Source organism: Cupressus sempervirens, chromosome 4 (assembly GCF_028749045.1).
Source record: "Cupressus sempervirens isolate cs-2001-9-10 chromosome 4, ASM2874904v1, whole genome shotgun sequence".
NCBI lineage: Eukaryota > Viridiplantae > Streptophyta > Pinopsida > Cupressales > Cupressaceae > Cupressus > Cupressus sempervirens.
Window position 1 is genome coordinate 583,179,063 of NC_143121.1, and position 288,358 is coordinate 583,467,420.

Genomic DNA, 288,358 nt, shown 5'->3' on the forward strand with positions numbered 1-288,358 from the left:
TTGCATATTAGTTCATGGCATGATAATTTCAAGAGCATTTCTAGGAGTTGTATTTCACATATAATCTTCATTTTAGTCATAGATCTTGCATGTTTTCATTGTAGATCTGTATTTTATAGCATAATCCCATTCTTGAACTATCACTAAGATGTTGGTCTAAGAGTATTTTAGCAGTTGTAGTTAGGGAAACATGAGATGCTTGTAGAGATTACATTTTGATGATGATATCTTGGGTCTAGCACAGTTCTTTGTCAGTCCATTTGCATTCTACACTAAAGTTTCATGAATACATATTCTCATCGTGTACAAAATGGCTCCCACCGTGGGGCTCGACTAAAAGCCTCTCTATTTTAAAGTTTTTTAGTCTAATCTTTCATTTCTAGTATATAGATATGTGTTTCTTGCTATTCTCTTGTGCATATTTGATCAAATGCAGGTTCTACAGCATTCGGGAGACCTCATATCAGCAAGAACAACATTCCAAAGTTCTCCCCAAACATACAAGGGCCAGACTTGAATCTTTTGATGCTTCTGTGCTCTGTTTCAATGCTTTTGAGAGATATTCTAACATTTATGAACTCTTTTTTAACACATTTAATCTATCTTTAGTGCATATACATAGTTTTGTAATGCATATACATAGTTATGTAATGCATTTACAGTCTTGTAATGCATTTACATAGTTTTGTAACGCATTTACATAGTTCTGTAATGCATTTACACAGTTCTGTAACACATCTGCATCTTCTTATAGTGGATATGAAGCATCTTACAACATTTTTTTTTTAATAGCGCATTTGCATGATAAAATAGCACATATAAGGTTTCTTGTAATGCATATGAGCATTTCTGTAGCGCATCTAGTAAAAATTGCAGTTTTCTGAATCTAACTTCTAGATCTAAATATCTTTTTCTTACAGGTCCCTTTCACATTAACAAAAAATCCTTCAAATTATAGATAGTGTGCAAGAGGAATGAAAACCCTCATAAATTCACCTAGCCTTTTGCTAGCTCTGAATCTTGTAGGCAGACCTCGACTCTCGTTGATTAAAAGTGTGGCATTTCTAAGTTTTCAAACATAGGTTAATAGAAGTGTTCAATCTTGTTGATCTGATAAAGAAGTAGGCCTATGCTCTCAAATCCTTCGAGTTGATTAGAATGCCCAACCTTATGTAAAGATTAGTCACAAATGAATGAGGAAAGAACCCACACATATCCTAATTAGGGGCCCCTCTGTCTTCAATAGTATAAGCGTTGGTAATTAAACCTTTGTGTCTATTGTGTTTGGGAAGCCAAAATAGTAGGGATATGCTCTCACTCTTCTTAAGTGATTAGATTCCCAAACTTGATGTGAATTCCATTTCTTGCTTTTCACTAGGTAGGGTTATCTAGCCATAGAAGGGTTACCTCCTGATTTGCCTTAGTAGGGCCGATGAGAGGGATTGCCCTCCAATCTTGCATTCCCAATCAAATGCAAGCCACCTATGTTTGGAACATAACCTTCCTCTAGTAGTCTCAAAAAGGATTGTGCTAAACCTCCCTAGCATTGGTGGGAAGCTCTTTGTTATAGGAGAGGTAAATTTGAACACAGTTGGAACACTAAGACCCACTAGTCACCAGCCTTTAGATAAGCTTGTCTGGAAGCCATTTCCTTCCATTTTTTAGGTGCGTGTGGTTTTTTTACATCTTGCATTGGTTCTATTTCTATTGTGCTTGGAAGTGCTTTAAAACTTAATAATAAACAGCAGTGCAGATCATAATCCTTCCAGAAAGAAGAACTTCAAACCAATATTGAGAAACCAAGTTCAAAACCAAGACATTGCTAAGCAAACCTTAAAATAACACATATACTATATAAAACAATACTTTTGAAATTCTTGTAACACTTCTGATCTCTATTATGATGCATATACTTGTAAAATAGCGCATTTGAACTTGAAATAGTGCATTTGAATCATAGAACAACGCATATAACAGTTTAAATAATACATATGAGAGTTTAAATAACGTATATGATCAGTAAAATAGTGCATTTGATCAATGAAACAATGCATCTAATTAATCCTAAGATGCATCTGAGCAAAAACACAAAACAAAGGCCATCTAGGTGCATCATAATCATGAACAAATGATAAATTTGGATACCCTTTTCCTTGCTGGTATTTTACAAAGTCTGAGAAATTCCATATTTGACTAAAAACATTTTTTCAAAACAAGCAAAGCTACATCATCATCAACCCAACAATTACCATTACCTCACTTCACACATCAAGCTAGAGACATTTGGAGACACACATCCATCCCTTTACCTAACTTCATGAAAGTGAACCTTATCCTATCAACATTGGCAAACACCTTGTCTAATCTAGCTTGTTGCTACAAACAAATCACGATCAATGAAAACCTTTGCTTTTTGAAAAATGCCTAAAAACTAAAAGAATCCAACTCACTTTTCATGCCACCATGCAAAATAGGTGTACCAAAAAAATTGAAATGGTCACCCATACGAGTGAGTACTAGGATAGCAAGTAGAACCATCAAACGCACAAAACCTCTAAACCTCCTCAAATCTACTCCAGCAACAGATTGCATGCAGAACACAATTACTCCCAAGTTACCCTTATTCAATCAAAATTTGGAATCCTTAGCCACAATGGGTTCATCTCATGCATGGGATGACAGAAGTATCGAAACTAAAATCAAAGATTTTTAGCAAAATCTCAAACTTGTCGATATCATGGACAAGATACTGGAGAAATACAAAGAACGCTACATACTCACATTAGCACAACAAGGTGCAAAATTACCATCTAACTTTGATGTGACCAATCTGAAATGAGATGAAGAAGAGTCACCTTTAGACATTGTTACACAAAAATTGCAAGACTTACAACTAGAAATGGAAAAGATGAAAAGAGGGAAAATACAACCCGCAAAGTTTAGCCTCGAAAAGGTGTGTCCCCTACCATTCGATAAAAGCATTACCTTCACACCTTTTCCTCTTAATGTGTAGATACCAAAATATGATAAATATTTTGGTACATCAAATCCACAAGATCACCTTAGGAAATTCTATACACCAAGTATGGAGTTTGTCCATGACACAACGTACCTAATGCGTTTGTTTCCTAGGAGCCTCGGGGGGCAAGCTATGGAGTGGTTCTCCAAATTACCCTCCAATATTAAAACTTTTGATTAATTGGCCTCTGTTTTTATCACCCAATATTCTTATAACATTGAAAGAGAAGTTACAATGATTGATCTATGTAACACAACACAACTCCCAGGTGAATCATTCAAGGCCTTCCTACAATGGTGGAGGCACACATACTAGATAAAGAGAAGACAAATATCTTCACCAATAGTCTCTCAAAACCAATGAATTATAGGCTCCAACTCCAAGGGCCTAAAGATTTTAAAACCACCTTAGAAAATGCCACTAAAGTGGAAGAAACCTTGGTAAACAATGACATAATTAAATTATCTAAAGATGGTAAAGGTTTCTCCAACAATTCCACACAAACACACAATTCCTCTGATCAGTCTACTGATAAACATAAATTATGGTGGAGAAGCAATAACAAAAACACCACAAATGATGGGGTAGTTAAAGCCAACCATGTCAATACTCAAACTCAACCTCATTTAAATCAGTTGAGTCCCATTGTCCCACCTCAACAAAATAATGCCTGCCCATTTTACCGATGTAACATGAAGACTCCCTCTACATCTAATTAACAAGTTGCTTACAATCAAGCTCCTCCCCCATAAAGATATTAGTCTTCTGATATACCTAAGGAATATACACCCATAGGGGTGTCTTATGAGAGTGCTTTACAAACACTCTTGGCCAATGAACTCATCATGTTACCCAAGGCAAAACCATATGAACCCCAATTCAAGAAAAAATGGTGGAATGACAAACACATTTGTGCTTATCACGAAATCAAGGGCATTTAACAAATAATTGTTTTGCCCTTAAGGGGGTCATCCAAAAATTAATAAATGATGGAACTATTGAAGTAAATAACCTCATCAATAATGAAGACCATACAGCCTTCAAGAACCCCTTCATGAGTCATGAAAAGGGGGAGTCTTCCAAGGTCAATCAAAATGCACCTCCTCAAACCAAGGTTAATTATGCACATCACTACGATAATACCATTATCATGATTTCCAAATTTGATGACATTGTAAATGTCATCATAATTAAAGATAAAAATAAAAAATAATCCTCAAATGTTGTTACCCAAGGTCAAGCCTCTAAAATTATCCTATCAGGACCTGTGACAAATCTTGACCAAGAAGCTCCAAGTTTCTCCATGCCTAAGTACAACTTGGTCAACCAATTACTCAAGACTCTGGCCCACATCTCCATTTTTAAACTATTGCAAATCTCCTCAGAGCATAAAGAAATACTCACCAAAGCCTTAGTGCCAAATGACCTAGATGTGAGTAGATTTCAAAACATGGTCAACAATCTAGTTGCCCCTCACTGCATGTCATTTTTAGCTCAAGATGACATGTCTGTCATCCAGCCACAAAATTCTCCTTTTCATATTGAAGTATTCATCCATATGAACTGAGTTATGAGAGCATCGGTTGATGGTGGGGGTGGTCTCAATATTTGCACACTCAATTTAGTAAAAGCCCTTGGGTACACAAAGGATGTTGTTGACCCAAGAAAAAAATTTACCATCAAGGCTTATGACGATGAAGAAAGATCCTCCAAAGGCATGGTTACATTACCAATTAGAGTAGGACCAGTTGTGAAAGAGACTGTCTGTTAGGTCTTAGACCTACAATTAACTTATAACATCCTATCGGGAAGACCATAGATTCATGACATGCAAGCCATTCCCTCCACCTACCACCAATGCCTTAAATTTCCTTACATGGGTCAAGAGGTGACCATACCCAAAGATCAACACTTTGCCCAGTATTGTAACTAACTTGTCGCTCATAATAGGGAAGAAACTAACACACTGACAGATGACATTAGCCAGTCCATAGCTACGAACACTTCACACTCTACTAACCAAATGAGAAACCACTCATCAACATCAATTAAGGATAAAGAGAAAGCAATTTGTACGGGTCCTCCCACTCCTTCACCACCATCATCATCAAATATCCTAAACAATCACACTACGAAGAAATGGATAAAGTAATGAAAGAATTTGGTAGAAAGTGTAAGTTGCACCACAAAGGGGTAGGTGAGTATTCAGTCTGCCTATTTGATCTCCCACTTTCTCTAAGGTCACATGGAAATCCATCATCCACCAAGCCATATCATGCATATTTTATCAAAGTGAGTGGCACACCTTCAAACTTAGTGGAAGATATCAGTCAATAGAACATTGACATCTCCTCCCACCTACATGGGAAAGGCTTTGACCTAATGAAAAAGATGGGATACATGAGAGATGGTCCCTTAGGGAAAGGGATAGGCATCATCAAACCTTTAATAGCACAGTTTAGGTCCAACAAGTCTAAAATAGGGGTAGGGTATGGTTGACGAGACAAGGCACAAACCTCTTTCGAAGCTTACTTGAAGCATAATGATCCTTCCTCTTCTACTTTGGTGTGGATACCCAAATAAAAGGACAGTTATACCCCAACAACAAGTGACATTATAAATGTGAATTTGTCCCTCTCAAGTTCACATTTTGTAGAAGAACAACCCATAAATACCTACAATAATGAAGATGATGATGATTCCACTAAATGGGAATTTGAGTCACTATCTGAGGAGTCTCTCCATGACAAAGAATGTGATGTTGTCCACATACCCACCCATGATAGTTTGGCTACACAAAGAACAACTCATAGTTCAAGATCCACTTTACCGTGAAACAAAGTACATCAAGGTGGCTTAGAAGATGATGAACATGTTGGAAGGTTTCAATTTCAAACCTTATTCCTTGACTTTTTTCTAGTAGAAGTTGAAGATGATTACTACGAGCCTCTCGTAACCTCTACTTTCCTTGACACTCTAGAAGAAGTCCATGTCATAGATCTGATGGATACAACATATGAGCCATCCAATAAAATTATGTCTTCAAACACTGTCAAACCCTTCCCATGCTATGAATCACTTTCCCTAGTCCATCACAAACTCATTAACTGGGATACAACTGAGCCTCATCACCTCCCTCATTTTGACATTGCCTATGAAGTTTTCATCTACCTTAACACAGTTGAACCATCTCATCAATGAAGAACAGAAGAAGAGCATTTAGTCGGGTCAACTATCAATCACCTCAGTCACACTAGAGCAGGGCAAGCATCCTGCAATCTTAGTGACCACCACCAAGTTGTGGCTAATCTTGACAAAAAAATAGAAACAAACAGAAGTGATGCATCCCAAGGTGAAAACCTAACTATGGCACTTATGGATGGGGTAATTGATACCTTACCTGAACATTCTGAGGAGTGATCTTCTATTTTGATTGAGCTGAGAGAACTAGTCAACATCGACACAGAACAAGATCCAAAGGTCATTTATTTGGCATAGTTCTTGAGCATAGAAGAAAGGAAGGGATTCATTGAATTCTTCAAAGAAAGACAAATAAAATTTTCATGGTCTTACTTAGATATTCCTAACTTAGACTCGACCTTAATCCTCCACCATCTTAACATTTCTTCGGAGGTCAAGCGAGTAAAATAAAAACTCAAAAAGATGCATCCCCATATAGCTCTGTTAGTCAAAGAAAAATTGGAAAATTTAATCAACATAAATTTCATTTGGCCCTAGGCATATGCATCATGGATATCAAACATTGTCCCCATATCAAAGAAGAATGGAAACATACGCATCTACATCAATTTCTGAGATCTAAACAAAGCATGTCCCAAAGATGATTTCCTCCTCCCCAACATCAGCACCATTGTCGATCTAACAGTGGGTCATTCCATGTTTTCACTCATGGATGGGTTTTTAGGGTATAATCAGATCATAATAGCACTGGAAGATCAAGAGAAAACAACTTTTACTTGTGCATGGGGCAAGTTCGGTTGGAATGTAATGCCCTTTGGGTTAAAGAAAGTTGGAGCTACCTATCAACGGGCCATGATCACTATCTTTCATGATATGATGCATATCTTCATGGAAGATTATGTGGATGACATTCTTGCCAAATCCTATAGTCGAGAAGAACATCTTCCCATATTGGTCAAAATATTCACCTGCCTAGAAGTGTTCAAGGTCAGGCTCAATCCCAAGAAATACGCTTTTGGCATCAAATCAAGCAAGCTCCTAGGATACATTGTCTTAGCCAAAGGGATAGAAGTTGATCCCGAAAAGGTACAAGCCATAATTAGTATGCAACCTCCAAAGCACCTAAGTTAGTTATGCTCACTTCAAGGTAGGCTTCAATCAGTTCATCGGTTGATTTCTCAGTTGGCAGAAAAGTGTATACCTTTCACACACTTGCTACAAAGACATAAATTTAAGTGGGATGATCAGTGTCAGAAGGCTTTTGAAACACTTAAAACCTATTTAATGAATCTTCCTATGTTGGTACCTCTGGTATCACACAAACCATTACTATTGAACATTTATCTAATGGATAAATCAATCGGAGCTCTCCTAGTGCAAGAAAATGACCAAGGAAAAGAACAAGCCATTTACTACATTAGTCATACCTTGGTCAACTATGAGCTTAATTACTCTTTTATTGAAAAGGCTTGCCTAGCCATAGTTTTTGCTTCCCAAAAACTACATCATTATATTCTAACACACAAAGTCAAGCTCATCTCCAAAATTGATTCTCTCAAATACCTTCTCAACAAGACAACATTAATGGGTAGACTGGCCAAATGGGTGATGATTCTAAGCAAATTTGACATTGAGTATGTTGATAAGAAGGCAATAAAAGGATAGGCCATTGTAGATCAATTGGTAGAGGCACCTATAGAGAGTTCCAATCCTATCTTAGTTGACTTCCCTGCTATACACATTCTTCAGACAGAGCCAGTAACATGGAAATTTTATTTTGATGGTTCCTACACACACCATTGATTAGGCACTAGTATCTTGTTCATTATGCCACTAGGTGTTACCATCCCTAAGTCTTACAAACTGCTTTTCCCCTGCACCAAAAACATGGCCAAATATGAAGCTTTGGTCTTGGGTCTCAAGCTAGCTTTGAAATGGAAAGTGATAACACTAGAGGTTTATGGAGACTCCCAGTTGATCATCAATCAAGTTATTGACACTTATCAGACCAAAGATGAAAAATTATTGCCTTATCAACATATGATAGATACACTCAAAGCATGTTTTGTTCACATTACTTTTGAACAAATTCCCAAAGAAAGGAATAGAGCAGTAGATGCTATGGCCACATTGGCCTCCTTATTTCAACTCTCGAAGCAACACGAGTGGTATGAGTTCCTAGTAGAAGAGGTAGTTCAACCCACATTTACTCAACTTGACTCCCTTATCATTTGCCACTTAGATGCTCTCGATTCCCTTTGGTACAACCCCATCATCACTTATCTCCATGATAGCACCATTCTATCTGATCTCTCGCATAACCAAAGATGAAATTTCATTTGACAAACCTCCTGTTACACCTTGGTGGCCGATACGCTATATACGAAAGGTCTTGATGATACTTTATTTAGATGCCTCAAAAAGGACGAGTCTAGAGTCACTCTATAAGAAGTCCGTGCAGGAAGTTGCGGGTCACACTCTAGTGGGTTCACACTAGCAAAGAAGATTCTTAGGATGGGCTATTTCTGGCCAACCATGGAAAAGGATTCTATCGACTATGTCAAACCTACAAAAAATGTCAAATTCATGGTAACCTTCTGCATGCACCAGCCCAAGAGCTCAACCCTTTGGCCACACCATGTCCTTTTTATCAGTGGGGCTTGATTTCATTGGAGCCATCCATCCACCCTCCTTCCGTGGGCATAAATGGATTATCACTGCCACCGAATACTTCACCAAGTGGATCGAAGCGGTGCCACTTGCCAACTCTACAAGAAAACAAATTTCCTCTTTTATTCTCAACCATATCATTTTTTGATTTGGCATACCTCATGCCATTCTCACAGATAATGCCTTGTACTTTAAAAATCAAATAATTGATGAATTATGTGAAAAATTTCACATAATACACCACTCCTCATCAATTTATTATCCCCAAGGCAATAGCCAAGCAGAGGTCACCAACAAAACCATTATCAATATCCTTAAAAGAACCATCAATGATATTGGTAGGGATTGGCATTTATGGTTGAACCCCGCCCTTTGGGCCTATAGGATGAGTGTTAAGACACCTATAGACATGACACCCTTCTCCTTGGTTTACGACTGTGAAGCTATTCTCCCTTTAGAGGTTGAGATCCCATCCTTGAGAGTTACTCTTCGAGATGTTCTATTAGATGAGGATTACAAAGTGGCCCATCTAGAACAACTAGAGTTGTTAGAAGAACATCAGCATACAACACATGAACATCTCAAAGTGTATCAAAATAGATTATCAAGACATTACAACAAAAAGGTCAAACCTTGTATTTTTTAGATTAGTGGCCTAGTGCTCAGAGAAAACCCTAAGAACCAAGTAGTGAGGGAAAAAAAGGAAAATGGGAGGCCAATTGGATTAGTCCTTACCTTATCACAAAATTCTTTAGGAGTGGTACTTACAGACTTTCAGATTGCGATGGTACAAAACTAGCATAACCCATTAAAAACATCCATCTCAAATGGTCTTATGTCTAAAAGCTTTAGAAAACACATCCAAAATCCAAAAAAAATTCAAAAAATACCAAAAACTCAAAAAATGGCACAAAAGAAGTGAGAATGCCACCTCTGGTTTGAAAAGGGGTGAGAGATAACACTTTTGGACTTCCCTAAACAACACAAGTCCTTCAATGCTGAAAAATAGTCAAGACAACCCTCAAGCAACTGTCTCTGGAAAATTTTTGCTTGTTTCAAGTGCCACCAAGTTAATTTCACACATACCCAATTGAGAAACACTTGTGGGTTATAGTTTTGAGGTCCTTTGGCAGAAAATGTGGTTCATAGTAGCAAAAATAGCCAGTATGATAGCAACAGTAAAGCAAGGGAAACATAGCCCATAATAGCAATAGCAATAACAATAACACAAGAAAATCAAAGCCCTTTTCCTCGATTGAATGTACACCCATAGCTCTTTATGTTCATGCAACAACCCCTGTCTATACCACAAAGTAAAGACTGAACTAGAACTAGAAGTGGGAGTAGTAGGAATCAAGAAACATTTGTGGGTTACAGTTTCGAGGTCTTTTGGCATCAAATGTAGTTCACAATAGCACAAACAGACAATATGACAACAACAAAGGAGAGCACAACAAATTCAGCAAAACAGAGAGTCCAATTATGTATTGAGATATCGTAGACATGAATTGTAGGAAAATCAATGCACATCTCCACTATCCCCCTTGGCCAATGATGTCCAATGTTTATTTTAGCCCTCAGTTGACCCATTTGATGACATTAACTCCCTTCATTGCCTCTTTAGGTACATCACATGGTCCTAGTTTCACCTATATTCCAAAAAATCTCACTCACATCCTCTGTTTCACCCCCACAGACCCAAAAATCATCCAAAATTATCAAAAAAATTCAAAAATTACCCAAAGTTATAATTATTTTTTCAGAAATTGACTAAAATTATCAAAAAAATTCCAAAATTTCCCAAAACTATCAAAAAAATTCAAAAATTTCCTAAAACTACCAAAACAATTCAAAAATTGTCCAAAATTATCGAAAAAAAATCAAAAGTTGTCCAAAATTACCCAAAAAAATTCAAATATTGCCTAATTTTATCAAAAAAATATATTAAAAAATTGTCTAAAATTATCAAAAAACTTTAAAAATCATCTAAAAATATCAAAATTTTTTGTAAATAGCCCAAAGCATTCAAAAGGGGGTCATAATTGCCAAACATGGCCATAAAAGCTCGGAACATTAACAACACCCAAAAATTCTTGTCAATTCCTGCCTCACTTTAGCTCAATTAGGCTATACAATAGGACATAAGATATTTGAACCCCACATGCCTCACTGATATTATGAAGCAACATAGTAATTTCTTGAAACATTTCATGGGACTTTGAAAAATCTGGGACAATGTGGATAGCACAAGAGGTGCCCCCATTTCCTTCCTCTTATCAAGAGCAACGATTCCCCATGGATCATTAGTCTTATTTAAGTTCTAGTGGCCACAATCAGTCTAACCCCCTTCAATAAATATATCAATGCTATCTCGAAAGCCTAGATATCTATCAAACTCTTTCATCCTCATACAGTTGGGGGCACATAATAAGTAAGCATAAGCATGAGAGCTTGGCTCCCCCATCTAGCACCTTTTTAGGCCCAAGCACCTCTTTCAGGTCCGCTCTAATGCCTTTTTAGGCCCAAAGCGCCTTTTTAGGCCCTTCAAGTGCCTTTTTCAAGGCCCAAGCATCCTTTTCAAACCCCTCTAGTGCCTTTTTAGGCCCTTCAAGCACCTTTTTCAGGCCCAAGCATTTTTTTTCGGACCCCTCTAGTGCCTTTTTAGGCCCAAAGCATCTTTTTAGGCCCCTCAAGCACCTTTTTAGGCCCCAAGCACCTTTTTAGGCCACTCAAGTGCTTTTTTCGAGCCCCAAGTGTCCTTTTCGAGCCCCTCTAGTGCCTTTTTAAGGCCCCTCAAATGGCCTTTTTTGGCCTCAAACACCTTTTTTGGCCCCAACGCCTTTTCTCAAGGCCTTGTTTTTCCGTTTTCAAGCCCTGATGCTTTTGGGCCCCAAACACACCCTTTTTAGGTTAAAGTGCCTTTTCAAGGCCCATATTTCACCTACTTGAGACCCAAGTGTCCTCTTTTGGGTCCCGAACTCCTTTTCATACGCCTTGAGAATGTCCATCTGATCACACACGTAGAGAAACGTCCCCACATTAGCTTTATTATTGTCTGTAATGGTTCTTAATATACACATAGACATTCTCGCCTACTAGTCACGGTCATCTTCACTCTATGGATTGTATTGTTCCCACTTTTATAAGAGTCAAATTGTTCCAATGTTTATCATAAAAACAAAAAAATATTCAAATATCTACCAAACATCCCAAAAACATTTAAATATTCGACAAAACCACAAAAGCATCCAAATATATTTTGAAAATACCAAAAATACACATGACAATGCATTAAAATCAACATCAGTTGTCCCTTTGATTGCCACATCAACAAGCAGAAACTTTTATTCTCCTACAATGGCAATGACAACATTACATTCCAACAGTGTCTAGTAGATTATTTATTCTGGCCTCCTGGGGGAGGTGGCACAACAGGGTGTCCAATCAATGGTGTCTCTTTTGGCCTAGCTCCAGACAAAGAAGCCCTTGGTGTCAATGCCCTATGTGTCCACACCGTATCCATAGGAATTGGAAACCTTCTGCTGCATAATTGCATGTTCAATAGATGTGTAAATTCCCTATCTATAAATTGTGTCCCTCACCGGTCCTCATTTGAGAATGCTAGATAATAATGTCCCATCCAATAAGCGACTTCCTGATGTACCTTTGTCATTTGATGCATTTTCATGAACACATTCTCCACCAACTTGCTTACCCCTTGTGTAGTGATCACTCATTGGGCCACATCCTGCTCCTATTACATTTGATTAGTCATCATTTGCCAATGCTCCATGTCCACTTTTACCTCACCTAAATGCTACTACAATTGCCTCACCTTCCCCTCACTTAACGCTAGCCGCTCCTGCAACTTCAACACTAAGGAGTTTGCCTTCGCAATCGCCTCCCTAAATGACTCAGACTGTGACTGCAATAACACTAGTTCATTCTAAGCGCTCTCTAAACCCACCTGCACCATTTTTAGCGATTCTTGCAACTGTTGAGCCCACGACCATTTGGCTTGCATTCCTACATCACTTCCCTCTTCTCACACATGTTGCACATGAAGCTCTATCTCTAGCGATTGCACCCATGCCTGCTCTACATCTACCATCGCCTGCAATCATCTTGCCTTTATTTGTGCCCCATCCTCTCACGCCTTCTCCATTAATCCCAACAAAAAATTGACCTCCTATTCTGCATTCTCTGCTCAAACTCTCTCTACAACTAACAGTTTCTGTAATCCTCCCACGTCTCCTGATGATTGATCTCCATCTCCCACCTCTAGCTATGGCTCCCCCAGCTTTACACCACTTGTCCCCCCTTCTATTGACCCCCGTCCTGGCATCCTGAGGTTAATCCACTGACACAAGGTCCCACTCATTACTTCACCACCACTAACACCTCCCACATTCTTCGAAGTTTCTCCCATAGACTTTTCAGGAGATTTTATTTCCCCCACCTCCTCTACTCCCAACATACTCTTCATCTTCTCAGGTAGACTCTTCTCCACCTACATCATTGGGTTGTCATCTAATACCACCTATAATGCTTGTTGTGTTGTAGTCCCCGATAACATCATTAAAGCTGACAAGGGCATTTCTTCTACTTCCATCCCCATCGCTTCAGGTTGTGTTGGCCCTTGTCTCGACTGACTTACCTCACCCAGACTTGGTATTAACACTTGGAGTTCCAGCTGATCCACTCACTCCTCGAAGGTTCACCAAACACCTTTACTCTTTGCCCTTGCCCCATCCACATTCCTTGGCTAGCATCACCCTCTTGTTGTGATTGATCTAGTGAGCCCAACATACTTTCACTTGCATGATTCCTAAAACTTCTCAATACATCTAATAATTTCATTCTACTACTCACTTCACCTTGATTCATTCCCATTTTATCTACTTACTTATAGTCGTCACTCACTCGAGACCTGTTCTGTACTAGTCTGCAATGTATCCACTCTTTGCATCTCATTGCCCTGATACCGATACACTTGACCCTTGGCTTTGACATTTAGCCACCCAAATTTTTGCCGATGCATAGCGACCATCAGATTTTGCTACATTCCCATTTTATCTTCTTACTTATAGCCGTCACTCACTCGAGACCTATTCTGTACTAGTCTGCAATTTATCCACTCTTTGCATCTCATTGCCTTGGTACCGATACACTTGACCCTTGGCTCTAACATTCATCCACCCAAATTTTTGCCGATGCATAGCGACCATCAGATTTTGCTACTAAATCATTGCTGACACATCCCATGCCTTCTCATCTACCTAGTACAACAAGTTAATCCTTGGCAGACCTGAAAAAACTTGACACTATTACACACAACTGGAAGCACACTTGATTCACAAATAATGGTTTTCTATGCTATCATGTGCTTTTAGTACATTGATGATGTGTTTGACTAGAGGTACCAGGATGAAGTCATGATATTTTTATTGGTTTTTCACTATTTAACTCCTGTGATCCTTTGGTTTCACACATTATTGGTGTCCACTTATAAGTGCCTCCTCTTGGATGGAATGCCATGTGTACCTCAACCAATTTTGTGCGCTACCTTAGGTGAGGTCTTTTATTTGACATGTGACTAGTTGGCATGCCTATTATCTTGCAGCTATAGCTTCTATTTCTTAGTGGTTGTCATGTTTTCTTGTACATTGTTCCTCTTTTCTGGTACTTCTCAGAGTGACAGAGTATTCATATCACTATAGCTGAGCTAGTGGTGGTTGTACTTGGTCACTTTTTATCACATGCTCTATGATGAAAATTAGTTCGTATCTCTTTAAAAAAGTGATAGTTAGTTGCATTCATTTAGTTTGTATTTTTCATCTTGTGTTTCTTGAAAACAAATGGTTGGCACATAAATTAGGATACGATTGATCGACATTAATCAACAAGTTCATGACTAGTTATCAAAAAAATGGACAAAAAAATCAACATCAACCTTAAGATGCACTTTTGAGCACTCAAATATCATGGACTTTGACTCTTCATCCCATCCACACCAACATTCTACTTCATGAAGTCACCTTTCCACTCCACTCATTGTGTTGTGTGGCCTTCAAATCTCTGACAATTCTAGTCACTACCAAATTTTGCCACCTCATTGGCTACCTTGCATCACTTTTGAATCTCAAACAATCTCATTTCACCACCTTCCATTTCATTTGATTCATCACATCATCTTTTCTCATATTCCCTCTCCTTCATTTCACCATTTCATCCATTCATTTCATGGCTTTTGAATCTCAGAAGTTGACACTCTACCTTAGAGCCTTTGAATCTCAAACAATTTCATTTCCTTCCATTTTTCACCTTCACTCATAGCTTATTTATCACGTCCCCTTTTATCACATTTCCATTTATCTTTTCATCTCCTTTCATCCCACTCCCACACTTAGACATTTTTTTCCACTTCATTATTTCATATCATCCTACCATCTCACACTTTGTTCATTAAATATTTCATCCTACTTCATTCCTTATTCCATTCCATTACCTATCATCCCATAATGTATCATTAAAAATTTCATTCCACTTCATCTCTTATTCCATTTCCTTATTCCATATCATCCTATCATATGTCATTTTGTTCCTTCAACATTTCATTGCTTTCGTTCATCTCATCATATATCATTTTGTTCCTTAGACATTCCATTCCCTTTCACTATCCATCTCGTTGCATTACATCACATGTCATGTCATTTTCATCCCGTTACCTGTTTCAATCCATCGCCTCTCACTTATCATTTCATTTCATTACATTTCATATCATATCATTTCACTTCGTTACATGTTCATTTCTTATCATTTCATTTTATGTCATTTTCATTTCATTTCATTTCATTGCCCATTTCATTTCATTTCGTTAACTATCACGTCATTACATATCATTTCGCTTCATTACATTTTCATTTCACTTCATTACATTACATTTCATTTCATTTCATTAACTATCATGTCCTTACTTATCATTTCATTTCATTTCATTAACTATCATGTCCTTACATATCATTTCACTTTATTACATTTCATTTCATTTCATTACTCCTTTCATTTCATTTCATCACATATCTTTTCATTTCATTCCATTGTCCATTTCATTACCTATTTCATTCCATCTTATTTCATTTCATTCCATCACACTGTATTTCATCATATATCATTCTCTTCCACATTTCATCACATTTTTATCACATTTCATTACATTACCCCACCATTCACCTCATTGCAATTCATTTTCCATTTCATTCCATTACATTACATTACAAATCATTTTCGTTACCTCATGTTATATTTCATTATATCACCTTTTATTATTTCATTTCATCCAATTTCATCACATCACATCCTATTTTACCACATCTCATTTCCTATCATTACATTCATATTACCACATCACATTTTCATCACATCATCGATGACATGCCATCTATTCTAACTCATGATCTATCTACATTCATCATTCACATATATATATACACATCCACATCCACTACTACTATAATCATCAAATTAGATCATCACATGCATACATAAGTCCATGATATATCAAGTGTGTAAGTTCGAACATCAAAAAGCTAAAATATCTCATATATCAAAAAGATTGAATCATCAACATCAAAAGGTCATCAACATCAACATCAAAAGGTCATCATTATCAACATAAAAGGGTCCTCATCATAAATGACATACATGATAAGCCAATAAATTGAACACAAAAGCTCCCCAAATCAACCCTGTGTTGCACCATCTACATCATCTATCTGTGTCTAATATGAAGATCCCTGCTCACTGGGGGCACTCATCCCATCTTGAACAATTGAACACTACACAACGACATTAGTTTTTCATCACAAGTGATCATCCTACATCAATCAAATCTCAAAATCTAGCTATTCAACTAATGGTTCTATCTTGAACCAGTTATTTGTCCTACTCTGTATCCTGAGATGGACATGTTAGTTTTCCCTGTAGACACCTAAAAATCCTTTAGAAAATAATATTTTTATTTTCTGAAAAAAATTTGTGATGACATCATCATTAATTAATTAATTAATTAATTTTTATGCCATTAAATCCCTTTATCTTAATTAAAAATATTTAATTAAGGAATCCCTCCCAAAAATGTTTAAATCTTATTTAAACATTATTTCCTTATTTATTAATTATTTAATTAATAAATTGACCAAAAATTCTAAAATAAATAAAAAATTTATTTTTTGCCCAAAACTTGGCCAATTTCCTTAAGACCACTAACCTCTTCCAAAATCTTCTAATCCTTCTTTAATTTTGATTAAAGGCTAATCCCATCATTCCCTACCCCTAATCCCAACTCAAAATATTTAATCAAGATTAAATATTAATCCTAATGTTTATTAAAAATATTTTAATAAATATCTCCTCAACCCAAACCCTTGAAATAAATAAAACTTTATTTATTTCATAAAATCTTATCCTAGGAAGTTCTAGACTCTTCTAGAAAGTCTTCATCCTCATCCAAAGCCTAGACTGTTCTAGAAGATGTCTTTAACCCTAATCCTAATCCCCTCCTAACCTTGTCACATTCCCTAAACATGGGTTAAGACTTGCTAACTCAAGCCAAAGTTAACAAATATCTCCTCCTTCACCCACCCTCATTAATTGCAATCCACTTGCCATCCACTTGCCTAGTCCTAAGCCATCTCTAACCCTTCCTCTAATCATTTTTACAACCCTAAGCAAGCTTAAAACCCCCCCTAAACCCTCAAACTCAAATTTCATGGTATCTCTCACAAATATCTTCAACCACAAAACTTTATAAAACCCACAAAGTCATAAATGTTCTTACAAAGCACTTATGAAGGGTCTTTATGAAGATTTGATCTCTTGAGCCTCCTTTGTTGACTCATCCTTGCCCTTTCCTCCATCCTCTCACCCTGTGACATGTGTCACTCCCTGATTGGTTGTAAGGAAGCACAATCCATGTGCTCTCCTCTCATGCAATCTAAGCCCTCCATGAGCTTTTTCCCATCCTTGCATCCTAGCCCTTGATCCCTCAAGCCCTTTGCCTATTTAAGGAATCCTCTCCCAAGCCATTTTAACACAATCCATGAAGTAAAGTTATAATGCCATTTTGAGAGCCAAATCCATACTAAAGCCATCTATCCACACCAAAAATCCACAATCATCTATTGAAGCCTTTGGAAGCATATTGAGCATACATCCTATCCATTTAGATAAAGCTACTCAACAAGAGAGCTTCTTATTGAGAGAGTCCATTAATGGCTCATATTCTCAATTGAGAGCTCATCTTAGTCTATCTTGAAGTTTATGAATTTTGTTTAGTTTGTAGAAGCTTTATTTAAATTTGGTTTCTATTAGCATACTAACATTGCTCATATACATTCCCTACTTTGTATCTTGAGGGGGGCACATTTTCTATCTATCAACATTACTTGATTGATTCTACATACCACTTTGTGACTACACATTCCCTATCAATTGTTCTTAGTAAATATTTTTAGAAATAAAATTGGAACATCCCTATTTCACATATTCTTCTTTCCAATTTCATTTCTAAGCAGGCAATATACTAGGGCATCAAAATTTTCTGAAATATCAAAAATGTCCTACCACAAACAACCAAATTTTAAACATCATACCACAACCAAATTTTAAACATCATACCACAACCAAATTTTAAACATCAAATCAAATTGGGGCATCAAAATTTTTAGCAAAATAAAAAAATCCTATTCTAGCCAAAAAATTTCAAACATCAAGTCTACCAAAACTGGAATATCCAAGAAAAAATATTGCAACACCAAATCAACATCACAATCAAATAATCAAATCAATGACAATCAAGACATCAAATCATCAATGAACAGACATCCAAATCATCAAAATTTGACCTAAAATCAAAAAATCAAGACAGTCTTTGAACTAATATGCTTCACATATTAGCTCAAAGAGGGGCATTTGGACACCCAAAAATTGGCAAAGACCTAAATCACACAATTCTGATCAATCAGTGCAAATTAAAGAGAAAATTAGAAGAAATACAACAAACTTTCAAATCAAAAATCACATCAGGTCATTAATCACCTATCAAATTGACAAGACCTAAATCAACTTTAAAGGAGGAGAAAAACAATTCAAATTCATAAAATGAAATTCAAAAAAGGAGGAAAAAGACAAAAGTGTTGAAAATAAATAAGACATTTATTAAATCAATAAAATCATTTATCCTCACAAGATTGAAAATGTCCCTTTTTCATTTAATTTTTTTATAGAAATATCCTCAATTATCCTCAAAATCAAGTCTGTTGGACTCTTTCTCCCGATCTCTTATGAGATATTTTCAATTTCACTTTTACCCCTAGTCAAAGGTGAAAATCTTGATTCTTACCCCAAACCCTCCCAAAATCCTATAAATAGGAGGGAAATCTAAGAGGCAAGTGACCCAAGTTTTTATGCATCTGCACTTTGGGCACATTTGAACTCATCATTTTAGTATTTTCATTGTAGCAAGTACATAACATTTTAGCATCATTTCATGTCATTAGCATCATTTATTGCATATTAGTTCATGGCATGATCATTTCAAGAGCATTTCTAAGAGTTTTATTTCACATATAATCTGCATTTTAGTCATAGATCTTGCATTTTTTCATTGTAGATCTACATTTTTAGCATAATCCCATTCTATAACTATCACTAAGATGCTGGTTTGAGAGCTATTTTAGTAGTTGTGGTTAGGGAAACATGAGATGCTTGTAGAGATTACATTCTGATGATAATATCTTGGGTCTAGTATAGTTTGTTCTCAGTCCATTTGCATTCTACACTAAAGTTTCATGAATACACGTTCTCACTATGTACAGATATAACATAGCATATTAGATAAGGAGATTAGTTTGAGATATTGAAGAGAGGAGGTCTATAAATAACTTTTTAAAGAGAACAAAAGGATCAAGTACTAAGATATTCTAACAGATAAAATTAAGGCATTTCTCTTAATAGAGTGGTTTTAACAAACCTTATTTAAATCTCCTAACAGAGTCCTTACTTTATTGTAAGTGTAAAATCCTTTAATCAAGGTAAGACCTAATAGTCTTGTAAATATTTTAATAGAGAAAATCCCTCACAGGGTAGATAATCAAAAGTGTTCAAATTGTAGCCCTAACATGTGAACTTTGTTTGTGTAGTAGTTAAGATTTGTGGGTTTCATCCCCAGCCCAGTTTTACCTTCACCTTGAAGTGTTTCTAGATTACCAAAATCTTTGTGTTATGTGTTTATGTTTTCATGGATGTTATTCTTAGATAGATTTCATTTCAACAATACAAGTTTATGATTATATAGTATGAGATTAAGATATGAGATGGATTAGGAGTGAATACAGTTAAGTTGAGATATTGTTTTAATAGTGAAAAGTTTTATAGATCCTGATTCAACCCCCTTACCCTCTCAGTATCTTGTTTCCTAATAGGAATTACAACACCAAATACTATGACTAAGGTAAAGTAAAAGTCAAAGCATACCTAGGGATTGAATATACTAAATATATTATATAATGCCCCAAAATACAATAGACCATTGATTTACTTATGCTTGTTACAATTATCCTTTATTTAATCGTATGAAATTGTGAGCCCTACTTCTTTGCAATCATTTAGTATTTATTATAATGCTTGATTTTCTAATACATGTTGCAACTGATGCAATGTATCTGATCCAATCTATAGAAAACAAGTTTAGGAATTAAACATAAATCAATATCACATTACTAGGTACCCATGTAATAGGGTAACACAAAGAATATAGAATTCTCAAGGAGATCAGGGTCACCAAAAAAGTTCACTCAAACTAGGACACCCAACACCAAAAGAAATCAAATAAATCCTAAATAGAAACATTCATCATCTAACACACGAAATCAACAAGAAAATAGCCAAACAAACTAGGAGATAATAAAGATACTATGCATGGTCACAAAAAGAAGAGTTTCAAACACGAAGTGTTGCATGTTCAAGTTTTCTTCCTAAGTTTTGTTATTTAAGTTTGAGCTTTATGTTTGGTTAAGTTCAATTGCTTGAAATATAATAAGCATACAATATCCTAGAGTTCTCAATGTAGAAACTTGGGCTTAGAATGTTTGATCAATGAGATTTTCAATTTAAAACCAGAATCACATTTCTCTAAGAGACTAGATGTGTATATTTAATGAACTTGTTTTATTAGTTTCATGTTGGACTCTTTTGTATGATATTGGGGATAGTACATTTTGACTTTTAGTTTTCTTAGTAGTAGTAGTCAGCTTTTAGGAGTAAGCCTATTTTAAGGGAAGGATGATGTAATACCCACCCCTTTTCTATCATTATATATTTCATCATTAAACCCTACTAAGACCTTTTGTGAACATGTTAGCTCTTAGTGATATTTGGAATGGAATGCTTTGATACATAGAGTAATTGATTATATTGGATAGTGATGATTACTTACTTAAAATGATGATATTCTATATGCTCTTAGTTAATGATTACAATTGTCTCTATGATAACGTCATATCATACATGTTCTATTAATGACTATAGTTGTCTTCATGATGATGAAATTCATATGTTAGGAAATGAGATTATTTTTATTCATGATTTATTACTTATATTTGTGTCATGATTTCATGTGTATGGTGTGCATTTTTTTTTTTTTTTACATTTTTGTTTGAAGTCCTTGATATGGTTGAGGGAGGGAGTCTTAGTCATTTATGATTTGAGATCTACACGATATGCCACTCCTCACTATTACTTGTTTAGTTAGATACATATCAGTACATGCTCATCTGTTATGAAGGTTTTTAGGTATTAGACATCAACTACCCTGAATTGTTTAAATGAGTGTGTAATATCACAATATCTCAATGGTAAGAGAGGGGAGATAATGTTCAAGTTTGCATCCCAGCCTAAGCCAGATTATTGTCTTAAGAAGGACACTTATATGACTGACTACCATCCAAATCCATAATTCTATCATTATGCACATTGTTTGATTTTGGATTTGGTCTACTTTTCTTATATTACAATCATGTGGGTTTTGTGGCGTACTTTATTTAATGAATGATTTAATTATGATACTTTAATAATCACATGATATTTAGATTATTATTATTTTTGATTGGTAATAGTTTTTTATTAATTAAAAACATAAGTACATGACAACATCAAAAAGGATTAAGTCTAGCTATCAACTATCTCTACTATCCTACAAACTTACATTCCTCCTCTCCCCTCTAAGCTTATTTTCATCTATAATCCTCTCCTCTATTCTAGAATATACAATCTAAATTATTACATACTTCAAATTCACCTAGAAAAACATATTAAAGAAATACAAGCTCATACATAATATCAAAGTTCAAGCTCTATCTACTCCTACGCTACATTATTGTCTGTCTACAGTTCTAACCTTGCAAAATTCAGACCTGGTATCCATCCACATTTGGCTAGATTTCTCTTTACCTTTTCTCCTTCTTGTTAGCTCCAACATACAAAATGTTTTTCCCATTTCACACCCCCGCATGTCTATCATGCCCAAAACTGTATGTTTTGCTTCCCTCGTGCCTCATCTCTCATTCTCTACTTGATCCTGACCAAGAACCTCCACTACTTCTTCTGCGATGAGGGACATTTCTCTATAGCCCAACAACTGCTACTTGCTCAGACTATTCCACATGCTTTGTTAGGCTTTCGCTGGTTTCCTATACATTAGAGATTTGTCAATTCAAGATCTCTAATGTAGAAAGGGCACATAGCCAAAGCATCGAGCATCATCCTCATCAACAAGCCATTTGTTAATATCTTGCCCAATACCTGGAATCAACCACTCCATAATTGATTCCAGGCCATCAAGCATGTCCTCTACAAATAAAGCTCATGCCATAGACTCTACTTCATATGTGCTCTTATTCAGTTCCAAACCCCATGCGATGAATACTGAAATCACGTCCAGGTTTGTGCACCTCTTTATTGCTCATTCTTGGAACTGGTTCCCAATAACCCCCAACACTACTGAGATAATCTCCTCCATTTTTATATTTAGTAATCCCTTCACTCATTCCCATCCTGTAGGTCCTTTAAAAGCCTTCATTTGTCTTTTGAATCAATTGAGAATGTGGCCTACATCTTCACCCAACTCCTCTTGCTTTAGAAAAGCCTAAATTTCTTATCAAATTTATCATAGCAGATGGTAATTATAGTCCATTTAACTTTCTCTATACTCTTCCCTTCACACGTTTTGTCTGTCACCTCACTATTTTTTTATTTGGGTGTAGCAATGCTACCAAAAACCACCATCTTTTCCTTTTAGATAGTGTCATTGATTATCTCCCATAATTACTTGCTTTCAACACATCTCCCCCAATCTTAATGATGATTTTCATTATCTTGCATTAATAACTCATGTCCAAGACATTCACTGAAGTTCTCCAATATTGGATAAAGTTGTTGCAAAGTTGGCTAATTTATCTGTTTCCAAATTTGTCTCTCTAAAGTGCAACTAATTTTAAAATTCATAAACTCATCCAAATATTTAATAATTTCATCTATTTGGATCTATAAATACTAGGTTTGTGATTGTATCCTTTTCAACATGTAAACAATGATCTCTGAATATCCTTCTGTAAGAAAATTATTAACCTTCAGTTTGGCTCCTAATTGAATAGCTAGGAGACTTGCCAATGCTTTTGCTACATTTTTAGTTCCATCTAGTAATCTTATTGCTGCTATGGCTAAGATTGCCCATTAGCCTTTCTTGCAATGGCCCCCACTCCTGAAACCCTTGGGTTCCCTTTTGAGGCTCCATCAAAATGAATTTTTATCCAACCTTCATCTGACAGTTTCTAGATCACATTTGGCTTCCATTTATTTTGTCAACTTTCCTTTTTCCATCATTATACCAATTAATTCTTACCTCTAGCCAATTTCTCTGTATCAAGAAATCCATGAAGAGAAAATCCTATTAGCTTGCCCTTGAAAAGTAATTACTTGCAATGTTTCTCCTATTGCTCTATAAATTCTATCCCAAATTCTTTCCACTCATTCTATAATATCTTGAAACATTCATTTGTTTCTCTCCTTCCAAAACTCCCATATAACTATTGAAGGATTGATGATCTTTACTTTTGAAAAGATCAAACTGTTGAAGTCTTTTGGCCAACCTTGAAACAACAACCATATCTTATTTGGTAATGGGCTAGACCAATTTAGATGATATTTTAATTTTTCCCAAAAAACCCATGTAAATTCACAATGAACTAATAAATGATCTACATCTTCCACCTTCTTTAGGTATAAAATACATCGGGTTGGTCCTACAAAACCATATTTCTTCCTTCTTTCACAAGTTAAAAATTTTCTTTGTATTTCTAGGCAGGCAAAAGCCCTTGCCTTCTGTAGATAGTCCTTATCCCAACATAGTTTTGAGGGCCAACCCTCAATTCTTTATGCTCTACCTAACAACCGGTACCCCACTTTTGCTGATTATCTACAACTTTTTGTTGCACACCATGTAACCTTATCATCTTTCTCCCTAATGGCTATACTCCTTTCATGGAATATTTCTGAATCACTCTTGTTTGATCCTCTGATAATCTCAAGGGAGTCCAATCTTTCCACCCCCATTGAGGGCCTAAAGGAGATTCCATTCTTTCCATGTAATCTTCTACTTTGTCCCCCCATTCTCTTACTAAAATTTGTTTAACTTCTTGGATCTCATCTAAATTAGCTAGTACTGGTTCTCCATTCCACGAGTCATCCTAGGAGGCTTTTTTGCCATTCCCTATTTGCCAAGAGAGGTGTTATATTATAACCTATCTACAATCAAGAATAAAATTCCAAATAAGCAAACCTTTTGGGGGATTTCTAATTGCTAGTATTCTAGAGGCCTCCCTTGAATCAAGATATTCAGGTTGAAGGATCTACACCCATAACTGAGAAGGATCAACATACATATCCCAAACCAACTAGGCTCCAAGCGCTTTGTTTGCTAAGTTCCATTTTCTCAATCCTGCCCCCCCTTGCTTCCTTGATTTATATATCATATCCTATGTAGTAAGGGGTATCTCCTCCTCCTCCCACATTCCATTCCACACAAATTTACTCATTCTTTGTTCTATATGTCTCAGAACTTTTAAAGGGATCTTAAGGTAGCTCATTACAAAGACTGGAATAGTTGAGATAACCGATTGTAACAATAAAACTTTGCTAGCATAAGTCAACCATTTCCCCTTCCAACTATCAAGCCTTTTAATATAGGCGTCTATCAGATCTTTCCACAAATTGGCTCTATTTGCCCCATTGAAGAGAGGGATCCCAAGACACTTACTAGGTAGAGTGCCCAATTCATATCCAAAATTCTACCAATGTGCTCTTGGGTGGGGCGGGGGGTACTAAGTTTTCTTTTTGATTTATTCCAGTTTATGAACTGACTTGAAGCATTGTTATGCTTCTCCAAAACTGCTTTGATGTTAGTTGCTTCAAGAATTGATGCTTCCCCCATAAGAAAGGTATCATCTACAAATTGTAAATGTGTGATTGGGTCTATTCCCCTGGCAATTGTTAAACCTTTCCAATCCTTGTTCAAATTAGCTTTTTTAATCAACCACCCAAACACCTTTGCCATGATAATAAAAATAAAAGGGGATAAAGGGTCACCTTGTCTAATACCTTTAGAATTATCAAAGAAGCCCTGAAGGCTACCATTGATTAGGATGGAGAGTCTGGGTGTTGAAATACAACTAAAAATCCAATTGCACCATCCAGGGGCAAAACCAAACCAATCTAGGACTTGAAGAAGGAAGGCTCTATTGACATTATCATACGCTTTCTTATATATCCACTTTAATCATCATTCCCATTTCTCTAGTCAATTTTAAAGAATAAATTGCTTCATGCACTATAATAATCCCTTCATAGATAGATCTACTTGGAGCAAAACTGCTTTGTTCCCCATAAATAATAGTTGGTAGAACTAGTTTCAGCCTATTTGTGATAACCTTGGCAAAAAAATTATAAGTAGTATTGCAAAGGGCTATTGGTCAAAAGTCCTCAAAAGAGTCCTTGGAACCTTTTTTTGGTATCAATGTTAGGAATGTGTTGTTGAAATATTTAAACACAAAACCCCTTTCTGAGATTCTTCCACCACTTCCCATAAGTCTTTTCTAACCACATTTCATGCCTTTTGAAAAAATAGTGTAGGGAAACCATCCAACCTTCCGGCTTTATCACTTCCCAAGTTGAATACAACATTTTAAACCTCCTACACTAAAATAGGTTTCCTAAGCATGTCATTTTTTCCTCATTGACTAGTTTGGGGATTCCCTCCAACAAATCATATGTACCATTCCTAGCCTAAATGTTTTTAGCAAAGATATCAGAGTAGAAGCTTATAGCTTCCTTGTTGATAGAGTTGGCCTCCTCTAACAACCTTCCTTCTCTATCTTTGATAGTGAAAATATTATTAATTTCTCTTCTTCCTTTGATTGAGTTGTGAAAGAACTTTGCATTTCTATCTCCTTCTCTAAGCCAAAGCTCCCATGATTTTTTTCTCAAAAAGAATTCCTCTCTATGTAAAACCTCATTATACTAATTTTTCAAATTCACTTCTTGAATTTATATGTTTTCATCCATACCACCTTTCATAAATGATTCATTTACATATGACATCTCTTTTTAAAGTTTAAAATTTTCATCAAAAATATTTTTGAAGACGACTCTGTTTCATATCTTTAGTTGACCCTTCACAAAATGTAGTTTCTTGAAGAAAATAAAAGTTAGGTTCCCTTTTCTTTTTGGTGCCAAGTTCCGCTAGTCTTGGACTAAATCTAAAAACCCCTCCTTAAGCACATTTTTTTGAACTGAAAGGGGGCTCTCTCCAGGCTTGCATCATCCCAAACCCATAAACATATATGAAAGTGATTTGATCACTTAATGGCATCACTTCTGCTTGACAAAATCATTTCATTTCATTCCATGTCCCCCCAAGTAAAAAATGATCTATCCTTTCAACAATATTTGTAAAACCTTTTCAATGGTTTGTCCATTAAATTTACCATTATTTAAATCCACATCTTGCAACCCATTAGCTATTACAAAGTCTGCAAATTCCACATGGCTTTGGTTGAGGCAACCATTTCCCCCTAACATTTTTGTTGGAGATAGTATAGCATTGAAATTCCCCCTAGAAAAAATAATTTTTCCTTAACATTATTGCATTTATCCGATAAAACTACCCAAAGCTGAGATTTTAAAGACTGCTCACATTGTCCATATACATTGAAAGAAAAAAAACTAAATCTTATTTGAAAGGAATACACTTTTATCAAGTGCTAGTTTGTATCAGAGTCCATCATCTGCACACTTAATGGTGCTTCCTTCCAAAGGATGCACAAACCTCTTGAAGCTCCATCTGATTCTACAGATAAGCTCCCCCACATCCTAAACTTTTTGGCAAAGGCTTGTAAACTATCTCCACTTAACTTTGTCTCTTGAAGAAAAATAAAATATGGTTGTGTTGGATCAAGACCTCATTTGATAAAGCGCCTTTTGTAGAGGCATTATAGCCTTTGACATTCAACAAAAAGATCTTCAAAACTATCGGGAAGGGGTGTATCCTCTTCCCAATCTTAGCAATTTAGACTAGTCTACTACATTACCAGTTATGACAAGTTTAACTTTTACAGATTTAGGACCTCTCTTCTTCTTCTCCCTACAATTTGGTTTCAGGATTTGAGAGGGTGATTGTGAGATTGTTATGTTTTTCTCTTTATATACTTGATCCTCTAATCCACATTCATCCTGTCCATTATCCTCATCATGAGAATAGTACTATGAATTGGATACTAAGCTATCTCCACCACTATCCCTAGCTCTCTGCAAAGCCATTTCCAATTCTCTAATAGGAGAGATTTGTATATCTTTGAAACCTTCATGAAACCATCCATGCTACCTTTTGGGTTGGAGACAGTGCATGTTGAGGGATTTAGGATCTGGTTTTTTTCCTCTATCCTCTATAATTCATTCTAAACTTAGTATGATTTTATTAAATTCCTCCATAGTATCAGAATAATATAGGATAAATTATTGAAATCTAGGTTTACAATTGAAGAACTTGCCTTAGAATCTTTGATCCTCATAAGAGTATATGGTGTCTCCTTTACCACTTGAGTAGAGCCTTGGGCATTAGCTATCTCCATAGACATTTTTGGTTCTGGATTCTTCTTGATTCCCATTTTGGAAATCACACCATCATCTATTCTTATTGAATGAGTTATGTTAATAAGCATTTCTCCTTCAAAGGATATTGACTAGGGGGGATAATTTCCCTTTGTTCTTCAATGATTTTTACAATATCAACATTAAAGCTCCCATCTAAACCTTTTCCTTTGCGATTAAATTTACCTTTACTGATCTTAGCTTCAACACAATCCACTTCTAATCATAGCCTCCATTCCCCTTGTGAGGTGCTCAACATAACAAAATATGGAACCATATAACAATCCTGCATTCTAATTAGGATTCTAGTATACTTATAACAATGATTCAGGTCTACTGCCTCCTCATATAAGTGGTAAGATCCAAAATACTCCCCTATCTTCCTTAGGGTATCCTCATTTTTAAAATCCCAAGCTTATTTTTTTAGGTTTATCCATTTCATCACATCCTTTACTTCTTCTAAATAAGGGTTGAAGTTGGGGTGCCAATCACAGATATACACACCTTTCCCATTAATCATATATGGACCTTCCTTCAAAATGTCTTCCTTTTATAAATTGGAGGGGCATATGATCATCAAAAACTCATTTGAGAGTAGTTTTAGAGTCATTTATGTCCCCAATTTCTATCGATCCAAGCTTGTAATTTTGTTATGGCAGGCCACAACCCCAACAATTTCATAAAGAAAGCTAAATTTTTATATATAGTGACTAAGTCCTCCCATGCATGATTAACATTTTGTCAATCACACCATCATCTATTCTTATTGAATGAGTTATGTTCATAAGCATCTCTTCTTCAAAGGATATTGACCAAGGGGATAATTTCCCTTTGTTCTTCAATGATTTTTACAATATCAACATAAAAGTTCCCATCTAAACCTTTCCCTTTGCGATTAAATTTACCTTTACTGATCTTAGCTTCAACACAATACACTTCTAATCATAGCCTCCATTCCCCTTGTGAGGTGCTCAACATAACAAAATATGGAACCATATAACAATCCTGCATTCTAATTAGGATTCTAGTAAACTTATAATAGTGATTTAGGTCTCCGCCTCCTCATATAAGTGGTAAGATCCAAAATACTCCCCTATCTTCCTTAGGGTATCCTCATTTTTAAAATCCCAAGCTATTTTTTTTAGGTTTATCCATTTCATCACATCCTTTACTTCTTCTAAATAAGGGTTGAAGTTGGGGTGCCAATCACAGATATACACACCTTTCCCATTAATCATATATGGACCTTCCTTCAAAATGTGTTCCTTTTTTGAATTGGAGGGGAATATGATCATTGAAAGCTCATTTGAGAGTGGTTTCAGAGTCATATTTGTCCCCAATTTCTATCGATCCAAGCCTATAATTTTGTTATGGCAGGCCACAGCCCCAACAATTTCATAAAGAAAGCTAAATTTTTATATATAGTGACCAAGTCCTCCCATGCATGATTAACATTTTGGAAATCACACCATCATCTATTCTTAATGAATGATTTATGTTCATAAGCATCTCCTCTTCAAAGGATATTGACCAAGGGATAATTTCCCTTTGTTTTTCAATGATTTTTACAATATCAACATAAAAATTCCCATCTAAACCTTTCCCTTTTTGATTAAATTTACCTTTACTGATCTTAGCTTTAGCACAATCCACTTCTAATCATTGCCTCCATTCGCCTTGTGAGGTGATCAACATAACAAAATATGGAACCATATAACAATCCTGCATTCTAATTAGGATTCTAGTATACTTATAACAGTGATTCAGGTCTACTGCCTCCTCATATAAGTGGTAAGATCCAAAATACTCCTCTATCTTCCTTAGGGTATCCTCATTTTTAAAATCCCAAGCTAATTTTTCAGGTTTATCCATTTCATCACATCCTTTACTTCTTCTAAATAAGGGTTGAAGTTGGGGTGCCAATCACATATATACACATCTTTCACATTAATCATATATGGACCTTCCTTCAAAATGTCTTCTTTTTTTGAATTGGAGGGGCATATGATCATCGAAAACTCATTTGAGAGCAGTTTTAGAGTCATATTTATCCCCAATTTCTATCAATCCAAGCTTGTAATTTTGTTATGGCAAGCCACGACCCCAACAATTTCATAAAGAAAGCTAAAATTTTATATATAGTGACTAAGTCCTCCCATGCATGATTAACATTTTGGAAATCACACCATCATCTATTCTTATTGAATGAGTTATGTTCATAAGCATCTCTTCTTCAAAGGATATTGGCCAGGGGGGATAATTTCCCTTTGTTCTTCAATGATTTTTACAATATCAACATAAAAGTTCCCATCTAAAATGTTCCCTTTGCGATTAAATTTACCTTTACTGATCTTAGCTTCAGCACAATCCACTTCTAATCATAGCCTCCATTCCCCTTGTGAGAACAAAATCTGGAACCATATAACAATCCTACATTCTAATTAGGATTCTAGTATACTTATAACAGTGATTCAGGTCTACTGCCTCCTCATATAAGTGGTAAGATCCAAAATACTCCCCTATCTTCCTTAGGGTATCCTCATTTTTAAAATCCCAAGCTTGTTTTTTTAGGTTTATCCATTTCATCACATGCTTTACTTCTTCTAAATAAGGGTTGAAGTTGGGGTGCCAATCACAGATATACACACCTTTCCCATTAATCATATATGTACCTTCCTTCAAAATGTCTTCCTTTTTTGAATTGGAGGGGCATATGATCATCAAAAACTCATTTGAGAGCAGTTTTAGAGTCATATTTGTCCCCAATTTCTATCAATCCAAGCCTGTAATTTTGTTATGGCAGGCCACGATCCCAAAAATTTCATAAAGAAAGCTAAATTTTTATATATAGTGACTAAGTCCTCCCATGCATGATTAACAATGAAAAGTGTTGTTCCTCTTTGAATATCTTTAGGAATCAAATCATTTCATACCTTTAATGTAGGAGTTTTAACCTCGTCTTTGAGAGTGAAACTCACTTTATCCTTCTTTGACCAAAACTTTTGTTTGATGTTCTTGGATTTGAAATTACTAGGTACTAGATATATGTAATGACTTTGATTCCCTCCATACCAACTAGTCTTCCCATCCCTACTATTCCAACTAAACCATGAGAAAATTGTGTGGCTAGCAGTTGGAACATTTTTTCTCATCCTTCTAGGTAATTTGGAACCCATATTGAAAGCCCCCAATCTATTCTTTCTAAATAAACCTGTATCTTTTGCATTAGGGTTTTTCCTAGGTTCATCTCTAGCATTTTCTATATAATGAAAGCTTCTCTATTGCTGAAAAAAAGGGTTTCCCCATGGCACTTGACATTTGCGTGACCCTTTTCTGGAATTCCCAAAGTGTTGCTAGTCTTGTCGCAAATCTCTATAACCTTTCCTGCAACCATTGCCCTGGTTGTCGGGGTCTTCATTCCCGCTCATCCTTGCTAAAATATCACCCTAATCATTAATTTTTTTTATATTATTAAATATTAGTTTAATTAGAAAGGGAATATTAAAATACAATGATATTTAATTAACTGGTAATTAATTAAATATATTTATTCAATTTGAAGACTTAAAAATTTAAGCACAAAAGTTGAAAAACTATCTAATTATTAAAGATAAAGTGATGCTTTATCCATAATTATTTAATTAATAATTATAAATTTAAAGTTTCACATAACCAATGTGCTATGATTTTTTTAATAGTTAAAAGGCCTTAGACCAATCAATGTTACATTGCTTATTGAGTAAATTTTTAGATTCCTTAGATCATTCCCTTTTTATGGTCATGGGTTAATTATTCTATTTTATAAAGATATTGTTGGTTTGTCCATCTTTGATCATACTATCCTTTTGCCCAACTTGTAAAAACCCATGCCTTGGCTAAGATCATTGTTAGTGTTAATAAATTTGATAATATTTAGTATAAATGTTCTAACCAAATTAAAAGAACCTTATTCGATGATATTTAGTATAAATATTCAAACTAAATTAAAAGAACCTTAATAACAATGCTTCATATTTTTAACACTAAAGAAAACTCTTACTTGATATATATTCCTATTTTTATCTTAACAAATGTAATATGCATATATTTATTTTAGATTTTTAGAGAAACTGATGCTCTTAAGGATATCATTTAACTAAATAAATGAAATGTCATCATTGATTAATTATTTTGAAGGAAGCAATATCACACAATGCATATCTTAAAGCTTAAGTAAAAAACAAAAATGCTTGGAAGGGTAGAATAAGAGAAATCTTGACGAGGAAACATCCCCTACATTCATTATATTTTAAAGGCCAATAGCTTTAAATCTATAATAAAAAAAGGGGAGATTTCCTTCAATAGGATGCCTTAATGTCCCAAGCTAAAACTTGACCAAAACTAAGTAAAACAAAGAAAATAAGTCTACCTAAGAAGATTGGAAAAATGCCCAAGACGATAAAGGAAAAATACCCAAGACGATAAAGGACCCATGATATCATAATGGAATAACATCAACTCTTATTCCTTAATACTATAGTGTCTTATAATTTCAATTTTTTTTTCCTAAAGAATCTTTGCTGGAATGATTTCCTTTTAAAGAAGATCTTTTGTTTAAAGAGGGAATTCTATAAATTTACTTTTATACCACCAATTCAGATCATCCTGTTTTCTGTTATTATTTCTCATATTATTAGATTATTACAAGATTTCCTTAAAAAAATCCTTATAGTTATAATGTCAAAACTTAAAACTTTGTAATTATTCAAGAGATTATGCTTAATTTGATTCTCCTTGTTTTCCTACAAAAGAGAGACAAATGATCAATAAAAAAGAAGCAACAAGGAATCAATAAACAAAAAGGCTGAAAAAATCCACCAGGAGAGACTAACTCAAATAGATAAGAACTTAGATAAGGAAATAAGTTAGAGAAAAATGAAATCACGAAAAAAATGATAATACTTCTAAAAGGAGCTAAAGAGAGAGTCTAATGAGATTGAATAAAATAATAAGGTCTAGTTTATAGCTATAAATTGGAATCAGTCTATTTATATATTGATCATTTTCCCAATTGATTAGGAGATATGCCAATGCTATATGAATTTGATGCATAGGGCCACGAGACCCTAATAAGTTACCTAAAAACCTTGAGGACTACCTACTCTAGCAATTTAGTTCTATGAATTTGTAGTAAGATTTCAATGAGCATGTAGAGACAAAAATTGGAAAATAACTCTAAGCTCGACAAAGCTCTAAAAATACCTCTCTTTTCCTTAACCTGACACCATAGTCTAAGAACTAAACTAGCTAAAAATGTGAGGGGCCAAATAACTGTTGGAAAACATCTATAATAGAAAACCTACTTTTAGATGAGCTAGCATATCTATTCAGATTATCATCAAGTTACATGCTTTGTTGATGGTCTTCGCCTTCAATTGCTATCATCTAGATATATTTTTTCCTTTATTAAAAATATAAGACTAAGTTCACGATGACTTTATGTATTTATGCTTCAATAATAAGGATTTGCTGATTTTCTATTACAATTAAGGCCGCCTTATTTAGAAATTCTAATTATATTTATAATTTAATGTATGAGTGTCAGGTATATACTTTAATAATTAGAAAAATCTCAAATGTTAAAATAAGATTAAGGACCAATATCCATCTCCTTATGATGTATTACAACCATCACGTCACTAATTCATAATGACAGTTATTAGCGGAGCTGAGAGATACTGGAGTGAATTGGTAATGACCTAATTTTTATATTACCTCTATGATATTGCCAATTCAAGAGCTAATTTAGGAAAATAGAGATAACTAGAAGATCCTAAAAAACCAAAGGGGAAAAGGGTTAATGTATTATGAAAGAGGAATTTTTTGACATAAGACTACAAATATAAATTTAGGTTTGAATATAGAATTTACCCTACTACTACTAGCATATGCTTGGAATTTCTCTACATAAACTATGGCTAGACATTGAATTATTACTAAGATTAGGATATCAACTTAGCCATTTTGGTCTTTAACATTTAAAAATGGAATTTAATGAATAATTGATTTTTTGTTTTGTTTATAGTCTTTCATAAAATGATACCTATGTTGTAATTCATTTTGAGCGGAACCAAAGGTCAAGATCATCTTACCCTATATTATATTTGGTATAATACATCTACAGTGATTAAAATAAATGAAGCCGATCTCATAAAAGTTAGAAATGGAAAATAAATAAAAGATAAAGAAAGACTAAGCTAAAAAGAAATATAGACAACCAAAGATAAGAAATGAACAAAAGGGAAACTAAAAGCATGAGAAGAGGACAAAACAAACAAGAGAGAGGAAAGCAGATAAAAAAGAAACTAACACAAGGAAGAACTTTGAGAAGAGGAGACTAAACCTCAAAAAGGGAAAGGACACCAATGCAAAACAATTGAACAAGATAAAAAAAAGGAAAGAGAATAAAAGAAAAATAATATACATTAAAACATAGAGAAGTAAAAAAACGTTGGCTGATAAAAACTAGGATCATAAATATAAAGACTAAAAGGGAAGGTCAAGAAAGCAAGCTAAAACTAAGAAAAAGAGTAGGATAAAAAGAAAAAAAGAAGCTAGGAAAATCTAGGAAGACATATACTTCCCTCCTGTTTATGTATCCATAAGTCTTGTATTACTTTGGAAACCCTAACAAAAGGGGAGAGAATCCATTTTAAGATATAATACTCGAAGCTATTAAACCAAAACTGAGAAGGGAAACAATGATAGGAAACACAGAGGATGTAAAGCTCATTAGAAAGAGATAGAAGAAAAGGGCATCAAATAGGACAAGGGAAGAAGAAAAGCTATAAGGACATATTTTTATGTTTGAAGGCATTAAAATATTTCGAACATTCAATATCTACCTTATAACAATACTTCAAAAGAGGACACATAAAGAAAAAATAACATTAGAATATATAGATGAAAGAGAGAAAGAGAAACCTAAGGTAGACAATCTAAGAGGAATCTGTCAGGGTTGAGATTTTAAAAAGCTTGAGGAAAGAATAATGAATCTTGATAAAGAAATAATGCGCTAGGAGGGAAGAAAAAGAGAATCCAAGTTCTATTATCAGATAGAATCTAATTCCTTTACTAATTGTAGCAATGTTTATAGATTTTCTATAAATACTTATTAAAACTGAATAAATCAATAATGTCTTTATGAAAAATGTATGTTGTTATTTTTTTGTGTGTATAACAAGATTTATGTTTAATAAATATTTACTTAAACCATTTTATACAAAGAAATCATCTTATTAGTTAGTCACTTGATTTTTATTCATTTGTTGTTTACCAGATAGGTTGCAAATTTAATTTTATAAAAGATAGTACATCATCTATAAGACTTTCCTATATTAGAGAGATTTCTCAAAAGTTGAACATCCTAATACCTAGGAAGGAAAAACCAAATCTTAAATAAGAACTATAAAAGAATACTATACAAGGAAGACCTAAGGGAAATAATCTTTCTCTTCAAACTCCAACAATCCCATTTATCATAAACCTTAGGAAGTTAAAAATCAATCTTGGGAAAAAACTTAAGCAAACCTTAATAATCGTTACTATCAAAATTCCTTTATATTTCTAAAAGGTGAATTATATTAAAGTACTATTCATTCTTTTGTGCCTTGTCTTATCTTCTTTATAAAGTTATGTCTCAGTCTTGGATGATGTGATTATTTTTTAAGAGAAAGTCTTCCCCATCAACTCTTTTATTGACAAGTAAGTTTGTTTCCTTGTTTCCTTCTTGATATATATGTTTGATGTTTGTTTCTTCAAATTTATCCACTTTTTGTAATGCATATTCAAGTTTGGAGTTTAATATGAAATTAGGTGTACTTATTTTCTTAAGGGCATTAAGTATGGTTTGAGAACCCCCTTCTATTACTAACTTTATAACTTATATTTCCCAACTAAGATTTAGTCCTTCTATTGAAGCTTATAACTCCACTATATTATTTGATTGAACCCCTAAGTCCTTAGATCATTTAATTATCCATGAGCCTTTATTAGAGTGTATAATACAACCTAAACCAACAGTATTGGGTTTCCTCTTGAAGCCCCATCAAAATTGAGTTTAGCCAACCCTACTAGAGGGGGTACCTATTTGCAGTTATTTCTAGCTTGTTTGTTAGCTTTTTGGTACATCATTGGACAATTGATTAGTTTAAACCAATTTTTTTGCATTTCAACATACTGTTCAAAGAAAGATCCTTTTTCTTTATAAGATGTTCATAGGTTATTGGTTTCTACTTTTGTGATACATGCTTCTACTTTACAAAGAAATGAGGTTACATCCATTCTTTCATTGGCAAATACTCTTCTATATCTTTCCTTCCATTTTTCCCAAAGCAACACGGATGAAGAAATTTTTCATAAATTATTATAGACCCTATAAGTTCCCCTTTTAGGCCAACTATTTAGATTTTTTTAGAAGTTATTGTGTAATACTAATTTCCAGTTTAGCTTCTGACATAACCATTGTTGACATTTTCTTGTAAAGTGCAATAGGAGCAAAAAATGTTTGGCAGTTTCAGAATTGTTCTCACATAATGAACATCTTAAAGGTCCCGAAAAGCCCATCTCAATCAACCTATATTTCATTAAAATTCTATCTTACATAACTGCCCATAGAAATATACCTACTTTAGGAAGACATGCAGAACCCCAACAAAGACTAAGAGGTATGTCTAATTCTTTGCATTGCCAAGCATTGATAATCATTTCATATCATATCTTGAAACTATGTTTTCTACTTTTTGAAGCACCCCAAATCAATTTATCTTTACTATCTTTATGGTTCACTTGTCTATCTTCGAGAAACTTTTTAAAGATGTGTTGATCTTGATTTGGTAGATATGTTTCTTCAATGGATTTCCATTTCCAAAAAATATATTGGCCATCATTACTTATTTGTTTATATTCATTGACATGCTGTCCCCATATATTTTTTAGTGCTATTTTAATATTGGCAGTTATGTTTAAGTTACCAGGAGGGGGAAGCTCATCCCAAGAATCTTCCCCAAAAAGGGCCTCTCATTCTTGTCTTATATCCTAGGTAAGATAATTAGAGATGAGGAGATGATAATGCATCATGAAGTTCCATGTTCTAGAACCTTTAGGTGGATATATGGTATAAAACAATGACAATGGATCTATTTTATTTAGATACTTATGGTACACAAATGTTGCCCATTTACTTTCATGTTCTTTAGACATTCTCCAAATTAGTTTGGCTCCCAAGGCTTGAATTTTCCAACTCCAATTTTCAATTCTTAATCCTCTATAAACTTGAAGTCTACATATGTTGTCCCATTTTATTAATGCTTGTTCCTTTTTTTCTTTTGTACCTTGCCAAAAGAAATTCTTTAATTTCCTATTTAGAAGTTTTTTTGACTCCTTTAGGTAATCAAAGACATGGAATTTGATATGATGGAATAGTTGATAAGACTGATTTAATCATTTTTGTTAAGCCTTCTTTAGTCAACCTTTTTCCTTTCTAGTTTCCCATTTTTTTTGTCTAACTTAATTTTCCAAGATTTACTATCTCTTTCCCCTTTTTCAATTTGTATGCCAAGATATTTACAAGGGAAGTTTCCTTTCTTATATCCCATTGTATTGCATATGTTTCTTTCAACTTCAGGAGGAGTGTTGAGGAAAACTAATTTACCATAATTTACTTTTTGACTAGATGCTTCCATATAGGTTATTATAATTTGTTTAATGTTTTAGGCCTTGTCCAATGTGCTTTCTCGGGCAAGGATAGTATCATCTGCAAATTGTTGATGCACATTATTTTTGATACTTCCTCTATTATTCTTATTCCCCTAAATTTTCCCTCTGAATGTGCCTTTTTAATTTCTTTGCCAAAGGCTTTTTCCATTATAATAAAGAGGAAAGGGGAGATTGAGTCTCCCTGTCTAATATCTCTAGAGATGTTAAAGAAGGCTTCTAGTGCATTATTAATAAGAAGGAATAATTTAGGTGTTGAGATCCAATTGTATATTAAGTTAATCCATTGATGAGAAAAACCAAAGGCTTCTAGAATTTTACATAAAAGCCCCAATCAACTTAATCACAAGCCTTATGAATGTCTAATTTCATTAGCATACAAGGTTCCTTACTAATTTGAACTGAATGTATAAGTTCTTGGATAATGATAATACAATCGAAGATTGAACTATTTGGTATAAAACCAGTTTGTTCTTTTGAGATTGGTTTGGGTAGGACATTTTTCATCCTATTGGTTAATGCTTTAGAAAGTATTTGATAGATGTTTCTACTTAATGCAATGGGCCTAGAATCTCTAGGTTCTTCATTGTCCAATTTTTTAGGGATCAGAGCTAGGAACGTAATATTGACCTCTATTAAGAGAGTTCCTAAATTTCTTGTTGCTTTAATGGCTTCCCGTAAGTTATTTTCTAAGATGTCCCAACATTTTTTAAAGAAAAATCTTGAAAACCATATGGACTTGGAGACTTGTTTGGATTGATATTAAATAAGGCTTCTTTTATTTCTTCAAGAGAGAATTTCTCATATAAAATTTTATTATCTTTAGTTGTTAATAATTTGAGAATTGTACTTTTCAACTTATTCTATGCTATTAAATTAGAAGATTCATAATTGTTTAAGATATTAGAGTACTAAAATAGTCTATACACTTGGAAAAAATGGCCTTCAGATAAAAAAAATATGCCTATGAAAACTCGACCAATGAAAATTATTCAATTTAAAACTCAGTTAATAAATCCCCTGAAGTCAAATAGTTTGCAGTCTCCTTCAAATATTTCAAAAAAAATGTAGCAAAAAAATTTCATATTTCAACAAAATAAGATTAGGAGAGGAATTGAATTTTCCTATATCAAACCAATTTGAAGCTTTATATTCCCTCAAGGACAACATTCCAAAAATCAAGGATTCAACAAAGATTACAAATGCCTCAACTTCCCAATTCAAACATAAGAAGCAAAATAACCAAAGAGAAAATAATAAACCTCAAGTATTTCAGAATAATATTTTGATAAAACTAACTATGCATTAAAAATAGACAAAAAATTTTCTCCTCCAAATAAGGATTCAGGCAAAGTCATGACAAAAACTATGTGCAATCCAAATGAGGACGATTCTTTATACCACATTATAAAGGAAAAATCAGAATGGATCCAAGTTAAAACAAAACAAAAACATAATTTTTTTGCTAAAACAAAATACAGGAAAATTGTTAAATCAAGGCTAATAATCAATCTCCCAATACAATGTCTCAATTCTTCTGAAAGCCTAAGGCAAGTGAAAGATTCACTCTTTCAAGTCCCTTTTTTTGATAGGTAGCATTTTTGATTTTTTAGCAATAATAAAAGAGGTATTACATTGGATTGCCATTTGCATAAGTTGGCCAAATGCATTCCAAGCTTCTATCTTCCCCACCCCACAGACTTATATAGACATAAAACCAAACAAGGGTATTGACACCTAATTCAAAAAACAACATCACCCCAACCCACAAAAAAAGAGACGTATTAGATGCCAAAGGCAATGACATTGTCAGTCATCACCAACCACCTACACTTAATCCTTAAACCATTGTGCCACCTCCTCCCTTGTGAATTTTGGAATGGCACGGTTTTCCTAAATTGACCTTGGCATGCCAAGAGGATTGGTTCCTTGGCAATGCTTACTGCCCATATCACTTGTTCCTTCCTCTTTATTCAATAAGATGTCCAACCACATTTCTTTCACCATGGAATCTCTAGCATCCTTCTAAACTCTCCTCTCAAGCTGGTGTTGTAGGGGAACTCTTGGAGCTGTCACACTCTTACGTAGCATCACCTTCATAAATCCCCGCCTCTCCTTGCTTGACACCCAAATCTTCTTCTGCAAGAATTCTACAATCTTCTTCCACCCTTTCTTTGCCCGTGGTATGTGCACCCCTTGTGGATTTTTTGATGACCAAACAATCAGGGGTTGAACCGAGGAATCCCCTCCCCCAATCAGCCTTAATGGCTCCTGTCCCATCTCCAAACCCACACCTAGAACAACTCTGTCCATGATATCCTCTAGCCCTTGTAGCCATTGTGGGTCAACACATGCTGCCACAACCCTACAGACTTCCTCCTCGGCCTCATCAACTAGCAACGCCAAAGCCAAAAAGAGTGAAGCCACATCCAAGTTGGAGTGTCTCCTCCAGTAGGACTCTAGATATTCCATTTGAAACATTTGTTGGATTCCATCCAAGAACTTCCGGTCATTAAACATGAATTTTTTTTTTTAAATGCCTAATTGCGATCTTCCCTTCATATGTTTGTGTCTGGTTGTCTAATTCAAGCGCAAAGTTAGCCTCCATTTTCGTCATTTTGTTGAAAACCCTGTGAAATTCCCTTCTTTCCTCCTTAAAATCACACACTTCGAACAATATGGAAACTTTCTCTATGTAGGGTGCCATTTAATAATTATAATCTATGTTACATGTGAGGGATTGATATTTCATGAATGCCACGGGGAGTATTAATTCATGATTTGAGTTGTACTCCCTTAATAACAAACTAAAACACTTTTTTGCCCCCTTCATTGTGTTTTCCCATCTTTATTTCAAGTCGAGAAGCCTAAGGTCTTCAAAAAATTTGTTCTAAATCCCCAAAGCTACATTCATGCCCATGTTTGCAAGCTTGTTTGCCACCTTATTTTCTTCTCTGTATACATGGAAAACCTCAAAGTCCTTGAACTCCATTAACAAGCATCTAATCTTCTTTATCTGCTTGTCAAGATGACATGCTTCCAACTTCCCTTTCTTAATTCCGTTAGTGATTATCTATGAATCTCCATCTAGATGCACTCTACAAATGCCAATTTAACACCTAAGACTAAAGCCTCTTTAGCCAGTTCACATTCTGCCACATTATTCGTTCCATTCCTCAATCGTTTGGCCACAAAAGCAAGGGTGTTTCCCTGATGATCTCTTGCTATACATGTTGCCAATTGGCTAATGTAGATATGTAATTTTTGTCATTCATGACAACACATAATGTATATACTTGTAGAAAACCTTAGAAATAAAGATACTTAGCTTTTGGTACCCAAAAAATTGTCTCAGTATGAAGTTGGTTTACAACAGTGTATTGTTTTGTATGTAACTTGTTACTGATGTCATATTATGATTAGCGAAGTTAGCTAGAGATAGTATACATGTTGATGATGATGTGTACAACCTCAAAAATTAGTACAAACTGTATGAAAAAAAAATTCATGTTTAACCAGTGAAACAAGACAACAAAATTAAAGGTAAAGGAATTATTTTGTTTACAAAATAATTACTTGACCAGTTAGAGACAACATCCTATATGTTTACTCTAAGTTGGAAAAGTGTATTTTGGCCTTAGCCAACCCAACAACAATTTGTGATAAGGCATGGTATTTATGCAAAGGATATCTTGCGAATTCAAAAGAGGTGTGTAAGTGTACATTGTATGCAAACTTTTGTGAAAGCGATATATGCGAAGTTTTGAGAAGCTATTTTTGTGATCCGAGATCAAGCTAAAGATTAGAGATCAATCAAAAAAGAAGTTACAACACTAGAAGACTAATTACTTATTTGGGCAATGAGCTCTTCTAGTAATTGGAAGTGCATGTTTGGGTAGTGAGCTCATCTTGCATCTACTATACTACAACTCCTAACAGGGTTGGAATCTCCTAACAAGGACTCTCTATGCTAAATTTGCTCATTGACTCCTAACAGGCTCCATCCTCTAACAAGGAACATATATTAGTATATTATCTAGTGGATATCATCCCAATTAGGGGTTTGCCTTGGCCAAGGTTTCCCTAGTTAAAAAAATATGGTGGTACAAGTTATCTTTGTGCATGGTTACCATTACTATTCTGCATTACTTGTTTGCTTTCTTGTGTGTAATTCAAAGTAATAAGTAATATTTAGTTGGCAACTAAAGTTTGTAAATTATTGATTCACTCCCCCCTCTTAGTAATTCCTATTTCCAAAAATACATGCATGACTAGAGACCCCCATATTTCCTCAAGCTACCCCATTAAAGTTGATTTTTACCCATCCTTCCTTTGGTGGTAGCCAACCCACGTTTTCCCTTTTCTGTTTAGGATTAACCCTTAAAAGCCCATTAACGGGCCAAAATTTTACATTTGGGAAACTTGCCTATATTTGGGAGTCTCGCCTTGTGAATATTCCATTCTGAGAGCTTCTTGAGGATGGTGTTAATGATATTGCTCCTACAATGGCTTGTTCTAGTCACTATCCAAAGTGTGACCATTCCTCCTCCTTGTCCTAGAAAATTATCCCGTTCCTCTCTTTCCAAAGCTCCTAAAGCATTATTGCTGGTATTATCCTCCATGCAGACGCAAAAATATGTTTATTTTTCTTAGCTGACATTTGTGAAGGGATTAAATATTTTTGAAGAAAAGCTAGATGATGCAGAGATAGGAAGATCCAAGTCAATGATTGTGTTTGATTCAATCAAGTTGAATTAAGCTTGTTCATAGCACCATATTTTGAAACTTCATTTAGAGATCGAACTAGAAGTAGAAAAGTTAGGAAAAGGTGTATCGAGATAAGTTTAGACTGTAGCTAAGCTCACTTGCAATTTGGAGCTTATCAAAACTTGTTACATAGGAATTAAGAGTTACTATTATTACAGAGAAAGTTAATTTTGTAACAGTAGATGAAAACTATGTTTTTATAGAATTTCATGGAGCAAAGATTCTTGGAGCATTTTCATGATGAAAGGAAGCTATGGTAAACTTCGAGTAGCATTTGAGGATCAAACAAAGATTTTTGAACATATATTTAATTTCAAAATGTAATTGACAGTTTTTTCATGTTTCCAAAGTATGCAATTAATGAAAGTTTGAACTAAATGAATAAAATGAATTATAGACTTGATTACCACTTCATTGCAATCACATTAGAAGCATAGAGCACTCAGAAGCAAATTGACAAGGCAATTTTAGAGTTAATTTTATTTTCAGAAAGAGGTATTTTATTGTTTCTCCACATAATTTCTTCGATAAAATTTATATTTGATAGAATCATGGATATGTCAGTAGTTCATAATGTTGAAAATGAGGAGAGATTGAAATTGAAGATTGTTTCCTTGAAACTCGTAGAAGGAAAGCCTAATTCAACATTATCCATTACTCCGAACAACGTAGTGTATTTGGAAAACGTAGGAAGTTATCTTAATAGCAAGTTTGAAACTATTGGGAGTGAGTATATGAACAAAGATATGGAAGTTTTCTTTAACCATGATATCTTAGTAAAGCCCCGATTTGAACATTTGAAAGAACTAGACCTTTTCAAATATCACTTCTACTGAGAATTGGACACCGGTGAATGGACCCAGATCATACTAAGTAGAATTCATAATGATAAATTATGGATGAAAGATAATGTAGTTGACATCTCAACCGACCTTATTCATGAGATAACTAGTCTTAACAAACAAGGTAGTGTACCTATAGGTGATAAACTAGTTAAGAAGAAGGTTGAGAGCTACATAAAAGAAATTTATAATGGAAAGGCTACGGTGATCAACACCATTAAACAAGATGATGTAAGATTTCTAAGAATAATCATTTCCTATTCTATATGTGCAAGTTCTAAGATTGATGAATTATCAACATGATTCATCCACACAACGTATAAGATTTGTGTTGAGAAAGAACAAGTCAACCTAAGTGAAATTTTGATAGTGCAACTCCTTGAAAACTTAGAGAAGATCAAGAGGACTAAGAATGGCGTGTTTAGATCTTAATCATTGATCAATTATATATTCTTTTATGTACTTAAGAGATTTCCATACTTATAAGTCACAAAGATTATGAGTAGTGAGAGATGTACCATGGAGAAGATTACAGATGTATGTAGAAGACATCCAATAGATAAAATCTTGGATAGCAAAAATTTGATCATGAAAACATTTCAGATGGGATGAGACAAAGATTCAAAATTGCACCTGCAATTGTAGAAAGATTCAAAGATGATATATGTGTTATGGTTGTTACAAATTTTACTCATATTCAAGTAGTATAAACTCATGAAACATTCCTTGATCCCTTAGGTTACGAGTTAAGTGATGATGTAGCAATTGGATATATTAATTTATTGTTGAACTTTGAGAAGGACCAAGTTGAGTATAGATTTGGGACTTATGAAGAGATTACCCAATCAGCCCATCAAGCATCTTTGGAGAAAGCATCTCAAAAGAAAATTGAGACAATAATAATAAAATCTTTAATAGATGCTAGTATGATAGAAAGTGAGTCACAAGTAGTTAGACAAACCATGAAACAAGGTATAATGTATGTGCAACCACTATCAGTTGGGCAACCATCTAGAGTGTCTATTGCAGATATATCTTCAGAACAAAGCATTCCATATGCTACAATGTTCAGATGTACAACCAAGTGAGCCAAAGAGGAAATTAGAAAGATTAGTGGAAGTTGTGACTTTAAAGACTACAAGAGTCAAGAAATAGGCTACTAGACCAGGAAAAAGACAAAAGATATTATTGACAATTGTGGAATCCAGTGGTGAAGAAGAAGAAGAAGAAGAAGCAAAATAGGTAGAGAAAGTAACCATTTCTAAACAGACAATAGGAAAAGCAAGGCAACCTTGGAAGTTGAAGATTGAGAAGATAAACTCAACCATTTCCAATGAAGGTATTTTTGTTTAGATGAAATTTTTTTATGATCTATATAATGATATTGAGAAAGATCAAATTGATATCTCTATTGTGAGATATACAATTGCTAACAATCTGAAACTTAAGGATATTGAAGGCACAGTAAATCAAAAAGTCTATGACAAACTCATAGAGAAGAAAGCACCAGCTCGAGAAGAGGACATAAAACTTTAGAAGTCTATGATAAGGACCATATGCAAGATAGACAATGAGGAAGAAGTCAAGAAATTGTTGAACAATCTGGCACCTTACTTGAGGAATAAGGTGAGACCATTTCTATTTATGGTGGGTGATAAGGATAAAATAAGCAATGAAATAGCCACAACTATCAGTTAGATGTTGACAAATTGAGGAAACACCTTCACCAACACCTATAACTTTGGAAGTGTTAGTAAGTGGTGACACAATGTAGAATGATTAGACTAATGTTACTATTAACATTAATGATACTAACCCTTTTGAGAATTCTCAATAGCTTGAATCTCAGGCCAAGGATATTCAAGATAAATTGAAACAAATTGAAGAGGAGAGGACGCTATCAGAAACATAAAAGAGAAAAATAGAAGAATCCAAGTAGAAATTGCTTGAAGATAAAATGAAAAGAAGAGTTGAGGAAGAAAAGAAAAAGAAAATAGAGGAAGAAAGGAAGAAGAGAATAGATGAGGAAGAAAAGAAAGAGAAAGAAAGAAAACGAAAGGAAGAGAAAGAGAAAGAAGAGAGAAAAGTTAAAGAGGTAGCAGAAAAGAAGAAAAGGGAAGATGAATCTAAACCATCTAGTTCATTTACTCCACTTTCATTTGCTACCCTAACAAGTGATGATGATGATCAAATTGACTTGATCTCATCTCTATCAAAACTTATTGAGAAGAATAGAATAGTGAAGAGCTTGCAAAGAACCTTAATGAAGGTAACTGGCAGATTAAACAGTACTTTGGTAGTCTAGCATATAGAGGTAGACCCTGAACAGAGGGCACAAGCAGTATTAAAATATTTTGATGAAGAATTTACAATTTTTTTGAATGTTGCAAAGTCAAAGGCCTAGATTTCACATGATGCTAATTTATTTAGCACCATTTATTGGAACATCAAGAATGATTTGCTAAATCTTGATACTTGTATCAAGGAACTTCGAAAATGTCAACAAGATGGAAAGTTATTGTACATTAAGTGTATCTTATCCCATAAGTTGACTAAGGATTTTGATAGTAAGATTGAAGGAAATCCGAGTTAGCTAGAAGCACTATCTAACCAGATACACCAACCTTCCAACAAAGTTGATAACTTTGAAGGACAAGTGGCCAATGCTCATAGTGATATCAGGAAATTGGAACTTCGAAAAGAACAAACTTTAAAAAGATTATCAAATTTTAGAGAATATATTGCTCTGAAAATATCTATTATTGAGAGACAGTTGGAGGAGTCTGCCAAAGCCAAGGACACCTACTCAAACTTCTTATACTTTGATCTTAATGCAATTGTGATTGCATCATATGCCCTATGTGCAATTCTCACTTCTGCTGAAATGGGCAAGGACACATGGATAAAAGATGCATACAACCTTAAGGCAACTTTTGATGACTGTATGAAGATATTACGAGCTTAAGGCAGATGATTACAATTTTTAACAATAGATGGACAATTTTTGACATTTCGACCTTTGCCATTGATGTCAAAGGGGAAGAAGATCCATAAGAAAACTGTAAATAAGGTAAGGGAGAAGATGCAAATAAGGTAAAGTATGAAATCATATTGAAAAGGGGAGCATATGTAAGATGAGAAATTTGTAAATGATGAGTAATGTATTGTTAGTGTAATGTTTTGGACAAGTTTTTGTTACTTAGCCAGTTTTCCCTATTTTGTTTCCATCAATGCCAAAGGGGGAGATTTTTGACAATTGGCCAATATAGATATGTAATTATTATCATTTATGACAACACATGATATACATGCTTGTAGAAAACCTTGGAAAGAAAGATACTTAGCTTTTGGTACCCAAAAAATTGTCTAAGTATGAAATTGGTTTACAACCGTGTATTGTTTTATATGTAACTTGTTATTGACGTCATACTATGATTAGCGGAATTAGATGGAGATAGTATACATGTTGATGATGATGTGTACAACCTCAAAAATCAGTAAAGACTGTACAAAAAATAGATATTTTTGTTTTGCAAGTGAAACAAGACATCAAAATTAAAGGTAAAGGAATTATTTTGTTTACAAAATAATTACTTGACCAATTAGGGCCGACATCCTAGATGTTTACTCTAAGTTGGAAAAGTGTATTTTGGTCTTAACCAACCCAACAACAATTTGTGATAAGGCATGGTATTTATGCAAAGGGTATCTTGCGAATTTAAAAGAGGTGTGTAAGTGTACATTTTGTATTGTATGTGAACTTTTGTGAAAGTGATTTATGAGAAGTTTTGAGAAGCCATTTTTGTGATCCAAGATCGAGCTAAAGATCAGAGATCAATCAAGAAAGAAGTTACAACACCAGAAGACTAATTACTTGTTTGGGCAGTAAGCTCTTCTAGTAATTGGAAGTGCATGTTTGGGCAGTGAGCTCATCTTCCATCTACAATACTACAACTCCTAACATGGTAGGAATCTCCCAACAAGGATTCAAAGTCTCCTAATAGGGATTCTCTATACTAAATTTATCATTGACTCTTAACAAGGTCCATCCTTTAACAAGGAACATATATATTAGTATATTATCTAGTGGGTATCATCCCCATTAGGGGTTTCCCTTGGCTAGGGTTTCCCTAGTTAACAAAATATAATGTTATGAGTTATCTTTGTGCATGGTTATTGTTACAGTTCTACATTACTTGTTTACTTTCTTATGTGTGATTCAAAGTAATAAATAATATTCAGTTGGCAACTAAAGTTCGTAAATTATTGATTCACCCCCCCTTCTCAGGAATTCCTATTTCTAACAATACATCCACAACTAGAGACCCCTAGGTTTTCTCAAGCTACCCCATCAAATTTGATTTTTACCCATCCTTCCTCTGGTGGTAACCAACCCACCTTTTTCCTTTTCTATTTAGGATTAACCCTTAAAAGCCCATTAACGGGCCAAAATTTTATAGTTAGGAAGCTTGACTATATTTGGGAGTCTTGCCTTGTGAATGCTGCATTCTGAGAGCTTGTTGAGGATGATGCTAATGATATTGCTCCTACAATAGCTCATTCTAGTTGTTGTCCAAAGCGCGACCATTCCTCCTTGTCCTAGAAAATTCTCCTATTCCTTTCTTTCCAAAGCTCCCAAAGCATTATTGCCAGTATTACCCTCTATGCAGATGCAAATACATGTTTGTTTTTCTTAGCTGGCCAAGCTTCCAACCAACTCTATAGTGTTTTTGTTAGTGGGCTAGCCCATCCTAGTTTTGTTCTAATCATCCCCCAAGCCCCTTGAGAAAAATTGCAGTGGATTAGCAGATGATCTATAGTTTCTTTTGCATTTTGTGCAAAGAGGGCATCTAAAGGGTCCCTAAAAGCCCATATTTTTCAACCTTTCCCTAGTCAGAATTTTACCATTGCTTGCCATCCACGTAAATGCTCTTGCCTTAGGTAAGAACACATTGTCCCAACACAAACTCTTCTCCCATGATACTTTATTATGAGTACCCTCCAAGACTTGATAGCCAACCTTGATTGTATAATTTTCACTTTTAGAAGAAACTAATATTCATTTCTTTAGTATCTAATCCATTATTGCCTTATCTTCAACATTCAAATTTAGGGTAGAGGTCTCCTTCCATTTTCTTGGAATGTCCCTTATAGAATTCACCTCTACAATATAATCTCTCACTTTGATGCCCCATTGCTGCTATGTTTCTATAATAAGATGTTCAGAGACCCTCAATTTATCCAACTGTTGACCCACATCCCATGAGTCTCTCTAGAAATTTGCCTTTGCACCATCCCCAATCTTCCAAGTCAAGTGATTTGAAATTAAGTCTTTGCAACTCATCATGTAGTTCCAAATTGCAAAGCCCCAAGGAGGGTTAGCCATATTCAATATGTGTTCATCCTCCATGCTGTCTAAATATTTGGGTCTAAGGATCTTTATCCATCTCTGATTCCCTACGTTGAATACCTACCAAACTAATTTGGCACCAAGGGCTATCCAATCCCGTATCCCAACACTACCTCTTCTTCTCGGTCTACACACTTTTGATCATGCCATAAGGGGTATCTTATCCCCCCATGCGAGTCATTCCATAGGAACTTGCACATGCTTCATTGAATTACTTGAATTTCTTTCTTTGGTGTTTTGAAGCATGCCATGGAGTAGATCGACAGAGCCAATATGACCGCACATAGCATTGTTTTCCTACCTTCCAATGTGAGTCATTGACCTTTCTAGTTGTCCATTCTTTTTCTGTAGTCCTCTAGCAAATTTTTCCAAATGGGGTCTTTCCCTGCATCACCAAATAGTGGTGTACCAAGGAATCTGCTTGGGATTTTTCTGATTCTTACCCCAAAAGAGCCTGTAATTATCATTTGTGATCCCACTTTTGTATTGAAAAAATTTCAAACTTGTCCCATTGACTAACTGCCCCAAAGCCATGTTGTAATCATCCAAGATTTGCTTCATTACTTTTGTTTCAACCATCGAAGCCTCCTCAAAGAGGCAAGTGTCATCCACAAATTGAGAGTGAATGGAAGCTCCAATCCCATTTGCAATCAAGATGCCTTTCGAAGACCCCAAGGTTCTCTTACTTGAAATTGATCTACCCAAGACCTTCAGCAGGATGATGAACATGAATGGCGATATGGGGTTGTCCTGCTTGATGTCTCTGCTTATACTAAAAAAACCTTGAGGACTACCATTCAATAGCATTGACGCAGTAAAATCAGGGATCATGCTCTTGGTCCACTTCAACCACCCTCCCCCAAAACCAAATTTCCTCATTACTTCTATCAAGAAGCCCCTATAAACCCTATGATAAGCTTTACAAATATCCAATTTGAGAATCATTTTTCTATCTTTTCTCTTACTGGCTATATGAATTGCCTCATGCGCTACAATGATACCATCTCTTGTACTTCTATTCAACATAAAACCACTTTGTTCTAGAGAGATAATTGAGTCCAATAGAACTTTCAACCTATTTGACACTATCTTTGTAATAATATTATAAATTTTATTATGGAGAGAAATAGGTCTACACTCCCCATACTTTGAGGAATGTTCTTTCTTTGGGATGAGTGCAATCAAAGTGTTGCTGAAGTCTTTTAGGATGAAGCCCTCCCTCCTTGATTCTTCCATCACTTTTAACAAGTCCTTCTTCAGGAGCTCCCAAATTTTCTGATAGAAGAAAGCATGGAATCCATCTGGTCTTGGAGCCTTGTCACCACCCAATCCAAACACAACCACCTTGAGTCCACTCATCTTAATAGTTTCCAAAAGCTTTTTGTTGTCCTATTCTGTAGTGATGTGTGGAATAACTCCCCAGATCTAATCCTAACCCTCTCTTGTGTCTACCTATTCCTCTTGCCATAGTTCAAAGAAAAAATCCACTACTTCCTTGTTTATGATGTCCATGTCCTCTACAAGAACTCCATTTTTTTTTTCTCAAAAGACAAGATACGATTAAAACTGTGCTTGACTTTCATTGAGTTGTGGAAAAGTTTTGTATTCCTATCACCAGCCTTTAGCCAATTCTCTCTTGATTTCTGTTTAAAAAAAACTCTTCCCTCTTTAAAAATTCTATGCACATCATCATCAAGTCTTGCTTAGTTTGAAAGTCTACCTCATCCATCCCATGCTCCAAAAATTTATTATTTAGCAGAGCTAGGTTCATGTTTAACCCAGCTCTCACTTGGAAGATATTCCCAAAGTGAAATTTATTCCACTCCTTGAGCTTGTGCTTGAGGTGCCTAAGTTGTGAACAACTGAAAAGCTTCATTACCATTCACAACTAGCTCACTATTCCACCAGTCCATCAACTTTTCCTGAAAACCTTCCTCCCTGAACCACATCGGTTCAAATTTAAAAGGGCATATGATTGGGATTCCATCTTACTAAACCACCAGGAAAACTAAAAAGTGGTCAGAGCCTGACATTCCCAATATTCTTCCTTCAAAGATGATAGGTAAAGATTGCCACTACCCTACCAATTTTGTTTGGTCTAATTTCTCTGCAATATGAGAGAATCCCTTCCTCCTATTCATCCATGTAAAGTGGTCCCCCTTCTTAGGCACTTCACAGAGTACGTTATTTTGTACAAAGTGTTGGAAAACCACATGAACAATGCCTAGGGAATGAACTCCCCCTTTCTTATCCTCCATACTCAAAGTGGCGTTGAAGTCTCCTATGATCAACCTTAATTTATTTCCCAATGAGGCTAAAAAGGAAGATATCTCACCCCAGACAACCTTTTTCTCATCAAATTTAGTGGGTCCATACACATTAATCAAAACCCCTAAAAAATTTACTGTCAAAGAAGAGAAACAAAGGTCTTTCCATTACCTTTTCTTCATGACAAACTCACCCTTGAGGAGCCTTGGGTTCCATAAAATACCCAAACCTCCCAAAGCCCCTATAGCCTCCACAAAAAAACCTAACCATCTCTGCTTACACCTAAAATCTTTGTTGCTTCCTCAACTTCAGTCTTGGTTTCTTGAATGCAAACTAGTTTCACTTTTGCTTGATCAAGAGCTCTCTTGACCAAGCATCTTTTGCTAGGGGCATTGCAACCCCTAACATTCCATTTAAGGAACTTCATGGCTACCTAGGCGAGACAATGTCCCTCTTGGATCTGAGACGGGTTTGACCCTGCATGTTTCTTGCATCCACTAGCATTTGTTGATTATTTTTCCTTCCTCTTTTTTTTTGTGATCCTTCCCATTTTTTCTTTTCTTTGTAACTTTTGTTTGTTTGGGAGATGTTGTGTTGGTCTGGGATTCCAATCACATCCTCTTCAACTGATGCTCTATCTCCTAGTAGTTCCTCTATCTCTGGATTCCTCCCAAGTAAGGAACCATAATTTTTAAGGGAGATGAAGGAAGGTCAACCTCCCCTTCCTTTTTCTCATGGCGCTTCTGTTGTTTAGTTATCATTGACTCCCTCATAAGGCCATTTTCCAAGTCTCCCTCTTGCAGTCCCTTTATAGATTCATTGGTATCTTCTACCCTGCCCTCCAATGCCCTTTTGATATCCTCTTCTATTGTCATAACTATAGTCTCCTTATAGTCTTGGTGGTTGAGGTTGTTTGGATCCTTGTATGGGCGTACGGTCTTTGAGGTGTCAACTCTGTTCTCGTCTTCCTTTCTCTGAGGGTGCTCCATGACAGTTGTCGGTTCAAGGTCCATACTAATCTCAATATTTCTTCCATTTTCCATGTGTACCTCTATACATACAGTTCTTGATGCTCCTAGATCCCAAAAATCTTCACAACCCCCTTCCACAACCTTTTCCTTGCCCTTGTGTTTCACCGTGCATTCCTCCAATGTGTGCCCCCAAATTTTGCAGTTTCTACAACGACTAATAGATTCCATGACCTCAATCTCCTGTCACCAATATCCCTCAGTCATTCTTATATCTATTGCATGTGGAAGCAAGGAGTGTGGCTTCCACATAATGCAGATCCTTGTACATTGACTAAAATCTTTCTATTCTATTGCTTCGTCTGCTTTGATAAACTATCCTAGTTTATCGTCTATCATCTTGAAAATGTCCTTATTCCAGTATTCATAAGGAAGATTATACATCTTGATCCATATAGGAACCTCTTCCACCTTGGTTTGTTTAGGGTTAAAGTTTGGAGCCCAATCTTCAATAAAGAATCACACTCCATCCATCAGAAAGGGTTCATTAAACATTACCCTTATTTTTTCTTGTTTTGAGTCCATTATGATCAGGAAAAACCCATTCGTCAAAGTTTTGATCATGGGTTCCGGCCCCCAGGTATCTTCAACCCACCTTCTCATTTTGATCAAGGATGGTCATCATCCTCCCCATTTCATTAAGAAATCCCTATCCCTCAACAATGAGACCATAGCCTTCCATTCTTCTGAATATACTCAGATATTAATTGCCTTATTATCCATGGTCATCAAGCAATCCTTCATGAGAGGGGCCACATTCAACTAGCGCTCCTCCTCCTCCCGCTTGATCCATTTCCAATTGTTACCTTCCACTTTTCCTTGTGGGATAGTCTATTCGTCTCTTTGAGGTGCAAAATCTTCAGCCCTATTTCATAATTCTCCTTGTCAATTCCACTCCAGAAAGCCAAATCAAGATCGTGGTTGGTTTCGTGGGGGCTTCCATGGAAGCCAAAATCCCCTGCCAGGCTGCACTCGCTATCTATTGGCATAGTCTCAAAACCCTGGTTTCCTCCACACTCTGCCATTTGACCATACTCTTTCAAGTCCTTGCACTTAAACAAAAAAAGGCCAATACAGGTATTCAGATTCCCATATTAGAAGGAATGAATAAGGGACAAGAATTATCAGTATATAAGATGCAAAAGGAATTGTTGAAGTTAGAAAGAAAGCAAAATTGTCCAATAACAAATAATAGATTGGTAGAAGAGCCAATGATTACTTTAAGAACACCATAAGAAATAATTTAACCTCCAATTAAAAATGCTCAGAAAAAGACAAACATATTAGTAGCAAAATGATTAGAAGGAAGAATTCATAAGGAGAATAAAGATGGAAATATAATTTTGAAGAGAGAAAACATGATAATAATAAAAAATTAATTGGAGAAGATGTAAAAAAGTTAATCATAAGTAATCACCACTCTAAAACTCAATGGTTCACCTATAAAAACTTTGGCATCCACATCATCTAGCATAATCATGAACTGACATAATCAACCTTAGAAAATTGGATAAAAGAAGGTAGCAAAGACCAAGTAAGTATATTTTCTCTTGCTGACTTCATTTTAATTGTTGAATGTGTTAATGAACAAATAAAAGAGGCTTTTTAACAAAATCCTCTTAATTTTTTGAATGGTTATGGTGCAACATTTCATAATTGGGTTCCTAATTTTGATAACTTGACAAAAAATAAATTTACTAAACCAACTTGGATCTTATTTGAAAATGTACTTGTAGAGTTGATCCATATTCATATCCTCAAAAAATTTGAAAATTCCTTAGGTGAATTCCTAGGCATTGATTCAAAGTTTTCTTCATCTAATAATAAAAGATTTTAGTTAATATAGGCTCTACAAACTATCAAATAAAACCAATCAAAGTTATTACTAATAGATCTATATATTTATTGGAACCATAAATTTACCCTAACCCTGTTATGAACTTTTGGTTTTTTAACCCTAATTCTAGATCTACTGACTTTAATTTGTATACAATTATAAACCAATCCTCTAGTTTAGTATTAAGTAAAATCAAGCATAATAACTTAAATAGTAATTCCCTTTTAGAAACTTCACATAGTAATTCTTTTTCACAAAATATAATTCATAATCTCCCCACATATATAGAAGAAGGAGAAATTAAAGAATTTGAATCCCACATCCCCTTATATTTATCCCTAATATTGGAGAAAAATAAGTCAAACAAGACTAATCATAGAGATTTTAACCAACAAAATAATAATCATCACTTAGACACCTTTAAAAGTAAAACCTATCTCTTTGACCCCTACTTTTGTCATCAACAAAATATATTTATTAATGATATTGGAGAAAACTTAAATGCACACAGTAAACTAATGGAAAAAATAATGTTGATTCATAACGATATATGTGACCAACTAATCATCTGGAATCAGGGATATAATACTAGCATAACCACTCCTAAGTTAGACAATAAAAACAATTGTTTATCTCCTAATTCAAATTCATTATTAAATAAACTAGAGAATGGAACAAAAAATTTCTTTAAGAAAAAATTCAATAAATACATTAAAATAAATAAATAAAATCCTAGATTACACTAATCATAATAAAACAAAAAAGAAAACCAAAAAAGGTAAGAAAAATCAAATCTTAAGAAAATAAAAGAAATTAACAAATATAATAATCTTATTAACAAAACTATCCTTAGTAATAATCCTTTGCCTTCTCCAAATACTAAATCAGTTGTTATAAACACCATTCAAAACAAAAATTTAGAAGGATTATCTGATATACCTATAGATTTGGAATAAGATAACAATGTTGATGATAGAGTACTACCGGAAAATATGTTAAAAACCCCTTGAAACTAATAAAGTACTAAATCATTTTGGCAAACTCTAATGATTAGATCCAAACCCTCAGAAGTAGAAGACAATAAAAACCAAAGCTCAATAAAAGATCAACAACCTAATTTTCATATAGAAGAATACAATAGCTCAAAAAGTGAAGATGAATCAAGTGATGAAGCCCTAAAAGAAAAACAATGGTTGATAGAGAGAATTCTGAAATTAGATAGAGAACAAAAGATAATAAAAGAATATCAAAGGAATCATAATTTATTAATCTCTTCAACTAATAATATAACTTTAAATCATAGTAATAGTCCAATAAAAACTTCAAAAAATGCCTTAGAAAAATATATTGATACCACCCCTAATTATAAGGAGTCGTGTATTTCAAATTATCTAAAGAAGTAGAAAATCCCTTAAGGGATTCAAAAATTCCATTCATTTCTCCCGATCAACTGTTAAAACTAGAAAAATAAAAATTTGATATTACTGAAAATGAAAAATAAAAACCCAAGACTATTAAGATAAAGGAATAACTAATAAAATATTAAGAGAAATTGAAGAAGAATTATCTGGCAAGGAAGAAGAGAATGTATTAAAAAATCTTATTCAAAATGTTGATAAGAACCTAGAAAATCTAAGAATTATAGCTATTATTAAAGTTTTAGAGGTTCCAAACTGTGTGAAAAACAAAAAGAAAAGAGAAAGGAAATCCTTAGTTGAACTTAGAGCAATTACAGGTCTGGCGGGTGACCAGAAAAAGATTAACATTCTTCTAAATAAAGGAAGAGATACAATACTATCCCCAGAACAATGAAAATAACAACATGGAATATTAGGGGATTAAATGCTCCTAACAAAATAAGACTACTAAAAAGAAACTTAACACATTTTGATTTAGATATTATAATTATCCAAGAAACTAAACTTAGCAATTTAAAAGACAACTAGGAATATGGAAGATGGATCTAGTAGAATCAAATGACGCTTTAGGATGTATTGGAATCCTATGGGATCCTAGACAAATTGAATATACATCACTAATATCCAACAAAACTAGGATGGGAGGAAAGATTAAATTACAAAACTAATCTTCAATTCATAATTATCAATGTTTATTGGCCAACACCAACATCAAATAAAAAAGAAACTTTGAAGCAAATAAGTAATTTTTTGGAATCTAAAACATCGGAAAATTGTTTCATTGAAGAAGACTTCAATGCTATCCTTAACTATATGGATAGATATTTTCATCCTCGCCCTTGACTCTCACTTTCTCTCTTAGTCATTTCTTGTCATGTTTTACCTTTGTTTGTGCACTCATCGTTTTTGATAAAATCATCGTTTGACCATTCTTCACTTTTATGATCTTTTTAACATACTTTCCCTCTCTTTCTATTCATTATGTCTCTTAGGGCTATCCGAAACACATCACACACTAAGGAATAATTTAAGCTTGGAAAAAATAAGTCAACTTTGACTACTTAACACTTCTAGTCAAATAATCAAGCCTTAGTATGTGATGTTTAAGCCTTTTCATCCTTATTGATTTCAAGCAACTTTTAGATCCCTTTAGAAACCTCTTGGCCTTTTATTGATATTATGGGATTTTTTAGGTCACTACTTGTTTGGTGTTGAGTATTCTCTTAGTATGTTTCTCTTGTGGAAACAAAATTTTAGGTGTCCATAGCACTAAAAATATGAATAACGTTTAGAGGTGATATCAAGCTTGAAAGATGGAACATGGTCCTCAATCACCTAGATAATATGGCAAAGAGGGTGGTTAAATTTTTCCTTAGAGAAAGGCATTTCAACTAAAATTTACTTTCCAAGACCAATAGAGAAATCATAGGGGTATTTATTTCCTTTATGTTTTGGGGTAGATTCTCCAAGTTGGACATTGTAGCATTCTGTCATGATATCTTTGTTAAAGAATTGTTAGGTGGTCTTGAAAATATTTTTTATCTAGTATCAACTATATATTTGAAATTCCGACCATCCTTAAACATCACACATTAAGAAATAAACGAAACTTCCAAAAAAAAGTCAAGTTCGACTATTTAATACTTTTAACCTAAAAATCAAACCTAAACCTTACTATGTGATGTTAAAGCTTAAGGTTTTGTCTAATGAATGGTTCATAAGGCAAAACACTTGGCGAAGGTTTTGCAAATGGGGTTGCAAGTAGAGTGGATTTAACCATGGAGGAAACTTTATAGTTAAGCACTACTCAAGCTAGAGTAGTGCTTGGATGGGTGACCTCCCGAGAAGTCCCATTGCTTCACCTTTGTGAGCATCACCTAGATCAAATGAGTGCTAAGTGTTCCATTTATTCTCATGAGATATGGATTCATGTTGAATCACTACTCATGAAACATGGGTCGATGAGTTTGACTCAAAAACGATAGTGTTAAAATCTGATAGCAATATCATAATGTTTAAGGTGTTTGAAATTCCCCTTCTTGAAGTCTATACAGAGGCTTCAATTGGTGGTTTGGAGATTGCAAGCCATGTGGTAAGGAGGCCCATTCTAGTCTTTGGAGATAAACTTGTTTTTAACATTGTATGGAGTGAGATTGAGCACAACACCCACTTCTTACTGAAGTGGCTTCACATTTTTAAGTCGGATGATACTATTTAGCTTCACAAATTCCTATGAGTTCCAGGCTATGATGTTCCCAACGTCACTTGCAAATGAAGGTTTGGATTGCCTTCAGCTCATTCTACCTATGCTTATCAAAAAAAGTTGGAAGGAATCCAATGGTAAGTCGACTTTATCTCTGATTAATGGAAAACCTTAGATGAATTTATAGAATAGACTCTGTTTATGCAACCATCTTGATTTTACTCATTGAAAAAGACATAGGTTTTAATGACTTAAAATGGACATTTTTATGTTAGAAAGGAAAAGGCATTAGTGGTCTCCAATTGATTAGGGTCTGTTTGGATCATGGATTTGAGCAGGAACTGAAATTTAAAATTCTCGAAAAGTTCTAATCCATTGTTTGGGTTTGCAAAATGAAAATTGGAATTTAGAGAAATGTGGATTTGGTATCCCCATTTGACCCCAAAACAAGAATTTGATCTCCCCTCAAAATACTTGTTATTTGGAATCCCTGTTTTAATTCCCATTTTAAGTCTCATTCTTTGAAAATGAGAATTCTAACTAAAATAAAATTTAATTGGGTTTGACATCTGGATGCTCATTTGGGCAACTATTTTTGCACATAATTTTGAAATTGAATTGAGTTGTTATCGAGAGAGTGTGGCTTTTCAAGAAATAACACCCTTTGCTTCTACCTTGGGCACCCTCTAAACATAATTTTGTAAAAATTAGCAGGTGCGGCTTGAAGAAATTAGAAAGATTAGTGCAAAAACATATATGAATACAATTTTTTAAAATTGGAGAAAAAATTTCCGCTATTGTTGCACTTGCTCATATGTTTGGATTAAATAAAATGACTAGTACCACACATATCTAATTTCTTTCGTCTTCCTTTTAACTTTTCTTTAATTTTATTTTGCAATGATCATCAACATTTTTGGCATATATGGAGTTGGAAGCACCATGAATAGGTCCTTGAACAAATTGGGGATACAAATCGCCTTTCTCATCGTAACTTTTGTATTCATCTTTTGAACCATATATTTGTATTTTGAACCAAACAGGCTTGGACTGTCAAATATTTTTGGGCTTGAACCAAATAGTCCCCAAAAAAAAATCTGAAAATAGTAATATGGATTTTAAGTTCTAGAATCCCAAATCAAAGATTTTAAAATCCAATTCCTAAATCATATTCTAGCAACCAAATAGGCCCTTCAAAATTACATGCCTTCAACCTTCGTAATCTTCTTCTATATGTGGTGTTTTATCACTACAACATTTATTTATAGTACTATAGTTAGTTTCATCTTAATACTAACATCAAGAGAAGTATAATAGCATTGAAATCCGTCAGTGACAGTCTTTTTCAAGATATACAAAAACTGGGATTTTGGCTTAGAATTGGTGTTGTGGGATATTATAGAATTTTTTAAAGGATATTAAAGTCCAAGTTGGATGTCTTTTGTGGGCACAAATTTTACATGGATAACTTTATATATGCTCATTCGGTTTGGATATCGAACCAATATATCGAATAGCATAGTTAGTATTAACTCTTTAATTTTAGAATAATTCAGTTCTCCTTAAAAAAAGTAACTCGAATAGCATAGTTAGTATTAACTCTTTAATTTTAGAATAATTTAGTTCTCCTTAAAAAAACTAACTTCAAATCCAATAGAAAGTATAGAAAACTAAGGGTCCATTTGGTTCATGGAAGATGACAAGAATTGGCTTTTTCAAAACCCGGATTTGAAAATTTGTGTGTTTGTTTCAAAATTTGCAAAATGGAATTAGCATACGCAACTTCCAATTTTGCCTCAAAACCAAGTTTTCCAACTTCCTACTAGCAAGCAGGAATTGAAAATCAAAACCTGGTTATGTTTTTTAAGGAGTGTAAAAACAATAGATTGGACTACTTTTTGAAATTTGCCTTCAACTCCAAGCTTATGCACTTGACACACATCTTCCAAGTGAAACAAATAGTTTCAATAAAATCCCAAAAATAAGAATGAAGATATGAAAAACCTTGATTTGGCTAAAGCAAGGTTTGTAGAAATCCAGATTTTTTAAATTCGACGAACCAAATGGACCCTAAAGGCATTTACAATAGTATACACCTCCAAATGATAACAAGACCAGATAAAGTGTATGTATCTTACAAGTAGTACCTTCGATGACTATCAATCAATTGAAGACATATTTATAAGCAATAACTAGGAATCCTAGATTTTAACATGGGTAAAATGGAATTAGCATACACAACTTCCAATTTTGCCTCAAAAATAGGTTTTCCAACTTCCTACTAGCAAGTAGGAATTGAAAATCAAAACCTGGTTATGTTTTTTAAGGAGTGTAAAAATAATAGATTGGACTACTTTTGAAATTTGCCTTCAACTCCAAGCTTACGCACTTGACACACATCTTCCAAGTGAAACAAATAGTTTCAATAAAATCCCAAAAATCAGAATGAAGATATGCAAAACCTTGATTTGGCTAAAGCAAGGTTTGTAGAAATCCAGATTTTTTAAATTTGACGAACCAAATGGACCCTAAAGGCATTTACAATAGTATAAACCTCCAAATGATAATAAGACCAGATAAAGTATATGTATCTTACAAGTAGTACCTTCGATGACTATCAATCAATTGAAGACATATTTATAAGCAATAACTAGGAATCCTAGATTTTAACTTATGCTCGGATCCTAGTGAGGTTGACATCTCCAAGGGTCTCCCAGCGAAGATTTGTTTGGCTTCTTTGATTGGATCTTGGGTCTAGAGTCTTGATTATGAAGGAATCCTTTTCCGTTGTAGGAAGTGCCATATGACGGGTCACCTTGCTGCTCGTTGCTCCTCTGAAAAATCTAGACCTAAAAAGTCTCCTTGGTGGAAGAATGCTTCAGATGATCACTACACTGTGCACAAAGACCCTTCCGTTGGGGATGGTGAATCTTCTCTGGTCTCTCACATGGCTGCCACGCCTGCTATCCCAGATGGTTCTCTTGTGGCATTAGTGCCCTCCTTTGTTCCACCCTTGTCTGTGGATGCCTCCTCTGTTGATGTTTCTTTGGTGGAGGCAAAATTTGTTCTTCCAACTCCCTCTCTCGCCCTGGTTCTGGATGTTCCTCCTAGTCTTGTTGGGGGCCAGGACACTGCTCCTACTCCTGCCCTTGCCCCTGTTCTGGACTTTCCTCCAGGATCAGTGGGTGGCCTGTTGGCTTCGAGCTCTTCTAGGGAGTTTGTTGTTTTATTGGTTTCCCCTGGGCGTTCTGCTTATTCAAGGGATTGGACTGCTGAGGCAGCCAAGGTGGAGGATGGTTGGACTGCGGTAAATAGAAAGAAATCTAGGCCATCTGCTCCTCCTTTAGAAATGAATCTTCGATCATGCAAGGGAGGCTCTAATTCAAAGGGAAAAACGTGATGTATCTGGCCCTGCCTCTTTGCTGGATCTTTTGTTTTGGTTGGTGATAGGATTTTTTGTCACCTTGGTTACCCTTAGTTTGGGGGGTGACTAGTACTGAGTTTGTTTGTTGTGACTTTGGTCTATGCACTCATTGAAAATCCTTAGTCTTGTACAGGGTTTCAGGCACCCTTCAAAACTTGTTTATCTTATCAAAAACATGGGTCTTGGAAATTACAAATTATTCTACATATATGTACCCTTTCATTTGGGAGAATACACTTTGGTTCTACCATATTTACATTGGTAGGCTTCTTATTTTGGCTAGCAGCCCCTGCTCAACTTTTTTAGCAACGATATGCAAAGCTAGTGGCTTATTTCTTAGTAGACAACTAAAATATAATGTTTAAATAATAAATTTAATAGTAAATTTAATAGATAAATTTCTTGAGAAAAAAATAGGAGATAATAAAATATCGGAAAAAATCTTATGCAACCATGTGTATTTTCTCTCAATAAGAAGCGGCTACTTATTCCAGCCCCTCGTTTATTTCAATGCTGATTTTTTAAATTTTAAGCAATGGTTGCCCCAAAAAAAGTAGGGATAGATTCTAAATTATCCCTTTCTTGTGATTAAAAATTGGCATTGGGTCATTGTAGTTGCTTAAATTTTAGCACAATTTGCACTCAAGTAGCCGCATTGGGACATGCATCAAGCTTTCCTTTTCAAACATTTAGTTTACTTGCCAATCTTAAATTAGAGCCCCACGCCATAGTTGTATTCTAGCTTTTTTGTCTTAATTGAAGCCTCAGTTTCAATTACATGCCACCATTTACATTGTTCATCACCACTGAGATTACACTATCTTGTCTACACCATTCTTTTCTCATGGTCTTTGAAAGCTACAATAAAGTTATATCTCTTAGTGGCATATCAAAGTGTTTTTGGCCATTGTGGGTCACATTACTATTCTATTGTTTATTCTAAGTGCAACCTTCGTTGATATAATGTACAAACCACACACACACACACACACACACATAGAGAGAGAGAGAGAGAGAGAGAGAGAGAGAGAGAGAGATCATCATGACTCTTACTTTACATGATATATATGTTTATATTCTTATCCACAAATTAAATTTACTTTCACATACAAATTTCTTTCTTCTTCAACTCTTGCATCTTATGGATTCAGTCAATTGAAGGACATATATTGTCATTAACATTCCTATGTTGAGTTTTGAAGAACTGATAGTTGCTATAAGACTAATTATCATGACCAAACAAATTGCAATACATATTTTACAACATGCACCCTATCATTCCACATCTTCCACACAAACTACAATATTACTCAAAGTTACATATTTTTGTTATAATCATTTTATCTTGTTCTTATTTCCTAAACAAATGAGATGTTTGGATTTTGTATCAAAGTCTCATTTAAGACAAAAGCTAATCATTACACATGTTTACTCTATATTGCAAGCTCCATGGACAATGCATGCCTAAGGACACAATGACATCTTTCAAGGTCCATTACATCATATGGATCACACTTCATATACTTCGATTTTTTTTTGCATGTATGTTTGTGAGAGTTATATACTTAAATTATCCATAATCATTTTAAAATTAACATACATCTGCATAATCATTTTAAGATTAACATATATCTCAAAGTGGGGGTAAAATAAATTGATGAAATTTGGAAATGCATGTCCTTGCTCATCTAATTTTGTGCTCATTTGGAAGAAAAATCTTGATACATGAGACCATCAACAAACAACACAACCCTTTTGGGTGAGCTTAGGCTTAACCCTAGTCTTCCATCCTTCAATACAAATGTGTATCTATATGCCGACCCCATACCATATCTATACACATAGTTCTATGCATTTAACTAGTTTGCATATTTATCACATTATTCTATCCAGCTACTTAAATCTCAACATTTGAAAACACTAAGATAGTTACACAATTGCAAGGGTGACCTAACAATCATAAACTCATTTAATTCCTTTCCAAAAATTTAATTCAAATTTTGGCCAATTGCCTTATCTCCATTCCCGTCTTAAATTGACTAAACAAGCGTTTTACACAATTTGATGCTATGAGCTACTATCGAAAGAAATTCAATGCATTGATTTCTAATTATCTATAATACACATTCTTTTTGTAAAGCACTACAAGAAATAGATACAAATACTACCTTTCCTGATTGCTTTGATCTTTCAAACACAACTCTGAGAACCTTGGTGACCTTTTCTCCATGCAACCTAATCGAAGTCATTCAAAGATATTTATAAATATCGCCAACCTTCAAATCACCAAAATGAGTCAGTGCTGAAAAATTATAAAGCAAGCACAAGAATGAATGATTGATTGTGATTTTAATGATGTCCACGAGACCACCACACTCTATGGGACCAACAGGAACATGCTAAACAAATTCCATATTTCTTTCCATTTCCAATATTTTGATATGGATCTTAATCAAGAAGTCAACCGTTTGCTTGACCCTGTCAACCTCAAACAAACTATGCATGTTGGCCATCATTTGTATAAAATTATAGTATATTCAAATGTTGTCGTAAGTTGTGCAAGAGAGAAAATGTCATTCTGTTTGAATAGCTCCTTTCTTACAAAACACACATATCCTCTCTTCCCAAACCTCCTTGGACCTCTTCCATCTGCCTATCTCGCATTTGAGGTGATGGGATCCAATCCTCAATTAAGCCAGTAACAACCTTGCCTTACCTTTAATAGCAACACCAAGGTATGCTTTCTCGCCATGATCCCTCGTTAGGTTGAATTCTTTAATGTAATAAGCCTTTTTTTGCCAATGTTATTATTCCACATGACACTTTGGAACCTTTCCATAACAAACTTTTTTATGCCCGCATTATCATTCAGACACTCATGCACCTTAATGTTCCATTTAGTCATCCATGTTTTCTTCCTGTTGGGTGGATATTTTGCAACCAACAATTTTGGGTAAAATCCAGTTACAAAATAGGATGACCAGCCATAATGTGTGAGACAGTCTCTCTCCTACATTAAAGGGAAGGCTCCCCCTTCTCACTGTTCCTTGGATCAACTCAAGGTAAGCAAAAAGTTAAGAGTTTTTGAAAGGGATGTTACTAATATTCTCTCCTCTTAGTTTTTAGGAAAGAATCCACTTACCCGTGGAGTGAGTAATGGGCAAGATGAAACCTCAAACTATGCTTCTATCTAAAGCTGTAAATAGTGATATCGATAAACCAACACTAACTCAAAGGCTAGTTGAAAGCATACCAGTTTGGCTCTAAGTCCTAGTTTAGCTTATTCTATAAGAATAAGCTCTACCATTGGGGCATAAAGACTTCCAGAATTAGGGAATTCTAACTATTTTTCATGAGTTTGAGATGGTAGCACAAGCTATAGTCAAAGCTCCTAATCTATGTACTGCCACAACTACTCCCAACCAAAGCTTCAACTCTGATTGCTTCTTAAATCACTATGCTCTATTATTGAACACACAATAATAACATTAATCAAAGTCAATAGACACAAATTATAGTCAAAGCTTCTAATTTGCTCTATCGCAATTGCTTCCAGTAAAAGCTTTAAATCCAATTGCTTATTTTTATTCACTTTTCTCTCAAATTCATACTGCACAATGAAAGTTCTACTTGCACAAGTTTGGCAGAGCTTTCTTGCATACAACAAAAGATGATTTTTACAATGAGGGGGCACTCATTTATATAGACAAAGGAGTTGAGAAAAAGATGAAGGAAAAAATCGGAGCAACTCAACCAACTTTGACCTAGTCTAACTAAAAGAGAAATTATTGGGTTACATGCAACTACACATGCAAATCACATTACATGTAATTACATCCTTTCATGCAATGTATCTTCTCCAACTACAAACATGAAAGAAGAAGATAGAAGACGGAAAAGACGGAAACAATCCTAGGGATTGTTTCGAAGGGCCTTGTACTTCAAGATGCAATCCCGAATGATAACAGGATCATAAGTTCCTTTATTTCGTGCCACTATATTCACTTTGATAACCATGGTGTTGTGTCTTTTGATAGCCTCTAACACTCTTTGATGAATTGTCTATTGCCATTTGAAATCTTGATGTGATTAAGTTTTTCCTTGTTCAAGTTATTCTAAATTCTCCTTTGTAGATCAACACAAGCTGGAGTCTCTAACACTTTGAATACCTTCTTGACAATGTTTAGATGTAAACTCAAAACAACTTTCCATCAACACCTTTAAATTTTTTTCTTTTTTCTTTTGAAACAAAGTGCTTGGTGCAGTCCCACACGAATTCAAGTTCTCAGACAATCATTGGAAAAATAGAGACCAAATGAATTATCGCTTCTATAATTTGAAGCACGCCTACTTTACTGGATATCTTTGTTCTTTGAAAAAGTTTTGACATATCTCGGAGAGTGTGTCACAACATTTAGATGATAACATCTTCCAATGAGATTGAATCCTTGAGAACTTTGGGATTTGAGTTACAATGACGAATCCATAAAGAGTGGGTATTCGAAGTATGGATTAGATACTTATGAAACATGTAATGGTTGTAAATGAAACGAAAAATGTATGTAGAGGATGGAAAACAATAGGTGGAGAGAGAGAAAATATGAAGTGGGTGATGAATATGCTTTGGGACATGAAAGTGAAATGCATGGGAATGCGTGTAAATAAAAACTCGACTTTAAAAAGTAACTTGGGCTTTTAAGATGTTATTGCACGGAAAGTGGATTACATGTATATGCAACATGTAATAAAGAATGGAAAGTGAGATGACATGTGAATGCAGATGAAGGATGAGATGAAATCCTTTATGACATGGAATGATGAAATTACATATATTTTGTTCATTAAGTGTAAGTGCATATGGAAGGAATGAATGCAATGTGCCTTGAGGCGAAGAGGTGAAAGGTGGAGTGAAGTGAAACATGCTCAAGTTCTTGAGAAAGAACTCGGAATTTCTTCCAAATAAAGAAAAGCAAAAAAACAAGTAATCAAACAGTGAAAACAAGCACAAAACAAACACATACCTTTGGTTTTAGACTCAAACATGCCAAGAGGCAAGTTAGTTTTGTGTGCAAATTCGAATTTGGAGTTTGGGAAAAATTCAAAAGTATAAAAATGAGAGTTTTCATCATTTTTAAAGGAAAAATGTACTATTCATGGCATATATATGAACAAATGTGCAATAATAAGCCATAATATGCCTAAAAATTTCAAGATAAGCATGAATTGATGAGCAAGTTTGAAAATGTCCACTTACTTGGAGGTTATGAGCCAAAATAACAAGATTTATAAATTTGAAAACCAATTCTCCCTCAAATTCAGATTTTCAAACAATTTTTTGACTTCTTCCATACTTGGATGTAATCGACATTCATGGTCGAATTTGACATGAGAATGCCAAAAACGTAGTCTCCAAAAACAATAGCATGCATACAAACTCAAAAAATGACCCCTCTTAATCAAAGGTATCGACTGGAAATGTCATTTTTTGAGTTTTTTGAACAAAAACGTCACTTTTTAATGCAAAATTCTGGGCTGTTTTTTTAAAAATGTGGCAAAAAAATGCATGTTTTTATGAGTCATTTTTGACTTGTGAATGCAAAAGTGACTTCCCCAAATGCAAATACATGGATCCAAATGCAAAAAAATGACTTCAAAACTCATAAAAGTGGATTTAAAACCCAAATTTCTAGGCGTTTTTAGCAAAAACGTGGTTCAAAAAAGGCATGAAATGAAGCTTTTTTGACATCTAATGTCAAAAACATGTTCTTCAATAGGATATATATGAAATGAAATGCCAAAATGACTTCTATTTGAGTCAAAATGTGATCAAAATTGCCTCGAATCTAGGAGTTTTAAACAAAAACATGGCTCGAAAATGCAAAAATAGGAGTCATTTTTGACTTGAATATGCAAAATCATGACCCCCAAATGCATATATATGCATTAAAACTCAAAAATGCCCCTCTTGTGATGGATTTCAAGCCATTATATGGGTAGATCTAAGTATTTTTGATCAAAAATTTGTTCTTGGAGGAAGAAAACATCAAGTTTTTTGCCTTTGAATCTTCAATTTCAGGTTTATCATTTGCAAATGCATAAAACATATGCAAAACACACCTTTTAGATGTCACTGCATATTTTAAAAACTCAAAAATGGCTCCCTTAGCAAAAACGCACCTTTTAAATGCATATGCATGTTTTAAAAAATGCATGGAAAGTAAAACTCTTTTTGGTGTAGCAACAAGTTTTAAAATTGACTTCCAAGGCAAAACTCACATTTTTGGTGTCATTGCATATTTTAAGTGACATGCATATGCAACTCAAAGCAAAAGCTCACCTTTTTGGTGCATATGCATATAAGACATGTAGCTCATCTTTTTGATGTCATTGCCCATTTTAAGTGAGTTTACATGCAATGACATATAAAAGGTCCACTTCTAAATGATTTTACACTTTAAGTGGAGTTTTACATGCTATGACATGAAAAATGTCCACTTTTAAGTGATTCTTACATGTAATGACATGAAAAATGTCCACTTTCAAATGATTTTACATATTTAAGTGATTTTAATAAGCACATGTCCATTTAATTTTGATAAAATATTACTTAAGTGGAACATAAATTATATTTACATTATCATATTAACAATATAATGTGTAAATATCATTTAATAGGTAATATTTACTAGAGCATTTGATTTAAATGTCAAAAATTAAATTGAACTATATAGTTAATATATTCACTTAAGTGGAAAAAAAAAAAACTCAACTTAAATATATAACATATAGTGCACTATAGTTACTATAAGTGAAAATTTAATTGATAACGTAACTTTAAAACATAACATAAAATGAATTTAAGTTATATTTTTCAAAAAGTGAATGTCAAATTAAGAATATAACATGATATTTTTAATTCGTGTTGTTGTATAAAAAAGGTCCACTTTTTGGGCACTAAAATAATTGTCTTTTGACTAACAACTCCGATAAGTTCCAGGTTAGATCAAATCAAAGGGAAAACTGAAAGCAATAATCTGAGAAAAACCAAAGAACTAAAAACCAAGGAACACATACTCAAAAGCGAAGAAAAGGACGATGAAGGCTTAAAAAATTCTAGAATAGGCTCGAAAAACATAAAAACGAAAAAATATTTGACGAAAGCGTCAGTAAAAGAGTCCATTATATCAATTGGTACTAATTGTTTGATCAATATTAACCAATTAAATAATGAACTAAACTAGGAGAAATGCGAAACTAATTTGAAAAAGTTTCGTACTGTTACCTACATTTTGTGGTGACAAAATGCGAGACAACACTTCCTACGGTCACTAGCTTCTTTCACAATTTTTGGTCACCGATGATCCTGCATGTTTTTTGTCCTTTTTGAGTAGTTGATTAATTGAATTAGCGCCAAAGCATCTAACATAAAAGTTCGCCTTTTAACAAAAAAAATTCATAATGAATGGATGATTTGACTTTGAGATTGCTTGTGATTAAGTGTTTTTGAATTCTCTCTATTTGCCTCCAACCACACTTTAATATGCTGGCCCCCACACCTCGTAGCCATAAACAACCACCGGTGTGACCAGCAAACTGAAGAGTCTTCTTAGTTTTCCAATCCCATCGTTCCGTTGACTTGCATCTATTTTGAAGCAGAAATGAAACTTTCCAACCCCCTTGAATCCTTTTCGCTCTACATGTCTCCCAACTAAGTTCATGATGAAAGTCAATCCCAAGGTTATTTTTTCATGATTTCTAATGGGTTACCTTCAAAAAGGAATGTAGTATTCTCTTCTTTGCTCTTTAAACAGAAAATAATGACTTTGGTTTTGGAGATATTCACTTGCATCCCAACTTCTTCGCAAAATTTTTCTAAGGCCCCTAAATGATCTCTTAATCCTTGAGCCATTTTTGCTATCAAAATAAGGTCATCCACATACAAAAAAAGCTTCACCACATACCCTGCCAACTGAACACCCTCCCCCTCCATGTTGTCTAACCAATTTTCTAGTTTATCGATGTATAGCCTAAACAAGGTAGGGGATAAAGGGCATCCTTGTTTAACACCACTATCGCTCCCAAAACATTTAGACATACCATCACTAGTTTTGATTTTGGCTTTGACTTTGTCATATAATCTATGCGTTGTTGCTCTATATTCATTTGCAATGCCTAATTCTTTCGTTTTGTTCCATAGCTTGTCTCTAGGTACCGTGTCAAAGGCTTTCTTGAAGTCAACAAAACAACAATAAGCTTCTTCCAATTGACTGTCCCACACTTTCTCTATTATGTGTTGAAGGGTGATGCAATGGTCAATGATGGAGTGTTTGGGTTTGAAACCTGTCTGCCCTCTTGCTCTTTTACCTTCACTTTATGCCCATTTGCTGATTCTACATTCAGTCATGCTCCCAAAAGTTTTTCGAGTAATAGTGTGGTAGTTTGATGGGTTGTTGATATCACTGCTCTTAAAAAGTGGGATAGTCACACTAGTAGTCAAATCTAATGGGAAACCTTCACAAGCAATGCAATTGAAAATATCTTTTATATGAGGCGCAATAATTTCTGCACTCCATTTTATGAATTCAACTTGCATCCCATCAATGTCACATGCTTTACCACTTGCTAATTTCTTTATCCCCATTATGATATCATCAACCGTGAAGAGTTCCTTCGCAATATTCACCTTAGGAGGATTGTTCTCCTCTTGTAGGCGCTCGTATAGAAGCTTTGCATACTCGAGCCATTGCGCATCCATAATGTTGTTATTTATTTTCTCTCTCTCGTTGTAATTCTTTCCAAAACTTCTTGGGGTCATACTTTCCCAAGGATATTAATTGCTGCCTTCTTGCAGTGACAAATTTGACTTTTTTGGTGCGAATAAGCTTGATATACCCTTTCTTGGTCTCTTTGTTAGCCTCTTTCCCTTTTATATTTATTTTTGCTACCTTACACTCCTCATCATACTAAGGATTTGTTAGAAATGTATTAGTAGACTCCTTTTTGTTGTTTGACCTTTTACATGCCTCTAAAGTCTTCTGAATAATAGCAATCAGCCGACTGCTATGAATTGGTTCCCCTACTCCATTAACCCTGTCACTATCTAAGAAATTGTTGGATTCCCAAAGTTGTTGTTCAAGCATTGCATTGAAAATGACTTTGTTTTGTTGAGTTAAAAGGATTTTGTCTCTGCTACTAGTTTCTTTTTGTGTGCGAGTATCATGTTTATTGTGTAAGTTGTTTGAGGAGAGGCCCATTTGAAAACGTTAAGGCATGTGGTCGGAGTTCATCTCTATTAGACAAACACCAATGTTAAACTCAAACATTTCATCTATAAGATTTTGTGAGCATATTACATAGTCAACCACACTTTGGCCATTGTACATCTTGTTAGAAAGGACAGGGTTGCTGTTGCACCAAAAGATCAACTTGCTAATGCTTGATACAACCAATAGTCTTATAGAACCATACGAGGTGGTTAAGCCACATCGCAAATCCTGTGAGGGACGTTGACCCATTGCTGACAATCCCCCTCCTAGAATCACTTGTCGCGGCCAGCAAGATTTAAACCTGTGACCAAGCTCTGATACCAATTGTTAGAAAGGACATGGTTGTCGTTACACCAAAAGATTGCCCTGTTAATGCCCGATACAACCAATAGTCTTATAGAACCATAGGAGACGGTTAAGCCACGTCGCGAATCCTGCGAGGGACACTAGCCCACTACCAACACATCTTGCATGTGATACCCCTTGATTTTGGCCATCTTTCCAACCCATTGCAAATAACCAGATTGAACACATTGCACAACCTCAGTATTTCAGACCCAAAGTGTGAAACATCCCCATTGTCATCCTCAGAGGCTCTCTTCCAGAGCCTATCACTACCTTCTTCCAGCCATAAAGGATTATATGTCATCTTCATTGTCAATCCGCTGTAAGGATTGATTACTCGCAGTTCTAGCATTGAAATCCTCCACTAGCATTATATCTCCCATGGTGCTAAACTATAAAGTGTCTTTTTTTAGTGAAGCATAGGGATCTTCACTATCAAGTTTTCTCTTTTTGTAAAACTTAAGAGTTTTGTGGAGCAAAGTAGCATGCAACCAATCTAAAATTAATTTCGTTCCCTCATATTTGCAGTCAAATATATTGTTTATTTGGGTCCTCTTTCTCAAATTTACAGTCACACCACCTCTCATGGATTAGCATTGTAATCCCGCCATGCTCTTTACGTGTGTTGCCTTTATTACAAACTGAAAATTTTTTGTAACCTTCAAAAACTGGTATTTTGCAACACTTGTGATCGTGTGTTTCCCACAAGAGTGATGATATCTCTTTCTTCTGCAATGAGCCCCACCCCTGGACCTCTTCTCGATGGATAAACTCTACAATTCCAACTTGCTATGCTTAGGCAGTCCTGTGGGGTCCTTAATTGTTGTTTCTCCTTCAAGAAATGTTCGCTGATTTGGGCTTTCTCGTTCTTCAAAGAAGCCCATTTCCCTTGACTTCTTGGTGTTTTCATTTTTTCCCCATTCCTTTCTTTGTTGTTCTTGTTGTGAAAAGGTTAAGTCTTCATCCATAAAAAACCTCATGCCTCTAAGCAACCCTCTATTTCTATGAATGATGTTCTTGTCTTCTATACTTTTTAAGGTAACCCGTATGTGCCTATCTCTCCCTCTATCCATCTACTTGCCAATCATGTTTGCCTATTGAATGCCACCTGTCCGCTTCTGCTGATCTCTAAAAAAATATCTCATTAGGGTGTCCGTTTTCTCACTCTCGCCAAAATCTTTCACTCGTTTGACCATGATATTAGCCACTTTGCCCTACTTGCCCTTTTCTTCTTTATTTTCATTTTAACTTGGTGTTCAATAATCTCCTTTTGTTTGATTGTTGATCCATTAACCACTTGAGACCAAGATCTCGCTGCTTCTATTTGTGCTTTCAGTTGAGATTCTATAGCTTCTATGTCCACCATGGCTGCTTATATTTCCTTGATTTGTGTTATATCTACTACATTTGCTAGAACTGACTAGAAGAGAAAAAGGCCACTGTGCATAGGTACAAATTTGGACACAAGACTAGAAGCAGCAAGATTGAGACTCTGTTGACTAAGAGGCATCACTTTCTAAGCATATCCTCATTTGATATCAGAATCTAGAATCTTCACTGAACGCATTCACTCTTCAGTCATAAGTATATTCCTTTGTTGCATTGATTTTCCTAATTGAGCTGTTGCAGATTAGATTTTTAGTCCCAAGTTTGATTAGTTTCTCTAAGTTGATTTGCATTTACAAAATTGGGTAAGGTAAACCCCAAGGGAGGTTTATTTTTCTTTATAAAATGAGAGTTATATTGTTTATTTTGCACTAGAATTCTAAAACTTAACTCACATATTTTCCAGATTTCCTTTTCTATACACTTCCCCACCTTTTTTCACAATTGCTTACCTCAATTATTTTATAGAAAAAAGACAGTTTCACCACTGCTCCAAATAAGTAGAAATTAGAAAAATTCTAAAAAAGACTCTTGAAGAAGCAGCAATGACTGCTAAATTGTAAAGTTTATGATAATTCCTTACCTTTGAATTAGACTTTTAATCCAGTCTTTAAATGTTGAGAATGGTCTTCTAAGAATTCTGAATATTGATGAAGTTAATGCTTATTTTGATGCAGATCTAATAAGGAATATTGAACCTTTAATTGTGAGGGAGTATCTTTGATATAATTCATAGGATATAAATGCTTAGAGGAGCAGACTTTGTTGTAGCTATGTGTCCTTAATCTACATCTATAACCTCCCTATATATCCTTCCTAAAGGGTATGTCCCTTTGAGGGACATAACCCTTCCTAAATTAGCACTAACAAAACTCTTCCTAAGTCGGCAATTTGGGAAGACAAATTTAATAATGCCCAACTAACTATGTGTTAGTTTAATTAAGCATCAAATTGTTGCTTCATGAGAAGTTGCCGACTCCTAGAGGAAGAGTTATATATTATATAATGCTAGTTTAGAGATATATTACCATCAGAAGAGGAAGTATGGTTTGTACTATCAGACCTATAGGTTATTTGGTTAATATTCTTAACACTCCCTCTTAATCTGATAATCCTATAGAGAGATATTATATCTATCAAGACTTAATACTCTATATCTGTTTGTCTCTTCTTAGTATGTGGTATCATAGAACACATGATACAAAATCATATTACTAAACCTGTGATATGACAAATCACTGATACTAGTGATATTATACAAGATATATATGAAGACTAATCTCTTCATTTATCCAAGTTGTGATTTCATAAAAACTGGTGTTTCTATATCACAACAAGATCTTGAGTTTTAAGATCTACTAGAATACATGATAAACCTGGAGAATACTAAGATTCTTCCTTTATCCAATTTGTGACCCATGAACATAGCAATGTCAACATCACAATATGATCTAGAACTCATCTAGATCTTATAGTAAAATCTATTGCTTAGTACATTATCTAAGAGATCGTCATCTCTCATAATGCCTTTTAAATAAGTGTTCATTATTTCAGAGGTTCAAAGATAGTCACCTCTTTAAATAATGAATACACATGGTGGAGCCCATATTAGTCAATAGCCTGACAAAATAAAATTATTTTATTAATAATCAAAAGAGTACAAATGAATTACAACTCAACCATACCAAGTCTCCTCCTGAAATGTTCTATCTTCACTCTAGATGGAGGTTTGGTGAGTATGTCTACTGTCTGATATGTAGTGCAAATGTATTCCAATTTTACAAAATTCCTATTTACCATGTCTCTTACATAATGATAAGGAATTTGAATATGCTTGGACCTGTCATGGAAAACTAGATTCATTGAGAGCTTGATGGAACTCTAATTATCACAATGAATAATCGTAGGATTCATGGCTTGCCCAAATAATCCCACAAGTAACTTCCTCAGTCAGACTGCATCTTGAAAGGCCATCGTTGCTGCAATGCATTTGGCTTTTGTGGAGCTCTGAGCTACTGAAGATTGCTTTTTGCATATCCAAGATATCATAGCTGATCCTAAACTGAAACAACATCCTAAAGTACTTTTTCTATCTTTAACACTTCCACCCCAATCTGAGTCAGTGAATCCATGTAAGTCTAAAGCAACTTTCTTATATTTGAGTCCAAAATTAAGAGTGCCTTGTAGGTATCTCACAATGTATTTAACCGCAACTAGGTGAATCTCCTTCGGTTCACACATAAACTGACTTAAGGCATTAACAACATAGCAAATATCTAGCCTTGTATTTACTAAGTACATAAGGGACCCAATCATCTGTCTATAGAGAGTAGAATCTATGGAAGGTGATTTTGCTGCTACTTCCTTAAGTTTATATAGATTAGTTTCCATTGGAGAAGACATAGGTTTGCAATTCCACATTCCAAATCTCTTCAAAATGTCTGATGTATACTTTTCTTGCTTAAGTATGATATTGTTAGAATTATGTCGTACTTCCAGTCCTAGGAAGTAATGGAGTCCCAAATCTTTCATTTTGAATTCTCTAGTTAGATCTTTCTTGCATTGATCTATGAGATGATCATCACCTGTTATTAGTAAATCATCGACATAAAGTATCAGAATTACCATATCATTTTTATCTCTTTTATAATATAAATTTGATCAACTTCATTCTTGGAGGATCCTAAGCTGGTTAGATACTTATCAATTCTTACATACTAGGCCCTAGGAGCTTGTTTAAGCCCATAGAGGGCTTTCTTGAGCCTGCAAACAAATGCGTTAGGATCACGAGTTTCAAATCCTTTCGGTTGCTCCAGATATACTTCTTTTGAAATCTTTCCATCTAGGAATGTTGTTTTTACATCTACTTGATGCACCTTCCATCCCTTTGATGCGGCAATTGCTAAGACTACTCTTACAGAGGTATATCTAGCAATAGGAGCAAAGGTTTCTTCATAATCAATCCCTCCTTTTTGAGAAAATTCTTTGGCTACAAATCTGGCTTTATACTTCTCAATACTACTATCAGTAGCATGCTTTATTTTAAATACTCATTTGGAAGAAACAACTGATTTTCTTTTAGGTGTTGGAACAATTTCCCAAACATCATTTTTCATAATAGATTGGTATTCTTCTATCATAGCTTCTTTCCAAGCTGTATGTTTAATAGCATCAAAAGGATTGGTTGGCTCTGTTTGGGATAAATCACTCATATTTGTTGTATAACCAAAGAATCTTTTAGGTCTTTTGCTTTCTCTAACTGTTCTGAAAGGTGCAACAAAGTCTTGAGCCGCTTCAACTATTTTAATGGCCCAAAGTGGTTTTTTCTTTGAATTTTCTTCAAGGTTCATTTTTGAATTTCATCTTCAATTTCTTCTAAGTTCTCCCTTTGGGACCCAGATTCACTATTTCTTTCAGAACTAGATAAAGGAGAAGGTTCATCAGAACTTATGACTTTTGAATGCAAAATCTTCAAAGATTACATCTCTACTAAGTTTAATATTTTTCTGTCCAAGTATGAAAATCTTATATGCCTTAAAATGTTTCATTATACCCTACAAAAATACCTTTCCTCCTAGAGAGTTCTAACTTGGTTCTCTTTTCTTTTGGAACATAGATACATACAAGACACCCAAAAATTCTAAGATGACTTATATTGGGTTTTACTTTAGTAAATACTTCTTTAGGGGTTTTATCTTTAAGATAGGAGTGAGGACTTCTATTTTTAATATATACAACAGTACAAGAGGCTTCTACCCAAAGATAATATTCTAGATTTTGATAAAAAATCATAGCTCTAGCAGTGTCTATAATTGTCCTATTCTTTCTTTCTGCTACCTCGTTTTGCTCTGGATTATGAGGAACAATGTACTCCCTCTTAATCCCTAATTCTTTACAAAACCTTTAAAACAAATATGAGGTATATTCTCGTCCGTTATCAATTCTGAGGGTTTTTATTTTATGCCTTGAAAATTTTTCAGTTAATGTTTTGAATTCTTTAAACCTTTGTAGGATTTCTTCTGATTCCTTGCATTTTAAAAAATAAATCCATGTTTTCCTAGAGTAGTCATCTATGAACAAGATATAATACCAAAATCCTCCAAGAGAAGGAACATACATGGGTCCACATAAATCTAAATGAATTAATTCTATTATATTATTTGTTTTCCTAGTACTATCATGAAGGGACTTCTGGTGTTCTTACCCAGAGCACACCCTTTGCAAATACTTGGGTGTTCTTTATTTAGTTTAGGTAATCTAGTAACCATCTTCTCCATAGTTGATAGAGTTTTAAAATTTAGATACCCTAATCTTTTGTGCTATATTTCATTTGTATCTGCAGCTTTGTGAACTAGTGCTTGAATAGAATGTCTAGGTTCTATATTCAACTCATACAAATATCCTTTTCTTTGACCAATTAACTTTTCTTTCTTGATAGAGGAGTTCTTAGCCCAAGTTAATACTTTGCTATCCATGAATGCAACATTGTGCCCATCATCTTCAAGTGCTGTAATTGAGATTAGATTTCTTTTAATCCCTGGTACATAGAGTACACCTTTAAGAAGAAGAGTATTTCTTGATTTTAGTTTCAAAGTACAATTTCCAATTCCTTCAACAAAGTGTGCTGAGTTATCACCAATGGTAACTTCACCGTTAACCTTCTCTGATAAATAATCTAGAGTTTCTTTGTATCTCGTTATATGTCTAGAAGATTCACTATCAATTACCCATGCTTTATTTGAAATTTCATTTGATAGAGAGGAATACAAAACACCATTCTCAGGATCATAAGTATCTTCTTCTCTAATGACATTTGTACAATTTGTTGTTTGTTTGGAATTTTCAGGACACTTAGATCGATAGTGTCCAAATTTTTCACATTTGAAACACTTCATTTTAGATAAATCTTTTTTGGGTTTTCCATTCTTTCGATTTCCCTTTTTCTTCTTGAAATGTTTTTTTTTTTGCCCTTATAAGAGTTTGTATTAAGAATGTGAAGTTCTTCATCTTCTACTTTTGGTTTCCCTCTTTTCTTTAGTTTTCTAGATTCCTCTTGAAGACAATCACTCTTGAGTCTGTTAAAGTCCGAAAGCTTATCTCTGGCACTTATTCCTTGTGCAAATATCTCTCATGAATCTGACAATCCATCTATAGCCATAAGTGTTAATTATGTGTCACTAATGATGGTTCCTATGCTTGATAGTTCACCTTTAATGCCGGCAACTCTTAAGAAGTAAGAATTTATTGATTCTCCTTTCTTTAATTGAATGTGATTCAGTTTCCTTTTTAGTGCAAGAACCCTAGTTGCATTGATTACTTCATAGGCATTTTGTAATGCATTCATTGTATCAAAGGCAATTGATGTTTTGTAAGCATAGGTACAATATCATTTTTTACTCCATCCAAAATGATTTGAATAGCGTTTCTATTTCCTTTGTTCCAGATAGATTTGTGAGGTTCAAATGGGGGTTGTTTGGATGCTCCATCAACGAAGTGTTTTACATCGTTCTCTTCAAGAATCATCATGATTTTGAATTTCTAGGCTTCAAAGTGCTCTTTCCCATCAAACCTATCCTTGGGTTTGATTGTGTATGCCATTGAAGATAGAAGATAGTTGCTAGATATATATAGAGTCTGATAATTGAATTTTGTAGAGCTTAGGTTTGACTACCAAAGCTTTGAGACCATGTAAAGTTTTTGCTAATTCCTCATTTCTAAATTGGACTTTTAATCCAGTCTTTAAATGCTGAGAATGGTCTTCTAAGAATTTTGAATATTGATGAAGCTAATGCTTATTTTGATGCAGATCCAATAATGAATATTCAACCTTTAATTGTGAGAGTATCTCTGATATAATTCACCGGATATAAATGCGTAGAGGAGCAGACTTTGGTGTAGTTGTGTGTCCTTAATCTGCATCTATAACCTCCCTATATATCCTTCCTAAAGGGTATGCCCCTCAAAGGGACATAACTCTTCCTAAATTAGCACTAACTAAACTCTTCCCAAGTCGGCGATCTAGGAAGACAAATTTTTATAATGCCTAACTAACTATGTGTTAGCTTAATTAAGCATCAAACTGTTGCTTCATGAGAAGTCGCTGGCTCCTATAGGAAGAGTTATATATTATATAATGCTAGTTTAGAGATATATTACCATCAGAAGAGGAAGTACGGTCTGTACTATCAGACCTTAGGTTATCTGGTTAATATTCTTAATATAAATAATATTAAACAAGCAACCAAATGTAACTACTCTAATTATTTTCCAAAATTACTACTGACTAGAGATTAAATTGGCCACATAGAACTTAGAAGCCTATAAATAAACTTTAGGCATGTATGAACTGTACAACTATTCGACAACAATAAGACATGTTTTTGTTAAAAGTGATGAAGAACAGGAACAACGTAGCCTTACATCATAGTACGTGATAAATGGGGCCAGACAAATGATCTAATATAGAAGATGCCTCCTTTAATCAAATTTCTGAATCCATGAAAAATGACCAACTAAATAAAATTTCACAGGCCCTTGTAAAAAAATGATCAATGAAAATACATCCGAAATAATAATAAAAATTCTGTTCCACTACACATTACTTCAAAACAAGTAATCTTTTCCACCAAGAAACACATCCAAAATATAAGGAAGCAGGACTTGTATACTCCTTACTCTAAATAACTTAAATTATTCTTCACATATAATATATACATGTGCTTGCATGACGACCTTTAAGAAGTACTAATTTATAAAGCATATTCTCAAAGAATAAACTGGAATAAGCAGTGTGCTTTGAGCTCATGCAACTCTTGACTAAATTGAATCCTATGATAACTTTGACATGGACAATATGGCTTCTCGAAAGAGTTCAAAATTGTAGAATTAAAGGCTCATACTAAAACAAATAAAAAACTCAACAATAGAAGGTCAATTACCATAGCACGGTACATCTAAATGGGAGAATGAAGTTGACACTTCGGGACTCCTACTACATTGAATTTGATTCACAGCACATACACATCCTGCAGTAGGAAAAGGATTTGTTAAAAATATCTAATCCCTCTTACTGTCATCTCCACCATATTGAGTTGAGTTGCCATTCCAAAATGCATTTTTATCACGAAATGAGTCATCTTCATCATGCTTGAGTGTATGTATGTTACTGCCCCAACCTCTTTTGTCTACCTTGCTGCTGCCGCCCACCTTTTGACCTTTCCCAGGAATATTCGATTTTGGTGTGTACATTCTATTTTGTGCAACATCTTTGGATGCATCTTGCAAAGATGGATTTGGCCCTGTAAAATATTATTATACAGTTCAATTCTTGAAGAATCTTTGTTCTAAGTGCAATATTTTGGGGCCAAAGTGGCTAAAAAACTCACCATATTGCCAAACAGAGTCTCTTGATGTGGATTCCTGATTTGAGGATCTGCCACCAAAATAGGAGAAGGGGTTGACGTAGGACAGTATTCTTGCAAAAATTCCAGGGCTAGTTTCACTGTTTTGTGAACCTGTATCTCCCATAGTGTTGGCTTGCGATGATGAATGCCAATCAGATGGACTAACAGCAGACTTATAAGGCACAAGAATAATTGCTGCTCTCGTCCCCAAGTTTAGCTCGAGAAGCATCTTCTCCATATCTACAACAACAAATGCGTTTCAGTTCTCAGAGCAAAGGTTCATAGAAACAAAACAATTAATAAAGCCAAAAGGTTTTAAAACCTAAATCCCCTCACACTTTGCTATTGGCACGGAGCCACAAGTAGAATAACTTGAATTTTGAATTTGTTAAAATAGTCTTGAAAACATCAAGAGGATGCCACCTGCTTTGTCTCCTAACTTTGGAGATCCTTGTGACAAATATGAACAGATATGAAGAATAATAGCAAAAGAAGACAATTAATCATGGTAGCTAAAAGTACTAACTTAAGGCCAAGATATCTAAGAACTGGGAAGGGAAGAGATAAACTAGAAAAGAATCAATATGCTACATCCAGTGGACATTGTCACATTACAATTAAGATGTGAGAATACCTTCTTGGTTATTAGCGGAAATTAGACTTTATTAACCTTTACCACACAATATGTGAAACCCTTCCCATATTACCAGTCTACCTGATCTCTTGTTTGATGTGTCCACAATATAGATATACAAGTATTTGTTGTATTGAGATATTATAGAGATGGCCCCAAAAAACAAAGATCCAGTTTTTGTTTTTTATTCATACCTTCAAAAACATGGCTTTCTTATTTAATAAGCATATCTATATTTTGAAGCTCCAATTATTAATAGAATAGGTAGCAGAAGATGCAAATTCAAGCATTGGTTTGGGATTCAACATGTTTCTTGTAAAAGCAGTTCAGTGCATGTTATAAAAGCTCTGAAGGAGATCCTTGCAAAAGCTTGCTAAAAGAAAGGCATTCAATGACAATCTACAGCAAAAATGACCATTTTATTGAAAATAAATCAATAACAAATATAACCACGTAATGATGTAATAAAATTGAACTGTCAGTCAAATGCTTAGAATTATTGCTCAATTTAATTACTAATATGAATTTTCACTAAAACAGCTCTGATAAATCATTTTCAGCTTGATCTAAGTAAATTTAACTAGTGTTAAGGTTGCAGTAGAGCTAGAAAATGAAATTAGAGAAGATTAGACACAGCATGTCTAGTTGAATCGAAGCAGGTGGCTGAAAGTCAACTGGAGGTTTTGAACTGTATAAAATGTGTTCTAGAAAATCCTGGAAACTTTTGTTTCTGACCAGTCACTCCTGTACCAAAAATGTGCCCGTATCTCTGAGGTATGGCGGTTTCCAATTTGGGGAGCTAGAGTCCTGTGTACAGGCATTACATATATAATCTCAGTCTGCACAGACGAGCTGTTTTCAGGATGGTTTAGGCTATGTGAAGTTCAAAAATTATCAAAATTATGTCTATATTTCTTGATTGCTACTATTGGTGTGAAAAGAGATGGAAAAGTGTGAATAATACATTTTTCATCTCTACAAACAGAAGCACTCCATTTTCATCGACGAGCATGTGATTTGACCCTTGCCTAGGCTTATTACTGCATAGTATAACAGAAAAGCTAGAAGCTATTTCAAAGACCATTATAATGTTTGTAGCAAGTGTGCTTATAAGTTAGCTCTAAAGAAATATTCTTGAAATATATTCCAAGGATAGACATTCTACTATGCCAAATAAAGGGCACAAAAGACACCAGCTCCTTCAGGACAGAACCACAATGCAACAGAGTCAGGACAAGAAAAAACTTCATAAAAGGGGGTTTAAACAAATATTCAACTATTCATTCCAAAGTTCACATTCAGCTGCCAGCCAGCCACTTCTCCCTGCACAGTACTTTTCCACTCTCCTACATACTCTTGAGATCCCTAAATTGATGAGTCTATGGATGTAAACCTTATACCATGAAACAACTCGACTTTTTATTATTTGTGGTGATTCTTCTCTCTGCAAAAATAGGATTGGTAAATCACTTTAAAACCCAAGAAATTCCTTATTTTGTGTAAAGTTTATTACCAGATTTAATTGACTGCAGAATTTTGTTGCAGGTACAAACAATAACACCAATGTACTTGAATCGCTTCCAGAATCTGCAAACGTTAGTGCAGTAATAACAGAAATAAAGTATTATTGAACTCAGAATTATCTTCGATCCTTTTGGAATGCTTGCATTAATAGATTTTGATGCCAAGATTTCATCGGGCAGATTGGATAAATATCAACGAAAGGGGTGTGGGGATGAATGGCCATGTAGACATGGACATTCATTCTCACACCCGTTCATAGTTAACTAATGCTCATGATTAGTTACTGTCATAAACACAGTGATTAAATATATAACCAATCATTACATCTACGGCCCAATATAAAGGATAGATCGATCATGATCTAAACATCAAAGGAACCAAAAATAATCTCGATCATGTCTTAATGATCTTGGAACATATATATATCTCATTAGTTTCAGACTGGAAAATACAACATCATGTACGTATGCACTTACCACAATAATGTCAGACCGAAGCTACATGCATTATGTAGTGCCTCTCATGTTTGCAGTCTGTACCTTGTTTATTTTGATTCGAGAGATACTTGATACTCTTATTATTTGTACTTTGTGATGACCTGAGGGTTGGATCTTATACTTTGATTTCAGTACCATAGATGCATTACTGCTATGTTGTTCAGTTTATCATATTTGCATGTTGATGCCATTTTGAGATGATAGTAGGTCTATGATGATATCTGATTATCTGGTATTTGGACGTATCTCTGATCTTGTTATGTGATGGATTTTATGCTATGGATATTTACTTCATTCTGTCTCATTATGCTTTATGTGAACGCGAGTGATGTAAATGGATTATTTCGGTATAATTGAATAAATGGTTAAATTAGTTATTTAATGCATTTATTGCTTCGGCTATGCTACTATATGCAATTGCACTTGATCGTGTGTTTTAGTGTGCAAAATTTATATCCCTGGCGGTGGCACATGGAGTTAGTGATTCAGCTATTCATATTTTACCAATGTCGTCCCTATATGGTCGACATATCCTTATTTAATTGTTTAATTAAACCTTTCGGTGATTATTAAATCCAAACTCATTTGCATTGTGATTAGACCAGTTAGCGTGTTTGTGCATTTAGAGGTTCACATTGTCGCGAAAGTTGTTAATTTTTGTGATTTTGGGTTTTCGGGCTTTAAATTTTATTGAATTTAATTTCTGGCAGCTTTGCCTTAGGTGAATTCCTATTACGAGGGATAACCTATTTTCATTTGGGTTGATGTGAAGTTTCGCTAGTCTAACTGGCTATTTGCCCTAATCGATTATTCACTCGAAAAGTGAATAAATATTGAAAAAGAGATTTATTTTCTCACTTCTCACTTTTGCAAAATACGAATTTGAGAGCTTTTTTGAGAATCCTATTTTGGAGGATCGCGTTTTTCTTTGTTGTGGGAGCTGTGAGCATGGGATCTTTGTGAGGTCAGTCTTGTTGGATCCGGCTTGGGTAGACCTTGCTTTACCGTGATTTTCGACAATGTCAGCAGTTGATTTATTTTACTGTGTCGTTTTCAGTTTCAGCTCCTTTTTGCTGTCAAGTAGGCTTTCCCGTTTTCTTGTCTTTGCTTTTATTTCTGGTAGCAGTTTGTTAGGAGGCTGAGAACTAGTGTTCCCCTTTGTTTCTATTTGTTGGTTTTGCCCGGTTGGTTAGATATGAACATTTTCCTTGTTTTTGGGATAGGGGTATGGGGTTTCGCGTCGTTATGCTGGCTGTTTTTGCATACGGAGTCTGAACCCAAATTTTATTGGATTTTTGGATTTTTTGTGCCCAAAGACAAAATGGGTTTTTGGGGGGTTTTTACCTCGTTTTGCGTACCGCCTTGGTTTCTCGGGTTTTCTTGGCATGAGTTTGGTCGTAGACCTGGATCATCCGTTTGGATGTCAGTCGGACCTTTGTTGCACTTTTATGTTGCATTGGGATGCATGCCACATCTGTCCTCCTGAGTCTATTTTCGATTGAGTGATTTTCTGCATTGTGTTCTCATTTGGTCCTTGTGTTATGATCTTCGTGATGGTGGTGCGCCACACACGAGTACATGCACATACATTTGTCGGAAGACTTGCGAGGCTTGATCTCCCGTGGTACTTCCGGGAGCTATGATCATTTGGGTTGGGTCGGGAATATGCATGCCTACAGGCACTCATCGTTGAATGAGCATGGGTAAGGTAGGGTAGCATATGGAGGGGGCTTCTATCTTGTAGCCTGGTGATCATTGTGCCCAGAGGGTTGGCAAAGGAAGTTTTAATTAAGCGCTAACTAAATAACACACTGGGTGGTAATAAAACTTATGATAATAATTTGTGCTAGAGCCTTTTCGTTGAGGGAGTTGAATTTGCACAATCCAAGCTTGGGCTTTTGGATGCCAAGCAACTCTCCATGATGTCAGCCCCTACTTCGTAGCCCATTGAGTGTCTGACCAGGACCTATAGATTATGCGTTGTCTATGTTCTTAGTTTCAGTCATCATATTGTCTGGCGTGAGTGTTAGCCATGGACGTTTTCTTTAAGTGTGTGTGGTTGGATCATTATCTCCATCAACACGGCAGGAGTGGACCTATGGGTTCCACGTAGTTGAGAGGCGTAGCTACCTTCACCATTGCTGGGGACCGTTGTACAGAGACAGTCTATTGTTCTAGTACGACCGTTGCTGGATGTTTTCACTTGGTACTTTGGGTTCCGAAGTATGTTATCTTGTGATTTATGCTTTCATTGGAATGTTTGTATATCATGTTTAGATGATGTTAGTGTTGACGCGTTTCCTTATTATGATGTTTAGCATATGTTAGATGATGAGTTTGATGTGTAGGATTATCTTATGCTTTACTTCTAGCATGTTAGATTTCCTTGTTCTTATGCTGTAGCATGTTTTAGTAGTGACGTCCTCATAAGATAGCATCGATGATTTGGTCGGTGGTTTGGGATGTTACGCACGAGGGATGGCTGGGGCCCACGATGGTCTTATGATGCTATTATGGTTGGAAGGAACCGCGTACTTAGTTTGGTTGTTCTGTTCATTGCGATGTTGTTTCAGTTTATTGCAATGTTGTTTTAGTAGATTGCGATGTTACCTTCTGTACTTTCCCTTCACTGTTATGTTAGATGATTAGATGTAGTTTTCATCTTGTAGCAATTATGTTCGAGTGTCTATGCCTCGACTGTGGATCCGGTACTCCCCAGTGTGGAGGTTTTAAGTTCTTTATTTTATCCCTTGATTCATCCTTAGGGTTTTTCTTCTTGTTTCGGAGCGACCATGCATCAGCACTAGGCGATATTTTAAAGTATCGCACGCCCAAAAGAGTTTTATCGTGCGACCCTTGATTGTATCGCATGCCTCTTAGAATAATGTTGTGCGATACTGGACAGTATCACACGCCCATTAAAGAAAGGTCGTATGATACTTGGAAAGTATCACACACCTTCCTAAGAAGTGTTGCCGAGACCTTAAAAGTATAGCACGCCTTCATTAGAAAGGTTGTACGATACTAGAAAGTATCGCTTGGGTTTTGGAAAAACCTGCTTGAGCAGACAGCAAGCACTTTTCGGATTGTCCGAAAGTTTTTCGGAGGTGTTCCGAATATCCTTTACGGTGTTCTTGAATAACTTGGAGTTGCATTTCAAACTCGGTATGTTTTCGAATTTGTATTTGTTTGCATCCTTCCGTGGTCTGTTGTTTTGGTTAGTAGTGGCGTTTGGAGATCTGTTGGCGTTTGGATGGTTGTTTAGTCTTCCATTGCAATCTTCGTGATCCTCGTAAGTTGTATGCCGTGTGCATCCTTGTAAATTTTTTTTAATCTTGGCTTTTACATTTATCCTTGTTTCCAAGGATCTCCGAGCGGGGCATTACACAGAACACTCCCTCGTAGCTAGGGAAGACAAAGTGCATATATATAAGTTCTTTTTTATATGAGAAAGTAGTATCCTCAAGATATATATAAGAAAATCAAGTCTCATGATATTCTTTCTAGTTATGGTGTGTATACAGATATCAAGTCGCATGATATCCACCATAAAAGATCATGGTACATCCATAGATATTAAGTCACATAATATCCACCATGAATTTGAACATATTGATCTTCAACAGATATCACGTCACACGATATTCATCATGATAGTAATCTAATAATATAAAGTCGTCGCCTTATATTATTAGAATCAATATTTCATTATAAAAGATTGTCATCTTAATAATGAACATAGGATAGGCCCATGTGTCATAGTCACACATATGACGAGAGTTTACACTTTAAACGTCTTTATTTAAATAATACAAATTTACGAAGTTGAGACTCAATCTCATAAACTTACATTTCAATCAAGCCAAGTTTCTTTCTGAAATGATCAACCTTCACTTTAGGAAGAGCCTTGGTGAGAATGTTAGCTGTTTGATCAACTGTATTGATATATTCTAATGAAATAGCTCTTCTTTCCACCATGTCTCTTACGTAGTGGTAAGGAATTTCTATATGCTTAGGTCTATCATGAAATGCCAAATTCACAGATAACTTGATGCAACTTTGGTTATCACAGAGAATAGTGGTAGGTTTCATAGGTTCACCAACCAAGTTAGAAAGCAACTTCCGAAGCCACACTGCTTCTCTAGCTCCCATAGCTATTGCAATATACTCTGCCTCAATAGAACTTTGAACAACATAAGCTTGCTTTCTACAGATCCAAGAAATTATGGTTGATCCTAAACTGAAACAACATCTTGATGTGCTTTTCTGGTCTTTTACACTTCCGACCCAATTGGAATCAATATATCCATGTAACTCCAAGTTGGTATTCTCATATTTAAGTTCATACCCAATAGTACCTTGGAGATACCTCAATATATGCTTCAAAGCAACAAGATGAATCTCACAATTTTCACACATGAACTAACTTAATGCATTCATTGCATATGGTTGAGTATTTACAAGATACATCATGGACCCAATTATTTGTCTGTATAAGGTGGGATCAACTAGTCTGGATTCAACACTTGCTTCCTTTAGCTTGTGAAGTTTGGTTTCCATAGGTGTAGACATAGGTCAATAGTCCCACATTCCAAATCTTTTCATAATATCAATAGTATACTTCTTTTGATGTACAAAGATATCACCAGACTTTTGACGTACTTCCAAACCAAGAAAGTAATGAAGAATTCCTAAATCCTTCATTTCGAATTCTGAAGCCAAATCTTTCTTACATTGATTAATGAGATATTCTTCCCCTATAATCAAAAGATCATCAACATAAAGAATTAGAATTGGCATATCACCTTTAGTTACCTTGAAGTAGAGATTTGGATCAGCCACACTCTTGGTGAATCCAAGACTTAAAAGGTATTTGTCAGTCCTTTCATACTAGGCCCGAGAACCTGTTTGAGACCATATAGAGCTCTCTTCAATTTACAAACATGAGAGGTAGCATCATGAGTTACAAACCCTTCTTGTTGTTCCAAGTATACTTCTTCCTCTATTTTCCATTAAGAAAAGCAATTTTTACATCTATTTGATAGATTTTACAACCTTTGGCTGCTGCGATGGCTATTACAGCTCTAAAAGAAGTGTACTTGGCAACTAGTGCAAAGGTTTCTTCAAAGTCAATTCCTTCCGTTTAAGAAAAACCTCTAGCCATAAAATGAGCTTTATGTTTTTCAATGCTGCCATCTATAGCATACTTAACCTTGAAGAGCCATTTTCAAGACACAACAGATTTTTCCTTAGGTCTCAGAACTATGTCCCAAACATCATTTTTTAGTATAGATTGATATACTTCCACCATGGCATCTCTCCAAGCTTGATGTTTAAGTGTTTTAGAAGTACTAGAAGGTTTAGGATTCGAACTCTCACACATGAAAGCATTATATGTCAATTTTCTAGGTCTCTTTCTTTTTCGGAAGGTTCCTGAGGCTGTTGTGAATCCATCTCCTTCCTGTATTGTTTTTCCTTGCCCAAAGTGGCCTTTTAGTGTGATCAAGACTCTCTTCTTGAGTCTTTGGAAGGATTTCAGTTTCAGTTGAAGTCTCTTCAAGGAACTCCCTTTGAATCTCAGAGGCAGGAGCCTCTTCTGGAGATACATCAAATGCATCTAGTTCATCAGAAGTTTTGGCTCTTCTGAAAGCAATGTCCTGCTCAAAGATGGCATCTCAGCTTAGTTCTATTTGTTTCTGTCCAAGTATGTAGACTTTGTATCCTTTTACTGTTTCACTAAAACCAAAGAGAATACCCTTTCTTTTAGAAGGTTCTAACTTGGTCCTCTTCTCCTTAGGTACAAGAACATACACAGGACATCCAAATATCCTTAAATGACTGATGTTAGGTTTCTTTCCATAAAATGCTTCTTCAGGAGTCTTATTGTCCAAATGTGACTGAGGATAGCTATTTCGAATACAAACTACTATGTTGGATGCTTCAGCCCAGAAGGACATACTCAAATTTTGATAAAAAATCATAGTCCAAGCAGCTTCTACAATAGTTCTGTTCTTCCTTTTAGCAACCCCATTTTGTTGAGGACTATAAGGAACTATGAACTCCCTCTTAATCCTAGTGAGTTTGCAAAACTCTTTAAATATTTCAGAAGTATATCCCATTATCTATTCTCAGAACTTTAATGTTCTTAGTAGAGTTCTCTGTGATAGTTTTGAATTCTTTAAACTTAGAGAGAATCTCTTCAGATTATTTGCATTTAAGGAAGTATATCCATGTCTTCCTTGAAAAATCATCAACAAATATCACATAGTACAAGAATCCTCCTATAGAAGGTATAGACATGGGCCCACATAGATCAGAATGTACTAGTTCCAACACTTTTTTAGTTTTGCTCAAACTATGAGGAAATGGCCTTTTTTTTAGTGTTTTTCCCTAAAGCACAAGCTTTACATGATTCATTGTGAATATGGTTTAACTTGGGCATTCCGGTTGCTAACTTCTCCATTGATGTTAGGGCACGAAAGTTGATATGACCTAGTCTTCTATGTCATATTTCATTTGAATTTGAGGTCTCATGCACAAGTGCAAGGTTTGTCTTAGAACATAGCTCATATAAAAGTCCTTGTCTTACTCCTATTGTTAAAGCACTTTTAATGGTTGAATTTTTAGGCCATGCTAGTACTTTCCCTCCCATTAATGCAATTCTAAAACCATCATCTTCAAGTGCAGATATAGATATTAAATTCCTCTTAATACCTAGTACATAAAAAACTCCAGAAAGTTGAATAGAATTTCCAGATTTCAATTTTATGGTGCAAGTCCCACTTCCTTTTACGAAGTGTGCAAAATCATCACCAATTGTACCTTCTTCATCTGTTTCTATTTGCATGCTTTCTAGGTTATCCTGATATCCAATGATGTGCCTTGAAGATCCATTGTCAACTAGCCATGTATTAGTTTTGGTTGATATCTAGCTGGATAATGCTGAATATAAGGCATATTTCTCATAGTCATTACCTTCATTTGACTTTTCAGATTTTGCAAAAGATGCTTGAGGTTTAGATCTATCAGGACAACTTATCGCATAATGTCCATATAGATCACATTTGAAGCATTGAATTTTGGACAAGTCTTTCTTTTGTTTGGATTGTCCTTTTCCATGAGAATTTCTTTTCCTTTTGTTGTTTTTCTTCTTTCCCTTCTTATGAGCATTTGTATTAAGAACTTGAACATCTTCATCTAGGGTTTTGTGTTTTCCTTGAATCATTAATCTCGATTCTTCTTGAAGACAATTTGATCTTAAATGATCTAGTTTAGGGATTTTAGACCTAGCACTTATACCTTGTACAAAGGATTCCTAGGAGTTTGGAAGTCCTCCTAATGCTAATAAGGATAATTCTTGATTTTCAATCTCATAACTAATTGCAAATAATTGATCTCTTAAATCTATGATTCTCATAAAGAAAGCATTTATAGTTTCTCCTTTATTCATGCTTACATTATTCGTCTGCCTTTTAAGAGCAAGTTTTATGCTTGTATTATTGATTATAAATGCATTTTCAAGAGCTTGAAACATACGATATGCTGTGGTATGTTTTGCCACAATAGGTACTATGTGGTCTCGAACGACATCCACAATTACCTTCATAGCCTTTTCGTTTTTCTCGATCCATTTTGATTTCTCAAGATCATCTTTAGGTTCCTCTTTGTCCTCTCTTACAAATGATTCCAATTTATTTTCTTTTAACAACATCATTAAACGAAGTTTCCAGGATTCAAAATTATCAGCACTTCCAAGGTGATGTTCGAATCTCATTGTGTTTGTCATCTTTGTAAAGAGAGGGAGGACTGTTATTTTAAAGTAAAATCTGGTCCTTATAAACTTAGTGTGATCTTTCCTTAGCCAAGCTTTTGATACCATGTAAAGTTTATTACTAGATTTAATTGATTGCAGAATTTTGTTGTAGGTACAAATAATAACACCAATGTACTTGAATCACTTCCAGAATCTGCAAACGTTAGTGTAGTAATAACACAAATAAAGTATTATCGAACTTAGAATTATCTTTGATCCTTTTGGAGTGCTTGCATTAATAGATTTCGATGCCAAGATTACATCGGGCAGATTGGTTAAATATCAACAGAAGGGGTGTGGGGATGAATGGCCATGTCTCCAATTGGAGACATGGACATTCATTCTCACACCCGTTCGTAGTTAACTAATGCTCATGATTAGTTACTGTCATAAACACAGTGATTAAATGTATAACCAATCATTACATTGGCAGCCCAATAAAAAGGAGAAATCAATCATGATCTAAACATCAAATGAACCAAAAATAATCTCGATCATGCCTTAATGATCTCGGAACATATATATATATATATATCTCATCGGTTTCAGACTGGAAGATACAACAGCATGTACGTATGTACTTACCACAGTAATGTTAGACCAAAGCTACATGCATTAACATTTTGGATCCCCATAAGGTCTTCCATCACTTTACCCACAACCCCATAGAAGGCTCTAAGTAGTATTAGCTCACATCACCACCATCTTCAAGTCCAAAGAAACACCTCCATTTGCAACTTGTAAAGCATTCCATAGAGGTACTGTTGATGCGTGTTTAATGACCCACTCTCCTACATGCTCTTGAGGCCCCTACATTGATGAGTTCATGGATTTAAACTTTATACCATGAAACAACTCCACTTTTTACTATTCATGGGGATTCTTATCTCCACAGAAAATAGGATAGCTAAATCATTTGAAACCTCAAGATGTTCCTTATTACAGATCATCATGAGGGCCTTCCATCACTTTATCCACAACCTCAAAAATAGCTCCAAGTGGTATTAGCTCACAACACCATCTTTGAGTCCGATAAAAGGAAGTGCATTTCTTTTAAAATTCTCCTTTGATTCCATATGTAGTCTTGAGAGAGAACTTGTAAAAAATATCCTGAAACAGCCCCACCCAAAACCATATCACTATCACCATATGTAGACCTAAAAACATATTGCTGGTGTCGTGGACAATAAAAGGACAATTTCTTTTCCTTTCCGACTGTGACAAGCAACCTTCTTCAAAGCATTGATCATTGTAAGAGAATACTCCTCCTACTTCAAAGTATTCCACCATGATAGAAGAGATCAAAACCATCCCAACAAGCACATCTTCCTATTCAGCCTCATTATGAATCTTATAAACCAAAATAATCAACCACTATGGAGAAAACTGCCATCCTCCATACAAAGAATAATACCAGCCCTTGCAACTCCAAGAATGCCATGCAAAGCACATAAAAATTTAGCTTGATAAAGCCAGGGAGATGAATTCCATACTTCATTGTCATTCCATACTTGATTGTTCTTCTTTTTCTTCCTCAACTTTAAAGTATTTCCACCATTGTCAAAGGGCCCTTGGTTTGTTGGTAGATTTGAATGGTTCCAAATGAGCCCACCAAGGATCAGATTTCGCTTAGTGCAAGGCAAACAGACACCAAAAATGGATGAGGCCAAGATAGCACCCCAAATGAATTTGGCAGAAGGATACCCTCAACCATTGGCTCTTAGCCAAATAAGCATCACCTTAGACTCGTGTTCTCAATACCAATGGGTTGCAAAAAACAATTTGAGTTTAATATAAAACGCTCTGAAAAAAATTAAATTATTTCTCTTCACCTTTTACAAAGTGTAAAACTAGCACTTATTATTATGTACACATATTGAAGGTAAAATATTCATTAATGCCATCATAAAAATTCAATTGGATCATTGAGGAAAGCTTGAAATGTGTTTGTGTGTGTTTCTTGACACTTCTTGACACATCCCGAATCCTAGAACATCCCAAGGACAGGGCGATGCATTGGGAAAGTCCCCAGGCTGTCCCCAAAGTTTAAGAAAATGCTAAAAACATCTCAGAAACACTCAAATTACTTTAAAAAACCTGCAAAGGACATCCCTTTTTTCTAAAAATTTGATCTTGCATATTTCTTTCGTTTTATTTCTGCAAAATTAAACTGCATTTGTTGGTTAATGAAATACACCAATCTATTTAGAACTCTCACCTCTGAGAGGATCCTTAATATTTTATTGCATTGTGCTGGGAGAGGAAATTCTTATCCTTATTTCTTTAAATAGAGGTGATTCCTTAACTATGACTTGATATTGAAATATTTTAAGAATAAGATTTTATGTTTAAAAACATGTAAATCACTGTTTGTACGATTTTCATAGGTATGCAATAAAGGGAAACTTCCCCTGATAATATACCCAGGAGTTGGTCCCACGATCTATCCTTACTCATTTTATGAATACAAATTTCAGGGTTAACAGGTTGCATGCTAGATAAGTGGATTTAGACCCTTACTCATCAGAACTAAATCAATACAGCCAGTAAATTCAGCTTTCCAAGCCACTACTCTCAATCTTCAACTTAAATTGAATTAGCAAGAAACTTGAAGATACTCTTAGATAACATTTGCAGGTCAATTCAACAAACAATAGAGATACTGGAAGACACAAAAACAAGACATAAGTGCAAAATGGTTTAGGAATGATCTGGAAATCCAACAGTCTAGGAGGCAACTGAAAGTACACAATAAATTGAGCTAGCATAACACAACAAACCCAAGGAATGCATGACAATACATTATACTTTAGTTTGTGGTTGTTTGTTTTAGATTTTAAGCTTAATGAGACCCTTTGGGCTGTTTTCAGTTGATGACTCTTATCATTGTCCTTTTACTTTTACCAAGATTGTGAGGCCATTTTTTAATATAACATGCATAGTGACAATGAATCCTGAAAGCAGTTTGATTTAAGTTTTGAGATAGACATTTGGCATTTTCTAATATTGATAAGAAAGAGATATTTTCCACAGCAAGTCAAATTATGATATTGCTATTAGGATTCAACTTTGTAGTACTAGGGTTTTGCCCAATGTGGTACTATTAGTCTATTTCCCTTTGGTACTCATCGACCCATGTTTTATGAGTAGTGGTTCACAAGAACCCATCTCTCATGATAAGAAATGAAACACTTAGCACTCATTGCATCTAAGTGATGCTCACAGAGGTGAAACACTAGGACTTCCTAGGATGTCACTCATCCTAGAACCGGTCCAGCTCAAAAGTGTTCAACTTTAGAGATTCCTTCGTCTTCTAATTTGTTTGACTTTGACTCAAGCGAACACTTAATTTAACATAAATGTTATGGATTAAGGTTCTATAATTTATATATGCATGCTTTATCATATATTCAAATTTTACCTATTCTTTAAATAGTCATCCCCTTTCTCTCCCTTGCCATCCCAAAAATTGGCACAAAAAAACAGGGAGCTCGAAGCATATCCCCCCATCCCTAGTTGTCCTCATCCCAAAAAATTGGGGTAACACACAAATTTCATGTAAACCACAAATGCATAAGCAATCAATAAACATGCAAGAATAAGACTAGAACACTCAAGAACACACTTCTCTTTCTTCTCCAGCAACTTTGGCTCATAAAACATGCTAAATAGTAAAATGTAAAAACTCTAAGTATGCTTCCGACAAAATTGCCAATGTCAATGAACAATATTACTGTGTGTCTTTGTTTTATTTAATTTTCAGTAATTATCAGAAGTACATGGCAAATGCTGAATCTAACAATTCAGCATCAGATTAAATATAATTTTATTGAAGTAAGGAAAACAGAATCTGAAAACATAACAAGAACCAAATTCTCAGTAATCAACAACAACAGTGAACCTGATTTTATCCGTAGCACAGTCTACAATTGCTAGTTGAAAGAATAGCCCCGAATATATATCAGAGTCGAACCCTTAACACATCTTCCCTAATATCCTCAATGCAAGCCAAGGACACTATCAAACGGTCTGATATTAATTTGAATGGCCTACAATGCAGAACGCGGCTAGGAAAAGAATGACGCCCATCTGCAATGCAGAACGCCGGTTACATAGATAGCACATGTGACAATGTAGATTGCCAATCTACATTATTTCTCCCTATCAAATCCCAAGTCTGGCAGCAAACCAACTCTCAGCTTGATGTCTCGCTGATACAATCTCAGACGCAACCCAAGTAGTAAAAAACGACAGCCACAGTACCTCCACTTAATTATCAAATTGATTTCCAGATGCACACATTACAATCAATTTCATTCAAAATACCTATCTCCGTAGCCATAGTGAACATAGTTGGAGAATTACGACAATTGCTTAACACAATTGCCAATGATGATTCTCTGACTTCTTCAAACCCTCAGCCAGGAAATTCAAGCAAAGAAAATATGATATTCAAAATTATTCTCCTCACCTACAAGAATACAATAGGAGAATGTTGGCCAATTGCATCCTTCCACACAATTGCCAAGAACTTCTTAGACGAGACCCTTATACTTCAACAAAGGTTCATAAATCAAAGATCAAAAAAAGCCACACAGGCACAAAAAAAATTTAAAAAAATTTCAAGCGTGCTATTCCCAATAAAAAGAGCTCTCATTTATAATCCTTAATTGGACAAAGTTTCTTAAAAAACTCCACTTTAGAAATTGTGGAAGTTTTCCAAATGAACTCAACACTAGAAGCTTTCCAACACACTTTTTAGAAATATCACTTAATGTCATTATTATAATAATATAAACATTATTATAATAATGTATCTTAATAATTCATGAATAATAAGAGCTCAAGCAATTATTAACTTTATTTATTGTAGGTGACGACCAACTACCGAAGCCACCCACTGCATTGCCAAAAGATAGACCTACTCTAAATAGTAAATCTATAGCTGGGATCCCCAAAACACCCTGTCAGCTCACAAGGGTTGCTATGATGAGCTAACTCCATCAATTGCGTAGACCTGCCAAAAACGGGGACATTACATAAAAGATAAGTATGGAAGTACAAATATCTGATATGTTCATAGCATCTAAAATCCAATGACACTCTTGGAGTCTAATTGACATAGTTTCTAGATCAAAATGTCTACAAAATGACAACTAATCTAGCCATCTACAGTCACCTTACATGCATATGCAACGATGGAAACAATAATAAAAAGCTAGAGAAATTTTATTAGTTGCCTATGTTAATGTTATAATGCAGCTATGGTCAGATCCCTTCAAGCCAACATAGATAACATAAAGGTTGTGATAATATAGTTATATCATAATGTTTATTATGATAATATTATATATTAATTATAAACTTCACTTTATGAATTATATATTAACTATATTAATTGAATATTAATTTAATTATATATGGACCATCTTGGAAGAGTGTTGACCCTCGGTCAAGGGGCACCAACAATGGATATAAAGGAAGAGAAAATCTCCTTTTCTTGAAATAATAATACTACACTCAATCTGTATCGTGAAGAAGAGACTATTAGGTATTATCTATGGCTAGGAGGGCAAACCAGTGCCTGTGGTTAACAAGAACAGAAAAACAACAGCCTACAACAACATACAACTAGCTTACAACATACAAATGATCTACAGGGAACTACCATAGTTTCTCTAGCCTATCTATCCTCTCAGTCAGCCTTCTCATAGCCTCTTATGATTACAATGCCCTGTTCATGTTCAAGGATCTTCGTACACAAGCTAACGCAAGTCTAGGGGCCCAAGGAAGGCAATCCTAAGCTACCCTCGCTAAGAGTTACACACGAAAGCCACTGTATAGGAGAAACCACAAGAAATTTTATAGAATTCAAATGTATATATGTGAGACAATCTTCCATTAACATGCCAAGCATAATGCCCACTTGGTTGCAGCCATAAACATCCAAAACACAATCTGCGAGCTTAGAAGCTCAGGCTATAGAGCCAAAACTTAATGCTTTCCTTCTATCTTACTTCATTCTTTGATTTCCTAATTCTAGATCTCAAAATATATAGCCAAAAAGACCACAAGTCAGCCTGTCGAGAATTCAAGGACCTTACAATTAAGGAAAAGAACATCCGTGAGGTTAAAGATAGGTCCACACTGATCCAAGAAGTCCACCCCAAGGCCCTGAAAAGCCTTGATGCCAAACAAAACCTTGTCGAAGCCAAACTTGCACGTTACTCCAAGAAAGAACACGCCACAAGCAAATAGAAAGGATAACTCTAGTATATGAATGAATTAGTTTCCACGAGCTTAGGTATAGGATCCACAATAGCCCTAGATTAAGGAGCCAACTTTGCGGAAAGAAAAACTCGAACAACAAAGGTTATTCCTCAAACAACAGACATGAACAACTGAAAATAAATCTTTTTGGTTGATGCAAGATTGCCAAAGTACCCAAGATGCTCTTGCATCACAACCTCTTTATCATTTTATCATTCTTAATCTAAATCATATATTATGCATCTATCTATCTATAGTGTATCCATCTATCCATCCACCTAGATATCTATCTATACATCATTACATTATTATATCCTCTTCGCTGATTCTTGTCACTGGCCCCCTATTAGAAGAGGTGTACTGGATTCCAAAAGAGTGGCCATAAGCAGGACACAACTCTGAAATCACCTTTCTAAAACTCACTAGACAAAAGAACAAGCATACCAGCACTAGGAGGTAGTTTGTGTATATATATATATATATATGTTCACTTGCCATCCCAAAAACTGTTCCCTATATTTTTTTGACCCAGGAATACTAGCAATTTGAAATACTTTAAATATATCCTTTACATTTGATTATATTGCATAAAGAAATACTAATTTTATCTTATAAGCACAATATATAACTTAGCATTAATATCTGAAGGACTCTTTTTGCATCATAATTTCTGTTGCAGCCTTGAGAATAAGCCATTGCCAGGCCATTATGTTTTAAATTGCACAATCCTTGTCTACCAACAATACACAGGTCCAGTAGCAGAAAATTCAAGTCCCGATCACACACATAAGAAGCTATTTTGTAGCAACGACAAGGAAGTTTGTAGCAACCTATAGGTAACCTATATCATAGCTACAAGTCTAAAGTCAGTCTAAAGTCTTGGGAACTAATTGTCTTTCTACAGAATTCTAAGAAAAACAAGTTAACATAAAGCAACCAAGCAATTAAACACACCAAAATTCAAGAAAAATTGAAAACATAAGCTGCTATTGTTTTGATGACAAAAATAACATCTAAATCTGAATGCTCTTGCATTATTATGCGCACTTTGCAAGAAAATTTATGATCACAAGCTCACAAAGCAGAGTCGAGTGGTAGACTTTGAGAAAGCATACAATCTATAGCCTACTATAATATGAAATAGGTGCATCAGAAAATTATCAACTTCCTTGTCGACTTATCCACCATAGCCCAAACCTCCTCCACAAAAGACATCTCCACTTCCTCTAATAGAATTTAATCCACCACTAACTGTCCATCTTCACCGAATACTTATCCTCTACTCTCCTTCCTTCATAAAATTTAACTAGTGTTTCTCTAAGTTTTTCAAACAGGGGGATGGGGAGATGCAAGGACAAATTTTGCATTAGAATATTATAATATTTCTTTAATGGTCATCTTAGTTAGTCTTTAGTTTATTTAGTAGTTGTTGTTTTTGTCTTTAGTTCACGATTGTTTCTTTTAGAAACACTGTCATTGTAAATCTCAGCTCCTTTGTTTAATACAACTGCAACAACATTGATTTATCATAACAATGTGTCATAGTAGGTTAATGGGATTTCATAAAATTTGGTGAATTTTCTAAGAAAAATTTGAGCCTCTCTTGATTTAGAATTTTTTTTAGATATTTGCTTTTGATTTTTTCAAATAAAAATCACTAGAGGTATTTTATGGAACTTTAATGGTTCATCTTCGAGGATTTTTGCTGGAAATCGTGAGCTTGGTTAAGGGTTTCAATCCTGCGATTTTTTGATTGCAAATAAATTTTGCTTTTTTAGGGTAGCATGTACGTACATGTTTGTTGCATGTACTTGTATGTGCTGGATTACTATGCGAAGTCTTGCATTTTGTTGTCTTCAAAAAATTTCTTACGAGTTTCCATAATCTTTTCCCTTAAAAAATTTCCAATGGGTTTTCATAAATTTTTCCCTCAAAAAATTTATGATTCTGTAATTCGCAAAGTTGCGTGGGATTCCTTTGGGTTTATAATTTTCTCTTAAAAAAATTTAAGATGGGTTTTCATAAATTTTCCCTCAAAAGAATTTTTAATTTTGTAAGTCACAAAGTTGTGGGGGATTCCATTGTGGGTTTATAATTTTTCAAAAATTATATGTTGGGTTTTACCATTTTTCCTCAATAATGATGCTTTGTATTGTTTGGTTTTGATTGATTTTTCATCTCAAAAATCATGTTGAGTTTTGATTGACTTTTCACCTAAAATATCATGTCCAGTTTTTCTCCTTAAAAAAAAAATCATGGCTTTTTGTAGTTTGTTTTGGGACATCATGCTCATTTGCAAAGTTTGGAGGATTTGCTGATTTTTCCTCAACATCATGCTACCTGTTCTCAGTGTTTGTTCTCAGTGTTCGTCATAATCTCCAAGGAAGAGTAACTTCGTTATCCAACATCAGGTTGGATGTTTTATGATGATTTCTGATGAGATGTTTTGCTGATTTTGGGAGGGTTTTTGAGAGACTCATATCAGTGGTAGGGTCTTGTCTCAATTTTCAAAGCATTCTGAAGAAGGGGGCACCCTTCTCTATTCATTTTTGGACAGATTTTGGCTTCTCGGTCATTAACATTTACAAATCTAGGGAGGGTCTCAACAACATCAAAATATTTTTTAGAAATTGTGACCAAAAGACAACTGTTGGACAATGACCATTAAGGGAGGGTTTTAGAATATCATAATGTTTCTTTAATGGTCATCTTAGTGTTTAGTTTATTTAGTACTTTCTATTTCTGTCTTTAGCTCACAATTGTTTCTTTTAATAACATCGTGTTTGTAAATCCATATAAAGAGCTTTCATCTCCTTTGCTTAATACAACTACACCATCGATTTCACAACATTTTGGAGATAACAAAATATTTCCAAAATTTTGGGCAAGAGCATGTACGCCCGCACATATTGAGGCAGCCTAGACATAATTGGTGGATTCCTTGCTGTGCACACGCTATGAATAATGGACTCAAGAACATGAGAAAAATTGATTGGATCAGATAATTGTCAATTATGTTAAATCTAAGTTGTCGACTTGTGGATTTGACAAAAAAAAATTGGGTGGATTTTGGTATTGCAGGTTTATATATATAAATTCTCATTATGTCTCTACGTGTATTAATATATCATATATATCATATAGATAACATATTGACATATTATAATTATAAATTTATATATACATCATAGATTCATAAATGTAACATGTTCAATGTTCATTAATCATTAGTTCAAAACTTCAAACATATTAAAGAAATACAACTTTACTCCATTTTCATAGGAAGACAGTTATATTAGTTATGTTCAAGTGAATGAGATTAACGGTTACAATCACTTAAATAAAATTTCATAACTAACAATTGAAAACACCATCAATGAATTTACTTGGGAAATTAAAAAATCTACATACCATAGAATTTTGAAACCGAAATCAATCTAGGGATGCTTTTGCAAACACCCAAGTTAGTCCATAAATACCACTATATCAAATTCAAATGACGATCACCATTAAATTCACTTATATCAATTAGGGCATCGATTACCAATGGATCATTTAGGGCATCACATACCACTGTAACAATTAGGGCATCAATTGCCATTGGATCATTTTGGGCATTAGATACCCTTGTATCATTTAGGGCATCAAATACCACTATTTCACTTAGGGCATCAAATATCACTGTATCATTTAGGGCGTCAGATACCACAGTTTTATTCCTTTTCTTCCTATTGCTAACTGTGGCACTCACATAAGATCAGAAGATATGCTCATTATCATTATTCTTATAAATGAAAGACTGAAACAACAATCCTATAGATATATTCCATATTCAATTGCAAGGTCAGCCGATCTAAATGGTTACCAATTACATTGACGAGAAAGGTTGCATTCATCAAAGGAAATAACTGAATTCAATGATATAAATTAATCTATCATATCTTCTACTAGTATAATTATCATAAAAGTAAAAATACCTGTTTTCCAGCAAACGTTTGAATGCATAACTTATCTTTATCTGATGCACGTCCCGACTTCTTGTGGAGGGGAAATATTGTTAGGGGCTTAACCACCCAACCTTGGACCATAACTTATCCCCATACAATCTCTAACGAGAAAGGCCCTCCCTACTCGAAAGTAGACATGGAAAAACCTAACCAGCCACTAAGCATCCTTGTAATAACCCTCCTCAAATCTGCCCTCAAAAATGCTGATGAAAGCTCAAGAAATTTCATCAAAAAATTCACATGCAAGGGACGTATGACTGATATAGTATTTCAGCTAGCTTCAAATGACTTTTTCTTCAATTTGCATCAATGAGAATCTTGTGCTAGAAGACTACAATGGACTACACAATGACCTAACATGAGTGTGCTACTAATTTTGACAATATTCAGTGCATATATATGATCTAAGCATGAGAAATGAACACCTACAGCCAACTGACATTTTTACAAACAGTTGGTATGCAAACTAACTAGTTGATAAATAATGATATTAAATTGCTTAAATGACACCAGCAACTATTATCTTCTTAATTGCAATGAAAATTACAATGCTCATGAAATATGGCCAAGACTTTGGCATTTACATGGATTACAAAATGATAATGCTGGTATAATGCACACTTACAACTGAAAGCTTATAACACCCTAAAAAACACTACTAACAAAAGAACCTGGCTATAGATAGCTGTTATAATTTCCTTCTATGTTGCCCCTTCTGCTTTGCTTTTTTCGGCTCTGCTTTTTCGTACCCGCTTTTTCAGTTCCGCTTTTTTCGGACTGCTTTTTCGTACTCGCTTTTTCAGCCTGCTTTTTCGGTTCCGCTTTTTCGGACTGCTACTATGTTGAATCTCAAGACCATATCTTTCAATGGCATCAAGATTTCCAGCTTGAAGGGATTTCGTCCTCCAAACTATTGAGACATAATCTCTATAAAATTTTCCAATTTCTTTGATATTTCCAAGCATGCCTAAAAGAAGCTCTTCCATTTCTTTTATAGTGTTCTCACAAGGGCTCAATCCTTCGTTTTCTCAATGTGGGATAAAACATCACTCCCTTTTATGTAACTTATGTCTCCAATGTGTTATAAAATAAAGGGGACTCTTTTAATTTAAATATTTCCCACAAACTATAGTCTATGCATTAATAAAGTTAAATATTTAAATTTAACTTTATAAAATAGCTTTATCAATGCATAACAAATCTTATCAATGATAATCAAGTCTTCTTCCCGATTTTAAACAATTACCATCAACATACCGCGCCACTGGATGTCCGACCATATCCAAGATGACTTACTATAAATAGTAAGTATGCCCAAAGTTGCCTCAAAACCCCTCAGAAAGACCTGCAACTGAAACTATCTACGCCAAATGGCCTCTAAGTCCCTTTAATGTCCTGGTTAGCCTACGAGACCGTGGGGAAATAGGCTAACGACAACAGCATGCTATGAATGCTAACAAGGGGACATTACAATCTTGGTACTAGGGTATCATTCCCACCGCTCGACTAAGCATAAGGATTTGAATATTGGACTACCATGAGCCGACTCTTAATGATTAATATCTCTTTTCTTTGAGCTTACAATTATTATTAATAATGGTTCATTTCTTTTCATGCAGGAAATAATTCTATGGTACAATGATTTTCATCTCACCCTTCATCTTAGCCAAGATGGTCCTCCTAGATGAATTTTTGGGTGCATGCTTAAGTGTTCTTTCTGTATTATAATCACAGTCAAATCTTAGGTCCTATCCGGAGTTATCACAGTATTATGAAGCAAACTATACTTGCATCTTATTTTACTTCTTGTCCTTAACTCACAGACTAAAGAGTAGAGGTCCTTATTCTGAGGATATTTCACAGATTTGACTAAGCAAAAACATGTATCATTATGTGATTAATTTTCTAAATTGGGAATCATCAGCAAACAATTGTAATTCATTATTCAAACTATTGGATGTACCCTCCTGTGGACATCTGTCGGATTTGAACCAAGGGTTTGCCATCGAATTTGGCAATCCAATTCGCTATCACAGCTTCAAGAAATAAAAGCCTTATTCACTTACATATTCACCCAGTGGGTGGCTATCTGTACTGCCCGAGCCATGAAAAGGCTTTAATTTTAGATGCATATATTTCAAAGACCACATAAAAATTCAAACATGATAAGAAAACCATAATCTGGACTGTGCTCTGCCTGGAGTCGTTTCATACAATTTGCTACCGTGTTCTATCAAACCAAGGTGCACAACAAGCATCACTTCCAATGACACTACTCGGTGTCTATATGAACTCAGAATGTAGGAAAAATTTGTATCAAACAGATGTAAGAACTACAGCTATAGTTCTGAGAAATAGCGATGCAAGAAAAGATGGTAATCCATGCTGCCGAGGGTTTGTGCCTTATAGAACAAATACAATTTTGAGAGGAAGAGACCTACTTCCCAGGCAATGGAAAGAATAATAAAGAAAAGTCATATGCACGTTAATAACAAGAGGGCGGCGGTGAGAGTTACAAATGTAAACAAGAAGTCATCAGCCCCAATATTTAAAATGGCCAACTCAATTTATAAGGCTCGATGGAAAAATAAAAAAGAATATGAAAGGTTGATGTGCATGAAATAATATTAGACCATAGCCAAGGTTAAAGAAATAATATTGTCTTAGTATTTAGCATCATAGTATCTATAGATACCTATATATGTATGTACACATATACGCGTACATGTGTAAACCCCAACCATATATTTCTTTCGTATATGCCAAATATCAAGTATGCGTATACGTCTTTACATATATAAAGTTGGTTTACATATGTACACATATACATGTATGTACATGTATAGATATGTAGGTATCATGATGTCGATATGATAAGACATGTATTAGAAGGCTCCAACCAACAACACAATTACAAAGGGACAAACTCGTTCAATTTCCAATTCATGCTTAGTATCTCTTTTACTATTAAAAATATGTGATTTAACAAGTTAGCTCATGGTCGTTCAACGTACACTCTTTCCTGCCTAGTCGTTATCTTTAGCCCAAGTGGTTTAGGGCTTGCACCTATTTGCTCAATGATGGTGGTACCCCTCCATGCCCCATTCCTTTGTGGCAATGTTTCCCCCCTTCGATGTGCTCTTGCAAGGGAATTCTCTACGATTATATTATATTCCTCAATATAATGACAATTTACCATAACAAATTATTATTCATAAACCATCATCCCACTTCCCATAATGATAACCAATTTTCTAAGATTTCAAGATAACAATATAATAGCATCATAACGATTAACTAGCATGTCATCTTCATATGAAATTATAACGATTAACCATCTTACCATTTCACATGATTATAAAAAATTTCAACTGTAAACTAACTTCACATAACATCTCAACGGCTATATGAACATTTAAAATTAGGTCAAAATTTGGGATGTAACATACCATTCCCCTTGTGTTTCATTGTCCTCGATGAACTGGAAATTGTAACGAACATTATAAATCCATATTTTCCAATAAAATTATAAATAAAATACCACATATATTATGCATACTTTAAAAAAGTCTCAAGATGTCATTACATAGAAAATTTAAATTATAAGCCATATTTCATATTTAATATTCAAATTGTGGGGTCCATTTTTTGGCCACACGCACTCTTGGGTTCCCATAGATTCTGTCGAATCCCCTCATTGATCGTGGATTCCTTGTGGGTCCTGCCTTTGAAGGACACACAGGGAATCCAACCACCCATGAGAAACCTGGATGGAATCCATGAAGAATCAGAACTAGAACAGTATTGGAATAAAATTCCAGGTCCATTTAGAGAAATCCTGTAACTTAGTCTTAGAGGTGTGAAATTGTTCAGGTACAACCACGGTGCTTCACATGAACTCTTCAAGACCACCTCTAAGAAGTGATTCTTGAGACTTGTAGACGTTAGATATGCTTTGTATTTCATTCTCTTGGGGAAGATGCTTCAATTGTAGGGGTATTGCAACTAAAGGTTATGCTAGCATAATGGAAATGTTCGCCTGTATCTAAGACAAAGTAGGGAAAGAGGGTGGAGGATGCAGTGAAAAGTGATGTTTTTCAGGGTGATGCAAAATTTATTGTTTGTGTCATTAACCCAATCATCTATATCATTAGATATGGAGATGCATTGCCAATGCATCCAACTTTGGAAAGGTACATGAGTGCATTAATTCTACACTTTACCAAACGAAGGTTGTTTCGTTAGAGGACTCCACATTGCAATTCAATGACCAAATTCCTATATCAGATTTGACCATTGATATTCAACTCCATGTCGACCTCTATCCTCAATAGCTCAAAACTCCTCCACAAAAGACATCTCCACTTCCTCTCATAGAATTGAATCCACCACTAATTATCCATCTTCACCCAATACTTATCCTCTCCTCTTCTTCCCTCGTACAATTCAACTAGTGTTTCTCTAAGTTTTTCAAATAGAGGAATGGTGGGATGTAAAGCTAAATTTTGGTGATAGATAAAATTTCCAAAATTTGGGGAAGCGCACATAGACACGCCCGGGCACACACAAATAGATATTGAGGTTGCTTATAGATATCTTCGGTGGATTCCTTGTGTGCATGCTATGAATAATGCACTCAAAATCATGACAAAAAATGATTGGATAAGATATTTGTCATTATGATAGAGAAGTAAAATTATTCATCTACAACCACCATGCCTCATATGAACTCTTCAAAACCTTCTCTAAGAAGCGATTCTTGAGACTTGTAGAGGCTAGATATGCTTTGTATTTCACTCACTTGGAGAAGGTGCTTGAGCTGCAAAGGTATTGCAACTAATGGTTATGTTAACAGAATGGGATCACCGGCCTGTGTCTAATAAGACAAAGTAGGGAAAGAGGGAGAAGGATATGGTGAAGTGTGAATTTTTTTGAAGTAATGCAGAAAATATTCTCTTTGTCAGTACTCTAGTCTTCTACATGAATAAAAATGGAGATCCCAATGCATCTAACTTTGGAAAGGTGCATGAGTGCAATAATTGTATGCTTGACCAAATGAAGGTTGTTACACTAGAGGACTCCACATTGCAATTCTACAATGACCATATTCAACTAATCATTTATCTTAAATGGAAGAAGTTCAACACTCCCTTGTAATAAAGTATTTAATATTAATGGTCAATTCGATGTATAGCCATTTAGATATTTTAGATATTTAGTCTTTTAGACAAGATTTAGTTTCAGTTAGTTTCTAAATAATGTGGAAGCTTTCCTATTGTCAGCCCTTTAGAACGTTTTCATTTATTTTGAGTTATTCTCTAATTAGGGAGACTTCGTATTCATATTGTAATTAATCTTTTATGAATATACGTTTTTGTAACATGGTATCAAAGCTCAAGATGATTAAGTTTATCTATTGCAGATGTGTTATGGTGCATACAAGTGTCTGTATCAATTAGGATTTTGGAGAACTTTTTATTGATTTTTGTATTAAAAATCAAAGGTTTTTAGGTTTGCAAAAGGGCTTTTACAAATTTTTCCAAAAAAAACCAAAGTTTTGTACTTGGTGTGCATTTGTCTTGGGATTTGTGCCAGCTCTTTATTGAAGGTATTTGTATTGATTTTTGACAAAAAAATCAAAATTTCGTAAAGCTCGAGTTTGCCTTGTTTTCTGTGCATAGGAAAATGGGAGGGATGGTGTCGTTGACCAACATCATGTTTGAGGGAAATCAGTAGTTCAACGGTAGGAACTACAATACCTGGAAGTAGAGGATGCTATCAACTTTGAGTACCAGTACTTGGACCAGCTTGTTCTAGGTAACTCTACTCGTCCTATAGTAGTGGGCAAAGACCAAGACATGTTTAATGAACATAACTGAGAAGTTGCTATGTTGATGAAGTTATCTATCATCAATGAGATGCTTCTTGGAGTGTCATTTGACAAGTTTGTAGCGGAGATCTGGGGGCACCTAAAAAGTTTCCATGAAACATCGGATAGAAGTCGAGCTTTCTTTTTGAAGAATATGTTGTTTTTTCTTGTAATGAATGAGAATACGTCTGTGTAGGAGCACCTTATGAAGATTAAGGATATCTATGATCCTCTGGATGCTACTGGTCGCAAGATCATAGACAAGGACATGATAGTGATTACGTTGAAGAGTTTGCCACAGTCCTACAAACACTTTGTTGAAATGCTCAATATTACGTCCACTAATGTTGACTTGAAATTTGAGGAGTTATGCAATAAGCTATTGCAACAAGATACATGGAGGCAACATTTTGGTAGCACTAGTGGCATGGTCAATGCGGAACAAGCATTTTTTTATAAGAAGCAAGGTCTTTTTTGGAACTTGGGTGAGTATTTGAGATGTATTGATGACAACGTATATTTGTATGTTCATGACAGACACAGATTATATATATTGCAAGTTGATTATCAGTTCAACGAGGTTAGTTGGCAATATTGTTGGGTGGATATTTTGCAATCGAGTTTGGGTAAAATTCAGTCACAAAATAGGTAGACCAGCCACAATGTATGAGATAGAGTCTCTCCTATCTTAAAGGGAGGACTCCCCCTTCTCACTGTTCCTTAGATCAACTCAAGGTAAGCAAGAAGTTGAGAGATTTGGAAAGGGTATTAACAATATTCTTTCCTCTTAACTTTTAGAAAAGGATCCACTTACTTGCGGAGAAAGTAACGGGCAAGATGAAACCTCTAACAACACTTCTATCTAAAGTTGTAAACAGTAATACCGGTAAAGCAATACTAACTCAAAAGCTAGTTGAAGGTGTACCGGTTTGGCTCTAAGTTCGGTCTTTATCTATTCCATAAGAATAACCTTGACTATTGGGGCACAAAAACTTCCAAAAGTAAAGAATTCTAACTATTTTTGTGAATTAAGTTCAGGACACAAGCTATAGTCAAATCTCCTAGTCTATGTATCACCAAAATCCCTCCCAATCAAAGCTTCGACTCCAAGTGCTTCTTAACTCTTTGTGCTCCATTACTAAAAACACAAAAACACATGAATCAAAGATAACAAATGCAAATCACAGTCAAAGCTTCCAACTTGCACTAATCACAATTGCACTCAATCAATGTTCAGCTCCAATTGTTTCTTTGTATTCACTTTTCTTTCAAAATAGTACTACACAATCAAAGTTATGCTTGCATGATTTCTACAAAGCTTTCTTGCATACAATAAAAGATGATTTTTACAATAAGAGAACACTCATTTATATAGGCAAAGGAGTTGAGAGAAAAGTGGAGGAAAAAGTGGGAGCAACTCAACCAACTTTGAACTTTTCTAACTAAACGAGAGAAATTGTTGGATTACATGTCATTACACAATTTCATGCAATACATCCTCTCTATTCTAAGAACATGAAAAAGGAAAGAAAGCAGAAAACCAAAAAAGTTGAAACAACCCTAAGGATTGTTCTTAAGTGCCTTGAACTTGATGATGACATCACACACTGTAGGAAGTTTTGATATTTCCATTGTCTTTGATATAGCTTCTATTCTAATTGTATCAACATATGCTGATTTTACAACTTTGCAATTTGAAGTGCAAGAATCTTGTAGGTGCTTTGCTAATAATTTGTACAAAGCGAACCTATTCATTGTGTGTGATCCAAATTCTTTAGAATCTAGATCAGCATTAACTTTGACTGTATTTTCAGAAGTCATCTCCTTCATTGTGACCAAGTTGTCATGTTCAATGACAACTTGACATACTATTTGTTCCGGGTTACACATGGTCTCCATTTCAATTGATTGAAAGTCTTCTAAGGCTTCTTGCAACTTTTTTATAAGTTTTCTTAGTGTCTCTTCCTTGTAACCCATGAGTCATTGGCATTTGTAGAACATCTCGCAAGATGGAACAACTTCACATGCAACCATGCCATCCAAATCAGAATAGGCGATTACATCCCAATCACAGAGAATTTCTTTTAAGGTGTCTTCTTCTTGATTCAAAAATGCAATCAGGTCATGCAACATCTCTTCAATACCTCTTATACATTCAAGAGCTTTGACTACATCTTTGATGGCCTAAATTCCTTCAAAAACTTCTCCTACCCAAGTCTTTGCCGATTCAATTGTTCAATTTTCTCAAGGTGTTTGAGATGTAGTGGCTGCATGTTGTGAAGACTGTTGTCAAATGACCTCATTTAGGCAAGCAGCCTCCTGCTTGAGCTGATTCTTTTTCTCCCATTACTCATGATTGCTTTTTGATACATCAGCAAGTGCATCTTGAGCATGTTGTCGACAACCCAACTATTATTGCTTAGCAAGTTCAATTTCGGTGAACTTGTAATCCGAATGGTTAAGTTCTTTAGCTAGTTTGTCCACCAATGGTTCAACAACCTCCACAAACTTAATCTTTTCAGAATCCACTACAATTCTTGAAACAATCTTGTCTTTCAAAGATATAGACTTAGTTTTCTTAATAGGAAGAATATTTGGAGGTAGCACAACCTCCATTCTCTTCATAGTGAGCTTGCCCAACCATGCAAGCAAACTAAAACCATTTGATGATATAGGGACAGGGGAAATCATAGACATTGATCTTGATTGTATTTCCGTTGTGACTGAGCATGCTTCAATTTGCATAGCTGAATTCATGGGTTCCTATTGAGAAGATTATGTCATGAACAATTCGAAACTAGTCATTAAAGTATCAAGTTGGGAAATTTGACCTTCCGTGAGAGTTTGGAAATCTTCAAACACATTTCCCAAATTCTCACACTGTTCAACTGTGAGAATAGGAGTTGTTGAAGAGATAGGAAGTGCCAATGTGTTTACTTCCGAGGAAGAAATGGTAGGTGTGAAAACAGTGGAGAATGAATCCACATTGTCATCTATGACACCCAAAAAAGGTAATTCCTGAATAGATGAACCTTAATTGTTTGTTGGTCACGAGGAGAAATGATCATAACCTCTCCTTCCTCTTTATCCTCCTTATTAGGTTCTTCCTCAAATTCTTGAGCTTGCACAGGTGCTTGAGAGGATTCTTGTGGTGATTTAGTCCCCTTTCTGCCTTTTAACTTAAACTTGAGAGATTTAGCTGGAATAGAGGAAGATGCACCATCTTTACTAGATTCCACTTGAGATGTCCTTCCAACTGGTGCAAAACTACCACAATCTACCCCGAGCTTGGGATGCACCCTCTTGAGACCTTTGATCTTTAACCATTTGTTGGTATTTGCCAAGATGGACTGGAATCTATTAAAGATACAAACACCTTTTTACTACCAAAGCATGGGAAATGGGCACTGCTTGTCAAAACCAGCTTGATGATATTTTGGATCAAGAATGTGTCATCATCTTCAATTTGAAGAATCGGCAGAATTTCAAGCATGTTAAGATTAATGATCTATTGCAATGTGAACCTGCAATAATCCATCTTCATGATATCCAGCTCCATGCATAAATCAATCCATATGTCCCCTACACGATGAACATGGGTGAATGCTTTTTTGATCATTGAGTGCATTCCTCGATAATCAAAATCATTCCTAGCTTTGAACTTCTTCAATGTAATAAGCTCAAGTTCTACCTCCATATTTTTCACCTTGTAGACTGAATTGATCATATACTGACCAATCACCAAGGGGCTTGGCTATAGTGATATCGAATCCTGGCATATGTTGAGTATTCTGATACATCTGCACCTCCATGAGTTGTCTTGCCAACTCCATTAGTATGATTTTGTTGATAGCATACCTTGGTAAGGTATATGGCTCCCCTTTGAAATACCCAACTCTCAAATGACTGGAAGTTGGAAATTGTAGAAAGATGTAACCATATTAATTTACCGTATCCCAAGCTTCATCTGTCACTCTTCTGATTACCAGTTCTTTATTAAAAAGACACCAGAAATGTCCAAAAAATGCATCTTGAACTCTCCTATATAGTGATATTTCTATGTGCCAATGTGATTTGATCATAATAGTCCCAAATAGGAACTTGTAACTAATCTCCTTTGGTTGAAAGCCGTGAGAAGGATCCCATGGAAGTGCAATGTAAACCAAATATGAGTTCATGTGAAATGGTGCTGACGTTCCCACATTGAGCAATTGTTCAAATACTGCGGTACTGATAAGCACTCCGCAAAAAATAGGTTCTTCATTCTCAAAAATCTGAAAGATGCACTTGTACATCCATGGTTCGAAGTCACAAGATTCTTTGAGACCACATACCCTGCTAAGGAGAGTAATCAAGTCTTAACACTCTGACTTAAGTTGGATTTGTGAATAGTTTTAGGCCGTCTTGAAAATTTGTTTCTTCTGAAATCCAACCAATATGCATTTATATAGCCTTGATAATCTGACTTATTATCGTTCCATATCTCCAAAGACGTCTCTTTTGACAGATCCACACAATAGGCACTTTGAGGAACTTTAAAGATATGTTCAATAACCTCTGGGTCCAGGCTAATGAAGACCTTACCATCTGTATCCTTGATTCTTTTGGTCTTTGGACTGAAATGTTGTATACATCCTAAGACAAATTCTGATTCTGAGGCAGCCATAGGGAAAGCAGACACCAAATGAATGTTACTTTTCTTGATGCGTCTCACTTTTTAGTTTCAAAGAGCTTTGACCCTTCGTAAGAAATAAGCTATATCAACGTGCCCAATCCCTGTATCAGAAACATGATCCAGAAGAGATGAGATGAGAGATGGAGATGCATGAGCCAACTCTTTGTCATAGATACTTCATCTTTCCTTTGGACTTTGTGGATGAGGGCAATATCCTGTAACAGGAAAATTCCAAAAGGTGAACACATCATAAGAGGATATTGATTCTATAAAGATGTTGATTCCTGAGTGACAACAATGGACATATAAGGGACAATACACTCGAAGTATTGATTAGATACTCAAAGATCTTATGCAATGGCTTTGAATGGAAATGATAAGCATATGCAAAGGGCTAAAATAAGATTCGAGGAAATGGAATGCAAATGCATGTGGGTAAAAAAGGGCTTTTATGCAAATACTTTGGGAGTGTAAGCTAGGCACATGGGAATGCATGCAAATGACGATTTTGGCTTTTAAAGAGTGACCTTTAACCAAAATCGGATTCTTCGGATGTAATTACATGTAATAGTTGTTTTAAAGTGAACATGCAATTAGATTCGGAGGATGGAAATGCATGTAAGTGGGAATGAAGAATGAGATCACATGTAAATGTGGATGGAGAATGGGATTACATGTAAACGCATATGGGGAATGAGATGCAAAGTTCTTTGACATGTGTAGATGAATATGGAATGACGTGATGCACTTGCATGAAATAGAGGAAAATTAAAAAGAATGAAAATGCTCTTACATTCTTGGGAAAGAACTTGCAACCTCTTTGAAAAGAAGGAAAACAAAACAGCAAGCAAACAACATAGGAAGCTAAACACAAAACGAAACTATACTTTTGGTTTTTGACTCAAAACATGTCCAAAAACAAGTTGGTCTCTTATGCAAATTCGAATTTAGAATTTGGGGAAATTCCAACACTCAAAAAATAGAATTTCTCATCTTATTTAAAGAAAAATTGCACTTTACATAGCATATCTTTGGAAAAATGTACAACGCTGAATGAAAATATGCAATGATATAGCAAAGGATTGAAAACTTCAATTTACTTGATGATCAAGGAGCCAAAAGTGGAAGATTAATAGGTTTGAAGAATGTTTCTCCTCCAAATTCGAATCTTCAACCAACTATATTGACCTCTTCAACACTTTCAAATGATGGATATTAATGAGCAATCAATGAGGCATTTTTGTAAGGAAAGGCCAAAAACGTGCTCAATAACTTCCAAGATGCAAGACATTTTTGAAAATACCAAGTATTTGGACTTTTTTGCTAAAAGTGTGGTCTCAACATGACATAACATGAATCGTTTTTGGCATTGGAGGGATAAAACGTGATAACCAATAGTAATAATAAGGATTGAAACTCCAAAATGACTCCTTGATCAAAAATGTGGGCAATATACTCCAAATCTAAACGTTTTTTGCTAAAACGTGCCCTCAAAACACAATAAAATATGACATTTTTTCAAGAAAATCGAACACATAAGGCATGGGAATGCATGAAGATGCAAAAACGACCTAGTTACATGGATTTCGAGCCATAAAATGAAAAGATCTGGGCGCTTCTCAAAAACGTGTTCTTCATGGGCAAGAACATGGACATTTTTGCCCTTGGAGGCAAAATTGTGGTCTCAAGTTGCAAATACATTTGAAGTTTTAACCAAAAGCAATCTTGAGAAGTCTTTACGTGTTTTAAAAATGCACAAGACTTGATCTTTTATGCAAATCGCACTCTTGGAATGCCTTTGCATGTTTTAAAATACATGCCTTGTAGTCAAGAGGCAAATCACACTCTCTAAGACTCATTACATGTTTAAAAATTTGTCAAAACAATGTAAGTAGAGCGAAATTGCACTTTCCAAAGCCCTTTGCATATTTTAAAAACAATGCATTTTCATGCATTGAAGCATTTTGATGCAAATCACTCTTGGAGGCCAAATGCATGTTTTAAAAACAATGCATTTACATGTTTTAAGAGTTTCAAAATGCCCCTCTAGTGCAAAATTGCATTGTCTAAATGGGTTGGAATACATGTATTTGCACATCTTAAGTGATCAATTAAGCACATGTCTAATTGGTTTTAGAGGACATATCACTTAATTGGGTTTAAATAATATTTACACTATATAGTTTAATATATTATGTGCAAATATCATTAAAAAGGTAATATTAACTTAGATGCTTTGAATTAAAACATAAAGTAGCTCAAAAAATAAATCAAACTATATAGTTAATAAAGTCACTTAAGTTGAAAATTTTAAAAAGCAACTCAACATGAAAATATAACATAAAGTGCTCTACAATAACTGAAGTGATTAATTTAAGTGCTAAAGTAACTTAAAAGCATAACGTAACATCAATATATGTTATATTTTTCAAAAAGTGAATGTAAACATTAAAATATAACATGATATTTTAAATTATGCAATTGCATCTAGAGAGTCCACCTTTTGGGCACTAAAATGATCATATCTTTTGAATACCAAGCCTGATTAAGCCCTGAGATATTCTAAATCGAAGGGAAAACCGACAGCAAGGGTTTGAGCAACACCAAAAAACCAACCAACAAACACAGGCTTCAAAAACGAGAAAAAGGACATTGAGGGCTTCAAAAATCAAGTATAGGATTAAGAAAGAAAAAAAAATGAAAAATTGACTGGATAAAAGCCTTCAGTAAAAAGATTCACATATCAATCAGGGTTGATTGGTTGATCAAAGTTAGCCAATTAAATAATGAATCAACTCAAAGAAATACGAAACTAAGTTGAAAAGGTTTTGTACTGTTTCCTACATTTTGTGATGACAAAATGCAAGACAAGTATTATGTATGCGAGCTTAGATGTGTGTAGTAGAATGAGTATAGACATCATATTTATGTTTGTTAAGCTTTATGCTGAGTTCTAGATGAGTTACAACTTCTTTGGTGAAGACTAGTAGAAGACCAATGTATAGGGAATAATGACAGAGATGGTAGCATTTTTGTTATATCTTATCGGCGAGAAGGAATTAATGTCAGTGAGGTTAAGATGTGATAGAAGACTTGTTTGTGCACACATGTTCAAGAGTGAGAAGCATTTGGGTTATTTTGGAAAGGTGGTTGTTGTGTAATGTGTGGTATATTTTACTAGCAGCCAATTGTCTTGGGGAAGCTTGTATTTTATCATTGTAAAATGTATTATTAATATTGTAATAGGTAGGAACCTTATTATAAAAAAATGTAATGATGCTTATGAAGGTGTGTATGCCTTAGCATGTACGTATGTAAGTAAATGTACAATGGGGAAGCTCTAACAGGCTGACCTAGTTAATTATTTGTAAAGGGTATAAAAAGAAGATGTTTTCCTTGGTTAGGTAAGCATGTATTTGAGATAAGTTGATGTTGATGTGAGATTTTATGCTAGATGATCAAAATAGAGTAGTGATGATGTTAGATGATTGAGGTGAGCTCAAAGGAACTGTTTTGACAAGTTGCAGATTGGTCAGTTGCTGATTTTGGATATGTTATTCTGAAGGTTTATCTTTCACACTTGCTGAAGAATTTATGCAGTAGGTCTACTTGTTTCCTTTCAGCAGTTAACAGGGTTAGAACCTTCTAAACAAGATTCAAAGCGAACAGAGACATGTCTTCCAACAGAGACAGTTATACTAAATGCATTGTATTTGACCCCATACAGGCTCACGTCCTTTCACAAGGAACTTATATAGTACATTATCTTGTGCGTGACATCCCCACCAATGTTTTCCCTCTAATCAAGTGTTTCCCTACTCAACACATCATTGTGTTACAGTATATGGTTTCTTGTTGTTGTGCATCATTGTTTTAATTGTTGGAGATCAGATTTATAAGTTTGGTTTTAATTATATTTGGCCACAACTGATTCACCAAGCCCCCCCACCCCCAAGTTGTGCATGGACTTTACTAACATTTTCTGCAACAAATAAAGGCATGTTGACTTAAAAGAAAGGACAATACACATCTGAGGAGGGTTGGAAGAAGACAATCCTCTGTCACTGTTGTGGGAAGCTTGGTCATATCCAAAGGTTTTGCAGAAAGTTGTTGGTTGATCAAAAGAGTAGCCAAGGAGAGTCTCAATGGTAGGCTTGTGTGGCAAAGCAATCTGAGAAGAAGATAAGATAAATTTACTAACGTCCAACAAAATCAACAAGAAGGCTTAAGGGATTGCAAGAAACAAAGCAACAACACAATAAACAATGGGAGCACCTAGCAGTGTCCAAGGAAAGATGGAGCAAAAAGGAAAAAAATACCCAACAAGAGAACCCCAAACCAAGTACAACCACCCGACAAACTAGTTGTAATGTTCTTGACAGGCTCTTTGGAGGAAGAGTCTACCAATTTTGTTATTTCCTGAAACAGACTAGTATATGTTTGTGTATGGAAAAGAGAGTGTTCGTGCAATGGTTGGAGTGAATGGCAGTACAACAATAATCGTACAATGTTGACAAAAGAGTGGTGATTCCTTATTGTTGTATGATGTATTCCTATTGTCGTATAGTGATTGTTTTGGTTGTACGACAATCCTTGAAGTAGGTTGTGTTGTATGTCGAATGTGGCCTTTGGTGAGATGTCTACAACAAAATGCTCTTTGTCAAGATGACTTATAATATTCCTTTGTGCAGCATATTCATTTGAAGGGTCATACAGTGTAGGAGTGAGACTTATCCCATACAAATTGTGCAGTGGGGGAGGTTATACTGAGGAGGTAATTGGTCGTACAGTGATGGGCACTTGCCATCTTTTTGGACGGACGTGGAGTGTGAGACTTTCTTGATGCTAAACCCATTGCACATGGAGTTAATGAAATAAACAAGACATCAATCAATTGCACATATAAATGCCAATATAGATAATTGCAATTAAGTTAAAATTTGTATATTTGTAGACAAAGATGGCGCTCTAGATGTGCTAGATACAAACCAAAGCAATTAAAAGAATGAAATAGGGCAAGGGTTGAATCCCACCGAAACCAAAATAACCAAGTAGAGAAGATCTTCCACTTTTGAAATGGTGAACAATATTGAACTCCAAAGGAATTAGCACTACAATAAAATAATGCCAAATCATATACTTGAACAACTCAACTTGAGGAACATATATATCCCATTGAGGGAGAAACTAAGTGCCGACACAAGACACACCAAATGCCCACAGAAATATTTAAAATAGAAATGGGTCCGAGATATATTAAATCAATCGGTCCCATAAATAAAATTAAAATATTTTATTTTATTTAATCATAGGAACATTATAGTCCTCCCATCCCAAAATTTGCTTGTCATCAAGCAAACACAATGTCGAATGTTGTAGAACTTAATCCCCTTCATAGGTGGCATTGTCGAGCAGCAATGCTTCCAACCTACCAAGCATTCCTTTATGGTTTGTTTCCTTAGTTTCCTTGCCTGGATGTCAAGGATTTCAGCAGGTTTTATACTATTTTCCCTTCATTGAGAGGTGGCAGGTCAACCAATACAATGATGTTTTGTCCCATTGCTTTCTTTAGGTAGGATAGGTGGAAGACATTGTGGATGAGGTTCCCTTCCGATATCATAGGAAACTTCACCTATGTGGTGGGTTACACGACAAGGATAGTAAAAATGTGGCATTCGTTTTTCTTTGCCCTTTGCCTTCAATGAGGTTTGTCTATATGGCTGAAGTTGGAGATAGACTAAATCACCAACCTCAAAACTTCTCTCTATTCAATCCCTGTCACCATATATCTTCTGTTGATTTTGTACCCTCTACAAATTTTCCATCAAGAACCTCAAAATGTCATGTAGCCAATCTTTTGCCCTAGGTCCACGACTGTCACCCAAATCATGTCCACAAATGAAAAGGGCTCATTCTTGTAGAATGCTTTGAAAGGGGCCATCCTAATCGATATGTGATAAGTTGTGTTGTAGCAGTACTCCTCAAGATGCAGCCATTTGACCCATGCCTGTTGTTGTATTGAAACATAGTTACGGAGGTACCCATCCACCCACCTGTTCACAATCTCTGTTTGCCCAACGGTCAGGGAGTGATAGCTAGTACTTGGCGACAGTTCTATTCCTGCCAACTGAAATAATTCTATCCAGAAGGTGCTAAGAAAATGACTTTCTACCTATTGCTAACAATGTTTTGGGATAAACCGTGCAAGTGAAAAACCTCCCTAAAGAATAAGTCCACTACCTGTGTAGCCTCAAACTCTGTGGGAATAGCGAAGAAGTGTGCGTACTTTGTCAGCTTGTCAACAGCCACAAAGATGCAATCTCTTCCATATGTCCAGTGATGAAGTCCACGGAGATGCTATCCCATGTTTGTTCCAATATTGGCAAGGGTTGTAACAATCCGATAAGTATTGTGTTCAAATTTGTTTTGTTGGCATGTCGTACATTCCTACACATACTACAAGATCATCCTTAAGTCTTTCCACGAGAACCTCTCCATGAGCTATCTATAGGTCTTGAGAAATCTGAGGTGTTCGACCAATGGCGAGGTATGCATTGCCTTCAAGATTTTTTGCTTCATTGTGGATTCAAGTACTAAGTAAATACAGTCCTTGTAGTAGATGATGTCATCAACCACCTTGTATCAACTGTCCTGAATGTCAACATACATTAGCTTACATGCAAAAGTGTCTTTGGAGTATTCCACCAATAAGTATGCCTTCCAATTAGTTGAAATTTGGGCTAATGAACAAATGGCCGATTTTCTTGACATAGCATCCGCTACAAAATTATTCTTTCCCTTCACATATTCAATATCAAACTCAAAATCCTATATCTTACCCATTTCTGTTGTCTCTCATTTTGATCCTTTTGTGGAAGTACCTCACACTGTTGTGATCAGTGCAGACAACAAACTTGGTAGCCACCAGATATTGTCAAGACTTGTCAAGGCGTGCACAATGGCCAACATTCTTTATCATAGATGGAGTATAATAGTTCGCCTTGTGTGAACTTCCGGCTTTCAAATACTATAGGGCATCAAGCCTGCATCAACACAACAAGTACTCATGACCTCCTTCAATTTATTGAAGGTGGGTTGTGTTACATCCCAAATTTTTGCCCTAAATTTTAAATTGAACTTAGCCATTGATTTAACAAATCAATATCATGTGAAATTGAGTTAGTTAATTATAGCCGTTGTATCAATTTATTTCTTCCTGATCATGTGAAAGTGAGTTAGTTAATTATAGCCATTCTATCAATTTATTTCTTTCGATCATGTGAAAGTGAGTTAGTTAATTATAGCTGTTGTATCAATTTATTTCTTCTTGATCATGTGAAAGTAAGTGAGTTAATTCTAGCCGTTGCATCAATTTAATTCTTCCTGATCATGTGGAAGTGAGTTAGTTAATTCTAGCCATTGTATCAATTTATTTCTTCCTGATCATGTGAAAGTGAGTTATTTAAATATAGTCATTGTATATATGATGAACATGTGAAAAGAGTTAGTTATTCTGACGTTGATGAAATTTCTAATGGTCACTAGATAATTTTGATCTTGAATTGGTGTCTTGGCGAGAATGTTGTTTTGAATGATTACAGGAAGAAGAATGAAGAGAGAGGGGAAGCATTGCTAAACGGGGTCATCGGAAGGGAATGGTCGAATAGTCCAATCATCAGAATCGACAGGTTTGACCTAAAACTATCTTGGCAAGGTTACTAGAACTTGACAACAAATTACATGGTGGAACCGCATGAGCTATAAAAGGAACATTATAATAAATAATGTAAAATATACATAAATTCTTACCTTTAAAGAATTATCAAATATTATTATTACTTATCTATTATTTTACATTCTTAAATACAAACATATGTAAATAAAAATAAGATGACATCAATACATTATAAATTATAATCTAATGATGTCACCTTATTAATACGTACACATCTACGTAGATAAGAACATATAATAATAATAAAATAATAATAACTTTTAAACTTCCTATTTTTCTTTCTTTCTTTCCCTCCTTTCTTTTTTTCTTTTAAAATCGATTTAAATGGCTTTCGAATAGAATCTTGTAACTAAAGGAAGCCGTAGAGTAAGGCTCGTCTCTATATCATAGACATTCATAATCGTACTTCGGCATTCCTTTTCCATTCTGTTTTCAAATTCCTTGCTGCTAGTATTCTTCAAAATTACAGAGCTCAAAACCCGATACCTTAGTGTTTGAACCATTCTATTTCTTGCCTTGCCGCAGGTCTTAGAACAGGACTAACGTCTTTTGTTTCAAGCGCAAGCTCTGTCCAGAATTCATTGGTGAAGTCACATAAGGCATCTATCGTAACCCAAGTATTTCTTATGTTCTTTACCTGCTAAGTTAAATACACCTCAATCAGAATATATCTATAGTTTCATCCAAATACATGGGATAGTAATAGATTTATTTTGTATCTTTGATGTAATCTATGACATGAAAGTTTATGTAAAAATCAACCATCTCAGTTCAGAACCAATTACATCCAGATATATATTTTACAATGGAGATCTTGAAATCAAAACACCAAAGAATTCACCAGGTGAAGATGCCAGTATATGGTGAAGAAGGTGTAAAGCAACACTGTGCTAATAATTTGATAGCACCTAGGAATCACCGGCTTGGTAGCCTAAAAATGGTGAGGTGTAGAGAATCTGCAAAAAAAGAATGGCATCGGAATTAATAAATAATATGTTAATAATACATTAGCTCATGCATGTTCCACTCATGAAGAATGTTGTCAAGTCGAGTTGGTGGAGATCGAGTTTGTAGACCCAATTTTGAAATCCTTGGCCAAGGTAGAATTAGGTAGATATGCCAAACAAGTGATCTTTGTTGATTGTCCAGACGCTTCAATTATTTTGGAGAACTATGGGGACTTCAACCCACCCAATTACTTTGATAGCTGGACTTATGAACATCCCAAACCAGATCCCGAGGTAGGGAGGGCCGTTCTATTAAATTAGAATATGTGGGGATAAGTAATGGTCTGCAGTTGGTAGGTTAAGCCTATGTCAATGCTTCTCCTCTCACCAATGTTGAACCTTGGACAACAAGTTAAAGAAATTTCTCCAATTATACTATATGTTCTTTAAACCTCTGAATGAATACATAGTTACTTCGTTTCAAGATAAAAGTCATTTATTTTATGAATAGTTGTTACTTTATTTTCAATTGAATATCTAGAAAAAACATCTCATTTTTGTATTTTAGATAGTTATTTCATTTCAAGAATAGTTGTTACTTTATTTCCTGTTGAATATTTGAAAGTAGTTAAATGTTAGCAATGCATAAATATCTCATTTTGTATTTCTGGAAAATTTAGTTGAACATGTAATATTTATTGAAAAGAGTTTTCTTTCAGTTATTTTCTGTTAGTAGAAATCATTGTCATGTGAAATAAAATTAGTTAATTATTAAAATTGTTGATTCGTATTTGGTTGGAAAACTCGTATGTTACATATGGTATTAGAGCGTTGGGTTCGACACTAAACCTAGGGCACTCTAGCTTCATAAAAACTTAATGGAAATCTGAATTGACTACAAGATGTTAGTACGTAAAACTCCCCGCAAAAAAACTCGGCATCCTATCTTTCCCTATCTTATTAGAAACATGACTAAGTATGACTACTGTTGTTCTGAACCCCGAGATAATGAAACTCTGAATAAGGCAATTCAGCGGATGAAGAAGGAAAGAGTCAGGTTGACTCCTGCCAAGAAGGCGGCATATAGAAACAAGCTGATACAAAGCTGGAATGCTCAGTAGAACAACCCCCTTTTATAGTTTCATAGGTCCTAGATGATACGAGATATGTACCATGCTGAACCAAAATGTAATACTAAATAGCAAGATTAAATATGCTATGTGAATGTAGGCTTCCTTAATAGAGGAAATTTTGTAAATAAGATTGCTTAGTTGAGCAATGAAAACAAAATTAAGTTATTTGAAAATATGAGTTGTAAGATTTTCTCTTCATTAGATTTCTTCTTTCCGCATGATAACACAATTGTAAATTAACAAGGGAGAATCCTAAACATAAAAATGAATAACAGAGGGAATATAGAGAACCAAGAAATAATACGCGAGAACTCTCAATCTTCCAATGAACTGCTACTCCAAATCCTGCAAGAAACACAATTAAAGCTAGAAACCATGGAAAAGAGGATGAGTGAAATGGTAGCGTAGATGGGGCAAAACCGTGAGGAAGTGCAAACCACATCCACTTTTAGAGCTGAGACAGAAGTCTCTAAACGTAACAGAACCCCCTCTTGCAAGCGGTTAGAAAAGCAAAAGAAGAAAGAAATAGTGGCTGATTTATCAACAGACATAAAGAAAATAAAACCACCTAAGTTTTCTGGTTTCTGAGTCCGGAGAAAAAGCAAAAGCATGGTTGACTGAAATGGAGCAATATTTCGAAATTAGGAATTTCTCTGAGACCTCAAAGGTAGTATGGGGAATATATCATTTCACCGGAGAAGCTGCAATTTGGTGGGGAAACACTAAGGTCGAGCAAAACATTAGAACTACTGATATCAAATGGGAAAAATTCGTGAGCATATTTCGGAGATGTTGGCTGCCTCAGACCTTTTATGATCAAAAACTCTTGGATTTTCAGAACTAAAAAAAAGGAGACTTGTCAGTGCATAAGTACTGGGAGAAGTTCACACGATTGCTTAAATATGTACCACCTTATCAACAAGACACAAATCTAAAGGTGAGAAAATTTATTATGGGGTTGAATAATAGGATAGGGGTTGTTGATGTTCTTGCAACTCGGACCATGGAAGAGGCTCTAGAAAAGGTTGTCTGACAAGAGCATAAGATCAAAAAAGATGACAACATCCGAGACAACGAAAGGAAAACTACTTGGAATTCAGAAGGCGCTGATTTTAGACCACCAAAAAAAAAAATTAAAGATTATAAGAATAACAAACTTGAAATTAAAAGCGGTGGAACAAGAGATATCAAAAGTAATTTTTATGTGAACAAATACAACATAAATAATGAGAAGAAGGGACCACTAGGAGGATGTTTTAACAACGGAGGAAATCATTATATGAGGCAGTGCCCTAATAAACCCAACATCAGCCAGTCACAACATCCACCTTTGCCGCAACAGCAACAAGCCTTTCAGCAAAGGATTCATGCAGCCCTAGGTAATAGGCAAGCAGAGCAGCAGATAGGCCCCATTGAAACCCCGGATAAGATTTATAGAAGCCCTATGTCCATATTAATTGGTACTAGAGCAACTGAATGTTTTATATCAACTAGGTTGTTAAGTAGATTCCCGAAAAGATCTGGTTTTATGGCAAAACCATGGACAGTCGAGTATGCAAACCAGTCAAGGGCTAAGGTGGAGCAATGGTTGTTTGAAGCTTGGGTTGATTTTCTGAATTTCTCTACGGATTGAACTTATATGTAGCACCACTAGGGTCACATGATATTATCATAGGAATTAATTGGCTCAGTGAACATAAGGCCAAAGTAGATTGTCTTGCCAAAACTGTAAACTGTGTGGATGATCAAGGCAAACCAACAAGCATTTCAAGGATTAAACACGAAATTAGACCAAAACAGATTTCTGCAATGCAACTTAAGAGATATGGGAAGAAGGGTTGTGAAATTTTCACAATTAAGATTGAAGATACAAGAGAGCCTAAAACAACCACATATGGGGATGACTACATTTATGAAGATGGAGAAATCAAGTAAAAATTAAATGAATCCTTCGAAGAAAAATACCCCTATCTGAAGAACTATCAAGTTGTGTTTCCTAAGGAACTTCCTAGATTACCCCCTTCTCGGGCATTTGATTTTACCATAGACCTAATACCAAGAGTGGGAACCATATCTAGGGCCCCATATAGAATGACCACTGAATTAATGGAGTTACAGATTCAACTGCAGGATATGTTGGATAAGAAGATGATCCGACCTAGTGTCTCACCATGGGAAGTCCCAGTGTTATTTGTAAGAAAGAAGGATGGAACCATGAGACTATGTATAGATTACAGGATACTTAATAAAGTCACCATCAAAAATCAGTACCCATTGCCCAAGGATAGATGATCTTTTTGATCAAATGAAGGGGGCGACTGTATTTTCAAAAATTGATTTAAGGTTATGATACCATCAAAGCAAATTAAAGATGAGGATATACATAAAACTGTCTTCAGAACTAGGTATGGACATTATGAGTTTACAGTATTGCCATTCGGATTAACTAATGCCCCAACAGCTTTCATGAATTTAATGAACAGTATATTTCAAGATTGTCTGGACAAGTTTGTATTGATCTTTACAGATGACATTTTAATATACTCCTAAAATGAAGAAGAACATCAGAGGCACTTAGAGATAGTTCTACAAAGACTAAGAGAACACAAGTTATATGGGAAATTATCTCACTGTGCTTTTTACTGGAAGGAAATTCATACCTAGGGCATATTATTTCAGCATAGGGTATAGCAGTAGATCCATCTAAGATAAAAGCGATTAATGAGTGGCCCATACCTAGAAACATATCTGAAGTTAGAAGCTTCATGGGATTAGCTGGATTCTACAAAAAGTTTGTCAGAGATTTCTCGAGGATAGCCTATCCAATCACTTCACTCCAGAGGAAGGGAAAGAAATTTGTTTGGACGAAAAAGTGCCAATCAACTTTCGAGTTTCTGAAAGAAAAATTGACTACTACACCTATTTTGAGGGTGCCCGATCCACAAAAACAGTTTGTAGTTATCACTAATGCATCAAGTGAAGGTTTAGGGGGTGTGTTAATGCAGGAGGAACAAGTCATTGCTTATGAGTCTAGGAAACTGAAAAATTACAAACAAAATTATGCACCCCATGATCTTGAATTAGCAACAATAGTGCATGCGTTGCAAATGTGGAGACACTATTTAATTGGAAAACCTTTTGAGCTTAGATCTGATCATCAAAGTTTAAAATATATTTTTACCCAACAGAATCTTAATGCTAGACAAAGAAGATGGCTGGAATTTTTCGCAGATTATGAGTTCGACATAAGCTACATTAAAGGAATGCAAAACAAGGTGGCTAATGCCTTAAGCCCAAGAAGACACATTTCAGCAATGACTATGGTAAATTTCAGGCTGAGCGACCAAATTTTACAACATCTGGAAAATGATGAGTTTTATACAGAAATCAGCATGGCTCTTATTAAAGACCCATAGGATCCTAAGTATTTAGAGTTCAGCCTAGAAGAGGACGGATTGTTAAGATATCACCATAGAATCTATGTGCCTAACAACCCTAAACTCCGAAGATTGATTTTAGGTGAATATCACTTAGCTCCATACTCGGGACATCTAGGAGTAACAAAAATAGTATCTGATATAAAACCTTTATACTTCTGGAAATGGATGAAAAGGGAAATAATCGAGTTTGTTGCAGGTTGTTTAGAATGTCAAAGAATGAAGGCGGAACATTGGTACCCAGCAGATCTGTTGCATCCAAATGAGGTACCCGAGTGGAAGTGGCAGGTAATATCCATGGATTTTGTACAACGGCTACCTATGACCCGAAATCGACACAACACTATCTTGGTCGTGGTTGACAGATTGACTAAGGTTGCTCATTTCATACCAACGAATTTATCTGATGGAGCACCTGAAATTGCTCATAAGTTCATAAAAGAAATTTTTAGGTTACACGGGATTCCAGAGAAAAATATTTCAGATAGGGATGCTAGGATAACTTCTAGATTTTGGCAAACATTATTTACAGCTTTGGGCACCAAATTGAATATTAGTTCAGCCTATCATCCTGAGACAGATGGTCAGACCGAACGAGTAAATCAAGTATTAGAGGATCTCCTAAGAGTATATTGTATGGATCGACAGTATCAATGGGAAACATATTTACCTTTGGTAGAATTTGCATATAATAACTCTTATCAATCCACAATTAGAATGACTCCTTTTAAGGCTTTGTATGGTCGTAAGTGCAAAACTCCAATAAGTTGGAATTGATTGGAAGACAAGGTCATTGTCAAGCCTGCAATGCTTCAAGAGATGGAAGAGCGGGTACTCCAGATTCGTTAGAGGTTGAAGGAACCAAACAACAGACAGAAGAGTTATGCTAATGCTAAAAGAACACCCAGAGAATTCTCGGTAGGGGACAAGGTGTTACTAAGAGTTAAACCTCAGAAAAGTACTATCAAGTTTGGCAAGAATACGAAGTTAGCCTCCAAATATGTTCATAGACATTCATAATTGTACTTCGGCATTCCTTTTCTATTCTGTTTTCAAATTCCTTGCTGCTAGTATTCTTCAAAATTACAGAGCTCAAAACCCGATACCTTACTGTTTGAACCATTCTATTTCTTGCCTTGCCGCAGGTCTTAGAACAGGACTAACGTCTTTTGTTTCAAGCGCAAGCTCTGTCCAGAATTCATTGGTGAAGTCACGTAAGGCATCTATCGTAACCCAAGTATTTCTTATGTTCTTTACCTGCTAAGTTAAATAAATCTCAATCAGAATATATCTCATACACCGTCGATTCCTTGTTATTACTTTTCTTAGTATAACGTCAACAGTGTGTTGTTAGAGACACTGAATTCATAACATGATATCTGTAGTTTCATTCGAATACATGGGATAGTAAATAGATTTATTTTGTATCTTTGATGTAATCCATGACATGAAAGTTTATGTAAAAATCAACCATCTTAGTTTAGAACCAATTACATCCAGATATATGTTTTACAATGGAGATCTTGAAATCAGAACACCAAGGAATTCACCAAGCGACGATGCCAGTATATGGTGAAGAAGGTGTAAAGTAACACTGTGATTGAATAGCACCTAGGAGTCACCGGCATGGTAGCCTGAAAATGGTGAGGTGTAGAGAATTTGCAAAACAATAATGGCATCAAAATTAATAAATAACATGTTAATAATACATTAGCTCATGCATGTTCCACTCATGAAGAATGTTGTCAAGTCGAGTTGGTGGAGATCAGGTTTGTAGACCCAATTTTGAAATCCTTGGCCAGAGTAGAATTAGGCAAATATGCCAAACAAGTGATCTTTGTTGATTGTCTAGATGCTTTAGTTATTTTGGAGAATAACTGTTGGGACTTCAACCCACCTGATTACTCTGATGGCTGGACTTATGAACATCCCAAGCTCGATCTCGAGGTAGGGAGGGTCATTCTATTAAATTAGAATATGTAGGGATAAATAATGGTCTGCGGTTGGGAGGTTAAGTCTATGTCAATGCTTCTCCTCTCACCAATGCCGAGGCTTGGACAACAAGTTAAAGAAATTTCTCCAATTATATTGTATGTTCTTTAAACCTCTGAATGAATAGATAGTTACTTCATTCCAAGATAAAAGTTATTTATTTTATGAATAGTTGTTACTTTATTTTCAGTTGAATGTCTAGAAGAAACATCTCATTTTGTATTTTAGATAGTCATTTCATTTTAAGAATAGCTGTTACTTTATTTCCTATTGAATATTTGAAAGTAGTTAAATGTTAGCAATGCATAAATATCTCATTTTGTATTTCCAGAAAATTCAGTTGACCATGTAAAATATATTGAAAAGGGTTTTCTTTCAGTTATTTTCTGTTAGTAGAAATCATTGATATGTGTAATAAAATCAGTTAATTATTAAAATAGTTGATTCGTATTTGGTTGGAAAACTCATATGTTACATGTTGTGCCCTTTCACTATACTGAAAAGAACTTTTCTTTGTTAGATTTGTTAAAGGTGTGCAGAGCAGGAAGAAACCTTTTACAAATCTCTTGTAGTAACTGCACAATCCAAAGAATCCTCGCAAAGAAAGTGTTTTTGGAGGAGGCCACTCAAGAATAGCCTGAATTTTCTTTTGGTGAACCTATACTCCATATCTGCTAATAAAATGTCCTAGGTATAATATTTGTCATCTAGAATTCACACTTGGAGAACAATGACCAGGCCTCCATGATCTCAAGGACTTCATCCAGATGCCTCAAATGCTCTTCCCATGTTTTACAGTAAATTAGAATGTCATCAAAAAATACCAGCAAGAACTTACGCAATTGTTTGTTGAAGATGTGGTTCATGCACGACTGAAATGTAGTTGTTGCATTCGTTAATCCAAATAGCATGACCAAGAACTCATAATGACCATAGTGACATCGAAAAGTCGTATTTTCCATACCTTCCTCCCACATACGGATCTGATGATATCTGGAATAAAGATCTATTTTAGAAAATTAAATTGTGACATGCAACTCTTCAAGAAATTCATCGATTGTGGGAATAGGGTGTCTATTTTTTATTGTCTTCTTGTTTAACGCATGGTAGTCCACGCACATGGGCAGCATCCCATCCTCCTTTTCCACTAACACCATTGATGATGCAAAAGGGCTAGAGTTGGGACGGATCCATCCCTTGTCAAGCAATTCCTGAATTGTTTTTTAATACACATCTTTAGATTTTATGGCATGGCGGTATAGCGTTGACTAGCTTAGCGCCAACTTCCAACTTGATAGCATGCTCAAAACCTCAATGGGGAGGTATACCAAAAGAAATGTTTGCAAAAACTCTTTCATGTTTATCCAAAATATTTTGAAGTTTATCATCATGATGGCATGTTTGTTGCCCTTTTATTGGTTCCATCGAATCGAAGCAATATGCAACCCATGTAACATCATCGTGCCTCAAGGTGGCCCCCATCCAATGGACTGAAACCTCCTTCGAACCCTCATTTTCCATCCCCCTCAAGACCACCTTTTTTTCCATCAACTATGAAAGTGAAGTCCATCCGTTTGAAGCTCTCTATGTATTCGTCCAATATTTCCATCTACTAGATGTAGCGTATAACTTCCACATCATCCAAATCCACTAAGAAAATGTCTTTTGTTACTGTGTGGTTGCCCATGGTGATACTCAATTGGGGAACTAGGTGTGTGCATGATAAAAGTGTTCTTCCTGCCACCTTGACTTAGAAGCCTACATGTGCTTCTGTTGGTAAACCCCTTCACTTAACAAGAGATGAATTTATGAAATTCAGTGTGGCTCCACTGTCCAGCATTACAATGACCCTCTATCTCTGGAGGGCTCCCTGTACCCTGAAAACTGTGCAGCTTGGACTACCCGCAAGATCAATGGTGCCCCCATGCCATAGAGTATGGTTATCCTCTTTGTACGATTGAGGTAAACCTCCTGTCTGTTACCACATTCAAGTGTCAAATCATCAAATTCTTCACCATTCGACATGACCTCAATGTAATGTATTTTCCCCTTTCCAAGACACTTCTGCCTTGGTTCCTGTTAGTGCCTATTTAGAGTCTAGACCCCCATTTTGAAATTATTAAAATGTGAGTCTTCCCCTTCTCAATACTTGCCTTAGTTTTATATTTTAGTTCACCTCAGGTCTTCGACCTCTTTGAACTAAGTTCGAAGTGGTTCAATTTGTTCAAGTAGGTTCAAACTATTAAGATAATATCTTATACTTTCTATAATAGTCAACTACTTGTCTGTAGTCCGTCTTTCAGTCTAGATAGGAATGTTTCCTATCCCGTCTCTTTTTTCTTCAGTCCAGATAGGAGTGTTTCCTATCCTGTCTCTAGTTTTGTTTCTAATTCCGTCTTCAGTCTACGTTGTTTCTTTTAGAAACAACGTCCTTGTAATTCTTTATAACGAACACATTTGTTCCTCTGTTAATCAATGAATCATCCGGAAATCCGTTAATCTGCCAACTCTTCTTGAATCTTGTAACATGGTATCAGAGCAAGGTTGAATTTTTTTGAAAATAATAATTTCTTATTGAAATTATCTGAACCTTATTTTCGAAATTATTCATTCTCTAAATTATTTTTCTTTATCATACGTAGTTCAGGCTAGGGTTTGGGATGCAAAGAATCTGCAACTCAGGACTGGAAATCGTGACATCAGTTTGCAAAACGTGGCATTTTTTTCATGCTTTTTCTTGTGCCTTCGAGTCTCTACCAACCGCAATTCAATGCCCTATTTTTCGCATCTTTTCAGGGGATCGTTCCATCTGCAAATTGTGTTTTTTTTTCAAGCTCGAATCTGCAAAAACGCGACTTCAGCTTGCTCGCGTCTGTTATGTTTTGCATCCCTTCAGTGACCTCTAATATTTTGCGTGTCTCTTATTGCTTGCGTAATTTTTCTCTTGCTCGTTTTTGACTGGAAATCGCGAGCCCTGTTTTGCAGTCTTTTTTCCCTGTATCTGCAACAAAAACGTGTCTGTAACACCATTTTTTGGTTCAAAATCCTCATCTCTACTGCCCTATCAGTCCATCACTCCCTATTCTGAAAAGAAAAGTCTGATTTTTCACAGAAAATTGACATTTTTCTACAAATCCGACCTTCAAAGTCGTCGACTAGGGTTTTGCTCAAAACCCTAGTTTTTGACCTCGAAAAAATATTTTGTTTGCAAATTCTTGATGGGTTTTTCGAGAGCTCAACTGGGTTGTTGTCTGTTTTTCTGGGTGCCTCAATTTTTGTGCCTCGATTTTCGAGCCAACAGATCCAAAAAACGACAGCAGATTCCTTTTGGGTTTTTCGAGCTCTCTTCTGGGTCATTCTCTGATTCTTCTGGGTCTTTCGTATTTTTGCCTCGAAAAACATGCCTTCACAGATTTTCATAATTTTTCATTGAAAAACGTGCCATGGCATCTCTGACAAATATTCTGCTCGAACATAATTCCAAATTCAATGGTCGCAATTATGGAACCTGTAAGCAGCGCATCATCGCAATCTTCGAATATCGAAACACTGATCAACTTGTTCTGGGTGTTACGCAACGTCCGACTTCTCCGAGTCCTGATCAAGATACATGGGATCTAAACAATCGAGAGGCAGTAATGCTTCTCAAACTATCCGTAGCTGATGACCAGCTTTCTCAGATTCCATCCAGCAAGACAGCTGCCGAAATTTGGACACATTAAAAGGTCTTTATGAGACTTCCGACAAGAGCAGAGCTTTCTGAATTTGTTTCTATTTTTATGGGTTTGTTGATTTTCTCCTCAAAAATCATTTCAAGTTGTCTGTAATATGCAAGGTTGCGTGAGATTTTGGGTTTTACCGTTTTTTCCACAAAAACGAAGTTTTGTAATTGCAACGTATTTTGAGTCATAGCACTCTTCTGGCAAAGCTTCTTGGTTTCAACATTTTGTAGATCCAGGGAGCGTCTCAATTATCACAAAATGTTCCGATATCCATACGTTGACCATTAAGGGAGGGTATTAAGATAATATCTTATACTTTCTATAATAGTCAACTACTTGTCTATAGTCCGTCTTTCAGTCTAGATAGGAATGTTTCCTATCCTGTCTCTTTTTTTTTCAGTCCAGATAGGAATGTTTTCTATCCTGTCTCTAGTTTTGTTTCTAATTCCGTCTTCAGTCTACGTTGTTTCTTTTAGAAACAACGTCCTTGTAATTCTTTATAAGGAACACATTTGTTCCTCTGTTAATCAATGAATCATCCGGAAATCTGTTAATTTGCCAACTCTTCTTGAATCTTGTAACACAAACTGGTTCAGCAAGTTCAGATTGCTTCAAAAAGGATTCACAAGTCCAAGATCAGAAGTTCAAAGTTCAGGGCTTTACTCACCAATTTAAAGGAATAGTTCCATGATTCAAATTGACTCATTCAAGTTCATGCAAGTACAACCAAGTTTAGAATGATTTGAAAAGGTTCACGAGTTTGTCAATTCAACAAGTTCTATGTGGTTCAACAGTTCAGTCAAGTTCACCAGTTCAAGAATATGATATGGTTATAATAAATAAGAGTTGCAAAAAATGATTCTGGAAACCCAATAATGATAATATGGCTGGAATAAATCATAAATCCATCAAATGGATGGAAGCAAAGATAAGAAATATAAGGTTGATGCTGGTAACATTATTTTAACAATTCTGATTTATGACACTTTGACAGACCTTCAAACTGTAGTGAATAACTTTTGACTCGGATATTATTTTCAAAATCACTCCGGTAAGCACAAGGAGAACTAGGATTGCAACAACATATTCGAAAATCAGCAAGATCCAACGGTGGGATAAAAAGTTATGCCCCCCGTATTGAGACCTATATTTTCTGTCAGAATTATTTTTAATCCGCCCAACATCAAGAATATTTTTATTTTAGATTAATACATTCATATGTCCCCTATCCAAATATCATTTATAATATTGAAGTATATCCTTATAAACTTTGTATAAACAGTTTATGAAGATATCAAATTAAAAGGTGAGGAATGTTATCAGAAGGAGGGAAAAAGATTAAAAGAGTCTAATTGGAGATAGTTTCAAGAATCAATTACAATAACTGACAAACATCATCAGATGAGGAAGATAAATATGCAAAAGAAAGCCAAGAAAAAGGTCCCAGATTTTGTCTTTTGGCTGGAGACTTGGTGCTACCGGCAGAAGATTTTCTTTTAGTTTGTAATTGCAGTGGCAAGGCGGAAAGAGATGTTTTTTATTTCCAAATTGTAGTTTGTGAGCATAGAAACATTAAGATCTTTGTTATCTTTTGTGTTTTCATAGAAAGAAGATTTGTGTGCCAAAACTTTGAGTTTGGACATTTGTTTTCTGATCGAAATTGATCTTTGGATCGATTCAATTTTCTATGAATGTAATTCAGTCTCATGTGACTACTACATGCATGATTACCATTTGGACTTTGAGACATAGTTATTTGTGTGTTTGGAAGCGGCTGGTCTGCCTTTCTTCTTGCATTCTTTATATAATGTAAAGGTTAGATGAATGGGCTTTGAGTCATTTGTTCATCATTTACTTCCAATCATTTAGCTTTTCGTGTTTATTCCATGTTTATGGATAAGTGTTTGTATGCCTTTTGTGCTTTTTGGTTAAAAGCATTTCAATTGTAAGTTAGATATTTCATTGTAAATCTTGCACGGGGAGCTGTACCCACATAATTCAAAGGACGATTACAGATTCCAATCATGAAGCGACCCAACTGTCAGTAGCATTTGTGCTTCTGTCTGGGCATCATGAGTCATTATGTGTTGATTTCCTGACGTGCAAATCTGTTTACTAACAATTCCCACAACTCATTATAGTTGAAACATTATTTCCTCCTTCTAAGTTCCTTTCTAGTGGCTTTATCCAGCGGAGGATTCTTCTAGGGATGTTGTCTTTTTCCTTTAGAGCCAACAGCCATTTGGTATGTGAGTAACTCCGCGAAGATGAGGCTGATGATAATGCCAGGCTATGAACTTTCTTGATCGCTTCCTAAAGGGTGACAAGGTTGAAACCTTTTACCCATCCTTTCAAAGGTTTTGTTATGCCATCCATGAATAGCATGGTTCATCGTCTCTCTGATATATCTGTAACTAGTACGAAGAGTCTTTGAAATTTCATGATGTAATTGTCTACCAACCTTGCTTGCCTTAACAATGACAATTCCCTAAAATTGAGTTCAAGATCTTTGTCATTGAATCAATCTATCGGTCTTTCTATAAACTCGGCATAAGTGCTTACTTGGTCATGTCTGAGAGTAACCATGTTGAGGTGCTACCATTAATCTCCACGTGGAGCACGACAAATTTAATTACTTCTACCTCTGGCATTGGGATGGATTGGAAATAGGTATTGGCCTACATTATCAATGTCTATGCAGATACTAATCCAAGTCCGTCAAATGACGACAGATTCACTCTACTTAATTTACTTTTGAGATCATCATTGAAATACCCTTAGTTGCCGCCACTAGAATATCTCATTCTTAATTCTAACAAAATCCTTGTATGTTATATCACCCTCCATGTTTGCATTCCTCCAATCTTCTCACAACTATTCTTGAACTTCTTCAAAGGTCAATTCCCTTCCTCTATGAGGCACCTCTATTCGTGGAGGGAAAGTTGGCATGGAAGGTCGAAAGCATACTAGATGAGGATTTTCCTTTCTAGAAACTTAGTCGTCGTGACCATTTTGTTCGCCATATGTTACTTTCGGCCAATTTCTATAAGGTTTCTTCCATAAGCCGTTGAGTGTCATTAATTTGTGCTTGATTCCTTGAAACATCCCTCAGTACTGCCATGAATTTTGTAAGAGTAGGTTCTCACGAAACTCCCATTCTATTAACTGAGTGAGATCATCTTCATTTTTGGTTATAAACTTTCATTCATTGTCCACAGGCTGGCAAGATCATTGGCTCTGATGCCACTATAATGTCCCCCACTGACTCTTTGGAGGAAAAGTCTACCAGTTTTGTCTTATCTTGACACAGACCGGTACGTGTTTATGTATGGCAAAGAGAGTGTTTGTATGATGGATGGAGACCCCTGTACAGTGGCAAGAGATATTTGTACAGTATGTGTTCGTATAATTTGGAGTGAATGGTTGTACGACAATTAACCATACAATGTTGACAAGAGTGGCGACTTCCTCCTGTATGATGAATTCCTATTGTCATACAGTAATTATTCTGGCCATACGATAGTCCTTGAAGTAGACTGTGTCGTACGTTGGATGTAGCCTTTGTTGAGATGTCTACAACAAAATGCTCCCTGTCAAGATGACTTATAATATTCCTTTGTGCAACATATTAGTTTGAAGGGTCACAAAGTGTAGGGGTGAGACTTATGCTATATGGGTTGTGCAATGGGGGAGGTTATGCTGAGGAGGTAATTCGTCATACGATGATGGGAACTTGCTATATGTTCAGATGGACGTGGAGTGTGTGACTTTCTTGATGCCAAACCTTGTACAAATGGAGTTAATGATAAAATAAGACATCTGCTAATCACACAAATAATTGCAATTAAGTTAAAAAAATGTATATTCACAAAAAAAGATTGTTGTGACCTTTTCACACATCACAAATGGGGACCCCCCTTTTTCTTGCAGTTGTTAGGTTTGGCAAATTTTGGCATTGCATTGTGCAATTTAGAGCTTTAAAAGATCGAAGGGTGTTTAAAAAACCAAAAGGCCAAGTTGTGATTTTAAGGTGGAAGCGTTGAAATTGAAGATAATGGGTTGAAAGTAAAATCCTAAGTGCAGTTATATTTTGTCTAGTCAATTAATCCAAAATTCCATTTAAAGGCATATTCCATGCATAAGGGCCTTAAAATCCACATAAAAGATTGATTTTTTACATTCAAATGGCTAAAACACTAAGGAAAATCATTTTTTCTTTATAAAAATACACAAAAATCCGGACTATACATGAACTTCCCTTCATAATTTGATCAAAATCCAAACTATAGACGAATTTCCATTTATATTTTGATCAAAATCTTGACCATCACATGAATTTCCCTTCTTATTCTGATCAAAATCCAAACTATAGATGAATTTCCCCTTCATATTTTGATATTTAAAAAAAAAATCGAGTATTAGAGGTCAAAATCCAAGCATACAAGGGATGATTCTCCTCGAAGGATGAGGTGAAAATTTTCAAAGTCTAGAAATTGTTCGAACTAGTGTCATTTTTCTCTTGGAGGAAATCTGGAACTTGAAAATTTTTCTAAGTCCAAAAATTGTCTAGACAAGGGTCCTTTTTCCCTAGGGGGAGGTTGGGAACTTGGAAATTTTTCTAGGGTTGGTTTTTCCCTAAGTGGCAAGTATGGATTCCAAAAAAATTTAAGTGTCAAATTTGTCCTAACTAGGGTGCTTTAACCCTCAAGAGGAGTTTGGAATTCCAATTTTGTTTGGTGAGAGTCAAATTTGTCCTAACTAGGGTGGTTTTATCCCTCAAGAGGAGTTTGGAATGTGTAATTTTTTCTCTGTGTTGAAAATGTCCGAACTAGGGTGGATTTTCCCTACAAGAGTTATTTTGTGAATTTTTTGTGAGTACCAAGGATGTCCATACTAGGGTTGATTTTGCCCCTTGTGTTGGCAAAACAAGATCAATTTTCTAAGTACATGATGAATTCCATCCAAGCCTTGATCGATTTTCCCCACCTTACATGGATGGAAATAGAGTTTGGACATGATTCAAGCCCATACAAGTTGTGGACTTGGGCAAATTTGAGAATCCCAACATGGATTGTTTTTCTTACGAGAGCATTATTTTCTTAATTAGTTAAAATAAAGGGGCAAAATTAATTAAGTAAAAACTTAGAAGCTTCTAGAGAGGAGACTCTCTTATATCCCACATTTCTTAGGTGGGGCAATAAAAGGTGAAAAATAAGTGTAAAAGAAAGGGTGCTGCTGTTATAAACATAAATACTTCTGGAAGACAAAAGCAAGACAAGCTAAAAGCTAAAGCAAGAATCTGTAAAGGGCACTTTTTTCCTTGAATTATTCCACTTCCTCCAAATTCTCCTTCCATCCATGGCAGATTGCAGACATTAAGGCCACATTTTCTAGAGCATTGGGAGACATTGAATGGGGCAAGAGCAAGAATTCTCACTCAAAATCTGCAGATCCCCGAAGGTGGATGATTGTTTTTGGAGAATCACAGAACTTCATTAAGTGCCCAGACTGCCATGCACTTGTTCGAAACCAATTCCCCATCCTTGGACATCAATGTGGAAACCATTTGAGGGCCAAATCAGAGGTATGTAGACCCAGATCTGCAAATTACACATAGAGGGATGATTTTGTTTGAAAAATCATTTAAAATAATTCAAGGGTTTAAGTGTCCATACTTGTTTGCAGATAGTTCAGTGACAAAATGCCCACCCTTTCCAATCATTTTCAGTCACTCTGGCATTAAGGTGAGAGTGCTACAAACAAATTTATGAAGACTAGGTCTGGAAATTGCATTTTTTTCATATAAACCTGGGATTGTCTTTTTTTGCAATCTAATCTAAAAGTTATTGCAGACCTTTTCAATCATTCTCAACAACATTTTGCAGCCATGAAAGGACTGAAATAGAGGTATGTTGCAGGCCTAAAGTCTGAATATTCTCAAACAGGGGCTATTTACAGAAAATTCATATAAAATCACTAAGTCCCCAGAGCATTCCAAACTTGTTTTCAGACCAATCCCCACTCCAAAACCTGTCATTTCCAATCATTTTCAGTCACTTGGGTTTAAAGGTAAGGCTGCTACATGTGAATGTCTGAAGACTAGGTCTGAAAATCAAAATTTCTTCACCTAAATATGGGTACGTTTCATGATGGCCATTTGATTTCAAATTGTTGCAGACTTTATGGCAGCATCTTGAGGCTCATTTCGAGCCATTTTAATGTCTGAAAACCTTGAGTTGCAGACCCAGGTCTGCAGATATAAAGAACAGAGGCAATTTCCTTCAAATTCACTGTGACACTTCTGATTCATAAATTTGACATTGCTGGGTGTTCCCGAGATTATTAGGCATCAAAACACTAAGTTTGATACATGGATTCATTCACAAAAGAACAGTTGCAAGCATGTCTTCAGACATTTCAAGGTTCGCTTTAATGCTAAACATGGTTTAAAAGCATGATTAATTGGTTCATCATCCACTAACGAATCCGTGGACATGAAATATGATTAGTTTTAAGCGTTGGGACAATCTTAAGAGGGATTGAAATGAAATCACAGACTTATCTTCAGAAGTTTAAACTTTCCAAATAACTACTTCACTGCCATGATTGGATTATTGCTTGTTTCCAAGGTCTGGTAGGGGTCTCAGGTCATGATTTGGAGTTAATTTGACAAGTTAATAGGACTAATTTAAAGATGCTATCATGATGGGTAAGAAAATCAGAATTTAGAAGTTTGTCTTAGTATTAAGGATCCTTGGTGTCTTCATGTTCTTGCTTGCACATTGCTTATTCCTTTCATTGGATTAGTTCATTAAAACTAAGTGTGAAATTGATTGACTGATACATGGATACATGGATTGTATGATATAAAACTTATTATTCTCTCAAGTCTTTAATCCTTACTAACTTCGAGCTTCGTACAAGAATGGTAGAGCCGAAAGGATTTGCAGCAAGGACAGTACTAGTCAAAAAGCTATCCAAGGGCTTTTATCCAAAGTCCCCAATAGTTTCCAAGTGGAGAAAGGTCATAGACACCAACATGGAACACCTTGATTTGAAGAAGTTAAAGAGGAGAATAAATGGATGTAGAAATTACTTGCGTTCACAGCTGGCAGTGAATATGGAGATGTGGGTCAGTGAACCAAAGAAGCATCATTCCAAATTACTGAAGAAATTAGCGAGTGAAGACTTTAAAGATGAATACAGTGACATGGTGTTCATGCTAGAAACAATCATGGGATCACCTCACAGAGCTTTCTTTGATACTTGAATGTTCTACTTAATAGAGGTGATAGTCGTGGGTGAAGTAATGATAAATCAGGCCAGGATAATAAGTGACAAAATAAATTCACAATTGGAGGACTTGAGGAAAACAAAGTAGTTTTACATGAGTTCTTACATAGTCTACCTATTGGCAAGGAACACAAGGTATCCAAATCTTATATGTCGGGGTGAGGATGGAATAGAAAATGTCAATTCAAGATCAATGTCTGCCATTCTGAGTTACAGTTGCATGGAGAAGTGAGTTACAGGAGGATAAATGACATCATCAGTATGAACATCACTCGCACCCTTCAAGGACAAACACATAGGAGATTATCTAAGGAGGCAACTGAACTGATACAGCAATATGGAATTGGTATATATCCAATTCCCTACCTTCACTTATATCAGGATCCAAGAATAATCTTGTTGGAGGTGGTAAGGCAAATTTTTGAAATCAATCTTATGCAAAAGGAAAGGCACAAACAAGGGGTGCTTTTATCCATCACTTTGGGAAAAATGCTTGAGTCTTGCTCTTCATTACAAGTAGTAGGGACAGAGAGTGTGGAGCTACAGTATTGTGAATTGGGAACATATCATACAAGGAAGGATTTTGATCCGTTCCAAAAGATCAAAACCCACAAAGGCTTGACAGATAAGCACAAGGTAGACATAGAGAATTATTGGATGAATCTTATGGACAAAGAGGCTGTGAGGAGGAAAAGGTGGTCTAGAATGTTAGTTGATCTCATGAGGAAATGTGAAGCATTCCCCATTCTAGACCAAGCTAATGGGAACATACTTCATCCTAGCTATGAATATGAGAAAAGCAAAACAATTGAGCCACCTAATTGGTCACAAAGAGATGAACCCTCAGATCTAGGGATTTTGATCCAAGAGGTTGCATCATGTACATTATACACCTCTTCATGTTACTCACCATTCAGGAAGGCGCTCTCTTTGCATCCATATGATGGACCTTCTAGTCATATTGAGTTGTCATGGCAATAACTAATCTAATGGTTCTCATCTTTGTTGTCGGAGTAAAGGTCTCTTCATAATCAATTCCTTTGCATTGTGAGAAGCCTTTGACAAGGAGACGAGCCTTGTATCTATCTAAAGTAGCCTCAACCTTGTATTTGACTTTGTAGACCCATTTGCATCCGATAGGTTTCTTCCCTCAAGGAAGATCTAAAAAAACCCAAGTGTTATTTAACAATGGACTATGATGCTTAGTTTTATAGCTTCTTCCCACTCTAGTATCACTTTCACCTCTGTGTATATTTGAGGATCATACACACAATGAATGTTGGCTATAAAAGCAAATTTTACACAATCAGAAGGTTCCCTCTTCTTTTGAGCAGTTCTACCATTGATGAGCTCATCATCATGAAGATCGCCAATCATCTTAGCTACTAGTTATGTCAAAAAATAGAAATACCAACATCAGTAGCAAGAGGTGCAAAGGCATCAGGTTTATCAAATAAAAGATTAGATGAATCCTGAGGGAAATTAGGTGGTGTAGCTACATGTCTAGGTGGTCCTACAAGATTAGGAAATAGTGGAGATGCATGAATAGGAGCACTAGGAGCCTTCCCAACTCAACACCCAAATCTAAAGCCTTTAGAGCTTGATCCTTTAAATACATAAATGGAGGAGAGCGCTGAAATGGCCCTTGTTCTTCGTCAAATACCATATCACAACTGAAGATGAGACAATAAGTCTCAAATTCAACCAATCGGTAGCCTCTGTGAGTATCGTTGTAGCCAGTTAGCATGAGCTTCTAGCTCTTGGCATCCAATTTGGTGTATTTAGCAAAAAATTCCAAACAAAAGCAATGGAGCCAAAAACTTTGAGACGATTGATTATGGGCTTACGGCTTGACTAGGCCTATTTCAAAGTATGTTTCTTGATGGCCACTGTAGGAGAGCAGTTGCAAAGATAGATGACAATGTGGACTGCTTCAGCCCAAAAATTCTTTGGAACACTCTTGTGTTCAAGCATAGATTGTGATTGTGTAGTTTATAAGCTCAATGACACCGTTTTGCTCCAGGGTGTAGGGTGTTGTTAATTGGTGCTTTATGCCATGTTCACATAAATGAGAGAAGGCAAAGAAACGAATTCTCCACCATTGTTAGTTCGAAAAGTACTAATAGGTTGACCAGATTCTTTCCATAAATGTTTTTAACTTTAGAAATGAAAAACACCTCCGACTTCTGTTGAAGGAAATACGCCCACAATTTACAATTGAAATCATCAACAAAAAATAAAATATACCTGAACCCAATACTAGGAGTATCAATAGGTTCACAAATATCAACATGAACTAGTTCTAACACCTTAGAAGCTCCCTAGGATTCATCACTTGAAAACAGAGTGCAGTGTTTCTTTTTAACCTAACATGCTCCACAAATTCCAAGGTTCTAGGTCTAAATCTTTGGCAATCCAATGACAAGATCTTCCCAAACAAGCTGAAAAAGATAGTGCACATTTAAGTGCCCATATCGTTGATGCCAAAGTGTTCTAATAGAAGAGCAGTGGGCTGCCATAGAAAGATCCTAAGAATCACCAAACTCAAGAAGTCTAAAAAGACCATGATCGTCAAGACCCATGGCAACAATAGATTGATTCTCTTGATCAATGATATTGCATTGATGTGAATTGAAGGTCATGTCTCGTCAAGGGGAATGTCTCAAAATTTGAATAGCTAAGAGAAGGCTGAGTTCCATTTCTAGAACATAGTACACATTGAGGAAAATTAGTTTCCTCCCGCTAGACTAAATCTATATATTGCCTTTGTTGACAATGGTGTACTTCACACCTCCAAAACTAGCCGAATCTAAAAATGGCTGAAAATTTGTAAACCAATCACAATGATGAGTGAAGGGGCGAGAGGCACATGAATCATTATACTAGGCATCTGTAGGTCTTTAACCATGAAGGAGCAAAAGGCAGCCTCACTTTTCTCAGTGTGCTCCGCAACATGTGATTTAGGGTGTAGATCATATTGCTTATCTTGAGTAGCTAAGCATTTACAACACTCAAACTTCATATGACCAAACACTATTTTTCTTATTCAGGCCTTATGATGACTAAGCATAGGAATTGTGTTGAGAAGATTTAGAGAAATGACAGTTGCTTGTATCCCTATGAACACAGTTAGTTGAGAAATCTTTTGTGTTCAAAGACAAACTAGTACTAGTGCCACATTGTTGTTTCAAGCAATTTGTAGTAATAGCATGATGGAAAGATTGAAAAAAGATACATCAACATAAGTGGAAGCAATGTTGAGAGTTTCAACAAAGTTCTCATAGCAAGATGGTAGACTCTTCAGGGTGACCACCGCCATGTCTTCTTCCATATTGCATCTAATGGCTTCTAGCTGATCTTGAATGTCCTTGATTTTATTGAGATGATCTTGCAATGACACTTGTCCACCCATCACAATGGTGAAGAGCATGTTCTTCAAGAAGAACACACAACTCTTACTAAAGGTTTCATGTAAACCTTTTAGATGGCTCCACATTTTTGCTACTGTTTTGCCAAAAGGAACATGCAGCAACAGTTCATGAGTGATTGAGTTTGATAAGCATAATAGCTTCACAAATTTTGTCATCAAATTTGTCCTAATCTTTGCCTTCATCTGAAAGACAACCAATCTTGCCCTGAACAATTTTGCCAAGACATTTGTATTCGAAGATTGCAATCATAGGTTGCTTCCATGTATTGTAGTTTTTGTCATTGAATTTTAAGTCCCCTCAAGTTGAATATTTGTCAAAGATGTTATTGTAGACAACTAAAACCAAAAGTGGTTGACTGGATGACAACACGAATATTGAGGTAGAATATGTTCAATATGTGAAAATCATGTTTTCTATAAGACTAAGGTTGAATACAGGCACTAATTTTGATGTTAAGCAATAGATTGTCGTGTGCACATCCCGATGTAGGAGTTTTGGAAGGCCCAAAAAAGTATAGAAAACCCACAAATCAATTTGACCTCAATTTTGTTGTAGACTGAGAAAAACAAAAACTACAGAGGAAACCCTAGGGTGTCATTTTCCAAGAAAAACTCTCAAAACTAGGTCATAAATAAAAAACAACTAGATATATGGTCATTTTGAATGGCTCAAGTGGGAAAAAGGCCAAGAAATGGCCCAAAATCTTAAATTCACGGATGAAAACAACTAGGAGAATTGTCGTCAATCATAAACACAAAAAGAAACGACCATCATTGAACATGAAAAATGAATAGAGGAAGGTCACGATGTGTGAAAAAACGATGACCATTTGTAGAGAAAAAAATAACACAAAGGTTGTTTAAGAAAAAACCCATGACCAAAAACAGAGGCAAAGACATGATATTGTGTTTCACTAGGTTGTGAGACAAAAGAAATCCATTTGCAAAAATGGCGTCCAATCTAGTCGACAAGGTTTAGAAACCTTCAAATCTTAGTTTCTGAAAATTTTAAAAAATTAATAAATTTCAATAAAATAATAAAAAAACATTGCTTTGATACCATATTAATTTTGTCAAAAAATAATAAATTAATGAATGGGCAAGACGCTCATATACAATTTACAAAGACGATACTTTTATAACAAAATAATCGTTGTTATTAGAAACATTGTAATTACGACAAAATAAAACAATATTAAAAAATTTCTAGTATTTACAAGATTCACAATATTGACCATTAAAATTAAAATAAACAAAATATTAAGAGATTATTCTAATAGAAACATGGAACAACATGATGAACCATATTGGGTTTACCCAACAATTAGATCCAGCATTAAACTCATTATTAGCGTTACATCCCAATTTTTGGCTCAATTTAAAATTGTTCATATAGACGGTGAGGTTTCCTATGAAGTCAGTTGACAGGTAAAATTAGTTACGATCATGTGAAAGGGTAATATGGTTAATCGTTATAATTTCATATGTAGTTGGCATGCTAGTTAATCGTTATGATGGTTTTTGATTAATGACTAGTTGTGATAAATTGTTATTATATTATGATATAATCGTGGAGAATTCCCTTGCAGGAGCATGTTGAAGGGGGGAAGTATTGCCAGAAAAGAATTGGGCACGGGGGGCACCACCATCACTGAGCAAATAGGTATGAGCCTTGAATCACCATGGCTAAGGGTAAACGACTAGGCAAGCAAGAGTGTATGTTGAACAACCATGAGCTAACCTGTTAAATTACATATCATTTAATAGTAAAAGATCTCACTAAGCATGAATTGAAAATTGAGTGAGTTTGTACTTTTTTAATTGTGTTGTTGGTTGGAGCCTTTTGATGTATAAGCATGTCTTATCATATTGACATCATGATACCTGAATATCTATACATGTACATACATGTATATGTGGACATACGTAAACCAATTTTATATATAAGGACGCATATGCATACTTGATATTTGGCGTATACGTAAGAAATATATATTCGGGATTTACGCATGTACACATATATACATGCATACATATATAGGTATCTATAGATACCATGATACTATATACTAAGACAATATTATTATTTCTTTCACCTTGGCTATAGTTTAACATTATTTCATGTATGGTCACCTTGTTACATCTCAATTTTTGACCTAATTCAAAATATAGCCGTTGAGGTTCACATGAAGTCAATTGACAGTTAAATTTCTTATAATCCTGCAAAATGGTAAGATGGTTAGTTGTTATAATTTCATGCGAAAATAACATGCTAGTTGATTATTTATCACAAATTCCTGAAATTGAAAAGGTGGTTAACCGTTATGATTAAATAACTTGTTATGGTAATATGATTTAACTGCGGAGAATTTCCTTGTAGGAAGCACGTCGAAGGGGTGGAAGCATTGTTAGAAAAGAATTGGTCACAAAAGCATCATCATCACTGGGCAAATGGGTATGAATCATAAATCACCATGGTTGAAAACCTAATGACCTGAACATCAGGAAACAATCGATGGAACTGCATGAGCTATTGAATAAACAACTTAAAACATAAAATAATTTAATTAAAATATAATACGTACCTCAAAGTATTTTGAATGATCTTTCACCATATTATTTATATATACCTATGTACGTACACAGATATAAACAAAAGTGACACCATAATATTATTTTTGTTATAATAAAATGATGCCACCTCACCAATATATCTACGTGTATGTAAATAGATATAAACCATAATATTTTTCGAATTATCTTCTTCCATCCTTTTTATTCTTTTTCTTGTTTGAAACCGATTTAACACTTGGCACATTTATTTGGCGTCCAAGAGCCAATACATTTCCTTTATGTTATGGATTCTTGGAAGCCAAGGAGTCACGTTACCTTTTATTTAAGAAGTTGAGAGTGAGAGGGAAAGACATCTATTCTTTCAAACACCCAACTTTTATTATTTTTCAAGCATCCGACTTCTATTATCGTTCCCATCTTCTTCCATATTACCGATTACATTTTCATAGCATCAATATCTTTGTTGTTGTCAAATTGTAATCATTGCATTGTTCCTTCCCACAAATTCCTTATTATACTGTTATTCTACCGAAATTGCGAGTTGTCTTCATTCTAGATTAGCATTCAAGATCTTCACAGTCAAAAGTGAGGCAGGTTGTTAAGCGTCCAGCTAGACCCCATTCCTTTTCAGATTATTTCAGGTTATGTGAATATCCAAAATCCAAAACATTGCAATATGAATTTCTTATTCAATTGTTACAACAAACCCGATTTATATAGCAGTGAGCTACAACTTATATCACGATGCAAAATATCTTGATTAATATCATAGGATAGACCTTCTCTAAAGTAGATTTGTTTGTGGCAATTATCAGCCAAGTAACCACATTATGAAATCATGATTTATTATGCCATTGGAGATTAGAATTCAAATGATATTTTCTTCAAGTCTATAAGAACACATTCTTCAAATCACAAATTGTGATAAGCTGGAACATATATTATTCATTAACCAGTTGAGAATCAACATAAAGAGTTGGTTGCTCTGAGATTCAAACACCTGGGACTCACCCGATTGTATAGCCAAGGAAAAGGGTGAAGAGGTGAGAGAAGATAATCTACAATAACATGAAATAGAATCAGATGTGACATAACAATGTTTATCATTTTTAAAAGGAATCATTTAATAGTTCATGCATGATCATGTTTATTATATTCTCCTGTTGTTAAGTCGAGTGGTGTGATTAGATACCAAGATGCCCAGTGGCTGACAAGGTGTTCCATGTCTATTCTGAGTAGGGAGGGTCTTTCTCATTAGAAATTGTGTGGGGATAAGTTATGGTCCGAGATTGGGTGGTTAAGCCCCTAACAATATTTCCCCTCTCCACAAGATGTTGGATGTGCATCGACAAAGATAAGCTATGCATTCAAATGTTTGTCGGAAACAGGTATTTTACTTTTATGATGTATATGCAAGTAGAAGGTAAGATTAATTGAGTTGTATCATCGTTACAGTTATTTCTTTAAATGAAAGCAACTCTTATCGTCAATATATTTGGCAACTAGTTAGATTGGTTGATCTTCTAACTGAACGTGGAATATATTTAGTTGCAAGAGATAGATTTATCTGATGAATTGTTATTTTAGTCTTTCATTTACATGAATAATGAATATGAGCATATCTTCTAATCTTATGTCATTGCCACAATTACAAATGGGAAGAAAAGAAATGATATAGCGGTATCTGATGCCCTAAGTGATACAGTGGTATCTGACGCCCTAAATGATCCAATAGTAATTGCTGCCCTAATTGATACAATGGTATGTGATGCCCTAAATGATATAGTGGTATTTGATGGTAATCATCATTTGATTTTGATATAGTGGTATTTGATGGTAATCATCATTTGATTTTGATATAGTGGTATTTGATAGTAATCATCAATTGATCCTAAGTGATATTTGTTAAATAATCTGGGTGATTGCAAAAGCATCCCTACATTGATTTTCGGTTCAAATTCCATGGTATGTAGATTTTAATTTCCATAGTAAATTTATTAATGGTGTTTTCAAATGTTAATTATGAGTTTTTCATTTAAGTAATTGTAGTTGTTAATTTCATTCACATGAACATAACTGATATAACTGTCTTCCTATGAAAATGAAGTTCTAACTGTATTTCTTTGATATGTTAGTTGTTAGTTAACACCCGGTAAGAAGTTGATGTTACACACTTTCATATTCTATTTTATTTTCCACTGGGCCTTATAAAGCTTGAGATGGTCATTTTAAATACTGCACCGATGCTTTTTTTTAATTTTCTTTATAGAATGTTGCAAGTAAATAGCCGATGGTTGTTTGTTTTCTTTTATAAATCCTCTACCGCCACCTTTGTTGGTAACAAGTATTTTACTTTTATGATGTTTATACAAGTAGACGATATGATGGTTTGATTTATATCATTGATTCAGTTATTTCTTTTAATGAAAGCAACTTTTCTCATCAATGTAATTGGTAACCTGTTAGATCGATTGATCTTTCAACTAAACATGGAATATATCTATATGCAAGAGATAGGTTTATCTGATGGATTGTTATTTCAATCCTTCATTTATGTGAATCATGAATATGAGTGTATCTTCTAACTATATGTTATTGCCATAGTTAGCAATGAAAGGAGAAGGGATGATATAATAGTATTTGATGCCCTAAATGATATAGTGGTATTTGATGCCCTAATTGATACAGTGGTATTTGATGCTAATTGTCATTTTGATAAAGTGGTATAGCTAATTGTTCCTAAGTGGTATTTATGGACTAACCAGGGTTTTGCAGAAGCATCCATGGACGGATTTCGGCTTTGAATTCTATGGTATGTAGATTTTAAATTATGTGTTAAATGCTTTGATGGTATCCTCAATTGTTTGTTATGAAATTTATGTTTAACTGATCATAACCATTAATCTCATTCACATGAACATATCTGTTATAACTATCTTCCTATGAATATGATGTATTAACTGTATTCTTTGATATGACTTGTTGTTAGTTGAGACACGGGAAATGTGGATGTTACACTTAGATCAAGGAAGAGCTTTGAAATAAAAAAGTTCACCATGACCTACACAAGGTTTGAGACAAAATATTTGAATTATGCCCTGCAATAGCATATATGCACAATAGTCACTAAGGAAACAGAACTTAGCCTATAAATGGCGATGAGACCCTCAACCACTTGTAGATTTGACCAAAGGAGCTACAAATTAAAAATTAACCCACAAATCATAGTACAAGGCCACATTAGATAGAAATAAACAATGCCTTGCATGTAGGTAAAACATCTACACTTTATTTGAATACAAGCCATGTAACAACTGCACACATATAACAAGGCACTAGGGAGGTACCACAAGACAAAACAAGACAATGCATACCAATGGAATGAAGGTAGGGACAGTAGAGCCATAGTTGAAAATATAGTTATCGGCAACTTATCATTGAGGGGAAAAAATTATTGGGAAACATTGGATACAAGTTGGAAACTTCTCGGGAAAATATCAGGAACTTAAAATCTGTTTTTCCAGCCAAAATCTGTTTTCCCAATCCTGATGGAACCTTCTTTGTCCTCTTTGCCCTTTCTCTCCTCTCCAAATCTATTTTTCCAATCAAAACAATGTTTTTCTGGGCTATCGCTGCCTATAACAGACCTGTAGGAGATATGTTTGCTATTTATCATGATAAAATAGAGAAATATTGCCGATATTTTACCACATTCTCTCCGATATTTTGAAACTTCTCTGCAAGAACTTATCCAAGATAAGTTGACATTACTTTTTGGGAGCCAAGAAATATTGCAATAAGTAGACTTATTGCAGATATATGTGAGAAATTTTGAACTATGAGTAGAACAACGAATAAAATACCACCACAATTGAAGGGTGACAAAAGTACAGGACTTGCAGTAAACTAACACGACCAAAGCAAATATAAGCACCAGACTTAATCAAGAACTCAAGCACAGGCCAACATGTCATAGATGATAAATAGCAGGCTACATGTATAATACATGTTAATTACAATGTGTAAGCAGTGTAGTCAATGGAGTAGAACTTGTACATAAGAGGGGCTTTGAACTCTACTTAAAACATCTCTGATTCAGACTTTATATGTAAGGAAAATTTTAAGTTAGCAGTTTCTTTTATCCAAATTATCCTTCAAGAATCGACATTAATGTTTTCCCATTTCCCATGCCATTTGCTTTCAGGAGCATATTGTAGTTTAGATTGCAAATAGTCTATACATAACATGTACAAGACAAACAAGTATTCTCCGTCTCCTGTACAATAACCCACACTATTTATATTGTATTCATCCTAATAAATCTTATGACAAAAAAAAGTTGAATCATTTCCCAGGCTTGCACATAAGACAATTGTTATGTCACAAGGATGACAAATTAAGGCATTAACCTGAAAAACTAAAAGCAGCACAGCTTATCTGCTATCACTGAAACAAAGAATATATGACTGCAAGAGTTATATAACAAGGAAACTAAATGTGTCCTACTGAAAAAATTATTTTGCGACAATGCTAATCTCAAAAGCATTTGGTTCATGAGAAAAAACACAGAACTAAAAATTTGATGAATGGATATTACCCTCACAACTAAATAGTAAAATTTTGACCACCTCATTCAAACAAAGACACCCATAGCCTAGGAAGGATTAGATTGAAACTACCTTCTTCACTGAAAACTTTCCTTGGGTATGGGATGGCCAGAGAGAAGGCTCTGTTTCCATCTGTCCTATTCTCCTCAATATAATGTTTCACTCTTGTCAAAGTTTCTGTAGCTGCAAATTTTGCTTGAAGACTTAAACCATTTAGCAAACGAATTTGTAAATGAATGGAGCTGAAATCTCTGGTCGGTAATTTCATTGCAGGCTGATCATCCATAACAGGACTGCCTTCACGAATGTTGCTTTCCACCTCAGGAACTATTTCTGTAGTTGGTCCACCAAGGTCTGAACTCATACCATCTATTGTCCGTTCTTCACATGACTGATCAATAGATTTCATCATTTTTCTATCATTGTCATTACTACATCCAGACTTATCCTTATCTCCAGGCCGGGAATTGGTATTCCCTGTACTGTATACTTGCACATCTACAGACTTTCCAGCTTCCACTTGTTCAGGCATAGGATCAGTTGATGAAATTTCAGATGTTTTATTGACTGAAGAGGAAGACGGAGCAGAGTTTTGAGTACTGGGGGAAAATGTTTTTGTGGCACTGCTAGGTATATCTGGCACAGGAACAGTACTAGCAGATGCCACATCCTGCCAACCACCAAGAATTGCACTCATACGACATCAAAGGTAAGCATAAGAAAAAACTCGAATATATAAGAAGCATATTGACAAGCTACACTTGCTACCACAACATACCTCCTGATCATCAGCTCTAGAAGGAACCACAATCTGTTCAGTTTCTTCAGGTCTAGATGATTGATTGAGAGGTATTGCTCCCAAAGAAGGTGATGGATCAATACTGCCTGTTATCTCTTCATGCAATAGTGGGGCCGAATTTAAAGGAACAATATTGCTTGCAGGTTCTGGTCTGCTTGAGGCAATTGCAGCAGCAATCATATTGGCAACAGCTGCTTCCTACCCCATCACCACAAAATGAAACAGGGTGAGGCGCTTTGGTTATAGAAAAAGCACACAAATAACACAAAAGATTGTCTAAAATAGCATTAATCAATCAGTAAAAATGAAAAGTTGCTCAAACATTAAAAAAAAGTTCTAAAATAAACATCTAAGCACAAGCACCTGAAAATGAAGATCTTTTCTTGCTTTTTCAATGCTCATAACAAGGTCCTTCGCTGAAATATGACCACCTGTAAATTACAATAATATGTAAAACACATTACTGAAATAGTTAAGAACAGATAACAATAATGTGCTCTGAACCAAATTCCCTATTTTATTAGAGATATTTTGTCCAAAAGGAAGGAGATTAGTGTTAATTCCAATGGATGCACAATAAGCTTCTACTGCACACTGTAAGTCTGTGCAGTTACCATGATACCAGAGGCGCAATCCATTGTATCCAACAGCTGACATTGCTGGAACATGTGTATGCGGATCTTTAAGGTCATGTGAAGGACAACATGATCACAAAGTTCATTGATAATTCAATTTAAAAAATATAGAAGTACAGAAAGACAGTGCTACAAATTTTAAGAAATACAAGAAACAATATTTGATGCAAGAGAAAGTAAAGTCTACATGTAAAATCGTAAGTACATTGCAGTATAGAATATCCTGACAGGAAATTTGTTCATATTCTTGCTATATAGAAAAGAAACACAGGTAAGGTTGGCTTACTTCAATAAATAGAAGGAATGCAAGGTTAAACACGCTCTAGTCAAACTATATGTTTTGATGCCTCCTTATTGAGCTTGCAGCTAAATAGATTTTATATTTTCTTTTTTCTAGAATAGAAATTGTGATAATTAGTAATCTAGGTTGCAGGGTTTGGACATTGCCAGGCGGATCTGGATCCAGGTCCTTAATGGGTCCAGGTTCACTGGGGTCCGTGTCGGGTCCTCACAGAGTCAGCACCACAGATTGTGGGTCTGCGCCACAGACCCAGTCTGTGGCATGGACCCAGTGAGTACCCACCACAGACCCATCTGTTTTTTGGGGGACCTAGGTTAACCCGGAGGTACCCCACACAGACCCATGGCCCTTGTGGCCAGAAAGTGAAAAAATTAGTTTTCTCCTTCTGATCCTAAAAGGAGCCTATAAGAATACATCACACTCATTTTCTTTCTCATTTGCTCTCTCAATTAGCTATCTCATTTTCGTGTGCCCATTTTGCAAGTTTGGATAGAAGGTGCTAGAGATTGATTTTGGAGTCACAAATCCTTCCAAAAATCAGTGTTGATTGGTCCAGGTATGCATTTGATCCAAAAAAACAATCTCTAGCAATTGTGGTGTACAAATATTGTGACTTGAGGATTTAATAAAGCATTAATCACCTCAGATATATCTGGCCAAGATGTGCCACAATAATTCAATGAAGCCTGAGGTTATGTGAAAGATTTTAGCTTTTCTTGCTGTCAAGGAGCACATAGGAAATGACAACTCAAGCAATTGCAACTCTGATGCAATCTCCTCCTAAATAGTAGGATCTTGTCTTGGCAAAAGGGTTTGATACTCACCCACATCACAAACTATAGTTGGTTGCATTCAAAAGTGTTATTTGGTTTTCATGGTACACTCAGTGTGCAACCTTTTGTCATCCAGTGTGAAGATGGCAAACTTGAACATTCAGATATTATAGCAACATATCATTCCATGTAGCAAGGAACTCGTATAAAAGTCATGGTAAAAAATTAAAAAGTGAATTTAGCGGAAAATTGGTCGTAGCATTTTGTCCTGAGTGCATAGTTGGCACAAACCACATATCATTAACTTCCTAGAGGATTCTAGTGGACAGATGGAATCATTGAACTCAATTAATGGCTCCCACTGACGAAAGAATGTTTCTTAGTGAAATATGTTGAAGAAGGCAGTCGTGGTAGTAGGTATCAAGATTGTCATCCAAGCTATAACTAACAATGCAAAATCATAGATAGCAAACAAAGAAACTTCTTAAGTAGAGGCAGCCTACTTTTTTTGGATCTCTTTTTACCCATTGCATTGATCTTCTATTTGAATACGCAGGCATCATTCACTGCCAGATTTATTAATTTGATTGTTGAAAACCATGGCTGAAAAGGCATGAAAAGTCACCAAATAAAAACTACAATCCCTTTGGATGCTAAGCATCATTCACTGCCAGATTTATTTAATTTGATTGTTGCCTCATTAATATCTCTAAGGCATTTACTGGTGTTTGGACTCTCCATATTCAAAGAAGGCCAAAGGGAATAGAGTGGTTAATACTATTTTTAAGAAATGCTTGCAATAGCATGGATGAGACCAAGGTACCTCAAATTTTACAGACTTGAAAATCACTCAACTCAAATTGCCTGTAAGTTTGTCACACTAGATTTTTATTTTACTTCTTATTTAGAAGCTAGCAGCCAATAGTCTAGCAGGGTGACGTAGCGATGATGGTGCATGCAGACTTTCTTAAGTGTAATGGTGGAGTTCTGAAAGGAGCACAAAAGAGGAACAACAAAGCTGGAATATGGTTGAAAGTAAACAAGAAACCTAGTAGCCCTACAAACCAAAAGCAAAGAAAAAAGAGCCTGTTAAGAGGAGAGGGATAATAAAGAACAAATTGCTCCCACGTCTTTCTCAGAGACTATAGGTGCTCTTGTTAGAATGGGGTTGCTGTTGCACCAAAAAACTGATCTATTAGTGCCCGATACAACCACTCAACTTATAGTACACAAGAGGCAGTTAAGCCCTTGTAACGAAGCTTGAGGGGAGCGTTGAACATTTTGTGAACAATCTTCCCCTCAACGTTACTCAAGGGTCTAAGGATTTGAACCTGTAACTAGGCTCTGATACCAATTGTTAGAGTGGGGTTGCCGTTGCATCAAAAGACTGATCTGTTAGCACCCGATACGACCACTCAACTTACAGTACACAGCAAGCGCTTAAGCCCTTGCAACAAATCTCAAGGGGAGTGATGAACATTTTGCCAACAGCTTTGCCACATAATCCTCTAACATTTCATCAATCACAATTATATTCTCCTCCTAGCTAGTCATTCATATTTTTTGTTTAGTTTTAAGTAATTATATTTTTTAAAATTCACTTGATTACGGTCTTTTGATAAATCACAAAACTGTTGGGCTAGATTCTATACTTGATGGATGGGGAACAAATCCTTAATCTATAAAGGACCATGTTCCACTACATTTCTCAGAGAGAGAACACATGAAGCAGCAAGACACATTTCAAGGACAGCAATTTTGGAGGTCATGTATTCACGAATTTTTCAAAAGTTAAATTCAAGTTTCAGTGTTAGACATCAATTGCTTCAAGTAAATGAGTGGAAAAAAAAATTTTTGTTACATCTAAAGGCCAAAAGGATACAAAATGACAAAATCTCCAAAAATAGGCACAACAACAAGATCATAGATAACAAACATATAAAATTACACTCAATCTAAGTTATTCAATCTGTCACTTGTACTTTATTAAGTTAGAACATTTTTTAAATTGAAGTTTCTAAAATATAAGACATCTTGAGGACATTTGGCTCTCCCCAAGACCATTGCAAGATATAAAAGATACTCAAATGTGGGCAAAAGGGACAGGTGTCTTTGTTAAGAAGTAAACTCCACACACAAATGGGGTGGGCAGGGGGCGGGGGTGAATCACTTGTGAACAAATAAAATTAAACCTAACACTTATGAAACTGAGTACCAATAGTAACAACAATGATGCACAAAAATAAGAATCATAGCACAATGATTTGTTGACTAGGGAAACCCTTGATCAAAGGGAAAAACCCTGTGGGGATGGTACCCACAAGAGAATGTACTAATATATAGGTTCCCTGTGAAAGGATGTGACCCTGTTAGGAGACCTTGAACCCTTGTTAGAAGGTTCTAACCCTGTTAAAGGCTAATAAGAACAAATAAACTCACTGTTTAAGTGCTAAAACAAAAGTGAAAGATAATACCTTCAAGATAACATATCCAATGAACATGAACTGACTCATCTGCAACTTACTTGCCAAGACAATTATTTTGAAGTCCGCCACACAACCAACATCATCACTACTCCACACTGATAATCCAACATCAAGGCTAGCATCACATACATTCTGTACAACTACATACTATACATCACATCCATACCATACCAAACAAGGAAAGCATCTTTCTTTTACTCCCCTTACAAATAATTAAGTCGCGCTCATGAGAAGCTATGACTCCCACACCTCCTCATGAAATCGTGACCCCCCATGACATATAAATATAGGTAATTGGTGACTGTTGCATATTCAATCAATAACAACGGCATTGTAGCATGTAAAGCAATCATCAATATTCAGATTGGTAAGAGTCTATCTCAGCATTACAACAGTCTCCGATCACCTTGATAAGAATATCAAAGATCTCAAAAGGAACTTTGAATATATATAAATAAGATATTTATAACTGTACATCATTTATTGAGAATTCATAAATCTGAAATTAGATTTTCTCTAAAAAAGATCTGTAATATTAACAGCCTATCCCCTATGTACATCATGAGGAAGTGACAACTTCCAAATGATTATCAATTTTACAAGCAGAAGTTATTATTAGGTGACAATCTTAGAATAACTTCTTTCAAATGTCAAATGAGTTGACTTTCAAATGTCAAATGAGTTAACATTTGCCAAATGAGTTGGCATTCAATAAACAGGGAAGTCAAATGAGTTGACATTCCAGAAACCATTTTTTTTACATTGAGGTAATAAGTTGTTCATATTGTGTATGAATCTTGTTTATCCTCCCTAGCTAGGAGGGAGTGTTAATGTTTGGTAGCTTTATTTGATACACTATTGTGCAAATATATATATATATATATATATATATATATATATATATATATATATATATATATATATATATATATATATTATATATATATACTTGTGAGGTGTGTGTGTGAGAGAGAGATATTTATTGGTCATTATATTAATTAAATACTAATGAATAGACATGCCGCGTGAAGAGACATGTCTATCCATACTTTGTCCTATATTAGAGAGATGACTGCCATTTGAAAAGTATATAACAATATGGCAATGCAACTACATTTGCAGCGATCCTTAAAAAATAATAACTTCATGCATAGAAAGTGAAGAATTAGTGGAACATAGATAGGGGTTTCTCAAGTCACTTGGTCGAAGATAAAAGTAAGTTCATGGATTTGAAGAAATTTGAAAGCCGAAATGCTACTTCAGGTAACAATTTTGTTGCTAAGGTTTTTGTTAAAGGCACTTTGAATCTTGATGGTGGTAAGATGAGAGCTTACTATGTCCTATTTGTTAAAGGATTGAAACATATCGAGTTGCGTGTGTGATAATGGTTTTATTTTTTCATTAAATTGGTTGTGGAAGGAAGCCAGACTGGGAGTGATATGTCTCAATTAGTGAGGGTAATGGGCAGAATTTCTTTGCCATACCAAGAAGAAAAAGTTGTCTTTGGCATAGAAGGTTGGCATGTATCAACTTTGATGATCTTGAGAGAATTAGTTCGAGAGGAATGGTAAGAGCCATGCCTAAGATTAAAAAGACTCCAGTTACTAGTTGCAAACAATGTCATTAAGGAAAGTAGACAAAGACTGAAATTCCTAGAGTATTCTGTTGCAAAGCCATTGGATTTGGTCCAAACTGATCTATGCAGACCCATGAGGGAGAAGAGCATACAAAGTGACAAGTATCTTATCACTTACTGATAATTATTCTAGAATGTCCTTGATTGTACTTTTAAAAGAAAAATAATAAGAGAATTTTAGGGCTTTTAAAGAAATGGTAGAAAATAAAACAGATAGAACACTCTAATAAAAGGTATTTTTCTAGGGTATCCTACTAAGTTTCTGAATTGTGAGACTTTTCTAGGTGTTTCCAGGTACGGAGCATACCGGAATCTGATTCTTAAATGAAACTCCTGTGGGTACACATCTGGGATTTGTGTTTCTAAATGCTGAAATGTTTAGTTTTCTAGTTTGATCTTTTAGATATTTTTAAAAACCTAGACTGCTGATTAACGAACTTTGAAATTATCTACCATGAGATTCTGGCTTGATCTTCTTGATAAAGAAACCTGAATTTAAATTAGAATGATATGTTTTAAAATTTGAAATTAGTAATGGTTTTGTTTAGCATATGTATAGGTATATGACATTCTAAACTTAATTCTATTTTTAAGCCACATGTATAGATACATACATTTATATACATTCATACATACATACATACATACATATATATATATATATATATATATATATATATGAACGTACCAAAAATGTACCCAACCCCCTACAAAAAATTCTGTTGTAACAGCATTTCGTACCCACATACCCGGACCTGTTCCCATTCCCAATTTGGCAACATAGGTATTCTATGAAAAGCAGAGCATACAGATGTTATAAGTCATACCAAATACTTCAAGAGATTTGTGGAAAGTGTCAATTTGAGCATAATGAAAACAATACAAACATTTGAGATTCTAGACGACAATGAAAAAGATGAACTAAACCATAGAAGTGATGAAGAATTAGGAAATGAAGTTAAGAGTTGGAACCATTTGGTATGGTGTATGCCTTGGGCTGCTGCCCTGGAATAGGAGACCTTGGGCTGCAAAGTTGAAACAGTATGCACCCTTGTTGACAACAAAAGGGGTATGAAGTGTGCCACGGGGTTGTAATGTTTCAGTAGATTTTGACTTGTTATTTCAGTTATATAGATTCATAGAACATCAAAAATCACAGAAAACCCATTCCTTCAAAAATTTCTTGTCAAACATTTGCTTGCCTACTTGTCTTGCCTTTACATCTTGGACATTGAAGTGTCACAAGATTAAATTCATCTTATCAGCACACTTCTTTGTTTGAACATCTCTTTTCTAACATCCCATGAGCTACAAGCTCTAGCATATGCTAAAAACAAGATGATTAAGCTAACACACAAATATAATGATATCTAAATTCATGCCACATATGAGTATAGCCATAAGTGCATGCCAACCTAGTTGTGATCAATTTTGGATATAAAAGTATGGTTACTTTTACATTTGACTAAGCTTTCCTCAGACCTAAACTTTAGAAAACTGGGCAAGGATAAGAAGGTATAGGAACAAGTTATAATCTTTTAGTCTAAACTACTATAAGCTACATTTTTTGCCAGCTCAAGACCTTTAAAGCACCCAAAGTAATATAAAAAATGATGCAAAAGAGCCTACTCAGGGATTACTGTCAATTTTCTTCCATGGTTTTAAAACTGGCTGAGTGCTCACAAATGGTGAGTCTTTAACTTTTTCTGCCTATGAAATGCTTGAGCATGAACTCAAATGTTGGAAGAGACAATTTTCAGCTAGTCCATAATGTGGACGCACTTTGGGTACACAATGAAAGAACACTGCAAAAATGGGGGATTTTCTTCATTCTATGAAACTTCACCCTTTCCATTTCCTCTAAGTCACCGGCTCGAGTTCGGTTCGAAGTTAAAGTTCCAAAAAATGGTTCATCGGCATTGCAAAATTTTGGAAAGGGGTTTGGGTTTGTTTGGGTTCGTTCAGACAAAAACATGTAAAAATTATAAAAGTTATATATATACATATTTATGAAGCCCAGAAGCATGAGTTAAAATTAGACTGTCACATAGTATCATAAAATCATATGATTTAAACAACAAAAACACCTACTTGCACACCACAAACAAGGGTTAGAAGCCAACATAAGCCTTTCACTTACATTTTTTAGGGTTAAGGATGTGATAAATCATAAGTTTATTAAATTTGCAAAAAACCCAACTTTTGGCCGTACACAAGGCCCAGTATGCCCAAGTTCAACAGTGGTTCAATCTGGCCTAGACCAATTCGCCCAAGCTCATTTGTCCTTTCCTACAGTTCAAATTGGGTTGCTCAAAAATGAACCCTGGCCAGACCAGACTGTGATCTGTACCAGGACCAGGTACCAGTTCGTACCCAAGCTGGTCCAGATGGGAGGCAACCAGGGTAACTAAGCATTTCCTCATAAAGCATTTGCAAGTTTGCTTGACAGAATTTGAGCATGTTTGTCATGTATTGTTAAGTGGTATATGACGATGATTTTACATGACAATTCATCAATTCATGACACATATCACACTTACCGGTCGACATTGTATTTGCTTGATGAATTGAAATTGTACCCTATTTATTATCAAATCTAATTGAGGAGACTTCCACAACATTTCATACTCTTTTTTGAGAAATTTTGTAACAATATTTTGCGAAACAGTATTTTTAAGGGAATTTAATTAATTTTTTAAGATGCCCAGTTTCTGAGACTCAGCCAAATTTGGATATACCAACTCCAAGTTTTTAAGTATGATCTCTTTATTATTAAGCAATTGCAATAGATGAGCATATGTTGAAATGCATCAAAGAATATACTGGATACACATTGCCACACTAAAGCTGATCAATTTAGCAGAGATTTGGAATGCTAAGAAAGAAAGAACCAAGCTTGGCACACAAGCATTAAGAATCTATAAGATGATGGCTTATACAGTTAGAATAGACGTAACACTAATATAGGATTTTCCAGGGCAGTGATGAATGTTCAATGACAACATAGACCAAAAATCCATGAGCTAACCTTTATAATTTGATACTAAAATAATATGTATTAGAGAACCATAGTGTCTGAGTCATCAAACAAACAGTACAAATTTTGAAAGTACATAATTACCAAATGAACTCAAAATCTTGAGTTCAATCAACATCAAGGAATCCCTGAAGACAACCAATTTATTTCACAGTAACTAGTGATCATTCACCTGATAATGACTTCAAATCAAGTATCTTCAAAGTCTTAGGTATTGTGATCTCAGAAATCTCATTTTGAACAGGCATTGGATGTGGGATTTATTAATTATTCTGTTTTTTTCTTAGGAAACATATAAAGACAAGGTTTTGGTGTTAGTTTGCTATTGCGAAATGAAGATTGGACAATGCAGCAACCTTGACTAAGTTTACACAAATGTAAACACTCAACTCCCAAGCTCAAATCATACAGATAGTTAACCTTATTACTATTAGTGTTCCAAACAATTACAGAGATGCTATTTCTGTTCTAACCACAGAAGGCCTACATGTGAAGGATACATATTGCAGAAAACTGAAGAGCATCTGCACTTCCTTGTGAAAGATATAGAACAACACAATGTTCAGACAACAATTTTACAACCTGCATTCAAAAATTTAAATATTAAAAATAATCCTTATTCAAAGCATTAGTAAAGAGAAAATATAGCTGTACAACCAACACAACCATTTAAATAGGAGTACATCACCATAATATTAGCTTATACACAACCACAAACAAGGAAGAAGCTTATCGGAAAAAAGAAGAATGTGCTCACTTCTGGATCTCGCCATGTGGACTGCTCAAGATTATCAGAATCCTCACCAGGCCCTACGAAAGAACAGATAAGCAGTTATTCACCTCCTCATATTATCCACTTGATATTAGTTGAAATCTACAAGCAATTAAAAGTTTTCATATGTTTGACTATAGTTCATGTACTTACAAACAAATCCAGAGAAATAAATACACGGGTCATAAGAAGAAAAAAAAAAATTTAACTCTTATTGAAGAGATCATGTACTTCAAATCACAACTTTAAAACTGTATGGATCTAATGACACAAAATTTATAATCATAAAATGAATGTTATTAATCAATTTACTATGGTTATTAAAGTTCAAAATCTCTCGAAAAATATCTTTCTATAATATTAGGACTTGCCTCTTCCTCCAACAAATCCTGTTCTCACACTTGAAGAGCAACGGAAGTTTATTCTTTCAAATTTTTGGAAAGTTTTTCTGCTTTAAATTATTTAGATTTCAATACATTCCTCCTCTTTTGTTCACAGTTCTCCAATCATCTTCTCCCTTTGCAGTTGTTTGGATCATAAGCATTTCTCACATTTTGTTTGAGGGCCCATCAAAAAACAGGTTTAGTCCTTCAAGGTTCATCAACTCTGTAAAGCATTGTAGCTAAAGAAGAAATAGTGAGATGGAGAGGGACCCGAACAGAAGATAAAGATGATCAATTACCAATTTACCACTATATCACAATAGGTAAACATGATCTAAATGAAGCATAAATCTCATCTATTTAAACATTTTAAATCTCCTGATCTTGGATAATTAAAATTTAAGACAGATGTTGGTCCTATATCGTGCAGAAAGATTAGCCGTGATGAATGATGCATCCGCATAGAAAGATCAGCAATAAGGCATTGCCATACACAAAGATCGACCCTGATGTGGTACTTCACACATAGGTATACCTGAATACACACCAATCACAAAAGTAACACAAACCTCTGACCACTAAGGTCAAATAAGTAAACGAATGTTACAAGACAGCTTCTAGACTATAAATGAACCCTAAACTTGAGTAATGTAAGGTTCACTGATAAACTATGATACAAGGGGCTCAACGGGAGCGTGTTCAGATATAACATACAAACGTCAACTGAGAATCTGAAAGGGAATGTTATAGAGTCCGCAAAGGATTGCCTGATATAGCTTAAGGCCATTGCAGCATTTTTAATGTTACAAATATATATTCTTCAGTTTCCCTAATACCAGTCATCCACTACTCTTCTATGCATTGTGTGAATGGAATCAGAACCCTTACAATGCAGATTTTGTCCTCTTAAGACAGAGGTACTTCCATTCATTAATATGTGTGGGGATGTTTCTTGATGACCAAGGGTGAAATTTTTTGAAAAAACACTAGGGATTAGTTCCTTTCAGTTTCTACCATTTGTCAACTAAAAACAAGGCAGATTCATTCCTGCTTTGATAACATTTTTTTTTATGTGAAGCATGGGGCAGAGATTCATATGGTAAATTTGGCAACAAGTGACTCTCCAAAATAGTTATGCATTTTATGAGCTACTCATTTATTTTGAATCAAATAAAACTCCAAAAGTTGATTTCCAATTCAAAAGCCATCATGCATTATAAGAAGCAATTCATCTAATGTGGGGACTTCAATGAAGCAGTCTTCAAACAAAAATGATTTAGGAGACTGATGGCTTCTTTTGACAGCAGTATTTTTAAGCAACCTCTAACAATAGAGGTGTCTTATGGGCGCAATAAGGTCGGCTCATCCATAGTTCAGATTCCAAAGAACAATTGCTTTCCCTCCTAACAATGCTATCTTAAGATTCCTCCTACTCTTGGACTTTAGAAATGTAAAGAAACCAACTTGAAATTAAGTTACTGAACTGGTAGAAAACATGCGAATTTTAGGTAAGATTCATCCCAGAATCCAATTATGCATAATTCATCTGCAGAATCAGGCTAGGTTCAGTTTTATAGCTCCTGAACATTCGGAATCGACAAGGAACATGGCTAGATGATTCTATAGCGCACATGGCATTTCAAAGGTATTTCATGTGTCTACTAAACTACAGTAAAAGCCCTACTATCTTATCACAATAGCATTTAGCACTAAATTCTGTATTTGCTGCTCATCAACTCTCTGCCCTCTTGCTGCTTGAACCAGCCCCTTTCATATTGAGTGACCTAATTTAAGGTTACATCTAATGACTCATATCAATCCAGAAAAATACTACCACCATCCTTCCTCCCTAGGCAATAAGTATAACAATTTAAAAGGATAATGAAAGCTAAACAATGGGACCTCTCCTTGAATTGATGAAAATGTCATCTTCAAGTGCTGCTGCTATCTTCCTTTTCTATCTTGTCTTTGACATGTAATGAATCAGTTATCTCTTTTGGCTTGTCAGCTCAAAAACAAAAGCATTAAAATACACAACAATTATAACTTTTATATGATAAAATTTTGAAAACTAAGTTGCCGGTATGGATTCCAGCGGGAAGCAGGTTCGAAATTCATCCAAAAAAAAATTTGGGTTGGCTTCATCAGATCCATCTATGGGTTTCTCCGTACAAGATTTTTTTTCTAAGCGATACACACACACACACACACACACACACACACACACACACACACAGACACACACATATTAATATATTTATTAGCAATCAAGTTAACAAATGAAGGGAAAAAGTTTTTCTTTTTATTCACAAATGCACAAATGACATAAACCAACCCTTTTGGTCTTTTTAGTGGTCACATTTAGGGTTGGAGGGTCGAATAGACCTAAGTTGGTAAAATGTCTTTATGAAAAAGTCAATAGAAATGACGTTTTCAGTCAAATTCACCCCAAGTTCGTTTTGGGTTCCTTTGTCCAAATCAAAAGTCTTCCAAATTCGTCCAAAATCCTTGCCAGAGTTTTCCTAAGCGAATTTTGAGTGAATTTATCGGACTGGCAGAATTTTGAGTGAATTCAAACTAAATCTGACTTTGCAGCAACTGACTTTCAAATTTCATCTTCCAGCAGGGAATCTAGTAACTTGGGATAAAAACTAAAACTTTAAGCTAACCTATGATGAGAAGAAATATTGAGTAATATAATGTCATCTTGGCAATGACCCATATGACATTGATTATTGATTGCTTATTTAATATAGACCAATGAATATCTATCACGACATTCAAGTTTGACAAATTGATATTGAATAAGTATTTTCATGTGCTCCCAAGGGAAGTGCCCCTATGTTTTAGCCTCATCACCTACAAGGGACATCTCGAGGATGTACATAGTGCTTTGTGGTTACATGGTCGACAGACTTATAATTATTGTCTAAGTCCAGCCTTACTTTGGGATGTTGATCCCAGAGGCGCTGTACAGATTTATGAGGAGACACAAGAGGGATTGGTTGGGGTTCCATTGCCTGAGGCAGTCCTTTATACTGGTAGTGACTTAAACATGAGCTCTAATTTTATTTAGACCTACCAGTTGCATTTGTTGATTAGAGCAGCCATATTTTCTCTGTTTATGTCATTTTATAGTTGAAACTTGGAGACTTTAGGCATTTTGTTATAATTCTTATCTAGTATGTATGCACACTAAGAATAAAAGAATTTGAATTTTGTTAATTTGTTTCTCAATTTTGCTTCTAAAATGTCTATGATGAATGCTTTATTAATGTTATGAATATTTGAAATTTCTCTATATTTTCTATAAAAAATTATTAACAGATGTTCCCTGCTGTCCCATAAGAAATAGACCAAAGTCTTGCCGCACTAGTAGCACATCCCACTGTCCCCTGCCAACCCTATCCCCAAAACTTAATTAAGGGAGTTGTGGTAATTTGGTTTAGGATGTGCATAATATGTGTTATCCTGATGATTCCTGCTTCTAGGATGCAGATGTATGTATTTTTATGATTCATAGATTTGTTTGCATAGATGTACCCAACCTCAAGAAAGAAAATACTTTACCAACATACGTTGCCCACAAGCTCTAAAATTGATTCTAGTACACTCTATGAATGTTGTGGACCAACTGTATATTTCGACCCAATTTTACATTTTTGACATTTTGTGGATTGCAAATGCCACTAGCACAGATTCATCTTTACATTGACCTCACAGGCATTGAAAGGTATCCAAATTCAATACCTCAAACTGCTGACTGGTATATAACTAGGAGGCCACAGGTCCTATGTAATATCCCCTTCTAGATATTTCCCCAAAAACCCGTATTATTAAAGTGCAGACTTAAAACCGAACAGTAAACCAATATCCAATAACATTTCCAGAATTTAAATCAATTTTATAACCAGCAAATGTGCATACGAGAAATCCCAGAAAAAACTTGTTTATTCCTCCAAAAATCAGGAAGTACATAATATCTCAGGAATTAACACAAATAACCCAAATGCGCTATTGTATTATACAACAGCAATACAATAACGTGCAACAACTCAAGTAATTCCAATCTTATAAACAAAAATGATAGTCAAATTGGAAACGTGAACCTGTAAGAAGGCTAGGTTTGCGTCCAACCTTCTAACACTTCTTCAAGGGTTTGCGTCCTAGAAAAAGTAACCAGCAACTGTTTCCAACTCCCAAATTAATATTTGCTTCGAATATTATATTCTTCATATATCTTCCCATGTAGAGTCTATTGTACCTTTATCACTTTTCCCAAGGGGATGCATGCATCTTTGAGCAATGTGGGATAAAGCACTTTTTTTGTCCTTTAGTCACTTAAATGAACATAGTACTTTTTAAATAAATTGACAAGTTAAATAAACTTTTAAAGTCACTTAGCCAGTAAACCATATAATCGTCAGGCATTAAAATAACTGACTAAACGAACTCAGATAAGCATGTGCAATAGCTCGTTGGAAAGCTCTCAGCAAGACGCTTCCAAACCAACACTGAGATATCACGAATACTGAGCTTCGTTTACTTACTAAAAATAGTAAGCATCCAAACACCCTGCCATAACTGCTCTGATGGGTCTAAAATTGGAAATGTCTAGGCCAAATCTCGAACTGAACCCCATAAAGAACCTTCTCGCCCCAAAACCTAGGCAAAGTGAGCCGGCAATACAGAATAATAATGTCCCAGAAAAAGGGGACATTACAAGGCCTCCCTTCTCAAAGATCGCTTGCCCTCAAGCAATCCACTCATACCTGCAGAAACCAATGCCAGGATCCCATACTCGCCTTGAGAAGGAGATTCTACTCCTCAGTCGATGTAACCCGGCATGCATCATCCCAAATCCTGAACGGCGAATCTGTATAAGAGGGATCGATGTGCCAAAAAACTGAATGCTAGGATCCCAAGGCTCACCATTAAGGGTCACCAACCACCATCTACTGCTGCCTTGTGTACCAATACCCTCGACCAACTCTTGTAATATCTGCACCACTGTACCACTGTACCACCCCTGCAATATATATACCGATGATAATGATAGATCCGGCCAATCTAACTCAATCACTATATCACCCAGGTGAAAACGAAGTAATCCTGATCTTTGGATCTCTGATATGTCAGAAGGCTGAAACACATAGATCATAATTTTTTTCATGTTCTCTTTTCTCTCTAGCATCCTGATGATGGATCATGTAGTATGATCCGAAACGTTGATGTAAAAAAATTATACACAATCAAATCCAGAAATTTGATAGCACAACATAGCATAAATCATCAGATGTAAGTTACTATTAGCACTTGGATCCCCGATCACCCAATCAACATGATCCTGGGTAAAGGAAAGAGTGGTTGGTGAATCACCAACATCATGAATGCTAACACTGTCTCCAGTATACTGCTGAGTAAAAAATGTAGACACCTCATGTGGTACGTAGGGTAATGTATGCTCTCCCCACTCAACTGCAAATAACTCATTGACCCTTGAAGGCCAAATATAATCAGCGAATATACTACCATCATACACAGGCAAACCACTGATAGTTGGAATATACCAACAAGTAAAATCACCAATCAACAAGTAGCTCGTGACCATCTCATAAGAGCTAGGTGATAAAACTCTCGGTAAGCTGAAAAATCCCTCAGTGCATGCGAAGGATAAATCTGAACTTCCTACTCCACCATAAGTACTCTCGCTCATGTCAAGGTCTTCATAAAAGGAAGATTCACCATTACTTGAAATTTCTGAATTATCCTCACTTGTGGTATCACTAACCATGTGCTCATGTGAAGATGTACAATTGCTGTCATAAAAATCAGAATTTTCAGACTCGTCAACTTGCTGATCCATAGAATTTTTCTCACCATAGGGAGTCCCAAATGGGAAACACGTGATTGAATCACATTGTTTGCCTTCACATCTACCCACTTTATGAATTCCTTCAATGATTTGCGTGATTTCTTGTGCCCTTGAACCCTGTTTATCTTTCTCATAAGTGGTTGCCACACTCGTTTGATTTTCAGCTTTGTGGATGGAATAATGTGTTAAGTTCAATTGAAGGCATAACTCATCTATCTCACTCTCCTTGTCCCTTCCAAATTTTATTGCTAGATCTTTGTCCATTAATAGTTGCAAATACTCATATTTTATCATTTTCAAGGTTTCAAAAATAGTATGTAAGAGAGGACTTGTGACACCACATACACTACCATGTCTCTCTTCTATCACAACCTTCCGCATGAGATCCTCAACCAATTTGGAAGAATCATCCATTCTTGTCAACACTTAGACAATCTTGTCCTCTTTGACCAAAACCATATCCAATAAGTCAGGGAGCGAAAATGGTTTTTGACCATCTTCTTCAAACACGAGTGGGCTGCTCTCCATAGAATTTTCTGATTTTTCAGCACCTTGGGAAACAACATTTTCAGATATATCCTCTAACTCAACGTGTGCTAGATCAACTGTCCTGCCAACATTGCTGTCCATTTGCTCCTCAAAATTTGAAATAATTTCCAGCCTGGTGTTACCATAAAATTCATCCAAATTAATTTCCATGTCACCAAATAAGATGTTGGAGTTGCCAACGTTGGTAGTTTGGTCAACTCTACTGCATGGGCCATTAACCTTCTCATCAGAGAGACTAGTGTAAAGAACTTCATCAAATAATTTTGTCTCCCAATTACCTGCTAGTATACCTATGCCATTGTTATTGTTTTGTATATTATCATGCAAAGATTGCTCTTCTTTTTCAGTACTACTATCTAGTTGATTAATGCCTTCTTCATGCAAATTCCTGTAACTGTCCTCTCCAAGGAGATCTCGAGCCAAATCATAGTATTTCTTTCTTATCATATCCGTCTTATTTTGCAACTCTAGCTGAAAGTCCACATAATCAATGAAAGGAAAGTCTTTTTGAAGCTTTAACAAAAATTTGTTATACTAATCATACAGTCTTTTTACTTCAGTTTTAATATCAAATTGGAAGTCTCGTCCCACTTCCTCAGCCATGTAGCTTTTCATGTGCCTGAGATGGACCCAATCCTGTTTCATATGTTCTACCTGTAGGCTTACTTTTGCAAACTGCACTTGTTTTGATTAGTGTGGCTGATTTCAAGACCAATTGGCATGCACTAAACTGCTGTAGATTAACTGTCCCACTATGGTTGTTTATTAAATCAGACCACCACTAAGTTCTGATTCTAGAACGAGGGTATTTTGACAAACAGTTATCATGCAAACAATAATATTCTCTGCTGGAATGTAACAATAATGTACTACGCTGATGGGAATTTCGTCAAACACTTGCAGTGTAGCCAATACTTCTTTGAGCAAACATAATACAATACCAAGATGTGTTGCTATCTCATTAACTCCAAGAAATAGTTATTTCAATCAATGGTACCACTACTCCTAGCTCTTCGAAGCTAGAATAATTAACTCAGAACTTCATATTAATGACTTAAATCAAGGTAAAGAATTAATAATCTTTTAACTACAATACTGAGAGTGCATTATAGATCAACGATATCATCCAATATTTGCAACATGCAAGATAAGTGAGTAATGTGACAGACTCGTACCACTGGTGAACACCATTAAGGAATTGTGACTGCAAGAGAATCCTTTATTTCACCCATCTAGGCATCCTAACCAATCAATCGGTTACCACTTTAATCTGCTCTTCCTTGTACTACGGCAGGATATTCAAACTTTTGAGACACTAGTCTATAAATAAGTTCGCCTAATTGTTGTTTTATTGAATTGTAGGTAATTTTCTGCCCTTCTAATCCAGCCCCTTTCTCTACAGCCTGATTAGCTAATGTATTGAAATGAATAATGTTTCACATCATCCATTCAGACTTATAAAATGGCAGAATTTATCATACGGAGTAAATGCATTTTGTGCAAGATAGTCTTCCCTCAAAAGTTTTACAATCTCTAGGATAATCTTATCAGTTTCTGCTAAAGCATCTTTTCCAACAAGTTGAACAATTTCATTCAAATTATCCTTCCGCTGTAGGACTTCACGAGCTTTGGTTCTGATAGAAATGAAATCTAGGTTGAACCGTTTTCCTTACTGTTGGAGGAGTTGGAATTTCAAAACTGGTAAAAATGATTAACACTTGCATATGAAGCGATTAACTTCTTATTCTGAACCTGTGCATATACGAAATAGACCCTAGCGACTCACGTTGAACAACAAAAACCCACCCGATAGTTTCCACCACTTCAAAATACAATACCCGACTATTTTCACTGTTTGTTACAAGGAAAGGAGGAGTTTTAACAGACCCGTACAAATGCAATATTCTCCTCTTTGCACGCGGATGGGAGAATTTGTCTGCTTGTTCATATTGACCACGAACTGATACCACGTACTCACATGGAGGTCCCCGTTTGTCTCACGGCGACTGGTAATCACGTAACCCTACAACTCGTTGTTGATAGTAACTCCTCTTAGGTGATTCGAAATGGATGAGAAAGTTGTCGTATGAGACGAGCGGACGTTAATGTCACAATAGCAAGGTATGTATGTGACTCTTAAAATGAACACCCTCCAAATCGTTTGCTAAATTCACCCGACTAGCACTATAAACCGGCATTAGATGGATGCCATTAGATATGCCTTGGACTCAGTGTCACCCGCAAATCCACCATTTGAAACCAGTCTACTGCAACCCTACGTCACTGTTATTTTAGGATGATAATGACCCGTAGGAAGACGCCTACCTTGTATGTAAGTCTTCCAAGAATGAGACGGGAGACTATCAGATATAACGTGATCAAAGTTTTACTACTCTAGTCTGGAACAATAGTACGCTGAACTTAATAAAATGCCATCAACCTTGAACTTCACATATCCCTATTCATAGGCCTTTAGTCTTAACAAATCTGTAGATCTTCCTGCTGCAGCAAAGAGATCACCCCAATGTCGTCCATCAGTTTTCCTCACAACACTAATGACCACATTTAATTATTTTGGGAGATGCCAGATCAGTGCACATATTTGTTCCAAAAGTTGTATTATCCATTTTTCAAATACTGAAACTTTCGGCCAGATTAACCTTAATTCCAAGTCCAACTGAAAATCAGAGAGTAGATTCAACACATACAAAACCTAGTATTTTGACTGCATACACTTCGAACTGACCCAGCTATGTGAAAATGATGCCACGATGTGCTCTTGGTTCATTCACGTGACCACGATTATTGAACCTCACAGGCTGGCAAGACCTTAGGCTCTGATACCACTGTAATATCCCCTTCCGGATATTTCCCCAAAAACCTGTAATATTAAAGTGTAGACTTAAAACCGAACGGTAAACCAATATCCAATAAAATTTTCAGAATTTAAATCAATTTTATAACCAGCAAATGCGCATACGAGAAATCCTAGAAAAAACTTGTTTACTCATCCAAAAATTAGGAAGTACATAATAACTTAGGAATTAACACAAATAACCCAAAATGCGCTACTGTATTATACAACAGCAATACAATAACATGCAACAACTCAAGTAATTCCAATCTTATAAACAGAAATGACAGTCAGATTGAAAATGTAAATAAACCTATAAGAAGGCTCAGTTTGTGTCCAACCTTCTATTGCTTCAAGGGTTTGCGTCCTAGAAGAAGTAACCAGCAACTGTTTCCAACTCCCAGATTAATATTTGCTTTGAATATTATATTCTTCATATATCTTCCCATGTAGAGTCTATTGTATCTTTATCACTTTTCCCAATGGGGTGCACACATCTTTGAGCAATGTGGGATAAAGCACATTTTTTGTCCTTTTGTCACTTAAATGATCATAGTACTTTTTAAATAAAGTGACAAGTTAAATAAACTTTTAAAGTCACTTAGCCAATAAACCATATAATCGTCAAGCATTAAAATAACTGACCAAACAAACTCAGATAAGCACATGCAATAGCTCGTTGGAAAGCTCTCGGTGAGACACTTCCAAACCAACACTGAGATATCATGAATAGTGAACTCCATTTACTTACTAAAAATAGCAAGCATCTAGAAACCCTACCATAACTGCTCTGATGGGTCTAAAACTGGAAATGTCTAGGCCAAATCTTGAACTGAACCCTATAAAGAATCTTCTCGCCCCGAAACCTAGGCGAAGTGAGCCGGCAATACAGAATAATAGAGTCGCAGAAAAAGGGGACATTACATCTTGAATAGAAATGGACACATAACGATTTCTGCTTGCTCAAGGAAACACAACTTGCCATGAAAGCAAAACATCAATATCCTGCTGTAAGCACATCCATATCAATCTGGATGCAAACCCTCGCACTTGTTTTCCTATAAGTAAGCTAATGCAAAGAAAGCTTGAATATCATAAAATGTAGTATGCAAGAAGTGTGATAAAAAAAAGTTCTCTTAATCTAGAATATTGACTGCAGAAAGCTGGTCTAGAGGGCACAGCTAAGGCACAGAATATCACTCATCAGGGCTTCAATCAGTCATCCCAGCAGACAGTTTCAGCAAGGAAAATATGTAGCAGCAGCAATTTATGATAGAGGAGGGCAAGATTTTTCAAGTATACAGAAATGCTCTTAATCCTTCCCAGACCCATGGAGACTTATGCAGGAAACAGATTGCCAAACATAAAACATTTCCCAACATAAGGATTTTGATAGGATCATAGGGCTTTTGAATCACTGGCATTCCTTTGAAATTAAACCCTGCACTGGAAGAAAATCCACCCTTTACTGACAGCATTCAGTCTACATCCCTCTCCTTGGGGAATTTACAATTTTTTTTGGAATAAGATCCCTGAAATCTGCTTCTTCCAAATAACCAGAGACAAATCCCACATATATAAAATTTTGAGCAAAAGGTTGAAGTTTGAATAAATCATCTTGTGGATGGATTTTTCATGGAGTGAGATTGAGTGCTCTTCTCTGTTTTTGCTTTCCAAAGTTTTCTTCCTATTACATCTTCAGATGAAGAATGACCATAACAGTGAAGCAGAAAGGTCCTTGGTTGCATGGCAGAATTGATTTTTTTTTTGTGCCTGTGGAAGCCCTTTCTCGACCCTGAGACAGAAGCTATAGCAAGGGTTTCCCCATGGATTTGTTTCTACAATATTCCACTGACCTGTAGAAAAACTAATCTGATCTAGTTATTGGCTGAGAAGGTGGGCAAATTTGTATGATTGATCCTGAGATAGATGGGTCAAAGGACTTCTACATTGGATCTGTGAACAAGCCGATGCTACCAGACCTTTTACTCATTTCATCTCCATTTTCCCTGCTCAAGAAGCCTAGATTCAACTTGTGGATTTTGAAGGGTTACCTTTTACTTTTAGGTTCTAGATGCTTTGATCACAAGAAACTAGGACACATGGTACTAAATAAACATCTTCTAAGATGCCAGGTTTATGTTTGGTCCATTCACAGAATGGATGAATTTTTTCTTTGCAGCTCAGGAAGCTAGTAGGAATGAACCCTAGCAGGTGGTGTCAAGGAAGATTTGAAGATATCAAAACATTAGGATGATGGAGCTGTCAAGGGTTCTAGATTTGAGAACAGTGGGCAGAAGTCAATTCATCAAGTTCACCTTCTCTGGAGTTTCCACCTTTTCCGTGACTTTAAGCTTATATAGCTGACCCGGAAGTGCTCTGCCTTTCAGGCTATCAAAAGAAGGCAAAGACTGATTCTATTTCTTGATTTTCTTTATCTCTCACTAGAACTTACTAATGTTGGTCACAGAGCTCCACATCACCTGTTTGCTAAAGGCAATAATCAAAGAGAGAGAACCCACAGTACTATCTTGATTACTAACAATGCTTTTGAATTTAGACTCCAGTTTATCAATCCTATCTCTCAAAACAAGCTAGGATGCTGGAACATCAACAACCATATTGTTCAAAGAGCAGAAAAGGCAAAGAGCTCCATATCAAGACCACAACTCAAATGGTGAGACTAAGGCCTGGAGGCAGACTTTTTCATTATCTGAATGGTGGGGAGGGAAGGCATTCTTTCTACTCAAGATACCCATGTGAACAACTTGAGCATCAGCAAGGACGGTAATGGGAGACAGCAGCATACCCAGATTTGGGGTTAGGGCCAAATCATCTTGTTGGGCAGACACTTGCCAACTTGGGATCTGTTGTCCTACATTTTGTCACCACAAAATGTTGGTATCAACATGAAATTTTTTTAAGCTAGTTTCGTGTATCTCTAAGTTTAAATTTGATATTCAATTGCTTAATGTTGATCGATCAATCAATTTCAGTTCGTATATCAAATTGTTTTACTGAAGGCTTTCATCAAGTCTTTTTCGTTTTGCTTTCTGTCGAGCCTTTGCTTGATTTTGAAGCCTTCATCATCCTTTTCTTTGCTTTTGAGTTTGCATTTGTTGGTTTATAGTCCTTTGGTTTTTCTCAGGTCATGGCTTTCAGTTTTCCCTTCGATTTGATCTAATATAGAGCTTAATCAGAGTTGTCAATCAAGAGATATGACCATTTTAGTGCCCAAAAAGTGGACCTTTTTGATGCAATAACACGAATTAAAAATATCATGTTATATTTCTAATTTGACATTCAATTTTTGAAAAATATAACTTAAATTCACTTTATGTTATGTTTTTAAGTTAATTTATCTTTTGATTTTTCATTTTAAGTAACTATAGTTCACTTTATGTTATATTTTTAAGTGGACTTTATTTTTTATTTTTCACTTAAGTGACTATATTAACTATATAGTTCAATTTGATTTTTAGCATTTAAATCAAATGCTGTAGTAAATATTACTTTTTAAATGGTACTTACATGTTATATAATTAATACGATATGTAAATATAATTTATGTCCCACTTAGGTAATATTTTAATGAATTTAAATTGACATGTGCTTATTTTATCACTTAAAGTCATCAAAAGTGGACATTTTATGTCATTACATGTAAAATCCATCAAAAGTGGACTTTTTTCATGCCATTGCATATAAATTTTCAACTTAGAAGTATTAATCCATCAAAAGTGGACATTTTACATGCCACTACATATAAAGTTCAACTTGAAAACAAAAATGGACCTTTTTGATGTCATTACATCAAAAGGTAAGTTTTTGTGTCATTGCATCAAAAAAGTGAGATACAACTTAAAATATGCATTGCACTCTAAAACGTCCAATTTTGACCATATGCATGTTTTAAAATGTGTACTGCCTCCTAAAACATCTGATTTTGGCAGAACACATGTAACAGACTTCCAAGAACCCGATTTTGATCATTGAGAGAGATTTTCTTGATGGATTTGCATGAGATTTTTCCCACTAGGGTCGTTTTTGCTTGGCAATGGATTTTCTAACATCAAAAATGGATTTATCTTGCTAAAAAACGTTTTCCCAAACTCCTTCCAAGGGCACATTTTTGGAAAAATCTTCAAATAGATCCATTTAGAGTGATTTAAATCACATTTTTGCAAGGAAAAGAGGTGGTTTGGCATCTTCAATCATTTGCAATACATCTTGGCTCACATTTTTGCACTTGGAAGCCAAAAAAGAATTCATTTCATGCTTTCTATGAATCACGTTTTTGCTAAAAACGCCCAGAAAATTGGGGTTTTTATCCACTTTTTTGCATTTTGGAGTCATATTTTTGCATTTCGATCCATGTATTAGCATTTGGGGAAGTTTTTGCATTCACAAGTCAATAATGACTCAAAAATATGCATATTTTGACCACGTTTTTGCAAAAACGGCCCAGATTTTTGCATTAAAAAAGTCATGTTTTTGTTCAAAAAACTTTTTAAATGACTTTTCAGTCCATACATTTGGATCAAGAGGGATTGTTTTTGAGTTTTAAATGCATGCTATTGTCTTTGGAAACCATGTATTTGGCACTTTCATGTCAAATTCGACCCTTCATTGCTCATTAATATTTGTTAAATATAAGTACAGAAAAAGTCAAAAAGCTGTTTAAAAATCTGGATCTGAGGGACAATTGGTCTTCAAATTTATAAAACTTGCTATTTTGACTCTTTAACCTCCAAGTGGACATTTTCAAATTTGCCCATCAATTTATGCTTATCTTGCTATTTCCATGCATATTTTATGCTTGATGATTGCCACTTGTCCAAATATATGCCATGAATAGTGCATTTTTCCTTTAAAAATGATGAAATGGTTCATTTACTTGTTTTTGGTTTTCCCCCAATTTTCAAATTCGAATTTGTGTGTTGAAGTGCATTGCATCTTGACATGTTTGAGTCAATTTCCAGAGGTTATTTTTGTGCTTTGTGTTTGCTTCCCGATTTTCTCCACTTTGGAGAAGTTACAAATTCTTTCCCAAGAACTTGTTGTTGCTTCACTTCATGCGAAAGCATCATCACATTCCATTTCCATTTTCCATGTCACAACACTTCGCATCTTATCCGACAAATGTGATTACATGTTTTTCATCTCATTCTCATCCGCACATGCATGTAATCCCATTTTTCGCTTTCATTTTCACTCATCTCACTTTTCACATTCATTCGCACGACTCAATTACACGAAAAGCCTTACGTGTAATTGCATCACAGGAACTTCTGATCCTCTGATCATCCGGGATTGCATCGTCAAGTACAAGACCTCTCAGGACAATCCCTTGGATTGTTTCAATTCTCTTTTGTCTTCTTTCGTCTTCTTTCATGTTTGTAATTGAAGAGAATGTATTACATGAAAATGTGTAATTACATGTAATACAATTTACATGTGTAATTACATGTAATGCAAGTTGCACATGCAATTGCATGTAACCCAATAATTTCTCTCATTAGTCAGACCGGGTCAAAGTTGGTTGAGTTGCTCCCACTTTTTCCTCCATCTTTTTCTCAACTCTTGTGCCTATATAAAAGAGTGCCCCCTCATTGTAAAAATCATCTTTTGTTGTATGCAAGAAAGCTCTACCACATTTATGAAAGCATAACTTTGATTGTGTAGTACAAATTTGGAAGAAAAGTAAACAAAAGAAGCAATTGAATTCGAAGCTTTGACTAGAAGCAATTGTGATAGGGAAAATTAGAAGCTTTGACTGTAATTTGTGCCTATTTTATTGATTCATGTTATTATTGTGTGTTCAATAAAAGAGCATAGTGATTTAAGAAGCAATCGGTGCCGAAGCTTTGACTAAGAGTAGTTGTGGAAATTTATAGCTAGAAGCTTTGTTTGTAGCTTATACTTCTTTCTTAATTCGCAAAATAGTTAAGTTATTCTTACTTTTAGGAGTCTTTGTGCCCTAATTGTAAAGCTTTATCATATAGAAGTAAGACCGGACTTAGAGCCAAACCAGTACATTTTCAACTAGCCTTTGAGTTAGTGAAGGTTTATTGGTAATCACTGTTTCCAGCTCTTGACAGAAGCGTAGCTAGAGATTCACCCTGCCCATTACTCGGTCCACGAGTAAGTGGATTCTTTCTTGAAAAATAAGAAGAAAGGATATTGGTAACACCCATTTTATAAAATCTCTTCACTTCTTGCTTACTTTGAGTTGATCTAAGGAATGGTGAGAAGGGGGAGTCTTCCCTTTAAGGTAGGACAGACTTTGTCTCACACGCTGTGGCTGGTCATCCTATTTTGTGACTGGACTTTTATCCAAAACTATTGGTTGCAAAATATCCACCCAACAGGATCATTATCTTGAACCACTTGGAGGGGAGAGTTTTGGTCCAAAGCATCTTGTTGGGCAAACACTTGCCAACTTGGGATCATTATTTTGAACCGCTTGGAGGGAAGAGTTTTGGTCCAGAGCATCTTGTTTGGTAGACACTTGCCAACTTGGGATCATTATCTTGAAAAACTTGGAGTTTGAGGTGGCAAGCTCAACGTAGTAAGAAACTCCCATGTCTCCAACTAAAGAATCATCAGAATTATCTTCCCTCCTTGGAAAAGGAAGAATCAGAGAAGTTGTCATTAGATCGAGAAGATCGTAAAGAACAAGTAACAAGAATTGAGGGCTTAACCTTTTTGGCAGAACAAAGGGAGCAACGATTAATAGTCAAGGTAAAGTTATTTTGAGAAAGGGTTTGTTTCCAATCTCTAGGTGGACTAAGTGGATCACAAAACTAGTTTACAATCAGTGGGAGGGGAGCAAGCCAAAAACTTGCTACAAGTAGCGATTCCCTTTGCACTTCTTGGCTTAAAAGGGGAAGAAGGGCTTTCATTTGTGAGGGGTTATTAGGGGCACTCACAGTAAGGGTGAGTGAGTTGCACAAATGGAAAGAATAATAGATGGAATATCAGGTCTTGGTGGACGGAACTTTTCATTTTGTATAGAAGAACTTAGGCATGAAATTGTTGAAGGAGCTTAACAAAAAGTGAAGAAAACTATAGAGTAATTCATCTTTATGGTGATTCAGAAGGTAAGAAAAGATGCAACTATACCTGCCCTCCATAGTAATATGCTAGATCAATTGCATACTCACTGCCTCCAACAATTTAAGTAAGTTTGCCCTTCTATAACCATTTTAAACTATCTCATCATTATGAAGGAAAACAGTCATTGCACTTTTGTGCTTGGACTTGCCAGCTCTCTTCATCTTAAGCCCTTCCTTCTGTGGACTGATGCCAATTTGGACACATGACAATAACCTGCCCACTATTCCATGATTTTACAAATTGAACCAACAAGGAGAGATCATGCCCCTCTAAACTCTCAAAATAGCAAGCAATGCCACCTAAACAAAGATCCACTGTAAGTCTTTGCCAATTCTGAGAACATCACGAGTTGTGCTCCACAAAAACCTGATCTACGACCATAAATCTATCCACCGCATGTAGCAAAAAATAATAGTTATTTATCACCTAGAACCTCTAGAGCAGTGAAATAGAAGTCAATGGGCCAAAAAAACCTTTTAATGACTGAAAAGGAGCAAACTGAAATAAAAATGCAAGGCCCATTGACAAAATGAATACCTCCCCATGTGATGAGTGACTCAAACTGTTGTTCAACTGATCAAGTTGATTAATCATAACTGCACACATGCTAGTACAAAGCTAAGCTGGATCACATGAGAGGAATAATGGACTTCATCATTTTATTGAAGGGGATATGAACATAAACTTGCTGTATTGAACTCGTTGTCAATTTTCTTAGGCCCTGATATAATAAACTTGCCATACTGAAATCTTTTCTCAGCTCCCATTTTCTCACTACTCAAGATTCCAGCAATGAAGAGGGAGGGCAGTAGCATTTTTTATTTTAGGCAACTTTTCACATTCTCAACATTTAGTAAGATACTAAAACTAACCTCCAAAGAGATTCTCTTTTTGTGAATAACAAATCCGTTGATTCTTTGTTTCCAGATAGCCAAGAAAATGTGAGGTCAAGTTTGGTTCCACAACTCCTCTACTATAGAATTAGCAAAGGGGGGGCACTAGCAACCCCTGCTCCTGTCTAGCTCTTGGTGGGAAACCTACTTACCTACACTATTTTTCAGAACTGCAGTCCAAATGTCCCAAATAAAAGGGCAGATGAAGAAAATGTGGTCCACCATCTCCTCGTAGGAATAGCACAGGACACGTCTTTTTGATAATAGAAAATCTCTTTACTAGAGGTTGTCCAATGTAAGAATCTTGCAGTAAGATATAGTCCACCAAAAAATAGTTGAACTTAGGAGTCAATTTTGTTGATTTGAGATATTGTTCCAATTTGTTCACCCATTTTCATCCAAATAGAAAATAACATTTCAAGTTGTACAAATTGACTTGTGGCAACTTTTTAAAGAATGCATAATCTTGAGATGATGCTAAAATATTTTAATCAAGTATAACTTCTTCCAACTAAAAAATGAACACTAGATTCATAGAACTAAGTTAAAACTTAAAAGAGGATGCCAATTTGAAGGATCCCATGAGCATGCATTAAACCAAAATTTCTGATAACCATTTGTTGATTAGGGAACGTATTTGACCAAAAAGTTTCTATTTAGGGTTTTGTTGGAGAACAAACAGCTTTGATCTATTGATAACAAAATAAACCTGCTATATATTCCTTCCAACCCTCAATATCATTTGTTGTTTAAGAAGATAATACTCAAGTGCCAACTGGAGTAGTTACCATGTAGAAAGACAGAATGATCTACATAAGCAGAAAGACCCTACAAATGAAGTAAAGGCATCTTACTTAGGCAAAATATAATAAATTTTAATATGTACACTTATCTGCGGCTTCCATAAATTTTTTAAACTATATTTGGGTAGAATGTAGGTCTATAAGTTACAACAAATAGCACATACATGTACTTAATATACATGTAAGATCTGAATAAAGACTACAATATTTTCAAGATTTTGCAGAAGAAGACAGAGTTGTAATAAACTTGTGGACCAAAATTCCTTTATTGTAAACCGATGCTATTTCATAAACAGTCTAAATAATCTTCTTCAAAAATGTTAAAGGTAGATTCAATCAGACAAAAACATTGCGAATAACAAAACTGAATTTTATATATATATATATGACTTGCATACTGATATGTATATATGCATAATGTTCATTTATATGTTCAATGCTATTCTGATATTATTCAGAATATGTCAGATGCATTCCACATATATTTCATTGAGACAAGTTCACATATATGCTATGTTCCCCCAAGTTTCCGGTACGGGGACGGCGGGGGACGGCGGGACAGGTTTCTGGGACGGAAATTTTTTTTGGCAATTTTGGGGACAGGGGGGGACAGCAAACGGGGACGGCTATATATATATATATAGGGAAATTTGCAAATATATATTGAGATTTGCAAATATACATGTCATTCATATGAGCATGTCATTTAAACATTATAGAACCATAAAATACAACATTTGAATGCCATCTAGGAAATAATATCCGATTTTAGTACCCAATTGTCAAAATGCATATCAATATCAGTGAACACTGAACAATGAACATTAACAATTGTCAATATCATAATGTCATAATGATAAATATGATAAATCTGAAAATCAAAATCAAAATATGTCCAAAGCTATAGGCCCAAAGGGTAGAGGGCTGCCATAAAGTCATAAGTATCAATGCATCATAATCATGTTCATGTTCAACATTAAAAAAAAAACATAGAAGAATGAAGCAGCCTACTGCTCCTATTCTGCCTCTACTGCCTTTTAGGGCATTTGGAGGGATGGGGACAACTTGGCCGACCAAGTTGGAGGCTTTAAAAAAAAAAATTATGCTAAACTTTTTTAATACCCTCAGCCGTCCCCAAGTTTCCGAGACGTCCCCTGCATTTTTTCACTTTTTAAAGACGGTTGGGGGACGTCCCATACCCATCCCCCCGTCCCCGAAAGGCCGGGTTTTAGGCCGGGTACGCGTCCCCGAGGAACATAGCATATATGTGATATCATTATGGGCATGTCTAAAGATGTCGATAATTGTCTATTCATATGTTTATCACCATGTTTGAATAATACCGATTTATCATTATCGATCATGCAAGTTCTATGTGCGGGCAATGCACATTATTGAATCAGTGCTTATACTTACCGATCAGCATTAGTATTTGTTAAGTTCTAACTATCTATCAATAGTTATGCTGATGAATGGTCATTTCTCTATTTAGAGACATGCCCATTCACCCCCATACCTACTCATATGATATATATATTCAAAGGAACTCATTCTTGCTGATAACGAAATCAATTAATATCAAGCGAAATCTGAATAATATACAGATTGGTGATTGGAAGCATTTCTTATTTCTCAATCTTTTGTGCATTCATACAAAATTCCTATAACATAACACATTATATACATACATACATACATACATACATACATACATACATACATATATATATATATATATATATATAAAGATCAAATCTGAAAAATACAAGCATTCAATCTGTGGATTTCTGAGAAACAAAATTCATGCAAAATCCGATATAAACTTATTAACACTTAATATTGTATCAGAGCCTCGTTAAGGAAAGACCATATTAAGTTTGAGACATCAGATTTACACATTGAATTAAAATCACATATTATTCTTCTAACATGTCAAACATGATAAGATTTGAAGACCATCTTGCAAATGCTGACTACTTTGCCTCTTGGAAACTTCAAATAATAATGTTGCTAAAAGAGAACAAATTAGAATCTTTCATGAAAGAAGAAAAGGAAGAACCAAATGATGATCCAGAGAAAACACAATGGATTCAGAACAATGAGAAGGCCATGAAAATTATAGTGGATGCAGTTCAAGATCATATAGTACCTATAGTAGCGAAACATGAAACAGCGTACCACATGGTCAAAGCCCTCAAAAATGCATTTGTAGTAAATAATATTGGCAGAGGACTTGCTCTTAAAAGACAAATGAATCATATAAGCATGAACAAAGGAGAATCGATAAATGCATTTTTCATGAGAATCACAGAATTAAGAGATCAATTGTCATCAGTTAAATATGAAATTGACAATCAAGAGCTATCCCTAACAGCATTAGGAGGACAACCGAATTCATGGGAACCATTTGTAAAGGGTATTAGTGCGAGACCTAAACTTCCAAAATTAGATTGATTAAGATCCGATTATCTTCAAGAAGAGTCGAGTCAAATGACTAAGGAAGGAAAAAAAAAACCTATAGATTAAGACATTCATGTTCTTAACACCAACTCTCATAAGAAGGGCAAGAAGAACTTTAAAAGAAAAATAAATTTTCACAAAACGGGATCATCCAAACAGAAGAAAGACCTGTCTAAAATCCAATGTTTTAGATGTGATCAATATGGACATTGTGCATCAAATTGCCCTGATCGATCAAAACTTCAGCCTCATTTGCCAAAACTAATAAGCCAAACATAGATCAAGATCCTGGTAAACTTGCTTTCTTCTCAACATTGTCCCGTCAAGTGTCAATCAAATCCAACACTTGGATAATTGATAGTAGATCTTCAAGGCACGTCACAAGATATTGAGACAATATAGAGAGCATGCAAGTAGAAATAGATGAGGAAGTAACAATCGGGGTTGATTTTGCACATTCCGTGAAAGGGATTGGGACCTGCACTATCAAATTGGAATCAAGGAACTCTATTCAACTCTTTGGAGTACTATATCTACCAGGTATTGAAAAAAACATAATATTTGTATCAGCTCTTGAAGATGATGGATATAGAGTTACTTTCATGGAAGGTAAACTACTAGCATGGGCAAAGAATTCAACTATAAAGAAGGCTCAAACTATAGGTATGAGACAAGGACTATTATATGAACTTTGCACTAAATCAAACCAAGCTCTTATTCCTGATACCTCAGATTCAAAATAAATCTAGCATTGAAGATTAGGCCATATCAACTCTTGTGCCCTAACCTCTATGGGAAATTAGTAACTGAAATACCTTAATTAAATCAATCTCATAATGAGTCCTGTGAAGGTTGTGCCTTGGGGGAAAACATCAAAAGTTCATTTCGTAATAGTTTGAGTAAAACTAAAGATGTGTTAGAATTAGTCCACTCTGACTTATGTGGACCCATGTCAATACCATCCTTAGGAAATTAAAATAAAATTCTAAGAACAAATAATAGAAAAGAATACACTTCTGAAATATTTAAAGAATTTTGAACAAATGCTAGGATTAAGAGGGAGTTCACAGTTCCTTCCAACCCTCAACAAAATGGAATCATTGAGAGGAAAAATAGGACCATTGTAGAAGCTGATAGGGCCATGATATATGATCAAAATTTGAGTATGTCATTTTAGACTGGAGCATCTAATACAACAATATACATTCAAAACAGAAGCCCTCACTCACATTTGGACAACGAAACTCCCGAAGAAGCCTTTTTAGGCGTAAAACCAGACAAGAATATTTGGTTACTCTATTTACATCCATGAACCTGTATCGTCTTAAAATGGAAGCACTTCCATGTTAAGAGCGTTTAGCCCTCCGAGTAAGTGGTCTGGGGTCATGTCAAGCGCCTTGAATAGGTTTTTGCATGAATCTGGTTGTTTTCCCCCTGTTTTGCTTCTCTCTCTATTTCCAGCCTATTTGTAACAATTTTCTCTGTGAAACTGAGGACTTTGACTTTCTGGGTCAATGACAACCTGAACAGTCATGGTCGACCTCAACCCTGTCCTAGGTCAGGATCAACCTCGTCCCTGACCCCAGGTCCAATTTTCAAGTTCCAGGAGTTTCGGGATATCGAGCTTCGAAAAGTTTCATTTCCCTAATTCTAAGTCAGCTGTTTCGAGTTTCGAAATGGTCCTCTTAAATTGCATTTCATCTAGGTCCATTTCTAAGGGTTAGGGTTAATTGGGATTTAATGCTCTCATGTCAGCCTTCTCTAGAAGTTTGTGCCCTAGATCTCTATATAAGGAAGCCTTCTTCCCTCATTTTGACATCTACTTTTCATGAGAGTATCCACATACTATGAAGTTTTGGAGTTCCACTTTCTATGAATCATTATCTTGTGCATCCATTATTCTATGAAGTGGAGATCTATCCATCAAGCATTCAAGTGTTCAAGCATCCAATTCATCAAGGAGATCCATTGTTAGCTATTGAAGGATTCAATCTCTATGGAGCCTCTTGTTGAAGATTTCTCCATCAATATTCATCCAAGCCTTTTTCTATGCAAATATTCATTCAAGATTGGTGTTGAAGATCTAACGTCATTGATTTGAGACATCCTACATACATTTCTACATTCATTTGAAGCATCTGTACTTGTGGATCCAAGAATTCAAATCCTCTACAAGGATTTCAATATAAGCAAGGTGAACAGTTCCATTTAATTTGTTCATTTATATTGCAATTTCAATTATATTTCAAGGTTGATTCCAAACTGGGTTTTGACGAAGGCAAACCCCCATACAAACAACAAAACCCTTTTTCTTGCAGATACAAGTACAAGACAGCGAATTTTTGTGCAGATTTGGATATCCTTTTCATCAAACTTGTGGGATCCATGAACAGAATTTTGGCCAGAGCTGTGCAGGTCAAGGTCAACTTTTTGGGGCACAATTGTGCCTCGGGGTAAGATTGTGCCCCACTATCTGGGTCAAGGTCGACCCACATTCAAAAGGACAAAAGTTTTTGGGTTTTCTTTGTTTCAACATTTCCAGTCTGGAATAGGTTGCAAAATTCTTTGAAACTGTGCATAGACATCAGAAATCAGCAATTTCCAAATTTTCTCTATTTTGAGGTTAGTATTTGTCTTCTATTCATTCCATATTTCAAGTACATACTTTTCCATAGCAAGATTATAGGATCTCCTCCTTTCTTCGTTTTCTTCATTGCTTGATCCATTTGTGCATTGATCACTTCCTTGTGGTTAATCAATTTGGATCATTCTTTTTGAGAATTTGGGTTGAGGATAGGTCCTATTTTCTTCCTATTCAGAACCTAAAGAGAAAAGGACAAAATTAGAACTTACAAGAAGGAAAGGAATCCTTATCGATTAGAGTGAAACTGCAAAGGGTTATAGAGTGTACATACCTGGAAAAAAACAAATAGAACTCAATAGAGATGTCATATTTGAAGAAGACATGGCTTTGAAAAGAGAAAAAGGTTCAAATGAAATAGAGGCTTATGACACACCCAAAACCATAGAAGAGGTTCCCACTCCTAAGACTCAGAGGGAGTACCCAGAAGAGACTACAAGTGAATATGAGACTCCTGAAATTCAAGAAGTGAATCTTGGCAATAATCCTAAGAGGCCACTTTGGGCAAGGAAGATATTTGTCATGTCCCCTCTTTAGTCTGACTAGCAGAGTTATGTGAGTAAGCCTATTATGGGGGTCTCGTAGGCTAATAGTTATGAATAGAGACTCATACAGGATATTCAGTGACCAGGCTTGGCTTTACAGACAGTTGGGAGCCAGTTGGGTGCAATTCCTTGATTTTTGGGAGTATCCCTACATCTTAGGAGTATGTGACAATTTCCAGATTTGAGGTTCCATGGGACCATTCCATGGTTTCAGTTTAAAGATGACAGGGTGTGTTCCCTAGTTTCTAGGAGCATCCCTAGATTATAGGGAAGGGACTACAGTTGACCCATCTTGTCCAGTATCAGTCACAGACAGGTGACATAGTCAGTTTCACGTTTATTTGGTTGGTTTGGGCTTTCAAAGGCAAAAAGGGGAATATTTCAATATATTTAAATATTTCCTAAGTTAGCATTTAAATATTTTATAATAAGGCTATTTATATAGCCATTTCGGAGTAATAAAGGGAATATGGCTTCGTTTGGTCAGATGTGCCCTTGTGTTATAGCTCGTTGGAAAGGTCTTGAATTATTATATACTATTTTCACTATCTGGAGACTTTTTGGCGCTTTGAGTTATGACATTTTAATAAAGTAACGTTTTTCCTATAACTTGGACGCCTTTATTTGGGAAAATGTTATTTTATTATAAAGTGCAAAGTGTAATTCTCATTTAGGGTTTGATTTGCACTTGGGAGGAGTTATAAGGAGATGAAGACCTAATTGTTGATTATCTTTTGACATTTGAAACTTGTGAGATTGGAAATTTCTCTAGTGAAGCGATTTAGAGGCTTGGGACGAAAACCCTAAGTCTAGAGTGTTGGGACACAAACCTCAACAAAGATTTGGTGATTCAGTATTGGAGTTCAAAACTATTATTCTCAATGACAAGGATCAACATCCTTCATAGCACCATTTATCAGAAGGAAACATCACATTCAGCTAGGCGGCCAGCCTATTCCAGCTTGGATGTTTCTTCCAGAGGTAGCTCAGGCTTGTATTGTGAGCGTCATTCCTTATTAGCAACCAGGTTTTGCAGTTTGGAGATCATACAGGGGTTTGTGACAGCAAGCTCTCCATCTTTTGTGATTGCAAAACCCTTCTACAACTGGTGTCAAGTTCACAGTAGACAACAGCAAATCCATTTGATATATTTATTTCTTTGAATGCAAAATTTTGAATATTATGCCTAGTACAATTTGAATCATTTCTAGATTGTTATGTGTTTTAATATATGATTGTTTCGCATCATTCTTAGTTTGAAGTTAATTGTTATTTGTCATTTACATGATTCTATCTTCAAAAACACCAAAAAACTTTGAAAACGAGAAAAAAACAAAAAAAAAAATCAGAATTCTATAAAGTCTATTCAGAGGTACAAAACACTGGTCAAAGTCTCAAATTTTGAAACAAACATCAATTTCCAAGGTCATTGGGATTGGGGATCTTTCAATAATATAAGGAGATCAATTTGCAGCACCTAAAGGGGCATTTAGAGAAAGCAAAAGACCTTGCAAATCAACTATAGTGCTTTAAAGTGTGAGATTCCAAACTCTGCACCTGCTGATGTTTCTGAAGCTATCAAGTATCAAGTTTGGAAAGATGCTATGACAGAAGAATATCGATCTATTCTAAAGAATGATGTTTGGGATATAGTTCATAAACCAAAGGGGAAATCTGTTGTTTCATCCAAGTGGCTCTTCCAAATAAATATGCTGCAGATGGTAGCATTTGTAAAAAAATAAAAGACGATTTGTAGCTAGAGGATTATCTCAAAAGGAAGGAATCAATTGGCAAAAGGGAATTAGAATACCGGACTTCCAATTTTGTCACAAAACTAGGTTTTCCGACTTCCTACTAGCAAGTAGGAATTGAAAATCAAAACCTAGTTATGTTTTTTGAGTGTAAAAACAATAGATTGGACTACTTTCGAAGTCTGCCTTTAACTCCAAGTTTACGCATAAAAATGTGTCTTCACACGCATCTTCCAAGTGAAACAAATCGTTCAAGTAAAATCCCAAACATAGGAATGAAGATGTGCAAAACCTTGATTTAGCAAAACCAAGATTTGTAGAAATCTTGATTTCTACAATTCCACGAACCAAACGGACCCTAATGTTGATAGGTTGATATTAATCCTTTATGTTGATGACCTTCTGATTACAGGAGAAGACCACCTCATTAATCAATGTAAAAAAGAATTGGCCTCTGAATTCGATATAGAACATTAAGGCAGTCTTTATTACTTCCTTGGATTGGAAGTCCGATAGAAGTCAGGAAGCATCTTCTTAAATCAAGTAAAGTACACTACTAACATTCTAAAACGGTTTGGCGTGTGGAACTTATTGGTTCCCAAAACTGCAAATTGGCAATCCAAGAGTCTGCCACTTCTCTAATAGGATTCTGCAATCAGTTTTGGCCAACGAATGAGAATCACCTTGATTCTCCCGCACTTCAAGCTTCACTACACCTAGGCAGGTAGACCTCCTTGAACCTGATCACTTGGTTCAACGCTTTTCTATAGCGAATTTAAGCTTGGTGAGTTTTTCGGCTAGCAAGGTCCTTGAACTTGAACAATATGAAATTGAATATTGAATATTTGAATTGAAATGAATGTTTTAGGTTTTAACAATGGATTTGAGGTTTGCAAGAAGGAAGTTATGGATTTTCTGACTTCAAATATAAATCCAATACTTTAATGATAAAAGACCAGTGCTTTAGCTCATCCGGACAACAAAATCAACTACAATTAAGATTATGATGTACAAGTTTATAATGTTCTATGCACATAAACTATAAACAGTTTAATGATCACGACACGATGGATCAAATATATATATACACAATTATAAACTAGTCCAGATTGCATTCTAACTCCTTAGGTCGGGGAGATAGAATGGACACAAATTTGGAAACAAATAAATATTTCACAATATCTGCAATGATCAACTTTAAAATGCCATAGATGACCTTGTCCACTTATCTGACATAAATTGTTTACAGAAATTTTTTTATGATTAAAAAGGACGAATCAATTGTAGTTTAATTCTCCATGCTTTTTTAAAAATAAACAAAGGACGTTTATTTTATTATTAAAATAAATAAATGAATTTAAATTACAGAGTCATATTAAAGCTCTTTATTCCTCCGAACAAATAATATAAAATACTTTTTCTTTAGAATGTCCTTTTTTGAATGTCTTCTTGTTCTTTGAAATACTCTTCATTTATATTGTTTTCAAAGATGGGTATGACTTTTTGTATGAAAAGTTGTACACATTAATATATATTAAATCACACCTTTTCATAATATAACAATAATTAATTTATTGAAATATTATTTTGTTCATTATAATAAGCCTTCCACATATTCTCAAATGTTTTAATTGTTTATTTACTTGGTGGAATCGATGACACATTGTAGATTCCTTTACACTCATCGATGTAGATTGCCTTGACTATTCTCGACTAATGTTGCCTAGTAAAAAACCTGATGTACGACTCAACCACCACCCCCAAAAGGAAATGGTCAACTCCACTCGGGTGTAATTACGCAAAAAACGACGACCAGGACATCACGCGAGCAAGGCATCGCAACAACCACGACAGGGCATACCACGGCAAGAGAGCAAAGTAAACATAGCGAGCAGTCTGGACGAAAATGCATCAACCTACTTCTCAAGGCTCTAAGGCTTGCTAGAGCAATAAGGTGTGATTCACAAGTTTTCTTGACCTACCTCCTTTGCTTGTTCTTTGCCCTTTCATCTCCTATTTCTTGTTGTGAAATTTTTCAACTGTAAAAACACACAATTGCATAAACCCTCTACACTCTATGTGTGCTTCTTTACACAAAATCACAAGCTTACAAAAGTAGTAAACAATATATTGTTGGATATTGGAGGGTACCAATATGGAGGGAAAAGATGGGGAAGGTGGGATAGAAACTAAGGAACTTCAGACAAATGAACAGGTTCCTATTGAGGGAAAAGATGGGGAAGGTGGGATAGAAACTTAGGAATTTCAGACAAATGAACAAGTTCCCAGTCATATCACACCAGCTGATCAGTCAGAGATAAAGGAATCGCAACCAGTTATAGACACAATGCACATCTCTCAACTAGTCGAACAAGACTTCAGGCATATCACACCAGATGACCAATCAGAGATAAAGACACCACAACCAATCATAGAAACACTGCACATCTCTCAACCAACTGAACAAGACTTTAGGCATATCACATGAGGTGATCAATCAGAGATAAAGATACCACAACCAGTCATAAGCACATTGCACAATATGGGGCCTAGCAATAACTCAGTTCTAGATCAAGGTAATAATCTTCCAAAAACCTCGTCTTAGGGTTGACCTAGCAAGGGGGCTTTGTGATACTCCCAAGAATGTTTTCCTTAGCTCGTTTTGGGAACTCATTCGACTCTAGAACAACGACAAGTAATCTGTCACAAGGCTTGCTGGGCTTCTCCCAACTTGATGCACTGCCCCCAAGGGGAAACTACATCTATGTGAATGCAAAACAATACAGAGGTATAATCAGAAGAAGGAATGCCAGAAAGGTCAAGTATGCAAAGAAGGGCAAGCTGACAATTATTTTGCCAAAACCGGTACCAAAAGAAACAGTTACTGAGATTCCACAAATGAGACAAATGAAACAAATTGAAAATAAGAAGAGTATAGTAGAAATATCTCACACACCAAAGGCAATAGACGATGAGATGTCAAACATCTACAGCCCCACAAAAACGCCTATGTCTTGGTACCTAGACATGTACATCAATGATCTAGTGCTCATGAAAGATAGACTGTTGGCATTAGAAGAGAAGAGTCATATGGAAGATATTAAAGTGAGAGAGATCGGCAAAAGTAATTGGAAGTTAACAAAAGAAGTCAATATACTTAGAGAGCAAGTTCAAAAACTGTAGTTCAACTTGGAAAAAGTGGAGTATGAGCTGTTCCTACTAAGGAAAGAATTAGGAGAGACAAAATCTACCTCAAGAGACTAAGTAGGAGGAAATTCTAAAAGCAAAAATGAGAATCTGCAAATCAAAGAAATACAATCTGCCATGGCTGTCATGGAACAAAAAGATAATCAAATAAGAGAACAAATGGAAGAAGTCGAGTCATGGACCAGCATAGTAAGGGGGACAGCGAATGTGCCCATTGAAGTCATAGGAAAGCAAATAAGGAGCCAGATTAGGGAAGAAAAAGAGATTAAGGAGACGGCAGCAAACCTCATTGTCAAAGGGTTAGGAGACTATGGGGAACAAGAAACTACAAAAGAGCTAGAAAAGGACTTCCTTAAAGACCGATTTGAGTGGAATGGAGCGCTTATGCAAACACAAAGAATCGGAAGGTGGACAAAGGGCTGCAAGGATAGACATGTAAGGATGATGATGATGAATGTAGAAGACAAAAACAATATTCTGAGAAATAAGAGGTTTCTCAAAGGAACACATATATACCTTGACAATGATTTTACATAACCCAGCAAGAGGAAAGGAGAAAAGAATGGGAAAAAGTTAAAATAGCAAGAGAAAATGGAAAATGGGCATGGTTGCAAAACGGGAAGGCCCATGTTAGTGACAAAATAACAGATGATAAATAGGAACTCAGGCCCACCTAGGAATTCTTAACTATAGTTAGCTAGAATTGTAGAGGCTACCCGTAGAAGAGAGGATCTGGGTTAGGGCCCATAGCAAGGGACAAAGACATTATCCTACTCACAGAGACACATGAACACGATGGCTACAAGGTCCCGAAGTTTGAGGGTTAAAGGAAAATCTCAGTGTGGAATGAAAGGACGAAAAGTGGTCAAGGGCACGGAGGCATCAGCATTTTGATTAAAGAAACATGGGGCAGATTTATTAACACTGAGAAAGAAGATGCAAACAACCAGTACATCTAGATAAAAATAATAGAAAATTAGGTTTCTATTCAGGTGGCAGCATGCTACTTTGCTCCTAAAGGATCGCATTTCTATAAGAAGCACCTAGACCACAAAGACCTATTTGCGTCGCTCGAAAAGGACGTTTCTACATTTAGCGCCTTAGGTGAGATTCTACTCATAGGTGACTTTAATGTTAGGACAGAAAATAATCAAACTCTCAATCTTGAAAGAGGGCACAAAGAAAACAGTGATCCAATATGGTTAGGGGAAGAGAGGGCCCAACATTGGGAGAGATCATCACAGGATGACAAAGGCAATGTCAATCATTTTGGGGCAAAATTACTGGGTGTCTACTGCCCTCACAACACAGTGATTTGCAATGGGGTGAGGAAATGGCCTAACTCAGGAAACATCACTTGCAAAACCTACAATAGACAAAGTGTAGTGGATTACATCATTTTCTCTCAAAATTACACCTCAAAGATACTGGAGTTTGAGAGGGGAATGCCCAATCGCTCTATATTCAGACCATAATCCGATTTCACTCAAGCTGGCCACTCACATAAAAGATCAACAAAATGTTCAACAGGTCTACAAGGAAAGAAAAGGTCCTTTGGCTGGCAGGATTCTAATGACACAAGAAAATCAAAAGAAATTCAGAAACTCTCTTAGTAGGATATCTAACAATCAAAAAAAGAACTCAAATGCTGCCAAACAGCATCATGTCGACAAAGATAACCTCATTTCGATTATCAACAAGGCTCTCGAGGAATGTAAAAGATCTAAACCGAAAAGAGGTACTAAGAATACATTCTCGGCTATCTCATGGTTTGATGATGAATGCAAGAGAGCAAAAAGCAAAATGAGAGGACAAAAAGATTATGAAAAAAATAAAGAGTATATCAAGTTGCTAAGATGGAAGAAAGAACAATATGTAATCTTAAGAAGACTCGAGCTGATTAATCTCAGGAAAGTCAGCCTCAAAAAGTTTTGGAATGAACTCAAACATAAAAAGAAGCAAACAGAGAATAATATAACCGGAACACAATAGCTGGAATATGCCAAAGCGCTCTATGAACATAAGCAAGATGAACATGATACCCCAATAACTATGCACACAGAAGACCTATTCAGCATTGATGATATCACCCAAGGCATAAGGAGGTTAGTAACAAGTAAAGCGATGGATATTGATGGGGTTCAAGCTGAATATATAAAATCGGGTGTTAATTTGCTTGCACCTCATATCAACCGTATTTTTAACAATTGCAATGAGGAGAGCTTTCCCAAAAACTGGATGACCAATGTGGTGATCCCAATCTACAAAAGCAGAGACACAAACAACCCCTCTAACTATCGAATCGTCATGATCAACCCTCTTCTCAGCAAGCTATTTGGAAGCATGGTAGAACGAAAAATCAATATATGGGCTGAAACAAAGGAAAAAGGAGCAAAGGGACAAGCGGGCTTTAGACTAAAACACTCCACTATTGATCAAGGGGTGACTTTTAGATACTTAGTTGAGAAAATATGGGACACTCCAGGGGATGAGGCTTTTTGTTGTTTTGTGGACTTCAAAAAAGCCTTTGACACAATACCTCGTCGCAAACTTTGGAAAAGGATAGAAGAGCTAGGAATCCCTATGGTGCTAAAGACATTAGTACAGAGACTATATGCACTGGTTAAGGCCAAAATCAGAACTACAAATGGGCTATTGAAATGCTTCGGCAGCAACATAGGGGTTAAACAAGGGTGCCCACTATCTCCAACCTTGTTTGGGCTTTACATTGACAATTTGGAAGCATGGTTAGATAGTGTGAGTGGCGAGGGGGTTCGGCTAGTCAGTTATGTGATAAAACTATTGTTATATGTGGATGAGCTCATCATTATCGCCAAGACAACCAATGCTTTGAGAGAGCACTTGAAGGCATTGGAAAGCTTTTGCCAAGAGGTGGGTATGGAAGTTAACCCTAGCAAAACCAAAGATATGATCTTCTCATTGAAAAGAAACAAGAGATCCCCGGACACTTTTCTCTTTAAGGGTAACCCTCTAGAGATTGTGAGCAAATATAAGTACTTGGGAATAGATTTCCAGAACAAACTCAGCTGAGAAATGTGCAGATCACACCTGTGATTTTGTATGGATGCAAAATTTGGGGCAGCAGCTTGTCAAATCAGAAATGGAGACAAGTAAAAAGAATACAAAAACACCTTATCATCAGCAGCCTTAAAATGAAAACCTCAATGCCTTAAGAGATCTTATTAGCTGAAGCAGTTGCCTTCCCCTTGGAAGTTGTTGCAATGGTCCGACTGTTATATTACTTATAGAGAACCCAGGGCATGGGAAATCATCGCTGGCCTAAGTTAGTCACTAAAGAAACGCTAGAACAAAGTAAAAACATATGGATGAAGCAAAACAACAAACGAATGCAAAAATGGGACCTCAACATTCATAGTTGCCCGGATAGTACGGAAGAAATTAAGAAGTTTGTTGGCGAAAGATTTTGTAACATCATGTGGACAAGGCACATGGGGAGGAAAAAATTCACTAAATTAAGGAATTTAACCCCAACACATGCCACGAGGAAAAAGTGTATCTAGGTGCGGTAATAAGTGGAAGGCCAAAATGCTTATAGCCCAGCTTAGAACTAGTTCTCACCGGTTGAGATTCGAGACAGGCAGATGGAAAGTGCTAGAAGAGGAATGGGAAGACAAGACCTGCCTAGTCTGTGACATGGGAGCAATTGAGACAAAACATCACTTTGTCATGGATTGCTAGGCGTACAGCGACATCAGATCCAGGTATTCAGAGATGTTAAAAAACAGCAGTATGGGCCACCTCTTCGAAGAAAGCAGTTAGATAAGACTACAAACCTGATCATCAAAATACAACGAAGAAGAGAAGAATTACTCAAAGGATTACAGCTGGATTAGGCTAGTTGTTAGCAGGCGGGTCCCATAGGCTGCTTTGGCCTCGTGGATGGTATTAAAATCCTTCATTCATTAATTCATTGCATAAATTTTGGGCTTGGACAGAAAAAAGTATCGTTTGTGATTTAATTTGTCCGTGACTTGGATGCAAGCACTCCACTTTCACCGTTGTGCTCCTGAGTATATGCCTACCTCCAAATACTATTAATCTCTGGCAACATCACATCTCTCCTATACACGTCGTATCCTTGTCACATAATTCTGCATCTGTCCTTCCCTCTCGAGTCATTAATTCTCTTTTTAATTGTTTTGTGATACTTAATTGAGCACACAAATAAATTTCAAGCTTTCGCTGCTTCATGAATGTCGCGGGACCTATTCTTCAACAATTATGCAGAGACTCAGACCTCCCATCTTTGTAGAGCAATGACATCATAGAGGGATTTTGTGGCATCAAGCACTATTACAGGCATCACGGTGTGTCAAGCACTTTTATTTCAACTGACTCTTGCTTAATATACAACAGAAGACACAGGACCAGAACACACCACAAAAGACACGGGACCAAACAGTGATGAATCCATTTGCAGAGGAGTTAAATTGTTGATCTTTTATTATTGCTCTACTGCATCCAATATTAAAATCATTGTCTTTGTTTTACATTCTTCTTCATGACATGCATTCTTTTTCTTTATTAGCTACCTCCTATTTCATTGTCGGGATATGTCCACATCAAATAAAAAATCCAATGTCTTCATCAAGCAAAACCTGAACCTTGTTTCTGGGAGTTGAAAACAGAGATCATTGTACGTGAGTCTGTTCTTCTTCTTTCCACTGTGTAGTTCTTCGCCCTCCAGGCACAGGCTTCCCTGATTCATTGTTTTCATACTTAGGTAACTCAGGGGTCTTGCTAATGGAAGTTGACACAGGCGAAATGGACATGTTTGCATGAAACCATGAGTAGTTGGTATCTGACATGGAAATTTTTGTGCATCTGTCAATGAATTAATTTAATCAATATATCTGTTGAAAGCATCTTCATACACAAGGTCAATGATTTGTTCTGGAGGCGAGTGAGGCAAATGCCGCAGTTCTCCAAAAGCATTTGGACCCATAAAATGGATTGTGCACATGGCTCTGAGCTTCTTTTGCTCTATTTCACTCATCAAAGTTCAAACAAACCCACAACTGGCAGGATTTTAGTTCTGATACCACTGCAGATGCTATTGCGGAATGGTTGCGACCAGCTCAACACAGCGTACGATAAACTCCACAGCTGGAAAGAATAAGGCTACTAGAAATATAGTCACTTCTTGAAACTGTTCCTATAAATTACACCGTTGGCTACATTCCTTAAATACAAGTACTTCACTTTCCAGAATACTTCAGTCACAGCTTCAACACCAGTTATGACATAATATGAGATTAGCCACATATGATTTTCATTATCAATATTATAACATGTTAAAATATCTGCATAATAAACTTGCTGATGCTAAGTTTCTGTTGTTTGAGTTTTTTATAGTCCATTAAGTATACAACCATAGATTCTTTGACAAAGTCAACAATATGCTTTGGAATCTCAAAGTTATAAATTTGTATTAATATAAACAAAGATGTTTAAAGTGTAAACTCTTTTGTCATATGTGTGACTCTATGACTTATGGGCCTATCCTATGTACATTATTGAAAGGTGTTGATCTGTTAATAATGAGTTATTGACTCTTATAAGGTGACAACTTTATAATGATTAGATTACTATCATGATGGATATCATGAGACTTGATATTCATGGACATGTCATGATAGTTCATTAGACATGCTGACAGATATCTTGAGACTTGATATCAGCTGAAGATCATTATGTTTCTTTATCATGGTAGATATTATGAGACATAATAGCTATGGATACACCATGATCTGTTATGGTAGACATCATGAGACTTGATGTCAGTGCACATACCATAACTTAGATATACATATAAGAGGAATATCAAGAGACTTGATGTTCTTTAGCATATTATATCTTTTGATGTCACGAGATAGATGATATTACTCTTACATATAAAATGAACTTTTATATATGTGTGTGTGTATGTATATGTATATACACACACACACACACATATATATATACATATACATACATACATACATACATACATATATATATAGTCTCCCTAGCTAAGAGGGAGTGTTAAAGCATGTAGCTTCGATCAGACAAAAACACTGTGAATAACAAATCTGAACTGTATATGTATATACCTATTAGTGTGACTTGCATACTGATAAGTATATATACATACTGTTCATTTATATGTTCGATGCTATTCTGATATTATTCGGAATGTCTGATACATCCATATATATTTCATTGAGACAAGTTCATATATATTTGATATCATTATCGGCATGTCTGAAGATGCCGATCATTGTCTATTCATATGTTTATCGGCCTGTTTGAATAATGTCGATTTATCATTATTGATCATGCAAGTTCTATGAGTGGGCAATGCACAATATTGAATCGGTGCTTAAACTTACCAGTTATCATTAGCATTTGTTAAGTGCTAACTATCTATGAATAGTTAAGGTGATGAATGATCATGTCTCTGTTTATAGACATGCCCATTCACCCCCTGTACCTACTCATATGGTATAGATATTCAAAGGAACCCATTCTTTCTGATATCGAAATCTATTAATATCAAGCAAAGTCTGAATAATATACAGATTTCGTATTTCTCAATCTTCTGTGAATTCATATGAAAATCCTACAACATACGACATTAGAGATATATATATAAGATCAAATCTGAAAGACTCAAGCATTCAGTTTGTAGATTTCTCAGAAAGAAAATGCATACAAAATCTCATATAACTTAGTAAAACTTTACAAAAAATAGACAAAAAGATTCAACAAAACATACCTCCAATGTAGACAAACAAAATCTTCCTAGACGTCTTTGTTTCTACAATTGCCTGGGCAACAGGTCCTTTAAATGCCAATGATGGAAGTGACCCCTCCATCTGCAGCAACTGCCATTAAGAATATAAGTAAACAAAGATGCATAAAAATTCTACTCTTAGAGAGCAGATCTGTTAACAGATCATCACACAAAACAGAACTATGTGAACACAGATCAAGAGTTGTGCCAAGTCAATTGCTTCTTGCAGCCAGTAATATCTTAAGAGATAAATCTTGTGCCAAAAATGTACTGTTTAGATGAAAACAATTAACAACAGAAATGTCTTTTGACTCATTCTCACCGAAGAGCTATGTTTTTACTTTGAAAACCAGCTTCACTATTCTTTTTTACAAGAACAACGATTAGGTTCTAAACTTCTAAAGATTCTATGATAGGATACACTAACGATTCAGAATAGCACAAAAATTGCACAGCAATGATGTAATGTTCTTGCATCTAAGTTATTTTAAATAGTTTATTTATAAAACAAGAAAAATGTAGTAATTTAAAATAAAAGGAGGCAATGCTAGAAAATCAGTGAGAAAGGTGTTTTTTTTCTTTTTCCAATTACACAGCATTGCTTGAATTGCAATTAGGTTATAGATCCTAAGTTGCCAGTATTTTGAATCTGCATCCAGTTAGTTGGAATTGATTTCCCAATATTCTATACAATTTCAATACTTTATAATGTCTGATCCTAAGGGCTTGAACCTTTGCCAACATTTTTACCATTTGATTTCATCCATTTCCACATGCTTTTGGAAAACTATCATTATTGAGTTTACTGAGTTGAAAAGCTTCAGTACACTGCACACTTCAATGAATTCCCCTATCTAAGGTAGAATAATCTTTATTCTGAATCAAACAATTCAAAAAGAAAACTACAATCAGAAGTTTTACACCTCAAAAGGAGAAAAAAACTCCAAAAGAGTGGTGACTAATTTTTCGTCCAGTAAAAGTACAATTTGCACAAGCTCAAAACATCTGCAACATACCTCTGCACCTTGAAACCCCTTGCATAGGGACTTACAACACTAAAAATGAACATGGAATGGATGTTACAATTAGAGGCCAAACCCTCAAATGTCTGTTACAGTGTTTTAGAAGGTCTCCCTAACCTTGGAACCAAAAGGATGCTCTTAATTTGAGTAACTGAATTGAAACATCCAAAGCCCTTCACATTCCTTACTTTGCTTGCACTCAACTGATATTTATTGGAGAGAGCCCACATCATTATCGAGGCCATTCAACTGTCACTTCCTCTACCCAACCCAAACATCTGGGCTGGCGGAATTATAGTTACTATTTAAAGGGTTTAACTGTTTTCCTCGCGACAACCCCTGCTATTCTATGGATCTCGCAGTCAGATCATCTACTTGAGATCTAGTGACTTGTGAAACAATATCCCCTCAGGAATCAGACCCATAACATTTTTGCCACTTCTGCAAGGAGGCAAATTCGAAAAGGCCACAATCAAAATGCTTTCCCTAGGAAGCAAATCTAAAAATGCACAGATCATGCAACCAATCCAAGTTCAAACCTTAGAGGACATGGAGACAACCATGTGCACCTAAAACATATGAATTTCTCCTAGCCCTTTGTAAATGTATATGCCTAATTTTGATTTCTATACATATCTAGTTCATTTATAGTTTTCATCCCCTTGCATTACTTTACTTAGCTTCCTTAGTATCTTGGGGATTACCAAACATGAGGATACATGGCTTATCAAAATAAATTTGAATAACTAGAAGGAAAATCTTTAAAAAACCAATGCAAGGTCATGCCAATTAACATGGACTTCTTCATACATCATGCCAAATGCTCTAGAAAATATCGGCCAATGAATTTAACTTGTTTGGGATATGTTCCACTAAAAGTTTATCGAGATGGATTTTTGCAACCTAAATATTCTTCCTCTAGCTATGGGAGGATCATGTTTAGTATACAGTAACCCTTTTAAATCTTTGTAGTCAAATCTAACAACAAAATTTAACTAGGCATATATGTTTTCTAAAAGCTCATATATGTGAGTGTCTATTCCTTCTATGGACTTTACATATATGCCATTAGCATACTTTACTATAGCTTTAGGCTCATTTGATTGTTTTGTAATGTCCCAAAATTGGAATTATCTTGTTTGTGCGCAAAATTAACAATTCCAACAATATAATTTATTCTTTCACAATAACCTACTAAAGTAAACTCATTTAATCATTAATCATTTCAGAAATAATGTACGAGTACATAGATTGGTGAAGTACATCATGATAAGCATTATAATTAGCTATCCTATAACTAGTCATAACTTACTTTAGTAGAATACCCGAAAGGACACCAGTAAATTGCCCAGCCCAACTAATCTCGAGAGAGTGCAATCATCTAATCATGGCAACTCACCTCTTATTGCACAAGTGGCAATCTAATTGCCTCTTGGCCGACAAGGGCAAGAACATCTAGGTTCCATCCCTTAGGGCAGTCTACTTAGTTTGGAAGTCGATAAACCACATCTCCTTAACTTATTTCCTCTAACACATATTTTATTGATCACAGTGTAATTATATATGAATATATATATATGATCTATTCCTTAAAGAAATATAATTCAAGGACACTTATACAAGAAACGAGACCTAAGAATGCATATAGTGGACTGTTGGATAATATACTTAGCTCCATTCCAATTACTTTATTTTGTACAATGGTTGTCTAACCTGAAATATATTTCACTTAGATTAGATATTTTCCTTGATCGATGTCTACTTCACATCCTCCATTTACCAACTCCTTTTATGATTCCCAAGGAGTATGATTTGTTGAACATTCGGTATATTGAAAGGGGAGGGGTGGTTCAGTATACCCTTGAAAAAATTTGAACATTTAAGTATTTGACTACATAACATATTAACTTTGCAGGAAATGAATGAATTGAAAGCAATTAATAGAACACCACATAACAACAGATTTTTGAAGAGGGTTAGCTCTCAAGTATTAACCAATTAAGTAATACACAGAGTGGTTCACTGCCATTGTGAATCACTATCGTTTGGGTTCACTACCCTGATAGCAATGATTGTTAATAATACAAAATTTAATTGATAAGCATTAATCTACAAATGCACTAAGAACAGGTTCTTGGTGAATTACAGATCTTCCCTCCACCAATACAAAATTACATCAATATTTTGTCTATTACACATTGCATATACATATTTGACATCATAGATATCATAGTGTTAAACTATGATAATTGTTTAAGTCACAATGATTATATACCATCATCAATACACATCCTTTCCATGTCAACTATGACTCAAAAACAAAAGCATGTAAGTAAATTGAAACATGTAGCTATCGTCAGCCATACCAAAAACAACTATTTTGGGTGCAACTGCAAAATGAGTCTAGACCGAAAAAAAACAAATTTAAAGTTGTCCATGAATTATTGTAGTTGATGTTGCTAATACCTATTGTCAACGGTTGTCATCGGTGTAACATAGAACTGAAACCAAAAGGTGTAACGGTAAGAAGCTAAACTAATAGATCCATAATGATGTCATCAATGACAACCAGAAAATGGTGTAACCTAATAATCTCCCCCTTTGTCATTGTTGGCAAACCAATAGATTCTAGAAGGCCAGAAACTTCCACAACAAAAATTGAAACTATGAAAAAAAACTCCAAAACTTCCTAAAAAAAGTTGTTGACAATACTAAAGGTTACAAAACTCCCCCTAGGAGACATATACTGAAATTGTCTAGACTTCTATTTCTTCTTTTTTTCAAAAACATTTTATAGAAACATTTTTGTCACTTTACAGTATATCTACTACTCCCCTTTTTGGCATCAACAGAAAAGGGGGCAACAGAACTGCAAAGTTGCGAAATAAGAAAACTTACAAATGCAGGCATCATCAGCCTTGATGGATTCAAGGGCCTTCTTCAACCTATGAAGCTCAGCAATCCAATTAACCTTTTTCTTCCAATCACTAATAGCCCGTGTGACGAGATAGATGAGAACATGTATAGTAGCAACTAAAACACAACTCCTCTACATTTTCATTATAAGTGCATCACTAAGAGAAGAGATAAAAGGAGTGCACATCTTGAAGACCTCCCAAGGGAAGAATGATGTTTTCTCTTTGTAGGTGCAGGGTGAAGAATTTATTTTGCAGCTGCTCTAAAGAAGTTCTTATGATACCATCAAGATCATCAATCAACTTGTAGGATCTATATGCATTTCTAATAGAAAGTTCAATTCTGTCCATTTCTGGCAATTGAAATGCATCGTCAAATAGCATGTTACCATCATCAAGTAGATCTTGCCCATCTGAAATGAGAGCCTATAAATCAAAGAAGGTGTTGTTATACTTGTTCTTGAGCTATGGAAATAACATTTGTTTAGTCTCTTCTTCTCTCATTTGTACCTTATTATCCATAGAAGCTCTCAATTCTTTAACTAAATTTAGAAATAATTTACACTTATCCTTTATCTTACATGATGGATCAACGGTACACAAAGGAACGATACTCCAAAGGGCTGGAATAGTTTCTTTAACAACCTCTTCTTTTTCTTCTAACTTTCAATACCTCTTCCTAAGTTGAAGCGGTAATGAATTGTCCCAACCGAAGCTCTTGCCTTGCGGTAACCTATTGAAATGCATATACAGTTTTGAAGTAGTCGCTAATTGTATCATAAGGGGTAATGGAATGAAATTTCTCAAAAGCTTACTAAAACTTGTGTCGGTGTGGTCTCTTTGGTCAATTACTTCAACCTCTACTTCTTTCTTTCCATAATTAATTTGTATAATGTTGTCGGTAACAACTAACTCAAAGACAATTTCATTGTTTTTGTGCTCTTTTGTTCTCTTTTTTCTTTGTTTTCTTTCTCTTGTATATATGTTTCCTCAGTTTCATTTCTTTTGTTACTAAATTTTCTTTTTGGTTTTTAGATTGTCTTGTGTTCTAAAAGTATCCATGCACTTTTACAATTCCACTATCCTGATTTAATGATCAACTGTTTTTTTCTCATCTTCATTTTCTTTTTCCTCAACCGCCTCTTCTTCTTCTTCTTGTACTTTTAAGAACCACAAAAGTGCCTACTAGTGTGACATTAGTCACCGGAGAGCTAGATAGCTCTATATTCGAAGGATTCTAATCCAAATTATCAACACCATCATCATTAGATTTAGTAATAATATTTTCTTTTCTAAGTGAAATATGAGAAGTGCAAAGCCCTATGGTGTTCGCTAGAGATAGCATAATCAGATGACCAACTAGGGTGGTTAGCTCAATAATTATTTGTTCTTTCAATAGAACAACTTCAGACTTATTGGGCATAAGAGTGTGGATTAATTTCCTTGATTTACCAACTGAACCTTTTGCAACTATAGAAAATAATGTCACATATTGTTTTCCTACTACATATGTACATACTTCATTCAAGGCTGCTTGGAATATATCATTATCTATATGCTTTGCCTCTAATCTAAGTTTGTTGAAATTGTTCCACAAAGATATAGGATGGTGTGGTTCTCCTAGCCTCCTCCCCAGAGGGTTTCCAAGGGCTCCTTGATGGCTTGGAATCTTTCTGTGACTCTAGACGGCTTGTAGTTAACCTAGGTAAATCTCAAGTGATGGCCTTCAATTGCTTAAAGATCTCTCTCCTCCACTTCTTTTTCCAAGGCAACAAGGTGGAAATCTCCTCTTCTTATACATACTTGGGGGTCAAGCTTTGGTCCTCACTTCAATATGAGACTTACCATGCAACCCCACATCAACAAAAGGCATAGATCCCTTACTCTTCTTGAGTGGCAATGCTTCATTGGCACTTTCAAGAGACCACGTCCAAGATGGCTCTCTTAGAGACCTTGATCAAGTCGAAGATTCTTTACGGTTCAATGGTTTGGGGGGCCCTCTTTAGTGGAGTCAAACTGGGCTTTGGTTGAGAGGATCCAAATCCTCCTTCTCAGGCACATAATCAAGTGCCACCAATCTACCCCTCTCAGTGTCATTTTGGCCAAGCTTGGAGCTCATCCTTTCAAACTTAGAGCCATCTTTGAGCTGGTCAGGTTTCTTCATCGCCTTCAGCGCTTTGCTGATTCAACTAAGGGCACCACAGATTTTCCTACCTAGCTTATCACTCTTCTGAGGAGATTTTGAGGTTTGACTCCTCTGATAGGGCTCACTATTGGTATGCACAAACCTTCGCTCTTCTCAAGTCGATGGGGATTGACATTAACCATTTCCCTCCGTTCTAGTACTCTTTGGACGCCCCTACTCATCTCCTCCCTACTAGGCAATAGTTGAACAAGCAAATCAAAATGGATATCTATATACAATACATTTTTACCAGATGGGTCAACCCCTTAGGGGAGCCTTCTATGCAAAGCAATTTATTGTTATTCAAGATGGGATCATTGTGTGCCCTGTCATAGGGGAAACCTACAAGACTCAAAAAAACTGATTAGTGGCACCAATTTATTAAAAGCTAACAGCAAAATAAGAAGCATTTTTATCAGAAATAAAACACACAAATGAATGCATGCAAACTGACAGATACTCCAAGCTTATTGCTTCTCTTTGTTTTGTTGAGATGTAGCCCTCAGCTATGATTTCAACAACACTTTGACTCAAAGCTCCAAGAAATGATAAAATGATATGATGAGAAATGATAGCAAACTGACAGAGGTTTGATGCATAAATCAGTTATTGAAAACCTGCATAAGTCTCATATAGAACAGAGAGAGAGAGAGAGAGAGAGAGGGTTGTTTATATAGATTTTCAAGAAATCCACAAACAATTGAGATCAATTTTGGAAAAGTCACGATCAATGGATGAGGAATAAAATGTTAAACTAGAAAAATCTATTTAACCCTACAAACAACAAAAGAAGAAGCATTTTTATCAGAAATTTAAACACAAATGAATGCATGCAAACTGACAGATACTCCATGTTTTTGTTGCTTCTCTTTGTTTTGTTGAGATGTAGCCCTCAGCTATGATTTCAACAACACTTGACTCAAAGCTCCGAGAAATGATAAAATGATATAATGAGAAATGATAGCAAACTGACAGAGGTTTAACGATAAATCAGTGATTGAAAACCTGCATAAGTCTGATATAGAATTGTGTGTGTGTGTGTGTGTGTGTGTGAGAGAGAGAGAGAGAGAGAGAGAGTTGTTTGTATAAATTTTCAAGAAATCCACAAATGATCGATATTGATTCTGGGAAAGTCAAGACCAATCGATGAGGATGAAGGAGACATGAGAAATAATTGATAAGTTTCCAATTTTAAACAAATAAATACAAAGGATAAAGTCTGACGATATTTTCAATTTTTGGAGAGATAAAGTTTCCAATAATCGATATTAGGAGGTTTGAGATGTTCTCTAATTTTGGATTTTCAGAAAATTCGAATTTTCAGTTTTTGAGGATTTTCTAATTTCCAAAATTCATAATTCCTCATAAATTTAATTTTTCAGATTTTAGAAGATTTACTTGAATTAAAAAATCAATTAAATTAGAAAGATGGAATTAAAATGAAATTAATCAAAAATTAATAGGAATTGAAATTGGGAAAAATTAAGACGAAATTAATTAAAATTTGGAATTTAATTTAATGAAGAGGAATAAATGAGCCGAATAAATAATTAATGATAATTGTTTAAACTATGGGAAATTGGAAATTTAATTCTTTAATAGTTAACTAATTAAATAAACTTGATTATTTAATTAATATTAGAGAATAATTAAATGATGCCAAGATTCATAATTCCTCCTAAATTAGATTTTTCATATTTTAGAAGATTTAATTGAATTAAAAATTCACTTAAATTAGAAAAATTGAATTAAATGGAAATTAATCAAAACTTGATAGAAATTGAAATTGGGAGAAATTAAGATGAAAATAATTAAAAATTTAATTTAATTTGGAATTTAATTTAATGAAGAGGATAAATTAGCTAAACATATAATTAACGATAATGATTTAAATTATGGGATATTGGATATTGAATTTAATTAACCGATAGTGATCAATTAATTAAAGGATAATTAAATAAATAAAATTTATTTATTTAATTAATATTAGAGAATGATCAAATGATGCCAAGATTCAAAATTCGGAGGAAATAAAATGATTAATTAATGATTTAAGAACCCTTAATTAATAGCAGAACAATTAGTGCACTGAAATTGAACTCATCGATCTGTCTATTTTTGGATGTATTCATTGAAGGTTAATTTAATTAGATAAAGTTATTATTTAATTAATATTAGAAAATGATTAAATGATGCCAAGATTCAAAATTTAGAGAAAATGAAATAATTAATTAATGATTTAAGAACCCTAATTTAGTAGAACAATTAGTGCATTAAATTTGAACTCACCAATCTGTCCATTTTTGTAAAGCAATTTATTGTTATTCAGGATGGGATCATTATGTGCCCTTCATACCTCTTTCACATTGGACACACTCAATATCTCCTTAGGCTCCTTCAGCATGGGCTCTCATTGGCTCTATATCCTGACTAATCACCAAATTGACAGGGAGGATCAGGTCTGTCAACTTTGCGACATTGGAGAGGTTGAGACATAGACACATTCTATCTTTCGTTGCCCTATTTATTATGAGATTAGAGGGAGGTTCTATTATCTTTTCAAAGGCTGTCAATCTCTTTCCGCCTTCTTCGAGTACCACCAACCACTAGTGTCTTGCTCTTCAACTTCAAAAGACTATAAAACTTTGGGACCACACTTTACAAATTTAGTCTCCTCCAAGCCAAACCACTGATCAGCTCATCACCTCCTTCTCGGTAACCTCTCCATCCCAAGGTATCAAGCAGTCTCTTGGTCTCAAGTTTCGACCCATCTGGTCACACTAGGTCTGTGGGGCCTTGCAAGAATTACTCATGATAGCATCTCTCCACTTCCAGTGGTTCTCAAAGACATCATAGACTTTCTCTTTTCCTAAGTTGTATCCTTCAGTTGTAGATTTTCTTCTCCACAGTGGGGACAACAAGCCACTGCTTTTGCCTCTTGTTGTTCTTTGATTTTCTTTTCTCTAGACACCATTTAGTGCTCTTGTTGTTGGCTAGTTTCTTTTCTTGTACTTTAGCAATCCCTAAGGCCCTCTTTGTGGTCTCTTGTTGGACATTAATAAATTTATCTTATCATAATCTATATCTACATCTATCTTAGCCCCATACTATACAAAAGCTTCAATAATAGATTGTTTTCCATCAGAGGTTGCAGGTATACAACTTGCCCATTTCTTTACTAAAACTATCAAATAAAACATCAAGGGGATCCAAACAAAGACATACCTCTTTCTTTTTCGTTTTCTCTTTTCTCAACTTGATTCTGAATTGCTCTCTGTCTAAATCATCATCAGACTCTATAGATTCATCAAATTTACTATTGAAATCAATTAGAACAAGATTAGCTTTAAAACCCTTTGCTTTAGGCTTCTTAGAGATTACCAAAACAGAATCATCCTTCTCCCTTTTCTTAGAGAAATTGTCCTTCTCAACCTTCACTATTGGAGTAGAAGTTGTTAAAGTACCAAAAGGATTACCGATAGAGCTGTATGTGATTCTCTTCAGGATAACAACTTGATTTTCTTTGTTTATACCACCAAATTCTCTAGCCTCCTTCAGCACTTTATGAACATTCTTTTGAACTTCCTTAGCCACTTTCTTGTTGTGAATCTCAAGTGATTTTTCTTGAGTTGTGCCAAACCTCACCTTTGAAGTGTCAATGGCGTTGGAAAACAGAACCTTTGCATAGTCTTCAACCAATTCTTCAATCACTTCATAGCCAAGTGTTAGAACCCATTGCTTCCTTAGTTGTACTATTTGCATGATACAATGAGCAGTTGTCACTATGAAGGTGATGTCATTTTCTTGTATTTCTTGATCGGACAAGGGATTCTATCCTGGTTGTGCATCTTGTGTTGTTACATAGCAAAGAATTCAACTAATTGAACATCTCTATCAGCTAGCTTGGATTTTCTACTTGATCTCTTGTCAATTTGGTGAGCTACAGCTAATAGAACTTGTCCTTCTCCCAATGTGAAGCTTGAGAAGTCAAATAATAGACATATAGCCAATGTTCCAAACTTGAACATAACATTTTTCTAGCTAGTTCTTATCGACTTCAAATTTTCAATGAATTGTTCCTTAATGAGAGTACACAAATCCTAATCATTACATTGTCGTTACTAAAATCAAGTTCTCTATGTTTGTGTAGTAAATTTTGTTGTTGACAACCTTAGTTGCATATCTAACTATTGGGTCAGGAATAGGGTTTACTACCAGTGATCTACAATCGAAAATAGTCTTTGCGAGAGCTTTGATCTCTTCAGTTTTAACAAACTTTATCTTCAGTATACTACTAGTGTCATTTAGTCAAGTTACCTTCTTCATAACCTACGTTGTCAAGTGATGATAGGCATCTACCATAGAAAAGTGTCATGGAAACGATTTATGGTCATCCTTACCCATTTATCATTGTCATGGAAGTTGGTAAAATAATTGAGCACATCCAACTTTGTTTCAATCAAAACCTAATACTTTGGTTTTAACTTGTTTGGTTGCCATTTCGTTGTGCCAAAGGTCATATAGCTTGTGAAGATCAAATTCCTCAACCTTACACCTCGAATGAATTCTTACATCCTTAGCCAAAACCACCCTGTGAGGAATTCGAGATAAAAAGATGTCATGTCATTTCTCAGTGAAGATGCTAAGGCACAATTTGAATTTGGATCACGGTTCTGAAGATTCATCTACCAGCATGGGAGTAAATTGACCAATCACTGTAGAAAAGAGAATGAAAAGATTGCACTGAGAATACCTTTGGAATAGTAGAGAAAAAACTCTGAATCACTCTAAAAGCCCTAGCTGCTCTTCTTTCCACCTTAGCACTAAAAATTATTTTTGCATTGTGAATGGCATGTCATCTAAGTGTGGTATTCAAGGTATAGCCTCTGGATCAAGTACCTTTAATCACATTAATTATGTTGTATACCCACTACGACAACTTTTACTAAACTGATACTCCTTTTTCATTTCGTTCTAATGATAACTCCTTGATAAGTAAATTTGGTATGAATGCATTACTCAAGATAGGAGACAAACAGAGAATGATTTCTCCCCCTGACCGATAGCCATAAGGCTGCTAGTTACCATAATATAGAATCTGTACCGGAGCTGGAGCTACCGTCATCCTTCTTTACCCATATTTTCTTAATTTCTTCTCTGGTTTCTTTTTTAATCATTTTTGTTGGTTCAGCCTTCTTAACATCAACTAATCTGCAATATCTTTCTATATGACCAAATTTGTGGCATTTAAAGCATTGGTTGCCCTGCTTATTCTACCTTAACCTGCACTAGTTAACTTTGTGTCCACATGCATAACATGTATAACAGTACTCAATTAACTTATTACTATCAATACTAGGTTTTCTACATTGACTTACCTTATGACAAAATATATTGCAATTAAAACATCTATCCATGAGAGACATGTTGTTTAGATTTCAGCTACTTCTACCATGTGTAGTGTTATGTCCTATAATTGCATTTGAAACAATGACCATTAAAAGAATAAGGATTTATACTTCCCTAGGGTCTTACTAGAGCCTTAACATTTATTTGATTGATCAAGTGCAATCCTATTTTCACTTACTGGATCCAATTCATGCTTTTCTTTGATTGTAATGTAAGAGTATTCACTAGTTTCGCATCCAAGTCCTTTCTTGCTTGTCAGAGATGTTTGAAAGCTAAGTATCTCATCTAAATTCTACAGATTGGTTTTGACTTTTTCTTCACCTTTCTTGGTTTCTTCTTGATTTGATTTGAGAGACAAGATCTCTTCTTCCTGCTTTTTTCATTCTTCAAATTTTCTCGTGTACATTATTCAGAAGCTTCTTGATTTGTTCATCTTCTTTGCATTTGGCTCTTAGATTGGCCATGGTTCCATTTCTTAACTTGAGTTCATTGCTTACTTCTTTGTGTCTAGATTTGAACTTCCAGATATCCTCTTTCAATTTCTAGAATGCAATCATTTGCAATCTGAAGATTTTCTGATAAGACTTTGCTATGATCTTCAACCAATTCCAAATCTTCATAAATGGACATGAATTCATTCTCAACCATGTGGGTGTCAATGAAAGAAGTTCAACCTCCTAGATCTCCTTTGAGTGATTAGACTCTTCCATAGGAGCTAGCTTTGATACCAATTGTTGAACATTTGGTATACTGAGAGGGAGAAGTGAATTAGTGTACCCTTGAAAATTTTCAAAATTTAAGTACTCGACCAGATAACATTTTTTAACTTTGTTGCAGCTTTGATACCAATTGTTGAACATTTGGTATACTGCGAGGGGAGAAGTGAATTAGTGTACCCTTGAAAATTTTCAAATATTTAAGTACTTGACCAGATAACATATTTTAACTATGTTGCGAATGAAAAATCTGAAAGCAATTAACATAACACCAGATTTCTTTCATGGAAAACCAAGATGAGAAAACCCACAAAGAGGGTTAGCTCTCAAGTATTAAGTAAACGGTTGTGTAATACATAAGGGTGGCTCACTGCCAATGTAGCTCATTGTCGGTTTGGCTCACTGTCATTTGGATTCACTGCCCTAATACGAAAATAGCAATGATTATTGATAATAGAAAATTGAATTGATAAGCATGCATCTACAAATGCACTAAGAACAGTTCTCAATGAATTACACATCTTCCCTTGACAAATACGAAATTACATCAACAATTCACATATTACAGATCGCATGTACATATATAGCATCATACATATAATAGTGTTACATTACAACAATTGTCGAGGTCACCATTGTCATATACCATCATTGGTATGCATCCTTTCCGTGTCGACAAAGACTCGACAACAAAAACATGTAACCAAACTGGAATGTGTAGCAGTCATCAACCATATCAATAAAAACTACTTCAGGTATGAGTGCAAAATGAGTCTGGACCCAAAATATCCATATAAGGTGTCATCCATGAATTATGGACGTGGCTATGCTCCCAACAAATTACACTTGTGACTTTTTCTGAAAATTACAAAAACACAACGAAATTTTACAAAATTTTCAGTATGTATTCCTATTGATTTCAATGGTTAAAAGCAGAAAACAACACAAAAACTGAAATCAGTGTGCTTTTGCAGATCTGAAGGAAAAAAAAAATTGAATTTTTTTAATTTTCAGGTGCACTTTGTCGGGAAAATAGCCTGCACCATGGATTATTGCCATTGATGCTGCTAATAACTACTGTTTGTGGCCACTGTCGGTGGAACATAGAACCAAAACTGAAAGGTGTAATGGTAAGAAGCTAAACCGACAAATACAGAATGATGTCATCAATGAGAACCAAAAAATGGGGTAGCCTAACATGATTGTTTTGGAAAGACATACCATTCCATAAATGATGTGCCTTCTCCAAGAGAGGCAACCCTTAAAAAGGAATCATCTTTAAATTTTAATTAATTAACTTTGATAATGAAAACATAAACTAAGCCACTTCATAAGGAAATTGCATCCTCCATGAAGTTGCATCAATGAAACATATAAGTAACATTTTAACCACTGGTTTATTACTATCACTACCTTTAATCGGTATTAATTTATTTCCATTGCTGCCATAAATCATACAAATTAATTGTAGCATAAACATATCATGCCATTTAATCAACCATTTAGTCAACCATATGTTTATGCCTATTAACATCTTCATTTGATCAGGCATTTCTGGCATACTATCTTCATTTGATCAGGCAATTCTGGCATACTTTTGTTGTTCAACAAAACATCCAACAATATACCTTATGCTGTGTTTGCTTCTAATTAGTTGGTGTTCTTATTATCAATCTGCAAGCTCACTTTCCATTTGAATGACATTCATGACATGTCTTCAACATTATTCATATAATGGATTTCTATGTTGTCATTTCAATTCATTTGATATAGCTTGGCCTCATACAATTATTTTTATTTCTCCACGAATTGCCTAAGATTCTAAACCATTTATTTGGACTATATGTGTCCTTTTTCCAAGGAGATTAACAATAATAGATTCTTACATGCTTATTTGATGTCCCTTGTGGCTTCAATGTGTGTTGCTGACCAAGGTTTTGCATTCTCAACCTATTTGTTGGTAGGTGTTTATACTTTGACAAATACTTTGTGAACAGAGCCAAAAGGTTAATGTTGCAGAGGAACCTTTGGAGCTGCTTGGTACCCATAACTTTGTCTGGGTCTCTGGAACATATTTTGAAATTCAACCAGGTGAGGCTGGAGCACACCTTACCATCAAATATCTGCATCCATAAGAAGTTGACATTGTCGGAATGGGTTCCTATTTTGTTAGGTAAAGGTAATTAACATTCATTTTCACATTCATACAATATCTGGAGATGAAGATCATGTTCTTGCCTGGTTTCATTGAATACTATAATGTTATCAACACATGGTACAATAAAATCATAGAAATTTCAGAAGATCGAGTCCATCGATCTCTAAAAGTAGATGGGTCTATTTCTGAGCCCAGATGGCATCCCTTGCCACTGTTATAAATGTTAGAAAGTTGTCTCCTCAATATGGTCTTGAGCAGTTCTCAAGTAGTAGAACCCTCATTTGCAATCAAATTTGCTATACCACTCACTGTATGAAATTCTTTGGATCAAATAATATTACAGAGGTATGGGATAACCAAAGGGGATGGTTGAGGACAACATAACCTAACCATTCGCTCTTTTCCCCCTTTTGCTTGGAGTAATTATTCACAATGAATGTTGAACAGGACAATGGTGATGTAGCAGGATCTATAAACTTGGGATCTAAGAGCTATTATTTCTATTTATCCGTATCAGTTTATATATGAGAAGCAGGACAAGGCTTCTTGTAGACATAAGCTCAAAGGATTGTTTATATGCAAATTCCTCCACAGATTAATCCAAAGCTACTGGAAGCCTGGAGGTTTAGGATACAAGATTCTGCTCTGAGAGAAGAAATTGCAGTAGCACGTCTTTGTGATATGGGATAACTGAAGGGGATATTTGAGGACAACATATCCTATAACCATTAACTCTTTGCCCCCATTTTTCTTGGAGGGCTTATTCACAATGAATGTTGAACAGGACAATGGTGATGTAGCAATATCTATTAATGTTGAAATCTAAGAGCCATTATTTCTATTTCCCCATATCAGTTTATATATGAGAAGCAGGAGAAGGCTTCTCGTAGACATAAGCTCCAAGGATTGTTGGTATGGAAATTACTCCACAGAAATTATCCAAAGCTTCTGGAGTTTTAGGCTACAACATTCTCCTCTAAGAGAAGAAATTGCAATAGCTTGTCTTTGTGGTCCCTAACTTTAGAGTAAGTATGTAGCAATTCAGATTTTATCTTCTCCTTCCCAATAGTCTCTTCTTTATAAAAGGCTTGGATTGCAGGAATGTCGTCATGAAGGACAATATATTGGACAGTGAAACAATAGCTTTTACAAACTTTGAAGGAGTGGAATATTCAATTTATGTCCTCCTAAAACTTTTACTTCTCTCTCTGTTACATAGTACTTATCTAGACCTGTTAGTAAGTTAAAAACTGTTGCCTTAATGTTACATCTTCATTTATCCCACGAAATTGATAGAATCCAACCAGGAAGGTAGTTTCAATACATTTTGCAGGCATATATGAAGAATATTATTCACACAGGGTAGACTGGTCTAAAAGATTGTAGCTCCCATGAAAAACCGCTTGGATTTTTTGGTAGCCTTGGCAAAATATGAACCTTCTAGCCAGATTTCTGGTACACCCTGAACCCATCAAAAAGTGTAGATTTATTTTATTATAATTATCAGTTGCAAAGGCACCTTGTGTATATAATTTTTAATGCCACAAGATACTTGGCCTTATTGATGTGATAATCCGAGGCTTTGCTCCGCAACTGAGATTAACATCTGCTCAAATGTCATTTTATAATTGCGAAGTTCAAACCATTGTCCCTTTATATATTGTGGGATTGCTACATTATTTTCTGGAAGCAATTCTTCCTCTCGCGACCATTTCTGACTGTTTATCAAAGTTATCTCCATCACTAAGCAACTCGTAGTAGTCCAAAGGAAGTTCTTTGTCACAAATTTATATGAAGAAATTTGGTGTTTGCTTTCTTTTGATGAAACTTATTGACAAAGTTCCTTTCTTTCTACAGACAAGACATCAGGATTCCTTGAGTATTGCTCGCTCAGACTTCTATCCAATGGTCTTCTGAGTTTGAACTCACCCAACTTGAGCAGTCACTTGACTTGAATTCACCCTTCTCTATTCTGGAAATCAGTTTTGTTGATAAGTGAAGATCTGCAATGTAGATTCTGTAATTACCAAACACCTTTTATTGATAAGCTTCACTGCTGATCTCTTTCTAGAAGCTGTACATGTTGAGAACCCTTTCGCTCACCAAGTGGCACAGGTTTTCCAGAAATGATTGTCACAATAGGAAGCTCTTGCCATCCCAATATGTACAAGTGTTTCTCATATTGGGTTACATGAGCATCAGACTGAAAAAAAGTTCAGATCCTTAAATACATTAGAGCTCTCAAGGTGTCTCTATTTGTTATTCTATATTGAGGATTAATTATTCATTGTTGGAGATGATGCAAGAATATCAATATTAGTGCATAGAGACCTTAATTCAGTATCAACATGAACCAATTCCTTATTATGCCTTCCAATTTTCTAGTGGCAAATATCACTATTTCACAATCATCTCATTTCTTCAGGTCTTGCAGATTCTTCAACAAATTGTTCCATTCTGTGAATAGTTGTAGAAATATAGATGTATGTAACAGTTTTTATATCATTTTTTCTGATCACACTGTGCGACCCACCCACAAGGAGGAGTGAAAGAAAGTATAGATTGCAGCAAATTTCTCCCTCTCCCTCCCCTTCTGTTCTTTTCAAATAGAAAATATCTGCAGTTTAATCCTATTCTCCTCTTTCTATTAGATAGATCACAGAGAGTGAAACAAAACATTCATGGCAAAACTGCCGCACAGATATATCTAAAAACACTCTGTATTACTATCATGAACTGTTGCAAAGATCTAAAACGTGTATGTATATGCAATATGCATACACGTGTATATAGTATAAGTACATTACTTTTGTATACCTTTTATAATTATAACTGTTAAAAAGTTATATCCAGCAGAATTCTCTATTACCTGCGCATACGTGTATATATACAAGGCTGGTATGAAAGAGAGAAGAAGATGACCCTATCAAAGTATGTATGGATATGTAAAGTATGTGTATGCATAAATGCTTTCCACACAACTTAAGTAAAGGAGCATCTCAATCATTGAACTGTGATATTTTTGGGGCAATTACTTAATAAACTCAGCTTTTCAATGACAGAATGGTAAAAATCCCTAAAACATATATCTGCATCTGAAAGAAATTCCAGTAATTGAGTTGGAACATAACTACGGCGATTATCGATTGTCTATTTTAAAATAAAGCACAATTCCGTCATAAAACTACGATATTTTCATCGTAATTAAAATAAATCAATTACATCTGAAATAAATTTCAGTTTTATTGAAAAGGAACAGTATTACAGCGAATAATTGAACAAACCGACTGCATAAAACATGAAAAAACCGTCGAAAACTAGAACTATTAATTTTATCTATGATGGAGGTTAAAAGTAATTCTATTTTTTTTATATGATACCAGAGCGGAATTTTGTTCACTTGAATTTGCATCTGTCTGAGCTGAGGTTTGTGCGTTATCTCTGGCGTTATCCATAGAGAATACTAGCTATATAAAAAGGCTCAAAAAAGTGGTCACAGACGTCGCCCGTTCGGATCTGCGGAAGTGAATTCAATCAGAGCGTCTACTCAGTGATCTGTTAGGGGCTTTATTACCCAATGTGTTTCCAACCGGTGGACAATGTGCCGAGATAAAAAGGCGACCCCTTAAACGTGGTTATTTTTAATTTATTATTTAATTAAGACATAGGCTTAAGCCGTATTGGCCTTTGTTCTATCTTTTAACCTTATGGAGCTTTTTTAAAAGACCGTACGTATTGATGACCTAATTTTTTTTAAATCATAAATTTGATCAAAATCTCTTATAGGTATACTATAATACTTATTAGTAGTATAGATATATCATTATATAAAATATATGCAATATATGTATGATAAAATATAAGATATTTTATATCTGGAAGTTTGAACCATGGTATTTAGGGGCAATATAAAATCATAAAAGGGGAATAGAATCTTGAATCCTATGGATGATTTGTCTATGGTAGTTATTAGCAGGTTCATAGGTGAGCAAATTTTCAATTACGACTTTTCCTAGTGAACCAATAGCTCAGTCATAGGATCCTTCAATGCTTGTCTGGCTAGGGCAATTATTGGGCATGCAGAGATCCATTAGTCTATGTCATAACATCTTTGACCTTGCATGGCTGGAGGGATTGGAGAATGTAGTACTTGGTATTAACCATCAGTTGTGGATTCCGCTTTCGGAGGTCTACAAGAATCACAATCCAGGCAGTTTAGGGCAAGCAAATGTCCATAAGCATCATATCATGTCAACTAGGGACAATGTTTTGTTTTACCATGAATGGCCAATGATGGAAGCCAATATAAACTTCCTTCTGTGTTGGAGATGGATTGTGGAAGAACAAAATAAGGTATGGCTTAAGAACTACCTAAATATGTACTCAACATACATTGAACCAGGGGTGGATTTGGACAATCTCAATGATGTTGAATTCATTCTCCAAATCTATTCAAGTCTGGCAAAGAAAAGACTACATATGCATTTCGTCCAGGGTGTTTGGTAACCCACATAAAAGAAGCAATGGAAATCATAATGGTATGTGTAAAGAAGGAGGAGGTATAGGTTCATTTGTCGGATGGCAGTAGGTCTGATATGGATAGCGATTTATAGGCAATTATGTTTATGCAGGTCTTTGAGTAGTTTTTTGATGTATTCTCAGGGACCTCATTGCTTATTATTATGTTTTAGGAACCTTCTATCCATTTTGATTATGTTCTTATTGGTCCCCTTTTTATAGTTCAAGGGTTCTAAGGTTTCTGCTTAAAGCTATATCGGATCTTTAAAATCTTAGGGTTTTCAGCAGACCTAAGACTCTTTCCCCTTTTTTGGGCCCTATTTTTTGGATTATAGTAGCACTATGATGACACGCTATGCTTATTTTTATGTATTCTCTCATTTTGTAAATATCCAATGCAATATAATAGTATTCTGAAATTAATACTTGTCTTGTGTTCTGATGAGGGCAAATGGTTCAACTATCTTTTGCTAGTCCATCTCTTTGATTACCCTTCGTTATGTTGAGACGAGTTGTGACTTTCTTAGCATTGGAATCTTCGTAATTAACATTAAGCTTTCATTAGATCTACCTTCATCCTTCACAGAAGATTTGGAACAGTTAGAATTAGCATGGATCATCACTCATAAAGTATTCTAAATAGGAGTAGTAAGGACTAACACTAATGAAAACTTTTTAACTGTAAGCAATCTATTCAGGAAGCAGACTCTGAATACATAGAGGATCCCTCAATCACGAAAAAATAAAACTATGTCTAGTCATGATGGTCTTATACACATATAAGGATAATATCCATTTTAGTAGTTTAGACATAATCCTAGATTCGAAAGTAGCCACCTAGATCAATCAAAAAGTGTCCAAAGAATCAACTAAAATCTAACTATAAAACTTATAGATAATCCACCCTAACTTAAATTATTAACACCAATCCTCTTGGGTACTGTATCAGTGAAAATATTGAGCGGTTGTTATTTAACACTTATGCGGTTTATCCTGAACAGTCTTAACCTCATTATTTTGAGACTTCCAACAAAGCACTTGGGCATTCATTAATAAGGCTAACATGGATGGATATAATGATTATATTGTTTGTTTTTAATACTAATTTTTCATATGAGCTTTTAATCTATGATAACACACAGGGATGGAGGCAATTCATCATTCCAATTTCATATGGAACCTTGATAAATAACTCTACCCAGTATTCACAGCATTAAAGGAGTCAAACTAAGAACTCTCTTGATTTTGTTTAAGAGGAAGATTGTTGCCATCATCAAAAATATGTTACTAGAATATAGATCTTGATACAAACAAATTGAGGTATGCCCCTTTTAATGTGTAAAAGTGTATAGGACAAAAGTCTTCAACAAGACTAAAGGTTTTCTTCTCTGTTCTTTCCTACCAGTGCTTGTTTGAATGGAGATACTTAATGTTTGTAAATTTTTTAAAGTTTTTATATAATGCAAAAGGCTTTAGTCATTTACCAATCTAATATATATATAATGTTAATATTAAGATATGTTTGTGTATATTAGTAGTAATTTAGAATATAAAATATATGAATTTTAGAAACTCAAATTACTAATAAATAATACTATTATGTAATTTTTAACACATAGTTTATATTATTTATTATATATTTATATTTATATTCTTTAGCATAAATCACTGTAATTTATAATTACTATTATTTTAGAAAAAAAAATTATAAAGCTTGTGATTTTAGAAACTTGTTTATATTTATATTGATTTAGCATTTTTTAAATTAGATATATGAATTATAGAAAGTTGCTTAGTTTATTTAATATTTTTATGATTTTATATTTTTTTATCTTGTAAATAAAATATTCTACATTTTAAAATTTTCTTATATTATTAATTTAGAAACATCTATGATTTTTTAATATACAACTTATTTATACTTATTTATTATTATTATATTTATAATTGGTTTTCAAATAAAATATAAAAAATTAGAAACTTGTTGTAAATATGAGATTTTTTTATTTGTTACTAATTTATACTTCGTTCAATTTGTATCTATATAAAATAATCATATCACCAAAAAAAAGAAAATTATCAAACAATACAATTGCAATTTGTACCTTTGTTTTATTGTAGCTTCAAAATTCTCCTTCTTCATCATATTGAGTCACATAAGGTAAATTCTATGTAGTTTTAAAAATTCTTCTTCACCATCATATTGAATCACATTAGGTAGATTTTATGTAGTTTTTCAATATCTGTACATAATAATTTTCACACATAGTTACTAATGCTATATTTATTTTTGAAGGTACATTAAAAATGTCTTCAAAGAGAAGGAAACAAGCAACTATTGGAGAAATGTATAAATGGCTTGGAAAAAAAGATTCAAAATCTTCTAGTATTTCATTATTGAATCAAAATGAACAATCTCACAATAAGAATTTGAAAGAAACATTCAAAGAAATTTCTGGATCTTCTTCTGATGAAGATTTAAATGAACAAGTAAATCAATTTGGGGAAGGGGGTAGTTTTAATGATGAAATTGCAGATAGGCCAAATATTACTAATCAAGGGAAGGAAAAAAAATTGAATGGAATGGCTAGAAAAAATTGTGTGGCTAAATCATTTTAATAATGATGGCAACATAGTAATGAAATGCAATTACAATGATAAGTACAGGATGTCATGACCATGTCGTGTAGGAGATCGATGCAGTAATTTTCAGCATGATGATCTGATTACTCATGAAAAAACATGGATACATAAAGATGTTCATGCAAGATGAAATAATGCATCAGAAAATAAGATAAATTTGATTCCTATCACATTTTGAGATTGAAGATGTTAATAGAGAAAGAATAATAACCACAATAAAAAAAACTTATTTTGTTTGTCAAGAGAACTTATCTTTAGCTAAATATGAGAAAATATGTAAATTTCCCATGGATTTGAAAACCCTCAATATGCCAAAAAATTAAGATTACTCTATATACACAAATTGTAAGGGTGCCAATAAGATTTTTTATTGCATATCAAAATATCTTGAGCAAATTCAAATACATGAGATGTTGAAAAGTCCTTTTTTCTCACTAATGATTGATGGAAGTACTGATCAAAGTTTAGAGAAACATCTTATTGTTTATGCAACATATTTGACTTTGGAGGGTAATTGGACACCAATTTCCAAGTTTATGAAGATAATGAATGTGCTAGATGGTAGAGGGAAGGCTATATATGATGTTATCAACCAATTAATGAATGATAGAGGGCTTCCATTAACAAAGGTAATAGATGTCTCAACTTATGGTGCTTTTGCAATGGTTGGTCATGAAAATGGATTTGTTTCTCTTATATAAAAAAGTATTCCAAATCTTATTTTAGTACACTGCATAGCTCATTGTGAATCATTAGCAACAATTGATGCTTCCAAATGGATACCAGAGTTAGCGTGTGTTGAAAAAATAGCAAATAAAGGGCATTCATGGATCCAAATTCACCAAAACAAATAATGAGCTAAATGATTTGCTTAAAATTAAGCAAATCGATGTTTTGAATGTTTTTCGTATCCACACAATCAGATGGTTATCCAGAGGACAAGTCATAATAAGACTTGTGAATCTTATGCCAACCATTTGAACTTTGTGGAAAAAAAGATAAGAAGTGTTCATCATTATATGAAAAGTTAAAGATTTATTTTATTCGGTTTTGTTTACACATGCTTGTTGATGTTTTGAGAGAACTAAATAAATTGAATAAGATTTTTCAAGAAGAAAACGTAGACATCACAATTATTGGTTTGGCTCTTGATGAAGCTATAGGAAATTTATATAGATGGTTTTTGAGAAGAGGTACAATTGGTAGAAGGTACAAATTATCTTTCAAAATTTGTAATTGGTTCTCAGTTTGGATTTATTGAAGTTAAAGAAGAAGATTTTGTAATAGTTAAGCATGAATTACTATATATTCCTATTTCGGATCAAGGGTTTTAGCATGGGGATGTAGGAAAGAATTTCATAAAACCTAGTGTTGAAGGAACACAAGAAAGTTGTCAACACTTGACAGAGGGTTATATTCAATCTCTCATTCATTGTTTTAATGAAAGATTTATAGATCTTCCTCTTTAAAATGCCACAAAAAAATTCAGCCCTTCTTATTATCCATCAGATCGTCATACTCGAGATAGTATCTCTGAGTGTTGGCTTGATAAGCTTCTTGAACATTTGCAACATACTAATTCAAAAAATGTTAATGATCTTGAATCTACATTTGATTTTAATGGTTGCAAAAGGGAGATAAACTCTTTTGTTGATGCATTGCATTGAGTTGTGAGGGTTTCAAAATGAAAGATGCATGGAGAGTCTTTCATAATACAGAGTATTCACATAGAAGTTATCTTCATATGATTAAGTTATGGAAGGTTGTGCTTACTATTCCTGTAAGTATTGTTGATTGTGGAAGAGGATTTTCAAAATAAAATATCATCAAAGGTGTCAAAAAGTCAAATTTAAGTTTTTATACACTAGATTCGTTAATGAAAGTAGATCATTAAATAGATGTGAAATAAATGATGTAAATTGGAATGAAATATATCATTTATGGGAGAACACAAAGTCAGAAGAGTTCTTGACTTTTGATTAATTTTGTTTTATCAATCTATGTTTTATATTCCAATTTTAAGTGATTTTTTTCTTCTAGATTAGAATATTAGATGTTTTAGTTTTGAGTATATTTTTTATATTTTATATGTTGCAAATTGTACTAAATAACTATTTAAGTTTAAAACAAATTTATTAAATTATTCGTATATATGAAAATTTGACAATTGATATTTTTCTTTAAAGGTAAAATGAAAGGCACCAAAATGACCCAACCGTCATGAAAAATTCATATGACGGGCATGTGTCTAATAGGGACTTTGTTCCCATGAATAACTTATTCACATACGTATAATTGTCAACCTTCTTTTTCTAAAAACTTTTTATCATTTTATTCTCATTTCTCTTAGTTCCCTCAAATAACTAATGTTTTTGGTTATTGCATCTAATTAGTTTCATAATTAAAATTGTCGAAGTACCAAAGTTTAGAAATATATTTATTTTTAAATTAATTTTCTAACTTGAATATCTTTTTTGATTGACTACTTCTAATTTTACTAAGGGTTAAATTATTTTTCACTATAAAAAGTAACAATTATTATTTCTGAAAATTTCTAGTAAATATTTCTTTCTAGAAAGTTCAGTTTGATAAGCCCCAAAATCTAAAATTGAAGATATGATCATTGGACTGAGACTAACATTTTATGAAAGTTGTCTTTGTTGTGAGCTGCCCCTACTACTCAACCACTTATGGCTCTAATGGCAGATAATGCAAAGGACTTAAATTCATTGTCAAATGAATTTTGGTTGCTTCCACGCATCTTCCAAGTTTCCAGGAGATCATACCTCACTCCCCAATTAGGGGAGAGGACCCAGTAGTTGTGCACCCTAACTTTGCGCTTCTCAAAATCTTATGTGGAAATGTCAAATCACTCTCATTTTTTGATAGTAGCTTACTTGGCAAGTCCCCTGCTTATAACTAAGGTTTCATAGCCACATCATCAAATATGATGCCACATCAACATGCTTTTTGTCAAAGTGTCCAAAACTGCCCAAAAAAAAGTGAGACCAATCATAGTGCATTGGAGACCCCCATACTTGTGCAGCTAACGTGGCATCACACTATTGGTTGTTTTTTGGGAAAAGGGACACTTTTCATTCACTTATGGGTAATCATCATTAACAAAAACAACTTTAAAGTCACATCCATTGGTACAATCTTGTCAAAAATGTTGGATATTAAATCAACAAGTAGGGGTATTAATTTAACAACTACTATCACAACTATTGGAACGCGCTCAAGTACTAGATCCTCTCCCCTAATGACGAAAAATTCTACAAGTTGAATTTGCATCAATCATAAACAGGTTTGTGCATCTGGAAAACATGACATCCATGAGACCGCATCTACGATTGGCATCTATGAAATAATTTTGCCCCACATCTCCATGTCTTGCTTGTGTCTTCAACATTTAAAAGGAAGGTAAATACTTGTTCGAAAATAAAAACAGAGAAACTATAGACGAGGAAACCTTAACTAGCATACCTTGCCCCTCTTTCTTTTGGTAGTAACATTTTTTGTTTCACATTGACCTCGCAACCTTCTTCAACCTCCTCTATTTTGTCTTGCAACGACAAAAGAGGGAAACATGTAGCAGAGAAAACAAATTTAAAATAACAAATTGATGGTCAAAGATACCAAGAAAAAATTGGGGAACATAATATAGATCTGATTGTAAGATGAGATCACAGAAATATTGACAATGGAGATAAGAAGGGCATGCCAGGCCGAACAACACAGTTGGCCGCATCTAAAGAATTGGTGTCTGAAAAAGCATTTGCAGTAGAAGGCAACGATGCAAGTGTCGCCGACAAAACTTATGCCCTTGTCGTCGATATACCAATAGTGCTTCAAATATTTTTGTTTTTAAATTTATGTTTCCTCGTGATAAGTAAGAATAGATGGAGTGAACCATGTGAATCTAGGGTTGATCATTTTTATTAGCAAGATAACAAACAAGATGACTGACTTTTAGTTTTTATTATTTTGAAAAATCAATTCTATTTATAATAATTAAAAATAAATAGTTATAATTTATAATAAAGTATTGGGTGAAAGAAGTCAATTGAAAAAATAAAAATATTGTAAATAGTGGAATTACAATAATTTCATTCGAACAAAGAAAAATGAATAAACTTTTATGTTTTTATAAGATTCATGATTTTTATCATTTTGGATATTTAAGATTGATATAAAAGTGAAGATTTAACTTTTGTTTTATAATTTGTGAGATTATTTTGGTATTAAAAATATATTAATATTATTTTTTGTGTATATGTTTTATATTTTTTAAGATTATTTTGATATTAAAAATGTATTACTATTATTTTTTAGCTTAAAAAGGTTTATTGCGCATTAATATTGTCTTTTTATTTTTAAAAGTATTTTATATTATACAATTTTGATGAACTTCAAATAATTTGTTTTACATAAGAAGGCATTTATTTTTAGATAATTGATTTAACTTTTGTATAATTGTGAAAGATTATTTTGATTGACGACGATTAAATATGAGTGATTTTTAAAATTAAAGAAGTAATAATGATTTAAAATATGATAAAGGAGGAAAAAAAGGAGGAGTTTATATTTATTTTAAAATTTTAAAGTGGTGTTACAATAATTTCATTTATCAAATTTAGATAAGCTTCAAATTTTCCAATTTACATAGGAAGAGAATCAAAGAAGGTAAGTTTTTACTACAACTCTTGTTTTCTAATTATTTTTATTGATAATAAATGATTCAAAAAGCTTCAGTAACAATGTAAAAAGTTATTATCTTGAACTGATCATCACCCCCAAATTAGTCAAAACAAAGATCCAAGGACCAAAAAGACTAGATCCCAAGACCACCACATTAATAAACAAACACCAGGAACCATCTAAACACGTAAACCCCCCATATGCTAGCACATATAATAGAACACAAGGCATGAAATAAAGCAACAAACACTACTCATTTGAACTATCTTGTTGCTTCTTCTTGTTGGAAGTCTATTGGGAAAGAAAGATAATTTGGGGGGTGGGGGAGGGGGATGGGGGATGAATCAAGATCTATAAAACTTTTGCCTATGTGAAATAAATCAAATGCATTCACCATTAGCCCATCTCATATCAGTATCATGAATCATATAACCATACATTGAAATAGATCTAAGTATCCATCACATGCATAAACATGAAAGTGAATGTAAACACATAACATAATGATTTGGTTACACAAAAACCCTCCAAGGTGAAGGTAAAACTGGGTAGGGATGACACCCACAAATCTTCATGACTGCAATATTAAATTGTTCATGTTAGGGCTACAATGTTTGATCATTTTTGGTGATCTACCCTGTGAGGAGTCTTCCCTGCTAAGAGCTTACAAGACTTATTTAGTCTACCTTGATTAAAGGATTTAAACTAACAACTAAGTAAGCACTTCGTTAGGAGATTTGAATAGACATGTTAGGACCACTTTGTTAGAAGATTTAACTTGACTCACTTGCAAGAATGTATTAGTACCATATCCTTCATTTAGCACTCTGATGCCAGATTACAGATCTCCTCTTTCCAATTATGATTTGATCTCCTTATCTAATAAACTATGCTATTTCCTTCACTACTAGGTTTCTCTATCTAATCTCTACTTCTAATCATCAAACATAACCTTCCTTTGCTCATATAATTGTTTCTTCAATCTCTCCTTTGTTTCTCACACACATACATTGATTAGGGGTTTGGACCCTCCTTAAATAACCATTTGGAGAAGGTTCTAGATCATAATCAACAATCCAGATTTTTCCCTTTTGTTACTTAGTCCTTCCATTTTTCTAATTGGTTATACTGCCTTCATAGGGATTGATGACCTCTAAAAAATTTGTAAGCAAATTCTTGGTTCCCTCTATAATTATTAAATTGTGTATATAAGTTGACCAAAATGGTTTATATAAGTGTTTGTGCCATTACAAACACATATACCAAAACTGGTTTACTCAACACTTAAATAACCTGACACTTAATCACAACTAATATTCATGTTGTCCCTCAGCTTTTGTATGCTCGGCACTAATTATATGACTTGGCATGAACTAACTTTGTTTATCTTGACATCTTCTTTCTTACTTGGCATAAACTGGTACTTGGTATACACTGGGGTGCTCCACAACCTAAGACTTGCTCAGCTCAAACTAAAATTTAAACAAGTCTAGAATCATTTGGCCTTCATTGGGTGGATTGATTGTTGTGATGACCGACCAACTCTTCCTAGGAAATAACTAAAAGTTTGACAGTAATAGGCAACATGACTTGGAGATCAATAATCTCCCCCTATGACATTAGTGGAAAAAACACTTTGTCATGACTGATCATTCCATTCAAAATTACAAAATAGCACTCCCCCTTAGACTATGGCTCGATCTTCATAAAGATTTTGCTACGTACATGTCTAGAAAAATGAGAAATACATTATATGATGTTATACCTTTTATCATCAACTAATTTCTCTCTGTGACATATACTTTCCTTCCTTCATATCTATTTTCCCCCTTGTTTTTATCACTTATGTCTGCCAAGGTGAAGGGGTCAAACCATATTTGTCCAAAAATGGTTTGTGAATCTGTATAACCATAGCAAGTGCATTGTCCCAACTGGTTCTGACAAATTTGAAAACTGAGATTTTGATTTCTAGTTGAGCAACTAATTCAACTAGACTTTCTATAATAGAGAGATGATAGTCTTAGCTTGCTATTTCCTTAGTTAATGCTAGCTCTCTCTGCATTACCTCCAAATGAGGTATCAACATGGATTGAATAGAAATCAATTTAGGTCTCATTCATCCATCTGTGGCTTTTAATTCAACCAAAATCCCTTGGGAAAAAATTAATCTATTAGAATGAATAGAGCTTGAACTTGCATCCATGCTCAAAGAATTTCTTGTTGACTTTAGATCTAGCTACAATTTCTCAATCTAATCTTGAATGTCTTGTGTGAACCTTGATACATCACACAATTTTTTATACAAAATTTGAATATTCTTTATTACTTCCTCTTTATTATTTACAAGGTTAGAAAGTTTAACTTGTCTTATAGAAATCTTGCTTGACGTTGTCTCCAAAACTTCTTCCTCAAATTTCTTCTTATGCTAGTGCAACAATATCTTATTTGCCTCAATGTCATCATTGTTAACCTTCTCAAAAATGTGAACTAACTGGTCTATAAGAGGCATTTTCTCATTTATACCATGTATATCAAATTCTTCAACAAAGATATCTTTAATCTCATGCAATACTTGCCTTTGTTGATGTTCCCTTTTAATCTCTTCTTGATTTGTCTTCTTTGCTAACACATCTTGCAAGATTTTCATTTGATCTAGAGTCATATTATCAAGATCAAACTTAGGAATAATAATTACTTCATCTAGTATCATTGGCTTCCCAGGCGACTTAACCTTCTTCTTCATTTTCTTTTCCGTTGATGTGTTGGCGCTTGATAATGTGATCTATAATGGTGTCACTTCAACACTCAACCTTGACATCTCTCAGGTCATAGATGCAATCTCCTTTTGAGTAGATATCACATGTTGATCAGGTGTACTAATTATTTCTATTCCAAATAATGTAGAGGGCACTACAATAGGTAGTTGAACCAATGCTTGAACTACCACTTGCTCTTTTGGTTCATGTGCATCCTTGGTCCTTAGTTGCACACCCTCCTTGATTCCCTCAACATGAGGTCATGAGACATCATTTTTAGAGTTATCTTCTTTCTCTTGCTCTTCTCTTTCTTCTTAATTAATGATAATTTTGGGTGTGGGCATTGGATGTAGAAGTGTAATCATTGCCTTGCCTTGTTCCTGGATACATACATCCTGTTAACTCTTCTCTTCAACTATGACTATTGAATAATCATATGTTGAATCCACATGCGATGCATTCTCAATCCTTGGATAATCTTGAGTTTGTATCAACACTGGATTTGTTGGCGCTAAAACATTGCATGGCAAATTTTGAGCACCATTGAGAAATTTGAGCCCTATAAACGCTTTTTGATGCATATGTACCCGGTTGTCAGTATGAGGCCTAAAAGGTGTTCAATGTTTCTAAAACCTTCCATTCAGCCCATCTACCTGTTCTGTGAAGTTAAATCATCAATCCGAGTCATTTGGCGAAATCCTGTTTTGAGCTAGTGTCAAATCTGCATTTTCACCTAAGTGTCAGACAGTGATAAGAGGTCATGTTTGCACCTGAATATCTTGAACCCAGAAATGTGTCATTACTTACCGCTTTGGGAGTATCTAATATCCATACCTAAAAACCTATGTTTCAGATTTCAAGTCATTTCGAGTTCATTTGATTAGGTTTTGAATCCCTCAAAGTTGGTCAGTTACTATTTTCATTCTTTTGCACTTTGTTCATATTTCTGGGAAGCCCTGTTTGACGTGTTATAACTGTTGACCAGTTGACCCGAGTGTTAAAATTCCTTTTGAGTTGTATTGTAAACTTCAGAGACTTTCCATGCTTCAATTTTTAAGTCTTGACGAATCCGTTTGATCAGTTTTCAAACACGTTTCCAAACGCAATTTATGACTTTTTACTAGTGTCAGCACTTGCAGATTTATCAGTACCCCTATTCATGATGTTATAACTTGAAATTCGTGATTGGCAAGATCAAACGGTTTGTTCCCTTGTATTGTCCACTAAAAATACTACAAGTGTGCCAGTTTTTAGAACTTGACGAATCCATATGCACGCTTTTCCAGGTCAATTCCATTCACAAAAAATTGCTTTCTGTCAGCATGTCCAGTTGCAAAATTCTGAGTAGCCTACTTTGAACAGCCACCATTTGCGCCCTGTTATTCGTCATAAGCCCAAATCGCAAATCCATAATGTCCTCATGACAAAGAACTAGTGTCCCAGTTTTCGTTTCCCCATGTCCTCATTTGCCCAGTTTTCAAGGCCAAATCCGAACTCAGTTTGTTGTTTTCTAACGTGTTTACTTGCAGGTAATTCTGAGAAGGCAACTTTGATAATGAATATCTTTTGACTCTGAATTCGTCATGAGACGAGCTTCGACAGGGTAAAAGTGTGTGGAACAGAGAATCAACATCTCGAATTTCAAAGCCTAGTTATCTATTCGGCTCAGTTTTCAAGGCCAGTCAATGGACCTCCTGGCGCATACTTGACAGTTGACTGAACATTGAAAAATGAGTTTTAAAAGTGGTTTTCAGTGGTCGAACTTGATTCTAATCAGCATCAGATGGTCAATGGATTAGTTTGACAGTTCAGGTGTTTGAATTCGAAATTTTTTTAGCCGGACCCACTTTAGGGCCCAACTAATTCTGTCAGATTGATAAGCTATTGGGAAGTGAAGTAAGTCAGAGAATGTTCTGATCACTATGATCATTAAATGATTGTGATAGGAAGTTGGATCAAATGGATCAAATTATTTGAAGTAATAAGGAGAAAATGGCTCTATAGGCATATGAACTATGAGTTACAATCTTATGAACCAAAAAGGTTGTCAATTTGGAGGATCATTGTAAATGATCGAAAGAATAAAAGGATTGACAAATTTAGGTATTTGTGACCAAGTTTTCTTTTGAAAAGTTTGGCTTCTTAAGATGCAATTACTCAATTGCTTTTTCAAACCTTGGAAGAGGTTTGCTTTCCATTATCATTTTAAAAGATTCTTCTTCTTTTTTTATTTCATGACCAAGCCTTATGATGAACTCAAGCTTGGCAATCCACTTATACCCGAAGCGTCTCAGAAACTATAGCTGCTGCCAAGGATGTGATACTAGAGCAAGGAAGCTTCAAAGAGTTTGTAACAATATATTGCCATTCTGAAGTCCATATTGGAAAATCTCTGTGCCAAGAACAATAACTCGCACGCAAAAAGATTAAAACATTTTATTTGAAGCCAACAGGAGAGTCATTGATGGCAAATGAAATTAGAAGGTGTCTTAATTTGAAAGGAGTCATTTTAAAAGAACGACTCATGCAAAGCTTAAGATAAATAAGCCAGTCCAAAGGCAGAGGAAGTTTGGAACGTAAGAGATAAAAGGGGGCCGCCCATACTTTCAAAGGAGAAAGTCGCAGCTTCAGCAAGAGATGCCAGGATAAGAAGAATCCGCAAACTAGAACAGGGACATCTAAAGTCATTTTTATTTCTTTCTTGTAACATTTCCTTCTTCGCAGCTATGCTCAATGAACAGTGCCTTAGCATCATTGAAAAGGAGCGTGAAACTAGAATAAATTACTCACGCTATGTAGTAGATGTAGCAATGACTAAAAACTATTACCCATTCTTTGAGGGTCATAGCGGCAGTTTCAGCATTGTGCAATTTTTGAGATTTGGAAAAGATGCTCGGCGATCACCTTGTGTCAAAGATGCGAGGGTTAGATACTCTCAATCTTTATTGTTATGTGTTTGGACTTCAGTGTGCAAGCATTCTTATTCTTTGGCGCAAAACTTGGATCCTGTACACATCTCTTGGAGAGTTGCTATGGAGGTATGTGCATTAAAAAAGAGAGCAGTCAACAGCATTAAAAGAAAACGCAAGAGTCCAAGGTAGCGCTGAAGGAAGCAGGAAGGCGTCAGGGAAGTGTTGTGCCATGTCAAAGAAGACTCGCGCCAAACAGGTCCACGCAATCATAAAGGAACTTGCAAGAAAACGAGCGGCAGGGAGAGTCTAGTTTAGAGGTCGTTGTCTGGTGAAACCCGCAACCACAGCTTAAAGATACGAAACACAGGAGAAAATCCTTAATAAGGTTATATCCCATATGCACGGTGTGGGTACTTTTTCAAAAGTTTAAATAATATTGCACATAGCTTCAGTAATGTCTTAATACAAAGCGTTTTTGGAAGCTCATGCGTGTGCGAGATCCCTGAATCCATTGAAGTGAAGGTGACATCATCGTGACCATGCATAATTTTGAACAAAGAAATAATTGCACTGATGTGGCGAGTTGATGGGCAGACGCGCGAGATGATGCCAGGTGGCGGAGATCGACGGGTGCTCGCTTCCCCGCAATATGAAGTTGCGCCCGGTTTAAATAATGCGGGAATGCGGGCAGTTGATGCGTGGTGACGGAGTGAGTAGATGGTGACATGGCAGATAAGGAAGAGGTGGACAAATCAGTGAGTGACACGTGTCACTTGGTCAACTAAAGTTTGACCCCGGATTCCAAGGGGAAAGGAAAATGTGAAGGAATAAAAAAAAATATTTTATTCTTTTTAAAACTCAGAAAAATGCACGTCAACTTTTTTTTTTAAAAATTCACAAGGGTCATATTTTAAAGTTTTAAACTTTAGAATCTTTTAAATCTTTCAAAAAATTTAAATGTTAAGGATGCATACTTGAATACTTCTAGTAGAGGACGTTTTTCAATTGAAGATTCTAGAGGTTTTCGGTATTGAAAATGGGCACTTCAATATATCACCGGAACCAAAACGAGACAAACTTTCCGATTCCTGAGTTAGTTTTTGCACAGGTGGCAATGTGTTCCTGCTACAGGGGATTTTGCCCCAGGTTTCCAGATTGCAACTGTTTTCAGACCAGGAAGTTCAGTTGTGATTTTTGGCAAGTTAATAGCTTGAATATGCGTAAAAGACAAGGAGATTTCAGTTGGGGGTATCTTTGAGTCAGTTAAAGCAAGTTTTATCAGCATTTTGAAGCAAATCAGATTTTTAGCAAATAAGGGATTTCATCATTTAGCTAAGATATTTGGAAGTCAGTTACAATATAATGATGAAACAGAAGATCAGATCAATGGTAGAAAGAAGAGAGAGATGATTCAGTTGCACAAGATGGATTTCCAAGTGGACACTTGTCGTCTTCAGTTTCAATCCAGGAATTCATCTCCTTGCTATATTATTCTTTCTTTCTTCCATTTGAGGGGTTCCAATTTTTTGTTACTATGAGACCATTGTGGGTGGGAAATTTGCAGTGATTCTGTGAAACCACTTTGTTGGATCCAAATCTGTGATTCCACCCTTATTCTTCAGCATTTTTTCTCTTTTATGAACAACAAGTGTAAAGGTAATATAGATAGTTATGAGATATTGGGTTGTTTCATGTTTTAATTTTATGCATTTGAATGTATAGTTTCAAGGAAATGAATACATGTGAGCAACAATTTCACTAGTTTTGTTCTAGTTCTTGTCTCCTATCTCAGCAATCTGTAAGTCTTATGTGGTTTTGGAACAAAGATTTGAGACCCATTTGCATTCCTTTCAGGCTGTATGTTTGATGTGTTTTGCTGTTGGACCAAAGGGCCAAGTAAATGCTCGATATGTTTAAACAAGGTTACTGGTTGTTTGAGAAGGATATTTCATGAGAATGAGACCTGAATGAACACTGATGTCTGAATCACAAGGTGGTTGGATAGATCTGATGTCTGGGTATATGAGATACGTCCTGATGTCACAAATGTATGTTTTGAATTCATGGAATTGCCCAATGGATTAGGCACTGATCAGTTATAGGATCACTGGTTATACTGTTGCATATTTGAGGTTTTGTTGAATCAACATCTTTAATCAAATGATTTTCCCTTTCATGTTGAAGAGCTATAAACAGAATGCCCTCACTCAACTTATGAATTTCATTGTTTTGCATCTAGCTACTGCAGATATATGTTATCTCATAAGTTATTAGGAGAAATAAGGGTTTCTATTTGCTTTGTATTAGATTCAGTGTATGCTTTGACAATTGGTACCATATAAGGAATCTAGAGGTTCACCCGCCTAGGTTTTGCAGAGCCTGAAGAAGAAGAAGGGTCATGCCTTATATTTGGCCTGGTGTTTGAATGGATGTGTTAATAATGGGAGTTAGCTGCCCCTAGATGCGTTTTGTTCTCATCAGGGTAATTGGAAATGGGTAACATTTTCAAACACCAACAGGATTGATGCATGGTAGAGGAGTATCTAAGGTGGTATTGATGAATGCTTCATTCTTTAGTTCTTCCTCAGTTAAGACATTAACATTCGTTTGTGTTTCCTTAGGGATGTCTTCAATAGTGCCAACATCTTGTTGTCTACTCTCCTCTACCTTTCTCCTTATTTCTTTCTCAAGATTATCTAGCTCATTATAATCTTCTCTATTAACTAGTTCAACTATTTCTACCTCCTTTTCTTCTTCTACTATGGAAACTAACAACCCAAATGTCTTCTTCCAAATCAATATACTTTCTTGCACTACATCTTCAATTTTATTTTTCAAAATATTATAAGCCCTTTTCTTGGGCACAAACTTCTTAGCAAAATCCCTTAGGGCTATAGACATATGAGTCCTCCTAAATTTGGCATAGTCTAGGCTAATGTGGTTTCTCTTATTTACCTTTCAGTAGGCAATTCCCATTTCCACTTTGTGTCCATTTTATTGTACAATGCTTCAGGGGTTTCCTTGCCTAACTCTATAGGAGTGTATTTAAACTGTATCATCAAATCTAATACTTCTTTCTCAACCTTTTCTTTATCAATCCTCTCTAAAGAATCATATTTAACATGTTTGAATCCTAAATTCCTGTTGAATTTTTGATATTGTCACATATATGTTCAATATCTTGAGTAGGTTGTCTAGGAACAATCTAAAACTTTCTCATGTCATATGATTCAGTTCTCTCTCCTTCATCCTCTTCATCATCAGGCATAGCTATAAGTTTCCTCTTCAGCTTCTTTTTTGGACCTTGCTCGGTCACTTTTCTTGTTGGTTTTCTCTTTGATGGGGACTTGCCCTTAATTGGCTTAGTGATATTTGTTGTCCCTTTCTTTACCTCAGCAACTGTAGTAGATGTTGCCTTAGATCTTTGCCTTGTTACTCTTCTCTAAGGCGTGGAGGTGGGAGGTGTAATACCTTTCTTCAGATTCCTCTTAACCTTATGATCTATTATCACTATTTTATTTTGTTGAGGTGTGTGAGGCTTGGCAACTACAAAATCTTTACCTTTTCACTCATCTTCTTCCTCTTCATCAGGTTACTCTTTTTCCCCTTTACCTTCTGTAATCTTTAAGGGTCCTTCTCCAAGTTTTCCTTCAAGAATCACAATCATTTTCTTCCTTTTCTTGTCTACCTTGGGCACTTTTATTTGCATTAGCATCTTGATCTTTGCTATCTCATATGTGTCAAATGGCTTGGCATTTTGATTAATTGCCTCTCGTTAGTGAACAGATTGTCCTCCAAGAAATACATGCAAATATAACTCTAAAATGCTCAAGTAAGAAGAGTAATCAACACTAATAGTTGGGTCACTTCACTATTGAAAGAGTGTAAGCGTCCTCTGAATCTATCAGGGTACATCTCCTTGCATGTGATTTACAATAAATTTAGATATGGATGCTTTTAACTAGCAAGAATGAAAGGATTACAAGCATCTACCCATAAACTCGAAGTAGATGCAAAAAACCAAAATGATTGAAAAGAAAATAACAGCAAACAACTCACAAAGTCTATTTACATGTTGTATTACATAATGAATAAAATTCCTGAGAAAGAAGAAAATCAAAACTTAAAAGGGATCTTGAAATCAACTATATTCAAGAAATAATGAGACCAAATGTGTTTAAGAAAAATTGAAAGTCATACCAAGATAACAATCAGCGGAGAGAACTTTGCATAGACTCAAAGTTTCATTATACAATTTTCTCTCAAACCTCCCTTCTCTCACATGCATAAAATTACACATATTTCAATACACATTGCACCAGTACCATTATCTACAACTAAAATGATCTCCCTTCATACAACTTAAAATCAAAATTCCCTATTCTTCCCAACACAAAGTTTAGAAAAGCAAATAAAAATCAATTCTCCTACAGTCTCAGAATTTGCTGTCACACTACTATAGCACCCAGTCTACAGTCTCGGGGAGAAAAGATAGATTGGAACCTTTGTACTCACTTGTTGTCACCTATTTATTCTTCTCCCTGTCGGTTTCAATTCCCTTTTTAGTAATTGATTCTTGGAAGTTTGTATTATTTGAAATCATCCCCTTTTTCACTTTGAATATCTTTTTAATAGATATAAGAGTTAAAGTTTACAAAAGGCACGTATGTTCCCTGATAGGTGGCATATATCTAATGAATCATTAGATCCTCCTCCTTCAGTTTGAATAACTGATTCTTTTCTTGTCTACGAAATTTATCCCTTTTTGGAAAATTAGAGCCTCCTATTTTATCAGTATTAAAGTTACTTTTCTATGACAAAAACCGTATCTTTCATAGCCCATTTGTCATCTTGAATTTTATGTGAGTACTCTCAAATGATACTCAGCCATATGGAAAGCAACTTTATTTCTTACATGTTTGCAAAAAGAAAATGGATAATAGTGAGTTATATCAATATGAGATTGTATGTAGAGTGCCTTTTGTTATTAACATGTCTTTTGTGTTTGGCTATTGATGCTTCTACCATGAGTTCTCCATCAATTCATAGTTTATTTGGTTCAAGGCCATTGTATGCACAGTCATCCTTCATCATGCATCTTGTGATTCTTTTTCCAATTGAGCTTACAATTTCCCACGAACTTGGTTGTTGAAGTTGATCAAAACGTGAAAACTATTGTCTCCTTTAGATCCATGTGGTTTTTTCCAACTTATGAGGTTGACATGATGAAGTGATCAGGTGATGGATGTTGATTAAGGTTTGTAGAACTTTCCATGATATATCATGGGGTTGTCCATTGTGCATTTAGTCAGAACCAGATCTTGTGCCCATTGCAAAACTTTGGATGATTTAGTGCATAGATACTTATTTTGGTTGTGCTCGGGGGTCTTCATAGAGTGGGGAGCTCGACTGATACCTCCAAGCCAACCTTTTTGCTCTTCTAACAAAAACCACAAAGCTCCCAACAACAAGTCTTTTAACACTAACAACTATCCTTCATACTATTGTCAACAGATGCCTTTTAGGTTGACCCCGATAGATGTGCCAAAATTTCCATTCATTATCATCAAGATTTCTTGCAATAAGTTCTTGAACGGGAGGCTGCTAAGTGAAATCCAATGGAGGAAAAACCCGTTTCAGCAGCACGGTGTGGAATTGAGAATCCATGTATTTGGAAGAAGATTGTTGGGCTTCAAATCCCGATGAAGCATATTTGTAGAATGGATATATTTTAATCCTCGCAAAATCTGGTAGAGGAAGTACTAATAATGCTCCTCTAGCTAAGCTCCTTTTCTATCGACATCTAGTCCAATCGTTCATATATGTTGTCGGTGCTCTTATATTTTCTTAAGGAAGTTAAGGATTGCTCTTGATTTTTCCTTACCTCCTTTAATTCCTTAGTCAAGTGCCTCAGGCCTACTATATTTCTATAATGGAATTTTTGCTATAAGAAGGAGAGACCTCGGGTACATCTCTGCCATTGAAAGACACCACAATCAATGACAATACATCGCAAGCCATGCCTTATTGTCACTGTTGATTCTCTTCTTCAATTTGTTGCGTGAGAACCTGCAGCATCTACCAGTTCTTTTAGATGATCGTGAGCTTCTTTAGGTACCCATGACTCCCTTCTACGTGAATGCGATCTTTTATTCTCATTAACCTCATTTGACAATTCTCGACTAAGAGGTCACTGCAATTTATTTCTGTATTTGACAACAAATGCCAACATTGGGTTCTCCTGTACTATTGACATTCTGTCAAATAGTTTACACATGCATGCGATTTTAACTTGAACCTTTCTTCTCAAAACATCTCCATCATTCACAACCTTTTCAGATGACCAATGTGCTGTCTCTCCTCCTTGAATCAGCTCCTCGGTCTTTGCCACAGGTTCTTTTATATAATGACAAGTCGTGTTTTATAAAAATGGCATTCGGTTAAGCAATTCAAATATACTTGCAAGCATTTTGCAGAATATCATGATTCATCTTCGCACAAGTATAATGGTGCCTCTAAATTATGAGTTCGATGTCATTTAATCAGAAGACCATTAAACTCCCCAAAGTCGGGTTTCTTTTCAATATAAAGGTGAGTTTTGGTTTATCCAAATTTAGTTTGCCACATTCTCCATGGTGGCAGACTCTTGCATATACTGTGGTTTGTTCTAGGTGCTGCATGTTACTTTGTAGTTTTTTTTTTAGTATTGTTGGCTTTGAGTGCCTGTTTTAGGTGCTGCCACATGGATTAAACCTGCAACTTTCTATATATACATAGGCCTTCTTTGAGTAGAACCTTTTGAGTTCAATCTCAGGGAATCATTTATACTCATCTCTTTCCATGACCCAAGTGTGAGTTATGTTTGTCATCAAACCAATATCCATAAGCATGTGCACTATCTAATCATACCATAACTACTGGGAATTTGATTTATCTCATAAGTAAATGATTGCTGAAATAATTTGAAGGCAAGGGAGTACACTCAGGAACCCCTTTATTTGTGGCGGTTCATCCACTTGGTTAGTCAGCAGAACATATCATAACCAAAGTTCCATTTTTGGCATTTAATTGGACCATGCAACTAGCATTCATAAACTAAATCTGCACTTCTGAACTAAACTTTGAAAATTGGCTCTAAAATCAAAACTTGAAATTGGACTTTGCAAACTCAAACTTTTAAATCCTTTGAACTTACTAGTTGAACCTCAAAGTTGAAATTGGATTCTGGCATTGAACTAAAAATAGATTATGAACTTCCCTGAATGAACTGATTTGCATTTCAAAAACCACTGAAACTGAGCCACTGAGTAATGCGTGTGAACCTCTTAGAATAGATCATTAAACCTGCATGAGCAAATTGAATTGTTTTGAACCACTTTGAACTACTTCAAACTTCAGTTCGAAGTGGTTCAAAACTCTACACTTGAAGTTTTAAAATAGCATCTATATCAGGTACTAAAACCTCTAATAGAAACATTGTAACTTCTACAGGTATCTCACCAATGTTCACTTCATACTGCATAGGTCTAAGCCATGCAACCCTTGGTAAAACTACTTGTGCATAGGTGTAGTTAGTATCTACCATGAAAAAAATACCACCATAGTAATGATCAACAAATGACTTGGGGATCCTCATTCTGTTCTTCAATTTTCCTTTGAATTCATCAAAATATCCATCTAAAATGGTTTCAAATTTCTCTCCCAATTGCTCCGTGCAACCATTGATTTGCTCGGTTACCGGTCTAAATTTATCCCACATTATGTCACATATGGTTTGAAATGAATTTTGTACATAAAAGAATATGCACATCAAAACTGAGCCAAACTTACATGATGTATTCTTAGCCTTCTTTATGGCTCTTATAAGATTCTCTACTAACTAGATCAACGGTGGCTCAACAAGATTATAGTTGTAATCCTTCTTCATAATTTTGTAACCTAAATCTATTGCAAAACATGGTACATTATTTAGTCAGATAGACTGATAGAATTTGTGTGTGATCACATGTACTATAAACTCAATTATAGGATCTATAATGTCATCAATACACATTCCTCTTCTATTCCATTTAGCCTTAGTTTGTTCCTCTATCACATTTCTGGTTGGGCAACATACAATCTTCACACGATCTAGGGTAGGGTACCCTATCACTCGATGAATCATTGTTTTGTTAGCTTAACTAGCCCATTATCTAGCCACATCTTCATATCATGTAGCCTCTTCAACATGATTTTTATCCATTCAACCTTAAAAACCTTTGGAAAAGATAAGGCACGGGAAAGCCTTTCTCAACAACAACTTGTTGATCTCAGATTGGTTTTGACAAGTGAGTGTCTACACACTTTAGTCATTTACTTAATTCATGTCGAACAAGTAGTACTTTCTAAGCACAACATGTATATAATAGAGCATGTCGAGTCCACAATGAGTGTCGAGCCACTCATATGATGAGTCACTCAAGTATTGAGTAGACAGTGTATGTCAAGTGATTCAAGAGCTGAGTAAGCAGTGCATACTAAGTGATACAGATGTTGAGTCAGAGTATAGAGAATAGTATATGTTGAGCATCAGAGACTTCAAGTGCCGAGTAAGATAGTTTTGTTTTAGTTGTTTTCAAAGACACAAACAACTATATACACTATTTTTGAGCCGACTTAAGGATTGAATTACGATATTTGGAGATAAGCACAAATATTAATTTGGATTCCCAATGCATTGCATGTAGCCAATCAAAAAAAGGGAAGGATTAGGTGGCAAAATGGATGGATCACAATAGTTGATTCATACCTAACCCTAAGTTACTGAAGTCTTCTTAAGGAGGACAAACCTTAAACTATCTATGATGCAAAGGAGTGGAGGGAGCGAAGAAAGAATTTTGCATGTGCAAACAGAGCATTCAGAGTGACTAAGGAGTTACGATCTAAGATTATATTGCAGAATCAGTTAAAGGAGAACAAAGGAAAGAAGATAGCATACAACAAAGAGACATCTGATCAAGAAGGATTGAGAATACATTAGTTTAGAGGTGATCTATCATCAGGCAATCAAGTGTTAACCGCATGATCATTGTTGAATAATTCTAGCTACGTAAGACCTAATAGTCTTTGTAAGCCTTTAACAAGGCAGACCTTTCATAGGGTAGATCATGTCTCATGATCAAAACATTGTAACCTGCATTGGATACACTTTAGTACTACATTACTGAATATTTGTGGGTGTCATCCCCACCCCAGTTTTACCTTCTCATTGGAGGGTTTCTGGGTAATCATATCTAGTGTCATATGTGTTTACATGTTTTCATGATTTAGATGTACATGTTTTACATGGTATTTTAGTTTACTCAATGAATGTACAAGATGGATGTGTGGTGAAAGTTTTTGTGTATAAGTTTAAACTACCGATTCACCCCCCCCTCCCCCCAGAAGTTTACCTTTCCTATTGTAATTCCAACAATTGGTATCAGAGCCTAGTTCTCTGAAAGAGAAGCTTTGTATCTTTGATAAAAGATCTTAAAAATGGAAGTCTACGAGTTGGGAAAGATCATTGAGAATCAGAGAATTGAAATACAACTCATTTGTACATTAACTGGATGAAGCAAAAGAAGAACTAAAGAAATATTTGAAGAGTAGGAAGGAAATTGCCATTCAAGAGAATGACACACAATATAGAGAGATAGACACTACTAAGTTATTTGCTAATGGAGACTCCAATGAATTTGATGCAACAATTACATATCTAATGGAAAAGAACAGAGCCCAAGTTGAAGAAATCAAAAATCTCAAGATGGAGCAAGAATCACAAGCCATACTACTATGTGAGGTGTCTGAACAGAAGAAGAAAGATATGGAAGACAAAGCCATGATTAAAGATGAGAAAAGAGTTTTGAAAAATATACTAGAAGAGAAATAATCAGAGCTAATCAAAATTTCCAACATGTAATTAGATACTCTAAGTAAAATGATGAATGCCAACTATGAATTGAATGCCAAGGACATTGAGATAACAACATTGGAACTACAAAATGAGCAATTGAAGAGTGACCTAAAAAGGGAAAAGGAATTTGTTGAAAGTTTCAACAAACCAAATGAAGCCATCAAATACTTTGAGCAATTATTGAGATCTCCTAGATCCAATAATGATACATCTGGACTGGGATACACAAGTATTGAAGAAGGAGAATCATCCAAAAATGTAGATGAAAGAAATAGCAAAGGTAATAACTCTAAACCTACTTGTCATAATTGTGGTAAGAAAAAACATACTACTAATGTGTGTAGGAGCAAGACTGTAAATCAAAATGTCAAGCTTAAGAGCATGGTTCACTACCATAAATGCAACAAACAAGGTCATCAGGCACATGAATGCAAAATCAAGACCATGCACACACAAAGATTTGAAGGATATTGTTATAATTGTTAAAAGTATGGACATAGAGCTTTTGAGTGCAGATCCAAACCCATGTAGTCATCAAATAGGCAAACAAAGGTAAGGAATAATGGAAAACCTTATAACTGGGATTACAAAACAAGGTATAGATGTCATTATTGTTAAGAATATGGCCATGTTTCTAAGAATTGTATAAGGACACACTTCATAGGTGACTACAAAAGGTGGTTGATTCAAACCACATGTTTTAGTTGTTTGAAGACTAGTCACATCAGTTGATATTGTCCAACTAGGTCAAAGGCACCAAGCTATGAATTTGATAAAGGTGAAGGCAAGGAAGATGTTGAAAATGTTAGAGATGAGATGAACAAGACATGGAATAAAAAGGATGGTTACAACACATTAAATGGAGAAGGGATCACTTCACCTAATGGGTTAGGTGATCACACCTCATCAAACTAAGTGATCAAGAGGTATGTGGGATTGATACTTAAAAGTTATATCATACATCAGTTCCAAAAGAATTTAGTACTGAAAAGATTACATAAGCATGAACAAAGATGCAAGATGTTATTAGGAATCCAAGAAAGTATTTGAGGTTTTCAAGTTACTGCCGAGCATAGAATGTTTCCTATGTGTGTCGAGTGGATTACTGGAAGATGCCGAGCTAACAGACTAGCTAGTTGATGTCAAGCTCATAATGGTTACTGAACAAATAGAATGATAACAAATATCAAGTAAGCCTGAGATTGGTTTATGCTAAGCTTACAACTGTGTAAGCACTTAGCATTTATTGCAGGGTTTCAAAAGGGTATTCGATCATTTTCAACTCATTTTCCATCATTTAAAAATTGAGAAAGAGCAAGGAGAGCAAAAGGTGATCAAAAAACTCATTCAAAGTAGTTGCAGAAGATTTTAGCAGCAATTCTACATCATTTCATCAAATTTTGCAAGGTATTTATCAAGTGCTGAGTTACACTGTTTATATTTTCGTAAACCCTAGTTTCACAAAATGGCATCTAGTTCAAAGAATATAGAGGGAATTAAGTTTTGAATGTTCAACTGGTTAATAACAAGGTCAACAAACCAATATTCAAAGCCATACCTGATATCGCTTACAAACAAGACCCCTCTGGTGCATTATCCATGATACCACTGAATGTTTTAATGGTGCAAGATGTTAAGAAATGCTACAATTGTAAAATTGGAAGTATAGGTGATATGGAGATTAGGGAAGTATATGACATACTTTTTGATAACGGTGTGTTGAATGAAGAATACAAAATTGTAGAAAAGAAAGGGTTAACACGAGCTCTGGATTTCCCAAATGTGTTCAAAATAGATTGGATTATGATAGTATTAAGCAGGATACATGATAATTCACTTTAGTTGGAAAATGGACCTATCAAGATAACTAAAAGGATAATTCATAGTGTAATAGGGTATATAACCCTAGATTAGCCTAAGACTCTAAGAAATGACTCAAAAGAGGTTACTGAGAAAAATATTACAGTTGTATGGAATAAAAGAAGAATGACTATTGATACCATTACAGATCCTTTGATAGACTTTGCAGTAAGAGTTATTACACACAAATTTTACCAATCCAACAAACTAAACATTGTGCCCTATATTGCAGTAGATGTTGGATATAAAATTTTCAAGAAAGATCACACATATGATCTTGCAAAATTACAACTACAACAACTGTTTGAGAACCTAGGAGCAATAAGGAAGATAAAGATTTCATAATGCAAGTTTGGTTCTATTCTAATATGCATTTTCTTTTATGTTAAAAATACTTATCTACATCTGGCACAATTGCATGGAAAACCAACAGGTCAGTGGTAGTACAAATTGGTGAGTTCATTGAACAATTGCATGAGAATTTTGAGTCAGTTATGACTAGCTATTTTGAGGACTTCAAGCAATCAATGAAGAAAAGATTGAGAATATCAGTATCCTTAGTGGAGAAACATTATGATGATGTTTTCTTTCTAGTGGATGTTAATTACACTTTTGTTCAAGTAGCAACACCAAGGGTGAGATAGCTGAGGCCACTTGGATATGAAATCAATGTAGATGAGGCCTCTACAGCTATTATAACATTATTGACAGAAGAAATTGATAAAAATGCAAAAGCATTTGGAAACTACGAAATGGCCAAATCCAAAATCACCATGGAACTAAAGAATACTTATGTTATTAAGAAGAAGGATAAGTTGGTGAAGAAGTTTGGTGAAGGTGTTGAGCAAGAAGAAGAAGAAGAAGAAGAAGAGGATGAAGAGGAAGAAGATAAACAAGCACAAGCACCACTTACACTTACTCAAAGAATGGTTGAAGATCAACCAAAGGAGGAGACAGAAGTTGTTGAAGGTGCCGAGGGAGAAGAAGTTGAGGAAGCACCTACACCCACTGATCAAAAGAAGAGGAAGGCTAAAGCCCAACTAGTGACAAAATCCAAGAAGGTTGCCACGTTGAGTCAGCCCAAATCTACAACTACAAGGGCTAGTGCACGTGTCACTATACTAAAGGTAAACGAAAAGACAAAACTTACAAAACAGGGAGGTGAAGTGCAAAAAAGACCAAGGAGAAAGTACATTGCACAAGTTGAATCTAATGAGGAGAAAATGGAATCAAATGAAAATAGCCAATTCAAAGTGGTGAGTCATAATCCTCTATCAGACTTAGAAAATATATGTGAAAATATGAAGAATAATGCAGATTTATTAGGATTTCCTCATGTTGATTTTGATAATCTTGGTAAAGTTGACAAAAATCAAGTGGAGGAGGCTATATATGCCATGATGGAAATTTTTAAGAAAGCCCCACTAGAAATTGCCAACTCAATGCCTAAAAGTCTATATGAGAGATTTGAGCAGAAATGACACTATTGCTTAAACTTTGAAAAGAAAATGAGGGAGACTTCACTTGCACAAGTCATGCCTGAACTAAGTAAGGCAAAAATTGCTAAGGCTATGAAGAAATATGCAGTTAGGTTTATACCTAAATATAGAGCCTTCAACATATTGCAAAATAATATTGAAGATGTAGTTAAGAAGTCTACTCAGATGTGGAAGGTAACTTATGGAGTTGCTATAGTAAAGGAAGGTGAAAAAGAGCCCATAGAGGTCAAAGATGATGAAGTAGATGATAATGAAAAAGACATTGTTGAAGAAGATATAGTAATGAAAGTAGATGATAAGGCAACAACTGAGGTAGAGCAGCCAGAAGAACAGAGTGTACAAGGTACACAATTGCCTGATGTCAGCCCCCAACAAGTACAAATATTGAAACAATAATAGTTAAGGATGTATCTAATGTCATAGCTCACAACATCAATCCCCTTATAGAGGAAGATCTAAAGAAGATACTTGATTAGTCTATACTACAGAAAAAATCATATGATAATCTTTTATTGGTGAGTGTAGATGAGATATAGAAAACAACAACTGAAACTACAAGGGAAGAGGTGAATCCACAAGAATCACCTACTATTACCCCTCAAGTCACTAATGTACAACCTTTGGGTAAAGTACCTGAAGCTATGATACAATTGAAAAGGACTCAGTGGAAACTCAAGTCACCACTAAAGAATAGAATCAAACAAGTCAGATAGACTTATTTAAACCTATAGCACAAGTACAAGGTGCATCACAAGGCATTGTGGAAGCAAAGGACAAGCCTGAAGAGACCGAGATGACACCAAAGGTGAAGGAGAAAGTAGCAATTCAAGACCTGGTAACTTTACCAAAATCTGGCACTCCTTCCAATCACACTCCTCAGAAGTTGAGCACAGATGCAACACCATTGCAAATCTCAGTGCCGAGTTAGAGCTCATTAAAAGCTAAAGAAGTGATTCAATATGGAGATGTGACCCTTGATGAAGAGATCATTTTACCAAAATATGATTATAATGCAATAACAATTGAGCAGATGGGCATATTGCAAGAAACCCTAGCAAGAAAAAGAAGACAAGAACTACTCGGGAAGGAGCATAGGTAGAAGCAAGCATTGCAGGATATCAAAGACATCTTTTTAGATGCATTTAGCCTACCTACTCCAATTGAGACCAAGCCATTAATTGAACAACTAAAAAACATAGTGGAGAAGGTTAGTGATGCATACCTAGACACAAATGCAAAATTATTAGAATGGTTTGAAAAGAAATTTCAAAGAAAAGTAAATGAGAAAATATTAGGTGACATAGCACTCACGCAAGTTGCATTGGAAACTAAGATTGAGAGTGTAAAGAAAGTACTTGAGAACATTTTCTCATTATACACTAAATTGTATAATCCAACACTCTTTACACGAGAGACAAGAAGTCACATTTTAAGTTTGGAAAGTCAAATTAATGCATCAGGTGCAAAACTGCCTATGACACAAGCTCAAAGTGAAAAACACTTCAGAACTTTGCTACAAACCCAGAGTCAGTTAGTTGCATTGTCAGAAAATGAAGCCAATATAATGGCTAAACTGATTAGCTTCCAAGCAACATTGACCCCACACATAGAAATTTTTTAGAAGGAATTAGGCTGTACTGGAACAGTTATGAAGAAAAACCCAAGTCTTTCAACATTAGATGGCCTAGTTCACCTTGCTGTCTAGCTAGCTATCCAAATTAAGTATTTGGATGTAGCATGTGAAAATTGGGATGCAACTTTCAAAATTATCCTAGATGTCCATACATCTTTTCTAGACAAACACACTATTAGCGTATAGCCCATTTGACATAACTGTCAAAAAGGGGGAGATATATAGATTTTGGGGGAGATATAGATTTTGGGAAGATATAAATTTTTGGAGACATAAAAAGAGTAGATATAGAGCCTAAAGTAAGAGAAGGGATAGAGAAAAGACATTATAAGCTAAGGGGGAGCAAGTACAAACAACATGAAGTCAAAGAGTATCAGTTGAGGCACATTTACTCAGCAGGAGTACATAATTTTGAATATAGACCAAACCTACCAACTCAGGGGGAGTTATCATATTTTGAAGTACAAGTTGTTACAAAATTTTGAAATTTTGATTTTTTGTATATAAGTCAAATAAGAGATATGTTATGCTCATAAGAATAAGGATATTAATGCATGACTAAGTGTTTTCGACACTCCTGTCAAAGGAGGAGATTGTTGATCTTAGATTTTTTGACAAGTGAGTGTCTACATACTTTAGTCACTTACTTAATTCATGATGAACAAGTAGTACTTGCCGAGCACAACATGTATATAATAGAGCATGCCAAGTCTATAGTGAGTGTCGAGCCACTCATATGCCGAGTCACTCAAGTGTCGAGCAGACAGTATATGTTGAGTGATTTAGGAGCTGAGTAAGTAGTGCATATCGAGTGATACAAATGCCGAGTCAGAGTATAGAGAACAATATATGCTGAGCATTAGAGACTTCAAATGCCGAGTAAGAAAATTTTGTTATGGTTGTTTGCAATGGCACAAACAACTACATTTTTGAGCCGACTTAAGGATTGAATTATGATATTTGGAGATAAGGACAAATCTTAATTTGGATTCCTAATGCATTGCATGCATCCAATCAGAAAAAGGGAAGGATTAAGCAAAAAAATGGATGAATTACAACAGTTGATTCATACCTAACCCTAAGTCACCAGAGTATTCTTAAGGAGGAAAAACCCTAAACTATCTATGATGCGAAGAAGGAGTGGAGAGAGTGAAGAAAGAAGTTTGCATGTGCAAACAAGGCATTCAGAGTGACTAAGGAGTTATGATCTAAGATTACATTACTTAATCAGTTAAAAGAGAATAGAGGAAAGAAGATAGCATATAACAAAGAGACATCTGATCAAGAAGGATTGAGAATACATCAGTTTAGAGGTGATCTCTCATTAGGCAATCAAGTGCTAACCGCAGGATCATTGCTAAATCACTCTAGCAGGGTAAGACCTAATAGTCTTTGTAAGCCTTTAACAAGGTAGACCTTTCACAAGGTAGATCATGTCTCATGATCAAAACATTGTAACCTTCATTGGATACACTTTATTACTGTAGTAGTGAATATTTGTGGGTGTCATCCCCACCCCAATTTTACCTTCTCAGTGAATGTATGAGATGGATGTGTGGTGAAAGTTTTTATGTGTAGAAGTTTAAACTACTGATTCACCCGCCCTCAAAAGTTTACATTTCCTATTGTAATTCCAACACAACTTTGTTGTCCAATTTTAGTACTTCATTCTTACACAACTTCTCATAAGAATTCCTTAGCTCAAAGTCACTAATTTCTCCAATCTTACACATATGGTATGAACGAATGTCATGCACCATGATGACTTAGGGAGGTATGGATGATAACATGCTAGACACATCTCCAGTCATCACAACTTTTGAATATGGCTTAGATTTTGGTAGGGGATTCATCATTCCTCACAATTTGTGCATTTATTTCTTTTAAAGCTTCCTTACCACTTTGAGATGCGGGTGAAGTTATTTTAAACTAGGTTTTTGAAATAATATAACAACTTCACACAAAAATAACTAAACTCAATTCACAAACTTTACTACTTGCAATTTTTGATGACATGTTGTAGAATCACATCGATTTTTCAATCACCTTTGAATTGCTTTGTAGGTTCTCTGATCGCTAGGTAAGTAAAAATGATCTTCAAAATTCAATATATAGTTTCAAATGGTCCAATTAGGTCTTCAATAAATGCTTCATACAATGGTAGGTGGAATATAGCTAGCTCGGTCTCAATATAAAACTTGGTTAACACAATATCTTCCTTCTATTGCTTGTCAAGACCACCACTTGGTCATCATTACATTTTCCACACTTGGTTTAGTCAACATATCAACTTTGTCTTTTTGGGAGCTTGGTTCACATAGTGATACTCGATTACTATAGACACTAATGCTGATACTCTACATCAATTGTGCATATGAACTCTTTCCTTAGTTATTGCCTCAAATATGTCTATGCACATCTTATTTTAGGAATTAGTATATAATGTAGCATTTTAATGTACAATTCCTTACATAACTTCTTTGCTTCGTTAGAAGTAGTGTGATCACCTAATCCATTGGATTGGGCGACCTTGGCTTCACTAGTTCCACTACTGCCTAATTCTTCCTTCTTTCTATGGGTTTGATTCATCTCATTCCTTGTTTGTTCTACATCAACTTTTCCTTTTTATTTGTTCTGTTCATTGCTAGGTATTAGTGCTTGGGTCCTGCAAATCTTGCTCACATGTCCAATCTTGTGACAATTATAGAAAACTAGAATTCCATTCATCCAACTCTTGGATTTCCCTCTAAAATGTGTCCTAATGCATTTTTCTATAATGTGACCATATTCACCACAATAATCACAACTGTATCTTGTGTTGTAATCCCAATTGTGGTAGTTATACTGTTTGGATTCCTTTCCTTGATTCTTGGTTGTCCAACTAGGTTTTGCTTTGGATCTACATTCTTGAGCTCTATGCCCATATTTCTAACAATTGTAGGAATGGCCTTTGAATCTAGGTATAATAGGTGTATTACTAACCTTTGGCCTACATTCACGTGCTTGGTGTCCTTTGGTGTAGGGGCACCTAAGCAAACACCTAAGCTCACCTTGGAACTAAATGGAGTTAGAGGATCAAAGACATCGTTGAATGTGAATTGGAAGATCTTGAAGCCAATAATGACACTTTGTAATGAACAATTTGATACAAATAGGAAAAGTCTTAGAAGCCCTGATAAAGGACTTATGATCTGGGGGATATTTTTGTCAAAAATTCAAGTATCTCCAAAACTCCAACAATCAGCATCAGATTAAACTCCTTGAAATTCTAAATCCAAAGCAATTTGAATGGACAAAAATGGAGTCCATATGCAAAAGTTATGGTCAGTCAAAGGTTGGTCAAACTGAGAATGGAGGTCATCAAAAAGGTGAAAAAATAATCATCTCCAAAGTGGTCAACAATGGATTTCAAAATAAAGAGCTCGTCAAGAGCTTTCCAACGGTGTTTGTTTCATCAAAAACGGAGCCCGTACATGGAAGTTATGCCATTTTAAAGTTCAGAATATGAAATGAATATTGATGGTGCCATTATGACACCAGCAAAGTGACAAGGCAACTTCAAGTTATCAACATTTGACACGTGGCATCTCAAAGGAAGGTTTGTTTTTCCAAAAAAAATGAGCTCATGGTCGGATTTGAACTCTTGACCCATTGCCTCCAAAAATAATTACATAACCACTTGAACAAGCATTGATTTCAAAACTAATGGGTGGCAACTTTCTTTTAAACATTGGCTAGCGCCAATTTTAAACAAAGGAGGCCGCCGGCGGGGTTGGAACCCCCAACTGGCAGCTGCCCCAAAATAGCTTTTGCCGTTGCGCTATTTTAGCACTTAAAGGTAAAAGTGTGCATTGTTTTATTTAACTCCCATCCAAACCCGCCTAACCTTAGTAAAATAAGGTTATTGTTTATTTTTTACCCCAAAAATGACATGGGGCCAAATCCTCTAAAATGGGTAAAGGGTTATTCTGAGAGGGAAATTGGTTAAAGAGTCCATTTTTACAAGTATTTGTTATGGCCTTATTTTGGCGATTTTTTTGGTATAAAAAGTGGGTAAGGAGACTCTTATGGGCATTCAGAAAAAGGAGAGAACGTCCAAGTGCTGAGTATAAGGGAGATTTTTGAAGTGCTCATTTCTGTACTTTGAAATAGCATGATGTTGTTGTACTTCAAAGGAATGACTTTGTAAACATTTGTACCTAATTTTTGGAGATAATCGGATTGGTACCCCTATTGGAGTAGGACTCGGAGACGTAGTCCATACAGATGAACTTCAAGATCAAATTGTTTGCATCTTCTTTCTCTCATTGTCTCTTTTATTAGCTTAATCTTGTTGTTCTGTTATTTCATTTATGTTAATTTAATTCATTAAAAGTTTTAAATTAATTCTATGTAATCAATTAGCATTCCTCTGTAATAGTCCTAGATCCTAATCAGATCAACTTCGGACCAAAATTGATGTAAGGGTGGCCAATAGTGCCAATAAGTGATCTAATTTGATTAGGAGGTTAAATTAGGTCTTAGGGATAATTATGGATTGAACCCATGTAGTTCAGAGAGTTAATTTGCTAAAATATGTAATAAAATAAGATGTGGAATTCAAATATTTGAAATCCAATGATTAAGTGCATTTTAGGAGGGAAACTAGTTTTAGGACCTTGAACATGGTTGTAATAATTCCAACCAAATGAAATTGGTTACGGAGGTTGTTGTACACCCTAAATGACTTGGTCAAGGCATGATGCCAATAGAGCAGTACATATTGGATCAACATTATATGGACTGGTGATGAAAATACAATGGAACTTCATTTTGAACTTATTTTGTGCATAATTTCTTGATTTTATTTGTTCTCTTTGAACCCTTATGATCTCATAAGCACATTTTTATTTTTTTTGATCAATATCCCATGTATTGAGACTAGCATAACTTCTTTTTGTTAAGATTGTTGATAACTACTCTAAGGGTTTCTCTATTTTCTTTGGAGTTTTGAGTGTTTACTTGAGATTTTGATTATTCCATGAATGTAGGAATATGATCCTCATGGAATTATCTTGTAAAAATATGTAGAAAGATACCCTAAAAATTATTTGACTGAAAGTTCTAAGGATTGGTGATCACTAATGGAATTTGTGAGTGTGAAGGACATTAAATAGATGGCTATGGAGCAGTAGTAGGAGTTCTAGCCACTAGAGGTTGGTGTTTTATGGTTGGAAGTACTTTTTTATGACATGGAGAAGGTGTATCAACTCTCAGATGTTTGAGATTTGATTGGAAAGATGTACATTGAGAAAACCCTACCTTTGAGGGTTTGTGGGAGACCAAATTGGGGGTTTCATAATTGTAGGGGTCAAAGGACCAAATTGATTTTATTTTCCTTGTACTAGGATAATTTCAAGAGACTTTTGAAATTCTTGGAGTTTGGAATTCAATAGGGCATATACTTGCTTTGTAAAATGACCCTATCTTGTGCCTATAATAGGTGCACAGTCTGAAGATATGTATGTTGAGCCAAAACAACCTATGTTGGGGTTGGGATATGTTAAAGAGTGATGAAGTGGGATCTGAATCTACCATTTTTTTGGTATGTGTATTTGAAATTTTGGGAGTAAACTTCACTTTTGTCTCGCTAGGGACCTATTAGGAAACAATTAGGCCTACTAGACAATTTGAGAGTTTTGGGTGTTGGGTATTGTTTGATAGCCCAAATTTGGTTGAAACCTTTTGAATCCATCTTTTATTGGCCTAAGATATCAAATTTGGTCATTGGGAAGGTGTTGGAGTTGTGTGTGTGCTATTTTCTCTTTGGAGGGTTTGGCGAACCTTTTATTTCCCTTATAAATCTAAGTAGAAACAACTTGATTTTACCCACCACTATCCCTCTACATTATCCTCGCTTCTTGCAATTAAAATAAACATGTAGGTTTTTTCTTAAAATAATGACTAATGAATTTGGTCTTAGGGTTTTTCTTAAAAATCTTGCTTCTACAAATGTTTGATGTGTGTCCCAACTTTCCATAATGATAGCATGTAGGTTTGTTCTTTGACTTTGCATTTCTTTTCTTTCCATTCTTTGATGATTCTCCTTCCTCAGATAGGTGCTCGATATATCTTAGACTAGATGTATCATTAGGTCTTCTTTGTGATTTCATCATCTATTCATAATATCTTACAGCTCCTTTAGGTTTATTCAAACTTTCAATGAGTTCCTTTTCATGTTTCAGTTCATTCTTTAGATGCTCATTCTCAGATTTCAAATTAGCAAACTCCACATCCTTTCTATTGAACTCTTGAGTTGCAAGGAGTATTTTGTTGGCCATATCAAACTAATTTTGAGTAAGCCTCTGCACTTCACCGTTCTTATCATCAAGTCTTATAGATATATGATCTTTATCCTCTTCAACTTTCTTTTTCTATTCAGTTAATTCACACAATCTTATTGATTAAATTTCATGTTCTATCCTTAGTGCTCTCTTACCTCTTTATTCAGTGTGTTGTTTCTCTCCAATAGGTTTTCTATTGCTACATCACTTTTACTGGAATTTCCATTGTCAAGTAGTCCTTCAGTGTCTTCTTCTTGATATAGGGTATTGTTCCTTTGGATAGCCAAGTCCTTTCTTTTCTTCAAGGATTTCTTTAACTCCTCTCTTCCTAATTCAAGCCACTATAGTATGATCTGTATGCCAATATTCTAATTCTCAATGATCTTTCCCAACTTATAAGCCTTTATCTCCAAGATCTTAACTCTCAAGCTATTAGACTTCCTCTAAGACAACAATGCTTTGATACCAATTGTTGGAAGTCTATTGGAAAAGTAAGATATTGAGAGGTGGGGATGAATCAATATCTATAAAACTTTTGTCTACTTGAAACAAATCAAATTCATTTACCATTAACCCATCTCATATTAGCATCATGAATCACATAACCATAAACTAAAATAGATCTAACTATCCATCACATGCATAAACATGAAAGTAAATGTAAAATACATAGCACAATGGCTTGGTTACCCAAAAACCCTCCAAGGTGAAGGTAAAACTAGGGTGGGGATGACACCCACAAATCTTCGCTACTTCTACAATGTTCGATCATTTATGGTTATATTCCCTATGAGGGGTCTTCTCCACTAATAGCTCACAAGACTTATTCAATCTACCTTGATAAAAGGATTTAAACTTACAACTAAGAACTCTGTTAGGAGATTTGAATAGGGCTATTAGGATCACTCTGTTAAGAGATTTACCTCCATTAACTTGCTAGAATATATTAGTACCAGATCCTTCAGCTAGCATTTTGATGCTAGATTAAGGATCTACTCTTTCCAATTATAATTTGATTTCCTTATCTAATAAACTTTGTTATGTCCTTCACTAATAGGTTGCTCTGTCTAATCTCTACTTCTAATCATCAAACATAGCCTTCCTTCACTCATATTCTTATTTATTCAATCTCTCCTTCATCTCTCATGCACATACATTGATTTAGGTTTTGGACCCTCCTTAAATAACCATCTGGAGAAGGTTCTAGATCATAATTAATGATCCAATTTTTCTCCCTTTTGTCACTTAGTCCTTCCATTTTTATAATTGGTTACACTTCCTTCATAGGGATTGATTACCTTTGAAAAAATGCATGAACAACTCCTTGTCTATATCTACAATCATTGAATCGTGCATAGAAGTTAGCCAAGATGGTTTATATAAGTATTTGTGCCATTACACACACATATACCAAAACTAGTTTACTCAAAACTTGAATACCTCGACGCTCGGTCACAACTAATATTCATGTTGTCCCTTGAATTATGGATGCTTGGAACTAATTGTGTGACTTGACATGAACTAATTCTATTGAGCTTGACATCGTCTTTCTTACTCGGTATAAATTGGTACTTGGTATAGATTGGTCTTCTCGACAACCTAAGACTTGCTCAACTCAAACTGAAATGTAAACAGGTCCATAATCATTTGGCCTTCATTGGGTGGCTCAGTTGTAATCATGACCAACCAACTCTACCTAAGAAATGACTAAGTGTTTAACACTAATAGGCAACATGACTTGGAGATCAACACTCTTCTAGAGAAATGTAAAAAAAACATCACGTTTGACACTAGACACTAAACCTCGACTACCCATACCATCACTACTGCTCCTCCCCTCACCAATGGCAATAACACCCTCACCAAAACCCGCCACACCAATACCACCACCAATCTATGATTTCAAAAATAACATGTTAATCTTGTAATGCCCCGCTTGGGAACACAAGAGAATTAAACTCAACATGTTACATTATTTGCTGAACTATGTTTTAAAAATTTTAAACAATATCAAAGTAACAATGTAGAAGCAATATATGTTGGAGTTGAGGAAAGCCAACTCCGAAGACGCCAAGATCACCTGCATGCGAACCTGTCAAAGAGAAGCCAAAGAAGGGGAGGAGCATGGAGCACGGGCAAAACCCTAAACGGACATGAGAGCCAAACATGCAAACACAATAAGAAATGTATTTACAATAAGAAATGGCTTAATGCTCATATTACAATGAGAGAGAGCCCGAATATAAAGAGCTCCAGGAAGCTTGTAGAACAAGCTGGAAGGAGGTAGAGGACAAAAATGACAACTCAACACATATCCACAAAAAATGGAATATGCTAAAAAAGGAGAAAACTCCCGAGTTGTCAACAACTAACCACTACATGCATTAAATATGAAATATTAAATAAATGCATGACCTAAGTAAACTTAAGCAATAGAATAAATAATTAAATATTAATTATTTACTCTAACAATATACACATATACACCATTTACACAAATTCAATTACAATATAGATTTCATTCATGAAAGGTTCCTTCATGTTGAGTCACATTTAAGAAAGTCTTATTAATAAGTTTAAGTCTCATTTACAATTTCCATAATTATAAAATGAATAAACACATACATAATTTCATATACACATACATAAAACAACTGATATGATAGAGTACATTCAAATAATATCATCCATTGCTCATGTCGCAAGGTATGCAATAATAAATACAAGTACATCAATATACAATATAATATCCTAGAGGATCTCAAAATAAATGATACATAGATACTTCAAATGAATAGAAGTATCCAAGATAAGAATAAGATTCATAATGGTACAACTACATCAACGAATATCCAACATCTATCAATATGAGGGGGACCCAAATGGTAAGAAGACACTACCTCCCAACCATGTGGTCACCTAATTAGGCTCCCACTCCCACCATGTAGGAGAGATAATGTATGATCCACACACATATAATCAAATCATAAAACAATCCTAGGTAAGGAATTTTGATAGCCAAATCTACCTCAAGGGTAACACAAAATACTAAAGAAGAAAAGATAATCAAAATTGAAAGGACATTCAATCCAACAAAGTCAACATACAAATATCACGTATAAAAAATCAAGAGATAACTTCAACGAAAGATATCCACTCCAAGTCAAAAGTCACATTTCAAAAATATAATAATTGACAGATCATCAAATGTCATCAATGAATGTAAATCATCAGCAATAAATACATCCAACCATAAAACACCACCAATAAATAGATGAAACTCATCAATAAAATTCAAATGTCAATAAGTAATAACTCACAATAAATATACCATCAAAAGTAATATCCAACAACTACACCACCAGAGGCAAATATAAAGAAAACATGAAGGAGACTCAAGCTACGTACTATGGAGTGTCATCACATGAACCAACTCTAAGGTTACCCTGGCAGTCTCTCAGGACTTTGACCCCCTAATGACTCTAAGAAGAACCAACAATACCCTCTTGTGAAGACAAGGAAACTAGTCATACCTCTCAAGATATCATCCCATTTTTATCCTTATCCTATACAAGCACTCAATGCATGGATGAGGAAAAATTTCTAACTTGTCCTTTTAATTTATCTCAAGGCATGAGGGAGGAAAGTATTTTAATTACTATGTTATCGCTCGTTACATAACTTACAAGAGTTACCCTGGCAACCACTTTGGGCCCCGACCCCCATTGCAAGCCACTCCCATAGACATGCACCTAGACTACTTTCCCAAAACTCACAAACCACAATTGTGTCCCATACCACAAAAGTAATATTGATTGAATTTGGTTTCTTAACACGCAACCCAAAAATAATACTAGTTTTAAAAACCCAAGTTCTCGTAAATGCTCATCAAAAGAAATCTCAATTTATATCCTAAAGTACATGATGACATATAGTCAAATAATCATAAAAGAAATCTCAAAAATGTCTCCGCTGTACATTTTAACTTGGCCAACTAAACAACCCACAAAGAAAACCATCACAAAAATAAACATCAAAAGATTATAACTAAAATATTTAGAAAACACGTAGTTTTCAGCCATATAGTTTAATTTCATCATTTTCTATTATTTAGTTTGGCCATAAAGATGTGTTTGACATTAAAGTAAGAATATACATGTTTACATAGATAGTAAGGCCAATATATTTATTTAAATCAATAAGTATTTAAATGTCAAATCCCTTTGTGCATATAAAATATCATGCAACATTATCATGTTATTAATATCAATAATCTTAAACAATAAATGATTTAATTAATAACATTAATGTATATTATTATATTAAATATCAATAACAATTTCATTTTTAAAATATTAATTTGACTTTTATTTAAGTCCAATATTAATATTTACTTTTCCATTCATGATGCAACTAGAGATAACTCAAACTTGAAATATAATTTTAATTAAGTTATTTACAATTTCTCTCATAATATTAAATATTCATAACTAGAAGATTATATAATGAACTCCACTATAACTTCTCTTAAAATATAATTCAATCATAATTATATATTTATTAATTTTTCACTTGCATTAATAAATATAAAATCATTTATATGCAATTAATAGTTTAACTAAACTTAAAGACTCTTTAATACCAACATCCTCTTTATAACTAAATGAGTAGTATTAGTTTAATTTTTGAAATTAATAAACAATAATATATATTTTAATTTTTAGAATTAATAAATAATTCTAATTTTTATTATATCTATATATATATATATATATATATATATATATATATATATATAAGTTTTTTAAAACACGTAATCATAATTTTTTAAATTAATTTTTTATCTTGAATGCATTTGTTTTCCACAAAGATTCTCAACCAACAATTTTGTTTAAATATACATTGTGCTTGATGAATCTTTACAAGGGTTGAATTTTCTCTGGTTGCTCAGATCCCAGGTTTTCTAAATTAATTTTCAACAACATAATTCTACAATTTACATTTGATTGTGGTTTTCAAACAACACATGAATCAATTATATTTCTTAATTGCAAATCAAAATTATCTTTCATATTTTATCTTATAAATTTCAACAAATAAATTTCAATAATATGACAGACACAAGGTAGACAGATCTTCCAAAATATTTTCAACAAATGAGTTCTTAGACCCTACCTCAATCTGACAGCTAAAATTCTAAACAATCTGATAAATGCATGCAAACCCAAAGCCTTAGAAACTTTCAATAATTCATTTTCTTCAATTCCCAAATTTGCTTCCCAAGACCTTTGTGTGTAGAAATGATCTCAAATCTCTTAATAAAGAGTTTAACTCTACCTAGGGTTTCCGATTATCGAACATGCAAAAACCTCTCCTTAAAATAAAATTTTATTATTTAATCATTTTGTGTACACTTAAAGAACTGTTGAGTTAAAATATTATTTTATTTTATTTTCCTCCACTTTATTAACCAGTGCAAGCACTATTTAAAGTGTAGTTTATTAATTAAATTTATAATAATAATAATTAAAGTTTATTATTTAAATGCAACTCTAATTTAATGGTTATTAATTAAATATTTATAATAAAGCAATATTAAATCTTTAGTCTTTTAATATTTTAATTCTCTTTTTATTCAACTTCTTAAATTAGACTTTTAAATTAAATCTTTTAAACTAAAGCACATATTTAATTAATTTATAATTAATTAAATATAATCATATTTTAATTTCTCTTTAGCCAATTTTCTAAATTATACTTCTAAATTAAGTATTTTAAATTAAAACATACATTTAATTAATTAAATATTCTCATATTTTAATATTTTATTTTTAATCAAATAATATTCAATAATTCTCAATATTATATGATTAACCCAAATATTATAATTAAATCAATTACTAAATAAATCACATAGTCAAATCCACATAAAAGCAACATTACCAAAGCTGACCAAAACTCAAAAGTAAACAATACATACACATATAAGCTCATGAGTTTAAAAAGGATGGTATTTAGTCTATCACTAGGATTGAACCTAAACATTATCTCCCCATTCTTACCATTGAGTTACTGTGATAGGGCACACTCATCTTGACAATTTAAGGAGGTCGATGCCTAGTTCCTACAAATTTGTACAAAATGTGAGCATGTACATGTGCATATATATCTAAGCTAAAAAAATGGTGGGGGGTGATACATAATGTAGATCCCTACTAGCAAGTGACTACGACTCACTCCCTCAACCATATCAGGCACATCAAACATAAATGTAAAGCGTGCACAGGCGCGCGCGTGCATGCAAGTATGGGTTACATATAATAGTAAATCCTAAATATAAATAGCATCATATTCTAAAAGGGGCATTGGAGCTACCCTTGTCTCCATTGCTGAGGATCTCCTTTAAGGGATTGTTGATACTGCCAAGGATTTGACTAAGGCAGTGGGTGAGCTCTAGTAATAAGGTTGTCCTATTTTGATTTTGCTAGCCATGATTGTTGGTTGAGGTTTCTGGTTCTATATCTATGTTCTAGTTGTTAGGTCCTTGTAAAACCTTATTTTTTGATGATGTTACTATAGGTTCCCAGTCCTTGTAAAACTGGGTGGACCCTTTATCGTTGTTCTTTTATTTCTGAATGGGGTTTTGGGTCCTCTCAAAACCTAATTTTACATTAATCCAAAACCATCATATTCTAACATGAATATCTCATCCTCGTGAGGACATACTAAACATCTTTCTAAGACACACTATACGAAATCATCATAAAAGTAATTTCATTAACTAACTAAGACAAATTAAAACATCATAACTACTAGTAGAAAATTGTTACAACTTGAAGTAATCAATTGCTCAACATATCAAAGTATTGCATTTCAAATATCAAATAAGGGCTAACACATTGATAGAAGAGTCATATAGAACTTCAACAACCAAGTCTACAACAATAGCAAAGGAGGGGTATTAAAAAATCTATGTTTTTTTATAGAAAAATTAAATTTGTTTTTTGTTTTTTCAAATTGATTTACTTTTTACTTATTAAAATCATTAGATTATTTTTAAATTCTTGTAGTTTATAGCTTTTTTGATTAGTTTGGTTTTTAGTTTTATAATTAGTTTCAGCTTTTTAAATTACTTTATTTTTTATTATAAAAATAGTCTATTTTTAAATATTTTATTTTAGTTAAATCAAAAATTAATTATAATTTAATAAAATCACATTAAATTCTATTTTAAAAATAATTATATTATTAAATACTTATCGATTCATTGTTGTAAGCACAAAAGTATGCAACTACTAATTGTATATATTTTTACAAACACAACTCTTATTTAAATATTGTTATTTTAATAAAATTAAATACATGTGCATGTTCTTGAGGTTGTGCAAAGTTCTCTTATTATGGGACTTCGAGAAGATTATTTTTCACTAGTTTGGTTTTGACTTTAACTTTGTGATTATGGTTATAGAGTAAAATCATCCTTGTCTTGTTTTAATTTATTTTGCAAGAATAAATAGAGTTGTGTTAACCAAAATATATGTTTTGATTAATCATTTTTGGTTTATGGTTTTGACTTTGTTAGTATAGTTATAAAATAAAATTAATATCAACCAATTATTTTAATTTACTATGCAAGCATAACCAAAGTCTTGTTAGCCAAAATAAAGTTTTGTTAAATTATTTTAGGTTAATTAAATGTATATATATTATTATTTCAAGTATACATTTAAAATTAATTTAAATTAAATATTGATTAGTTGAGATTGATGATTCTTGTTTAATTGTCCTAATAGTAAATTTATCATGGTGTCATTAGGACCCCAAGATGGATTTTGGTAGACTTAGAGTCAAGTTGGAGCCAAATATGTTATGTTGCAAAAATTTGTTCAACAAGATGATGAAATTGCAAGATGCCAACTTTTGAAACTTGAAGAGTCATCTTCACCAACTGAATGTGGAAGAAAAAGGGGCGGTTGGGGAAGGAAATATGAACAATATTATGTCATTCTAAAGAAGAACACAATTGTATACATTGGTCACTTTTGGGGAAATTTTGAAGAAAATTAGCATTTTCTAGTTTTTCTTCAATTTTTCTATTTTCAGCTAGTGTATTATGGTTGTACAGATTGGTGAGAAAGAAAATGTGATAGATTCATGTAGAGTAGTGTATTAGCTTTTATTGAGTTCTATTTTAGTGAGTTTTGTAAGAATAACCTACTATTTTGCATGACTGGGTCTAAAACCCTAACTAAGCGAGGGTTTTGACTAAAAATGATCCATTACTTGAAAATCATCCAGTAGCCTTTTACAAACTTTTGGGGAATACAAGTAGTGAAAACGAGATTTAACTTTAGGTTGGTTTCATGTAGAGAAGTCCAAGGAGTGAGGAGAACAAGCCCTAATTGGGCATCTTCATGTGACCAACAGACTAAGAATGAAGTTTTAGTGTAACAGAGATGGAAAATGGATGGTAAGGTGGTAGGAGTATAGAGAATTTATGTTTCTAGGATAGGAAAAATCTTAAACTAATGTATTTTTTAAGTAAGAAGTCCATTTGTGAGTGATTTCTTCACAATGAAGACCTAATAAATCCTATTAGCCCTAGAGACCTAATAAGGGATTTCCTAATCAAATGAGTGAGTTGGGTTCTAAATATTTGAAATTTATTAAAAGTCCCAAAAGGATATCTGAAACAATTTTTTTTTGGAGATTCCTTTATATTTTGTGAGAGTTAAGCCCCAATAAATCATGTAGAAAACTTAATTGGTAATTCAGTCTATCCTAGGAAGATGCTCTGAAAAGTTGTAAAAGAACTTCAAACTTGTTTTATTTTGATTGAATTGTGTTTTTGTGACCTATAAGGTCCTTAATAGACTCCGCTAATCCTACAAGGTAGCCATTCAGGTTTTGACCTAGGAGGCTAAGAGGGAGTCTCATTGAGAGTATAAGTATGAACATTATGTCCCAAATATGCTTGAATGCCAAGTGCACTTGTGAAAGTGATGAAGTTTTGAAACCCTAGTGAATTATGGGATTGAGTCCATTAGCCTTTAATAGCTCTACGTCACTTCCCTAATACATCCAATACGTCTCTTCTTATTACTTCCCTTAATGAGCCAACCTTTAATAGCCTTGTTCGAACAATTTCTTCATTGTAACAACAACTTGCTTTGTTCACACAATATAACATTCCTACATGTGACATTGCTAGTCCTTTGTTTGTAAATATTATTCGATGATCTATTATACCTCCTAGCATCGAGGTTCCATTTCTTAACACTTATAATGGTAAGGATGATCATATGAATACCTTTCAAAACTTGTATAATGATTTTTCTTGCGAGTACAAGTTCATGGATAAGTTATTTTCTATAAACTTTTGAGATGAATCCTTGAAATAGCATTATTCTTTGCATACTCATTCTATTGATTATTTTCAAAAGTTTTTCAATCCTTTCCTCCAACAATTTCAAAATAGTAGTGGTCCTTACATTTCTTTGACTGACTTAATGCATTATAAACAAGGTGTTAAACAAACAATTGGTGATTTCATTGGTATATTTCAACACTTGTATTCAAAACTTTCTTTATCATGTACCTAATGTAGATATATAACATATATTTATTTGTAATTTGAAAAAAGACATCATAGATAATATTATTCTTACTAAATATACTTATTTTTCACAATGGATGTAGAGGTAGTGAGCCAAAGGATTTTTGTAAACTATTTATGATAATGTTTGTCAAAAAGTTGTATTATTGTAATGTATTGTGTTGTTAAGGGTTACTAAGGGCTTGAAAGCCACAAATATGTCAAGAACTTCACAAAAGGCTCCAAATTATTCCTTTGGTTTCTCCAAACCTAAACTCACCAAATCAACACACTTGTAGAGTTTCAACAACCCATTCTATTGGCAAATTCCAAAAGGTTGTTTCACTGGGCCTATTGACAATTAGACCAATAGGTCTCAAATGATAGGAAATAATTATTTTCCCCAACCTTTTCAAAAAGACATTTAAAAAATAACCTCCTTGGATACTCATTTGGCTCTACTCCAACATATCAAAAGGGCTCTACCAAGTGTTTTCGATCAAAATACTGAACTAATCAACTATGACTATTTTTGGTCTAAAAAGAGTGCAGATTTACAAAGCAACTCTGTGCCAAAATCACCCCCAAACTCTATAAATTTAGAAATAAACTTAATTTGTTCTTAATTAAAGTATTCCCACATCAATTTGTGCCTGTAGGTAGTTTATACCCAAAATCCCAAATTAGCCATCAAACCTTTACCTAAACTAGGACTTCTTCAATGTCACCTTTCCTACTAAAATTACAAAAAACCAAGGGTTTAATAATATTCTCCTTGAAATAAAAAACCACTTCCAACCATAAAATATAGGCCTCTAATGTCCAGATAGTCTACTGCTACAACCAACCCTCCAAATTGTGTTCCTTCAACACACAAACCTCAATGCTGATCACCATACCTATTCAAGTTTCCTATAAATTCATGTTATTTTTACATGGTACATGTTAGGAAATGATCAAATCATGAGTATTAGACTCCTAAATCCATGAAATGATCATGGTTCCATGAAATGCTTCAAAACTGATTAAAAAATCAAACAATTTCCCAAACCCTATTTGCAACTTTTGTATAAATGCAACAAAGATAATTTTAGGACATCAAAAAGTGATTAAAATGGGGTTAATTTATGCTTATAAAAAATGACACAAATAATGGAATGGAAAAAATTCAAGAACCATAAGAAATTGCAAAATCAATGAACTTTTATTGCTTATTCATGAACCGGTCCATACATTGGTTGTCTAATCCATATCATTCTATAGTCCTTATTCCTTGACCATACTATATAGGGTGTACATAAACTTTATAAATTTATCCAAATAATTTTAAAGGAATTACAAACATGTTTACACCTTCTAATTATCTTTCCCTCCATTATAAAACTAACTGTTACAATTTAAAAATTCAAGTTTCGAACTTACATTTCCATGCTTTATTTTATTCAATATTATTCAAATTTGTTTCTATTTTCATTCCAAGGTCTAATACACCTATCTAAGACCTCTTAAAACCAACTAGAACCTAACTATCCCCATTGGGCACTATTGGCCTCTCATACATTCAAATTGTGCTTTGGTCCTTATGAGGACCTTTAGGACTTATAAACTTTGCATCATTTTGATCATTACATGGGGCCATGATTGGCCTCAAAAATTCAAATGCACCTTCAAATGTGTCTCCATGCTCCTCTCCATGCTTGGAGTCTTTATGTGGTCCTAGTATTCTCTAGGTGCTCCTGTAACATGCACCTAGCCTAAAAAAGAACTCTTACCCCAAGAATTAAAGGACTTTGCCTTTCTACTGCCAATCCTCCTTGATAGCAACCTACAAATTGTCTTCCTTCCATTATGAATATCTTGATTCAATCTTCCTAACCCTACACATAGATTGTTATCAAAACAAAATTTTAATCCATTACAACTATTAAACTGTGATTTTTAATAGTCATCAACATCTTGCTTCAATTCCTTCCTCTACAACTATTTGGGATCCAACAAGTCCTCATCCTTGTGTGAAATCATTTATACCTAAACTAGGGAAACAAAAGGACACCATATTGTGTGAACCATCACTATATTACCAATCCTCTACCACTACCCTACTGCAACCTTGTTTGTTTTACCCTCAACTACAAATCCTTGAATTTATTTGCCTGATTTGACCACCAAAAGAGATGTCCTTGTCATCTAACCCCCTACCATAGGTTTTCTCTTCAACTTCTCTTGCAAATCAATATGCTTATTCTCCCTAAAACATATGGTTTTGCGTATATTTTTCTAGTACCTTGCAAACGTTTCAAAACATACATATTCCCCATCCTTGTGAACAATATAAGTGTTCTTGTATCAATCATGGATATTCCTTCTTTCTGATTTCCATGGCCTTCCAAGTAGTATGTGATAGCATGTCATAGGGACTAAATCAAAAAGTATTATTTCCTTGTACTCACCAAGTCTAAAATCCACAAAAGCTTGTTCCTTAACCAAATTGGTTTACTCATCATTTACCCATGTATATGGCTTGGGGTATTCAAATTTCTTCAAGCACAACTTCTCAACCATTTCCCTTCCAACAATGTTGTCAAAAGATCCTGAATCAATGATCATATTACAAATTATGGCTTGGATTAGGCAATTGGTTCTAAAAATTGAAACATCTTGCTTCCTCTGTTGAAAATCTCTTCCTTTCCTCACCATAAGGAAACCTCCTTCAATATAAGGCTCTATGTATATTTATTTACCTTTGTTTGCAAATTCCTTGCATTCTTCTTCCATTGGTCCTTATGTTAAGGTAACTGTTTTATCAGTCCTCTTTGTGTCTTTATGAGGACATTTATAGAAGGTACGTCCTTCCTCTCTACATGCATAGCATTTCCCACTGAAAATATTGGATCCTCTATGAATACCAAACTTATTACCACCTCTTTGTCCACTCCTTGACTCATTCACATATTATTTCCCTCTGTCAAGGATATCTTGTCCCTTACATTCATTAAACTTTCCACCTCTGCCCTTGTTTATCTGCTTTCTTCTTCCATCTTGTCTCTCTTATCTTTTCCTTAACTTATCCTTTTCTCTTATTGCTAACTTGTAACAATGTTCAATTGTGTTAGGATCATTAATACTAATTTCATCTTGGATGTTGAATTTTAAACCACTTAACTAGTGTAGGAGAACCTAAATAAAAATAACACAAGGGGATAAGAGTCCTAATGTGAGAGATTTAAATTAATTGGATCCATTTGTAATGTATTTGAGTCCATAAGTCAACTTGTAAAGGCTAGAGAAGCCATTTGTAGTAAGTTGTCAAAATTGTGCAAGGAGGTCTTAAAGTGGTCAAGAAGGTAAAAATATGAAAGAATGCCTTATAAAGGACAAAATTGATGTAAAATGTCTATTTAAGTCCATTTTAGGGTGATTCAAGTATCCATACAAATATTTTTCTATTTTAGAGTTAAACTTGTAAAAGTTGTAATGCAAAATGCATAAAATGTTGTCATGAAAATGTATCATGATTAAAAGAATGTAAGGAGTTGGTTCAAGAGATAATTTGGAAGTTTTAAACCACCAAAGATTGTATAAAAACTCATTTACAATCTAACCAAACAACAGTGGAAGGAAATAGTTACATTTGAAATAAATTTGGAGTGACTCTAAGTTATTATTTTGATTGGTTTTTTTAGTTTTTGTGTTGGTTTTTTTTAGTTTTTGAATAAGTTATGATAGTTTTAGTTTATTTGAGGGTGCTCGACTACAGTCAGATGGAAACATTTATTATGGACACATTTGGATCAATAAAGAACTCAAATTTCACTCTTTGGAATTATATGTGGACTATATTTTATTTCCAATTGGTTTGGGTCATTTTCATTCAGATTCGTGTAAGTTATGTGTATTGGAGTGAAGACAGGTTTTTAAAGATCTCCACTGAAGTTACAGGTAAAGATTGGTTTTTTTTGTAATTATATATGCATTGGAAAATTTTATGGCTTATATATTCAGAAACTATACTGATATATGGTTAATTAGAATTTTTTTTGGTATCATTTGGAATTGTCTAGGGAGATTTATTGAATTCCCTAGGTAGGGTTATATGGTTTATGATAGAAAATATGGGTCTCAGTTCAAAGATCATAACTTGTAATTAATTTATTTTATTGGGCTCATATTTGGATATGATTTAGTAAGAATAGTTTTGAACATGTCCTCCAAAGGGTTTGGTAATATGGTTTCAGGAATGAAAGCTATGAACAATGGAATCAAATATAGAAATCATGATATGCAAATTGAGAAAGGTCGATATTTTTTGTGTTGAAAAATGTTTTGTTTTACCTCATGAGATGCATATAACAATGGAATTTATTTAATGTATGTTGAAGGGATCAACGTGTATCCCACTTATCAGTTGGTTTCTAAGATTCTCTGCATCAAATTGGTATAAGAGCTTGAAGATCTTGAGTGTGTGGGTAGAGCGCTAAAGGAGACAATCCACACTAGGACCTTGAAGATTTGGTTTTGATTTGTTGATGAGTTTTTTGTTGCAAGTGTTCATGCATCTTGCTGTAAAAGGAAGGTTTTGTGTTTTTATATTGATAGATATGGAAGTTTTGTCAGGGCCATGGGAAGGTCCAATGGATGCCAAAAGACTAGGGAAAAAGGAAGGATGGGACTTCTAGGTGAGGCACATGGAGAGTTATTCTTGGTGAGTTTGAAGCAACATTGTAAAGGTGGATCTTTGACTGATAAGGCATCATGGAGCTATAGCCATTAATGCTCCACTGAAAGGAGTATTTGAGAAGATTATTTTTAGGATATTCCTATTTCCTTAGTGGAATATATGATGGTGATAAAGGCATGAAGAGGCAAAGGCAAATGAAGGGAAAGATGAATATTTTTGGTCTAGTTTTTTTTCTTCTTACAGGTTATTGATTCCATGTCTCTAAGATACTTGGAAACTTTTCAAGGTTGGGAGTAGGGTAAAAGAGCACCTAAATGAAAATAACACAAGGAGAATAAGAGACCTAATGTGAGAGATTTAAATTAATTTGATCCATTTATAATGTATTTGAGTCCATAAGTCAAGTTGTAAAGGCTAGAGAATCCATTTGTAATAAGTTGTCAAAATTGTGCAAGGAGGTCTTAAAGTGGTCAAGAAGGTAAAAATATGAAAGAGTGCCTTATAAATGATAAAATTGATGTAAAATTTCTATTTAAGTCCATTTTAGGGTGGTTCAAGTGTACATGCAAATATTTGTCAATTTTAGAGTTAAACTTGTAAAAGTTGTAATGCAAACTGGATAAAATATTGTCATGAAAATGCATTATGATTAAAAGAAAGTAAGGAGTTGGTTCAAAAGGTATTTGGAAAGTTTAAAACACTAAATATTCTATAAAAACTTATTTATGGTCAAACCAAAGTATAATGGAAGGAAATAATTACATTTGAAACAAATTTGGAGTGATTCTAAGTTGTTATTTTGATTGGTTTTAGAGTTTTTGTGTTGGTTCCAGGTATTGTACAACCATGTACAGTATAGAAACCATGTATAATCTATAAATTTTTATATTAGGATGATTTTATTCATTTTTTGGTTTATTTCATGGAGAAATGAATAAGTTATGACAATTTTGGTAAAAGTTGTTATTCCCAGATTTGAGGATGATCGACTACAATCAGATGGAAATGTTTGGTACAGACACATTTGAATGAATAAGAAACTATAATTTTATTCATTGGAATTATATGTGAACTATCTTTAATTTCCAATTTTTCTAGGCCATTTTCATTTAGATTTGCTTAAGTTATGTGTATTGGAGTAAAGACGAGTTTTTAGAGATCTCCATTGAAGTTACATACAAAGATTTGCATTTTTGTAATTATCTATGCATTGGAAAAAGCTATGGATTATATATTCAGAAACTAGACTCATATATGGTTAATTGGAAATCAGTTTGGCATCATTTGGAATTGTCTAGGGAAAGTTATTAGATTCCTTAGGAAGGGTTACATATTTTATTTCTTGTTTATGACTAAAAATATGGGTCTCGTTCAAAGACCATAACTTGCAATTGGTTTATTGGATTGGGCTAAGATTTGGATACGATTTATTAATAATAGCTTTTAACACATCCTCCAAAGGCTTTGGTAATATAATTTTATGAATAAAAGTTATGAATAATTGAATCAGATATAGAAATTAGGATATGAAAATTGAGAAAGGTTGATACTTTTGTGTTGAAAAATGTTTTGTTTTACCTCCTGAGATGCCTCTAAAAATGGAATTTATTTAGTGGATATTGAAAGGATAAAAATCTATCCAAATTATTGGTTGGTTTGTAGGATGCTTTGCATCATTGAGTATCTGGCTACTTTCTCTTCCTCCTCTTCATCATGTGCAACCATTATATCTAATGTATGGAACTCCTCTATATACTTTTGTACATCCATGTCCTTTTTTCTTAGATTTTTCATTTTCTTATACAATTGGACATTATATTATCTTGGAAAAATAGTTTCCCTCATCCTACTCATTATTCGTTTTCATGAAATAATCCTAGGCAACTTCTGCTTTCACCTTTCAGCCTACAAACACTCCCATCGAAGTAAAGTGTTTCCCTTCAATCTACACTTTGAAATCTTCATCTTGTTTTCTTCCTTCACATCCTCATTATCAAAGTATCTCTCCACTACACTAAACTAGTCAGTGAGTTCCTCTTCACTCATTTTTCCATCATACATAGGGATATCTAATTTCCCCTTGTAATCCTCTACCTTAATGACTTTGATCAACTTTACAATCTTGATATCATTAGTTACCATTTATTCTCTAGGTGCTCTCTTCTCTTCCTCTTCTTCTTCAACCTCTACTTATTATTCATCTTCCTCCTAATCTTCATGACCAGTTCTCTTCTTCTTCTCCATTTCCTTTTCTAACTCCCTTCTTGTCATATCCATCTCTACTTTTATCTTCCTAGTCTCTTCAAATTGTTGTTGCACAAACTTGGCCAACTCTATGTTTGTCATCCTTATGCTCTAATACCACTCTTCTGTAGAGGTAATGGACCAAAGGATTTTTTCAAACTATCTGTGACAATGTTTGCCAAAAACTTGCAATGTACAGTGTTGTTAAGGGTTGCTAAGGGCTTGAAATATACAACTATTTCAAGACCTTCACCAAAGGATCCAAATGAATCCTAGGGTTTCTCACAACCCAAACTCATCAAATCAATACACTCACAGAGTTTCAACACTCCATTATGTTGGCAAATTCCAAAATGTTGATTCATTAGGCCTATTGGTAATTAGGCCTTTATAGATTGAAAATAACTCTTTTATCCAACCTTTTACAAAAGAAATTTAAAAAATAACCTTTTTGGATGTCCATTTGGCTCTACTCTAACATACCAAAAGGGCTCTACCAATTATTTTGGACCAAACTAATGAACCAATCAATTGACTATTTTTGGCCTAAAAAGAGTGCATATTTACAAAGGATCTCTATGCCAAACACACCCAAAAAATTTCCAACTCTTGACATAAAATTTTCTTGATCCTAATTAAATGATTCTCACATCAATTCGTGCCTACACAGTGTAGATCCAAAAGCCCCAAATCAACCACCAAACCCTTACCCAAACTAGGTCTTTTTCAATGCCACTTCCTGTTAATTCCCAAAAAACCAAGGGTTTATTCACCTTCCCCTTGACATATAAAAACTACTTCCAACAATAAAATATAGGAATCCAATGGCCATATAGGCTATTTCTATAGGCAACCCTCAAAATTGTGTTCCTTCAACTAACAAACTTCATTTGTGATCACTAGACCTGTTCAACTTTCCTACAAATTCATGCTATTTTGACATGGTACATGTTTAGGGAATGATCCTCTCATGGATATCAGACTACTAAATCAACAAAATGATCACGGTTCCTTGAAATGCTTCAAAATTGGTTAGAAATTAAAGCAATTTCTCAAACCCTATCTGCAACTATTGTATAAAAGCAACAATGACAACTTCTAGACATTCAAAAGTGATTAAACGAGGCTTATTTTTTTCTTCTAAGTCATAAAAAAAATAAGGTAATGAAAAATAATCAATGAACAATAATAAATTTCAAAATCAATGAAGTTTTATTGCTTTTTCATGAACTTGTCTATTCATTGGTTCTCTAATCTGCACCATTCTAAAGTCTCTATGCCTTGACCAGGAAATATATGGTGTACATTAACTTCCCCAAATGATCCAAATTGGTTTGAAGGTATTAATAACACGTTCAAGACTTCTAATTAACTTTCCCTCCATAATGCAACTAACCCTTAGAATTTAAAAATTCAAAATTTAAAGTACATTTCCATGCTTTATTTTATTCAAACTTATTTAAATTTGTTTCTACTTTCATTCTAAGGTCTAATTTACCTATCTAAGACCCCTTCAAACAAATTACAACCTAATTTTCCTCATTAGGAAGTATTGGCCTCCCATACATTCAAATTATCCTAAGGTCCTTATTAGGACCTTTAGGAATTATAGACTTTACATCATTTTGATCATTACATAGGGCCATGATTGGACACAAAAAATTCCAATCCACCTTCAAATGTGTCTTCATGCTCCTCTCCATGCTTGGAGTCTCCAAGTGGTCCTGGTATCCTCTAGGTGCTCCTCTACCAATAATTATGTGCAACACTTTATCATTATCAACTATTAATGAGCTAGTTTGAGAACAACACTCTAATGACTTGTGTTAGAATTGATAACAATAATATAGCATCTCATCATAATAGGTTTTAGAAACCTAAAAATTATGTTAACATGAAAAATTCATCTAATTCACTAGATGATCAAGTGGCAAGCATGTTTAAAGGTGCACCTTTCTTGTTCTTTATTTTTAGACCTAATTGTGCTTAGACTCCTTTGTTTAATTCTTTGCATAATGTGATGATAATATTTATCAATGTTTATATTATTTATATTCCCACCATTAGACCATTGGACACTAGTAAACCTCTTCATAAGTCTTATGGTGCTAATGACTATTGTCACTATCACCACCAACCTAGTCAAGATACTAAATGATGTTATTTTAAAAAAATGTTATCCAATATCTTATTGATTTTAAATCTATATCTATTGATGTTTCTATTGGTCATGTGAACAAATTTTGTAGAGCCTCCTAATGAAAATTTTGTAATTTGTACCAATCATTTACCATCTCACTCTACCAATATTATTGCCCAACCTTCTTCACCTGACAAACACATTACTTATGACGATAATGTTGAAGAAGCCAGTCATATTTTCAACCATGTTAAACATCTCCAACCTAAAACTAACCTCATCCTCCACCTAAAAATCAAAATCAATCTCAACCAAAATATTTAATCACCTTTGATCATGGTAAGATGATTAATGTATATAATAGTCCTCTTTACATTTTTGCTAGGGTAGCTTATATCCCTTCATGCAAAGTTTCAATTGACCCTTGTTCTAAATTAAATCTTATAACTAAATAACATAGCTTTGATAAATATTTTCTTAAGGATGTTTATTATTCATCTAGTGTGTGGATTCAAACTCGTAATGGGTTTCTTTATTGTCCTCATGGTAATATATCTCTTCTTGCCACACTTAGTGGTAAATTTGTAGATACTACATTTGTGGTTATTCCTATTTTTGATCGATTTTAAGTTAAGCTTTGTATTCCTTGCCTTTGTTCTATGCACATTATTTCTTCTTGATGTAGGGGCAACCCCAAAAGACATGAAATTTAAGCAAGAAATACTTTAACATGGGGTTTTATTTGTTTCACAACATACATGTTTGCACACTTGCAAAATAGTGAAACATTCACTATTCTACAACCTACACATTTTCCCACTTGTGAAATAATGAAAACACCTTCAAGGAGCATGATGAAAACTCATATGAATAGTTAGAATACTCATGGTATGTCATAGAGTATAACGGGCATTTTGATCCTCTATGTTTTATTCTTTTGATCCATTTTTGGTGTGTTTTGATCCAATTTGTGGTAACATAGTACCAACATGTAAATCTTTTTCCAATGTGAAAAAGGAGTCATTTAGGTGTCATTAGGACCCCAAGAGGGATTTTGGTCAAGTTGAAGCCAAATATGTAATATTTCAAAAATTTGTTGAGCAAGATGAAAACTTTTGGAAGTTGAAGAGAAGTTGAAGAGTCACATTCACCAACTAAATGTGGAAGGAAAAGTGATGGTTGGGGAAGGAAATATGAATAATTATATGCCAGCCCAAAGAATATCACATTCATATTGATAGAGAAATTTTGGGAAGTTGAAGAATAAGAGCATTTTCTATTTTTAACGTAATTTTACTATTTTTAGCTAGTGTCTTGTGGTTGTATAGATTAGTGAGCATGAAAATATGATAGATTTAAGTACAATAGTGTGTTATCTTTTGTTAAGTTTTAGTCTAGTGATTTCTTGTTGAGTTTTGTAAGAATAGTCTACATTTTTGTTTGAGTGGGTCTAAAACCTTGACTGAGTGAGGGTTTTGACTAAAAATGATCCATTACTTGAAAATACTCCAATAGCTTTTAATGAATTTTTGGGGACTAAATGTAGTGGAAGTAATTTTTCATTTAAATTTGGTTTCATGCAGAGACATTTAGGAAGTGTAAAGAGCAACTAAACCCTAGTTAGGCATCTTCATGTGATCAATATATTGATAATGAAGTTTTGTTGTACTAGAGATGGAAAATGGGTGGTAGGGAATACGAGTATGGTTAATTTATACTGTTAGGCTAGGTGAGACCTTAATATAAAGTGGGTTTGAAGTAACAAGTCCATTTGTGAGTAGTTCCTTCACAATGAAGACCTAATTGTTGATCTTAGAATGGTTTTGACAATTGAGTGTCAACACACTTAAGTTATTTGCTAATTTCATGTTGAGCTAACAACATATGCAGAGTATAATATATACAAGTGCCGAGTTGCGATAGGTGCCAAGCCAAAAATATAGTAAGTGTCAAGTCACTCAGGTGCCAAGCAAACAGATAGTGACGAGCAAGTATAAGTGCCGAGTGAATAGTAGATGTCAAACATGTTCAGGTGTTGAGCAAAAAAAATTTTCAATAAGTGTCGAGCATCAGTATCAACAAGTGTTGAGCAACACAAAATTACATAAAAGTTTGTGCCTTCACAAACAAAGTTGTAAACCGTTTGCATGCCAGCTAATGGATAGATCTCAAAGCTTATAGATAAGATCAAAACTATTTGATTCCCTATGTAATCAACATGCAACCAATCAGATAATTGGATTGTTAAAGAGGCAAAAAGGATGAATCTCAACCATAGATTCATACCTAATCCTAAGTCACAAAATCTTTTTAAGGAAGTCGAAGCCCCATAATTCAGAGAGAAGAGTGTGATGCATGCGAGTGAAGAATAGAAGGAGTAAAGGGGTGTAGTGATTAGAGGACATTCAAGGTGACTTAGCAGAGCAAGAGAATTAAAATATCAGTTAGCAGAACAAAGGATCACCATTACAACAACTTCATATCAGATTACTGAGGATCAGATCAGACAAAACAAGGATCTAAAATCAACAATATCAGATTGTAAGTGATCAGATCAAACATTCTACTATACTCTCTAACAATTTTTTTAGTAGAATGAAATCCTATGGACTTAGGTTGGTTTGACAACCATTAAATAAATCCTTTAACAAGGTGACATTAAAAGTGAATGTTTTGTAAATCCTTTAAACATGTACACTTCTAGTAGGGTGTGAAATCCTTTAATAGGGTGGGATTTAATAGTCTCTTGTAGCCTTTGACAGGGCAAGCCTTTGATAGGACAGACCATGGTTCATGGTCAAACTTTGTAACCTTGATAAGTTACATTATTACTGTAGTAGTAAGTTGTGGGTGACATCTCCACCCCAGTTTTACCTTCTCATTTTGGAGGGTTTCTGGGTGATCATATCTGGTGTCAATTCTTTGCATGCATGCTTTTACTTTCCATGTCATTTAAATATGTTTCATGCGTGTGTTAATTGATATCAAAAGTTTTATTGGTTAAAGTTGGTACTTCTAATTCACTTCCCCCTTAGAAGTGTACTTACCACTTTTAAATTCCAACAAATGGTATCAGAGCTAAGTTCTCACTAAGAGGAGCCTTATAGCTTGGAGAAAAGATGTAGAGATGGAGGTCTACAAGATTGGGAAGATTATAGAGAACTAGAAGATTGAAATACATATGATTCTACATTCTTTGGAAGAAGCTAGGGAGGAACTAAGGAAATACCTAAAAAGAAGAAAAGACATTGCCATAGTTGAGAATGACATACAATACAAGGATATTGACACCACTAAAGTATTTTCTAATGGATACTCAAAGGAGTTTGATGCAAACATTATAGACCTAATGGAGAAGAATAGATCTCAAGAAGAAGAAATTAGATATCTCAAGATTAAACAAGAATCACAAGCTATGATGTTGTGTGAAGTGATTGAATAGAAGAAAAGAGCTATTGAAGATATGACCATGATAGAAGATGACAAGAGAAACCTAGCCAATAGACTAGAAGAGAAGTCAATTGAGCTTGCAAGAATATCTGACATGCAATTGGATACCCTCAGCCAGATGATGAATGCCCATCATGAGTTGAATGTTAAAGATATTGAGATCACCACGCTAAAGTTGCAAAATGAATAACTACAAAATAATCTGAGGAGAGAAAAAGAAATTGCAGAGAGCTTCAACAAACCCAATGAATCCATCAAATACTTTGAGCAACTATTGAAATCTCCTAGATCCAACAATGACACATTAGGAATAGGCTATATCAACACCAAAGAAGGAGAATCATCCAAGATTGCTGAAGAAAGAAATGACAAAGGTAAGAATTCCAAACCCACTTGTCATTTTTGTGGTAAGAAAGGACATACTGCTAATGTGTGCAGGAGCAAGAATGCCAATTAGAATGAAAAACCTGAAAACATGGGTCACTATCACAAGTGCAATAAGCAAGGTCATCAGGCACATGACTGCAGGACTAGAACCATTAGGACACCAAGATTTGAAGGTTACTATTACAAATGTTAGAAGTATCGATATAGAGCCTTTGAATGTAGATCTATGCCTATGTGGTCACCAAACAAACCAACAAAGGTAGGAAGTCATGGACACTTCTACAATTGGGACTACAACACTAGGCAAAGCTGTCCCTATTGTCAAGAGTATGGACACATTCCTGAAAATTGCATAAGAACACATTTAAGTGGTAACTACAATAGATGGTTGAGTTAAACCACTTGTTTCAACTGCCTAAAGACAAGTCACATCAACAAGTATTTCCTAACGAGGTCAAAGTCACCCAACTTTGAGTTCAACAAAGGAAAAGGGAAAGTAGATGTTGAACACATCAGAGAAGAGATGAATAAGACATGGAAGAGAAGAGATGGATGCAACACATCAAATGGAGGGATCACTTCACCTAAAAGGTCAAGTGGTCACACCTCATCAAACTAAGAAAAAGAAGGTAGTGGGACTAATATTTAAATACTTTATCATACATTAGTTCCAAAATATATTAGTGCTAAAAAGAATAAAAATAGCACGAATAAAGATGCAAGGTCAAACACTCAAGTTTTCACATTGTTTCCAAGTGTGAAAAGTTATCTTCAGATGCTGAGTGAATGATAATATGTGTCAAGTTGTCAGCCAAGACTAGTTAGAGTTGAGTGAGTAGTGGTTGCCGAGCAAAAAATGTGTTAGTTGCTACCAAGTAAAGAGCACTTCTATTGGAGTCGAGTAAGGGTAATTCCTATAGCTGCTGAGTAAAGTGGAATTTGCATTGATGCCGAGTAAAGCAAAAATCACATAAGGAGATGACTTTATGGTTGTATATGCACTAAGCATTAAATGCTATGTTTTGAAGGATATAAGGTCAATTTTTCCATCATTTCCCAACATTATGAACACAAAGAAAAGAGAGAGAAGAGCTAAGAAGTGATTTTCAAGCAAGGACAAAGAATTTATGAAGATTCCAACAACAATTCAACATTGTTTCATTGATTTAAGGCATTTCTCAAGTGTCAAGCTATGTTGTTTAAGTTTGTTAAAAACCCTAGACTGCATAATGGCCTCTATCTCTAGGAACCCTAAGGACAAGGAACCATTTGAGGTTTAGTTAGTCAGTAAAGAGGTTAAGAAACTAGATTTTAGGGCAATTCTAGAGGTTGCATACAAGAACGACCCAACAGGCGCATTATCCGTTATTCCACCAAAGGTTGTGATGGTACAAGATATTAGGAAATGCTACAACTACAAGGTTGGGGGATTGGTGATATGGAGATACACTAGGCATATGAAAAACTATGCAAGAATGGAGTGTTGAAAGAGGAATTCAACATTGTAGAAAGAAAGGGACTAACACGTGTCCTAGATTTCCCACGGTCTTCAAAATGGAGTGGATAAGAATAGTTTTGAGTAGAATTCATGATGGATGCTTGTGGCTAGAAGGAGGAACCATCAAATTAACAAAGAGAATCATAAGTAGGGTTACAGGATATCCAACCCTAGTTTGTCCAAAGACCCTAAGAAGTGACTCCAAGGAAGTTATTGAGAAGAATACAGGGGCACAATGGAAAAAAAAAGGAATGACGGTTAAAACCATCAAAGATCCACTTATAGAGTTTGCAATAAGGGTCATATCTCACAAGTTTTACCAGTCAAGCCGACTGAATAGTGTACCATGTATTGCAGTTGATGTAAGATACAAGATAGTAAAGAAAGATCATACTTATGATCTAGCAAAGCTACAATTACAAAAGATTATGGAGAACTTAGGAGCAATAAGGAGATCCAAAAGTGCTCAATGTAAGTTTGGTTCCACTTTGATATGTACATTCTTCTATGTTTAGAATGAATTTACCTCATTTGGTAAGATAGGATGGAAGACCAATAGGTCAGCTATTGTACAAATAAATGAGTAGATAGAGTATATGGGAGACAATTTTGAATCCATAATGACTAGCTATTTTGAGGACTTTAAGAAGTCTATGAAACAGAGACGAAGAATTATAGTTTCCTTAGTAGTATAACACATCAATGATATATGCTTCCTAGTTGATATTGATTATAGTTATATTCAAGTAGCAGTAGCAAGAGTTAGATGGCTAAGGCCATTAGGATATGAAATAAACATTGATGAAGCATCAGTCGCCAACACTGCATTACTTGCAGAGGAAATTGATAAAAGTGCAAAAACTTTTGGAACTTATGATGTTGTTGGATCAAAAGTTGACATGGACCTAAAGACAACATCTGTATTGAAAAAGAAGGATAAGATGATAAAGAAGCTGAAAGCCAAATTTGGAGAGGGAGCAGGAAATGATGATGATGAAGGAGAAGGAGGAGGAGGAGAAGAAGAAGAAGAAGAAGAAGGTCAAGAACCACTTGCCTTGACCCAAGGCATTGGAGAAGATGAAGAGGAAGAAGGTGCTGTGGAAGCACCAACTAAACCAGAACCCAAGAAGAGGAAGGCAAGCACACAACTAGCAACACAAACTAAGAAGAAGAAAGCTACAAAACCAAGTACTACAAAGCCTACAGTTCCAACCACAAGAGCCACTACAAGGTCCACGACTCAAAAGGCTAAGGAGCAAGTCAAAGAGAAAAAGAAGGCCACTAAGTAACAAGGACCAGTGAATAAGAAACTTAGAAGAAAATATGTTGCACAACCTGACTTTGATGAAAAAAGGACCGAGTCAAAAGACTCAAGCCAATTCAGAGTGGTAAGTCACACATCCGAATATGATTTATAAAACATTAGTGATAATATTAAGGATATTGTAGACTTAACTGGCTAAAAACATTGATTTTGGTAAGTTAAGAAGAGAAGACAAAAATATGGTTGAGGAATCAGTGTATGCCATGATGGAAAAGTTCAAGAACACCCTTCTTGAATTTGACAATACAATGCCCAAAGATTTATATTCAATTGTTGAAAATAAGTGGCATTATTGCCTAAATATGGAGAAGGAAATAAGAGAGTCTACATTGGCACAAGTGATGCCATAATTGTCAAAAGGGAAAATAACTAAGGCTAATAAGAAACATGGCAACAAATTTTCTCCCAAATATAGAGCATTCAACATTCTCCAAAACAACATTGAAGATGTTAATTGTAACAGATTTCCACAATCCATAAAATTCTGTATTCGCTTCTGGGTTTGATTGTGTATGTTTTTTAACATCACAATCAAAGAACATACACAATCAAACCCAGAAGCGAATATAGAATTGAAGATGTTGTTAATAAATCCACTAAGATGTGGAAGTTGATATATGGGCTAACTACTGTTAAAACAAGAGAGGTAGGTCCCTTTGAGGGAAAGAATTATGAAGAAGAGGAGGATAATGATAAAGATGAGGAAAATGAGAAAGAAAAAGGAGATAACATAGTGGAGGAGGCACAATAGAGAAAAGATGAAGTGGCAATAGTTGAGGAGCAACAAACTAAATAGAGTGTGCCAGACACACAACTGCCAAGATTGAGCCCTCCACATGACACATCTATACCTGTAGACACAATAACAATAAAAGATGTTCCTGAAAACTCTAGTAAGAACATAAAGCCATTGACTATAGAGGATCTAAAGAAGATCCTTGACTAACCAACATTACAAGCTCAATTATGCAATAACCCAGTATTGGTCAGTGTAGATGAGTTGCAAAAAATAGTAGCTGACTTAACAAGGGATAAGGTGAATACACTAGAACCACCTCATGTCATCGCTATAGATGCAAGTGGACAACCTACAATGAAAACATCAATTGATACATCTATAAAGGTTGATACCATAGTCAAAGTTATGATGATTGAACACAAAACTCAGATTGCCGAGGAAAGAGAGCCTACAAAGGAATAAACAAGACAGATGGATACTTCTACCCCTCTTGCACAAATACAAGGTGCACCATAATAGATAATTACAATTTCTTAAGGTAATTCAGACGAAGAAAATGACATCCCAAAAGAAAAGGAGGAGGAAGCCATTCAGACTTTGGTGAATTTTCCAACAACTGGCACTCCTACAAGAGTCCTTTAGCAACTAAGAACTGATGCTATGCCACTGCAAATTTTAGCACCTAGCTCTAGCTCCACATAAGTTGCAAGGGTACTTCACTATGGAGACCCTACATTAGATGAAGATATAGTCATACCAAAATATGACTATGCATCCATTACGCTTAAACATATCAATATCATGGAAGAGGCATTGGAAAGAAAGAAGAAGCAAGAGATACTCAGAAATGAATATAAATAAAAACAAGCACTACATGAGATTAAGGACATCTTTTTGGATGCCTTGTGCTTGCAACCACTTGATGAAACAAAGAACATATTAGAACAATTGTCAGATATTGTTGAGTAGGTAACAAAGGAAGACTAGGATGCCAATGTTAAACTTATGGAATGGTCTGGGAAGAAATTTCAAGCAAAGGTAAATGAAAAGATATCCAGTGAAATAGCACTATCACAAGTAGAGCTAGCAAATAAAATTGAAAAAATGAAAAAAGGTACTTGAGAATATATTCTTACTGTACATAAAGTTGTATGACCCAACAACATTCACACAAGAGACAAGCCATAGGTTACTAATCTTGAAGAGAAATTTGAAGGTATTAGGCATGCAATTGCCACAAAACCCAACTTAGAGTGAAAATCACTTCAATACAGTGCTTCACACACAGAAGGAAATAGTTGTACTAATAGCATAAAAGACTAACACTAGAGCCAAGTTAGTTCAAATACAAGCTGCCCTGAGCCCCCAAATGTAAATTCTCCAAAAGGAACTAGCCTACATAGAAACAATATTGAAGAAAGATCCAAATCTTTCAACTCTAGATGGCTTAGTTCACCTTGTAACAGAGACAACAATACAAATCAAATCCTTAGAACTTGCGATACAAAATTGGGATGCTACTCACAAAATTTTGATGGAAGTTAATAAAAACTTTCTAGCTAAATACATCATATAGACCCTTTGACATAAGTCTCAAAAAGGGGGAGAAATTGAAAGGGGGAGACTTGATCTGCAAGGGGAGACATGTGAAAGAAAAGAACAAACAAAGGGGGAGTGAACAACAGAAAAGTAGAAAATAGGGCATATCAGACAAAGAGTATCAACATGAGGCAAATCCACTCAAAGGAGCACAAATTTTTGATACAAAAAAAGGCACATCAACTCAGGGGAAGATGCAAAGCTTTTGAGGTATATAGTCCTTCACAAAATTTTGAACAATTTTGAAAAGTTTTGTATATATGTCAAACTATAATTGTATTATATTATACTTAAGGGAGATAGACTCATTTTGTATAGTTAAGTGTTTTTGACACTCATGTCAAAGGGGGAGATTGTTGATCCCAGAATGGTTTTGATAATTGTGTGTCAACACACTTAAGTTATTTGCTAAGTTCATGTCGAGCTAGCAACATATGCTGAGTATAATATATAAAAGTGTCGAGTTACAATAGGTGCCAAGCCAAAAACATAGTAAGTGCTGAGTCACTCAGGTGCTGAGCAAACAGACAGTGCTGAGTGAATAGTAGATGCCGAGCATGTTTAGGTGTTGAGCCAAATAAAATTTTAGTAAGTGCTGAGCATCAATATTAGCAAGTTTCGAGCAACACAGAATTGACATAAAAGTTTGTGCCTTTACAAACAAAGTTGTAAACCATTTGCATGCCAGCTAATGGATAGATCTCAAAGCTTAGAGATAAGGTCAATTCTATTTGATTCCCTATGTAATCAACATGCAACCAATCAGATAATTGGAATGTTAAAGAGGCAAAAATGATGAATCTCAGCTGTAGATTCATACCTAACCCTAAGTCACGAAATCTTTTTAAGGAAGTCGAAGCCCCATAATTCAGAGAGAAGAGTGTGAGGCATGCGAGTGAAGAACATAAGGAGTAAAGGGGTTTAGTGATCAGAGGGCATTCAAGGTGACTTAGTAGAGTAGGAGAATTGTAATATCATTTAGTAGAATAGAGGATCAACATTACAACAACTTCATATCAGATTAGTGAGGATCAAATCAAACATAAAAAGGATCTGAAATCAACAATATCAGATTGTAAGTGATCAAATCAAACATTCTACTATACTCTAAATTTTTTTTTCCAGTAGAATGAAATCCTATGACTTAGGTTGGTTTGAAAACCATTGAATAAATCCTTTAATAGGGTGACATTCCAAGTGAATGTTTTGTAAATCCTTTAAACAGGTACACTTCTAGAACGGTGTGAAATCCTTTAACAGGGTGGGATTTAACAGTCTCTTGTAGCCTTTAACTGGGTAGGCCTTTTTCAGGGCAAACCATGGTTCATGGTCAAACTTTGTCACCTTGAAAAGTTACATCATTATTGCAATAGTAAGTTGTGGGTGTCATCCCCACCCCAGTTTTACCTTCTCATTTTGGAGGGTTTCTGGGTGATCATATCTGGTGTCAATTGTTTGCATGTGTGCTTTTACTTTCCATGTTATTTAAATATGTTTCATGCATGTGTTAATTGACATTAAAAGTTTTATTGGTTAAATTTTTGTACTTCTGATTCACCCCCCTCTCAGAAGTGTACTTCGCACTTGTAAATTCCAACACTAATTAGGTATGTTAGCCCTAGAGACCTAATAGGGGATTTATATGATCAAATGAGTGATTTGGGATATAAAAGTTTGAAATCTTTTATACTCACAAAATGGTATTTGAAACCATAATTTATTTGGAGGATGCTTTGGAGTTTTTACAACCCAATAATTTAATTAGGAGAACTAATTGGCAAGTAGGCATGTCCTAGCAAGCTAATTCAAAAAGTTGTAAAAGAAGCTCAAACTTTTTCTATTATGACTTAATTTTATTGTTTTGTACCTCTAAGGTCCTTAGTAGACTCTTATAGGCCTATAAGGTAACCATTGAAGTATTGACATGTACAATCTAAGAAGGTAGTCTAATGGAGAGTAAAAATATGAACATTATATCTCAAATTTGATCCAATGCAAAGTGCAATTATAAGAGTGATGAAGTTTTGAAACCCTAGTGAATTGTAGTATTGAGTCCCTTATCTTCCAACAATTTTGCATCATATTGGAATCAAAGAAAGAGGATTTGGGAAATTTAAGTGTGTGTTAGGTGGTGAAGAAGAGATTTATGACAACATGTCTCCCAAACATATGAGTGTTGAGGTGGATAAAAGGTTACAAGAGATGGAGGAATGAAACCAAAGTTTAGCTAGAGAGATTAAGAAACTAAATGATAAGGGAAAGAATGTTAAAGCACAGTATGATGACATGGAAGAAGAGGAAGAGAAGAAATCCCCTAAGCATGAATCTTCTCTATTGAATCTAAGTAATGAGAACATATGACTATAGTCCCCCCAAAGAGTATCCTTGGAGCATCACTTCAAACACAAAGATATGCAATGAATACATTTGAATTGATGTAACTACATCTTCTTCTAGTTCAAAATTTAATTAGGGGAATGACCCCTAGCCTATCTCTTAGAAACTCAAATATATCCTTAGGCAATGGTGTTGTGAATATATCTACCACTTTCTCCTTAGTTGGAACATGCTCCAACCTCACTTCCTTTTCCTAAATCTACTCTCTAAGAAAATGATATTTGATAGTTATATGCTTGGTCTTATAGTGCATCACCGAGATCTTTGAAATTTTAATGTAACTTGTATTATCACAATAAATAACCACAAGTTTAGTTACACTCTCTTAAATTCCTTCCAAAATCTATTTGATCTAGACTACGCACATAGAATTAATTAGAACAACTAAATACTCAACTCCAACTATAGATTGAGATTCATAATTCTACTTCTTGTGTGTCTAAGGTACAAGCCTACCATTGAAAAATAATGCACCACCAGTTGTGATATTTTGATCATTAACATTACCTAGCCAATCAACTGTTGGAATTTTTTAAAGGCTTAACCACCTCCTATGTACTATAAGTTAAGTAGTTGTATTGGGCATTGATAGATTGATATTTTGGTGCAACAAAAACCCCATTCTAACAAGTGGTAATAAATCCTAGTCACAGGTTCAAATCCTTAGAGCCTTAGGTAACACTGAGGGGGAGATTGTTGGAAATTTGTTCAATGCTCCCCTTAGGATTCATGAAAAGGTCTTAACTACCTCCTATGTACTATAAGTTGAGTAGTTGTATTAGGCATTGAAAAATTGGTATTTTGGTGCAACAACAACCCCACTCTAACATCAACATCAATAAATACATTCAAAGTTAAATAGCCTTTATGTTTGTACTATAGGCCATATTAATCTTCAGTCCCCTTGAGATATTTGAAGATTCTCTTTACTACAACCTAGTTTGATTCCTTAGGATTAGAAGAGAATCTAGTCACTAATCCAACTATCTACTATATCTCCTCTATTGTGTACCAAATATTGTAGCTTACCAATCATGTACATGTATAGTGTCCCATTGACCACTTTATAATCATCTTACTTTGATGGTTTACAACTAGTTAACATAGGATTACCAACCGATTACGAGTCCTCTAACCCAAAAGTCTCTAAGATCTTTCACACATACTTGGTCTGGCTTGTGCAGATACCATCTTTGAGTTGGGATACCTATAATAAAATGAGTAACTTGATCTCTCTAATCATGAATATATCAAATCTCTTTTTTCATCTCATCTGCAAATGTATTTCTCAACTCATCACTTCCACCAAAGATGATATCATTGACAAATATTTCTGGAATCAGTAGCCTATCATCTTTCTTAGTCTTCAAATATACATTGATTTTATCACTTATTTTGATGAACCTAATATCGATCTAATATGAATGCAATCTTTCATACCATTCCCTTAGTGTCTACTTTAACTCATACAAAGATTTATGTAATTTACACACCATGTTCTTACCTTTTGAGTTAGAAAATCTATCAAGTTGTTGAATGCATACCTCTTCTTTCAAGACAACATTAAGAAATGTTGACTTAACATCCATTTGATATACCTTGAATCCTTATAAGCATCATATGAAATAATATCCTTATTCATTCAATTCTTTCCATAGGTGAAAATGTTTCTCCATAGTCCAATCCTTCCTCTTGTGTATATCCTTTGTACATCAATATTGCCTTGTTCCTTACTACTTCACCAGTCTCATTCATCTTATTTCTAAAAATTAAATTTGTACCAATCACATTATTATCCACCAATTTGGAACTAATGTCCATATCTTGTTCTTTTCAATCCATTCCAACTCTTCTTCCATATATTTCATCCAATCTTCTCCTTTCAATGTATTCTCACTATTTTTGGTTCAAATTCAAATAGAAAATAAGTACCTTCTCTTTCCTTCCTTCTTTAACATGCCAACATTTTTATCACCAATTATTTGATCAGGGTATTGATTCAAATTAACATATCTTGGTAATACTAGTTTGGTTCTAGGAGTTTTTTCAACAACTTGAATTAGTTCCAATTTATTGATCTATCTTTCTATCATATCTACTCTACCGTTCTACTCGACTAGTTATATATATACAAACCCTTGATAATCTTCAGGTTCCTTCTTTCTATATTCATTATTATGCTTTGAGTATTCATCAATTTTCATATTTGCACTTGCAACATCTTAAATTGGAAGAACTTCAATTTAATGATGGTTTAGCAACCATTTAGTGGATTTCTTTATTTATTCTCATCTCTCTTTATTTATTCTAGGTGAAATTGGGGTAGGAGTTAATATAATCCCCTTAGTATTCATCTTTCATGGTACAAATATTGAGGTAGGACCCATCTACTTGGGTCCTCCCTTCCCTTCCTTCAATTACTTAGAATATCTTTTTTGCTCTAAAAATAGGTTTTTTTAGAATCTGCGCCTAATTTCCTAAAACTGATACTTGTTCTAGGACCCAAGGGTATTACCACTAGAGATTTTAGGACTTGGTTAGTAGTGATGCACTATGTTCCTTCTTAGCAAGGATGTATTGCATCCTTTCTCGAGACCCACTTTTAGGTCTCCTCCTTGGTCCTTGTATTAGAATTGATCTAAGGCATTAAATATAAGTCTAGTCAACTAGTGGAAGAAAGTTTATTTTGAATCCTTTATAATCCCACTCATTTGCCTCATTTTTCATCCACAAGTATCTCGATCATCCATCATTCATATGCCAAATTAATCCATCTTATCTCATATACTCATAAGCATTCAAGCCTTCATACCTTCAAGAAATTTTAAAGAGAATTCAAGGAGATCCTTTTGCAAACCATTGGAGAGAATGTTTCTTAAATTCAAGGTGCTTTCAAGGAACTTCAAGGAGTTTGTTTAGGGGCTTCATCATCTCTTCCAGGTTCATGACACAACCTTTCAATATATAGCTTCACTAATGTCATGATAGAAGACCTTGTCATCAAGAGAGGACTTACACTTACATTATTCCTCTACGCTCACATCTTTTTGATCCATTAAATCGATAAAGTAAGCTCACTACATTTTATTTGGGAGATACTAGTATTGTAAGTTGAATTCATGCATTTACTTTACATTATGATTATTTTAATTATTTCAATTTCAAGGTTAATTTCTAAGTTGGGGTTTGACCAAGGAAAACACCCCACCAAAACAACAAAACCAATTTTCTAGCAAACTACCAATTTCAAAAGGAAAAATAGAGCGCTCAAATACCTTTTTGCATAACTTTGCAAATCCAAAAAATTGTTCCACACCCAAACACTACCAAGTATGGATACACTACATCCTTGCCTTAATTCAACCCTATTTCCTTAGGTCATACCTATTGCCTTAGGAAGACTCTACCAAAAATCTAAAATATTTCCGTGTTCTGGAGATCTTCCTATTTTAGGTTTGGGGCCCAGATTGTTTGTTAGTTGGAGTTGCACAAAAACCAAAAAATTGGATCCAATATATCATCTCACTCTTTAAGATAAGTCATTTATTTTCTTTTTTCATTTCAACACATTTACTATGTCTATAGTCTTAATGAATTTTCTTAGCTCTTGCTACATTAAGGTTTTTAGGGTCATGCATTCTTTCTCTAGTTCTATAATCATTAGATCTTTGTTTACAAAAATGGTCCTTCATCATTTGGTTAGCACTAATATTCTTGTATCTAGTTACCTTAGATTTAGAATTGAAAGGATCAATATCCTTAACTTACCTTTGAGGTACAAGGTTATCAACCCAACTTTAAATGCAGAGTATTTGAGTCATCTTTTTATTGCTTCACATTTCACCTTATAAAACACTTTCTACTATCTCATTGGTTCTCTTGTTCATACATTTGTAGGCCTTTTTTTTGGGTAGAATATCCTAATAATATAACCCCATCACTATTTGGATCAAATTTACCTTTATTTTGATCTCTCTTCATGTAGCATCTTCTTCCAAAAACTTAAAATAACTCACACAAGATGAATGACCATGCTATAAATCATAGGAAGTTTCTTTTGTACACTTTTCAACTATTCTCTGTTCAATATGTAAACTATAGTTCTCATCGCTTCTCTCCAAAAGTGTGAGTAATACCTTTCTAAATCATCAACATCCTAGCACAAAAAATGATACACCTATTTCTTCTTTCAATATTCTTCTCTTCAAGGTGTTCTAGGAGCTAGCATCTACCTTTTATTTCTCTTTCTTTACAATATGCAATAAATTCATGTGAATTAAACTCACCTCCTCTACTGGATCTAAGGTATTTTAGGCTCTTACTGGTCTCTTTCTCTACTTTGAATTTGGAGATATTAAACATGTGAAAAGCTTTATATTTTTTCTTTCAAAAATATTATTCTAGAATAGGCATTAGATATATTTTTGAGTTCCCATAGGACCACATAGAGTAGTTAGGATAATATCTAGGATACTTTTATAAGAATGATTTTTCTAATGAAACTAGAACTGGTTAAATTTATAATTTGACATTCTTTGCACATTACCTTGTCCAGTTTAAATAGGTTTGAGAAACCTCTCACTATCTTCATCTTACTCACTTTGATGAGCTTATAAAAATTAACATGAAAAAACCTCTTATGAAATAACCAACAATATTTCACCCTAGGAACAAGACAACTTTTAATAGTAGAATTAAGATGGAACAAGTTACCTTTAGTTTACTACTCATGAGGAAGGTAGGTTTTTAGTGAACACATGAAAGCACCAATGAATTAAATAATATAAACTATGTGAGATGAATTCACTAACTAACCATTTAAAATACAAGAGAAAGAGGGTCTTCCAAATATAACTCCCAATATAACTTGAGTTAGATTACAAAAACCCAAGGAGATAAAGGGATGCCAATGCTAAAACAAAATCATATCAAATAAATGCACAAGAAAGTGGACTCTTTCATTCACTGTAAAGTTTGATTAAAGATGTGTAAATGTACATATATAATTGAGCTAATTAATTTAATGAGAAAAGTAAGGTAGACGTAGGTGCTAAATACATGCAATCAACCCAATTAGAATATGAAAATAAGGCTAGAATAAAAAGTGACATGAATGATAAAGTACTCACCGTGAAATGTGTAAATGATTATGGCTTTTTGCTCCATAATTTGTGGATCTGAACCTATGACATAACTTATGACTGTGAATTCATGATCACAATATAAAACCCATAAAATGTTATTTTTCTCAGGCTTCTAGGAAGGTGTTGACTTTGTGGTAAAGTATTTTAACACTTTAAAGGAAGATGAACATGTTCTCGAGACATAGTAACAAAGTCAATTCAACTATTTTGGAAGTGTTTTAGTGAGTAGTTTCTAGATCTATGATCAAAATTCAATTATCATGATCTTGCACATAATAAAACCTTTTTTTGTTTGTTTTAGTTTGATGAGGGATCCCCTTGGTCAAGCCCTATATTGAGGACCCAAACTTGAAAATAAAATGTATCCCATTGATTGTAGAAACCCTTGTCAATAATGATGGTTGTAGATGTTGAATTTGCAATGAAGGGTGTAGGAAATCTCCACAAATGCAATGGATCTACCAAAACCACATCATGGAGTCATGGATGTAAATGGGTATAAATGAAGAAGATAATTAATGCCTTAATTAAGATCTCCTCCCATAATGGCAAACAAAATTATAAACCTTGAAGAGGAAATGTTCGCATAAGATCCTTGAATCTTTGAATGCCTTGAATGCTTGATAAAAATATCCTTTCTTGAATGCTTGGACACCTCTTGAAGATTATGGATGTCTTATTATTGATAATGGATAGCTTGTGGATGTTCATGGATGTAAAAATGAGTTTCCTGAGCTTCCTTTTATACTTGTTTCTAGGTACAAAAAAAAGCAAGCCAATGAGGTCATCTAATTTTACAATTTACAACTCAAAGACAAAACTAGCCCCTAGATTTAAAATCCCCACTAATTAGGTCAACATGGGTTAACCTATTCTAGAAGGGTTGACTTGGGTTGAGCTATTCAAGAAGAGGTTGACTTGAGTCAACCTGGTTCAACCTATTCCAGGGTTGGCTCACTAGGAGCTAGCTCTGAGGTCTCATAAACTACATTGATAAAAATATTTGATATGAGATAAAATAGGTGAAAGAGGTGATTGAGCATGAATCCATACATGGTCCATGTGTGGGTGCTAAAAGGTCTTAAATAATATGTGGTTCCATTTTGAGATTGTATAATAGGTCCTTCTAAAACCTTACAAAAAGTGGAGAAATTTTTTACAACATTGAATTACTAGTAGACATTGGAATCTCCCCCACAATCAATGTTGCAAATATAACCTTGTATAAGTGAGATAATACTAGTGCAGATGAAATACAATAGGACCAAAAGGCAGACCTGACTAAAGTTTGTCCCCAATATACTCTTGAAATCTTGAGACAAGTTTAGATAGTAAGGTTGTGAAGAAGACAAGGAGGAACAACTACAAGGAATACTTGGTTAAATGGAATGAACTACTTGGCGAAGAAGAAATTTGGATGGATGATGTTAAGATCAAAAGGCATGCTAAAAATCTTGATGAACTTATATCAAGTGGACTTGATATCAATTCTACTAGGGAGTATGATGCAGGAAAAACCCCAAAAGACATGAAATCTAAGCCAAATAGATCTTAGTAGGCGGTTTGTAGTATTTCACAACATACCTATTAGCACACTTTTGAACTAGAAAAACTTTTATTATTTTACAACCTACATATTTTCCTAATTGCAAAATACCCAAAAATATCAAGGAGAATGTTTCAATGAAATACAACTAGTTATGAATACTCATGATATTCTATATAGTATAACAAGTGTCTAGAGTCTTTATATTTTGTTCTTCTAATCCATTTTTGGTGTGTTTTGATCCATTTAGTTTAATCTTGGTTTTTGGAAGCATAGTGTCCACATGGAAATATTTGTCCAAGTTGTCATTGGAGACATTTTAGGAGTCACTAGGATCCCAAGTGCGAGTTTTCTTGAGTTAGAGTCAAGTTGGAGCCAAATATATAATGTTACAAAAGGTTTCTTAGTAAGATGACAAAATCACAAAATTGCTAGATGACAACTTTTGGAAGTTGAGGAGCCACCTTCACCAAGAAACGTGTAAAGCCAATGGATGGTTTGGGAAGAAAATATGAAAAATATTATTCCATTATGAAGAATAAGAGCACAAATTTCTTGACTAAGAACTTTTGAGGAAGTTGAAGAATAAGAGCATTTTCTATTTTTTCTATAATTTTACTACTTTCAACATTATGGTTGTATGGATTGGTGATCATACAATGCAATAGATTCATGTAGATTAGTGCTTTATATTTTATTTAGTTCTATTTTACTTATTCCTCGTTAATTTTTGTAGGAATATACTACTATTTTGTTTGACTAGGTCTCAAACCCTAACAAAGAGAGGGTTTTAACTAGAAATAATCAATTAATTGAATATACTTAGCTATATTTTAATGAAATTTTATGGAGTAAAAGTAGTGAAAATGGTCTTTCATTTAAATTCATCTTCATACATAGAAGTATAGAGAGTTAGGAGAACAACCAAGCCCTAGCTGGGCATCTTCATGTGATCACCAAACTATGAATGAAGTTTTAGTGCAATAGAGATAGAAAGTAGGTGGTAGGGTGGTAGGATCATGATGAATTTGTGTTTTTAGGATAGAAAATACCTTAATCTAAAGTGGGTTTGATGTAAAAAGTCCATTTGTGAGTAGTTTCTTCACAATGGAGACCTAATTATTCTTGTTAGCCCTAAAGACCTAATAAGGGATTTTCTATTCATAGGAGTGAGTTAGGATCTAAAAGTTTGGTATTTTTTAGAAGTAACAAAGAGTATTTGAAAAAAAAAATCTTATGGAGTGTCCTTTATACTTTGTGAATGTTAAGCATCAATAACTCATTGAGGAGAACTAATTGACAATTACGCTTATCCTACCAAGGTAGTTAAAAAAGTTGTAAAAGAAGTCCGAACTTTTTCTGTTTTGATTGAATTATGTTGTTGCATACCTGTAGGGTCCTTAGAAAACTCTTCTAATACTATAGGGTAACCATTGAGGAGTTGACATGTACAAGCTAAGAGGGTAGTCTCATGGATAGTCAAAGTATCAACATTGTGTCACAAATGTAATCTAATGTCAAGTACACTTGTGATAGTGATAAAGTTTTGAAACCCTAGGAAAATGTGGGATTAAGTCTGTTACCTTCAAATAGTTCTTCATTCTTCTTCTATGCATAAATGTATTGAATTTATTCATGATGGAAAAATCATGTAGTGCCTCCCCTATTTGATTTATGTAAGTCATCCTGGTGGATGTATCTTTGATACTCATGCTTTGTGAATGATCTTGTTAGGACCCATGAGTAGTCTACAACATTGGGGTGATACATTTAAGTCATCGAATCATCTAAGATTATTTTATTCTTATCCATGGTTTATGAGATTATGATGCATTTGATGGTTTCATTGAGGTTCATGCCAATGGTTACCTGGATTGATATGGCATCACAATTTTGTTCTGTGATTACCCTGAGATGCAAAAATTGATTGCACTGTGTATTATTTGTCTTGTTGCACTTGACTAGGTTTTTGTAGAAATGTTTACTCATGTGTTTGACCATTTTGGCTTAAATGTTTATAGTGTCATTTATGTTGTCAAGTAATTGTTGTTATTTCCATTATTAAAATGCTTAAAATAGTGAAAAAATAAGTTATCCATATTGGATTCATTGATTTATGTGCTACGAATATTTATCTAGTATCTTTCGATAAACTTATGAAAATGGATAAATTAATAATTATTTAAAAGGGTTTAATTATATGCTTTAATTACGTGATTATGCATGTTTGTTTCTTTTGGCTATGATATATTGTGCATCTACACTTGATTGTGTTTCTTTGCTATGCAAGGTTTGTATCTTTAGTAGTAACACATGGAGTTAGAGATCATACCTTTCATGTTGAGACAATATCATCCCTGTATGAGCTATGTATCTTTCATTGCTACTATAACCCTATGGTAATTGGTAAATCTAGATTCATTATGCATAGGTGTCTAGACCTATAAGTGTGTCTATGCATTAAGAAATTTACAACAATGACAAAAACTATTAATTAAAATGTTGTTTTAATGGCTTAGAGAGATTTTAATTATTTGATTTAATCTTTAATTTTTTTCAGATAATTTCTCATTGTTGGATACCATTTATTGGAATTGCTTGATTTATTTGGGTTAAGAGGCTAATTACTTATTAAGTCATTTTAATAACCTAATTTGTAAGTCACTTTGGAAAAGTTCTTATATAAAAAATGAACTTTATTGTTCACTTTTACTTTGTTATTTCTTTCTTTGGTGAGAAAATTGTCAAACCCTCTTTGTGACATTTTCTTCATTTTCTCCCTGGGGGAGATTGAATCGTCAAATCATTGCGATGTCAGTCTCATTGGATTCATAGTAGGGAAGTATTGATATGTCAAGCATTTTAGCACATTTGACAGCTCTATTATTTTATAGCTTCATTTTTTTAGCCCTTTTGGCTATGAAGTAGGGCCTTCTTGTTTTTATGGGTTTACTCTATTTTACTTATATTTCTTGTTTCTATTTGATTGGAGGATGAGAGTTATAGTCCCCCTTTGTTTTTATTCTTTGATTTGACCTAATTGGGTGGGTATGAGTGATTTATGTTTTTTAACATAGGAGTTTGTAAATTTTCCTACAATTATGCTGTTGGATTTTTGTGAAGTGTCTTGATCCAAGATTTTATTTGAAAAGTGTGATGTTGGGTACATTTAGATCAATGGGTTTTAATTTCATCAATTTATTTGATGTTTTATTTTTTGGCATTTTTGTCATCGTCTCATTTTGTGTGCCATCTAATTTTTTCCCATGTATTTGTTTGTCTTAATTAGAGGTTGGATATGTAGCCCTTGCCTCAATGGTTAAGGTCATGAAATCATAATGGTTATCTAACATTATGGGGTATTTTATTTCCTGATCCAAATTCAAGTCTTTATATTGATTTTTGTGGACTTGTGTCTTTTGTCAGATTTGTTAGATTGTGAATCTAAGCCTAGTTAATGAATTTTATTGGACACTTGGTCCTATGGCCACATTCTAGAGTTTGGGTTTCATATTTTTTTGTTATATGAGAAGTTTGAATATGGAGCTTTTATTCTTGCCTCATTTTGCATGCTGCCCATATTTTGTTGGGGTTTTGGTAATGTCTTCTTGGATTTTGAAAATGGATTAGACTCCATGTTTCATTGTGTGTTATGCTTCTACTACATGGGCATTGGGATTAATGTAGAATCCATAATCCCAAATTTAGGTCGATTGAGTGAATTCATGATACTTGGTAATTTATTGCATTATTGGGATTCTTGTCAAATTTATACTTTCAAATATAGGCTAGTTGAGTGAGTTTGTTATACTAGTATCATTTGTGTCATTTCTCAAATATAACCCTTCCATTGGTATTACTTGATTATATTTGTGAATTTGGTTGTGCCCACAGATGAGTATGTGTGCATGCGTATGATGAGATCTTTTGAGGCCTAAACTCCTAGATATAGATTGCTTGAGGGATTGTTCATTTCAGGGTTGGGTTGGGAACTTGCATTGCTTGTGGGAACTCATTATGTGATGAGAATGGGTATGTAGGGTAGATATGTGGAGAAGCTTCTCTTGTGTACCCAAACTCAAAAGTGGTTGACAAAGTAGTGTGAAGAGGTTCTAACAAGTGATAACCAAATTAATAAATGGGATACTAGAACTTGATGAAAGATACAATTATTGAACACTTGGCCTCTAGGGGGAGTTGGAACAAAGGTGTGTAATTGGCCTCCTGAGGGGGTTGGAATGAAGATATAGTATCTAGCCTCCTAAGAGAGTTGGAACATAGATACATTATGAGTTTGACATCTGAGGGGAGGAACAAAGGCTCAAAGTACTTGCTCTATTCAAGGTGGGAAATTAAACTCTATGAGAATCCCTACATAGTTATCCTATAGTGGGTCTGACCACTAACCTGATTGATTGCATTGTCTTCATTAGAA

General features: G+C 34.8%; 1 protein-coding gene across 2 annotated transcripts; it reads right to left on the bottom strand.

Annotated features, from left to right (window-relative positions):
• Positions 1–78,741: 78,741 nt before the first annotated feature.
• LOC149562544 (Ubiquitin-like superfamily protein) lies at positions 78,742–211,944 on the bottom strand. Of its 2 annotated transcripts, none has more exons than XM_089826035.1 (10): positions 211,784–211,944; positions 193,981–194,080; positions 158,084–158,136; positions 157,827–157,908; positions 149,073–149,138; positions 148,822–148,889; positions 148,438–148,656; positions 147,732–148,329; positions 79,483–79,740; positions 78,742–79,395 (listed from the first exon to the last, which is right to left on the bottom strand). In XM_089826035.1, the coding sequence occupies exons 1-10, from the start codon at positions 211,856–211,858 to the stop codon at positions 79,154–79,156; spliced, it is 1,761 nt and encodes a 586-aa protein (XP_089682161.1). In that variant the 5' UTR covers positions 211,859–211,944; the 3' UTR covers positions 78,742–79,153. The 2 variants fall into 2 exon arrangements, with proteins under 2 accessions (XP_089682161.1, XP_089682160.1); XM_089826034.1 differs by having other exon boundaries at positions 193,981–194,089.
• Positions 211,945–288,358: the final 76,414 nt, after the last annotated feature.

What these genes read in the sequence shown, in the direction of transcription:
- LOC149562544 (XM_089826034.1), bottom strand. Translation starts at nt 211,858, where the DNA reads ATGGATAACGCCAGAGATAACGCACAAACCTCAGCTCAGACAGATGCA. An exon ending in GTGAACAAAATTCCGCTCTG is followed by an intron (nt 194,090 to 211,783) that starts GTATCATATAAA and finishes TCTTAATGGCAG; the next exon opens with TTGCTGCAGATGGAGGGGTC. An exon ending in AGACTCTGTTTGGCAATATG is followed by an intron (nt 79,396 to 79,482) that starts GTGAGTTTTTTA and finishes AATATTTTACAG; the next exon opens with GGCCAAATCCATCTTTGCAA.